Below are 266,730 nucleotides of genomic sequence, written 5' to 3' on the forward strand. Positions count from 1 at the left end.
TCAGTCTAAAATTTTCTTCTCAACTAAACTTTTATTATAGAGTTGGAGTTGCAAACACCTTCTTCAATTGTGGTAAGAATCAATATGGGAGAGAGAAAATAGAGTTTGTAGATAATTTCCTTTATTCTTCCATAAGCATTGAGAACAAGCATATTCTTCAAATAATACAACTAAGCTGCAGAGATATATTCTTCATTGCTCCATTGGGACTCCCCTCCCACTTATTCACTTTTAAAAACCCTTAAATTATAGTTTAACCAGAACTTCTCTAATACCCACCACACGCAATTAGACAAATTCTAAGATTCTGGTAACTAACATATTAGGAAATAACAGATATTAAATCTGAAACTTAGAAAATCAAATACATGGGAAAAAATGACCATATTTTAAAGTAAGAGTATAAGAACAGGAGTTGCTAAGAAACTACTATCACTGAAGTTTTCCTTGGAAATACCCTATTTTAAACTTACAGTGAAGATGAACAAGGTGGGTAGAGTATGCACAGCTACAAAACAAATGCAGTGATGAGTTACAGAAAAAAGAGGAATGCAGCTTGTAGTCCACAGGATCAGATTTGTGGATCTAAGCAATTCTCAGTAAATATCTGTATGTTCTTCCTATTTTGTTAACTTTAAATTGAATTATAGCAGTTTTACTTTGTAAAGTTAGTAGTTGACAAAAGCAAATTATATAGAAGAACTCTAAAATTAGTTTCCCTAACTGGGTAAGATTTACCTCATCCATCTGAACCAACCAACTTCGCCATCCTTAGAGCCAAAAGAATGTGGATATTGGCCTATTTTAATAGTTCTAGTTCAGACAGAAGTCTACTATGCCCCAGAACTTCTCCCAACGATAAGCTGAGGCATGTGCAAGGTTCACCTTGTTTATTTCTTCTCTCTCAGAAATTACATTCTACACTGACTGATACCTAATATATGAAAACCATTGTTTCATATATTTGGGGGTCTTTTGGGGGGGATTTTTGTTTTTTGTTTGTTTGGGTTTTTTTTTTTTTTTTTTTTGATTTTTCAGTTATGAAGGTAAATCTGGTTCCTGTTACTCCATCTTGGCTGGAAGAGAAGTCAATTTAATTTTATTTAATCTCATCTTTTCCCCTGTCTCATGAACCATTTCCTGGCTTTTGCCTTAGTGTAAAGAAGTTAGTATCAGTAACATTTAAATTAGTTTGGTCCCATCTCTGACTGCTGCTCTTAAGTCCCAGGTATACTTAATTCTGTCTTATAATTATTGGGCATTTCCACTGTGAGTCTCTGGCACTGCAGTGCTCGATATGACAGCCACTTCTCACATGGACTACTGAGTACCTACAGTGTAAATGAGTGCACTAGGAAATTAAAAATCACATATGTGGCTTACATTATGTTTCTATTAGCGCTTTCCAGAACACTTTCAAATTAATTTGTAAACATCTGCTCTTAATCCGAGAACCATCTCTGTGTCATTGGCATTTAAAGATCAGAAAATGTGTGAAAATGAAAATGGAGAGAAACCTAAAGAGATGATTTGAGTTGTAATCTCAGTTCTCTAGGAAGACGATCACAGTGACTTTTGTAAAACTTTGCCACTTTTCCACAGGCTCTGATTGGCTTTTCTGCCACTCTCTGCAGGTAATCTTTTTGTCGTCCGAATTTTCCTCTGTCTGTTTCAACTTAAATATTCTTTCAGTTCTTTCTCAAACTGTGGCCTTTGCTTCAGCAGTAATAAAATTACTTGGAAGTTTGCTAGAAATGCAAATTATAACTCGTTAGTGATTCAAAAACTCAGCAGGTGGAGCCCAACAATCAGGGTTTTAACAACATTCCCTGTTATTTCAATGCATGCTCCTGCTTGAGGACCACTGCTCAGTATGAGGAACCATAGTTAACATACTAAACATGTCGATTGTCTTCAAAGTCACCACCAGCTCCCCTTTTTGACTTCCTTATTTCTATTAACTTTCTACTTGTCATCAAGGTGCAAAACGTCAGTGTCAATTCATCCTTCCCCCTCAAACCCTATGTTCAAAAAGTCATCAACTCCTGCCATTACTGATGAGCAAGTACCACAGCTTGGACTAAATATGCCCTCATTCAGTGTCTCCTTTTGCTCTCCTTCCTGCTATATTCTGGCCAAATTGAACTACTTTTTCTGTAATGCTCTACTTTGATCAAGTTGTTCCCACTGGTTAGAAACTGTTCCTTACTCTGGAGAACTTACCCATTTCTAACTTCCCAGCGGTCAAATGACCTGTTCTTAAAGTTAGAGTTCAAAAGCCACTTTGGGGAGGTTTCCAGTCTTCTCAAATCTGCAGTTATTTCCCTCTTTCCTAATTGAACAAAATCTCTACCTCTTTCCACCGTTAATTTTATTTTTATCTCTTTCATTACTCTACCACGTGTTTTACCCTTCTAGTAAATTATAAATTTCTTGAGGGCAGGCTTCAAGTCTGGTTTATCTTGTTATCTTCTAAGAAATAAGAAAGGGGGAACTAATATTTCTCACATAAACGCCTGTACCAGGGCTTTTGCACTTTCTATCCCTTGTGCTTCAAATATTCTTCCCCCAGTATCTTTATGGTTCTTCTGCTCACTTACTTTAAGTCTCTTCTTAAGTATCACCTCACAAAGGAAACTTCTCCCCCTTGTTGTCCTTTTGTCCTCTTGTCTTATTTTTCTTCATAAGACTTATCCCTAGGTAAGACATATAAAAATATAGGGGCTTCCCTGGTGGCGCAGTGGTTGAGAGTCCGCCTGCCGATGCAGGGTTCGTGCCCCGGTCCGGGAAGATCCCACATGCCGCGGAGCGGCTGGGCCCGTGAGCCATGGCCGCTGAGCCTGCGCGTCCAGAGCCTGTGCTCCACAACGGGAGAGGCCACAACAGTGAGAGGCCCGCGTACCACAAAAAATAAATAAATAATAAAATAAATAAAAATATATATATAAAGATATATAAAGATAAAAAGATATATATTTTTCTTTTTGATGACTGCTCTGTTTCAAGTATCTTGAATTAGAATTATTTGTTGAATGAATGAATGAATGAATTTAATTCCTGAACCTCAATCACTGCATCTTTAATGGTTAAACCATTATACGTACTTGTAAGAGATTGGGAGAATAAATGAGGTGACAGAAACACATCATGGAACCACATCTGACACATGCCCGCCCATAGTAACTGATTATTATTATTTTATTATTTCATTAGTATATACTGTTTTGGGTTCTTGCCCTTTTGCCCTTAGACTGTAAGTTCTCTGTGTGCAACTACTTTGGATAATTAGTTTTTGCATATCAGAAAGAGGTATTCAATAAATAATTCCTGAATGCATGACCTTAGCAGTGTCTGGATTGCAGTTTCTTCACTTGTAAAACAAGAGAATTAAAATCTCCCAAGTCTTTTCAGGCTGTGTCTTTTCACTAAACAACTTGTTAAAAACCCCATGGTCTGATAGTTTGGATGCAGAAGTTAGAGTATAGAGACTGCTCTTTTTAGTGATATAGTCTTCAAATCTTTACAATATCCTCAGTGAGAAACAGACATACGCCTCTTGGATTTGATATTTGCCAAAACCCCTAAATATCCTCTTATTCTTTTCCATATAAAAACGCACACACACATATTTCTTCTCCATTTCCTCTTGATTGAACTTAGTTCTTCTTTCTGCCTTTCTGGATCCCACCCCGAATATATTCTTATGATCAACCAACCAACTTTTTAAAACCGCTGAAATCTTGGTGTCATTTGGTGTGGATTGTGTGTGTACAGTGTTTCTAAGAAGTTATGTGACAATTGAGGCTCATTACAGCATTTTAAATTAGGTACCCTGAGTGTGAGAACAAAAACAGTTGTTCACAGAGCTGGGCTGGAATTCTGTCTTTGCTGGGCTGAAATTTCTGCACATCTCTTTGAGCAAGCATGTACTCCTCTCTGCTATGATTTCAGTGAACTTTCTGCCGGTTCCTGCAGATCCTACATTCTGTCTGGCTGACTAATGATATATTCCCTTTTTTCTTGAGCCATCCTATGATTTCATCACATAAATAGTAGCTTGGTTTCTTTCCTTGAATACTTGGAATGCTACCTTTTATTTGGATTGCCTCAGACATCAGTAGAATGAGATCTGAGTCATGATTTATTTGACCTGTTTGAAGGCAGAAAAGCAGAGGCATATTTCTGATGAGAAAGAGGTTTGCTTCTAACAAAATAAGTTATTCTAAAACTAACCACAGATATTGTCATTGCTTCAGAATGACACAAAGGGTCAAGGCAGCAGCCCCAAATCCCTATATGCACCTAAAGGGGCAGCCATGCCTGGCTTTGGACATTATTGTCATGCTGAATCATATGGACCCAATTTTGCCAACACTTCTGATTTTTCAAGAGAAAATATAAATCCAGATTTTAATGTGAATTTTTCTGATTTCACAGATTGACAATGAATTAACTTGAAAACAACAACAATATTTAAGTGCTAAACAAAATACGTCTGTGACCAAAGGCTATTAGTTTATAATCTCTGGTCTATCCATCCCATAGGTTTGGCTTTTTTTTTTTTTTTTTTTTTTTTTTTTTTTTTGTGGTACGTGGGCCTCTCACTGTTGTGGCCTCTCCCGTTGCAGAGCACAGGCTCCGGACACTCAGGCTCAGCGGCCATGGCTCACAGGCCCAGCTGCTCCGCGGCATGTGGGATCTTCCCGGACCGGGGCACAAACCCGTGTCCCCTGCATCAGCAGGTGGACTCTCAACCACTGCACCACCAGGGAAGCCAGGTTTGGCATTTTTAAATGAAATAATCAAACAGGATATTATCACTGTCTCTTAAGTGTTTGTGGAGAAATACATCTTTCAGAACAATGTTATGACAGACTCTTCTCTAAATATCTTCCAGTTCCTTGAGAACCTAAAAGGCAGTAAAACTTGCATCAGTTGCCTGCTATATGCAAGACAATGTGGGAGATACAAAGCCGTCTAAGTCATCCTCTTTCTCTTGCGCTTTCCTCAAGGAAGTAATTATTTAGTTTGGAGAAACAGACATTATACATTCTTTCTTATAAAGTACCATTCCTCCAAAACATGACAAATGTAATCACCAAAGAAGTATTTCTATAAGCTCTAACAATTTCTAAGAATTCAAAGGGGGCTGTAGAAGATAAACATGAGGATGTGTTGATCCGAGTAGACCTTATGAAGTGGAAAGCACAGATCAGACATGAACAAGAGGGTAGGAAAAGTAGATTCCAGGTAAGGAGCAAAACTGCAAAGATGGGATTGCATCTAACATTATTTGTGAGTAATTGAGAAAACCAGTCCATTGGAAACTAAGGGTTTATGTTGAGGAGTAAGGGGGTGAAAATGTGTTTTCCAAATTTGGCAAAAACAAACCAAAAAAACCCACACAAACATTTTGAAAACTTAATTATGAGGCCGAAATATTTGGGCTGTCCAGTCGTGGCTATGAAGGTGGACACATCAGCCTATCTTAGGCTTTTCCTATCTAATACTTTAATCTGAGTTAATTCTTTTTGTTTGGATTCTGTGCTCACCAAGCAATACTTCAATTCTCACTTGACATTCCTGTGAGCTTATGAGATTGACCCTAAGAGATGATACCTATTAGGTCTCAGACATTTTTGATCCAACTGTTTTGACCCTGCTGATTTTGCTCTTTGCGCTAAGGAAATATATATATTCACTCTTATATATTTTTATCTTAATTATATATGTTTATCGTCAACTGTATGTACGTATACAGTTGATGATATATATATATACATATACACACAGATATATACATACATACATAGTATAATGATATACATTTGTGTGTATATACACATATCTAATGATAATTTTTACCAAATATTATTTTTCAGATAAAAATTCATTAAGCTAACTTAGTTTATTGTTAATTTCCCTCTAAAGAGCTGTCAAACCATTTTGAATTCTCTTTTTCCATTTTTATCTTACTAAAATTATTTCCAGTGGGATCAATTAATTTTACTACACATTTGATTTGATCACTTTTGAAATCCACATTCTTTTATGCTGTATAAGTTCTTCCTTTTAGAATTTTCTCTTTTATGGTTATTATTTCTCCAAGTCTGATTTTCTGAGATCAAATTACTGCTATAACTTTTACTAAGATGTCTCATTTTTCTATAAATACTTGGACAATAACAAAATTTATAGGCCAGTCTAGCTATTTATATTTTATTATTTCTGTTAAATCTATTTTTGGATTCAATAGTATTCATTATGAGTTGGACAAGAGACTATTAGTTTATTTCTTAGTAAGTCTGTGAGATGATGGTGAGAGGTTTTTTCCAGACATTTCTTGATTAAGTTTTTTTAGGCTTTTAAAATTCTGTTATTAATCACTTTATTCCATGTGCTTCTGATCACATTGTGTACTATGTACTCACCATCCTTGACATTGGTGTGGACAAAAAACAAACAATGGGGTCAAATTAATGGCATTGAAAGGTACTCCTTGATGTACAGCCACCTTAGACTTCATGGTGACCTTCTAGTTTTATACGACTGTCTTTTGAGCTTGCATTCATTTATTCAACAAGTGTTTACTAAGGACCGACTATGTGTCAGACATACCACTATGCAAATATAGTGGTGAGCATGTTCCCAAGCACCTGTGCTCTTAGAGCTCACAGACCAGTGGGAAAGACAATCCAGTCAGTAGTTCCCATAATGTATGATGAGTTTTATGATAAGGAAAATGCTGGGGACCATGGAATGCAAAACCTAATCCAAACTGAGAGCCAGGGAGGCCCTTCTAAAAAAGTGATGTTTTGGCTGAGGTCTGGAGGATGAGTAGCAGTCAGCCTGATGAAAAGGAAGAGGGATGTGGTGGAAGGAACAGCATTCTAGAGAGTTGTGTCACTAGAACATAAGAGTCAGAGGAGAGTGTGTCAGGACATGAGGTAGGAGAGAGGAGGAGATCAGATCGTACAGAGCCTTGTCAGCTATTTTAAAGTTCATCTAAAACATACTTGGAGCCCATTAAAATATTTTAAGAAGAGTGACATGATGGACTGAGAGAACAGTGTGGAGAATGGGTTAAAGGGTCCAAGGCTGGAAGCAGAGAAGCCAGTTAGGATGGATGGCTATTGTGAGGGGGAGAAATGATGTTGACTTGGTTAGCATACTGGTAGAGAGAATGGAGCGAGTTAGAGAGATTTGAGTATTTGGGAGGTAAAAGTGATTGGGTAATTGATGAGTGGCAGTGGGAATGGGTTGGGAGGGGGGGAACAACTCAAGAGTTGAGTTCCAGGTGATCACCTTGCATGACTAAAAAGTGAGTGGAGTGATTTGCTCTAGAAATAGCTAGTTTGGGGAATAATATAACATGTTCAGATTTGCAGATGCTTGGTTTCAAGTGTCCATGAGATATCTAAGTGTCCATGTTCAGTAGATAGTCGGAAATAAGGTTGTGGAACTCTTGAGGGAGAAGTAGAAGGGAGATGTTGAGAGTAATCTGCATATGACTGTTAATCAAAGCCATGGGCATGGATAAGGATGCCTTGGGACAGTGATTAGAGTAGGAAAGGCCTTGGGCCCCTGGTAGCACTCTGAGGATCACCAGTACCTGAAGGGGGGAAAGAAGTAGGTGACTCTACAAAGGACATTGAAGCATGGACACAGAAAGGAAGAGAACCAGGAGAGAGGGATGCCAGGGAAACCAAAGTGCTAAAAGTGCAAGCAAGGTGGGGGTCTGAAAATGTTCATTGGAGTTAATGACATGCTGGTAGTGGATTTTGGTGGGGCAGGAAACTAGATTGAGCAGTAAATGGGGAATGATGGGGTAAAAACAATGAATTCAACAAGTTTGCTTGCAAAGAAGAAGAAAAGAAATAGAACCATAGCTGGAGAGAAATATAGGGCAGAGAAAAAGATGTTTGTTTTTGAAAGAGACACGAAGGTATTTAAATGATGATGTAAAGACATCCGTTAAGATAGAGAGGATGAAGTTATGGAAGAGAAAAGAGAATAAAGAGATAGGGAGATAGAGGCCTGCAAAGCAGGAAACATTTCAAATGAGAGCACAGTGGTGGGGTGGCCCTTAAATTTCAAAGAAACAAACATGAACAAGTAAGTCCATATCATTTTTCCTCATGGACCACTGAAATCCACCCTAGCATTTTTCTTGGCCTCTGTGCTCAGAAATTCCTAACCACGTCTCTCTTTTATTTTTGAGATGTTGCATTTTGACCTCTTCTCTTCCCTTTCATTCACCATTCTCTATGTTAAATTCTTCCACCTTTCTCCCTGTGAATGCATAAAGATGTCACATCTCTATGCTTTTTAATGAAAAAGAAGAGATGCTGGAGTCAGATGGCCGTGGATTTAACAGTGACTCCGTCACTCATATTTGTAGTTTCACTTTGGACAATAACCTAAACTCTCTAAGACCTGCTTTCTTATTCATAAAAATGGATATACCATTTTGAAAATTAAATGAGAGAACATTGTAGACTCTTAAGTGTATTCATTTTCCTTCTTTTCCCTTATAAAGAGTTATCCCCCTCAGCTGGCAATTATCTGCATGATTTACAAAAGCATTTCCAAGTTTTGGGACTTCCCTGGTGGTCCAGAATTTAGGACTCCGCGCTTTCACTGCTGTGGCCCGGGGTTCAATCCCTGGTAGGGGAGCTAAGATCCCGCAAGCCATGGGAGCGGCCAAAAAAAAAAAAGCAATAATAATAACGGGACTTCCCTGGTGGCACAGAGGTTAAGAATCCACCTGCCAATGCAGGGGACATGGGTTTGAGCCCTGGTCTGGGAGGATCCCACATGCTGCAGAGCAACTAATCCTGTAAGCCACAACTACTGAACCTGTGCTCTAGAGCCCACGAGCCACAACTACTGAAGCCCACGCACCTAGAGCCTGTGCTCTGCAACAGGAGAAACCACCGCAATGAGAAGCCCGTGCACCACAATGAAGAGTAGCCCCTGCTCGGCACAGCAAGAGAAAGCTTGCGCGCAGCAACAAAGACCCAACGCAGCCAGTAAAAAATAAATTAATTGATTAATTTTTAAAAAAAGCTTTTGCAAGTTTTTCATTCAGTCTCATCTCCTTTTTATTTTATCTGAATGCTGGTTTCCTCCTCATCCTAACAGTCATCCTAAAAGTCCCAAGCTCAGTGGGTCATCTGTTGCCATTCTTTAAATCAAAATTTTTCTGATAGGAGGAAAGAAATTTGGGGGGTGGGGAGGGAGGAGTTAGGGCAGAGTCATTTCTAAACTTCAGTCTACATGCTTATAATATATAGCAAAGAATCAGAAAAAAAAATAGCATAGGTTAGACGGAAGCAGAAACTTCAGTCCTGGTTTCAATACCAGAGGACATTATTGACTATCTTAAATGAAATTGTTCACTTCCTCCATTTAAAAAAAAATTTACAGGGCTTCCCTGGTGGCGCAGTGGTTGGGAGTCCGCCTGCCAATTCAGTGGACACGGGTTCGTGCCCCGGTCCGCGAAGATCCCACGTGCCGCGGAGCGGCTGGGCCCGTGAGCCATGGACGCTGAGCCTGCGCGTCCGGAGCCTGTGCGCCACAACGGGAGAGGCCGCAACAGTGAGAGACCCGCATACCGCAAAAAAAAAAAAAAAAAAAAAAAAATTTTACAAAACAACGCTGCAGGTCTTTTGAAAGGACTGGGGAGACTAGTGAATTTTTAAAAAATCAAGCTCTTAAAATAATAACTGTAACCCCAAGGTAACTTTGTTTCTGTGCAAATATGTTGGTTTCTGAGACAGAGTAAAACTTGGGAGCAGCCAAAGACCTCTTAGTGTAAACAAATAGCTCAGAGACAACCATTGGTTTTTCAAGTGGTCTAGACCAAATCTTGTTTGCAATGAGAGTTCTGTCTTGTCATAGGAATTTTGTACATGACAGATATGAGATGTTAAAAGCTGTATATAAATCCTGTTTTAAAAAATTATTTGATGGGAACAAAATTAATCACTTCTCCTCATTTTAAAAACGCAGGTTCATTTATGGATGAACCAGATCATTATGTCAATACTCACCTCACAGTATGATTCTTTTCATGTTTCTATGTAATTTTAAAAGGTGGTTTTCAACAGGAGCATATGTAATATTTCAACTCCTGGGCTGTGGGATGGGGACTTGGGGGTTCATTATAAAGTCTACTGAAACCAAAGCAAAGTACGAAGGCTAGACTATTCCTCTGACCACTTTGTTGGAGGCCCTTGAAGTGCCTGAAGTGCAAATACTTCTAAGGGGAGTAACTGCTCTGATTCAAGATAAATACAGAGTTGAAGACGAGGGGAGAAATTAAATCCTGGGAAATCAGAAAAGGAAATGTAGGGAAAGGCGCTGTAGTACATTACACTACAGAGTTTTTCAAGCTGTTTTTATTTAAAATAAAATAACATGCAAAATGCAACTTATCTTTTAAAAATATGTAGGTGTTGGGAAGCATATCCTTTTTGGGGTGGGGGCAGTTGGCTTCTCTTCACTCCCTCTAGAGCTGTGAACTCTCTCTAACTTGGAGACTAATCTCTCACTACATCTCATTTCCGAACTTCATGAAAAGCGAGGTGTCAGACACCGAAGTGATTTCAATTTGGCTAACAGTTCAAGAAACTAAACTACTGATTGCTTTGTAAAAGTCTCTGTCCTGAACAGAGTAACTGAACACTGTACAACTATTTTAGAAGAGAAAATTCAACTGATGGCTTTAAAAGTAATTGGAAAGTCCTTAAATTGGCCAAACTCAATGCTTGTTACCCTTTAGGCTGTCCTTCACATGCTGCCCTTCACATGCAGCCCTGTGAGATTATTTCAGAAGATCCAAACTCTATTTCCCATTTCAGTTCTGACTTGTACTTGCAAACATGCTCTCTTCTTCCTTGATTTTCTCCACGCCTATTTACTCAAAGAGCTATTTTGGAGTAAAATAATGGAAAAGTGATCTTGGCAAGACAAAGAAGCTGCAAAAGGAATGAGAGAATTTGAAATGCTACTGAAAACAAGAATCTTTCAAAATATATGTTTTTAGGGGAAGAGGGTAGACCTGTAGCCCATACATCAACCTATGGTTTTCAGGACTCTTAAGATCTGGTTAAGTTTGCTTTGAATGACTTCCCAAGATTTCTATGAATTTTGGGGAGGGTATTTGTACCATCTCATGATGACCTCTGATTTGGACTTTTGCCTCTACTGATTTATTATTTTTGACTTTGCATCTACAATTTCATTTCTCTCTACCATAGATGGTTCCCAGAGATGCATGAGGTCACTATTCTTGATTCCTATGACAAATCTATTCACAACTGAAAGTTAGAGATTTTTTTTTAGGAGCAGAAAAAATTTACATAGACTAATTTTTTTTTACAATAAACGAAAATGTAAACGTCTTTGTTATTAAAGATCCTATAGCTAATCTCCTGTGTTTCTTGATCATCTTTCCTCTCTTCTTGCCACCCTACCATCTCCTTTTGACTCTTCTACTCTCTCTCTCTCTAAGGAGAAAACTTGATCCTCCCATTTCAGGTGTTTCCAGCCTTCCTTGCTTTTGCATACCTAACCATTCAACTAAAATTTTGAAATTTCCTATTAGTTTTTAGATAGGATATTGTTCTTTTTCCAAGTACTTTTGTGAAAGACAGGATGGGAATTAGGTTTGGGAAAGTAGGGATCTATACCTCTTCTTTTAGCCTTAGTGGCAGTAGAGTCCCAGTGTTTGCCTCTTCATCATGGTCTTTTGTCAGCCTTCCCCATACTCTTTGAAGTCCAGCCACCCTGGCGTTCTTTATGTCTGTTAAGCTCACTGTAGTAGTGATCCCCAAAAGATGCCCACCTCTTAAATCACGGGAATCTGTAACTGTGTTAGGTTACAAGGCGAAAGGGAATGAAGGCTGCAGTTGGAATTAATGTTTCTAATCATTTGACTTTAACATAGGGAGATTATCTTGGATTATCTAGGTGGGCTCAATGTAATCACAAGGATCTTTCAATGAGGAGGAGGGAGGCAGAAGAACATGTCCGTGTGATGCAGTGTGATACGGTTCGACCTGCCATTTCTGACTTTCAAGATGGAGAAAGGAAACCTTAAGCCAAAGAAAGCAGGGAGCCTCTAGAAATTGGAAAAGGCAAGGAAATCAATTCTTCCCTGGAGCCTCTGGGAAGGAAAACAGCATTGGTGACACCTTGATTTTAGCCCGTTGACACCCAGTGTAGACATTTGACCTCAAGAACTGTAAGATAATAAATCTGTGTGGCATCTTTTCTGTCATTCTGCCTCTTTTCTTGCCTTTTTTTCTTGGAATAATTATTGTATTTTGTGGAATTCCACCTTATTTTCTCTATTGGTTTTTAGTGTACTTCTTTGCACTACTTATGTATATATATATAGGCTGTTGTAAAGATCTTAATGTGCATCCCTAAAACATATACAGCTGATATTTCATATGAAATATAAGAACCTTGTAATAGTGTAGCTTATTTTACCCCCATTATTTGTGTGAGTTTTTCACATACATTATGTCCACATACATTATGTGCCTCACAATATGGCATTACAATTTTTGCTGTAAACAGTCATATAACTTTTAAAGAAAATAAGAAAAAAATTAGTCTTTTATATTTACCCACATATTTGCCATTTCCAAGACTTTTCATTCTTTCATGTAGATGAAGTTTCCATCAGATGTCATTTCCCTTCAGCTTAAAGAACTTCCTTTTTTCATTTCTTGTAAGTAAGCTCTGATGTCAATGAATTCTCTTACTTCTGTATTACGTGCAACAGTCTTTAGTTTGCATTCATTTTTGAAGAATATTTTCTTTGAATGTAGAATTCTGGGGTAATAGTCTTTTTATTTTCTTTAGGCACTTTGAAGATGACATTTTTTTTTTTTTTTTTTTGCGGTACGCGGGCCTCTCACTGTTGTGGCCTCTCCTGTTGCAGAGCACAGGCTCCGGACGCGCAGGCTCAGTGGCCATGGCTCACGGGCCTAGCCGCTCCGTGGCATGTGGGATCTTCCCGGACCGGGGCACGAACCTGTGTCCCCTGCATTGGCAGGCGGACTCTCAACCACTGCGCCACCGGGGAAGATGACATTTAATTGTCTTCTGTCCTCCATTATGGCTCTTGAGATGGAAACCAGGATTCATATCTTGGTTCCTTGTATGCAATGTGCCATTTTTTTTTTCTGACTTCCTTCAAAGTTTTTTTTAGCTTTTATTTTCAGCAGTTTGACTATGATGGGCCAAGGTAGGGGTGTGTGTGTGTGTGTGTGTGTGTGTGTGTGTTTGTGTTTAAGTTATCTTGCTTGGTATTCACTGAGCTTGTTTGGTCTCTCAGTCAATTTTTTTGACCAAATTTAGAAAAGTTTTGGTAAATATTTCTTTAGAGTTTCCTCCATTGTCTCCTTTTTATTCTCTCCTTGTAGGACTCTAATTACTTGTAAATTAGAGTTTTTATATTGCCCCACACTCAAGAGGCTCTGTACACTTTTGTTGCTATTGTTCATGATCCTTTATTCTCTTTTCTTAAGAATGAATAATTTTTATTGTTCTATCTTCAAGTTGACTTACTCTTTCTTCTACCATCTCTACTCTTGCTGTTAAGCCTATCTAGTCAAATATTCATTTAGGTATTATATTTTCTAGTTCCAGAACTTCCACTGTGTGTTTTATATCTTTAGCTTTATTGATAAATGCTCTGTAAGTTCATTTATTATGGCCCAATTTGTCTCGAATATATTTGTAATACACTAAGGTCTTTGAATATATTTTTGTCTCAAATATATTTGTAATACACTAAGGTCTTTGAATGTATTTGTAATACACTAAGGTCTTTGAATATATTTTTGTCTCGAATATATTTGTAATACACTAAGGTCTTTGAATATATTTTTGTCTTGAATATATTTGTAATACACTAAGGTCTTTGAATGTATTTGTAATTGCTCCCTTAAGGTTCTCATCTGCTTTTGGCAGAATATCTGTTATCTCAGAGTTTGTTTTATTGACTGCTTTTTCCTCTCTCCTAAGAGTCACACTTTCAGGTCTTTACATGTCTAGTAATTTTTATTGAATAATTTTTGTATTAGTTTTCTAGGACTGCCACAACAAAACGCGACAAACTTGGTGGCTTAAACAAGAGAAATTCATTTTCTTACAGTGTCTTAATCTCTTCCTCTTATAGTGGCACCACTCATACTGGATTAGGGCCCACCATAATGAACACTTTTTAAGTTAATTGCCTCTTTAAAAGTCCTGTCTCCAGGGCTTCCCTGGTGGCGCAGTGGTTGAGAGTCCGCCTGCTCATGCAGGAGATGCGGGTTCGTGCCCCGGTCCGGGAAGATCCCACATGCCGCGGAGCGGCTGGGCCCGTGAGCCATGGCCGCTGAGCCTGCGCGTCCAGAGCCTGTGCTCCGCAACAGGAGAGGCCGCAACAATGAGAGGTCCGCATACCGCAAAAAAAAAAAAAAAAAAAAAAAGTCCTGTCTTAATACAATCACATTCTGAGGTACATATGAATTGGGGGGAACACAATTCATCCCATAACAATGGATATCATGAAAAATACATCTTAGAACTGTTGATTCTGTTATATCTAATTCTAAAAAAAATGTCAATTTTTGTTTGTTTGTTTTAAAAAGCAATAATCTTGGCTAGAAACAAATCCATACTCTCTCTTGAAGGGAGCAACAGCTGAGATTTTCTCTCAGCTTGTTGTTGTTTTATCTTCCAGCTGTTGCTTTTTGCTGAAATCCTTGAAGTCTACCTTACACATGAAGTCTACCTTACACCTGCATAAGTAAGTGTTCAGGCATGGAATTGAATGATGTTTGCGCTCAGATTTTGCTGTTCTCTCTCTTGTAGTTTTTGTCTTTCTGGAATTATCTTCACATTTTTCAGCTGCTTTGGCATCCCTGAACCCTGCACTTTGACCTTTAAACCAGTAAAATCAAGGCTTTCTGCTCCAATTCCTGATATCCCTGTACTGTGTAGACTGAAAGGTCTCCTCAGGGGAAAAGCCATATAAGGACAAATCTCACCTGGTACGATTCCCTTCTTTCACGGTTCAACTTTCTCCCAGTTTCTGTCTGATTTGTTTTGTTCTACGGCACCTTCAATCATTTTTTTAAAAATGTTTTATCCAGAGCATATAATTTTTTTTTCTGTGGGAATGTTGGTCTGATACAAGCTGCTAGTTTATTACCAGAATTTTAAAATAAATTTTGAATTTTTTGAGTTGTTTGTATAAATACAGAGACAAGACACAAGATAAGCATATTTGATTTAAAATCCCATGTTAGAGGGAAGAGATATGGGAACATATGTATATGTATAACTGATTCACTTTGTTATAAAGCAGAAACTGATACACCATGGTAAAGCAGTTATACTCCAGTAAAGATGGTAAAAAAATAAAATCCCATGTTAGTCTGAATGTCTTATTAGAAATATTGTATTGAAGTGATATGCACTTGTGTCTTCAAAAAGAAGCAAGAATACATGGCAATTATGCTGGAAAAGCAAGGAGCAACAAAGAGAAAATGAGCTAAAATAAAAGATGAGATCAAGGCAAATGTGCAAGTAAAGGAGACTCAGATAAAGTAAGGAATGCAAGGAAGCTCCAAATGCAGTGGCAAAACCAAAGTTCATGCATTTGAAGAAGTAAAGATAAAAATTGGGAACATAGCAAAAGGAATCAATAATTGCTATGGTCTGAATGTGTCTCCTGAAAATTCATAGGTTGAATCCTAACCCACAAAGTCATGGTATTGGGAGATGAGGCCTTTGGGAGGTAATAAGTTTATTACGGCAGAACCCTCATGAATGGGATTAATGCCTATTAAAGAGAAATCCCTCACCCCTTCTGCCATGTGAGGATACAACAAGAACTCTGCAACCTGGAAAAGGGCCTTCACTCTCAACCATGCTGCACCCTGATCTCAGACTGTTAGCCTCCAGAACTGTAAGCAATAACTTTCTGTTGTTTATAAGCCACCCAGTCTGTAGTATTTTGTTATAGCAGCCTGAGCAGACTAAGATGGTAATGTAATTTAGAGGATCAGTTTGAAACATTTCCAGATGGTCAATGACGTTGAGAATTGTGAGAGGAGATTATAATCACAGAGGAAAGAGAATAGTGGTCCATAATTAGAATTCTGTTTGTTGTAAAGGAAGAAAGGTAGATGAGTGGAATAAAAGCAATAATTAAAAGTACGAGAGAGTGCATAGAAAAAGAACTTGAGTCTACAAATCAAATAGAGCTTTTCACTTACCACATGTGTGTCACTATTGCAGGCTGTGGGCGTACAGTAGTGAACCATACAGGGAGGGTCCCTGCAACGGCAGATTTTCTGTTCTCACAGAGGTAGAAGTGCAATAATCAATAACTAAGTTAATAACATATATAATTTTAGATATTTATAATTGTCATGAAGAAACGTACGTTTGCAAAAGAAGGATTATTCTCCAGGGCAGTACTTTACAATTTTTACATAGAATAACACACTAGAAAGGGAACTATTTCTATGACATAGTGGGGTAAACTTGAGGGAATATGAGAGTGATTATATATATTTACATATATATACACACATACAGTTTTGTTAAGCAAAATAGAATGCCAAGATTATAAAATAAAATAAATGCTGATATGGTAAAATACTTTTTTTTTTTTTTTTTTTTTTGCGGTACGCGGGCTTCTCACTGCTGTGGCCTCTCCCGTTGCGGAGCACAGGCTCCGGATGCGCAGGCTCAGCGGCCATGGCCCATGGTCCCAGCCGCTCCGCGGCATGTGGGATCCTCTCGGACCGGGGCACGAACCCGCGCACCCCCCGCATCAGCAGGCGGACCCCCAACCACTGCGCCACCAGGGAAGCCCGTAAAATACTTTTAAAATTAAAATATTCCCCAAATATTTTTAATGAGCACTTGAACTTACTTCTATGAACGTTAGTTTTTATTCTCTGGTTAAATGTATCCACAATTCCTAGCCACAACTTTTTAAGGATAATTTCTTTAGATAATTTATCATTACCACTGACAATAAACTTTGTTTACCCAAATAGATGATAACAAATTTAAATTTTAAAAAATAGCCACCCCAAATTTTACAACAGTTAAAATGATATTTAAAAAAAACTAAGAGCTCTTCCTTTTATTTCCCTGACAAATGCACTCTTGAAATAAATTGTGATAAAGCAAACGGGTTTATATGTAATTAAAGTTTGTATATCAATATTTAAAAATAACAAAAGCTCTAATTTGCAGTTTGTGCTGCATCACTAGAACAACCATTCTGCTGCTGGCTTGAAAGGCACATTAAACACAAAAGCATGGGAATACCCAAAATATGTGGTAATAGAGACTTGGGGCTGCTGCCTGGGCATGTTCCTGCTCTTGTTCCTTAACATTCAGGCTCAATCTTAGCTGCACAACCTGCTCCTTGGGCATCACTACATGAACCCCCTAGCAGCTGCAAGGCCTTTTGTCTACGACAGGCAGCAGATCACTCTCCAGGTGGATGCTGAATCAAATTCCTAAGTGATAGAGCGTTTCTTTGACCAGGCTCTGTGTACTGTGGTACAGAGAAAAGATGTTGTTATTGCATTCGTTGTTGCCAGAGTCATGTTGTCAGACTCTGTTCAGGCTATTCTCTGAGCAGTCCCAGAAAAAGCTCCCAATGCAGGGGCCCCGGGTTCGATCCCTGGTCAGGGAACTAGAGCTCACATGCCACAGCTAAAGGATCCCGCATATTGAAACGAAGATCCTGCATGCTGCAACTATGACCCAGCACAGCCAAATAAATAAATAATATTAAAAAAAATTGCTGCTCAAGGTTGGAGGTAACCTATCTGAAATTTCCAGCAGCCTCAAGCTCCATGAATGATTGAAGGCTTAGCAGGTCTAGGACACAAGAGTGCTTATTAGTTGGGAAACTGTTTTAAAGTACAGAAGTCAATAGATGGTTATTTCCCCAATATACCAGTAGCTGAAACTTGTGTTTGGTTTTTGTTAATAATTCTTTGATTGTCTAAAATATTTGCTTTCTGTATGTTGATGCTATGTTTGGGGACATGTAAATGTCCTTGATTACTTTTGTTTTGTTATTAATTATAACTTTTACCAATTTACGAAAAGATTCCCTTCCTCATTGTAATTATAAGTTTACTTTGTCTGGATGGAAATACCATAACTCTGATCTCTTTTATGTTTAATATTTGCCTAATAAGTTTTATTCTTTTATATTGAACATTCCTTTGTCATTTTGATTTATATATTAGGAGCCTAGCAGCCTAGGTAGTTTTATGTTTCTTCTGTGTGTTTGTCCTTTAGAAAGGGATGTTTTCCTCTTTACTATTTTTATTGTCTAAACAAATTTACTTATTTTTTCCTCTGTTATTTTGCCTTATGCTTCCCCTTTTTGATCTTTCTTGGTATTTATTGCATTTTATTAAATCTTTTATTTCTGTTTTATTCCTGTTAGCCACATATCTTTTTCTAGAACATTTATAATTTTATTACTCTCTTTCCCTGGACCTTTATGTTGATCATAAATCGTCTTGACTCTCAATATTTTAAACTCATTCATGTTTTAGTTGAAACTGTGGGAGGCACTTAAGTTGATTGTTCACAGATCAATTTATTTTGTGCGTTGTCAAGTCTATTCATTAATGCCTCCAATTCAGATAGTAATTTTGGTTCTGCATTAGAAGACTTTTTTTTATTTCCGAGTGCTTTCTTTTTTATCTGTCTTCATCTTAATGAATTTTCTTGGTAATTTCCTACTCCTTTTTCATAGTTGCCATGTAGTCTGACTCCTTTTAATGACATTAAGAAAATGCCATTTATAATTATTTTTTCTTTCTTACCTGAAGTTATTTTTCAAAGGCAAGCCTTTTCACTGAGTCTTTGGAACTATGTTTATATTCTCTTATAAATCAGTGTCATTTCTCTAAAGATTTGTTACATATTCTTGAACGTGAAGAGATTTAGTTAAATCTAGAATTTGCTCAGAGTCATGAAAGTCGATATGTTAATTCTCATTTAGTGCTCATCTAATGGTTGACCATTTACCCGTTTTATCTAACCTGGAAGTGTTCACTAAAAATATTTGAAAACACATAGAAAGGCATTGGTCAGAGATGGTTTATCAAGAGAACTGTTTGAAGTGAAGGGAATGAATTAGGTAATCACTCAAAACTAAAATTCCTTAGAACTCCCTCCTTGCTATTATTTATTAATGGCCCTGCCCACCTCTCATAACACCAACCTGGGGAGTTCCAAGAAGATAGTACAGCATGTGCCTTTGACTAGCAGCTCTGTGGAAAGTTGTGGTTGCTTGCACTGGATGACATCATTTCCTGGAGAATTCAAGGAGTCAACGTTTTAAAAAAAAATCTCTAACACTTTCAAAATGAGCATGAATTTTTTGCATCACTCTTTGCTTTGGGATTAGCAATACTAAGACAGCTGCAATAGCACGAGAAATTTAAAACCTAGCCAACCACAAAGTTAAATACCAGGTTTCTACTCTTCCAAAACTCAGGAGAGAGTTATAAACAAGTCAAAACTTGTCAAGTGCTTCAGAAATTGGAATGTGTGAGGTGAGTTTTAGGTAAGCAGTGAAACAAGGTTAAATTGTCAGCTTCCATCAACATACTGAAAGTTTAAAGAAAACTCAGTGGGATTGACAACATTTATCACAACGTAATTTGCTTTGGTTGGCCTTCATGCTGGCAAAGGTCAGGAAGCTGGCAAAATAGGCTACATTTCAAAAGGTTTTACAATTTCCTTGGAAAAAAAGAATTCTTCCCCCAGTTAATTTGTTTTCTATTTGTTGTGTTAGGCTCTAAACTTGCATATTCAAACCCTGCATGGGAGTAGGTGTTTCTGGGGAGGATGAGCTGAGAAAAGCATGGATGGATGTGGTTTGGGAAAAGAATAGGATGTAAATTTCAGAACAGCAAAATGACTGTCTAAAACCACTTCAGAGAGAAGGAAGTGGCTTAGTGACAACATCTCAGGTGTGGGAAATGAGCTGAGATGCCTTTGATTCCATGGTGCGAAGAGAAGAATCTTTGCTTATCATTAAGCTGCTCAGACTCTTCCACCCCTTTCTTCCTGCCTCCCTCTCATGTTCTGTGAGTTCAGTCCTTTGGAAAATAAATCTTGCTGTTCCAGCATTTAACATCATGCCATTTGCTCAGCGATGATCAGGATCAGAAAAAATATCTCATCAGCAATTTAGATATTAATCATAAGTTTTTGAACTTTTTTGTGGTACGCGGGCCTCTCACTGTTGTGGCCTCTCCCGTTGCGGAGCGCAGGCTCCGGACGCGCAGGCTCAGCGGCCATGGCTCATGGGCCCAGCCACTCCGCGGCATGTGGGACCTTCCCGGACCGGGGCACGAGCCCGCATCCCCTGCATCAGCAGGCAGACTCTCAACCACTGCGCCACCAGGGAAGCCCAAGTTTTTGACCTTTAAACAGATACTTGAACTCAGTGGCAAATCTTAATTTAGATAAATAAAAATACACACGAGAGGTTTCCATTGTAGCTCAAATGCTCACAAGTTATTTGGTTTCTGCGTCTGTGGCACCTGTAAGGGGGAAGGAGTTCTTTGGTGCTGCTTTGCATTTTGGTACTTCTGGGTAAACACAGGCTGTGAAGAATATGTAAGGTGATACCTCATTATGCATCTTCTGTGAATTTCAGGAAAATGTGATGCTTGATGTTTGATCAGAGCTGTTATCTCTTTTTCTCCACAGCTCTGTTTCACACCCATTGATGAGTCAGAGCAGACTCTCAGGAAAAAAAAAAAAAAATGAAATGGTACCCCAGAAGTTTTTAGTTACTGCTACATGTACTCTTATTAAAGAAGCCATAGAGGGATTTCTGAATCAAAGGGAGACTGAAATGTCATTGGTTAAAAATGGAGTAAAAGGTTTCTCCAGAATGCAGAAGACAAACTCTCAGCATTTTCTCAATGATGCTCAGTTATGTAAGAAGCAAGATCATCATCAGAATGTTTCTTTGGTGAATATGTGAATATAGAGAACGATTTTAAAAGGAATTCAGGGACTTCCCTTGTGGCACAGTGGTTAAGAATCCGCCTGCCAATGCAGGGGACACGGGTTTGATCCCTGGTCCAGGAAGATGCCACATGCCGCGGAGCAACTAAGCCCGTGAGACACAACTACTGAGCCCGCCTGCCTAGAGCCCGTGCTCCGCAACAAGAGAAGCCACTGCACTGAGAAGCCCACGCACTGCAACAAAGAGGAGCCCCCGCTCACTGCAACTAGAGAAAGCCCGTGAGCAGCAACCGAGCCTCAACGCAGCCAAACATAAAAAAATAGATAAAAAGTAAAAAGGAATTCAGATAATCTCATAAAGAGACCTTCAGCTGAGAGAGGGATAACCTTGCTCACGGGATAAGGCACTTATAGTCCCATGACCAACAGTATTCTCACTTGGTAATTCTGAATACACTCTTGATAAAATTCTGATGCAGCCCCTTTTTCTATGTTCCATGCAGGTTATGTGCTAGTCATAACTTTTCTTTTTAATTTATCTTTTATTGAAGTAGCGTTGGTTTATAACATTACATAAGTTTCATGTGTGCAACATTATATCTCTATTTTGGTACACAGTACAGCTTGCTCACCACCAAAAAGTGATAACTTTTGTTTTCTTTATAAACATGCATATTCGACAGATTTAATATATGAATGCCAAGGACTTCGGCTAAACTCTAGAGCAGGGTTTCTGACCTCTGCACTATGGACATCTGGGGCTGGATCACTCTCTGTGGTGGGGACTGTCCAGTGCATTGCAGGGTGTTTAGCAGCATCCTTGGCCTCTACCCACTAAACACGGGTAGCATCTCCTCTGTCCCGTCCTGCTCAGTCACAACAATAAAAATGTCTCCAGACATTGCCCAAACCGAAGCTGCTCTAGAGTTCCTTTGGTCATTTGTTTATAAGAAACCTTTAAGTTGGTCAGTCATTTACAAATTATTATATTGCATTTTATGAAGGCCAACTTCCCCTGCTGACTAACTAATAGTCCCTGAATGGCAGAATCTATTTTTTAAAAAATCAGCATTTATTATCAAGATTCTGACTTCTTAATGGCAGATGGAGTCTGCTATATAATGTATTTGGTGCAACGTTCTGAGAAATAGAAGGCTATAATACATGCAGTTTTTTCTTAAAATCTAGATTTTTTTTTTACATCTTTATTGGAGTATAATTGCTTTACAATGGTGTGTTAGTTTCTGCTTTATAACAAAGTGAATCAGTTATACATATGCATATGTTCCCATATCTCTTCCCTCTTGCATGTCCCTCCCTCCCACCCTCCCTATCCCACCCCTTTGGTCACAAAGCACCGAGCTGATCTCCCTGTGCTATGCGGCTGCTTCCCACTAGCTATCTATTTTACATTTGGTAGTGTATATATGTCCATGCCACTCTCTCACTTTGTCACAGCTTACCCTTCCCCCTCTCCATATCCTCAAGTCCATTCTCTAGTAGGTCTGTGTCTTTATTCCTGTCTTACCCCTAGGTTCTTCATGACATTTTTTTTCTTAAATTCCATATATATGTGTTAGCATATGGTATTTGTCTTTCTCTTTCTGACTTACTTCACTCTGTATGACAGACTCTAGGTCCATCCACCTCATTACAAATAGCTCAATTTCGTTTCTTTTTATGGCTGAGTAATATTCCATTGTATATATGTGCCACATCTTCTTTATCCATTCATCTGATGATGGACACTTAGGTTGCTTCCATCTCCTGGCTATTGTAAATAGAGCTGCAATGAACATTGTGGTACATGACTCTTTTTGAATTATGGTTTTCTCAGGGTATATGCCCAGTAGTGGGATTGCTGGGTCTTATGGTAGTTCTATTTGTAGTTTTTTAAGGAACCTCCATACTGTTCTCCATAGTGGCTGTACCAATTCACATTCCCACCAGCAGTGCAAGAGGGTTCCCTTTTCTCCACACCCTCTCCAGCATTTATTGTTTCTAGATTTAAAATCTAGATCTTTTTATGCGTGGCAGAATCCCTTCATTGGCTCTACAGCTCATTTTCTCTTATATTTTCATGTACTCAACTTCCATTATTCTCCTTTACCTGATGTCAGCCCTCCTCAGGTCTCCTGGATAAACAGTGGCAATTGCTTACATACCTTCTCATTCAAATATTTAAATATTTAAAATATCATTTAAATATTTGATATTTAAAATTATCCATCAATTGCTGCTGTCTACTCTGAAACAGGCATCACATAAAAATCTCAAAACCTTCCTTCCCCTTCTTTACATTATTCATTATCTAAAGAAAAATCTGGCTTCTTCCTGAGGGGGGTGGTGAAAAAAGAGTTCTTTCTTTGCTTCAAAGTTCCTTTTTCCAAAACACTGTAATGTCACTGGACACATTGTGTTACTAGTCATATGTCTGTCTTTCTCACTAGACAATGAGCCATTTGAGAACTTTACTGTCTATTTCATTCTGTGTTTGCACGTGCCTAGCACAGAGGCAAACTGTTAGGCAGTATTGTTAAATGAATTGTGTTAGGTGAACAGAGTTGTAAGAAGATGGTACTGTAATTCTAGAAGCTGCCCCAGAGGGTGACTGCTTAAGTCATTAGACATCTAATCACACTTCTCTTCTCCTGTCTCACCATTAAGCCCATCTCTCTCCCTTGTCCTACCTCACATACTCAGGGCAAATAGAATTCTGGAGCTTTTGTGTTTTGATTATGGGTACTACAAAATGTGATTCAAAGCTGAAGTGGGAAAAAAAAAAAAAAAAAAAGCTGAAGTGGGAAGGGGAATTTAGAAGAAAGAATTGATTAGGCAGAGGTATGTCACTATCAAGTTTAGAATAAGGAATGATGCACATTGAAATATGAAGCCCTTCTAACAAAAGGAATTAAGTGAATTAACTTTCAGGAAAGAAAGGGGCCATATAATCTGTTTGTAAATTTTACTTTTAGAACATATAGAGCCTAACATCTTAAAACAGTAAAGTTTCTAGGTTAATACTGGAATACTAGGAGGGGGGATGGGGGCAGGGGAGGAAGGAGTTAAGCGTTTTCCCCCATGTCTCAAATTTGACCTTTTAAAAGACCTCCTCAAGGGTGCAGGTCATAAAAGATAGCTTAAGATCGAGTGATAGTTAAATAAGAAACTAAACCCACGTATTCCTAAAGAGACTCAGTCTCTAGAAATAAAATTTGTGATTGAAGAGTGATGGCATCTAGATCATATCATTCTAGAGCCAGGAAGGACTCAAGTCTCCTCGTTTGTGACATGAGAGGTTAGAATAGATGATTGTTATATATTTTTTCTCGAGATCCTATAACATTTTGAATCAATTGAGGATGATTTGATTTGAAAAGCAAAACTAAAATCAAAACCAAAAAGCACCTTTTCATAAAATTCTTCAGGAGCACATCTCCTGTATGCAGTGATAGATAGGTGAATTCAAATTAGGTGTCTGCAGAAACAATATGATGTCGGAAGAGGCTGAGAGTGATGCTAGGTAGCACAGAAAAATTTACAAGGAGTGATCACTTGGTAAAAATATATAAAAATTGAGAGCACCTCAGTGTTCGTAGCAGTACTACTTACAATAGCCAAGATATGGAAACAACCTAAGTATCAATCAACAGAAGGGGATGTTCTGGCCTGGTCTTTTCAATAATAGAGATGGATTTAGTCTGGTGCATCATAATACCCTATTGCTTGTTCTTCTTTGTGGCCTTGGAAATAGGATTTCTGAGCAGCTCGCACATAGTCTGAGGTCATGGAACTGTATTAGACTAACAAGGGCCAGGGTCTTGTTTTTGGCCTCCTAGGTGAGGGGATCTCTCCAGGTGAGGGAAAGGTCACGTAAGGAAGGTTCAGTGAGCATGCACCCAGCTGTTAGGGCAGAGGTTCTCAGTGTCACCTGCATCACTGCCCCTGGGGAGGGTGTTCAAAATGCAGATGTCTAGGCCCTTCTCCCAGAGATTCTGATTTTAAAAGTTATACGTTGGGGCCAGAACTTTGTATTTCTAACCAGCAGTCCAAGTGATTCTAAAACAGGTGGTCCTCTTTGAGAAATATAGTTCTAGAAGTTCAGTTGATTTCTGCCTCTCCTCCTTGGCTCAGGTCCTTTGAATTAGGCCCATTAAAAGTTTCTTTTCTTCATCTGCTCCTATTTTGATGAAGCCAGTTTTAGAATCATAATTTACTTCTAGAATGCTCTTACTGTTATTCAAAATAGTATCATTTGGCAAAGTGGAAATGATTTTGAGAAGAGGGAACATAAAAAGCTTTTGAAAAGAAAACCAGATCATAAGATGGCCTATTAAGCAGCAAGAATAGATTCAACTTTGAAGCTATGGAGAATTTTAGCAAATGGTCTCCATGAGGAAATGACTAATGGAGGTTTGGGAGCCAAGGGAGAGAGAGCATCATACTTCTGTCAGTAGCTAGACCAAGAATGTTTGTTCTGCTAGAAGACCTTGTGACACAGAGGGAGCCAGGTGACTGGGAGATTAGTGTTCCCGGCACAGACTTTTATTCACTTATGTGGAAACCATTCCAGCTGAATTTGCGTTTCCAAGACTGTGAAGAACATCTAGGGAAAATTTGCCTGGATTTATAGGAAGTCTAAAAACCTTGGCTTCAGCCTGAGTGTTTGGATCTTAGAGGTTAGAACAGCTGAGAGATCGATTTTGTGGTCCCCATTATTAGAAGAGGCCAGGGTGGTTAATTTTCCAGTATGGGTCATGGTGGGAAATGGACTTAGGCACACACACATGAAACATGGGGAAAAGTTTGGAAAGAACAACATACAGGTACAGAGGTGTTTGCCCTTCCGTCAGGAGGATCATTTTAGTAAAACAGAAAACAAACCAACAAAAATGCACATGAATTGACAGTTGGCCAATGTATGTCAAGAAGTATAAGGATTAACAGCAAAGGCAGTGGAAAATGCTCTGAAATCTGTTCTCACTATAGTTGAATTCATACATTCACCATGGGGAGGACTAATAAATAATAATAACATTGAAAAAAAAAAGTACTGTAGCAGGCAGTCTGAGCCAGTCCTTTTCTCAACGGCCTCCAGCTTACCTTTTTGATAACTGGGGCCCAGGCCTCCTGTGTCTCTAGACCGCCCTCTGGCCATCGCTGCTGGTACTACTCAGTCTCTTCTAGGCAGAAAGTCTGCAGAAAGCCTTGGAAAACAGATGGCTTTGCATCCCATTGCCTTCTTGTCTCACTCCCTTCTACTAAATCTTAAAAGCCAATGATGTTTAAATACTTCTAAGAATGGAATCCTTTCTTCAAATACCATTTCATGCAGAAGGGCAGTACGTAAAACAGATAGAAGTAGAACTGCTTAGCTTGAAGGGGGCAGGACCTGCAGCCATAATCATTTGGCCTTCAACTGGAGTCAACCCAATAGGGCACAGTTAGGCAACTACTGTGACAAACTCATTGTGGCAATGGACTCCTGTTAGTCATCTAACAGGATATATTTGCATTTAAGCAGAGGCATCCTGAAAATAATACATTCATCAGAACTCTTTAGGTTGGAATGGACAGAAACCCAAGCAAACTAACTACATCAAAAATGAAAACTTTTGTTTGTGAATCTTGCAAATGCAAAGGTGTGATCTGAAATAGGACTAGATGCAGATGCTCAGAGGATGTCGATAGGAATTGTCTCTTACCAGCTCTCAGGTCTTTTTTAAAAGGTGTTGATTTTGGGGGCTTCCCTGGTGGTGCAGTGGTTGAGAGTCCACCTGCCGATGCAGGGGACACGGGTTCGTGCCCCGGTCCGGGAAGATCCCACATGCCACGGAGCGGCTGGGCCCGTGAGCCATGGCTGCTGAGCCTGCGCGTCCGGAGCCTGTGCTCCGCAATGGGAGAGGCCACAGCAGTGAGAGGCCCGCGTACCGCAAAAAAAAAAAAAAAAAAAAAAAATGTGTTGGTTTTACCCTTTGTAAGTTCTCTCCACAAAGTTGCAAAAGAAAATATCTAGGCTTACATGGTGGGCATAGCTAGACTGTCATAAAAAGAGACAACATCGTTTTTCCTCTGCCTGAGTCTTGGGCTCTTCCCACCACCCACGCACTCTAACTGGCTATGGTCAGGACCAAGCTCCATCATTGCATCAGGCACTGATGTTGTATATCCATGACTCCCACATGGAATGAGGGTATCATTAAGGATCCCTATTACAGAATATTCAACTTTTTTTCTCTTTTCTTAATAAAGGGAACAGATCATCTCAAGTGAAAACCAAGAGGGGGTTCAGGATCCAGAGGTCCACAGTGTATTTAAAGCTGTAGGTCCAGCTCTGCGCGCTTGGTTCTGCCCTCCTTTTCATGTCTGCTTTGTCCTCGGTCTTCACACATGCTAGTATGATGGCTGCCACATGCTCTCTCATTCATATATATTACCTAATGAAAGACCTGGGCTTCTTCTGACTAGATCAACTAGGCTAATGGGCACGGCCCTAAGTCAGTTACTGCTGGGAGGGATTGGGAAATCACTGTTTGGCTCAGAACAGGCAGGGATGACTCCTGTAGGTAGGGATGGCTCAGTGGATAAAAGGTTGTGGTTTGAGAATAAAGGGATAAAAGGAATAAATGCCCTTCTCTACAATATAGTGGGGGAATTTAACTCCCAATAAAGAAACGTGTCAATCTGTGTTTGATCAGAAAAGCAGAATCACTGGGAGATATAAACAGATGATATAGATATATTCTCTATCTAGTTATGGACTAGATGATGTCCCTCCCCCCCAAATTCATAAATTGAAGCTTTACCTCCAATGTGATTGTATTTGGAGATAGGGCCTTTAAGGAAGTAATTAAGGTTAAGTGAGACCACGATCTTGGACTTCTAGCCTCCAGAACTACGAAAAAATTAATTTCTGTATTTCAAACCACCCAATCTGTGATATTTTGTTATGGAAACCTGAGCTGACTAATATAGATTTTGGTACCAAGAAGTGGTATGCTGCTATAACAAATGCCCGAAAATGTGGACGTGGCGTTGGAACTGGGTAGTGGGTAGAGTCTGCTAGAGTTCTGAGGTGCATCCTAGAGAATGTCAGGATTGCCTTGAAGGGACTGTTAGTAAAAATATGAACATTAAAGGCAGCTCTGGGTGAGATCTCAGAGGAAAATGAAGAACTTGCTGTTGGAAACTAGGGGAAAAGTGATCCTATGAAGCAGAGAAGGCAAGGACAAAGTAGAACCTGCAAAGAAGTATTAGAGGTCCCAAGGATGCTTTGGAACTTGCTGGTCTCTCACCACCTCTAGGGCAGCAACCTTGATGATGGAGAGACCTGAAGGAGAAGCTGGGCTCCCTTGCCATGGAGCTAACCATGCAGTTGTCATGGGAATCATAGAAACTAAAGGAGGTGATGTGGCAAAGCAAAGGGGCTGTGGGTCTGGCTGCTGCCTGATACTAAGCAGGTGACTCAGTAGGTAAGAGACGGCATGTCTGAAATCAACAGTGCTTCATGGTCTGCATCAACCTTTCAAGCATGAAAAAAAAAATGAAAAAAGAATTGCTGTTGCTTCATTTCTGCCTGCCAGATCTCATGCAAAATGTCTCGTGTAGCTAATGTTAATTCAGAACTATGCAGTGATGGGAATTCTAAAAAACATAGTGCTAGATTTGCTAAATTGGCACAGTACAAATCTACCACAGGAATTAACACAAGGTAGAAAGAAAGGTAACAGACAGCATCTTAACCATTGATCAAACTGAGGATTTTAATCTACAGGAGTCCTCCATGAACACTGGAGAACTTTCTGTGCCTATCCTAGGGCACTCTGTCTCCTAGCTGGGATTGTAGCAGGGTCTGTTTACCAGGAAGATTCAGGCAAAAGCTAATTCTGAATGCTGAAGTTCTGTTGAGGTTATTAAAAACAGCAATCACCTTACCTTGGAGTCATTCTTTTTTTTTGAATTTAAGAATCGACTGTTTTCTGGAGAGTTCTAGGGAAATGTTTTGCTTCCAGATCTTTCTTATTTTCTAATGTTTAAATTTATTCACATAGGAACGAAGATGACAGAGAACACACAGGAGAAAGAGAGAGAAAAAAAGACAGAGAGATTGGGAAATGGAGAGGAGAGAGAGAGAACAAATTTAGGATTTCCATCACTATCAGAAAATAGGTCGTACCATTGGGTAGTACTGTTTTAAAAATGAGCTTTACTGTAGTGGTGAAGCTAAGTGTTGCCTTTTTAAAGTCAGCAGGGAGAACTGGCTATGAGTTACACCCAAGAAAGTGCACTATTTGTATATATTTGTGTATAAGATGAAATAAGGAGACTGGAGTAGGAATACATTTATAAATCCAAGGATCAGAATTAGAGCCAGAGAAACCTGTGGGTAGCTGTAATACATAGAGCTGAAAACAATAAACTGTGTTTTATTTGAAACTATTGGGTGCTCTGAGAGGCAGTAAAGTGAAGTGCATAAAAGCATGGACTTTTGAGTCACACTGTTTGAGTTTCTACCTGGTTTCCGCTGTATACTAACTAGCGGACCTTGGACGAGTTGCTTAAACTCTCCTTTGACTTCCTTTATTCATATTGAAATGGGGATGAGAGTAAGAATGGCTCCTTGTAGTAAAAGTGCTGAATACTACCTGGCATATAGAAAACACTATGAAAGTGTTAACTATTATTATAATTCTACATCTGTAGGAATTAAAATGATGGAATGTCATTATCAGGGTTTTTTAATCGGCATGTTAAGAAACACCAAAGATACTATTTTGTAAGGGGTTATCATCTGTTGAGTACCCGTTATACAGCAGCTGCTGTTACCGAGTCCCAGCTCACTCTGCTCACTGCACGACAGGCCAATAAATCAGGAGACGAGTTGTTGAGGCAAGGAATACCGACTTTATTTGGAAAGCCGGCAGACCAAGAAGATGGCGGAGTAGTGTCCCCCAAAAACATCTTATCGGGGTCTGGAAGCCAGTTTCTTTTATAGAACAGAGAGGGGAAGGAGGTGAGGAAGTAAAGTAAAAAGGCCATTAGCTTTGCAAAATATCTCCTGGCTTGGCCAGCATCTGGGAAGGGGATGTGTTAATTTCTTCTTTTCTGCAGCCATTCACAGGTGGGCAGGGTCAGAATGTCTGCCTGTGAGCTGAACAAAGGCACTTTAGTTTAACATTCAGCCAGAGGGTCAGGGTTCCCTGAGGCAGGCCATTATGTATGGTTATAATAACAAAAGCAAGGAAAAGCAAACGTTAAAGTAAAATAAACAGATCAAACATGGAGTCAGATTTTGCTCTTCCCTGTTACAGTGCGACACAAACTACCTTCCAGTTATTATTTAATTCGTACAACAGTCCAAGAGTATAGATTTCCTTATCCCCATTTTGTGAATAAGGGAACCAAAGCTCAGAGCTGTTGCGTAATTTACCCAAGGTTGCCTAGCTAAAAAAGAAAACAACACAGATTTTAACCTGAGAGCTCCTGAGAGCTCTATTATGTGGTAAAGCCACACCCTGTCCTTCCAGCAGTGAGCCGGCCCCTGAGGCACGCCCTTTTGTGCACGTTTTTAATCAATCTTTCTCTCAATGCTTTGACAAGAACCAAGTCTTGAGCTTTCTGTATGGGGGACAATTTTAGGCCTTTTTTTTTTTTTTGTATTTCTTGTCCTGACTTTTGAGGAGGGTCCATAAATCTAGAAAGCCTTGGGATCCTTAGCTAGTCTGGGGATGAAGGGGTTGGAGATAAAGCTATGAGCATTGGGAACTGATTTTCACTGAGGTTTTGCCCTCAAATCAGAGCAAGGAGTTATCAAAGGGAAGAAGATGGAGAGAATTGATGGACCATGTTGGCAAGACCCCTGAATATCTGAGAGCCTTATCTGGCTTAGGCAAGATAGCCAGAGGGGCCTACAGCTAAGGCAACTGCCCCTAGGCAGTTTTTGAGGGACAGAGTGATGAATCCCCTGAAGAAGCTACAGCTCCCCAGTACATCTGTGGCTGCCTTAGGCTGCTCAGCTCTTGGTACTGGACTTGCCCTTTAGGTTGTTCTCCAGTCCCCTGGGGATTATCTCTGAATAATGACTTGTGACTCAAATTGCTGATTAGAGACTAAGCAGTTCTTTCTTTGTCAAGTGCTGCAGCCAACTATAACAGCTTTTTGTTGTTGTTGTTGTTTTAAATAAAATATTTGCAACGGTAGCACCTACAATGAATTTCAGGGCCACTATAGTCACATTGTGAGAAAGACATATGTTTGTATATAGGAAAACATTGCTCTATTGACCTCCTCTTTGTCCCAAAAGATCCTTTTTTTCGTGTCGTGGTTGTGAAACTGCTCAGAAGTTTCCTGACTACACATCTGGTGACTGACGGGAGTGTGTGTGTGTGGGTATAAAGGTGCCACTAACTCATGTATCTTATTCCACACCCCCTCTCCTTCATCAGCTCCAGGGAACTGATGCAGAATCAGTACAGCACATATTGCCTACATCAGAGACCTTTCTAAATGGTCCTCAAGTATTTGAGAGAACTCCCTTTGTCACTTGTCTCAGCAACTTCATGGCCTCAGGGTAAACACTATTTTTGATTCTATAAAGAGTCCCAGAAAAACTACCTGGAGAAAATTAAACAGAAAGAGAGGCTGTTGCTTATTTTTTTAAGAGTATTTTTTCCTCATCTAAAAGTGATGTTGACCAAGGTAAGTTGATTCACAGACAGGAAGATAACTCTCTGTCTCTTCCACATCTTATCTGTTCCACCTGGAGACAAAAACTAATGATTGGTCATAAATGGTTAGCTGATGCTTCTGTATTGACTTGTGGTTTGCTGCAGCCTTACTTCCTTTGCTTTGTGACATCATTTTCCTGTTCCTTTCCCACACTTGCATATGTGGGTTTGTGGGAGCCACACTAATCCAACAAATGGAAGAAATTATGTACCATGTCAGAGAGCTTTCAGGAATAGAATTTGGAACAAAGGGGTCAACACTCGAAGAGTTCATGAAGTAAAAACGATGATGAGATAACTGATGAGGAGTGCTTCTCAGCCAGCGATTAAAGAACGCTGCTTACCAAATGTTTTGAGTGGATTGTGGTGATTCTCTTTATCACAGATGCTCTTTGTGCTGGCAACACTCACTTCTGGGCTGGTGAGCATGTTGGGCAACTGGATAGATATTTACCCTACAAAGCCTGACGGGGTTGACCAAGACTGAGTAGTCACCTGTGGAAGTCATTTCCATCAGCAGGAGAGAAGAGGGCTTCTTTGAGGTAGTATGGTTTGAGGGAACCATCAGAAGTCCAAGAACCTTAGGATACTGCTGCAGTTCTCATGCAGAGAGAAAAGAGGGATTGAGGGTGTTCCATTGGGCCAAAATGCCTTCAAGCTGGAAAATGCCTCCCGAGGTAGCTCTGGGTCACTGTAAATTCTGTAATCATTTTAACCCTGACAACCTCACTGCCCAATGACACTAAGAGCATCCTGGAATTTCAGGGGAGTGTCAGAAGTGCCCCTTGACTGATGTTAACATTTACTCTGAAGGACGATACCTTGCATTGTACTTTTGTTGATGTTTTCTGCTATGAGGAGCACCTCTGGTAGTTGCTGACTGAGATTCTCTGTCAAACAGTTGGGGTCTCAGCTTGATAGTCAAAAATAAGGTGCACTGCTGTTTGGTGTCTATTCGTTTCCTGTGTCCTCCGAGCACTAGATGCTACACTTGTAGGAGGGAGAGACACTTACATGTTGAGCTGACCACTTCCATGAAGCCCGTTATCCAAACAGTTTTCACTCAGAACTTACCTGACTATAGAAGAGGTACCCTCTTTTCAGGAGTCTGACATAGTTCTCAAAATGGATCTGGAATAAGCAAGGCTAGCACATGGCATCCGCAGAGGTTCAAGGAAACATTAGAGTCACAGGGTGTGTGGCAGTGCTTGATCAAGGGAAGACCACATGGTTATCAGCAAAGCCTGGGAGGACAGCAGGAGATATGAGAAAATTAAAAATTTAAGTCCCAAGAGACTGGGTTATCTAAGTATCTTCAGTAGAGTTTTTCAGTATTTATGATACTGGCATATAGGAAGTCTCAGTAAATGTCTTTGAATGGATGCTAAAGGAGTGCTTAGGCTGGGCAGAGCCTGGGGAGGGCTCTTTACATGATACTGCAGCCTGACTGCAGATGCCTCCTGCAACTGTTGGAGCAAATGCTGCCATAGGACTTTCTCTTCAACAGAGGGTCGGTGGAGCTTGATATATGGAAGAAAACTCTGTGGTTACAGTGACTTAGCCTTCAGAACTTCAGCTTACTCATCTATAAAATGGGATACGGAGACATACAGGACTGGAGCAAGTATTAAATTGTATTATAGGTTATTGTAGTGGGAAAAGCATCTAGTACATATACATATACACTTAAACACACATATAGAATGTCATATGCTATCTCCTCTACTCTTCCCAATAACTCTGTAATAGTCTGTGGCTTATATAGACCAGTTGAGCCTTAAATACTTAAATAACATATCCAGCTAGTAAATAATGAAACCGTAATTTCGGTCCATTCTATCTGATTCTCCAGCCTATGCTCTGTTCTCCACAGGATGCTGCCTCCTGTGGGTAGTGTAAATTGGGTGAGAAGAGTTTAGAACTGTTGAGTTTTTTTACTTTTGGCATTTAGTTGATGTAACTTAATTCTCTGCTTGTTTTCAAGAACATCACATGTAAAAGAGATCTGGGCAAACCTTGTACCTAATTGTCTAGTAGTCTATGCAAATTAATTTTAAAACAATTCTTGTCTTTGAGAAGTCAAGTAACAACTAACATTTGTAATTGACTGATCTGATTTTCCTTCAGTTTTAGTAAATTTCTATTTTAGCATTTCTTTGAAGCATTGATGCAATTGAATTTCTTTTTTTTTTCTCTTTTTGCATTTTTTTTCTTGTCAGTTTATAGGTTTGTCTTTTTCCAGAAGGAAAAGAAATTCCTTTTCATGTTTGAGAGATGAATGAACCACCATGGATAAAGATACTGTAATACACGTATACACATTGGCGTGCACACCCCACCGTATATGTATATATGCATATAGGATATGTGCATATGTAGATTACATATGATATATATGTGGAAGATATATATATTCTACATATGTATATACACTCTTTATATATTCCCAACAGGATCAGTGTGAAGCAAATTGTTATTCTTAAACCTCTGATTTGTCTCACATGCCTTCTACATCTCTCATCTAACATAGTAATTCTCTTTCCACCCTGTTGCAAAATGTACACCAGTATCACTCAGAACAAATGTTCATGAGTCTTTCCTGAGAAATTGCTTTTAAGTGTCTACTGTCATCTCACAACTTGGACCATCTAGGCTTTGACCCCAGGAAAATTCCTATGTGCTATTGCCTTTAAAGACCTCTGAAAATACACTCCCCATCAGTCTAGATGTATACTTCTCTGTCTTTTCAAAAGCATAGGTTCATCCACTTGTTATTACAACATCTGTCTCCAGGCAAGATGCCACCAGGCTGCTGAGCCAGCCTTCCAGGTCTTAGGCCTGCTGTGGTGACCCCTTCATCCTGAGCTAGTGACCTCTCATTGCAGAGGCACAGCTGGTTCTCTCAAACAAGCTGAGGAGGACAGTGACCAGCTCTGAGCTGTTTGGCTGGGTGCAATTCCTCAGGCTGAAATGAAGGACACATGTAGGTAAGATTGGCATAAAATGGCTGAGATGAGGTGCCTTCCGAGTGCCCGCCCTCCCACTGCCCCTCACATTTCTGGACTCTGTAGCAAGCAAATGTCTGCTGTCCAGAGTTCCAGTGTGCGGGAGGGGTAACAAAGGTGACATGTCAGCAGTGTGGTCTTTCAGGTTCCACTGCTCAGGGGGTCTTCTATTTTCTGTCACGACAAGTGTCCCAAAGGCTGCCACAGAGCCTTCATCACCACCAGTAACGCGCATCTACATTTCTTTCCCTCATTTACTGTCATCCCTGGGAGAATTTGGATGATGGGTTTCCACCCTTAATTGGATGATTAAGCCTAAGCTTTGATAGTCCATTGGCCCCAGGTTTATATGAACACTATCCTTTTATATGTCACTGTATACTTTTCTAAATCTTTTTTTTTTTTTTTCTTTTTTTTGCGGTACGCGGGCCTCTCACTGCTGTGGTCTCTCCTGTTGCGGAGCACACGCTCCGGACGCGCAGGCTCAGCGGCCATGGCTCACGGGCCCAGCCGCTCCGCGGCATGTGGGATCCTCCCAGACCGGGGCACGAACCCGCGTCCCCTGCATCGGCAGGCGGACTCAACCACTGCGCCACAGGGAAGCCGCCTAAATCTTTTATTTAATTGCTCATGAGTCAGAACAAATCAAAGTTGTCTACTGATGGTAGGAACTTTTTTCTTTCAGTTGCTTCTGTGGGAAAAGGAGTGAGTTGGGGTGGGAGTGGTGTTGAGGCAGATGGAGGAGTACAGAGGGGACTGTAGCGGATCCTCTGACTCAGATGCGTGAGTGAGTGAGGCTGGTGGAGCCACCATCACCAAGACAATTACCTGTTTGTCTTCACCATCACCATCACCAAGCACAATTTGTAAGCACTGTTTGCACATGGTTGGAATGAACGACCACAATGCTCAGATGATTGTTTCTGAGAGCTATCGGGGGGCATGGGAGTCAGCCGGGATCAAGCCCAAGGTCCAGCACAGTGGAGGTCAAGGCCATTAGTTAGCTAGCTTAGAGTACCAACTGAGGCTTCCCAGTTTTTCCCCAATCATGCAAAATTAGAAAATGATAATGTTTTATGGCATTTGGATAAGTGGATAAAGATGCTCTTGGCCCAAGCCTACTGGTCCAGGAACTTGGGTGACTCCAGGCCCCACATGACTGCCCTAAGGCCAAGGAAAGTGGTATCTCAGCAGCCGATGGCCTATCCCTGGCCCAGCATTGCACTACTACCTGCCAGTAGAGAAGTGCTGATCTGCATTACCGATATTGATGGACCACATGTGTACCAACTGACAAAATTCTGTGCCTATATAATATTTGAACTTTCCCTTAAATTAATGAATGTATTTAAATAGTCAACAAAATGCTAAATTCCATTGATTGTTCCTCTGTGAATTCTAGCAGCTCAGTTGAGGGAGAGGAGGAGTCTGTCACAAAGTATGTCAAGGTTTCATTACTACCAGATGTCTCTAAACCATAGATCCACAGTTTTCAGAGTACCCAGGAATTTGGTAGGAATATTTCTACTTGGTTACCTTTAGAGAGATAAATCCCAGGCAAGTCCAAAAAATAAATCAAATGCTCCACTGGGTATGGTAGCATGAGAGGGAGACCAGATGGTGTCCCCAGGGAGCATGGGAGGTAGCTAGATGGTGTTGTCCAGGGGGTTTTCCAATTACAGCAGCACTTAATAGTTGCTTTAAATAGTCACAGTATAATAGACTCAGGCCACGCCCTCTAAGAGAGTATTACGCGAGGGTGCTCCTCAGGAGAAATTAAATGTACTTCTCGTTCAAGATACAAGTCTGGGGCTTCCCTGGTGGTGCAGTGGTTGAGAGTCCGCCTGCCGATGCAGGGGACACGGGTTCGTGCCCCGGTCCGGGAAGATCCCACATGCCGCGGAGCGGCTGGGCCCATGAGCCATGGCCGCTGAGCCTGCGCGTCCGGAGCCTGTGCTCTGAAACGGGAGAGACCACAACAGTGAGAGGCCCACGTACCGCAAAAAAAAAAAAAAAAAGATACAAGACTGAAGCCACTTCCTCCTAAAAGTTTGTGGCTGTGTTTCCCCAGGAGCCCCCTTCTCAGGAAAGCATCTTGTTTCCTCTACTATGACAGTCCTGCACGTACTATATGGTAATTGCTTCTTAAGAGTATGAACTCTTTAAGAGCTGGGACCATGTCTCATGCATTTCTGAATCTGCAGCTTCTTACAAGTACCCAATAAACTATCAAATGACAGAGGATGTGAAATATGAAATTTGGGGAATATTTCTCCCCTATTTTATGAATTTTATTCACCACAGATGATAAACTGGTGTGTTATAGACAGTTTGCCCCCAGTATATAAACATTGGGCTTTCCCAAAGTCCATTTTATTAGGTAAGTTGTAGGAAATTCAGAAAGGGTTTCTTGGAAAAACATTTTTTATTTTATATCGGAGTATAGTTGATTTACAGTGTTGTGTTAGTTTCAGGTGTACAGCAGAGTGATTTAGTTACACATATACATATATCTATTCTTTTTCAGATTCTTTTCCCATATAAGTTACTACAGAGAATTGAGTAGAGTTCCCTGTGCTATACAGTAGGTCCTTGTTGATTATCTATTTCATATATAGTAGTGTGTATATGTTAATACCAAAGGCCCAATTTTGATGTATGGTGGGTAGGTTCCCGCCTAAGCTATAAAATTCAGTATAACAGGGAGTGTCGTAGAATCATCAGACTCAAGTAACAAGAAGGAAATCTGGACTGGGAGACAGGGGTCTCATAATCAAGGGGAAATCGAGGGGAAGGGTCTGTCTTCTCCTATCTGTTCGCGGTTGGCCCTTCAAGGAATATTTATATTTAAGATTCTTCCATTTATCGTAGAGCACTATTTTGCCTCATGCTAGATCTGCCCTATTTCCTAAAACGCTGCACTTTTAAAAATATCCCCTTTAACTCCAATCACAACACAGATTTTCTCACTGGTTGAGATCTCGCGCTTGCATTCGGCACAAAACAATCTCATCCAAATGAATCCCACGAAAGTGAATGACTTATCTGTGAGACGCTTGCTCTGTGGAGTGGGGATTGAGGTTAGTCCTCTAAACTGTTCTTGATTTTCCCAGATGTTGCCTGGCTTTGAGGATCCACAGTTCTCCCAATGCTCTGTTATTTCATCCCGAATTTCTTGGAAACAGAAATGCCAGTGCTTCCTTTAGCCTGGGCAGGAATGACCCTCTGTGTCACTCCTGGATCATTTATTTATAAACCAGGAATGTGCAAGTCTGGTACTGCCTGTGCTTGGGAAGGCTGACTAAGGTTCCCCACCCCAAGGCGCTGGGATGCCCACTTCTCTAAACCTTCAGAAGGCGGCTTCTGCCGCTCCCGTGAACAGCCTGGGGAACTTGGGAGCCACCCTGGGGTTTGGAGGCTTGAGTTAATGAGATGCCTGGCTGTGGTTACTGGCTGCTTTGCCAAGGTTGTTCAGCTGGTTGCCTGTGTGTTGGAAGATTCTGATGCCCCCTGCTGTATCCTGGATTGCCAGGGAGAGCAGTTCCAGTGGGTTTAAGGCGAGCACAATTTATCTTTTCTCAAAAGCATCCTTGTTCCTTGGCTCCTGGCAGGTCGGGCTCGGCTCAGGTTGTGGTTACGTAAGTGTTATACGCTGAGCCATCTGCCTTCCCCAGAGACCAGGCTGATTTACAAGCGAGGCATGGATTTTACTTCAGACTTGAACCTCCGGAATATTTTGTGCTGTGTTCACTTCCTCGCATGGATAAGGCAAGCCTTCCATGTTTTTTTTTTTTTCCCTTTTCTTTTTGCCTGGATTGTTTGTTTACCATAGTGTCGTATAATACCACAACCATTGCTTCAACTCTCTTAATCTCCTCAGATGAAGATTGTTTTTGCCTTCTATTCAGTGGCTCTCTCTACAGCTGCTGGATGTGTTTCAAATTTATGCTTTTATTAAATATTTAAACATGTATTTTCAGGGATGGAACATATTCTCTGCTCAGAGCTGGGCCAGCAGTTTTATCTCCTCTACTGGTGGGGAGATGAATTTATGAAAGGCTATGAAGTTTCCCCAAGTAGCTAGCTGCAAATGGAAATATCAGAGGTTTTATGTTATTTGAAGCTTCAGACAGGCCCTTATTCCTAGAAGACCCTTGGTATGCAGCAGCATTACAGGGCTGTGAGATTCCAGGGTCAGCAGCACAGAATTAAACTGAAATGCATAATGCATGCTGATTTAAAGTAAAATGTGCACCCCCTGAAAGAAAATGGTAACATTTAAATTCTTGCAACCAAGGCAAAAATCTTTTATTCAGTGAACAGGGCTCCTGCAAGTAAACTTTGCAAATGAGATCATCTTTTAACATTTGTGTGGACCCCTCCAAGTGTTTTCTGAGCCCCTGCCATGTGCTCAGCCTGCTGGTGGAGAGGGGCTGCTTTCAGAAACAGCATTTTAAAAAAGCCTCTGCAACTTTGCCAGAACATTAAGAGCTGAACCCAGTCCTGTGAGGGCATCAAAGGTTTTTTTCTGAACGCTGGCCTTCCCCATGCACTGCCTCTAGGGTAAGTGATGCCATCTTCTAAAAAGGAGAAGAGAGCACAGAAGGGAAGACAGGTGCTTTGGCATTGACTAAGTAAGAACCCCTGGGAAATACCAAGCCAAGGTGACACACAGTAAGAAAAATGTAGTGTTAAAACAAACACAAAATAATTTATTTAGTCTACCTTAAATGCAACAAGCATTATGATACCTAAAGGCAGATCAAAAAAAGTGGTCATACTAACTGTCTTTGCATCCTTTCAGCTCCTCCTGTTCTGAGCATTATAAGGGCTCTTATCCAGTGATTGGCCAGCAGTCCTCCAGTTACTGCACCAATCCCCACTTCATGTTTCAAAAAAGAGCAAGCAGACACTTGCCTTGATCATTATACCCAAATATCCCTGGCACTAGCCTCCTGCTTGCTCCTTCCAGATCCTTGAGATACTATCTTGCCTCTTCACTCCAGTCCCATAAGTAGGTACCTGGTACCTGCCGCCGAACCTTCCTCAAGCTGCCTCCCAGCCTACCTGTCTGCCGCCTCTCACCTGTCATTACGTTCTCTCACCTGTCACTCCATTCTCTAGTACCCTCTCTGCCTCCCTGCTTTCATCTCCTCTTGTTTCCCACTGCTGGGTTTCACCCTCAGACCCCTCACCCCAACACACACATACAGTTCAAACTGGACTTGTTATATACTGTCTCTTTGTAAGATATGTAATCTTTTAATTTTGACCTAATTTCATCGCTGCCGCTGGCTGTTTTATCATCTTTAAAATATATATATACCTTCTGTTCTAAATAATTAAAGTCCCAGTGAAAATTACAGATTAATATTGTTTAGAGTTCAAATACCTTCCATCCTTCTGTTTTGCTTATTTCTTGGGTTTCAAAACAGTCAATTGCCTCTTCCTGAAAGAACCTAAAAAAACCCCCAAAAACCTTCCTCCTACATCCAGCTGCCATCTAAAGTGAAGACTTCTCTTCCTGGAGCGGCCTCTCTTGCTCTAAGCTTCTTGCTCTTGTGTGTGACCACCCTCCCCCCTCTGAAATTCTGAGATCGTGTTTAGGTACCTCATGCCTGTGCCGACCAGCTTCCGATGACTTCAGTCTTCCAAATCTTCAGGTTTGACACTAGGCAAATGACTTAATCACTTAGCATCTTTTGAAAAGACCAGAGTTATTTTCATGCACAACATATGTTAAAACGAATTTAATCTCACACGTAGATATATATAAACAAATAACTTCCCTCACAGTCCCTGATTACAGTCTACTTGAGGAGACAAGGCTAGCACACGTACATTAATTCTGGAACAATGTAAGGGTGCTAAGCGAGGTGCTAATTCATGTGGACTGTCAATAAGAAACCAAAGTGTATAGGGAAGTATGGGAGGGATAAAGGCAGCAGGTGAGTGAGCTCTGAAGGGGTAGCCTTTGAAGACCAAAGGGGTTGAATTAGGAGAAGGAAAAAAGGGAGGGCATGTAGGCAAGAAGGACAATCGAACAGAGGCGAAAACAGGGATATGGCTTTAAGGAGATGAGAGGAGGGTGTTTAAAAGATTAGCTGACAAATGCATGGCTGGAAGTGATGAAAAATAAGTTTGAATAAGCAGGGTGAATCCCAATTATGGAAGGCCTTAACCAGACACTGGCACCTGGGTTTAGATGCGCAGGTATTAGGTGCTGAAAATGTTTGTGAACACTGAGTCTAGAGAATCTGAATTCAGGAATTTGGCAACAGTTGGGAGGTTATTTTAGTTATAGATTTACAAGACAATGAGGTTCTTGTCCAGTGACATTTTTTCTTTAATAAAAGATTAAGGAAAAAATTTCCTTTCTATAATTCCTCTTTATTGATATTAAACAGAGTATAGGTATGATTGGAATCAGTTGAAAAAAAAAGAGGGTAATAAGTGAGCGGTCAGTTTCCATCGGTACAAGTGAATCTTGCTTCACTTCATCCTCCATCATTTTTCAAGTATCCCAGAGGCAGAAGGAGAGGAAAGGCAGGTTAAAGTTACCATTTAGCTTATTATCAATAATGGATTTGGTCTTGTGTGCATTAAATTAGCAGCAATGTCAGGAAACCCAAGCAGGGGTCAGAAGTGCTCAGGAGGTGTCCTCATGCCCATCAAATGACACGTTCTTGATGTGTGACATGCTGTTCCTGCATGTGGAAGGGTTTCTGTTTCCCTGCTACGTTGCTCTTATGGAATAAGCTGTAAACACTCTATTTACTTGAGAAATTTTTTATAATGAAATATACCCGAATTAAACTAACTGGCTAAACTTAGTAGATCTACCTTGTCTATTTGTCAATAGTAAATATAAATAAAGTCTGCTTTTTCAGTGCTATCTCTGTGAGCCGGCACTAGTTTTCTGCTATGCAATCTACTAATCTTGATTCAGTGGGTATTGAACCAGTACCAAAGAAGGGACTTCATGGCCTGAAAACCTTTGTGTGTCATGTAAGCAATATCAAGGAGAGGGCCAGTAGGCAATGACAGGCTACCAGAGTGCCCCTAAGGGTCCTCAGTTAGATTTCACCATCATTAATGGAAGAAACCAAAGACCTGAGATAGGCCATTGCAAAGAATGTTGGAACATTCAGAATTTTGCCAGAGTGGGATGCAGAAGTGTTGAAGAAATCAAGGATCAGAAGTTTGGGGATCCGTATTTTCAAAACAGTGAGGGAAATGAGTAGCAAGAAGGGTTTAATGTAATTGTACAAGTCCCCTTACAATTTGTGTAAGGAGGATGAATGCCAGAAGTCTGAAGACTGAAGAAGAATGCTTGATCAGGTGAAGAGGAGCTGTTAGATTAAATATCAATATGGGGAGATGGGGGTTTAGATATGTTTAAAATAAGAAATGCTGAATTTATGTTTGGTATTATGCTTAGGTGGGTTTAGGACTTGTAATTGGGAGGTGACTCCTGTCCATTTCAGAAATAATTTAGAGACAGAATTTAGCCAATCTAGTCTAGAAAAATAGACAAAATTTTTGTTATTATTATTTTAATTTTAATTAAATTATTAACATAAATATTTTCAATTACAGGAATCAAAACATATGTCTCAGTAGCTACAATGTAGAGTAGGGAACCCAATGATTAAGATCTTACTGTTTGGGCTTCCCTGGTGGCGCAGTGGTAGAGAGTCCGCCTGCCGATGCAGGGGACACGGGTTCGTGCCCCGGTCCGGGAAGATCCCACATGCCGTGGAGCGGCTGGGCCTGTGAGCCATGGCCGCTGAGCCTGCGCGTCCAGAGCCTGTGCTCCACAGCGGGAGAGGCCACAACAGTGAGAGGCCCGTGTACAGCAAAAAAAAAAAAGAAAAGATCTTAATGTTTGAATGAAAAGAAGCCAATTCCTAGCAGAATACCGGACAGCAACACTGTATCGTAGAAACCTACCTTCTAATCTCCTCTCTCTAAAACTAATTTGTTCCAAATAGCATAGCTATTAAGAGTGGGACCTAAACCCAGATGATCTGATTCTGAAACATCAATATCAATTTTGGGTCCCTTGCTTCCACTTTGCTTTCATCTGTAGATCACGCTGAAGCAATCTGCAGCTGAACTGGTCTGTCTTTGCTCAATCCTCTTTCAAAGCAGAAACTTAAGGGATTTAATCTTCCCTTCATATATCTGTTTATGTCACTCAGAGCAGCTATACGTGCTCGAATTTGTAATTTCAAATTCAATGTATGCACCTTTAAAAAATTAATAATTGATCTTTTAATCTCCTAAGAAGGAATGCTAATGCAGACAGAAAAATAAATAAGCTTTATTTCTGGTGGGTAGGGCTAATAGAAAATTTGAAAAGAGAATTAAAGGGAATGTAGCAGCTAGCCTGGGGGTCCTCAGGTAGGTTACAGGAAATACCATAAAGTAGGCCTCACCTTTTTTTTACCGTACACACGTCTGGGTTCCTATCAGGCTCTGTATCTTTAAGTGACTAATGAACTTAGGTTTTGGTGAGCAGTATATCCTTCATTCTATGTTCTGGGAAAGTATAGGTAAAGGAACAGCCCTTTGATTATGGTAACGTACCAATATTTGTCTTAGTCAGAAAGAGAGGTCATTCAAAGAAGCTAATAAAAGTGAGTTTTATCAAAGAATTGGTGGGATTAAGGAAAAACAAAATGTGAACAAGCACCCTGGCATGGTAATACCACCCATAGGTCTAAGGAACAAAGAGAGGGACACGTTAACAGAACCTAAAGATGGTGTGGTACTTAGTAGTAGAAGTAGTTGTAAATGAGATTGGGCAGACAGGAGCTGCAGCCTTCAAACAAAAAACGGGAAAGAAAAGAAAAAACTCAAGCAACCCTAGTGATGACCCAGCTGTAATGGGGCCAGGGAAACACACCCACCCTGATTGTCCCCTCCTTCCTCACTCTGATCTCCTCCCAGTGATTCCCATGGCAGAAGCCAACCAGAAGCCTGGTGGCAAGAGAGGCTTTGCTGCAGAGGTGGAGCGCAGTCTCCCGGGGCTCCAGGAGCAGATGAGGGGAGTGGATCTGAGAGGCAAACAGAAAGTGACCAGAGCGGACAATGACTGTGAGTAAGATGAAAGCAAAGTAATCTCTTTGTAGACCAATGCTGATCATATATGATTGACAAATACTTGATCATTATTCTCTAAACTAAAGGCTCTTGGGAACAGAGACTCCCTGTTAATAACACCCTCAGAACCTGGAAGTGAACATCACTGTCTGAATCTGGAGTTCGAACTGGGAACACTTGAAGTCTGGCCAAAGCTGACAGGGCTCTCAGAAGGAAAGACAACGGGAGGATTGTGGCTTTCACTTTCCTAGAGAAACAACCAGGAGGGTGAAGTAGATGAAACCAGTGAAGAAGGAAGGGTTATTTCATGGTCAAGCTTCTTCTAGATATTGGAAACGAGAGCCAGCTTAAACGTTCTTTTTGCAAATGAGTTGGCAACATTTCTTTAAAGCCAGTTACACTTACCTCAGATTGAGAATGATTATGACCAGTGCTGTTCTCATTTTAAATCAAAGGTTTGAGGTTCATTTGTGAGAAATCAGTGTAACCACATTTATCCTTGGCCTAGTATTGAAACAAAATAGTTACAGTAGAAATGATTCTAGTCTTTTGAAGCTGTGGGTAATATGAGTGATACTGACTGACTGGAAATTTCAGGTTAAGTGTATGAAATAGCAATTCAATAATGATGTGGAATTTGGGTACAGAGCATGGCGGTAGATTTAATCTAAAGACACATAGGTAATTTATGTGCAAAAAAATATCATTGTGTTCCAGTAAATGATGTGACCCTGAAATGTTCATGGAGTGGGCACCATCACACTGCCACCGCCGAGCACATTTTCAGCACTGGTTAAATATACGCTGGGGATGCAGTAGAACAAGGCCTGTGCTGATGACAGCGAGCCTTGCAAAAGCCGTGCAAAAACCAGCCCCGGCAGAGTAGTCCCCTTCTGTTTTCCTGCTTTCAAGAAAGGGCTTCAAGCGTTCATTTGAAATTTGTCTCTTAATCTGTTTTCCATTGATGGCAGCAACTGAGAAAAGTTTTCAGCCGGAAAAAGTTAAGTTAAATCAAACCAGCCTTGCACACAGCAAGCATACAAATTGGCTATTTTTTAAAAATCAGAAGTTAACCATATGCTTTGAATTCAGAAGTGAGATTACATACTCAAAGGCTGCATTATCGCTAAATCATCCCGTCTGTGTGCGTGGGTGTGCCGGCACAGTGGTGTGTGTGTGTGTGTGTGCGTGCGCACACACATGTGTTGGACTGTTCTCTCATCACCCTACCTCGCTGTGACCCTCAAACAGGGACAGTGCGACAGGGGACGGCTGACACAGAGTCCTGTACAATGCCCCGCAGGCAGAGATCTTCTCTTAAGGACACTGGAGAGACAGGCTCACTCTACGTACGCTCTGAGAGCATACGTACAGAGCCCCAGAAAACACAGAGAAGATTTCTACAAAGTATCTTTAATAAATAACACTTGAATAAATATGTTCTTTTAAAATAAAAATGGGGGGGTAGATAGTATTCCTTGAAGTTTAAATAATTCCCCACCAGCTACCGTGTATGAGGAGAATGCTCTGCAGACTAGATCTGAGTACAGGGAAAGGAATAAAGGGAGACCCTCCCACTCCCACATTCACACACACGCCTCTGCAGCAATTACGGAGCTGGCTGAATTGAAAATGTAAAATGGATGGCTAGTGGGAAGCTGCTGCATAGCACAAGGAGATCAACTCCATGCTTCTGTGACCACCTAGAGGGGTGGGATGGGGGGGTGGGAGGGCAACTCAAGAGGGAGGGGATATGGGGATGTATGTATGCATATAGCCGATTCACTTTGCTATACAGCAGAAACTAACACAACGTTGTAAAGCAACTGTACTCCAATAAAGACGCGAAGAAAAAAAACAACAACAAAAAAGTAGCTCTAGAAGAGAGACTGCTTCAATGCCTCAGATTTACATACCAGGACTCCTGAAGTTTCAGTTTGGGGTTTGTTTGTTTCTTTTCTGAGCAGTGTGTATACGCACATGGCACTAGCGCTCCTGTTCTCACAGCGGGTGGAGCCCAGACGTGGAGATATCCCATGGCGGTGCTGAAGGAACCAACCAGGGATGCAACCTCATGTTGTAACCAAGACTGGGTGAGAAGAAGTGGCGTGTTGTAAGACCCCTGCCCCCATTCGACCTTGTTTTAGGGCAGTCGCTTACCTCAGTGCTCGCCTTTCCTGGGAACCCTGGTATATTATCCTTAAAATGCAGGTGCGTCCTTTGCTCACTTTCCTACACATGTTATAGGTAAGTGAATTACTGTATAACCTTTCCCAGACCTGTTATTGAACCTTGAGGCAGAAACATGTGCTCCAAGGTCTTTGTGTCTCAGTAATGTTTCCAATTATCCACTAATATTTCACAGATGTTGCATCAGTGTTAGGAGACTGTTGGGGGCAGTGCCTTATTTGGGTACTGCTCCATTCTCACCCACACTAAGTAATCAGTGATGCCTGGTACAGGGTAAGAGTGGCAGCAACCAGCGACCACCTGGGGTCTTGCTCCTCTTTGAGTAAGGAAGACCGCCAGCTGGGAATCTCAGGTCAGGCTTGAGGTGGGAAAGAACGAAACTGGAGTGTGCATCTCCTTCCTCTGTCTCATGCTTGCTCCAAAATGTGTGGGTACCTAGGTTCTCTGGACTTTTGGAGGATGCATGTGACCAGACATATTGGAGAAGAGAGTGGAAACATAGCTACAGACAGAAGGATCACCGCCTTTACCTAACTGCTGGACAACACGCAGTGTTCATTGGGCCACCGTGGGTAGAAAGAGAGGAGCACGGCTGCCGACAATGTTACAGATGTCTAAGTAGAAAGTTTCGGCACAGCAGGTCTTCCCCCACCTCCAAGTCTTGGTAAACTTCCTCTCTAGTCATAGATAAATCTAATTAAATTTCTGGAATACTATTTTGTTATAATCCCTGTCATAGTCTATCATTAATATTTTTAATATAAAAAAGTAAGCAAACGTTTTGACAATAATTCCCAAAGTACTATGGCTGTGAGGTAACTCCTAAGAAGCAATGTATAGTTGCACTATAGCTGGATTCAGACAGAAATTTTGCTTTATTTATTTTGTTTTTTTTGTTTGTTTGTTTTGTTTTGTTTTTGCGGTACACGGGCCTCTCACTGTTGTGGCCTCTCCCGTTGTAGAGCACAGGCTCCGGACGCTCAGGCCCAGCGGCCACGGCTCACGGGTCCAGCCAGTCTGCTCTCAACCGCTGCACCACCAGGGAAGCCCGCTTTATTTATTTTTAATGAGATCAGCAATCACAGATGGGTTGACCTTCCTGTGGCTTCCATAGCACCTTACATTCCGCTATCACTTGTCACATTGTAAGTAGTGATTTCTGAAGTTTTCAGCCCACAGCATGCATTTAAAATTAAAACACTTGCACCCATAATTGGGCTAACAGGATAGAGCTGTCCACAGCTAGAGGCAAAATTGGTCTGGGGCTCCAGTCCTCCAGGGCCCCACTGGTCTCCCTGGGTACTGAGTTGAAATCTTTGTAGGCTTTTAGAATGTCTCCACCACCTGCAGAGCAATGGAGATGCTGGCTAGTCTTGTCTTTTGAGAGACTCGGTCTCTTCTGTGTATGAATGGTGTGAAATTCTGACAACTGAAAAATGCCCTGCAAACAGATTAGTGTGTGAAGTGACCTGAGCTGACTTGATGACACATTGATCCCAATCTAGGTGAGGTTCATTTATACTGTGAGTGCTTATCCACCACATCTGATTTACTTTGTCTCTGGCTGTTGTGTGCATGCTGCCTTAGGAAGTGAACTGTCACTGTGTTTCCTCTAGCATCATGGGGTCTCCCTATATCTTGACATGTCAAGAAACAATGAAAACATGTAACACATGATTCTAAAGGCCTAGTGTGACTCCCTGGTATTCTGCCTTAACTGTGAGAACATGATATACAGAAGTGTTAATAAAGTGAAATGCAATCTAACCCTCTCATAATACTGAACTTGAGTATGAAGATCCCAGACTTTGATTCTGTCAGTCAGGATAGGCTATGACACCAACAATCATTTGTCATTAATCTACATTCCATCACGATCTGGCAAGAGGGTTATCCTCACCATAGACACCCAGGAACCTGGGATGATGGAGGCCTCATCTCACCACACGGTTCCATAATGCAGAAGCAGGGAAGCGAGAGGGTGCAAACCACAGGCTGCTACTTAAAGTTTCCAACCAAATATAACACATATTTCTTCTGCTCAGATGTCATCGGCTAAACAAGTGCTATGACTGAATTCCCTTATAGGCAGGGACACGGAATATTTGTTAACTGTAATACAGTATACCACTGACTGAATGGCCTCATTACCCAAAAGAAGGCATTCATTAATTCAATGAACACTTTTGAGCACCTATTGTATGTCAGGACTATTTGAGGTTTTTGTGATACATTAAAAAACAAAATGTACAAAGATCCCTGCCCTCATGGAGTTTATATTTTAGTGGGGAGAGAAAGACAAAACAGAATAAGCATCATGTATAAGAAAATTATATGGTTTGTTAGGAGGTGATAGGTGCTGTGGAAAAAGAAATTGCAGAACAAGGTTGGAGGAGATAGCATGTGATTGCAAATGCTAGGTCAAGAAGAATGGCAATTTTATTTCATTTTATTTATTTATTTTTAATTGCAGTGTAGTTTATTTACAATATTGTATTAGTTTCATGTGAACAGCAAAGTGATTTGGATATATATATGTATAAAATATTATATATATATATAAAAAATGGAATATCTTTATTACAAGATATTGAATATAGTTCCCTGTGCTATACAGTAAATCCTTGTTGCTTATCTATTTTATATATGGTAGTGTGTATCTGCTAATCCCATACTCCCAATTTACCCCTCCCCCCCTCCCCTTTGGTAACCATAAGTTTGTTTTCTATGTCTGTGAGTCTGTTTCTGTTTTGTAAATAAGTCTTTACTTTGAGTCAGTTAGGAAATCATTGATGGGTTTTGACCAGAGGAGTGACATGACTAATGTGACTTCTGTTTTAAAAGGAGCTGCTCTGTTGAGTGTAGACGGTAGGATGCAGGATAAACACAAGGAGACACATTAGAAAGCTGTTTCAGGAATCCCAGTGAGAAATGATGGCAGCTCAGATCAGGGTAACAGCAGTGGAAATGATGGGAAGTAGTCGAAGGAAGGAAGAGAGAAGTGAAGGAGGGAGGGAGAGAGGGGGAAAAGGAGAGGAGACAAAAGAGGGAGAAAGAAAGAAAGATGCATGACATCCATTAGTGGCTTCCTACTGGCCTTGGGAGAGACTCACGCCTCTCATTACTTGCTTGCTGCCTCTCCAACTCTCTCCTCCCTCCCCTTCACCCACCACGGCTAACTCTTTCATCTGTTCTTACTCCTAAGGACCCTTTTCAGGTCTCAGCATAAATGTCAAGTCTCTGAACCCACCCCTCTACTCCCACCAGACTGGGCCAAGTGCCCCTGACATCTGCTTCCACAATCCCCTTATTTCTCTTATCATTACAAGCGTGATACGTTGCTATATTTGGATTCAGACAGGTTGTGTTGCTCATCCACATACACCCAGAGCCTAGCATTTTGTGAAGCATTCAACCAAAATGTATTAAGAATGTTAGTAATAAATGACAAAAAGGACACTACAGCTTTATTCCATCTATAGAGTGTTTGCTTTGTAACAGGGATGAAAGCTTTGATTTAAGAGCTGAAGCTGTCATTGGTGCTGGGGAAGAAAACTGCAAATGCGATTGGAGAGAAAACTCTGAACTGCTCAAAATGTTGGGAGCAGATAAGGAAGTGGCAATTCCCTGGGTCCTGCTTCCTTTAAAATGTGAGCTGAAGATGGAGGGTGTGATGTGTCCGACGGGGGTGTAAGTCCTGCACGTTCCTTGGCCACTCCCCTCTCCTCCTTCTCCTCCTTTCTGCCTTAGCATTTCACAAAGAAGGAAGCTTTCTTGCTTACTTGAATTCATGTAAATTTATTTGCAACTACCTCATTCTGAAAGCTGTTTCTATCTGCCTGTTTTTAATTTACTGGAAATTTCAGAGAAGAAGATGATTTATGGATGTGTCAAATAATTCATGTCTGAGGTAACTTAAATAGCAGCATTATTTGTCCTGCTGAATATTTCAAATATGAAACAAAATATCTGTCTTCAGTCTTCGGAGGCTGTAGCAGGAACTATCTGGGAATATGCGGCATCTTCCACAGCATTTTCATTGCTCCATGTACTCATGAAACGACCACCCAATATTGCAACCTTTCTCTTTCCTTCTTCCCTTCCTCTTTCATCCATTTCTTTATATACAGATTCATGGACAAGCAAATTGCTTAGCCAGTTAATCAGGAAAGATTGGAAAAACAGGATTAAGGAAGGCTGGGTAGAGAGCCGTGTCTGGATTTATGGGAGTGGAAAGGTAGATCCTTGCATTCCATGTTAATGGTCACCAGAGAGCATCCACTACAAAAGAATATCTACCACTAAACCACCAAGTACACAGGACAGAATAACTTGGCCAGATCGGCCAGCCTCTGTCATCAGATGCCAGTGCACAAACAATGGTGCATGAACGGAGCAGCCCTGGTGGCAGCGATGAAGGGGTCCAATATAATATGCCTTATAACTTGAGACCAATCAGCCACCTGGTGGAAAGTCCTGCTGTGCCACCACCACGGAGCTTGGAATCTCATTGCTAAGTGAAGCTTGTAGCACAATAGTTCTTCCTGCAAAGATCCTCTGCTATTGGCTGAACACCGCTTGTTCCCGATCCCCTCTAGTGGATGCGTCTCTGTGCTGTTTTCCAGCTCTTTTGCCCTCTTTCCTCACGCTGAGTTTTCATGGAAGGAACAGCTAGGAGAAGGAAAGTAGAGAAAAGGGAGTATAGAAGGAAATGCCTCAGGAGTTGATGGCTGCATGATTATAACTTTGTATTTCATTGTATAATTTGTAGGTTAGTCTATGACATTTATAGACACACTGTTTAATTCAACAAATATTTATTAAGCACCTACCATGGCTTAGCTACTCTTTATTAAGCATGTGCTAGGGTTGGGCAATGGTTAGATAGAGATAAATAAGATAATGTCCTTGTTTTCACAAGAACTTACCTTCTTAAAATATGTGACCTATGAGCAGGTAAGTTAAGGGTTATAGGTGCTAAGAAAAACTCTGCTTAGGTAGAGTAACTAAATAACTTAAGGGGGGCACTTAACTTGGGATAAGCTGACTTACATGGAATATTGGGACAACAGCATAAAACAGAATGGTCCAAGAAAAACCAGGACATAGTTTCACATTATGAATAAAATAAGGCACACAAAGGACAGAGCAGGCAGTTTCACAGGCTGATATGAGCAATGACTTCATTAAAGATATTTTTGAGCTGAATCATAAAAGATGGGCGGGTATTGCGGTGGACACTGAGAAAACTCATTTCAAACCATGAAAAGCACCAAGGTGTGGAAAAGAAAAGAACAAATAGCAAGTGATTCAGTCTGGCTGGAGTGGAGGTTCTGAAGAGAAGAGGTAGAGACTGAGACTGGAGAGGTAGAAACTGAGACTGGAGGGTTAGGAGAGTACAGACCATGGAGACAGGAGCTTGTATGTTATACTGGGGAGTCTGGAGTTCTCCAGTGGGGATAGGGAGCCACTGCACAGCTTTAAGCAGGAGAAGAACATGATTGCATTCGAATTTTAACTCTGGCAGTAATGCGTGAGATGGATTGAAGGGGCTGGAACATAAGGCTATAAGCATATTTCAAGCTTAAGGATCAAGTTTGGGAGGATTTGGGGATCAGTGATCATACAAAGGTGGTTTGCTGGGTATCTACTATGTTCCAGACTTTTACTGGGTATTGGGCCATTTAATTCTACAGCCACTGTTGGAGGCGAGAATTACTCTGATGGGTTGAATTGTGTCCCCTCAAGATTCACATGCTGAAGCCTAATTCTCAGTGCCTCAGAATATGGCCTTTTTGGCAACGTGGTCATGGCAAACATAATTAGTTAAGATGAGGCCATAAGAAGTAGGCCGGGATCCAATGTGACTGATGTCCTTATAAAAAGGGGAAATTTGGACACATACAGAAACAGAGAGAACACCATGTGAAGATGATGGCAGAGATCAGAGGGATGTGCCTGCAGCCAAGGAACACAAATGACTGGCAGGAAACCACCAGAAGTTAGCAAGGAGGCACGGAATAGACTCTCCCTCACAGCCCTCAGAAGGAACCGATTCTGCCAACACCTTGATCTTGTACTTCTAGCTTCCAGAACTGTGAGTCTATAAATTTCTGTTGTCTGAGCACCAAGCCTGTGGTAGTTCGTTATGGCAGCCCTAGCAAACTAATACAATTACTTTTTCCATCTTACAGATGAGGAAATTGAAGTTCAGAGAGTCCAAGTAACATGCTCATCAGACGGTAAGCAGAGCCAGGATATGAACTAGCATCTGTCCTATCCATAGTCAGTGTTCTTCCCACCAACCGCATATCATCAATTCTTCAATGTTGCACCGTTGTTTAACATACATACACCACAGTGAAGTCATTGCTTCATGCAATGCTGTCTGTAGAGCTCAAATGGGAACTCTGGACTCTGGATTCTGTTTCCCTACAGAGCAGCTGCAGTGTTACTAGAATGTCATCATTTCTCCTTAGTATAGAAAACGATTCTGGATTTCTTGGTGGAGTAGGGCGGTGGGGGTGGGGGACTTTTGTAACACGAGAGATTTTATTCTAGACAAAGAAGTAGAGAAAATCTCTTATTTTGGTTGATGTGTCAGCAACAGAATATATATGAGCTGTAAAGACAAGCAGATGTGGCTACGAAAGCCAGGTTGGCATCAGAATATTTCGTCTAATGTTCCAAGACAACAGCCTTTCTGTTTAGAAATCTGAAAATGGTCAGAAATTCTGCAGCCCTTTTATCCAGACAAAAGGTTGCAAATTGAAAGCCAGAGACTTTGCAGATGAGTCTTTCTTGGTCTTCAATATAGTGTAAATATAATACATTACACTGTTGCTTGGACTTGGTCTTGCTTTCTAACATATTTTTTACTTATTTGACGACTGTGAAAAATCATGCCCTTAAGATAAAGATAAAATCATGCCCTACACTTTGCCATAGTCCTCACCGTTCCACAATATTTACACTGGCCCTGCACCACTCATTTAAGATCTGTAAACATTTCAGTTTTTGACCCCTTGTCTAGGTATTTAACAGTTTTTTTTATGATGTTCTGAGTTTCATGATTTGATAGCTCTAGTGTTTAACATCCAAATGACCCAAATGCAAAGCCCTTTTCATTTTCTTTCTTTTTGTTTCTTTTTAAAACAAAAGAAGGAAGACAGTCAAAGCTTCAGTCTATATTATGTTTATACTCAAAGGAGCTAATGATATCCTAACCTAAGGACATATCTGGGAGAAAAGATTAGTTTTGTTATTTAAGTAGAGTGCAAATTTTACCTAGCAAAAGCTTTTTAAAAATGTATCCTCAGAGAACACTTACTTCTCTGCGTGAGTAGTGCTATATGCCATTCAGACTGAAGGACATAGATGTGAGGGTAATATTTAATTCATTCCTCTCATTTCCATGTCTTTGGGGCTTTTGTGCTAACACTTAGCTGTAATGTCAACAAACACTAACTTTGAAATTTCCAAAGGTTTTCTTTTTTTCCCCTCTTTTCTCAAAAACATCCCTCTTCCTTTTGCACATTTACAAAATAAATCTGAAGCTAGAACTTCAAACTTCCTTTAGCAAGAGCCCCATTTCTTCACTAATAACAGGGTTTGCTTCAACTAAGCCCCAGAGCTTGCCAGCTCTCCACCCTCATTGGATTCCAGGGAGGAGAGAGGGAGATGAAGCAAACTGGTGATTGATGAGATCTTGTGGGGATGGCAGAAAATAGTTCCAATTTTAATTTATTAGGCTTCTATTGACAAAGAAACCATAGCTCTTTTTAAAAAATTAATTAATTTAATTTATTTATTTATGGCCGCATTGGGTCTTTGTTGCTGCACGAGGGCTTTCTCTAGTTGTGGCGAGAGGGTTTACTCTTTGTTGTGGTGCGCAGGCTTCTCGTTGCGGTGGCTTCTCTTGTTGCGGAGCATGGGCTCTAGGTGCATGGGCTTCAGTAGTTGTGGCACACTGGCTCTAGAGCGCGGGCTCAGTAGTTGTGGTGCATGGACTTAGTTGCCCCATGGCATGTGGGATCTTCCTGGACCAGGGCTCAAACCCGTGTCCCTTGAACTGGCAGGCGGATTCTTAACCACTGCGCCACCAGGGAAGCCCGAAACCATAAGCTCTTAAAAGCTTACTTCATTCACATATTTTTTGGCCAGCGAAAAGTTTCACCATTGCCAAGTAAAAGTGCTTCCTTTATTTCTCTCACTTCTGCTGACATATAGATTTTTTTGGAAAGACTTAATTAGAATCAGAAAGCAGCGGATCCAGCCAGAACTGGTGATGGAGACAAGGTGTTTGGTAGCTGGATCTTGCTAGTTTTTTGCTGTTTTCCTGGTTTTGCTATAGACGGGAGTTGGGGAGCTACAGTCCTTTGACACAGGAGAGCGCCTCTCGCCCTGGAGTCTATTCACTACTGGGGAAAAGGAAAATGAGGGCTGTGTGTACTATTCCTACCCATGTGGATGCTGCTGACCTTGGAGGTTCCAAAAGAATAAATGCTGTTTTATGATTCTTGGAATAGCTGCCGCAGTAAAAAAAAGACTTGAATTCTTGATGAATTCTTTAGAAAAATGATATTTTCAGTCTGCTCAGCTCTGTACTTAAAACCGGAAATGAAAGAGTTAAAGAAGCTGAGAAAATAAAGACCTTCTCTAATCAGGAGTTTGGGGGAAGAAGTGGGTGGATCCATTTGAAGCTTGCCAAATCTTGCCTTTCTGTTTACTTCCCTCTTGTGCAATCATTCTTCACGATGCTCTTGTTGATGTTAACATTTAATGAGGGCCAAAAATATGCTAAGCCCTCAGTGGTACATAGAACGAGCAAAGCCCTTTCTCTGAAGTTCACATCAAGACACAAAGCGGGTAGAGAAAGAAAAGTTGAAGACAGGAGCCATAACTGTAGAATTATAAAATGAATTCCACCAGCTGTTCTCAAAACAACGCAAAATACTGCCCCCTCCCAATAAACAACAAAACGCAACCCACAATGAGACACATCAATTGATAGTCAGACTATATATACTAGAATATGTGAAAAAATATATTTTCAGGGAATATATGTTCATGAATTTATTCCTTTACTCCCCTCATTCGAAAAATCTTTATTGCGTTATTGCAAAGCCCTGGTTTTGCATGGGATAAAAACGTGTTTCCATAATATTCCTGACCTAAAGGAATTTCTGATCTGGTAAGAAAGACAAAATATGCACGTGGTATCTGTTGATTAGATAACACCACACTCTTATTAATAGGAAGTCAATGACTCTTCCCACCCGAGTACCATCTATTTCTCTCCATCCCCAAACCTTAGTCTGGATCCCAACATGTCCTTCCTGGTCTCCTAATTTCAGTCTTACTCTTCTCTTGTCCATTCTTTATTCAGTAGTTGGAGGGCTTTTCTTATCTGGAGAAGGCCTGGAGCGTATGTAAGATTTGCACTACAGAAGGGAACTGGGAATGTTCTCAGAAGAAGAAATTCCCATGTGAGGGAAGCAAGTGAAAGAATAATAGTTCCTTTAAGTAAATGAAACATGTTCCTGTGCCTGGGTGTTGGGTTATGCAAAGAAGGAGGTGGTGAGAGATGAGGAGGGACGTGCAAGGCAGGGTCTTGCAGGTTACGTGAAGGAGCTTGTGCTTTCTATCACAGGAGAGTAATTGAAGGCGTGGAAGTGTTTGCAGAAATGCAGAGCATCCCTTCACATTTCCTGCTTTCCACACCTCTCCACCTTTTTGTGCCCATTGGATGCTTTACTCATCCTTGAGAGCATTCTATTATGATTCCTTTCCGTATCTGCAAATGACTATCAGATTTGCATCCAGTATTATGGCAGATTGAGTTAACACAGAGAGATATCTTTCCTTTTAGATATACTTGTCTGCAGTGGATAAAATACTTAAAACACAATAAAATACTATAAAATTTACCCATAGGGAAAGGAAACTCTCAAGGGCTAGGAGGTAAAATGGGATTTTCAAGTCAAAGCAGTGAGTGTCTAAGCCCATGCTAGGGGGTATCTAACCCAAATAAAAGCTCTTAAATGCTAAACACTGAAATTTTGATATCCTCACAGGGAATCCCAAGCCAGGACCATATTATTATAGTTTGCTAGACTCTCATAACAGCACCACAACTGTACAGGTTAAAGCAACAGAAATTTATTCTGTCACAGTTCTGGAGGCCAGAAGTCTGAGATCAAGGAGTTGACAGCCTTCTAGAGGCTCTGAGGGGAAGTCTGCTCCATGCCTTTCACCTGGCTTCTGGTGGCGGCTGGCAATCCTTGGTTTTCCTTGGCTTGTGTATCACTCCAATCCCTGTCTCCATTGTTAGATGGCCTTCTTCCCTGTGTTTCTGTATCAAAATTTCCCTCTCCTTTCTCTTATAAAGATTCAAGTCATTGGATACTACATATTGGATCCAATACGACCTCATCTTAACTGGAGTACATCTGCAAAGTTCCTATTTCCAATTGAAGTCACATTCACAGGTATTAGGAGCTACGACTTGAACATACCGTTTTGGGGAACACAATTCAATTCACTACAAGGACATTAATATAAAATTTGGTCCCAGGGTAGTGAAATACTGATAGTGCCACATCAATGCAAACATCTCCTCCAATCAAGTCACGTAGGACTCCAACACACACACACACACATACACATCTGAAGATTAGCTCACAGCAAAAAAAATTACAGCGCATACAAGGACATGATCTACCAATGTTCTACAATAAAGAAGTATCAGGTAAAACACTAAGGGACAAAAATTTGAAATAATAAAAATATCCAAAGGATTTGCAATTATGAGAAGAATCCACTATAAAATAGTTACTGAAGTGTTTAAGACATAAAAGAAAAAACAGAAAATAAAATGAAAGATGAGAGGAAGAATAATGTGGACTTGGAAAAGAGAAATAGATCCTCTAGAAATAAAAAATATAGTTATTAAAGTTACAAACTTAATAAATTGGCTAAGCAATAGATTAGACGTAGCCAAAGGAAAAAATCAGCACATTGGAAGATGAATCTGGAGCAAGTGTTCAGAAAGAAGCACAAACTGATGAAGACATTAAGTGTATATACATACATATATATGTAAAAGACTGAGTAAGGGGCAAGGAAGACTGGAACAGAAAATCCAATATGTATTCAAAATAACTCCAGAGGAAAAAAAGAAAATTAATGTGAATGAGGCAACATTTTAAAAGACAATGGCTGATAATTTTCCAAAATTAAGAAAAGTCATGATACTCTGATTGACCCCTGAACACTCCAGATGCTCAATAGACTGCAGAATACCAAAGACAAAGAAGAAATATTTAAAAACAAACAAAAAACCTATAAAGGAACAGCAATTAGATTGGCAACAAAATTTCTCATAAGTAAAAGTAAAGGCCAGAAGAAAATAAAACAATACCTTTAAAATACTAGGAACAATAACAGTCCACTAGAATTATACACCAGGGGACCTATCATTCAAGAAGGAGTCTAAGAGAAACCTAAACTGAAAAAAGGGTAGGAGAATGAGTCACTAGTAATATAAAAGCCATGATTTAGGAAGTAAAATGAAACCCAGAGGAAAAAGAGTAGAAATACAAAGCAATAGAAATTATAAAAAATAAAACCACTAGCAATTCCATCTAATGAACACAGTATAAAAACCATGAATGAAACATTAGCACATCAAATCTAACAGTGTACCTTAAAAATACAGGCAAGGTGCGGGGAAAGAGATGAATTGGCAAAGCACAGAGGCTTTTTAGGTCAGTGAAACTATTCTCTATGATACTATAGCAATGGATACAGGTCATACCTTTGTCCAAACCCATAAAATGTACAACACCAAGAGTGAACCATAATGTAACCTATGGATTTGGAGCGATAATGATGTGGCATTGAAGGTTCATCGATTGTAACAAATGTACCACTCTGGTTGGGGATGTTGATAATGGGGGAGGTTATGCATGTGGGGGGGAAATAGGTACATGCCTCTCAATTTTGCTGTCAATCTAAAACTGCTCTAAAAATTAAAGTCTAAAAAAATACATGTGACAAGGAAGGGTTTATCTCAGAAATATAAGGATGTATTAATATTAGAAAATATAATAAAATCACAAATGTGTAGGAAACACATTTTAAAATGGAAAAGGGGGTAAAACAAAGTGCATAATATCTCAGTTGATCTAAAAAAAGTATTAGATGAAATCCAACATCCAGATGTTACTCAAGATACACACACACACATACACATACACACACTTAGCTAACTATGAATAAGAAGGGAACCCTTTAAACAGGTAAAGAATATCTACCTAACTCTTACAGCAAATAACATAATCTATTTATTAAACGTTAAAGACATTTCTGCAAAGTCCCAAATAACACAAGGATGCCAATTTACAAACATGATTTTTTAACTTTTTACTTTGAACTAATTTTAAACTTACAGAAAAGTTGAAAAAAAACTAGAGAAAGTCTTTTTATATCGGTCACCCAGCATCCCCTCATATTAATATTTTATATTATCATAGTACAGTTATCAAACCAGGAAATTAACATTGGTACAATATAATCAACTAAAGACCTTATTCAAATTTTGCTCCTTTGCCACTGATGTCATTTTCCTGGTCTAGTTTTCTATAAAAGATTCTAGTGATGTTTGCCACTGATGTCCTTTTCCTGGTCTAGTTTCCTATAAAAGATTCTACATTATGTTTCCTTGTTTAGACCTAACTGTCTCCAGTGATTTGTAATAGTTCACCAGTGTTTCCTTGTCTTTCGTGACCTTGACACATTTGCAAGTGTTGGTCAGTTATTTTGTTGAGAGTCTCTTGGTTTGTATTTGTTTGATGTTTTCTTATGACTGGGCTGGGGTTATGCAATTTGGTAAGTCTAACACTGAAATAAGGTTGTATTCTTCTCAGTGCATCATACCATGGGGCTCCAGTACCTCCACATGTACAAGGTGTAACAAGTTGTCAGAACAGCAACACACTACAAGCCAGAAACTTACTGGTTTAAGAATTGGAATGAATAAAGCAAATTGTCTTTTTTTTTTTTTTTTCACAGATAATGCTTGTCTACATAGAAAAGCCAAGACAATATACAGACCAACTATTAAAACCAATTACTAGCAAGTTTGCTGGGTAAAAGATCAAAATATAAACTACCTTTATATTTTTATTCACATGCATTAATCAATCTGAAAATGTAATAATAATAGAATAAAGCATAACAAAAATATCCAAGGTACCTAGAAGGAAATATAACAAAGATATACAAGATTTATGGAGAAATTTATTAAACATTTATAAAACATGAAAGAATAACAAAACGCACATGAGATACACTTCATTCATGGACTGGAAAGATAAATAGTTAAAATAAAACAATTCTCCCTAAACTGATGTATAAATTCAATGTAACTGGAACCAAATTCTCAGCATAGCTTTTCTTGGAATTAAACAACTGATTCTAAAAAATTATAAGAAAATAAACCATCAAGAAGAACCAATACAATTTGATGTAAGATTTTTTTTATAAAGCTTTAGTAAATAATACTGTGCTTTTGATGCAAGGATAAATAAATAGATCAACTGAAAAAAATGGAGCAGAAACAAACTTACATATTTTGGGTACCTGGTATATGAAAGAGGTGGCATTAAAAACCAACGAGGAGGGGCTTCGCTGGTGGCGCGGTGGTTGAGGGTCCGCCTGCCGATGCAGGGGACACGGGTTCGTGCCCCAGTCCCGGAAGATCCCACATGCCGCGGAGCGGCTGGGCCCGTGAGCCATGGCCACTGAGCCTGCGCGTCCGGAGCCTGTGCTCCGCAACTAGAGAGGCCGCAGCGCTGAGAGGCCCGCGTGCTGCAAAAACAAACAAACAAACAAAAAAAAACAATGAGGAAAGGATGGATTACTCAAAATGGTTTTTTTGATAAGTGGTTATTCTTATTAACTGCCATGTCACACCATATGGATTAAAGGTCTAAATCAAAATATCAACGCCCTTAAAAGTCTAAAGGTCTACAGTTAAAAAATCAAAATTGCAGAAGTTCAGAAAACAACAGAGGAGACTATCTTAGTGGCATAAATTAGGACAACTTAAAGCCTAAATAAATAAATAAGCGATACAGTAAAAATTGCATACAATTGACTACTCTAAAATTCAAAACTTCCACACAGTAAAATACACATAAAGTAAGTGAAAGGACAGGTAAACAGAACATCACAAATTCGTATAATGGACAAAGAATTAGTATCCAGGACATCGCATAACCTAGATTATAAAATGCACATTTTTCACACTTTGATATCTCTAAATTTGGATATATCTTACTATTGAGAAAGCAATTGGCAATATCTGATCAAGTTAAGAATGCTCATACCCTCTGACCCAGCAATTCTGCTCCCAGATATATACCTTAAACCAGTGTTTTTCAAACCTTAGATCCTAACTCATTGTTGAATCACAGAAATAATTTAGTATGTCATTCTCAGAATTTAAAAAGGAATAGAACAGAATAAAGTAGAAATACAGCAGAACATACCTCAATTTTGTTTCAGTTAAATGCATGTATATATGTTTATGCGTGTTTGCCCCTGGGCCTGTGGATGACGATACATAGTGTATTCAGACTGTGGGTCCTTGTCAAAATGAGGATGAAAAACACTGCCCCTAGTGAAATTCTGACAGACATGAACAAGGAGGCATATACAAGAATGTTCACTGGAGAACTATACTTAATAGAAAAAACTTTGAAATGTGTAAATATTCACCAATAGTAGAAAAAATAGATTATTATAAACTCATAACAAAATAACATTCAACTGCAGAATATATTGAACTAAGTCTACAAGGATCAACTTGGATAAATGTCAAAATCATAATTTGAATGGAAGATGTAACGTCCAAGAGGGCTTATAGAATCTGATACTATTTTGAAATATTTTTAAAAATCAAAATCATACATTTTATAAATACAGGACCACCAGGTAACGAGACTAGTAGTTACCTTTGGGAAAGGATGGTGAGAGAGAGAGAGAGGGAAGGAGAGAGGGAGAAGGAAAATTAAACTGTTGGTTGACAGCTCTTTAATTCTGTTGGTAACATTTTCTTTTTTACCAATACAAGATCTCCAGAAAACTTGGCAAAATGTTGACGTTTATTTCTACTTAGTGTTATATTAATTGCTGTACTTTTTGACTATTTGCTTTGTTTTATAGTTAAAAAAAAATAATTTCTTGAGAGCAAGACAAAGTAACACATGTATCATGTCCCATATTCTCAGCATCCAGGGCATGTTTGGGATACAGTGTGCTTAATTCATTGGTTAGTCAACCAATGGACTTTGGAATATTTAATGCCATTAGAGAACATATCTCATGTATGAAAGAACCTGGTAGAGTCCTCAGGCTTGCAGGGAGAGGGTGGGCAGCATTGGCAGGTGATGACAGCCTTGTGGTCAGTGGCTCCATTCATTCCAAAGTACTCCACAGGGAAGCAATAGGAGACTTCAGACATCCCAGACGATGTATTTGTGATGAAGCTGACAGTATGGAGAAAAATATCATTATCCTTCCTTCTTTAAGAACTCGAGGTCAGAACCAGGAAAGGATGTTTGGCTGCCGGATGCCTTTCATCAGTGTCAAGAATTCCCAGGAGATCTTTCTCCCAAGAGACTGGGGGAAGGAGGAAAATCTTAGGGCAGCAGGGGACCACCCAGTGTGTCTTAGACTGCCATCGAGTTGGAGATTCAGAGAAAGGGTGGGGGGTGGGAAGAGAGAGGCAAAGAGGGTCTCTGGCTCTGGGGAGTGGCTGAATTCCTGCTCTGACCCTGTGTGGTTCTATAAATTCCACTGCAGCTCTCCTGGTGGGGAGTAGAGGCAGCTGTTTGTACTCAGGACACTTCCCCTTCCAGGCTGCAGCTGTGATGGATTCTGTTGCTCTCAGGGAGAGGACAGAAATAGGTTGGTGAAGGCGTACAATTCCCTGGTTTAGAGAGAGAGAGAGAGTTGACAGCGAGAGGAAAGATGGTCCACACCCATTCTTGCCTGTCTGAGATGCTGCTTTGGAGAATATGCAGTTCCAAGCCCTTTGAGGTTGATTAGAAGTGAAAGTCCACTTAGTAGCTGATCACCCTGCTAAGGAATCGATTTGCCCCAAATTAATTTTTAGTGCTTGTTACAGACTGACCGTTGCTACCAATTAGGGGAGGTAGGGGGCAGAGGGAAATTTCTTAGGTATAATTTTAAAATCTCCCTGACTTGTCCTCTTTTAAGAGAGAAATCTGATTTATTTGGACAAAGAAGAGGGATTTTCTGTTCTTCTTTCCGTAGCAGTGGACTTGTCGGGGCGCAAGGAGAGAGAGGGTCTGTTCTCATTTGGAGAGTGAATGCACTGGCAGACCAGAACAAAACGCAGGCTGGACAGAGCAAGTCCAGGACTGAAAAAGGATGCACCAGAGGAGAAAGGAGTTAAGGAGAAGGAATAGAGAACTAGAGAATGAAATAATACCTAAAAGTTATTTGGAGTTTACTATAGATCAATCACTGTTCGTAGCATCTTACGTACATCGTTTTATTTAACCCTCTAACAACCCTCAGATGTAAGTATAGTAGAATTATTACAAGTGAATAAAGTGAAGTACAGAAAGTTAAGTAACTTACCTGTGGGAGTCAATTAAGTCAGCTCACCACTATAGCTGTCCCTCAGTATCCGCGGCAGATTGGTTCCAGGACCCCCATGGGTACCAACATCCACGGACGCTCGAGTCCCTTATACAAAATGGCGTAGTATTTGCATATAACCTATGCACATCCTCTTGTACACTTTAAATCATTTCTAGATGACTTATAATATCTAGTACAAGGTAAATGCTATGTAAATAGTTGCCTGTGCATGGCAAACTCAAGTTTTGCTTTTTGGAACTCTCTAAAAATTTTTCCCCAATACTTTCAATCCTCATTTGGTTGAATCCATGGATGTAAAACCTAGGGGTATGGAAGGCCTGTACAACAGTGCCCCTGCTTCTGAGCACCGGATAGGATCTCACATTCCTGCTTCCTGAAGGCAGATATTACCATTGACTCGCTTTGTCCTATAAAATATGAGTGGAGGTGACACGTGCCACTCTGGACAGAGATTTAGGAAATGGTGCTTCCTCTGTCCTTGTTCCCTTCCCCTTACCATGACAAATCAGAGACACTCCAGATGGAGGCATTGCCATCAGCCTGGGTCACAGAGTGAAGAGACATGACCGAGTTGTGCATTGATCAGAAAGCCCAGCCTAGAAGCTTCAGCTATTTAAACAACTGTGTAAGCAGCTAATTCAATGAATTCAATTCTTTCTTACTTAAAATACCTGCAGGGGTTTCTGTTTCCTTCCCTGACTGATACACTTAAAAAAGGACTCCTGCAGAACCTGATACAGTGAACCACTCCCTTCTTGACCCTCTCCCCTCCGTTTCCATGGCACTGTTCTTTTTTGAGTTTTCTTACTCCTTCCCAGTGCCCTTTATAGGTTTAGCACCTTCTGTCCATCCATAAATGTTGGTGTATTTCAGATCTGATTCTTGGCAATCTTCTCTTATTGCACAGTTTGCCTGTAAATTTATATCCACATGTTTATTTATCATCTGTGTCTATGCCTGCCAGTACATGGATGGCTATCTTCAGATCAGACCTCTCTTCTGAGCTCCAGATCTGTATTTCCAGCTGACTCCCAGAAATCTCTGTCTCAGCATTAAAATTCAAAACAAAATCCATCCTCCTCAATAACACCAAACCTGCTCCTCCTCTGGTGTTTCACATCACAACAAATGGCATCACAAATCAGTTCATGACTTCTAAGAGAAACCAGTCTTCTTCAACTATTCCTTTCACCAACCCTCATATGTCACCTCCCACCCATCAACAGTGTTTCTCTTTCTGTTACCTTTTCATTTGTTTAGAAAATATTTATGAAACACCTAAATGTGTTAGGAATATCATGTTAGACAATGGTGAACAAGATGTGGTCCCTGCCCTCAAAGAGCTTAGCTTAGTTCACACTGTCACCATGTCTCCCCAGCCTATTACAATAGCCTCCTAACTGGTGCATCTCTCCAATCTACCATGTTGTGGCCCAGTGACCTTTCATTATTGAAAAATGAGCTTAGAATATGTCTCCTGTGCTCAGACAGGTCTGGTTCTGAATACCTGCCCTTAAACTGGTTAGTTGTGTACCCTGTGCAAAGTAACTAAAAAAATTTTTGTGTGACTGGCCTTTTATGTGACCTAGACATCAGGTAGCTCAATAAATATTAGTTAATATTAGTAAAATGAAAATTTGACCAGATGACTAGCAAGCTTATATTTCCTTTGTGAATCTTTACTGTGGATAAGATAAAGTCCAACCTCTTTGGCACAGGGTACTAGAACCTTAATGACCCAAGAGAGGATGAATTTGCTTTTATTTTCCTCCTTCCTCACACTCCCGCCATGTGTTCCCACCATACCGAATGATTTGTACTGAATGTACCTGTTACAGTCTTTCTGGCCTCTGTGCCCTTGCACATTTTGTTCTTTCTGCCTAGAATGCTCTTTTCTTGGTCATCGTGGACTCCTGATCATCTTTCAATTCATCCAGCAACATTTACTGGCCATTTATAATTTTCCAGACACTGCATTAGGCATTCAGGACTCAATATTTTATAAGGCATTGTAGCTGTTCAGGAGATCCTTACAGTTTAATGAGAGAAGCAGCCAGTAAGCAGGTCATTACAATATCAAGTGATGGGAGCCCTGATGGGCAGAGGAGGACAGAGGAAAGTTGTTTACCTTGGATTCGGAGGGTCCTAGAAGATTTCTGGGTTAAGGAGATGCCTGAGCTAAGTTTTAAAAGAGGAGATGGAGGAGAGGGAGAGAGGGTATAGTCCGTGCTTTTGAGGAATTTTGCTGTATAGGGGGACAGAGAAATAGGATACAAACTCTTGGAGGAAATTGGGTTGAGAGGTTATTTTTTTTAAGATAGGAAATACAAAAACATGTTTGTATACTGATGTAAATGACCCAGCTGACCCAATATAGAGAAGCAGTAATTGATGGCAAAATGAGAAGGGAATAATTGAATTACTTTGCTGTACACCTGAAACTAACACAACATTGTAAGTCAACTATATTTCAATTCTTTAAAAACGAGAGTGGAGAGTTGCTAAAGTGCTAGCTTCGAGAAGACAAAAGAAGACAGGATCCAATGTGCAAGTAGAGTGCTTGGCCAGAGATTGGAGCATGGGGGAGGGGCGGGCTCATCTGCAGTAACCTCATGTCTGCCTTCTCCTCTGGTGTACTCCTTTTCATCTTTCTAGAAGTCCTTATTACCATTTTCCCAGCAGGGATAGGATTTTAACCATACCTCTGTATGCAGAAGGCTCTCAAAAATTTATCCGTGGAATGAATAATGAATGACAAATGACCTAGATACTGTACCAGCATGTGCAAACCTAAAACACAAAACTTGCTGTCCAAAGGAAAGAATAATTGAATTACAAATTATCCTTTGGAACACACTTATTCCTAAGTTGAAAAGTGCCTTTAAATTTCGTTATTGCCAACAATTTGACTTTTAAGTGGACTTAAATAATTTTGTAACTTTTTTGTGAATTCTGTTTACACAATTGTCCACTTCAAAAAATAATTTCGTGTTATGCAGAGAAGCCCTCAATTTTGATATTTTGAATATTTGCCATGAAATAAAGAAAATATTTCTTAAAGTAGAAAGATTTAATTATGTAATCGTTCATCACAGAAATGTTAATAATAATAAAAGAATTGGAAAAAAGTAATCTGTCAGAGGAAATTACATTAAAATATTTATTAAATTCGATACATCCACGAAATTAATGAGAAAAAGAATAGGCATATTTAATGACACAAAACCTATTTATGACATATGTTTAAGCAAAATAAACAGTTTACAAAGCATATGTTCAATATTTCTTTTAGAAAAATATATATAAATTTAGACATTGAAAAAATTCCTGGAAGGATATATACCAAAGTATCACATAATTTCCCCTACATGTTTGAATCAGGGGTGGGATTTTTTTCTTTTTTCTTTTCTTGCTTTTCTAAATTTTCTAGTTTTTTTGGTAATGAAAATATAGTATTAACTGCAAAAAGCAGTTAACTCCCGTGTTAAGTCTCTTCTGAAGCAAAAGGCTGTCCACACAGTGTTAGCATTCATCTGGGAGGAGTGTAATGGTGTGGCAAACATTTTCTATTTTCCATTCCAGACCAGGAAATTTACAGGTGGTCTGGGTATGTCAGGAGTAAATATTCATGATCAGTGGGTATCTTGACTATCCTGAAAAATGCTCTGTGGAAGTGTGACTGTTTCTTCAGGTGGTAACTTATTATTCATTTATCATCTCAGAATATTTCATTTTCTCCAATGCAAGTGTGATGTTTAAAAAATAGCCTTTGGTTTTTTTTTCAATTGAGGGAAGGGAAGCTTCATTGAAACTGGTGAATGCACTGTGCCTTTAATACAGAATCTATAGCATCTTCAAAAAGGCATCGAAGAAATATTACAAAACAGGTGTTAGTGTTTCCGAGCTTGGCTGGTTATAGGTAAAAGTAACATTTTCAATTTTATGTACTTAATGCCCTCCATCTTAGCCATCCTTAATTTCCACTGTAATCTTCTCCAAAATTAACTTCCAATAGAACACAAGCTTCCTCTCCAAATATAGCCTCCACCGGCACTAAAATAGCAAGCTTTTTTTTTTTTCTTTCTTTCTATTTCTTCTTGGTCACAATCAGAGAAGAGAGAATTCAGTAAAATTCTTCCCTTTGAGGAGCATGGTAGCATAATTTGAATCCTTTTGGGAAAATAACAACCCACTCTAGATATGTAGAAGACAGGCGTTTGAACTGTTAATATTTTATGTGGCCAGTGTGTTCCTTCAGCCCTAGAATGGATTTTGACGATGCAGCTGTGTGGACTTCTCCATAAGTCAGGTGATGGGAAGCAGGCAGGCTGTCAGTTCATCTCACACTGTACATTTTCATTGGTACTGGGGCCGAGAAGAATGCTGATATGTGTGGAATAAAGAAATTTCAAAATAGAACATGAGAATGGAAAGGATCTTCACATTCATGGTGGGGGGGAGTGCAGAATTATAAATATATGGGAAATAAGTGTCAGAGAGAAAAAAATGGAATAGAACAAGATTACTAGATTAATTAGATGTAGGATGCCCAGCTAACTGAGAAAATAATCAGTCCTAGTCAAAGGAAAAGAGGTATAAACTAGAGATTTACAGAGCTTTTTCCACATAAAAAATTAAGAGCAGAGCACAGGAGAGGTATGAGACTAGATGCATAATAAACGTTCTGATATGACACCTCTTTTCACCCTTCAAAGGGAGAATTTTGAAGTGAGCAGGGAACACATGCAAAGGGAAATGTCGTTTATTGGAGAGAACAAGGCTTTGGAGAGGAAAAGGTTTGAGAGTTGCTTTCCAGCTGTGTCTCATGGGGCAAGAACCCTTACCCCTCCACCTTGTCTTTGCTTTCTCGTGTTTAGAATGAGCAAGTTAACCTCTACCTCCTTGGAGTTTTATTATCTCTGAAAGTAGATGGTATAATGCCTGATATGTGATTGATGCTAAACAAATAGTACCTATAATTATTTCAGAGAAGGTTCAAACCTTTAAATATAGCTTCCCAAGAAATGTTTGGTTACTCTGGCTTTGGGGTATGAATAACATAGTGATGCCCCAACACGTTTGTCTGGTGTAGCCGATGTTCTTCACTCTTTATGAGTAAACCAATGTAATGCACCAGTTAATTGATAAATAATATGTTTTTTCACCAAGAATCATGATTCAGTGTTAAAAGTTGTAAATATATTGTAGATATGTTTTGCTTTTGTTATATAAATTTAGGAACTAGGGCTTCCCTGGTGGCGCATTGGTTGAGAATCCGCCTGCCGATGCAGGGGACACGGGTTCGTGCCCCAGTCCGGGAGGATCCCACATGCCGCGGAGCGGTTGGGCCCGTGAGCCATGGTTGCTGAGCCTGCGCGTCTGGAGCCTGTGCTCCGCAATGGGAGAGGCCACGACAGTGAGAAGCCCGCGTAACACACACACACACACACACACAAATATAATTAAGCACAATTGACTCTACTTCCGGGAGCATCCCTGGTTAGATTTTAAAAATCCAAAGTCCCGGGCTTCCCTGGTGGCGCAGTGGTTGAGAGTCCGCCTGCTGATGCAGGGGACACGGGTTCGTGCCCCGGTCCGGGAAGATCCCACATGCCGCGGAGCGGCTGGGCCCGTGAGCCATGGTCGCTGAGCCTGCGCGTCCGGAGCCTATGCTCCGCAACGGGAGAGGCCACAACAGTGAGAGGCCCGCGTACCGCAAAAAAAAAAAAAAAGATTTCATAACTAAAATTTACTTCAGACCACTTGAAGTCTCCCTTGTTTAGACTACTTGTTTTTAAATTTTAGTGATGAAAAGAATCAGCTTATTACAGATTCTCTACGCCTATTTCCAGATATTCTGATTCAGTGAGTCTTGGAGTCAATATACATCACGGGAGTCAGTACACATGACAAGCAGCGCCAAGCCATTCTGATGTAAGTAGTCCATAGACTGCCTGAGAAACCTGCTATAGATTTACTAAGCTTGATATAATGGCCTCCTTTAATCAAAGATCTAGTAAGTATTTTCTTCCTTCAGTTTCTAGAACATATCCTGTTCCCATTTTCACTTTTTCTTAAAAATGGCACTCATTTCTGGGCCAAATCTAGGCCAGGCTGTGAAAGAGAAAAATATTCCTTGTGCACAACTCTTTCTAAATGCTCGACGCTAGTGGTCTTCTAAGTGGTGTGTGTACCCTAAAAGCTACACGAAGTGACTTACTGGGGTGTGGGGAAAAATTAGAATTTCTATTTCTATTTGCTTTATCTTAAAAGAAAAATTAAACGTCACCAATTTGAATGAATTGGGACAATAGTGTATATGCAGTGTTTCTAAGTAAGTGAACTTACACACAGAGGCACACACACTCAAACACTTTTCACTGATAGAAATGAGTAGTGAAGAGACTGAGTACCAGCTGCTGTAATCAATAAAGTTCCCATTTCCCTAAATCTTTCAGCATTTATTATTGCCTTGTATCATTGCTTACATTTAATGTATTTATGTCTTCTTTTCCCAATTAGAATGTAAACTGGAAGACAGGGACGGGTTATTCAACCCTCTCCCCACACCCAGCACTCAACCCCAAGTTTCCAATTAGTGGGCATTTAATAGCTGTTTGGAGATGAACAGACTTGTCTTATGTCTTTGTCTATTAGTTCTTCAATTTCAAGGTGATTGGTGGTACCACTGACTGTCCTTTCTCACCTCTTTGTTTTCACACGTTCTGTCATCCAGACCTACTCTTTACTCACATCCCCTTCCGATGAACATATATGTCTTCTCTGTGGCTCAGCTCCAATATTATCTCTTCTCTGCTGGCTTTTCTACTTCCCCAGCTTCAGTTAGCCCCACTTCCTTCCTGGCTTTCCAGAGTAACTGATACATGGCTCTTTCATAGTAACTGCTATGCTGTGTGCAAGCCTGAACTCTCTCTGGATTCCAAGTTTACACTCAATGCCTGTTCTTGAATGATTGGTTGAATAATGAATGAAGGAACCAAAAAACTGCCTTTATCCTTTGTCTGGGGATTTTTAAAAAAATCTTAGAAATATGTTAAAAGTCTACAAGAGTAGATAGCATCATCTAATCACCCTAAAGGGATTTTTCACAACAGCTTTTCATTTCAATGTGTGAATAGAGAATTGTTGTGCTAGAGCTAAAAAATTTTAGGCAATGCTTTAGCTCAGTTTCCTTTCAAAGGTAGCAATTTATAAACAATTACGAATGAGAAATGCTCTGAAGAATGCACAAGCACCCGAGTGCTGATGGGTTAATATGGTAATTTCAGGAAGTAAATAGATTAAGGCAACTATAAATAAAAGAATAAGAAATAACCTTAATTAAAGTGCACCTTATTGGAATAGACATTTTAAATGAACCTCTCTCCACGTTTTGTTTATCTAAATGAATATTTGAACCTAGTGTTTGGAAATTTTCTATAAATTGTTCCAATTATTTTTAAACCTCATATTTCCTAGCAGCTGAGAGTGACTCCATCACATTAAGTGCACATTTCCAGAATGATTTCAACTGAGATGTTTTGTAATATGCTCTGGTTGCTATTCTATATTCTATACCTAAAACTCTAAAGAGATTACCAGAACTCTGGGGCCCAGGACGTGATTAAAAGGCCTTCTTTTATTCTGAAAAAGAGGGACAAAATGTTCTGATCTCTAAAGTTAGTGAATATTTACACGTATCAATGGGAAAATACTTTATTCATTTATTTATTTATTTACTTATTTATGGCAAATCCAGTGATTGAGGTAAGTAATGGGGTTGTAAAAAGTAACTGCTATTCATCACTATTTGTCTATTCATCCATTTGTCTGTAATTTGTCACTATTCATCCATTTGTCTGTAATGGAATTGGCACTGAGTAAGAAAATGACTCTCTCATTTCCATGGCCAAATGTCCATTTACTATTGCATAGGATAATGAAAAGTAGGTCTAGGCCACTTATCTGACTCAGGAACATTTAGAAGGGCAAAAATTGCATGTAAATACAAATTTGGTAACATCGACAACTTTGATGTCTTGTCTGGTGCTTTAAACATCAGGCATCTAACCCTAAATCTCGCTTCAGTGACATATTACCCACCCTCCTTCCATGTTTGAAATTAAAATGACAACAAAGTGTATGGGAAGAAGAAACAGGAAGTCACAACTGTTTTTTCGATGCTGGAAATTCAGAAGTTAATAAAACAGAAGTATCCCTTCCCCCAAAGAACTTCTTGTCTGGGGAGACAGGAAATGAAGAAGTAAACACATAACTAAACAAAATCATTTCAAACAATGAGAAATGTCATGACGGAAATTGGATGATATGAGAGAAGAGACCTTCTGGGCATGGAGTGGAGGAAGATGGGTCCTACTTTGATATTATGGTCAGTTTATACCAATTTGAGAGGACATTCAAGCAGAGACTTGGAAGGTTCCTCCCTATGAGGAACCAAGCAGGGAGAATTCAATTATCAAAGCTCTGTGGTAGGAAGGAGCTAGCGTATCTGAAACAGAATGAGCAAGGGATTGGGTACAGTAGGAAAAATAAGCCAGCTAATGTGGTGTCATTATATATATATGTCACATCACTATACGTAATGCCATATTTCTGCCAATAATACATAACCTGAATTTAATCATGAAGAAAGAAAAGATAAACCCAAATTCTGCAAAAACAACTGATGTGTAATCTTTAAAAATGTCAGTAGTGAAAAATCAGTGAAAGATGAAGGAACTGTTCCAGATTAAAAGAGACAAAAAGAAAAAAAAAAAAGAAAGAAAAACACAATCAACTGCAATGTTCAATCCTGAGACTGGATACTGGATTGAAGGACATGTGGTTGCTATAAAGAGCATGACTGAGAAATTGGAAAATTTTAAATAGGAAATATTAAATAATATTATAGTATCAAAGTGCACATTTGATCATTGCACATGATCTTAGAGAATATCCTATTTCTTAGGAAACTCACGCTAAAGTACTTAGAGATACATAAGCATGAGAGAAAGAAAATGTGGCAAAATGTTAATGATTAATACATTTGGGTAAAGTTAAGTGGGAGTTTATTGAACTATTATAGTTCTTCTCTACGTCTGGAATTAGCTGAAAATTAAAGGTTAAGAAATATCACTCTGGCTGCTGTGTGAATTCTTTTTAAGGAGACAACAGAAGCAGTGAGGCCAGTTAGGAGGTCTCTGAAGCCCTCCACGTGAAAGATAGTAGGCTTCAGGTAGGAAAATGATAACACATTTATCTTTATCAGATTTTAGGGAGAAATTTCACAATTAAGTATGATGTTAGCTTGAGGTTTTTAGTAGTCATTGTTTATTAGATTCAGGAAATTCCCTTCTTTTTCTAGTTTATTGAGTCTCAGGAATAGATACTGGACTTTGTCAAATGCTTTTTCCTTCATCTTTTGAGATAACATATGTTGTTTGTTTTTTTTAGTTTATTAAAGTGATTTTCATTGACTGATCTTTAAATGTGAAGCCATCCTTGCGTTCCTCAGATAAACCACACTTGATGTCCACTCTCACCGCTAGAACAAGAAGTGGGTTTTGCAAGATAGTAGAATAGGAGCTCAATTTACAAAATCAGTTGTATTTTTACATATATGAACAATGAACAATCAGAAATTGAAATTAAAAAACACTATTTACAATGGCATTAAATTATGATCTACTTAGTGAATAAATCTAACAAAAGATGTGTAAGACCTCTACACTAAAAATTACAAAATGCTCCTGAGATAAATTAAAAGATATTTAGATAAATGTAGAGCTATACCTTGTTCATGTCTTAGAAGACTCAATATTGTTAAGATGCTAATTCTCTCAAAATTGATCTATAGGGGCTTCCCTGGTGGCTCAGTGGTTGAGAGTCCGCCTGCTGATGCAGGGGACACGGGTTCGTGCCCTGGTCCGGTAAGATCCTACATGCCATGGAGCAGTTAGGCCCGTGAGCCACAACTATTGAGACTGTGCGTCCGGAGCCTGTGCTCCGCAACGGGAGAGGCCACAACAGTGAGAGGCCCGTGTACCGCAAAAAAAAAAAAAAAAATTGATCTACAGATTCCAAACAATCCCAATTAAAATTCCAGGATGCTATTCTGTAAAGATTGACAATCTGATTGTAAAAATCATATGCAAGTGCATAGAACCAAGAATAGATAAAACAAATTTGAAAAAGAAGAACAAATTTGTATGACTTGCACTGCTATTTCAAGGTTTATCATAAAGTGACAGTAATCAACACAGTGTGGTATCAAAACAAAAATAGGTAAACAGATAAAGGGAGCAGAATAGAGAATCCAGAAATAGATCACACATTTATGGACAACTGACATCTGACAAAAGAACGAAGGTAATTCCGTGGAGAAAGAACAGTCTTTTCAACAAATGGTGCTGGAAGAAGTGGAGATCCATATGCACCTCTCCTCCAAAATGAACTTTGAGCTGTATCACACCGTATATGAAAATTAGGTCAAAGTGAACTGTAGAACGAAATGTGAGACCTAAAAGGATAAAATTTACTGAAGAAAACATGGGTAAAAATTAGTGTGACCTTGAGTTGGGCAAAGATTTCTTAGATTCCACACTAGAAGTCCTAAACCTAAAAGAAAAAAATGGTAAGTGGACTTCATCAAAATTAAAACCTTTAGCTCTTCAAAAGAGGCTGTTAATAGACTGAAAAGATAGACTAGAGAAAATATTTAGAAGATATATATGATAAATAACTTGTGTCCAGCATATATAAAATCCTCAAAACCCAATAATAATAATAATAAAAAAAAACCTTGGGCTTCCCTGGTGGTGCAATGGTTGAGAATCTGCCTGCAAATGCCGGGGACACGGGTTCGAGTCCTGATCTGGGAGGATCCCACATATCGTGGAGCAACTAGGCCCGTGAGCCACAACTACTGAGCCTGCGCGTCTGGAGCCTGTGCTCCACAATAAGAGAGGCCGCGATAGTGAGAGTGGCCCCCACTTGCCACAACTAGAGAAAGCCCTTGCACAGAAATGAAGACCCAACACAGCAAAAATAAATAAATTAACTAATAAACTCCTACCCCCAACATCTTCTTTAAAACAAAAACAAAAACTTAATTCTTAAAAAATGATCAAAATATTTGACTAGACATTTCATCAAAGAAGGCATAGAGGTGGCAAACAAACATATGAAAAAATGCTCATCATCTTTAGTCATTAGGGAAATGCAAATTAAAATCATAATTGCAAGCTTATTAGAATGGCTGAAATTAAAAAGACTGACCATACCAAGCACTGGCAAGGATATGGAAGAATGGGCACTCTCATTCACTTCTGGTGGGAATATAAAATGGTATGCCTTTTTGGAAAATTTTATCAGTTTCCAAAAAAGATAAAGATGCACCTTTTATGATCCAGCCATTCCCCTCATATTATTTATGTGAAAAGAGAGCGTTTGCTCATACAAAGTGTTATACACAAATGTCAGAGCACTTATGATCTCCCCAAACTAGAAATAATTCAAATTTCCATCTACAATGACTGGATAAACAAATTATGGTTTATCCATAAAATAGAAAACTACTTGGTAATAAAAAGGAATGAAATATTGACACATGCAGTGATATTGATGAATCACAAAATAATTATGCTGAGTGAAAGAAGAATACATACTGTCATTTATATAAAATTTTAGAAAATGCAAACTAATCTCTAGTGACAGAAAGTAAGTCAGTGGGTGCTTGGGCCTGGGGTCATGGATGGGATGGGACAGACTACAAAGGATGAGAGGAAACTTTGGAGGTGATGATTTCACAGTTGTATACATGTGTCGAAACTTTAAAATTGTACCTATTTTTGTACAAAATTGTACAAAAATTTTAAATTGTACATTTTAAATACATGCAGTTGATTGCACATCAATTATATCAAATTATGAAGCATGTGTTAAAGACTCTAATAAAGTATTTTAGAATTTATAAACCAAAAATGACCATTGAAAAGCTTTCTTATAATTGTATTTATTTCATGTTTCTTAAGAACGAATAAGTGAAATAAAAAGAACTATTTTCTCAAAAGAAAATTCCAGGAAGATTTGGTTATCCCACAGTTCCTGGGTAGATGTTTTTACCTTTTAAGGTAGCTGGATCCAGGCATATACCTCCACAGTTTATTCACTATAAATTTTATTTAGGCTAATTTATCATATACTCCCACATATTGCTAAAAGTTTTATTGCTTCTTCATCTCTGATAATTGCTAAAATTTTATTGCTTCCTACAACTATGATCAGAGTCAAGTATAGCCAAGTGACATGAAGTCGTGCTATGTGCCAGTCACTGTTTCAGTAAAAATTCCTTACTTCACTACTAATCATCTGAAGACACTCTGTCAAATTTAACTATAACGTCCTTATGGTTGGATCATCTTTAATCATTTATAATGTAGAAATAAGAAAAAAAACTCTGATATCTTTAGCCTCAGTATGCTATCAAGATGAAAAATGGCATATAAAATGTACTTAGAAAATTGCCAAGCATCACTCAGCCAGTGGTTTTTAACACTGTTATCCCTTTCTCATTGTATCTCAATGAATGTCCATCCATATGTCTGTCTATAAGCATCACTCTCCTAGGTGTCTGTTTCTAGAAAGAGCGAACTATCAAACATCCCAAGGTAAAAAAACAAACAAACAAAAAAACCAAGAAAAAAAAAGCAGCTAGTAAATGATGGAGCTGGACTTCAAACCCTCTCTACCTGACCCTGAAATCTGTGCTCGTCACCATTCTAGTGCTCTGCTCCCGACAAGTGCCAACCAATGCCCCTGAAATATAGTATAATAGATTCTCATAGTAGGTGCTCAATAAATATTTCTGGAATTGAATAGAATTGAAGCTTGTATTAGGAAGAGGAGATGATTACCTTCCAATACTTTTTTGCATGATAACATGACCTTTGTGTGGCTTCCTTAACAAAGAGCAATGCAGCTTAATTTCTCTGCAGTTCCCTGAATAATTTCCCACTGCATTTGCTATGTATCCTCCTGTTGCCAAAAAGCCAGATGCTCTTTCTTTGATCTATATTTGTTCAGTAGTTCTATTGTGCATGCTATTAATTCGTCAGTAGGGATTCATAGTATTTATTCCTTCACGATCCAAACAGTACTAATTCTTTGTGGGCAGAGAGCAGTTGTTGATGATGTATTTGGGCCTGGAGATCTTATTCTGTGAAACATCAGCCTCTGCTTATACTTGCCTTTCAAAAACATTAGAAGTCAAGAATCTTTGTTTCTTCCTCTCAATTTTGTTATAAACTTAAAATCGCTCTAAAAATTAATCTTTTTTAAAAAAATCCCTGTTTCTTCTTCTCCTTTAAATTGCATTCCAAACCTCACCACCAATCCAGAGAAACCATGAAAGAAATTCAGAGTGTATCTAAGCTTTCTTATATTTTACGTAATGGATATATGTGTCTGTGTGTGTGTGAGAGAGAGATTTGTGCTTGTTATAAACGGAGTTTTTAGCTGATATTGGTATATTCATATTTAAAAGATCTAATTTTCCAAAAATATTTTGGGGGAAAGACCCAACATGTCATGAGTGCCTACTGTATATATTAGGATTTTGCATAGTATAAGCAATCCTATGAGAAATGATTTTTAAAAAAATGGAGGTTCTGAGAAATTAAGGAAATTGTCACATTGTAGTGACAGTAGTGATAGTATGTGGCACTATCTGGATTTTTCAATTCCAGTTTTCCCTATTTTAATGTCCCACACTAGAGTTGCTGGGGTTAAAAGAGGATTCTTATCTTGGGAAGTCTGCTGCTTTCCAATGGTCCTAACACCCTTCTATCTTGAGTCCATCTGTTCTCCTCAAAGTTAGGAGGGGTTAAAGCTAATTTTAAAGAATCAAAGTTTAGTTCAGCTGTAACGTTGACCCTAACAAGAGCCAGTCTCCTCATCTCCTTGCTTCCTGTTACCCGCAGTGAAGCTCTGATAAACTGGTGAACTTTGGAGCAGACCAGTGTGCAGGAACTTGTCAGGCATTTCACAAGCTCCCTGGGGGCCCCGTCCATCTCATGGTGGCCACTGTGAAGTCCCTGTGGTTCTGCTCTGGAAAGGCAGAGTAGAAAACCTAGGAAGGCAGTTAGCGGAGAGGAGACATTAAAAACAGAACTGGGCATAGTGACTAAAAAAAAAAAAGGAAGAAGAAGAAGAGGAAGAAGCAGCAAGCAGAGAGCATAAGGGTCAGAGGTCAATGATATATTTCATTAGCTGCTCTGGACCTCTAATGGAATATGGATTAGTTTGCCCGGTGAAAGATGGCTACAGCATAAAGTCGGTGGTAATGTTCTTGCAGAATACATTATTAAACTTGTTCTTCTGCCGTAGCTGATATATCATGGTTTTATAGTAAGGCAAGCATAAGTGTCATAGTGAATTTTTTCAAGGAAGAAGCTTATAGAATAAAATTGATAAAACAACATGAGAGAAGATATTAGACAAGTTTATAAATCTTCTCTTTTATAAAATGTACTTTCAACACATCATATATCACCTAATTTTAATAATACTTTTGAGTTGTAGGACTCAAGGGTACCATTCCCAGCTTTTGGTTGGGAAAATTTAGGCAATACAGCAGTTCCAAATTTACAATGGTTTGACTTACGATTTTTCAAATTTACAGTGGTACAAAAGTGATATGCATTCCATAGAAACTGTACTTCAAATTTTGGCTTTTTCTTTTCCCAGGGTAGTGGTATGTAGTGTGATACTCTCTTGTGATGCTGAGCGGCTTTACGGAACTTGCAGCTCCTGGTCAGCCACGTGACCCCCAGGGTAAATAACCAGTACACTTACAGTTATTCTGGACATGGACAACCATTCTTTCACTTTCAGTACAGTATTCAATAAATTACATAAGATACTCAACACTTCATTATTAAACAGGCTTTATGTTAGATGACTTTGCCCAACTGTGGGCTGATGTAAGTGTTCTGAGCATGTTTAAGGTAGGCTGGGCTAAGCTACGATGTTCGGAAGGGTAGGTGTTTTAAATGCACTTTCCACTTACGATATTTTCAACTTACAATGGATTTATTAGGATGTAACCCCATCATAAGTCAAGGAAGATATGTATAAGCAAGTTATTTAGCCAAAGTTTACAAGGTTTGCGGCAGAAACACAGGTCTCACAACCCCATGTGCTGTCAGTTACTGGTTAAACTTCGTATGTTTCCCTCCTGCCAGGAAAGACTATGCACTCTGCTGTGGTTTCTAGAGCTTGGCTAACCTGAAGTAAAATGTCATCATTGTTTTGAACTATCGCCATCATGAAAAAATAGGCAGATCCTAAAAGTAATGATGATATACCAAAAAGAACAAAAATTTTAAATTGTCTTTAAGAAGATAAACATCCATGAATTAGGCTCAAGCAGCACCACTTCTGATCTTGACATTGATTTTTCTTGTGAACTACAGGCTTCTTTGAATATTTACGAATTAAATGACTATGAAGGAGGAACTAGGGGTCCACCAATGGCTTCCTTCCTAGGAAATAGTTTTTACACTTCGAGTTGCATGTCTATCTTATCAGGCTCTCATTGGAAGGAGGAAAAATATTTTTTTTTCCTGTTCAGTCATTTAGATCAGAAATAGTCTTTTGGATTAACTTGTTTGACCACAATGCCTAATATAGGCCCTCAAAAAAAAAAAAAGCTCTGATGAGAATTGCTTTGGATTTTGAATTGACAGAAATTGATGTGTGCAGACTGCCCTGTGTCCTGGTAAATGTCTCGTTGCCCAGTGGAAATACTGAAAGAGGACTTAACACCTAAACAAGAGAAGATTTTTTTTTTTAATTCCTCATTTCTTGAATTTTGAAACTACAAACGAATGTTAATTATTCCAGTCTTTCCCTCCCTCTCTAAGAAAAGAGAAAATATTTTAATCATTATAGAATATGATTCATCACCTCTCGCAGATTCAGGTACCTTTTACTTATTTGCCTTTTGAAATTTAAATGAAATGTTCCTGTAGTGACTGATTTGCAGCCTGACCCAGTTTCCTGGGCTGAAGTGGAACACAGTTTGTTGGTTCCCCAGAGATACGGGATTTGAAGTGATTTGAATTCAGGCGTTGGAGTTGGACAGACTTAGATTCAGTCCTCATCTCTACCACGCGCTGGCTTTTGCACACCGGACTGTTACGTAACCATAAATGTCTGAGGACAGTTTTCCTAACCCGTGAAATTTGTATTACAGTAGGAAACAGCCCATAGTTATTTTTCCTAAGTATTATCTGATACAATGCCTGAAAGTAGCTAGCCAAAAAAAAACAACAAGAAAAACCCCCACTCACTGTAAATGTTAGCTATTATTATTAGCATTACTCGTGCTGGAAGAATTGATAAGGTTTCTAAGCCCGATCACTAAAGATGGAAGGGATCATACAACTGTAAAAGGCTCTTAACATGTCTTGACTGATGTAGCTGGAGCTGGGATGGATGAGGTGCAAGTAAGGTCAAGAAAACCACTGGAAAGGATTTCGGAGTAAACTGGTCAAACCAGGAGTTAGAACTGGGAACTAGTCATGTTATTGGAAGCAAGAGCCAGAACAGGACTCTGGTTAATGTAGCTCATGGAACTGATGGAGATACAGGCTCAGGAGCAAGCAGGGGCGTAGATAGCCTAAGCAGAAGGTTCCAAAATCACTGCCCGGAACCCGCCTGGAGACGCCATCAGACACAGCCCGGCACCCCCGCCTTTGCCGACCCTTCAAAGAGCCTGGTGTTGCCACTGCACCAAGAAGGCATAAATTCTCACTTTGCCTCCTTCTTTTCATCACAGTCTCCAAATTCAGAGCTCTGGAGAGGTGGGTCTGATCAGCAAAAGGGCCGAATAGAGCAAGCCTAACTTTCTACTTTCTAAATGGGAGTCAGTTCCACCCACCACGACTCAGAGGGCAGGCGGAAGATCCCCAAGTAAAGAAGGACAAGGAGATGCTGACCAGCCAAAAATCTTTGTCCCCTGTTATGAGGACAGGATCAGTGTCAGGTGTATTGTCAGAACCAAGGGTGTGAGACAGTCTGCAGTGGGATTCATGCTTAGGATGTAGTAGGGAAGGTCAGTAGTTAGAGCCACTGAGTTATCTGGTGCCTGGGACCCATCACTGGTCATTTTTTTCTGGGAGGCATCTGGCCTACTCCCATGGCGGTCCCTCAGCTATCCCTGTTTGCTTTCAAAATGCTTATGGAAAAAGCTGCAGATTAACCTGTTTGGGAATTAAAGCAGTTTCCCTCATCTTGGTGGATTCAACAGTTCTTTCCAGGCCTGAATGGGAGAAGAGAGTATAGGGCTTTGATTTGGAAAAGGGGGACACCCATAATACAGGGTGGGTATCCATGCCCTGTCCTCCCAAGTCCAGCCTTAGCCCAGACTCCTGAGTTCTCATGTTTGGGGTCAGGGAAGGGGGAAGTCTTTGAATCTCTTCCTTAAAAGGGAATTAGTTGACTCAAATTTAGTCTAAATAGAGAACATAAAAATAATTCTACCAATTACTGATGCTTTAAAAAATAAGCACATGGTTTTATATAAAAGTAATATAATTTTATTATTTTATTTTACTTTTTTAACATCTTTATTGGAGTATAATTGCTTTACAATGGTGTGTTAATTTCTGCTTTATAACAAAGTGAATCAGCTATACGTATACATATATCCCCATATCCCCTCCCTCCTGCGTCTCCCTCCCACCCTCCCTATCCCACTCCTCTAGGTGGTCACAAAGCACCGAGCTGATCTCCCTGTGCTATGCGGCTACTTCCCACTAGCTATCTATTTTACGTTTGGTAGTGTATATATGTCCATGCCAATCTCTCACTTCGTCCCAGCTTACCCTTCCCCCTCCCCAGTACTATAATTTTATAAAAGGGAATATTTAAAAACTAAAGAAAGGAGAAAAGTTCATTATCCCACCATTCTACAAAACCACTTTGGGCCTTTGGGACTGTTTTCTGTCACAGATCCTCTGCTGTTAAAAGCCATCTAATTGATCCCCAAAGTCGTTCTTATAAAATAGAAGTTGAGGATCAGCTCCAGGTGTACTTATGCATCTTTGGAGGTTAGGGGGAGGGGAGAGGGAACCAGCCCTGGGTGTTGGCAACAGGAACGTGAATCCCATCTCTGCCATTTATAGCTAGTGACAATGCCAACCACACAGAGTTGATATGAGAATTAATGGAGAGGAATAAAGCAGCAGGTGGAACAGTGGATAAAACACACACACACACACACACACACACACACACACACCACAGACAAAGAAATCATAAAAATCGCCACTTATTTCCTTTTTTCTCCATGGACTAGGCAACTTATGAGGAACTTCCAAACTCTAATTATGTTTATTAGTGGCTGTTATCTAACCAGCATTTAAATACAGCACTTCTGTATGTCAGGCCCTGTTATAAGGGTTTTATAAATTAACTCAGTTACCCTGTTAACAACCTATAGGATGGTATTATTCCAGAGATAAGATGACAGTGTCATCACTTACAGACCTTAGGTGGCACAGCTGGTAAATTGCAGGGCTGGGATCCAAGTACAGTGGCCTGGACCCAAATCCGTACTCTTCACCATCACAGTACACTGCCATTGGCTGAGCTTTGGAATACTGAAAATGGAAAACAATCATCCTGTCCCAGCCCAGTGGTCTCTTTGGAGTGGCCAGAGTGTTTCTTTTTAGGAGCTAGTTGGCTATTGTTCTCCTGAAATCACCTGAAAACACAATTCTAAAAGTGGCATCTTCCCTACGGATTTTATCAAAGGCTGGCGCCTTGGGGCTGCAGACCAGAAGGAAGACACATCTGGACAGAAGTGTGGACCTGTCTTGGGATTATTCACTCACTGGAGCCATATCTTAGACTTTGCTTAAAAATAGACAGGCACTAAAATAATCTAAATATTTCCCAACTAGGAAGATAAGATAAAAGAGTAAAATTTCACCAGCCAAAACAAAAACCCAAGAGCACAAAACCACCACAAGTTCCTTTGAATAACATTTTTAAAATATCTCAAAACAAAGAGATAAGTGTTGAGTGGATGCAGGCTCAATGCAAGGAGTGCTTCTTATCAGGAGGCTGGGGGTGAGGGATTCCAGAGGGTAGAATTCTCATTTGGAAATTCCCTGTGGGAGAAACCTCACCCTGAGAAATAAGCCCCTTCAGGTGAATTGCTTTCCACTGGGGATGGAGAGAGGAGGGAGGTGCTGACCTTTTGGCCCATAGGGACAATATACACGTTTCCTCAAGTAGACACCCGGAAACTGCTCCCTCCCAAACCTCATCCCTCAACAACAGATGACCTCATTTTTGAAAATAAGAAAATTGGCTGCCCAAGGGGCTATGTCTAAATTTCCACTGGTAACAGACCTGAGGTCCCCAAAATATCCTAATAAGCTATTCCCTAAGTACTTGTACTTACCTGCCCTTTCTCTTCCCCCCTTTCTTCCTTCCTTTCTCTCTCTTTCCCTTTCTTTCTTTCTCGTCTCAACTCTGCCTTATTCCTTAAATACTTGCTCTCTCTTTGTCTTTTTCGCTGTCTCTCTCTCTCTCTAACATTTCCTCTCAGCTCTTTTTGCCAGTTGGATTAGAGAATGTTAAAAAAGCTCTTTTCTTGAGAATTGTCAAAGAGTTACAAGTGCATTCTCATGTTACATGAGTAATAACAATAGATACTGTCCTGTTAAGCACCTAGTGTGTGCAAGATACTTTCTACACACTGTTTTTGATCCTATTAAAAATATTCTAACAAGTACTTGTTGTTAATCCCATTTTACAGGCAAAGAGAGTGAGGCTCTCAGGAGTAAGCGACTTGTTCAGGGTCACACAGTGACCTTGTATTAGAGCTGGGATGGGAAGTGAGGTGCACATGAGGCAAAATCCACGTTCCTTCCTCAGGCAGCCTGTCCTGGAAACTCAGAAGACTGTCATGCTTGGGGTAGATTTGGTGTTTAACATGGAGTGCTTGTAGATAGGACTATTTAGTTTGAGATCAAATGGTTATATCCCAGAAGCATTTGGCGTAACCGAATCTAAGGAGGTATTGCACGCTGCTTCTTTGTCAATCTGTGAGCCATGATGGGACATAATTTTTATGACGTGTGTGGTCCTGAAGCAATGGCTCCAAATTGCCAATGAATGAATGAGTGAAGTGTGGCTTGAAGGAAAGTGGAAATAGGAAGCAGTGTGGTCTCTCAGAAATGATGTCATACCCCTCCCCCACCGCCCCCCGCAGTCTATAAAACATCTTCAGAACAGGAGTCCTTATAGAATGTCAAGACTCAGAGAATCAGCGCTTAATAAGTCCAGGCATTTCTCACTCATACATCACGAAGCTCCATTCAGACCAGAGTACTCTGAGTTATTCCCCCTACCAAGTAAACTGTGTGACATTCCTTCTCCCACACTCGCTCCCACCCTCACACGTGGATTTGTTAGGGGAACATGTGGCACCATGATGTGTTTAGTGCTGCCAGGTGTGGAGTGTATGTCTCTCTACAGGAGTAGGAGACAGGCGTGGAGGGAGAAACCTCTTTATGTGCCTTTGAGTAACTCCTGGAAGAGGGAAGTCAAATAGCTAGTGCATAAAAGGCTTTTAGCTTGTCATTGGTGCAATTTAATAAACAAATTGTCCCTAGTAAAGGAAATTGTGAACTTTGTGGTCCTTGATACTCTTCCAGAGTTTTAAAACTGAACAAACATCCACTAAATAAGTATCTGAATCATTCAGGAAGTTTGCACAAATTCATCTGTCCAGCACTGTGTCAGCATCAGTTCTTCACACATACTTCATTGTTTTATGCTCCAACTGGCAGTGCAATCATTGTCGTTGCATGTTGATCTTATGCTGCTTATGCCTTTGGAGCTGAGGTTCTCTCTTTAGGGTGGTGTGAGGATGAGAGGAATGAAACCTGAGTTTAGCCACCAGACTAGATCTTCAATTACCCCTGAGTTATCAAGCCTGGAGAGTTGAACAGCTGCCCTTCCAGCAGGCAGATCATACTAGGGCTGCAGGTAACAGTTTGTGAGCATTAGCTGACACCATGCCACCTTGGGAATTTCCCCATCCAGGTACATTCAGTGGCTCCCAGACAGCCAGGAAGGTATCAGGACTCCTCTCGCTGCCTCTCTCTTTCTCTCTCTCTCTCTCTCCCCTCTTCCCTTTCTTTTCTGGAACTGAGGAAAATATGAAGAAATTCAAGGATTCTATAATACATGTAGTAAGTGCTCATTATAAAAATTCAGAAAAATGGAAAACTTCAAAGAAGAAAATAAATGGCTTGAGGAAATACACAGTTTATAGACAAACACTGTTAATATATTTTTATATAGCTTTGCAGCTCATTTCTACTATGCTTGGAAGGGGGAAGAAGGTATGAAAGTATTAAGCCCTTCTAAGGACGTATTATGCTTCATCTTGCAAAAGTAAATATAATTTACCATAAAATACTGTTGAAGTGTGAGGACCGAATTATAATATTTCCCATGGGCCACCCTGAAACCTATATTCTTCATATTTTAGCATAATATTTCATAACCATTTTAGATTTATAAACAAGTTGAAAAAATACTATAAAGTATTTCTGTACATCCCTTAACCCAGATTCCCAAACATCAACATCTTCCCACATTTGCTTTATCATTCAATCTGTCTTACTTTCTCTTCTATAAATAATAGACCATAAATAGGTAATTTTTTTCTAAACCATTTGAGAGTAAGTTGTAAGTTGCAGACATTGTACCCATTTATTGATGAATACTTCAATGGATATTACCTAAGAATAAGAGCATTCTTTTCACAACCACAATTTGACTATCAAAACTAAGAAATTAACATTGATACAGAAGCATTGGTTTCTGTATCTAAATCTACAGACCTTTGGCAGAGACCTTTGTTTGGTTCATGGGTCAAAATTTTCCAATGTCTGTGTAATGGAATAAAGCACACTTTATTCTTGATACTTTAGACAGAGCGGTCAGAGAAGACCTCTCTGAGGAGAAATGTTTTAACTGAGACTTTAGGAAAAGCCAGTGTGTTCTGGGAAAAGAAGCAGGAAACATGAGAGCTCTAGGGCATGGCAAAGGCTTGGGCTGTTCCGGGAACTGTCTGGAGGCAAGTGTGGCTGGAGTGTGGTTGGCAAGTGGCAAATAAAGGTTGGAGGGTGGACACGGAAGGCTGTGCAGGGCTTGCGAGTCAGCGTGGGAAATTTAGCTGTTCTCTCAAGTGCAAGGGAGAGTCACCGAAGGGCTTTAAAAATGGAGTGATGTGACCTGACAATTAAAGGTCATGCAGCCTGTGGAGAAGGATTAGAAGGTGACAGGAGTGAGGAAGCCAGCCTGGAGGCATTTGCAAGAATCCTGTGAGAGACCCACTGAAACATTTACTCCGTATTTACTTACTGCTATTATCTGTCCTATGAGGTCTCATCATTCCTAGGAAGTAGTTACTGCTATTATCCAAAATTACAATTTAGGAACCAAAGTAACTTGTCCAAAGTGATGAAGCAGGGATGGAAACCCAGGGAGATGAATTCTCAGGTCTGCGGCAGTCAGCCTCCCCTAGTCCTTTGCCCTTAAGTCGCCCTTCCCACAACTGCTTGTGGCTTCGTGTTTGAGTGGTTTCCAGAATCCTCTGGCTCCATTCACCATGATTGAGCAGTAAGCCGTACCACCTTTGGATCTGGGCACTTACCACAGCCAAAAGCCTGTGTATTTGATGCCTAAATGCAGGGAAGCCAGTGTTCTCCATGGGCAAACTTTTCACCTCTGAGATTCTGTGCCAGAAGATGTTCACAGCTGAGACCTGGCCGAGTGTGTGTCAAGCATGAAGATAAGGTCGTTATTCAAAAGAAATTGTGTTGCAGGTATTGAGAATGCTTTAAATATCACTTTCTCTTTGTTCTTAACTGATTGCACCGGGTTGTCATAATCTTCAGGATTTAGGGTTGGTTTTTTTAACCAAGCAGCAAGCACGTTTTGAGATTATTACTCTCACACTTGAGTCTATGCATTTGGGGAATGATGGAGATTTAGAGCTGGAAGGTCTTTGCAAGATCGCTCAGGGTGGTAGTTTTCAAACTGTGCTCTGGGGAAGCTGAGGATTCCAGAGGAGGAAGACAGAAGCTCAAGGGGAACAAATCTCTTTCAATTCAAGCACTTTGCTTTATTTTACTTACTGAACTCTTGGTAAAGATTAAAAAAACTAAAAAAAAATACTCCATTGGTAAAAACGTTTGAACCTACTTACCTCATCCAATGCCTTAATTTTTATAGAAAAGGAAATTAAGGCCCACTTTGAATGATTTGCTTAAGAACCCACGAAGAGTCCGTGGCAGGACAAGGACTTCAGCCCTGAATTTGTCACTTGAAGGATCACTGTGGTGAAATGCTAGAGAAAATGTTGGGTCAACTGACTTGCATCTACTACTAGCTGTGTGTTTAGGCAAATCATTTTACCTTCCTTAAGTCTCCTTGTTTATAAAACAGTTATAGTTGTCTTTTGTTTTTCTTCTTTTCACTATAACACTCTGTCTCAGAAATATGACTTTCAAGGAGTTGAGAAAGGGTGAAGAAGGAGAAGAAATTTTAAAAAGACGAGCTGGAGCATTGTGCATCTTGCTTGTGCATCTTACTCCACTAGAATGTTCTTCTTCAGAGCCGAGTTCGTGCCTGTTTGTTTACCAGTGTAAACCGGAGTCTGAAGAAGAACCTTGCACACAGTAAGAGATCCATAAGCACTTTAGTCTATAGATCTCCGAAGAATGGAACAACCTACCTTGTTCTAATGGTTTGCTCAACCATTACTAATGATGTAATGCCACCTGCTGGCAATGTGCATAATTACAGCTACATCCCTGGGAATGGAATCTTGAGGGACACTCTCCTTTTTTTGCTTTTATATTGCTTTAACAGTGTTTTGAGAAAATATTGTGTGAACACTTTTTGTCTTTTATAATAAAATAAAAAATTAAGACCGATTTAGACCAGAAAATCTCTTCATTTTCCCTGCAAAATGATAAACTATGTACCCTCACCTATACTGAGAAATCTAAGCAAGTCTGGGAAAAGAAAGGCTGGATATAAACAGATGCGCCTGAGAGAGAAGGAATCAAACAATGGTGAGGGGCGCCGCCCTGGACATTCAGAGCCTTACCTAGAATGAAGGGATGAAGGTTCTACCGGTAAGACCCTTTCTTAGAGAATTTAACAATGCTGAGATTCCTGAATCCCTAGAAAAATCCAAAGTCTCATTGATTATTGGGCCTGGTTCTTTACAAATAAAGTCTCCCTGAGCATGTATAAGTTCTTCCCACCATGTTTTTGTTGTTGTTTGGTTTTTGTTTGTTTGTTTCTTTTGTCTTCCCACCATGTTTTAACACAAACCCTTGTGAGCACAATTTGTTTATTAGAAGCCAGGATAAGTTGCTGCCATGTGGGATTTCTCTGGGCCTCGTTTGTCCTATGACATATGGATTGCTCTAGAGAAACTCTAAGGTAATTATAGCTCTGAAAACCATTGAATTGGATACGCAATTCAGCTTTTCTGTTCTCCCCATCCCTTCCCTCTCTAGGATGTAGTACCTGTGAATATGAGAATTTACATGGCAAATGGGACTTTACAGATAAATTAAAAATCTTCAGATGGGGGGGATTAACCTGAATTATCCGGGTCATCCCAATGTAATCACAAGGATCCTCATAAGAGGGGGAAGGAGAGCCAAAGGCAGAGAAGGCAATGTGACAACGGAAACGGAGACTGGCGTGATACGGCCACCAGCCAAATGTGGGCATCCTCTAGAAGCCGGAAGAGGCAAAGAATGGATTCTCTCTGGAGCCTCCAGAAGGATCCAGCCATGCCGATGCCTTGATTTTAGTCCCAGAAGACTCAGTTCAGACTTCTGGCCTCCAGAACTTTAAGAAAACAAATTTGTTTTTTAAGAGAACAAATATGTTGTTTCAAGTCACCAAATTTGTGGTAATCTGTCACTGCAGCAAGCGGGAGCTGATACTGTACTTATCTTTAAGAAACAAGAATTTTTAATATAATCATCATGCTGTCACACTTCACAAAATTAATCATTCCTTCATATCAAACACCATATTCAAATTTCCTTGATTTTGTAGCTCTAGATGTATTGTCTTCACCTGTTTGATACCTACTTTCCCCAACAGACCAGGAGCTTATTAAGAAGAAGGGTTGATTCCATCCGGTAATGTATCTCCTACAATGCCCAGGTCCTAGCATGTCATAGATGCTTAGTAAGAGCAGGCTGAATTGAAATAAATCACATCAATAATAGCTTTGATGTGAAATTGCTGAAAATTCAACTTCACTATGGTAACTATATACACCAGGTCAGAAAGATATCACACTATAATGGCGAAGTCACCATTTATTGATTGGCCACTCTGTGACAATTCTTTTTATGTACAGTTTTAAATTTAATTGTTATAACAGCTCTGAGAAATAGTATTATCTTATCATATAGTTGGTCACACTGAAATTTAGAGATTGGTTACTTGGTAAATATTATCCAACAGGTGATTAACAGAGACAAGATTCAAATCTGCTGTTGAAACCACCTTACATTCTTCATGAATAGCTGCTGCTTAGAGAGCTGAAGTGTGCAACAAATGTACGATGGGGTGGGGGGCAAAGCATGAGTGCTTAGACAAGAACACCGCTTGCTCTAGTTCCCGTGGCAGGACTGTAGGTGGAGAGACTAACAGTCTAACAGAGAGAGTACCTGAAAGCCAGGCAAATTGGAATGTGGTGATTAATATCATTTAGTTCCTGAGTTGAGACTGAGTAAGAATGAATGTCATCCCGGCCCCGCCCACACAAAATATCAGCTGCGGTAAAAGCAAAATGAAACCATTCAAAGGCTATGGTGTGATATTGTTCCTGGATATCGGCTGGATTTCTCACTCCGTGGCTTGCTCACTGTGGGAGGCTGAATTCTGCCTCCTAGAGATATCCAGAGATGTACCTGGAATCTGTGAATGTTATCTTGTACGGCAATACGGACTTTGCAGATGTGATTACATGAAGGCTCTTGAGATGGGAAGATTATTCTTGGTTAATTTCACAGGACTTAAATGGAATCACACGTGTCCTTAAAAGAGGGAAGCAGAAGGAATTACACACACAGAGAAGAAGGTGATGTAACTGAAGTAAAAAGAGATTTCACTTTAGAGGTAAAGGAAGGGCTCACAAGGCAAAATTACCTAGAGCCTCTTTAAGAGCAGAGCCTGGCTGACGCCTTGATATTAGCCCAGTGTAACTGATTTCAGACGTCTGGCTTCCAGAATCACAAGAGAATAAACTTGTATTGTTTTAAGCCACTGAGATTGTGGTAATTTGTCACAGCAGCCATAGGAAACTAATACAGTCACACAAAGAGGTTACCTCCAAGTGCAGCTATACTTTAGTTTATGGAATAGGCATGCATCAGAAAGGACTCCTAAAAAGTATATAGGTGTCTCAAATCAATTTTTCCACTGCTTTTCATTATGAAATTGCAGGTGTTATTTTATAGCACCCCAAGGACAGCTGTCACAGTTGCTTCTCTAACAACCATCACACAGGTTTATTTTTAAAAATACATACATAAAGAGAAGCTCACAAATCATAAGTGCAACTTGATGAATTTTGAAAAAGTGAATGTTTCCATGTTATCACCATCCGTCAAGAAATAGAACATTCCCAGCACCACAGGAAGCCCTTCCCGCCATGCCTCTTCATAGTCATTTCATATCACTACCAGCTTTCTCCCGAAATTTACCTCTATCTGATTTCTTCCTGTTTTGAACCTTATACAAATGAAATTAACAGCATACAATCTTTTCATTCTAGCTTCTTTTACTTGACATTGTGTTGTTGCGTTTTGTAGCTGGATTGTCTTCATTTTCCCGACTGAATAGTATTTTGTTATGTGATTATAAAGCAGTTTATTTATCTATGGCACTGTTTATGGACAATAACACTGGGGTTACTGCATGCAGTAACATTATGAACATCATCATGCATCTTTTTCAATACACGCAGCTTGTCTTTCCGTTAGTCACATACTTAACGATGGGCTAGCTGGGCATAGAGTATGTGTCTGTTCAACCTTAGGGGTTATTACTACCAAACAGGTTTCCAGACTGTTCTACCAGTTTACATTTCCACCAAGAATGTATGAGCGCTACGTTCTTTTGATATTGACGGTTTGTAAATGTTAGCCATTATGAGGTGTATATGATATCTCAGTATGAGTTTAATTTTAATTTTTGGAAGTTCCTGTTCACGTCTTTGGCCCCTTCTGTATTAGACTACCTAACCTTTTTAAATTTTCTTTCCAAATGTAGGATTTAAAAAATATTTTAGATGTGAGTTTTTGCAGGATATATGTATTTCAATATTTTAATAGTGTGCATGGTCAGTCTCTTAAATGGTGTTTTTTGATAAACAGAGGTTCTCAATTTAAAACTGAAGGACAAAAAAATCACAATATTTTTGTGTTGTCTCTTTAAGAAATATGTACCTACTCCAAGGTCACAGAGATTTTCTCCTATGTTACTGTATAGAAGCTGTATTGTTTTACTTTTCACATTCAGATTTACCAGCCACCTAGATTTGATTTTTTTGTGTGGGCAGTAGGAGTCAAATCCTATTTTTTCCATATGGGTATTCAACTGACTCCACGTTACTTATTGAAAAAATTACCTATACTTTACTCCATAAGCTGTTAGTTTTGTCAGAAGTCAAGATACCATAATAAACCTGTGGGTTTATTTGTGTACTCTCTATTCTATTTCTATATTTGTCAAATCTCCATGACCATATCACATTGTCTCAAATGTTGTAGCTTTATAGTAAGTCTTGATACATGGCAATGTAATTTTCCACTGTGAATCTTTAAGATTGCCTTAGTTATTATCGACCCTTCATTTTTCTATAAAAATTTGGGGGGACCTTCAAGATGGCGGAGGAGTAAGATGTGGAGATCATCTTCCTCCCCACAAATACACCAGAAATACATCTACACGTGGAACAACTCCTACAGAACACCTACTGAAGAAGACCTCAGACAGAAGACCTCAGACCTCCCAAAAGGCAAGAAACTCCCCACGTACCTGGGTAGGGCAAAAGAAAAAAGAAAAAACAGAGACAAAACAATAGGGACAGGACCTGCACCAGTGGGAGGGAGCTGTGAAGGAGGAAAGGTTTCCACACACTAGGAAGCCCCTTCGCGGGCGGAGACTGTGGGTGGCAGAGGGGAAGCTTCAGAGCCACGGAGGAGAGCGCAGCAACGGGGATGCGGAGGGCAAAGCGGAGAGATTCCCACACAGATGATCGGTGCCGACCAGCACTTACCAGCCCGAGAGGCTTGTCTGCTCACCCGTGGGGCTGGGAGCTGAGGCTCGGGCTTTGGAGGTCAGATCCCAGGGAGAGAACTGGGGTTGGCGGCGTGAACACAGCCTGCAGGGAGTTAGTGCACCACGGCTGGCTGGGAGGGAGTCCGGGGAAAAGTCTGGATCTGCCGAAGAGGCAAGAGACTTTTTCTTCCCTCTTTGTTTCCTGGTGCGCAAGGAGAGGGCATTAAGAGCGCTGCTTAAAGGAGCTCCAGAGATCGGCGTGAGCCGCGGCTATCAGCGCAGACCCCAGAGACGGGCATGAGACGCTAAGGCCACTGCTGCCGCCACCAAGAAGCCTGTGTGCGAGCACAGGTCACTATCCACACCCCCCTTCTGCGGAGCCTCTGCAGCCTGCCACTGCCAGGATCCTGTGATCCAGGGACAACTTCCCCGGGAGGACACACGGCACACCTCAGGCTGGTGCAAAGTCACGCTGGCCTCTGCCGCTGCAGGCTCGCCCCGCATCCGCACCCCTCCTTCCCCTGGCCTGAGTGAGCCAGAGTCCCCTAAGTAGCTGCTACTTTAACCCCATCCTCTCTGGGTGGGAACAGACGCCCTCAGGTGACCTATATGCAGGGGCAGGGCCAAAATCCAAAGCTGAACCCCAGGAGCTGTGAGAACAAAGAAGAGAAAGGGAAATCTCTCCCAGCAGCCTCAGGAGCAGAGGATTAAATCTCCACAAACAACTTGATGTACCTGCATCTGTGGAATACATGAATAGACAATGAATCATCCCAAATTGAGGCAGTGGACTTTGGGAGCAACTGTAGACTTGGGGTTTGCTGTATGCAACTGACTGCTTTCTGGTTTTATGATTATCTTAGTTTAGGATTTAGACTTTATTATCATTGGTAGATCTGTTTATTGATTTGGTTGCTCTCTTCCTTTTATATATATATATATTTTTTTCCTTTTTCTCTTTTCATGAGTGTGTATGTGTATGCTTCTTTGTGTGATTTTGTCTGTATAGCTTTGTGTTTACCATTTGTCCTAGGATTCTGTCTGTCCGTTTTTATTTTTTTTTTGTTTTAGTATAGTTTTTAGCACTTGTTATCAGTGGTGGATTTGTTTTATGGTTTGGTTGCTCTCTTCTTTCTTTTTTTAACTACTTTTAAATTTTTAATAATTTTTTATTTTAATAACTTTATCTCTTTTTATTTTATTTTATTCTTTTTTCTTTCTTTTTTCTCCCTTTTCTTCTGAGCTGTGTGGCTGACAGGGTCTTGGTGCTCTGGCTGGGTGTCAGGCCTGAACCTCTGAGGTGGGAGAGCCAAGCTCAGGACATTGGTCCACCAGAGACCTCCTTGCTCCATGAAATATCAAACAGCAAAAGCTCTCTCAGAGATCTCCATCTCAACATTAAGTCCCAGCTCCACTCAACAACCAGCTAGCTACAGTGCTGTACACCCTATGCCAAACAACTAGCATGAAGGAACACAACCCCACACATCATCAGAGAGGCTGCCTAAGATCATAATAAGGTCACAGACACCCCAAAACACACGACCAGACGTGATCCTGCCTACCAGAAAGACCAGAACACAGGCACTAGTCCCCTCCACCAGGAAGCCTACACAACCCACTGAACCAAACTTAGCCACTGGGGGCAGACACCAAAAACAACGGCAACTATGAACTTGCAGCTTGCAAAAAGGAGACCCCAAACACAGTAAGTGAAGCAAAATGAGAAGACACAGAAACACACAACAGATGAAGGAGCAAGGTAAAAATCCACCAGACCAAACAAATGAAGAGGAAATAGGCAGCATACCTGAAAAAGAATTCAAAGTAATGATACTAAAGATGATCCAAAATCTTGGAAATAGAATGGAGAAAATAAAAGAAATGTTTAACAAGGAACTAGAAGAACTAAAGAGCAAACAAACAATGATGAACAACACAATAAATGAAATTAAAAATTCTCTAGAAGGAATCAATAGTAGAATAACTGAGGCAGAAGAACAGATAACTGACCTGGAAGATAAAATAGTGGAAATAACTACTGCAGGGCAGAATAAAGAAAAAAGAATGAAAAGAATTGAGGACAGTCTCAGAGACCTCTGGGAAAACATTAAATGCACCAACATTTGAATTATAGGGGTCCCAGAAGAAGAGAAAAAGAAAGAGACTAAGAAAATATTTGAAGAGATTATAGTTGAAAACTTCCCTAATATGGAAAAGGAAATGATCAGTCAAGTCCAGGAAACACAGAGAGTCCCATACAGGATAAATCCAAGGAAAACAAGCAAAGATACATACTAATCAAACTATCAAAAATTAAATACAAAGAAAAAATATTAAAACCAGCAAGGGAAAAACAACAAATAACATACAAGGGAATCCCCATAAGGTAAACAGTTGATCTTTCAGCAGAAACTCTGCAAGCCAGAAGGGAGTGGCAAGACATACTTAAAGTGATGAAAGGGAAAAACCTACAACCAAAGATTACTCTGCCCAGCAAGAATCTCATTCAGATTTGACGGAGAAATTAAAAGTTTTACAGACAAGCAAAAGCTAAGAGAATTCAGCACCACAAAACCAGCTTTACAACAAATACTAAAGGAACTTCTCCAGGCAGGAAACACAAGAGAAGGAAAAGACCTACGATAACAAACCAAAAACAATTAAGAAAATGGTAATAGGAACATACATAATGATAATTACCTTAAATGTAAATGGATTAAATGCTCCCACCAAAAGACATAGACTGGATGAATGGATAAAAAAACAAGACCCGTATATATGCTGCCTGAAGAGACCAACTTCCGACATAGGGACACATACAGACTGAAAGTGAGGGGATGGAAAAACATATTCCATGCAAATGGAAATCAAAAGAAAGCTGGAGTAGCAATTCTCATATCAGTCAAAATAGACTTTAAAATAAACACTATTACAAGAGACAAAGAAGGACACTACATAATAATCAAGGGATCAATCCAAGAAGAAGATATAACAGCTGTAAATATTTATGCACGCTGGGGCTTCCCTGGTGGCGCAGTGGTTGAGAGTCCACCTGCCGATGCAGGGGACATGGGTTCATACCCTGGTCCGAGAAGATCCTACATGCTGCAGAGCGGATAGGCCCGTGAGCCATGGCCACTGAGCCTGCGCGTCCAGAGCCTGTGCTCCGCAATGGGAGAGGCCACAACAGTGAGAGGCCCGCATACCGAAAAAAAAAAAAAATTATGCACCCAACATAGGAGTACCTCAATACATAAGGCAAATGCTAACAGCCATAAAAGGAGAAATAGAGAATCAGTTAGAGAATCATAGTAGGGGACTTTAACACACCCCACTTTCACCAATGGACAGATCATCCAAAATGAAAATAAATAAGGAAACACAAGCTTTAAATGACACATTAAACACGAAGGACTTAACTGATATTTATAGGACATTCCATCCAAAAACAACAGAATACACTTTCTTCTTAAGTGCTCATGGAACATTCTCCAGGATAGATCATATCTTGGGTCACAAATCAAGCCTTGGTAAATTTAAGAAAATTGAAATTGTATCAATTATCTTTTCTGGCCACAACACTATGAGATGAGATATCAATTACTGGAAAAGTTCTGTAAAAGACACAAACAAATGGAGGCTAAACAGCACATCACTAAATAAGCAAGAGATCACTGAAGAAATCAAAGAGGAAATCAAAAAATACCTAGAAACAAATGACAATGAAAACACGATGACCCAAAACCTATGGGATGCAGCAAATGCAGTTCTAAGAGGGAAGTTTATAGCAATACAATCCTACCTCAAGAAACAAGAAACATCTCAAATAAACTACCTAAACTCACACCTAAAGCAGTTAGAGAAAGAAGAACAAAAAAACCCCAAAGTTAGCAGAAGGAAAGAATTCATAAGGTCAGATCAGAAATAAATGAAAAAGAAATGAAGGAAATGATAGTAAATAAATAAAACTAAAAGCTGGTTCTTTGAGAAGATAAACAAAATTGATTAACCATTAGCCAGACTCATCAAGAAAAAAAGGGAGAATACTCAAATCAATAGAATTAGAAATGAAAAAGGAGAAGTAACAACTGACAATGCAGAAATACAAAGGATCATGAGAGATGACTACAAGCAACTAAATGCCAATAAAATGGACAACCTGGAAGAAATGGACAAATTCTTAGAAAAGCACAACATTCTGAAACTGAACAAGGAAGAAATAGAAAATATAAACAGACCAATCATAAGCACTGAAATTAAAACTGTGATTAAAAATCTTCCAACAAACAAAAGCCCAGGACCAGATGGCTTCACAGGTGAATTCTATCAAACATTTAGAGAAGAGCTAACACCTATCCTTCTCAAACTCTTCCAAAATACAGCAGAGGGAAGAACACTCCCAAACTCATTCTACGAGGCCACCATCACCCTGATAGCAAAACCAGTCAAAGATGCCACAAAAAAAGAAAACTACAGGCCAATATCACTGATGAACATAGATGCAAAAATCCTCAACCAAATACTAGCAAACAGAATCCAAGAGCACATTAAAAGGATCATACACCATGATCAAGTGGGGTTTATCCCAGGAATGCAAGGATTCTTTAATATATGCAAATTAATCAATGTGATAAACCATATTAACAAATTGAAGGAGAAAAACCATATAATCATCTCAATAGATGCAGAAAAAGCTTTTGACAAAATTCAACAGCAATTTTTGATAAAAACCCTCCAGAAAGTAGGCATAGAGGGAACTTACCTCAACATAATAAGGGCGTCTATGACAAACCCACAGCCAACATTGTTCTCAATGGTGAAAAACTGAAACCATTTCCACTAAGATCAGGAACAAGACAAGGTTGTCCACTCTCACCACTATCATTCAAAATAGCTTTGGAATTTTTAACCACAGCAATCAGAAAAGAAAAAGAAATAAAAGGAATCCAAATCATAAAAGAGAAGTAAAGCTGTCACTGTTTGCAGATGACGTGATGCTATAAATAGTGAATCCTAAAGATGCTACCAGAAAACTATTAGAGCTAATCAATGAATTTGGTAAAGTAGCAGGACACAAAATTAATGCACAGAGATCTCTTGCATTCCTATACACTAATGATGTAAAATCTGAAAGAGAAATTAAGAAAACACTCCCATTTACCATTGCAACAAAAAAGAATAAAATACCTAGGAATAAACCTACCTAAGGAGAGAAGAGACCTGTATGCAGAAAACTATAAGACACTGATGAAAGAAATTAAAGACTAAACAGATGGAGAGATATACCATGTTCTTGGATTGGAAGAAACAACATTGTGAAAATGACTCTACTACCCAAAGCAATCTACGGATTCAATGCAATCCCTATCAAACTACCAATGGCATTTTTCACAAAACTAGAGCAAAAATTTTCACAATTTGTATGAAAACACAGAAGACCCCGAATAGCCAAAGCAATCTTGAGAAAGAAAAACGGAGCTGGAGGAATCATGCTCCCTGACTTCAGACTATACTGCAAAGCTACAGTAATCCAGACAGTATGGTAATGGCACTAAAACAGAATTATAGATCAATGGAACAAGATAGAAATCCCAGAGATAAACCCACACACATGTGGTCACCTGATTTTTGATAAAGGAGGCAAAAATATAAAATGGAGAAAAGACAGTCTCTTCAATAAGTGGTGCTGGGTAAACTGGACGGCTACATGTAAAAGAATGAAATCAGAACACTCCCTAACACCATACACAATAATAAACTCAAAATGGAATAAAGACCTAAATGTAAGGCCAGACACTATAAAACTCTTAGAGGAAAACATAGGCAGAACACTCTATGATATAAATCACAGCAAGATCCTTTTTGACCCACCTCCTAGAGAAACGGAAATAAAAACAAAAGTAATGGGACCTAATGAAACTTAGAAGCTTTTGCACAGCAAAGGAAACCATAAACAAGATGAGAAGACAACCTTCAGAATGGGAGAAAATATTTGCAAATTAAGCAACTAACAAAGGATTAATCTCCAAAGTTTACAAGCAACTCAATATCAAAAACAAAAAAAAAAAACAAACAAAAAAAAAACAACACCCCAATCCAAAAATGGGCAGAAGACATAAATAGACATTTTTCCAAAGAAGATATATAGATTGCCAACAAACACATGAAAGGATGCTCAACATCACTAATCATTAGAGAAATGCAAATCAAAACTGCAATGAGGTATCACCTCACACCAGTCAGAATGGCCATCATCAAAAAATCTATAAGAAATAAATGCTGGAGACGGTGTAGAGAAAAGGGAACCCTCCTGCACTGTTGGTGGAATGTAAATTGATACAGCCACTATGGAGAACAGTATGGAGGTTCCTTAAAAAACTAAAAATAAAGCTACCATACTACCCAGGAATCCCCCTACTGGGCATATACCCTGAGAAAACCATGATTCAAAAAGAGTCATGTACCACAATGTTCATTGCAGCTCTATTTACAATAGCCAGGACACGGAAGCAACCTAACTGTCCATCGACAGATGAACAGATAAAGAAGATGAGGCGCATATATACAATGGAATATTACTCAGCCATAAAAAGAAACGAAATTGAGTTATTTGTAGTGAGATGGATGGACCTAGAGTCTGTCATACAGAGTGAAGTAAGTCCGAAAGAGAAAAACAAATACCGTATGCTAACACATGTATATGGAATGTAAAAAAAGAAAAACGTTATGAAGAACCTAGGGGCAGGACAGGAATAAAAACTCAGACGTAGAGAATGGACTTGAGGACATGGGGAGGGGGACGGTTAAGCTGAGATGAAGTGAGAGAATGGCATGGACTTATATACAGTACCAAACGTAAAATAGATAGTTAGTGGGAAGCAGCCACATAGCATAGGGAGGTCAGCTCGGTGCTTTGTGACCACCTAGAGGGGTGGGATAGGGATGGTGGGAGGGAGACGGAAGAGGGAGGAGATATGGGAACATATGTATATGTATAACTGATTCACTTTGTTATGAAGGAGAAACTAACACACCATTGTAAAGCAGTTATACTCCAATAAAGATGTTAAATAAAATAAAGTAAAATTTAAAAAAAGGTTTGTTTTTTTTTAAAAAACAAAAATTTAGTTTTAGCTTGTCAATTTATACACACAGAAAGAAAGCCCACTTTGATTTTTAATAGGATTGAATTGAATGTACAGATTAATTTGAAGAGAAGTGATATTTTTATATTGTTGACTTTTAAAATCTATGAACATGGTATATATCTCCATTTTATTCAGTTCATCTTTAATTTTTGTCAAAAATGCTTTACATTTGTCAGTGTAGAGATCTTGCACATTTTTCTCTACATTTATTATGTTTATGCAATTGCAAATGGTATTTTATATAATTTTATTTTCATATAACTTATTGATATAAATAAATGAATGCCAAAAAAAGAAGTAGATAGTAGAGTTTCAACATATAGAAATACAAAAGTACATCTGATTTTTTCTGACATTTTATCCAGTAACCTATTAAATTTATTTAGTAATTCTAATAATTTATTTATGACTCGTAGATTTTCTGGGTACAGAATCACATTATCTACACATAAATAAACTTTTATTTTTTCCTTTTTAATCCTTATAATTTCCTTTTTTCTTGCCTTGTTGTTCTGCTAAGACCTACTGAATAGATGTGATATTGGCATGCATCCTTTCTTGCTCCAAAATGCAGCAGAAACTTCTAATATTTTAATATTAAATCTGATATTTACTGTAGTTTTTATTTTGTAGATAACATTTACTTGTAGTTTGCTAACAGGTGTTCATGATAAAGAGGACTTTTGTGTATCTATTGAGATGATAATATGGCTTTTATTCTGTTTACATCACAGTGATTGTCTAAAATGAAACTCGTCTTGGTTATTACTCCTATTCAACATTGAACTGGTGGCTTTATCCAGTGAAGTAAAATAAAAAGAAATAAAAGTCATCCAGACTGGAAAGAAAGAATTAAAATTGTCTTTATTCCTGGACGACACGATTGTATATATAGAAAATCCAGTGGAATCTATAAAATAGCTACTAGAACTCAGATAAAATCAAATAAAGTCTATAAACTCTCCCCTGAAAAATGATGACACAAAAACATGTTAAAATAGCTTTGGGGAATTAGCAGACCCCTGAGAGCTCATGCATGGAACACGGTTTTAAAACAGTGTCCTGGGGAGTGCTGTCCACTCACACATGGGTAAATGAAAGATCATCACAATTTTAGGGACTGTGTGCATGTCAGGAAGGAGGAGGTAAGGGCTTCAGTGGAAGATATGGTAAGAAATGAGGCTAGAAATCCAGGCAGGAGTGAGGTGAACCCACAGAGCACTGGTCTGACTTGATCAGGTTTATGTTTTAGGGAAAAAAATCATTCCTGTGTTACAGGAGATAGACTGCCAGGTGGGTAGACAGAGGGAGAAAGTAGTTAGAAGGCTATAGTGGAAATCCAGGGCAAAAATAATAAAAACCACTATGGAAATTTCCTTATGGAGGCTTGAACTTCATAGTGCCTGGTTTCATATTTTCATTTATCCTTTTTTATAGGAAAAAAGAATGTTGATAACTTTTATGACCATTTCCCGTGTAAGATCTGCCAATGGTCAGTAAATGACTTTTCTGTTACTTTTTGCCTAATGAAGGATGAAAAATAAATTGAAAGTTCTTCTACTCAAAGTTTCTTTTTGTTGTTATTGATGATGTTGTTGAGGGATTCTTCTGGCTTACTCTGCAGATCCCTCATCTATTTAGAAATATTTGTTCCTTTGTTTAAGGACTAGACAAATGCCTGGACACGGGTTTTTGCCCGACAAGGAATTATGGGAGTAAGAAAGACCAGGAAACCTGCGCACAGTTCATCTGCCTTCATAGACCCAGGAAAAAGTACAATGGATAGGGAGGGAAGGGTCAGGACTCCTTTCAGTTGCTGTAGCATCTGCAGTGCAGCCACAGACACACCTGTCCTGCCCTCTGCCTTCAGTAGGAGCAGGTGTCACCAGCTTAGAACCCGGGATCCAGCTGGACACTGGGTGTTTTCTGTCTTTGGGAGGCTGACTGACAGCGTGCTAGTAATATCTAAGCAGAGCTTGCTCTTTGCATTTAATAGAAATTAAATGCGTGGAATTTGACATATTCTGTCTGTAGTTTCCCTCTCATTTGTTAAGAAGATTTGAGGGACAATGTAGTCTGGCACAGAAAGAAAACCCAAGATTGTTTTATTTTATAAATCCATGATTTCCATGAATTCAGTTCTCATAGGAAATTTCAACTTATTGATTTGACTTCTTTCCCATTAGATCATGCTATCATCCTTGAAAAGCGATTTCGTTGGTTTTAAGAATAGGGAACTAAATGTGGTAAGGACTTGCTGACATATTTGAAGTCAGGAGAATAAGCAACTCTGAGTACATTTAACTTTGCTTTCTTGTAGCATATATTATAAAAATTGCAAAAGACCATATTGATATTTGCTCAAAGTAAGAAACAATTTAGTGGAGTACCTCTGCAAGAATTGTGGAGACAAATAGATGCACTGGGCATGGAAATGGAAAAGTAAATTATCTTCATATATTTGGAACAACTGTTATTAATCTACCTACACAGGCGAAGACCTTGCCTCTCTCCACACAACATCAGTAAGTTAACTCTACATATAAAAGAGACAGGAAGGAAAATTAGACCATAATGTAGGAATAAAATGCACAAAATATGTTAAATTTGAGATCTACTGAGTGGAAAGAGGAACCTAAAATCAGGTCTCTTAAGACTCTTTAAATAATTTCAGTGCCTTAGAAATGAGGGACTGTTTCAAGGTAATTTTTCAACCTAATCCCCACAACTGTATGAGGTGTTATAAGATATAAATGAAGAAAATAAAATCCCCATAATTATATAAGCTATTATAAAGCAGAGATGATGAAAAAATTAATAAACAACAACAAGAATACTTTGCCTCAGATTCCTCAGGCTTGTGCTTCTGTGCCCAGACAGTTCTAAAGAGAATCTTGATGCTAAAAAAGCCCTGACTCTACATGACCTTCGAGTCTGGGGCAGGTGTTTCTGGGGAAGGAGATGCGAAGTGAGGTGAGACACAGCTTTCCACTCTCCTGGAGCATCTTTGGAATCTGAAGGTAAAGCTGTTTCAGTGTTTGGTTTCTATTAATGAAATTTCCATGAACAAAACTACTTGATTTTGGACTTGCCAAGCCTCCACAATCTTACAACCCAATTCCTTGAAATAAAACTCTCTTTATATATACACATATCCTGTTGGTTTGGTTTCTCTGGAGAAGCCTGAATACTCAAGAATGTTAGATCTGTTATATAGTACATAACATATATGTACACACACACAATGCAACCACTGAAATGAATGAGCTCTACTGCCCCCCACATCAAGTTAAAACTAGCCTGCTGTCCAAGTGAACAGAACATCCTTTTAGGAGGATGCCCACCATGCCCTGGTTGTCTCTAGGTTTGAGGTTCAGGGTTCAAGAGAGAAGACAATAATCTCAGCTAAATGCTTGAGTTGCTTTCTTCTCGGTGAAGGAAGCAAACAGAACTCCACTTTGCATTCTTGGACAATTTTCATTTGCCTGAACAACATGGAACAATTTTTAAGAGTAGAACTATTTCATGAAACCTCACAGTTCATTTTCATGAGTTTTAGGAAATAGCACTACCATCATTTAGGAGACAGATTCTGGGTCCCTGCCCACCCCCACGCGAGCCTTTTAGAGGTTTGTGCTAACAAGAATTTAGAAGGAAAGAGGGATTAGGGTCCAGTGGATTTGCCCTGCTATTTTGTTGTGACTGAAGAAAGCAAGACTTTGCACATCATAATTCTACCCAGAAGCACTTGGAAGCCCTGAAAGCCCCTCACACCGGTGAGAGTAATGGACAGAAAAGGGGTGACTGAAAACAAGGAGAGGCCGTGAAATACAGCTTCCTCCCCATGACTCTGGGCTCATCACAGCCCCCTTCACCCCACATACATGCTAAGTGAGATATGGGGAAAATTAACTTGAGGATTAGGGAGAGAGTGCCTAAACTTCAAGTGCTCTTTTTGAGTGAACAGAGATCATGCAAAACAGCAGAACCAAAGTTAGGAAAAAGATCCTGTGAAGGAAAAATGTTCGACGTGAATTGGAAACTATTTGGAAGAATGAAAGCCACAACTATGTTAGCAATCCCTCATAGCTTTTGCGGATAAGGGAAAAAAACCAAAAAACCAGAAAACCAACCAACACTTTGTAACTACAAACTGAGTTTTCTATAACTGTGGCAAAGACCTAGTAAAACATTGTCTAACCCTTGTTTGGAATCCTTGCTTGGAATCGTTCTTGAGAAAGTGTCCTTTTTACGATTCTTTATTTAGAAAACATTCTGTGTATATAGTTTTCTACCAAAGTTTTTGAAGAAATAATTTTCTATTACCTTCTGATTAAAATGTTAACTGGACGTGGGCGAATCAAATAGTGACAACTTCTGCTTGCAGAAATAGATCTGTTACTTTAAAAACAAATATTAAGATACTACTCTGGTAGCTGTATTGACCTCTAAGCTGTTCAAGCATCCCTCTCACCTCAAGCATCCCTCTCACCTCCACATCTTTGTATTGCCATAGATGATGTCCCATTGTAATGGGAAATCTGTAAACTGGTGTTTAATACAAATTAGGAGACTCTCAGGGCCCTTGAAAAGGAATCACATGAAATATTATGTCTTTAAAATGCTTCTCGGATATTTGGCAATGAGTTGCGCACTAGGAACTGCCCTCCATAACTTACGTGCACACAGCTGTCTCTAATTTGAATGCAAACCTGGCCGAGGCATCCAGAGCAAAGTTAAATAAGCTCCTCTGCACCGTGGGGCACGTCCATGTGCGTTTATTACGTGACACCTATTGGTTTTGTGTTTCTCACTTACCCAGCAAGAGACCCTGAATTGCCCATCTGAGGCACATTCTTGGCAACTGTCAAATCTGTTTTGCTTGCTGTCTTCGTATTTCCTGCTGATCTGTTTTCTTCTTTCCCTCTGTGGACCGTGCACAGCGTTGTAACACAGCTGGGGAGGAGAAATGGAACTTTTGTACCTATGTTGGGAGGATCATTAATTCCACAGATTTGCCGAAAGGAAACCAGGATTTTAATTCTGATTTTCACAATGAGTAAGTACTGCCTTACTGCTGGGGCATCTTCTCTTTTGTATCTGAGAGTGAATCTTCCTATTAATTTTATCTGCAAAAGATTTAATTAGTGCCCTGAAAATACTAAAGTGTTTGTATAGAAAAGGCATTTATTTTGGAAATAAAAAAGACATAAAGATGTTAAAAAAAAAGACATAGAATGCATGCATTCCCTTGAAACATTCAGATTGAACAAGATCAAATGATTTGCTTGACATTTAGTGTTTGGGTCTTTGTGTTTAAATAAAAACGACTAGAATTTTTCTATTTAAAGAAGTTAACGGGAACTATAAAATTCTAGTGCTGAAAACGTTTTAGCTCTTAAGCAGCTTCTTTTATTTACCAGATAAATAAACTGAGGCCCACAGCAGAGAGGTGACATACTAAAGTCACATAGCACAGACCATTACCAGTGACCTTTCTTCTACATTCTGTGATTCCTTCAGAGTGAAGGAACTGTTGGCTTTAGCAAAATGGGGTCAATCTACCTTTGTAAGCCTTAAACAATAGTAATTCTATATGACTGCTTTCTCCAGTTCTTCTCATCCTTACTAGTTAACAGTATCACAGCTCACCATCCTTCCTGCAGGTTGTACCATGGCTTTCTCACTGGTGGAAACTGCTAGACAGTAATAGAACCCCGGCTAGTAAGCTGGTTGGTATCTCAGTTTTTTCTTTATATGCAATGAGTTAGCCAGAACAAAAACATATTTATCAGAAGTTCATACAAAGCAAGTCTAGCAAATATTGGATTTTCGTTAACCAGTTACCACTGTTCTCTCAGCAACCTAACAGTCATTCAAGGAAACTGATGAATTTATCAAATGGGGTTGAAGGGAAATAATTTTCAAATGATCAGTTCAGCTTGGTTTCTAAAACATCTCTTGACTTTATGTAGTAAAAGTAAAGAGAGAAAAATATCCCTCGGTCCCAGCTTCTTCAAAGTCTGGTCACAGGGCTCCACGAGGACCCTGTGTGCTCGTACATTAAATTCCCTATTGAAGCCAGTTTGAGCCAGAAAACAGTTCCCAAGGCAAGTGCTCAAAAGCGGGTTTGTGTACTTATTCATCTCAGACTTCTTTGAACCTAGTTCCTTTGAACCTAGTTCCTTTTCCAAAACTGTTAAAAAAGATTTAGAGTTAACATCAAACTTGGTATCGTTTTGTTCTTATCTTACTTGCCTGCATCATATAAGGTGACATTTAGCAATGAGGGTAAAGTATCTTGAACTGCGTGATGCTAATATGTTTTTTCACCTTTACTTTGTATTTCTAGTCCATATCCTTACAAACTCATGCAAATCCGAGGTACTCTGAGATCTACTTTTCCAAAATATAAAATGCAAATGGACCAGGTAAACTCCATATAAATTCAATAAACACGAACAGAGCACCTGTTATGTAGCCAGCAGTATGCTATCACCTGATGATGAGAAAATGATGAGAATAAACATAACTCAGTGCATCAGACCTTAATATTAATGTCATTCAGTAGAAGAGTCACACATATGAAAATTAAAAAACCCAAAATAGAGTATAACGTGTCACGTTCAAGTGTGCTAGACATTGCAGGAGCTAACTATTTATTGCTCTTAACAGTATTATGGGAGACGATGTATTAGCTCTAATTTGGCAGTAATGATTACATTTCAGAGCTTTACAGATAAACTGGTTTTTTTTAGTTAAAATAGTTTCAAATGTGACAGATCTGTCAGTTCAGGCCAGTGAACTCCTCGTAGGAAGGTTACAGGGTTGTCGTCACTTAATATCCTTGGTTGATTGATTGAACTTTAGGACGATGAAGGAGGAAAATACTGTGGTGCTCTGGAGATCTTTCTTTTGTTCTTAGAGTACTTAAACACTTTATTTTGCTATTATTGTGTTATTTTCTCACACGGTGTGACTATATATATCAATATTAAATTGTATTTAATGTGAATATCAAATGTTCTATTCTCACTGATATCCTGAATTTATAAAAATCATTTAAATTAATTCATGATGAAAATAAGCCAACCAGAAGATGTAACTTAAAAGATTAAAAAGGTTGTGGGGTAAGTGTGCAATCATTTGTCATCCAACTATTCTCAAATGTTTAAGATAAATCAATAAGGTTTGAGACTTTAGAATATTAAATGTTTGGTTATGAACTTGAAATAAACTACTTTTTCAAAACACACCAAATAAAAAATTTTAATAAGATGATTTGGAGAATGTACTTGCAAAAGCTACTCTAAGGGCAAACGCCATTTACCAGCTTATTTGAATTAATTTAGCCAAGGATTTGCATTCCCCGTAAGGTTGTTTCAAATTTTAATTTTATTCATATCCCCATCCTGATACTACCGCCCTTACAATACCCAACTTGTGAAGTGAGCCTCTAATTATTTTAATTGATAAAAATCGGGAAACTCAACACTGCCTCACTATCAGCCCCTCTATACCTCCTTGCTCATCTCATAACCTGTCCCTCAAACTCAGAAGAAAGCTATGCCTCTTCTCTTTGCCAGGGCTAACCCTGTCCCTGTAATTCTCATCATCCTCACCCTTTCACCTTCACATTTATTCTTATTTTTTCTCTAGGGAAGCATAAAAAGAAAACGGTTAAGTATTCTTCCTCGATATGAAGAGGGAGGGAAGGAAGAGAGAAAGGGAAGAAGTGAAGAAAAGCAGGAAAGTTGGGGGGAGGTAGACAGAGAAGGGGAGGGAGGGGGACAGAAAGAGGGAGAGAGATTTAGTGCTTCTATACAAGAAAAATAGATTGTTACTCGACTGGAAACACGGGCATTCTTCCAAAACACGGTATTTACAAAGCCCAATTCCTTCAGATTTCAAACTACTACAAACACTGGTCAGCCTGCATATCAAATAAGTGTTTCCCACCTACTTCTCACTGCTGCTCCCTCAGCTTTAACCTGCTGTATGTAACTGCAAATGAAGCTTCAGCAAATGTTTGCCTGTTTTCCTAACACGGCTTGGCCAGGAGTTGTGAATGTTGGCTCAGAAGACCTGAGTGAGCAGTGACCAGCCAACAAGCCTCACAGCTTAGCACTGGGTAGGGCCGTGAGCCAGAGTGGGCCTTGGCTCTCTGCAGAAGAGAGTTATCCTAACTAATCACAGCAAAAGGAAGGGAGGAGGTTCTGTTCTACTCATGCAAGTCAAGTTGGCTAAATTCTGTCATTTTCTAAGCCTCCTATAAATGTGAAAAAAAATATCCCATGACCTAACTTCTATGTAGTATTATTGATTTGTTTCCCTTTCAAGATGCTGAAGACTTCCCAAAAAGGAAACCTACATTGCTTTTAATTTGCCACAGAGCTTGGCTTTGCATCAGTCATCTTAAGAAAATCTAAGAACTTCAAAATGCATTAATCCCCAGTGAACTGAATCTTTCTAAAATATTCATTTTTAGTGTTTTGGCAAAGTAGCCCCATGTCACTAGCTTAATTGCTGCCAGGTTATTTTCCAGTTGTCAAATAATCTTTTCCTATTTAAGAGTCAGAAATAAAAACATTCACTCATAAAGGAATTGAATAATTTGGATCACAAACAACATAAGTATTTATTTGAAAAACATTTTCTATTTGAGTAAAATGGCAAATCAGGTATAGTAGCTTCTTACTACTAATTCTAATTTGCACTCACAGTCACTTTTTATTCATCAAATTCAGAGATACTACTACAGAAAACTATTTCACAAAGTATTTAGAAAAAAATATATACAGTCTCTCTGATAAAAAGTTAATTAAAAGGACAAAGCCAGGCAATATAAATGTAAGATATAAAACAAGCTCACATTTATAAACACAAATAAATAAATATATACAAAAGAGTCTACGTCAACATTGAACAAATAAAAAGCTTTACAATGTAAGTCATCGTGACAGCAATGGAAAATACCTCAAGATCTTAGACTGACTCTAACATAATGTTAAAAAAAAAGAAAATAAAAACAACCAAAAATACCCCAGAGAGTCTAAATTGATATTATTCTCAAAGTTAAGCTAAACTAAATTTTGGCTCCACAGCTAAATTCCTGTGTTTCTGCTCTCCTGCGGGGCTAGATGAAAGTGAGCACTACATGCGCAGAACTGAGGGTAGAATTTGACTCAGTCTTTTAAATCCACTTGCAAATGTTTCTATTCAGCTGTTTATCCATTGTTTCTTTCCTTACCTGATTACTGGAAATTTATAAAGTGGAGCTGACATTGTTGTCAAATTTGAAAAAAAAAAAAAAAAGTTTTCCCAGATCTGGATGAATACAAGTAGAAATCAAAGCTATTTTTAAAGCTATCTCTTAATTACTTTTAACTGAATAAGCACTTTGGGTAGAAATCTCACAGTCGAAAGCTAATTAAATTCTACCATCTCTAAGGCTTGGGGGAAAGTATATGAAGATTCAGTGACTATTTAAGGTTAATTTTCACCTAGATGTAACCTCTGCCCAAATAAGCAGCCTGTTAATATAGATGCCTAGAGAAAAGGACATGGCTCTACTGTAGGGTCTTGGTGACCTTAGATTTACTATCCTTTCCTACTACCTACACCCCTCCCCTGTGAAGGCCAAGCTGGGCAATGCTCCTGTCTTCCAGAACAGTGTTCCAGGATGCTACAAAATGGAACAGTATGAAAACCCATTATCATCCATTTAAGTCTGGCCAAAAGCTTCAGGATTGAAGATCAGCAAAAGCTGAGAGGCCCCTTGTTTGCTGCATAGCCTGAAAGCTTTCCTATGTTTCAGACTGAGAGCTACCTGCTTCCTGCACAGAGAGAAAGGTCCCCAGGTGCTCAGTCTGGTTTCTGCCTTTAAGCAGTTTGGTTCTGCCAGAATGTCTCATCTTCTCATCACTTAGGCTGCCACCTCCCAGAACCTGAAACATCTCAGATAACCTAGAGCAAATGTAAAGGTACAGCATGTACTGAGACCGATTTCTAAGAAACTGGATATGAGTCCATCATTTAAGAACAATTAAAATGTGGTCTCTTACACATTCACTAGCAAACATATTCCTCAGGACAGTTTGATAGTTAGGTTAAGCTGCTTAATATTATGCATGGCTTATATGCAGAGACCTAATCCATAAATAACACCCCATCTGTCTTGCCAGACCTCCTCTGGCTCTTATAATCAGAGGACTTATGTACAAATAGTTTGCAGACTGGCAAACGTAGACCCACACAATTATAAATTATTTTGATTATGATAAGTCACCCACGTAAGTCTCAGTTTATATTCTTTGGAACAAAACTCTGGAAAGAGGAAGTAAGAGGCTTTTCATTTGTGCAAATGGAAATGTCTTAAAAAGTCTCTGGAGCAAAGACAAGACCATAGAGTCTCAATGGTTGTTTTTCCCAAAAGGGAGAGACTACTGTACACGGCATGCCTAATGGAAATCTGCATTCCTCCCATGAGCCCGCAGCTCAATGTACAGTAGAGCAGCAAAAGCAGAGGTGTAAGAGGGTCATTCTTCAGCTCCTGGGAGCTCCACTCTAATGGAACATCAACACTAAACTTGATTCAAATGTATAGGACTAAATTATAATTAATGATGATGCTTAAGCCTTGTGTCTTGAATAGGATAAGTGAAATAACATGGCCTCTTATTAACTAGGTCAAAATTTGGGGAATTCTTTCTTTCTTAAGCATGTTGTGGTCTTCAGGGTTAAACATCTGAGATAAGGAGAAAAAATTCCTTTCTAAACTTTGAGTCAGACATTAAATACTCTTTTGTATCTGTGGTTGAAATTTCATTTAAAAAGAGGAAATGCTAATGCATTCATAGAAACCAGCACTGAGATGGGACCTGCGGGCATCCGAGATAGTTATAAATATTAGTATGCTTTTGATTGCAGAGAAAGATGATGGAGCAGGTGGCCATATCCAAATCTAATTATTATGTGGGGTGTGAATGAGCTCTAAACTAGGGCTTGTCCCAAGCTCGGCCTGTCCCTTGCCCTCTAATTTTACTATTCCACCCCACAGCCCAAGTTCTGATTGATCCATTCAATCATATAGTTAAAAAAAATCCTATCCCTGTGGCTACTGAGTGCTGCTCTTAGTACTGAAGTTGAGTGATGGTGGAAACTCCCCCATGGAAGAAATACACTGAAAAGACAGATTTTGAATTTCACGAAAGCCTTCTTCACAAAACACATTCTTCATATATATGCAGTTACCTAGGTAATACCACGTTTACATCTGCTAGTCAGAGTTTTCACAGCTTGCACATCTTCACGTTGCTGCAGACTGATGTCTCTTCAGTATATTAAAGATATTAAAACTTTGTGCTGTGGCTGAAGGTGTCTGACATGATAATATTTTTATAGAAATTATCTGAATGAGCATTGCAATAACCCTTGACCTTATCAATGACCTGATGGACAGGGATGATTGATGTTTGTTCTCCAGCAGCATGGGTCAGTTTTGATGAGGACTTGTCCATGGGAGCATTGTCTGCAAGAAATGATACAAGAAATTAGGCTACAAAATGAGCTGGTGACATGTCTAAGGGCTAACGTTCTGGACGCTCTTTTGCACATTAAAGAAGATCACAAAGGAAATGAAGCTCTGGTTCTTTCTTAGTTTAGGTAATAGGCAGCACTAAAATGTCATGTTTTTCATCTTCAAAGTGCATCCTTGCATATGAAAGAATGTTAATGTGCCTTCTAGTAATTTGTGTTGGGAGTTGTTTTAAGAAATATTCTTGTAAGTGGTATTTTTCAAAGAGCCAGTGAATAGAATAATCAGAAAATTGCTGCAAAAATATATGTGGCAAATCAATCAAACAAGGTAGTAACAGATTATATAACAAACGAATTAAAAGGTGCTGAAATATCTGGGGAAGAAATGATATGATGTCTATGATATGTTTTCAAAATAATACATGGAGGGGAAAATGTGTAGGTGGCTATGAGTTGATATGAACAAGGAGATTCATTATATTATCCTCTCTATTTTTCATACGTTTGACACTTTTCATAATACAATTTTTAATAAAATATAATTTAAAGAATTTTGGAAAAGACAAGTGAATAAAAAAAACATAAACGCTATTTTGAACACATTTTCTCATGGAAAAAACCTGTGAAATGATTGCAATTATAGAAAAAAGGTATCTTTTATTAATTATTTTTGAATTATAAAAATCAAAATTATCTTTATCAGAAATATTTTAAGTATATATTTTCTTTAACTATGCTACAGTCTCAGAATGATGTTATTGCTGGCAGCACTAATATCAGAGCAATTGATATCAATAAAGGACTGCTAAATATATTTCTGTTCTGAATTTTCCAATATCACATATTTAAATATTATTTTCCTAGACCCAAAGCTTTCTAAAAGTGATACAGCTAGTGCCCTGAAACTCAGCTAAGCACTATTATCTACAAATACATATGGCTGTCTTCATGTATCTTGTAGGTATCTGCTTTCCACATTTTGGAGAAAAATGCTGTCTTAAAATTAACTACAGAGATTTCACATCAATGAAAGAGCAAATGACCTTCTACAAAGTCCTCAGTTCCCTACAGTTGTATCTTTTCTATTCACTGTGGAAGAGGCAAAAACTCTATCATGAAAACCTGCTTCTAGGAATCATGGCTGAAAAATTGGAATGTTCACTCTAGGTGTTTTATATTTTGAGTAAGTTTGACCCAGTAAGTGACATAACATTAAAAATCCTCAATAATTGGTAAAAGCCATCATCATTTTATCTGTTGTCTTTGGAAACGGCTCAGATTGTTCAAGTGTGGTCTTGGTGTTGGAGCAGACACTAAATAAAATGAAGGCTAAAATAGAAAATGGAGTGTCTATCCCACTAAAGGAAGCAAGAGAGAACAGATGGCCTTTGCGAAGAGTGGGCAGACCGAAGCACGGTGGAATGATCATGTCCCAGGATTGGTGAGAAAAAAGCTCAGGGAGGCATTTTATAAGGCCCCCTCCCCATTCGGCTCTCAGCAAGCTGATTGATTCTGTGCTTTCCTTCAGTTCATACGTTCACTAGCCATTGGTTTTCTGTTGGGAATTTTTCTATTGACTTAAATCTCAATAATGAACAATTTGTACTTGATGTTTTTAGAAAGCCACACATCCTCAAAGAAACTTCAAGGATACAATCACTCTGCTTCGCTGACAACTTCCAGGGTCACATTCTTTTTAGAGATTTTGACCAGCTCCATTCCAAATACGTGACCCAATTTTCTGGGTCTTCACCATCTAAGTAGGTAAAATTCTGAGCAAGGTTTGTATTTCAACATATATGCTATTCCCAGTCCTCTGGGTAGCTATTATATGGTGGATAATATAGATTTTGATTATGGCTGCAAGTTTGAAAACCAGGGGCTAGGGAAATGAACTATTATTTCACCTATGCTTAAATTTCAAGCAGACAAAAGTCCTCAAAAAGCAGGCTTGGAATCGACAATTTCTCTTTTATGACTTCTGTGAATGTACTGTGACATATCCAGTAATTCATAAGAGCAGCGAAAAAGTAAAGAATTTCACTCTGTTCTATAACAAACCTCTCAAGTACTACTTTTTTTTTTTTCATTATTTTACCTGGTAATGTGACCCACTAACTCCAGAGCATGGTACATTTCCTAGAAGGAGCGGCTTGCAGACACCCCCATGCAGAGAAGAGCCAGCACAGCACAGGACCATTTGAAATTTCAGAAACTCCAGCTCAGTGCAGGAATTTCCTTGTGCTAGCTGAGAAGTATTGTAAAGAACAAGCAACTTTGCTGGTGCGGCAAGAGTCTTAGTTTAATCCATGCAAGTATTCTCTTACTACCTTGCAAAAAATTCATGCATTCAAAGAAGTAATAAAAGTTTACCTGAATGATCCACTTTTGTTGAAGGAATGCTCTTAGAAGACATTATCTACACCATAAACATATGAATCAATGCCAAGAAATAAACCATCTAGATATCCATGATGCTATGCAGTGACTTTTTGCACACCCTGAGTGACCCAAGAACGTCAGCAGTTTCACTGAGAACTGGCTAGCTCGCAGAAGACCGTTTGTACGTCAGCTGATCGGAAACTAGAATTTATTATACCGTGGAAGTAACGTCATACAGCTGACTACATCCTTATACTTGTTGACAAAAACCCATTTAACCCCAAGGATTTTAAAAGAAACAGAAAAACATTAATGAATTCTTAAAAAAAAAAAATACACAAGATTTTGAAATAGTTAAGTTTTCCTTAGGTACCCCCATTTCTGCAATTCATTTTATCTTCTAGTCAGTTTTCCCCATGATGCTTACTATTTCCAAATATTTTAATACTTCCAAAATGTCCTCTGTTCCAAATTATGTACTTTGTTATCTTCTTTCGCCTTTTAATAGTGGTTCTTTAGGTCAACTATTAGGTGTGTTAAGAGGAAAACAATTCAATTGGTCTAATTCCTATTCATTCACAACTGACTTACAATGCATTAAGTATTTGCATTTTAGAAGGGGAAACAAAATGAGTATCTGATTTTAAGGCTGATTAAATAAAGTAAAAAGTTCACTTATTATAAGTACAGTTGAGCCTTGAACAATGGCAAGGGTTAAGGGCACTGACCCTCCTGCACAGTTGAAAATCTGAGTATAATTTACAGTTGACCCTCTGTGTCTGAGGTTCCTCTGTAGCTGCAGTTCTGTATCCATGTATTCAGCCAACTGCAGATCATGTACTACTATTTGTTGTTTTTACTACTGAAAAAAGTCTGTGTTTAAGTGGACCTGTACCGTTCAAACCTGTGTTGTCCAAGAGTCAACTGTACAAGATGTTTTGTGCCAGGGAACTACCAATTATTTATTATAGAATTATCTATCTCAGACTATATACCTGTTATTAATTTTCTTACACAGGTGTTTCGAGCAGGAGTGCACAGACCTCTTAATTTTAGGCAAAACTGTTTGTGTGCAGGACTCAAAGGCTGCACTCAAAGGCTGGAAGAGAGTCCACAGCTTTTATTCAATTCCCCAAAATGTCCCTGACTCCAAGAAACTTTAAAAACTGCTGTACTAAGCTGCTCCAAGTTTTCAGATCTTTCTTTACTTAACCTTGGAATTAAAAACCTCAGTAAACATTCATACTTTTTTTCCACAGTGCTATCTTGAATCCCAGGCAGTGGGGACCCTAGTGGCACAAGTAAGGACGTGTGGAAGGATTCAAACGTACATACGGGTCATTTGAAATTCAAATGTTTGCAATGTGAACATTTATAGACACATTGCACAAACCGCTCCCTGCTTGCAAAAAGCTAAATATGAATCTTTTTGGTGTCATTCGCCTTTGCCTACATTAATTAGCTAAACAAATACAAAATTTATTTCCATTATCCTTTTAGAATCATCTTTAATTAGGAAAGTGCTGGATGCTGAGTGTTGAGAGCTGATTGCTCGAGGTTTAATTAGTATTTAAAAGTAGCATTTCTGCTATTTTCAATTGAAATTATTAAAGGATTACATCTTTTCACACTGCTCACTGGCTATCAAGGACTGCAAAATAGTCTTCACAGGCTTATGTCATTTTATTTCGCTTTACTTTGTTGTCCTTCATAGATTACAGTTGTTTTTTTTTTTTTTTTTTGCTTCCTTCTTTCATAAAGTATTTTTTTTAACATCTGTATTGGAGTATAATTGCTTTACAATGTTGTGTTAGTTTCTGCTGTATAACAAAGTGAATCCGCTATACATATACATATATTCCCCATATCTCCTCCCTTTTGCGTCTCCCTCCCACCATCCCTATCCCACCCCTCTAGGTGGTCACAAAGCACCGAGCTGATCTCCCTGTGCTATGCGGCTGCTTCCCACTAGCTATCTATTTTACATTTGATAGTGTATATATGTCAATGCTACTCTCTCACTTGTCCCAGCTTACCCTTCCCCCTCCCCGTGTCCTTGAGTCCATTCTCTACGTCTGCGTCTTTATTCCTGTCCTGCCCCTAGGTTCATCAGAATCTTTTTTTTCTTTTTTTAGATTCCATATATATGTGTTAGCATACGGTATCTGTTTTTCTCTTTCTGACTTAATCTCTCTGTATGACAGACTCTAGGTCAATCCACCTCACTACAAATAATTCAATTTCATTTTTTTTATGGCTGAGTAATATTATATTGTATATGTGTGGCACATCTTCTTTATATTTTTTATAAATTATAGTTTTTATAAATTGAAGTTTTGTGGCAACCCTGTGTGGTCAGATGACAGGATAAGCATTTTTTTTAGCAATAAAGTACTTTTTAAAATTAAGGTGTGTACATTTTTTGACATAATTGTATTGTACACTTAATAGACTGCAGTATAGTGTAAACATAATTTTTATAGGCACTGGGAAACCAAAAACTTTGTGTGACTCTATTGCAACACTCGCTTTATTATAGTGGTCTGAAACCAAATTCACAGTATGTCCAAGGTCTGCCTGTATTTGCACACTGTCTTCAGGATTGTTCATATACATGCTCAGTGTCAGAAAGTGTGATCATTGTAAATATCATGAAGATTCAGTAGATGAACAAAGACACGGTGTTTCTCACCATCCTGTATCACCTTCCAAGTATGATGCTCCCTATTTCATACTTAGTCAGTGACTTGAAGAGCAATTGCCAATAACTCTTCCAATGGTTAAGGACTTAGGTATTTTTTTCTTTTTTGACTGAGGAATAATTGACATATATCATTATATTAGTTTTAGGTGTACAACATTATGATTTTATATTTGTATATATTTCAAAGGACTTAAGTCTTAACTGTAACATGTAAGTAACTTTCCTACTATGCTGAAATAATCTACAACTCAATTTCTGTACTTTTTAAATAAAAACACATAACTTTTTAAAACAAGAGACCATACCTTTTAAGGAAAATTAAGTTTTAAAGCAAATGAAGTTACAAAAATATTCAGAGTTAATGATATTCTGGCAATATAGATTCAATTTTGGTTGCAATATTTTTAAAAAAGACAAAATATTCACAAAGATGTCCCAGAGAACATCTTTATCATGGCCAGAGTGACTCACCGGTGTGGCTATTCCTTTTGAAGTAGGTGGTAGAGCTGTATTTAGACTTGGATGTAAGGTAGGTTGAGTTAGAGCCAATGGAGCTTGAGGACAAAGATTTTCCTAGATTATCAGAACTCTTCTTGATGATATTGGTAGCTGTCTTACTCCAGTCTGAAAGAAATGACATCTCTCCATGAGTCTGCTGTAGGGGGAATATACTCTGCCCTGAAGAATCATCACTGCATTATTTAAGTAACTGATCCAGAGCATTAGACGTTCTGACACGCTGGCAGTGACTCACACAAGAGACTGACATGTCAACAATAACAACCTGAAGAAACATAAAAGTTTCTTACTTTGACCCTATGTTTAAAATTATACTTTAATATATTAAGGGTGAGAAGTAACCACTGGTGGTTAAAAAAAAAGTAAGATTCTTCTTCCGGGATTTTTTATATTGAGAAAGATCTCTTTGCCTAATAATGTAATTAAAGACTTCAAAAATCTGGAAAGGTATGTATGGTATAGTGGATATATGAGTTGTTAAATTAGACATGAAACCTTGGGCAACTCACTTAACCTGTCTGGAATTCACGCTCCTCCTTTGTAAAATAGGAAGGTCAGGCCTAGCGTCCTCAGATCTCTTGCAGTCCTAATAATCTAAGACTACAACTAAGCATCTTTATATACTCTGCCTTTTCAACTTGCTACCACTGGGACTGGGTTGCTCAGACCACAGAAAATCAAAATGACAAAGGTTTCTAACTACTCTCCGATGTAAGAAAAACGATCACCAACATGCTCCTTTACCCGAGTTGTCTGCTAATCGAAATCGACCACAGCAGAGGTGCCGTCTCCACTGCTTCTGAACATTCTCCTTCATAGCACAGTGGAAGATAAATATAAATAAGCCTGGGACGAAAGAAAATATAAACAATTAGGCCAAAGGACACATTTTTAAAGATAAACCTTACAAAACATATGGATTTATTTTAATTTAAATTTTTTTACATCCAAATCACTAAGAAACAGATCCTAAGGAATCTTTAGGTATGCAGTAGATGTTTTAATCCTTTAGAACAGAACACGGAGGATCAGATAAAACTAGAACGATTACATGGATCTAATTCTGTCTTTGTTTTGTTTGGTATTCGTTATGACTTAACCTAAAGACTAAGCTGAAATAGGCAATATTCAATGTAAGAGGCATTTATATTTCCCTTATATCTGTTTTAAAATTATGTGAAAACATTTCACAAAATTTAGAAAAAAAGAGAAAACGGAAAACATCCATGAGCTCATCATCTATTTCAACTTGTATATTCTAAGCTATTTTATGTAAGCATATTATTGTAAGTTTGGGCAATAGAAAAGTGGTATTTTTACAAGTCAAAAATGGGCCCAAATCAGCAAATTCATGTGGCTCCACCTGGCCTGCTTTAGTTTCTCAATACTTTAATGCAGAAATATTTCTGTATTGTCAAGTGGTCTTCATATTTAGTCGCTCCCTGCATCTATCAAAAACTAATTGTGTCATTTGTGCTTTGGGAGCCAACCCCTTTTAACTTTTCAAGGAATTTGCTTCTGCCTTTTTATTCTCCCTTTGCTGCCTCAATTTCTCCCTCTATTCCTCCATACTTGGGTTATTCCCATTACTTACAAGCATATTCTAGTAACTCTCTTTTAAGTAATCGAACAAAATATTTCTCCTTTGAGCCCCAATCTTCTTCCAGCTTCCACTTCTTCATTCCCTTTCTCAATACAACGTGAAATGGTTAACTTTCGCCATCTCTACCTTTTCTCATTTCTTTTCTTCTCAACCTGCTTCAAATACGTTACTATCCACAGCTACAAGGCCACTACAACTGCTCTTGTGAAGGTCACAGGGACTTCCCTATTGCTAACTCAGTTTTTATTCCTGTTTTACTAGATCTCTGAACAGTATTCAACACAATTGACCATTCTCTCATTTTTGAAATACATTCTTGGTACCACTTTCTCCTAGGCGTCTTCTTAATTTGCTTCCTGGTCTCTGTAGCACATCCCTCGGCTTTACTTTTAAAGGCTGACACATCCATGACTCAGCCCTGGATTTCCATCTTTTCTACGGCTACACTGTCCCAGTAGGTACTAATCATGCTGTATAAGTACCATATACTACTTTTTATATGTGCCCCCATTGCCTTCTCTCCCCCCCACCACCACCAGGATTCCAACCCACACTGCTTGCAGGACATCTTCATTTGGCTGTATCTCCACTTTGTTGCATCTCACACCCCTGATATTCTAAATAGGAGTCTTCTTCATCACTACCCTCCAAGAAACACATCAAACTCATTTCTGCCCAATAATTTGAAGGCTCTTCCTTCAAAGCTTTCCCTAACAGGTTCTTACCTGTCATTCAGGCCTCAGATCAATTGTTAACTCCTCAAAAAGGCCATCATCAACTTTTTATTTTTTATGTTTTAGATCACACCCTTGCACACACCTATTTTCGCTATAGCACAGATCATTACCTGATATTCTTGTATTCCTAATTTATTCATTTATTTCTTTGCTTAACTGTCTCTTGCTAGTAAATAATAAGCTCCAAGAGCACAGGGATGTTTGTCTATCCAGTGTTGTACTAGCCATTCCCAGAATGATGCCAGGAACTAAGCAGGAACTCCATAAATGTTTGTTGAATGAATGAATAGTAACCGTGATTAATCGCTCATCTATTCTACATGAGTTAATTGAATACTTACATGTACATCTGAATGCCTTAAATGTATTTAGGGGTAGGGGCTTACACTTACTTAGAAGGTGCTCTATAAATTCCTAATGAAGTTACTGGTTGAAAATCATTACATATGTTGACTCATAGAGGAATGCCATTATGAAAATACTAAATTTTGGTCACTGCTTTCGAATAGACAACTAGCCTATTAAAACATTCTTGGGAGGGGTTTCCCTGGTGGCGCAGTGGTTGAGAGTCCGCCTGCTGATGCAGGGGACGCGGGTTCGTGCCCCGGTCTGGGAAGATCCCACATGCCGTGGAGCGGCTGGGCCCATGAGCCATGGCCGCTGAGCCTGTGCGTCCGGAGCGAGGCCCGTGTACCAAAAAAAAAAAAAAAAAAAAAAATTCCTGGGAAATTCAAACACATTTACCTCTGAGAAGTATAAATAAGGCATTCAATGACCTAAGTAGTATTAGTAATCAGTAATAGTACCATTTTATTTATTATTATTACTATATAATTTTATACATATTTATTTAAGTAAAACACTTATTTTATTATTATATTACTAATAATACTTTATTAGTAATAAAATAATTAGTGAAGAAAATATATCCTAGTGACCTAGTTATTTGTCTAAGATGATATCAGATAGGATAGGGGAGTTCTAATTTTAAAAGAAAGCTCTAATAAATATGAATCAAATTTCATTCATTCAGAAAATACACACCCACACACACCCCTCCTGAAAGTCCCTGTGCTGTGGACAAGGAGGGAAGCTGGGTTGGGGAGGGAGAGCTGGAGACAAGAAATCGACTTGCAGCCTGGCCTGGAGCTCGGACGTGACAGGTCTCAGAGTGGGAGAAAGACTTTGCTCCACACTCAAAAGCCCTCAGAACCAGGACCTGCAGGTGGATCTACCTTCCCAGGGAGTACAGGATAGACACTGGGTTTGGACCCCATCTTCACACTCTGACTAAATCTGATTGCCTTTCAAAGCCTTCCTCACGGACAAACCCCCAAGTCCCTAACTTGCTTGCTAACATAGAAAATCCCTTTAATAAGCACACATGTTCTGTAACACGGGTAGTGTGAATACCCAAAGAATATATAAAATGTGGATGGGTTTCCCTTTGAGAATCTTTCAAGTCTTTAAGAGGTGGTGGCAGTTTCAGAGTAAAGAGAGCAGAAGGCATGGAAGCTTGAGGTGATGTCATCATAGGTTACAGATGGAGTCTGTGGTTGGAGAAGGAATCCTTTGCCTTGGCTTGACTCTATTTTTGTTAACTGGGACAGAATTTGCAGAATTGGTTGTTGGAGGTATTTTTGTCCTACAGCTGAAAATATAGCTAACCACGTGTTTCTTAAACAATTGTTTAACAAACTCACGTATCAGAGCTGTAAAAGATTAGAAACTCCAATTAAGGACTTTGGTTCTAAGGCATCAATCCTGGCATTACTCGCTCTCGGGTCCCACACTGAGCAAATGATTTTCTTTTAGCTGAGGCAGAAGTTGAAAATTTCTAGATGTTGTTTCCCTTAACACTCAGAAGTTTTTATAAATGTCATATATATCAGAGGAAAAACTTCAGAGCATATGTCTGGTGTTTTGAGGACACTGGAAGAGACCTAGTTCTTGGATTTGCTCCTTTGGCCTTGCTGGGATATTAAGATGTGAATTATTTTGAGGCCCTGATGCTGACCACAGTCACATGGGAGTAGCTTAAAGCCAAGAAAAACTGACTTAATAAAACAATTTTTTAGATTGTGCAGTGCTGCTCTGTATCATAATTACATAGCATTAGATGACACTGCCTACTTTTAAGCAACCTGTAAATACACAGGCATCCACTAAGTTTAAGAGACACATATATAAATTAGATTTAAAATCTGATACATCTCCTCTAAAATTATTTGATCGAAGTCATTTACATGCTCTGTCTCCCACTATGACTTGTGATGCTATGGGACAAAAGCAGATAATAGGCGTGAGAAATTAGAATTCTCTGGAATAAATATATTTTAAAATTCCAAGGTATTATGCAGATTCTTTAGCCGTGAGGTATGTTTCCATTTTAAATTAGAATAGGATTCTCATAATAGGTTATTTTACTATTTGTAGTAACTAGCCCTTTTCACATGAATTTAAATCAGTCTGGCAATAAATATTATCCCAAGATTATTTTAGGACAAAATATCCCTCTTAGAGTTCAGCTGTGGGAAACGTGGAAGGTATCCACATCTGGAAGAGCACACATGCCGTATGGAAAGAAATTCTGAACACTGCAAGAAGGAGGAGTAGAAAATGCAGCAGGAGAGCCAAGGGCACTTGGAGGCCAAAGTGAAAAAACAGAGGGCTAGTCCCTCTTCAGTCTTGAGGGTTTTTTTTTTTTTCCATCTACTTACAGATTTTGGTGCCAGAGCAGCACTTAAAATCACAAAACTTTAAAGAGTTTTACATTGGCATCCAAGGGAATCTGTTTGATTCTAATCCCCAGCTCTGCTCTCTTTCAATGCTCATTTCAGTCAAATATTTCCCCTTTGAGAATCTTTATATAAACCCACGCACCTCAAAGAGGCTCTTCATACCACCTGGAAAAATATGCTCTTCTAGTTTTCTGGAAAGCTGTGACCAGGGACCAGAATAATTGGTTTTTACTCCTCATAGCGCCTTACAGCTTTATTTAACTGACCAAGGAGTAGGGAACATTGCCCATAAAAGCTGGACGCTAAAATGACTGAAAAGATAGAAATCAGAGGCAAAGTCACTGCTTCATCTTGACAGGCTTGTGCTAGTTTCACAATGGCCCTTTTGGGGTGAATTTTAGCCCAGAAAATGACCACTCTGATGAATGTAAGCCAGTTCCTTAGCAATAGTTTCTTCAGGTTGATAACTGCTTGGATTCTTTATCTTACCCATACAAACCCAGATTTTATGCTAAAACAAGAAAAAAAAGTTAAACTTTCTTTAAATGAACAGATCCTAACCAGTTCTTTACCTGCTCATCCCTTGCCTTCCTTTAACCTCCATCTTTCACTAACCAGAGGTTTCTGCTCACTTTTAAAAATAACTTAGACCAATATATGAATTCAAGATATCTTAATTCTCAGCAAATCTTGCAATTTTCTCAATTAAAATAAATGGCCTTTTCCATTGTGATGGAGGAAGGGCGTTACAGGCATGTGGGAAAGAGGGCCTGTCTGTGAGTCCTGGTAGGAAGGAAAACATAAGGAATTCCACCTCACCAAGCCCTCCTAGAGAAGCACACCAGGGGCCAAGCCTGACTCAAAAAACAAGAAGGGACACCCAAGAGGGTGCTCTAAACCTCTAAATGTGGAGTGAGAAACACTCTGAGAAATCTCGTCAAGTAGTGGGTTTGGAAAAAAAAAAAACAGCTTCCTTCTAAAGTACTGGCTTTATATCCAGATTGTATGGGTTTGTGTTTAATCTTGGTCTTTATAAGAGCTGTTTAACTATTTATTTAGGAAAAATAAAGATATCCTTACATTCAATATTATGGCTAGGAATTTAGCTCCCATATAGAATTCATTCTCTTAGGTTGAGTTTTGGCAGAAACATGTGGAGCAAATGTAAAACAAGTAGCCAAAAGGATGTTCTCAGATCTCTAGCCCGACTATCAAAAGTTTTTAAAAAACTGCCCAGGAACAGCTTCCCTTGGATTTGAAAATAAATGCCATACTGTAAAATTCAGGGAAACATGTATTGTCGTCCTTTTACTGGTCTACAAAACCACTTTCAAGAAGCCTGGTGAAGGAAAACAAAACAAAACAAACGCCTTAGGTGCTCATTTCCTAATGAGTTCTTTACCAGCCAAGGGCCATTGACGCTTTCAGCAAGGCTCATCATCGATACATTCTGACAAACGACCTAAGTTGATTTTTCTTACCCTGGATAATAAAGATCCAGAAACACAATGAAGGGGAAGACTGCAGATATAGATAACTTTTCAGACTGTGAGATGGAATCCATCAAGAATTAATCAAACAAGGTGTTGGGGCAAAAAAGGATACGTGGTCTCCATAACTGATCTTTGACAAAAACGATCTAGATAACTTCTGAGCTTCCCAGCAAGCCTAAGTCCAAATCTTCCAACAGCTCATCTGTTTTGTTGTCACACAGACGTAGCCAGCTGGCTGCTGGGCTGGGGAATCTCTAGAGTTTATGACTCTCTCTGGGAACCTCTTGAATCCTCCTTTCATTCGACAAGGTGCCCTTTAGAAAATTATTTCTCTGTGGCACAAAATGCTCTGCCAAAAGATGAGTAATTTATTTCCTTGCAGTGTGTAATGTCTCGGCCAACATGATGCCATTTCAGATGCTAACGGGTTTAAAGGTGGTTCATCTCTTTACCTTGGCGCCGATTCACCGTGTGTGTTGTACATGTGATCGTGGCCCAGCTTAACCGTCAGGAGGCTCCTAACCCATCATTTTATTTAATTTTCTTAGTTTACCAATAGGATTAAAATAATAATGATAAATACATTTCTATAGATGGTTTTTGCTGAATAAGGGTAAGAGAGTAAATTTCCATTTATTCATTAAATGTACATTTATGAACAATTTTTTTAAAAGGACATAGAGACTCACTTCCTAGAAACTTTGAAATAAAAAGTTGAAAGGGCAGTAATTTGTTTTATTTTTTTGGCTCATGCTTTGTCATCTAATAATGTGCTTTTCTGTTTTCATATATGCTATGTTATAAATATTACACTGATCTTAGGTAAGTCATTAACTCTTCTAAGCCTGTTTCTTCATCTGTAAAATGGAGCGAATACCCTTTTTCTTGGGACCTACTTTTCAGATTTGCTACAAGAATTAGATCACAGATGTTGTGTGAAAGGCTTTGTGAACCACAATGCACTATGCAAATATGTTATTTCTGTTGCTCTGGGTATCTTATTGTTACTGAATGAATTACTGGCATACATGACCTCTGAGTAGACTGATGATACCCTTCTGTGTTCGCCATTGCAGTTTCTATTTGCACAACCATATGCTACATGGTATTATGCTGTCATATATACGTACAGAAGATGGGCTGATTACCCCCAAAACAATCAATATTGTTTCACGTGCATGGAAAACTAAAGTTGAAGATTAAGCTCTCAGTATGGGGCTAGACTTTAGATCCTGATGAACTTGTCAAGAGAGTTAAACCTCTCTCTATATTGGAGAAACCTAATCTAATCAAAAATGTCAAATACTTTTGTACGGTAATGAAAAAAATATACATTCCGAGATACTGTTCATCGTTTGTATACTAAGCAGCAATGTGTACAGGCTGCATCTCAGAGCAATAAATCAATCCTGCAAACACATCAATATCGCCAAGGGACACAGATGCCCAAGAGGACTCTGGCCAAGATCTTCTCAGCAACCAGAGAATTGCCTTTTACTTCTTTAGGACGAATTACATTATATTTCTTGAAGTACAGGCTAATGTTCTCAGGCATGTGAATTATGATGTACTTTCATCAAACATCTGTTCTCTTTTGAATAGCAATTTGTATACCATATAATTTTCTCAAGTTGTATTCTTTAGAAAAAATTAAAATTTCTAATAAAATGATTTGTCACTTTCATCCTGGGAAAGCAGCAAAGGTAGTTAAAGGAGTTAGAAACATAATTGTGCCTCGTTAAGAGAAGGTATGTTTATCTTTTCATCTTAGAATTAAAAATTCAGTGAAATGATTAATATATACCAATCAAATGAAGTAGGTAAGAAAAAAGAACAAAGCAATATATGGTGGAAAATTAGAAAATAATAAACTTGGTTTAAGCCTGGATTCGAGTGACTTCATTTGCTTATTCAAGTAGGTAAAATTTTAGTTAGAGCCACACAGACTATAAGAATTTTATCATATCCAGTTACCATGATTTTTTGGAATTAAATTGTATAATTATAAGTGTACCTAAAAAATAAAAATTCATATAAAAATAAAAATACATATTGAAAATAAACAAAAATAAAACATCTAAAATAAAAATACATATATAAACTTTAATATATAAGCTATACAAATATATGAGTACTGACATAGTTATACATGTATATGTCTTTGTACACACACACATACATACATACATGTATTCCTAAGAATCCTGAAAGATAAAATGGATTTTTAACATCTTTGAAAAAAATCTTTAAAGACATATACAAAAGTGAAAAGAAATCTGTTAGCAAAAGCCACTCCTCTGATACACGTGCCCTGACACCACTGCTCAAACACATCTTGTCCTCACAGGTCCCACCTCTGTAACACTACAGGGTGACTTGTGACCTTGCTGATTTTAAGATGTTCAATTATAAGCCAAATCTGAGAAGATTAAAATTTACTTTGGCATAGTTGTAGGTTTCAGAATATTGCATTACATTATAAACCTTTAGCCATTGCTAATTCTTATAATGACAGGCTTCAGTTCACTACAATATCGCATTAACATGAAGCTTTCTTATCCTAATCACTGCAGAAAAATAAGAGTTTAATGACCAAGCCAATGATAAGTGTTTTGCAGTAGCACACTTTCTAAATTTCTCTTGACTCTGCTCATGTGTCTCTAGCTCCCCCATTCCCACCATAGTCTAAAACACCTTACCTTACCTGGACCATTGCAATAGCCTCTCATCTATAGTCTCTGTTGGGCTGCTCTAATCCATTCTCTACATTATATCCAACTTCATCTTTACAAAATGTACATCTGCTCATATCATTCCACAGGCCTAAAACCTTTCAAGGACTTCCAATTGCCCTTATGAAGATCAAAACAGAGAGCCTCCTGGTCTAGCCTTTGCCTCCCTTTTGTGTCACACCCACTGCTCTGTCACTCTCCTGCTCTTTCTGGGTTCTCAGCTTATATGGTCTTTCTTTTAATGCCTTGAGTATGTGCTATAATCACCAACTACAGCAAACTTTTTGCACACGAAGTGCCCTCTACCTGAAACAGTTTCCCTCACTCCTACTCCCACCTTTCACCTAGTTAATTCTTATTGATCCTTCAGATTTCGGCTTAGACATCATGTCTTCTGTCATGTGCACTCTCAACACCACCATGTACACTTTATACAGTGACATATTGGATTAACCTTAGTCTCTCCTACTACAATATAAGCTCCATGAGACAAAGGGATCAGGTCATGTTTTTTTGCTGGAATAAAGAATACTAGAAAGAAGTCGACACAACGTAGTTCGTCTAAGTTCAACATGCATTCACCGAATTGTTTCTTTAAACTGTCTAAGTTCTACATGCTTCTCTTAATAAAGCATATACCTTTAACAACCAAGTCTCTCATGGAAGGTTCTGAAAATGATGCAAATAAAAGCCAATAAAAGCAAATAAAAGACACTATGCCTTTCCATAGTGTCCTCTGAAGCTTTTGTACAAGGCTGGCCAGTAAGGAACTGTTAGACTCATGTGCTCTGTATCACTGTCTTTTAATTTACATTTCCTTTTTAGGAGGTGTTTTTGATATCATTGGATGGGCAGAAATCTGCTCTGAATTTATATCATTTAAAATCAGCCTTAAAAGTCAGTGATTTATGAAGAACACTCACTCTGTGATGGTTTACAACATTTTTCCCTCCTGAGAGAAGACCTACGCTGGGAAAAATAAAACACCCCGATTCTCATTAATGGAAACAGAGCTGAACAGACAACTGTAACTGTTGAAGGTTGCTGAAACTGCCAGGAAATTCTAAAAGCAAAAACAAGGTTGGGCTGGCAGATTAATGTGCCTTTCATATACAATCCTGAAATATAAAACCATGGAATTTTCTAATGTTAATGGACATTTTTGTCAATATTTGTCTAGGCACTTTTATGTTGTGTATGATAGAAGAGATTAAAAAGAGGAAAACTCACTTTACAAAGGTGGATCCCAGTGCAGAGGTATTCATATGCTACCTCTTCAGTTTCCAACTTCTGGAGGTGTACTTGAGGCTTATTATTTTATTCACTAAAGATAATGAGCCTACATAGTTCCTCTGTTATGGGAGAATGGATCTGAATAAAATTTGCTCAACTAATTAATGCATATTTATGCTGGAGGAGTCTCAGACTGAATTTAGGCCATCCCCAAAGCCCCTCCCTTCTTCATCCACCAATCCAGTTACTGATTTAACAAATAATTATAGAGCACCTTCTAAGTGACAGGTTTTTCTACAGGAGCTCATGAGCTAGTGGGAAACGTAGGAGGAGAAGCAAAACAGATATGTATGATACAGAGCAGTAAACACTCTCCTGCAGGTAAATACAGACTTTTCTTAGAACACACCTGTTGGGAGCTCCTACCTAGGCATCTCTCCTGGTGAGAAGCACAAACCTGATTTCCACACTTTCCATCCCAGCTCAGATTTGTTCAACTTTAGTCAGGTCTTCCTTTCCTAGACACCTTCAAGTGTGTGACCAGTAGCTTCAGGTAAGCCAGTAATACTGCCCTGCTCAAAAAGATTCCAAACTTTGTCACCTCATTCCTACTGGAGTGTGGGCTTCATGGAGCTTCCAACATTAAGGAGTTTCATCAACAACACAGGGTATATCCAATGTCTTATAGAATGTTATTGAGTTTTCAAAAAAATACTTTATGTTCAATTAAGCTTAAAAGTTAAATTCATCCTAAAAGGGAACCCTCCTATGCTGTTGGTGGGAATGTAAGTTGGTGCAGCCACTATGGAAAACAGTATGGAGGTTCCTCAGAAAACTGAAAATAAAATTACCATATGATCCAGCAATGCCACTCCTGGGCATATACCCGGACAAAACTATAATTCAAGAAGATACATGCACTCCTATGTTCATAGCAGCACTATTCACAATAGCCAAAACATGGAAACAACCTAAATGTCCATCAACAGAGGAATGGATAAAGAAGATGTGGCACATATACACAATGGAATACTACTCAGCCATAAAAAAGAACGAAATAATGCCATTTTTAGCAACATGAATGCAACTAGAGATTATCATACCATGTGAAGTAAGTCAGAAAGAGAAAGACAAAAACCATATGATATCACCTACACGTGGAATTTAAAACACGACACAAATGAACCTACCTACAAAACAGAAACTGACTCACAGACATAGGGATCAGACTTTTGGTTGCCAAAGGGGAGAGTGGGGAGGGAGAGGGATGGACTGGGAATTTGGGGGTGGCAGATGCAAACTATTACATTTAGAATGGATAAATAACAAGGTCCTACTGTATATCCAATCTCTTGGATAAATCATAATGGAAAAGAATATTAAAAAGAAGAATGTCTGTATGTGGATAACTGAGTCACTTTGCTGTGCAGCAGAGATAGGCACAACACTGTAAATCAATTATACTTCAATAAAAAAAATTTTTTTAAAGTTAAATTCATCCTACAGTATACTAGGGTAAGTGTTACGGAATCTGAAGCATGACAGTAAGCTCCTTGAAGGAAGCCTTGTATTTCTGAACAGAGCAAGCCATTTGTTAGATTGTTGAATTGACTGCCATATCTTATGAAGAAATAAGCATTTCTGAACTAGATTGTTGGTATTTTTTCTGAAATCCAAGGAACCAAGGAATCAAATTGAATTGCTCTGTCCCTGCACAGAGTCTAAAGATTCTTCTGGCCAAGAGCACTACACCCACATGGTTCCATGGATAACACCAACACTCAGCAAAACTGTAAAGAAAGCAAACTTCATCTATGCCTCTCTTTACACCTCCCATTGGGCACCTCCTTGCCTATATCCACTCATGCAACAACATATATTTATTGAGCACCTACTATATTCCAGGCATAGTTCTAGGTGCTTGGTATATATATCACTGAAAACAAATAAACAAACTGATGTTCTACCTCTTCTCTCCATTCAAGGTCTTTTTCACGAGTACCCACCCTGTGCCTGGAACTGTGCTCAGCACTTGGGATAGTGACTTAGAAACTTAGCATGGCATCTGTCCAACAGTGAAGCTCTTTGCAAATATGGTAAAATTAGAAAGGGAAAATGGTGCGGTTACCATTTATCTTACCTTGTAAAGAATTGAAGATGGAGAAAAGGTACATGAAAGGGACATTCAAAGGTCCCCAGGCAAAGAAAGCAAACCCCCACGTCATGCCCAGTAGAAACGTCAGGCTGACCACACTGCGCAGGTTCCTTAGAACCTCCTCGCGTAGCGTCCGGCTGCTCCTTTTGCCATTCCTCCCGCAGATCTGCACCATCACCACAATGAACATGGCGACATTCAGGAAAAACATGAGTCCAAAATACCCGGCACAGGTCACATAAAATATGACAGGATCTTTAATCCAACAGCTTAAAGGAGAAGAGACAAGAAAGAACGAGATTTATCATCACGCCCTGTTTACCTAAGACTCCTCCTGGCTAAGTTTGGGCTTCTGCAGATTTCATAGCTGGGCCTTCCTCAAATGCCTTTAGAAAGTCACTTCATTTTCTTGGGCCTCAGTTTCTTCCTCAATGTTTACATAGATTTGTTTTTGTTTTTTGCTTTGTTTTGGATAGTCATCCTCTTAATACCTAGTTATTTAAGTCAACAGTTAAGAAAACAAGGTGGTCTCCTGAACTCTGACTTGGCATGAAGACACTCTGTTTGGCTCACCCCAAACCAGTGCGCCTGCACTCCTGAAGGTGGGAAACTTTCTCGGTCTCCGTTGTAGTTAAAGGAGGGCCATGTGGACATGGTTCTACAAAATGATAATGGAAGCAGAGTCTGCTAAGGATTTTTACACCTATTCTTGACAGACTCAGCTGGCAAAGCCCTTATTCCTTCTTTCTGCTTCAAACATGAATGCAAGCTCTGCAGCTGTAGTCATCATCTTATATCGAGGAAAGAAAGGCCAAGAGAGCTGTAGAATTGCTGGTCCTAACATTTTCAGCCACAAAATTAATGCCAGTTGTTGCCTTCTTCCAAATCTTATCATGTCTTATCATGTGAGAAGAGTAACTCCTACTTATTTAAGACACACGTAATTGTGGATTCCATTACTGTGGACAAAATAATTCCTATTAATATAATTGGCTTAGTTGAGGCAAGACCTTATTGTAGAACGCTGATATTCTTATGCTGACACTTCTCATACACAATTAAAAGGCTTACATCAATCATAACATCCTTATGAGATCAGGAAGGATACACTTGATATTCAGAATGATATAGATTGGAAAATAGATGAAAGTAATTTTAAAGGGAACTAAGAGTAAAATTAAAATACTGCAATTTGTGGATGCCCCAGTGCCTAACTAATACTATGGAAGTTCTTAGGTACCAAAAAATATTAGAAGAATTATTTAAGACAATTAAATTAATCTTAAAATTCGAATGTAAGTGGTCATCATTTTGGTTGTGTCTTTCACCGTGGAACACAACCTTCACAAAGGCAAAAGCTGTCTTGAACATCTTTGAGTCCTATAACCTGATTCCTGGCATATAGTAAATGCTCAATTAATGAAAGTTGTTGCTGGCACAACAACTTAATAAGTCGTACTTTAAAGTTCTATAAGAGTTGACTCACATACTTTTTAAGTTCCCTTATTTAGAACATATGTATTGACTTCTACTTTTAATATATCTTATTTTAAAGGTCCCCCAAATGACACTGCTTGTCCCTGGAGCTAATCTTTCTTTCCATATGGAAGTTCCCCTAGAATCCGAAATTCCTGACCTAGATCCTTTATTTCCGACTAGTTCTCGTGGGGGCTTTGGACTGCTACTTTGGAAATATAAACAGGAAGGCCAGGAGGAATGGAACAGAATTGGATACTGACTGGATATAAAATTTTTATCCATCCATGAAATGTGCACAGAAATGTGGCATCACAGTCTGGAATAAACTCTTTATTCATTCAGTAATTCATTCAATCAACAAATAATAATATTGAGTACCATGTACTACATAAAATACAAGAGAACTAATTGCCAAAACTGAAGAGTTTAAAAACCTTAGCTTCAGTGATCTCACAGCCTGAAGGGAAATTTCCAAATTATTCAAGATCCACTCTCTCCACTTCCACACAACACTCATATTGGCACTGAATCCTTCACTGTCCGATGCTGCTACTTAACTCTCTCGAAGATGTGTGTGGTTTAAGGAGGTGGGAGTATTACAGAATCTCCTCAGATAGAATAGGTCTTCTGTGTCTAGAAGATAGTATCTTACACTTCTTCTGAATTCCCCCCGATGAGAAAGCACAACATTAATATGGAAAAGCAGCTCACACAGTTCAGAGCATTCAACCGAATTCATCTGTGGTGTAGCAGAGACCTTGGCAAAGACATGCAAGTACACTTTAACCTTCCAAAATAGAAGCTCACTCACTATTGGGATGGAAACTCACACTAAACTTCAGCAAACAGAGGATATATACTCATCACAAATAAATTCCCAACAAGCTTTTATTACTTACAATTCATCACCTTGTTCTTTTCCATAACTCTCTTTTCCATAAACTTCATTTTGGTTTCTGCTTGCTAGAACAATGGACACAACTAAGGCAGGCAGACCTGTTATAACAAGACCATGATAGAAACAACTTTTCTGAAGCATCTGTAGACTGCTTTATAAGACTGATAATGGCAAGGGGAAAAAAAGAAAGAAAACACTGCATATCATAGAATCAAATTTCTTAGAACAGGCAACTTGGTTAAAAACAACAATAAAATCCCTTTCGTGGTGTGAAACATCCAACTTTAATTAGAAACAATCTAAACCTACTCTTAAATGACAGATATTTAAATATTCTGTTTGCTTACTGGTACCCACTAGAGTACCAGGACCTGATTTATACTGTATGCTGCACCAGAAAATGTAGTTTCATTAATGACACCTGTCAGACTGCCTGAGTTCAGGTAAGAAGGTAACTACAGCTTCATTTTGCCCCTTTCTATAGAAAGAAAAGTCTTTAGAAAAAGTTGGGGGGAAAACAATGGGGACATAAAGTCTTTATAGTCTTTTCTCTCAGGAGGACCAATATAGTATTTCCATGTATATTTCAGTGGGGAAACGCTACACCACCTGAATTCCCTGAAAGGTGCTTTTGTTGTCTCCTAAGGTGGTACTAAACACCTTGGAAACATCTCATTTCTACATGGCTATCTGAAAAAGAGATTTGTGAGAAAGCTCGAAAATGCCTGGCCCAATACAAAACCCAGATAAAGGAGCCCAATTAGAAGACTGCAAACAGGATAACACAGCTGTCCATGTGCGGCTGAGGAATCATGGTAAGAAGCTCAAAGCAAGAATTCTGTCAGTATTCTGGTTGCACACACAAAAATAACCTTCTTGCTCAGGTTTCCAAGACATGGGCATGTGTTTAGGGCGAGTGGAGTTAGGAGTCTGAGCTGGCCTTTCTATTTTGAAATATAATAGAAATGCACCACTGTCTGCCAGCTGCCTCTTCAGACTTGCGTGGGCTGGCTCTGGACACAGGAAATAAGGTGGTGGTGACTCAGGAGAGCAAGGGTTTTTTCCCTTTACTCCTGACTTTAGTGAGGAATGTTGAACAGTTTTTAAAAACACCGTTCTGAGGAAGCCCCTTCCTTAGGTTATGTATATCACATCCACATCATTCACAATTTTGAAGTTTCTTTTAGCAGTGCTATTCTTTCAAAATAGGATTTTCCTATGAGAACCTAGTGATTTCCATGATAGACAAAAAGAAAACAAAATTTAGGAGGCTTACCCCAGCCAATGATGCAGAATTTCAGTATGTATCGGCGAATGTAAGTGTTAAATACTTTAACCAGAGCAATGTACATATGAATCGCTTCTAGCCCCATCCACGTAAAGGTAGCTAGAAGGAAGAAATGCAGCAGGGCTGCAATGGCCGTGCAAAGTCCATCCACATGAAACGAGGTGATCCAGCCATCCAGGAGGAAGAGGAGATTCAGGAACAGCAGGGCTGTACTCAGATTCATCAAGATTTTGGAGGGATAATCCCTTCGTAATTTTCTTATAAAGGACAAAAGAAAGATATATGAGAATAATATTGTAAATAAATCTTCTAAGCACAGGCAGTAAATTCGTATCTTATACAGCTCTGCAATAGCCTAGGTAGTACCATCTTTATGACATGGTTCCACTAGGAGGAGGGCTAAAGATATAGGAGTATTTAGCAAATTATAAAGACTTTTTTAAACACTAATTTTATTTCAAAACTGTTTCCAAAATTTCTGCTTGGTTACAACAGATTGATTTTTTTTGTTTTGTTTTGTTTTGTTTTTGCGGTACGCGGGCCTTTCAGTGTTGTGGTCTCTCCCGTTGCAGAGCACAGGCTCCGGACGCGCAGGCTCAGCGGCCATGGCTCACGGGCCCAGCTGCTCCGCGGCATGTGGGATCTTCCTGGACCGGGGCACGAAGCCGTGTCCCCTGCATTGGCAGGCGAACTCTCAACCACTGAGCCACCAGGGAAGCCCAGACTGATTTTTTTAATCCAGGAAAAATTTTAGATTTACAAAAAATGATATCTTTGTTGAAAAGCAATTTCCATAAAATTTGTTGAAGTTTCTTGATTTTTAATAAGGTCAGGATCCTTTTTTTAAAAAAATTTCCTGTTTCAAAACCAATTTTATAAGATTTGTGAAGCAAATGTTTTCATCTTTTACCATGTAAAAAGCATTTCATACAATTGTTATTTACTTAAATGCTAATCATCTCTAACAGGCTTAAATACATTTTAAATAGAAATATAGTAACTATAACTTAAGATTCTAAAGGTGGGAAATTCGTGATATATCTTACAAGAAATCTGAACATTAAAACTGAACCACTGTGCGTGATTCACAAAGTGTATATGTGTTTTTAAAAGCTGAGGCAATTCTCTTATTCACATTCTGGGACAGTTAGCTGTGGACTTGGCAGACAGAAAAAACAAATACTTACTCAAAAGCAACATATGTCAGGAGGGTAGCTGCTGAAAAAATAGCAGATATTCCACACCCAATATTGGTAATGAAGGTGAGAACTTTAGTGTTTTTTGAATCCAACTGTGAGGCAGTTCCTTGAAGGTCCTACCAAAAACATGAGAAGCAGTTGTAAGAATCTCTCTTTTCATGAAAACGGCGTTTTGTTGTATTAGAAAGGTCACTGATGGCCCTTAGAATCTCAGCTCAATCTTAGGGGCTAAAAACAACAGTGTAAATCAGGACATGCGTACCTCGTTTTATTGTGCTTCCCTTCACTGTACTTCGCAGATACCGCATTTTTTACAAACTGAAGGTTTGTGGCAACTCTGAGTCAAGCCATTTTTCTAACAGCATCTGCTCACTTTGGGTCTCTGTGTCATACTTTGGTAATTTTCACAATATTTCAAACTTTTTATTATTATTATATTTGTTATGGTGACCTGTGATCAGTGACCTTTGATGTTACTGCTATGATTCACTGAAGCTCAGATGATGGTTAGCATTTTTTAGAGCAATAAAAATTTTTTAATTAAGGTATCTACATTGCTTTTTTAGAGATAATTGCTATTGCACATTAACAAACTATAGTATAGTATAAACATACTTTTATATGCACTGGGAAACCCCAAAATTCGTGTGACTCATTTTCTCTCAATATTTGCTTTATTGCAGTGGTCTGGAACTGAACCCACAAAAAAATCTTTGAGATATGCCTGTACTGGAATTTCCGTTTATCGCACTCTTGTGGATCACTCCGTGAAACAAAAATGTAGCATTATTTGAGAGAGTTGCACATTTTTTTTTTATCATTACCCTGTTACCCAAGCTCTTTGCACATCAGTATAACTAGAAGAGCAAAACCACTGGGGCCCTAACAAACTGGAGAGGAGGTCATTGTCATGCATAATAAACGACCAGACCCTTCCTATCGTTTGCAAGGCTAGGGACACAAGTGAAAATGGAGGCCACCATGGCCCCGTGACCAAGCCTTTAGGTGGGCCCTGGGTTCTTTGATTGGTAGGGAGGGGCTCAGCCGAGACAGCCAGAGGCTGGCGCTGGTGTGTGGCTGCCCAGTCAGAGAAGAGTGCTGAGGCTCTTACTGTGGTCATTTCAGAGCTAGGTATGTATCAGGTGGGGTGGTCTCTGTTTTTTTTTTATTTTATTTTTTTTCATAAATGAGAAGCCACCAAGAGTTTGGGGGTCATAGTTTTTTGATACCTATAGACCTGAAAGGGTGCCACTCAAAAGTGTTAGGGGTGGTTGTGAGGGGGAAAAAGTCAACATTTTCTAGCATGTGAATACGAAGCCTTAATTTTAATTTCACTGTGCAGAGGGAGGCAGACTTGCAAAGTCCAGGCCTGGTAGGAAAATCTTTCTTTTCTTCCTTAAATGTAGAATTGGGTTAGGGATAAATCTTGAATGAAGACCAACCACGCAAGCCTTGGTTGGAGGAGAAAGGCATCTCCATTATGCAGATGTTTGAAAACGGAGCCTTCTTGGAGAAGGGACATATTCCAAAAGGAATATCTGGTTTAAACTTTTAGGTCTTAAACTACGAAAAAAAGTTTGTGTTATAAGTTCTATAATGTTAACTTTCTTTACTTTTAACCAAAATGTCAATAAAATCTGCTACTGAAACAAAGACCTCCAGGAAGTGGTATCTGTATGAGTGTACGTGTGTGAACTCATGAGACGGGGCTCAGTTCCAGGTTTGGCTGAGGCAGGGAGGAGCTGGTAACAGGTTCCCTGTAACACCAAGAAATGCACAAAGTGATGGAATTCAGTGGGCGCAGAGACTCAGGTCAGAGAGGACCGTCCCTATCCTCCTCTCCCGGGAATCCCTGAAAACACTGGGAGGAAGTGGGACTCCCACAGCACACGGGATGGGGTTTGAGTCAGTGCCACTTGACTCACTGGTAGCTTTTACCCCGACCAACATTTCGGTTACTCCAGGATTTGACGAGGTCAGAGAAATATCTTGGGAACCTCCAAAGGGCTTGTCATTGCCTCTTGAAAAACCTACGGCTCCCATTTAGATGAGGCAGTATACTTGCAAGTCACAATTAAAGCCACAATTTAAAATGTAAATTGAAAAAAATAATGCTGTTCACGGTTATACATTTACACACAGTTCTCATGCTGTTTTATACTTTTAGAGAATGAAGAATATGAAAATATTGATTCCTCTGATTTAGCCAACATGAGAATGTACTAATGTTAAAAATATGAAAATCAGCTTTACTACAAATAAATGTAGCAGAGGATATGAAATTGTTCATACATTTGTAGATTAGAAGATATAATTATGAATCTGGGGTATGTTTTCAAATTTCTCATATGGTGAATGTGTCATGGGGCAAGGTGGACTCTGGGAATATCTTACACAAGTGAATACAGAGTTTATACATCAAGAAAGACTCTTAACAAGGTTGTGGTGATCTGGAAAAGCTGAAAGGATATGGGCACATCACCAGAAAAGATGAATTCTGGGAAGTTTTTCTTCCAGAAGTTTAGAATCTTATAAAAGCAGCTGCAGTGGAAAATGGAAAAATAGCACTGAAAAATGCACATATCCATATACCTGTAAAACTAATTATTTAATCAAATGACAACAGAAAGAGTAATATATAATTACAAACTCATAACAACATTTAAACAATATTTGGAAAAACTAACCATTCAAAGTAACAGGAAGCCAAACCTTGGTTACTTATAGGTCATCTCTGAATAGTGACTGTGTTACTGTTTCTATTTATCTAATATTAGACTTACAACACACACAATCATGCTCAAACACACATGCAGTTGAAATAATTCAATGAATTAAGCTAAAGCTTACATACCTGAAAGATTAATGACGCAAAACAAGCGTTTTATGAAAGAATGATGCTGTCACTTTTCAGAAAAAAGAGAATATGGAAGAAAACTGAGGGTTTTATTTTTAATTACTTAGGGAAAACATGCTATAGTTTAATTGTTCATTTTCATGGTCTGGCAGTAAATGAAAACATTTATATTTTGGGAAAGTTAAGCTGTTTTTTATGACTGTCCTCTTTTTTTTTTTTTTTTTTTACTGTTTTTTTTCCCCAGCTTTATTGATATATAATTGGTAAAGAAACAATTGCACATAATTAATGTATACAATTTGGTGAGTTTGAACTTATGTATACACTTGTGTTAACATCATCACAATCCAGGTAATAACTATATCCATCGCCTCCACAAGTTTCTTGCGTTCCTTTTTCATTTAATTTTGTTTCTGAGGTAAGAACACTTAACGTGAAATCTACCCTCCTAACAAATTTTTAAGTCTACAATACCGTATTATTAACTATTTTATATAGCAGATCTCTGGAACTTACTCCCCTTGTATAACTGTAACTTTATATACTCATTAAACAACTCCCCATATATCCCTCCCCCCATCCCCTGGTAACCATCGTTCTATTGTCTACTTCTATATCTTTGACTATTTTAAATGCCTCAAATAAGAGGAATCACGCAGTATTTGTATGACTGTCCTCTTTTTAAATGACTTGGTCTTATCCCTCAGAGCTTTAAGTACTGGATTGTCAGGAAAATTACAACGTGCACGGTTGCTATATGACAATAGCCATTTACATAGGCCAGGTAGATCCATGAGCCAATCACTGCATCCCACAGTTCCTCGCTGCTTCCTTCCAGTCCCACAGGAAGTAGCTGTAAGATTTAAGGGACGGGATAAACATATCTTGATGTCTCTGATTCGAATTCGAAAAGCTTTATTGCCTCGGTACACATTACTCCCATCTCCAACTAAAAAATAAATTTGGTTTGATCCCGCTTATGGAAGCTATACAGAAACAATGGCTCTGTTATGATCTGGAGGGTGTACTTCACACCAGGAAAGTGTCTGCAGACACACAAGCGTATCAGGTTATAAGGTAAAGGTGTAAGTCTGTGGATGCCGTCGCACAAGTTGCTGGTTGTAAGGTGGCTCTTGAAAATTTGGTGGGCTGAAAAAACATATCAACGCAATCTAATCTCTGCTTAAAACTGTAGAACAGGCTGGCTAATGAGATAAAACTAGGGCCAAGGGAAAGAAAGCAGGAAGAAAGAAAGGAAAGAATGATATGAAGGCCTAGTGGTGAGTGAAACGTAACACCCATCATCTCCATTGCAGGCTTGAAGCCTCTGTGCTATCCTAGTCACTAGTCTAGCCTAACAGGCTGTGATCTCTAGAGAGGGATTGCAGTCATTTGGGGGTAAAATTGGATCACCAAGCACAGTACCTGGTACAAAGTAACATTCAAACATACAAGTGATAACATATTATAAGAAAGAAAATTTTTGATGAAATTTTTCATAGCACCCTTCCATGTTAGTAAAACCCGACATTTTCTTCCTCTTTAACTTTTCTGTCTCTCCCTCCCTCCCTCTCTCTCCATCTCCCTAACTCTGTTTCTCTCTTAATTCAAGGGTTTCATGGTGATTTGCTTGTTTCTGGGATTATTTATCATTACCGTTAAAGCCAAAGGAAAAAAAAACAGTAAGATTCTTCTCTATACTTATCTTGCACTTTTTAAACATATGATCTCTCTCAACAGATTCTTCATCAAGAATCAAGATTCAGGATACACATGAAAATTATCAGGAAGAAAATTTCCCCAAACACATAATCTAAAAAGGTGGACTCACAAAAAGAAATATGCCTTCCAAAATTATGTCATTTCAAAATGTGTTTAGATGTTCCTCCCCTACCATCAGAATCCCAAAGTGGGTCAGGTGGTTACACAGGCAGACCGTCTCGCTGGCGTCTGAATCTTTGTGTGCGACACATCCTGAAGTGTTCCAAAATCCAGAACCTTCTGTAGGAGGAAGTCAACAAACAGTGTGAAAATAACAGTAGGTCAGTCCCTTCTCTGTAATGGATGAGCTTTTTCCCTTGGGGAAATATGCCTCAGACCCTTCTGCTTTGCAGTTTATCTGTAAAATGGATACTATCTTGAAAGCTGCTAATACACAGAAGAATTTCGATTCCTGGGATCCTAGAATGTTAGTGCTAGGTGGGCAGTCAGAGGTTAGGTGGTGGTTTTCGACTGTGTTCTACTGAAGTGCTTCAGGGGTCTGCGAAAAATTCAGTTTTTACATTTTAATACATGTTAATATTTCAACATGTATTTTACTTATTTAAGTATATTTATATAATAGATTATATGTAATATAAATATATATTGAACATAAATATATTAATATATGAATTGATATATAATTTATTTATTTAATATATTTTAAAGTCAACTTCCATAAAAAGAATATCCCTTTTCAAATATGTTATATACTAACAAAGTCTCTAGAGATCAGCACAAGTTTTTACCCCCTTGGTCAATCTATATCTCTGTGAAGACATGAGAACAAAGGAGGTCAGCTTCCTTGGAACATGCTCTTATGTACAAAGCAGTCACGCACAGAGACAACTTACTACAAATGCCTTTAACACATCTTATCTGACTTTTGCGGTATGCTATGGAATATGAACAACTCATATATTTGAAGGGTATTTTAAGACTACAAGGTGATATCATTTGTAACTATGTAGCTAGTAAATTAGGATCTTCTCAAAACTGCAACTAGAAACCAAACAACAAGAAAAACTTCCCAGCTAAGACTGGAGTATCAAAAAAAGAGGCTTGGGACACTGGCGCTTGTTTGATTGGGACACCATAATCCCACTGGGGAACCCCAAGGGAAGGTGACGCTTATAGGGCAGAGGTGGGCGGTTTTGCCACTTCCCTTCCCTTCACAGACATCTCCACACTTCACACCTAGTGATTACCCTTAATTCTGCCTTTCTCTCTTGACTGTCAAATGTCATTCTGGAGGCAGTTCAATTCTTTCAAGTAACATGCATCCATTATAACCAATCCTATAGTTACAATCCCCTAATATGATTTCCCCCCATAATCTGTGGTCTGGAAGCTGGATTTGAAATTGCAGGCCTTGTGCACATCAAATACCCTCCTCAGGAGTGTCCTAGAAGAATGTGGTCAAATGTACATTGACATTCATCTAGAAGTAGCAATAAAAACGTAAGCTATAGTTTATAAATAACTGAAATCAGAGGTGGTTTGTTTAAAACAAAAGTCAAGTCTGCCTATTTCTTCTTGCAATGAAGGAAAAGTTACAGAAATTAGAATTCGCTTCCCAAGCTACCTAAACTAAATTTTGCAGCTCAGTTGCCCTCAAACTTACATTGTGACTCACTCTGATTTGGGATGGAATTAAAGAAAACGGGGGTGTCTAACAATGTTGAAAATTCAGTTGTTATTAAGACAACCAATATTTTAAAACGTACCGTTTTTGTTCAGATCCCAGAAGGCACAGATGGGATGAGGCACAGCCTGTATTAACATAAGAACAAACATGTGAAATTGTGTTTCAAAGAAATAAAAAATCATACAATTTGAACATGGGAAAAGAGTAAAAATGCTAAGGTTTTCACAAAGAAATAGGTCATAATTAGTCACGGCAATATGACCAAAGAACGGCAGGCAGTTTAGGGGTTTGCTCTCACAGACTTCAAATGGAAATCAACTATAACTCCAGAGGAATCAGGTTACCATTTACCTGCAGATTACTAATTATGTCTCATCATAAAGTGTAATTCTCAGCATTTAGCAAGGCTCTTTACACTAAAATTTCACTTCATCTTCAAAACTCTCCTTTATGACTAGGTATGTGCCCAAAAGAACTGAAAGCAGGGACTCAAACAGATATTTGTACAACCATGCTCACAGCAGCATTACTCACAACAGCCAAAAGGTGGAAACAGCCAAAGTACCCATCAATGAATGAATGGGTAAACAAAATGTGTGTGTGTGTGAGTGTGTGTGTGTGTGTGTATGCAATGGAATATTACCCAGGCTTAAAAAGGAAGGAAATTCTGACACATGCTATAATATAGATGGAACTTGAAAATACCAAGTGAAATAAGCCCATCACAAAAGGACAAATACTGTATGATTCCACTTATATGAGATACCAGAGTAGTCAAATTCATGGAGACAGTAGAATGGCAGTTTCCAGGGGTTGCGGGAGGGGCGACGGGAGTTGTTGTTTCATGGGGACATAGTTTCAGTTGGGGAAGATGAATAAGTTCTGGAGATGGATGTAGTGATGGTTGCAGAACAACGTGAATGTATTTAATTCCACAGAACTATACACTTAAAAATGGTTAAAATAGTAAATTTTATGTTATGTATATTTTACCACAATAAAAATTTTTTTATAGATGAAGGAGCTGAAACAAAGGAGGCCAAAGGGTAGAACAGGGAAGTCTCAGAGGTTTCGTGACAAAGCAGGGCTAATTCTTAGAAGACTTCAGTTCCAAGCCTTAGTCCTTATCAGCCAGCTCACTTCCTGCCTGCCTTCCTGCCTGCCTAATGGTCAAATCATGACTGGGACCCTCTATAAATCAGGGGAAAACTGTGGTTGGGCCATTTAAGACAATAAGAACCCCACATAATTTTATCAAATAAACAGATGACAGCAAGGGTAATGAAGCAAAAAAAAAAAAAAAAAAAAGCACAACATTTGCCAAGATTTTAGACAACTGCTAAGCTCCCAAAAAATGTCAACTCTCTTCTGTTTCTCCCATTTCCCTTCTGCTTTCCTAGTTTCAGTATTCTCTGGCTTTAAAAAGACAACCAAAACCTGTAATGACACAACTGTGCATCTACATCTAAGTCAGCTGAAGTAATTATATGTTGTTTCTCAAAAGGTGTGACTCTTTCCTTCACTCTTACTCTCTTTCAGATGACTGAATCCTAGACAAGACTAACTCCCCCCATCCCACCCCTGCCCTGCCGCCACTGTTCACCAGGACATTACGGCACTACCTGACTAGCTGGTCTCGCCTTTGTGGAAAACTGCCCCCTGCAAAAAAAGTACTAGTTACTTCTAATCATGTATTTTAAAAAAGGCCCCACAATTCTATCAAACAGTCTGCCTCTGTTCCATGGCTATTTGTAGCTTTTCCTTACCTGAGTCCTTGTATGTTTGATTTTAATTCGAACAGGATCCTTCAGATCCTGGATAGTAATGTTTCCAATACTGCATGCCATCACATAACTCACTAAGGTGCCTTTCTTGGTTCCTACATCCTTTTAAAGAAGAAAAAATTGTGTATTAGTCAGAAGTACACACTTTTATTTTATTTTGGTGCTCCAAAATAAGCAATCTGTCAGCACTTTTTACACTTAAGATCTTCAGTTATAGAACATCCTGTTTATAAGATCAAATTGCTAGCTTTCCTGAAAGAGCTCTGCTATTTCCCTTATTATAATAAATACATTGAGGGAACAGTATGAACCAATGCTGTAAGGCGATGTTCATAAAACTTCATTCTTCACTGTTGTGGCTGATGCCAGCCACTTAAAATCTGAAACAATGCAAACCCACAAATAATACACACTCATAAAAAGCTATGAAATCATTAGATCATTTCCCTATCCTAAAAAATAAATGAAGTTGTTTTCCTTTAGAGAAGTACCAAGGAAATATGGTGTGAAAAATAAAAATCAATTCATCTTTCATGTCCATGACAACAATCTGAGTGTTTACTAACGTAAACCTAGATGTAATTCTACCGGATTAAAGCCCCACCAGAACTTTTACCATCTCTGGCTGCACACTTGCAGGCATCTGTAGCTTCCACTTCAAAGATAAGGATGTCAGGAAATCAAATCTGTGCTGCAAAATGACTGGGACCAGTAGACTGTTTCTCCAGCAAGACCATCACCACTTTCTCCTTCCCTTTGTGTTTCCTGTTGAGCCTCCTGAATTTCTCTACAACAGCTTATAACTCAGCTGTTTTGAAATAATACAGGATTCCTTAAATGTTACCTAGCTCTCAGAATCCAGAATATAGCTTTTTATTACATTTGTGTGGTCTCTCTCAATAAAGTGGCTACGGCTTGGGGATACCCAGCCTTTCCTTTGAAAATACTCTTATGCTGTTCCCTGTGTGAGGGGAGTACCATAGAACCCTTACATTTTTTTCACTCTGCCATAAATTTACTTTAAAAACCAAACATATGTTTCCTAATAATGTCGCTGATTGGGAGATGCCAAAGGAGAAAGAAATGATCGCGTGAGAAGATGAGACTCAAAATGAAACTGTGACAGATTCTTACAAAGCTAAGACTTCTCCCAACTCCTCCGGCTGGGCTCCACCTCTCCTCTCAATGGCCCCCTCTCCCCCATTCACATCATCTAACACCTACTACATTTTTCGTATTATTATTATTATTATTTTGGCTGCATTGTACAGCATGCAGGATCTTAGTTCCCCAACCAGGGAAACCTCTGCCCCCTGCAGTGGAAGCGCAGAGTCTTAACCACTGGACGCCAGGGAAGTCCTCTTGCATTATTTTTAAAGGCGACATTGTTATAAGCCTCAGATAACTTTAACAAATGCAGTTTTACGTGTTTGTAGCTATTAAATCCTTCAGAGCAATTGCATGTAATTACATTCTTAATCTGCTCAAAATTTTTATATAGCTTGTTCTTAAAGCATTTGCTGATAACATTTTAAAATTTTTGAGTTAATGACTGTAAATGATTCCATGGTCCTCCTTTTACTTCCCTGTAGCCTCCTTTGCCATTCCTCTAAACATGACGTATGGCACAAGTCTTTTAAAAACATTTCTACTGGCTTTGAAACTTGCAGTTCTCGCTTACATAAGTCACACTGTTTGATATACACAGGTATCTTCAGTTTAATAGGTAACTTTTATTGAAAGGGCTCGGTGAAACTGCTCAGAACGGGTTGTACTTTCAAAGGCAACCAGAGGTCACCAGTGTTTGCTGGCAGGGGACTTTCTAGTATCTGGAAATGATGCCAATAAAAATGATAATATGTGCTCAGCACAATGCCACCCTACTCAGGGGATGTGGGAAGGCCAAAGGTCATTTGAAATACTAATGGGAAAACTGATTAAAGCCAAGAATGCTGCTCATTATGTAAACAGTGCTTCCTGCTGAATTAAAAAAAAAAAAAACTTTCCTTTGGCACACAATTTCTTTAACTCTGAAGATCTAAATTGCTGGAGAGCGTAAAATACTTAACAAAAGAAATAATAAATAATAACTTCTCCACAAATTCCATTTCTAATTGTATCATGCAAGTCTTAATCTGATTTATTTAAAAACCTTAAATGAACACATCCTATTAATAAGCATATAATTATCTAAAATAAAATATTTAAACAGTTATGTCAAAATTTTTCAGTTTTGAAAATACAGTAGATTAATTTTTCTATACCTCTTGATACATTTTCAAGAAATCTGAACTTTTATCTTTCCTTTTGAGCAATGAAACTCAATTTACGATTGAAAAATAATAATTTAATGAACTCTTACCTGGAAAAGTCCAGTTTTATTGAAGAAAGTAAACTGTGCTCTTTTAACTAATACAGAATCTTCTTCACTCAGGTTCTCAAGCAAGTTTGGAGGCAAAATTACAGAAGCCAGTGGATCCATTTGTCCACTCTCAAAATCCATCTGTCATACACACAGAGTATGTCAGTTGAGTAATCATATTTAAATTGCAGTAATAACTTTACTCCACAGGAGAGTAACTGCCAGCATCAACTTGGCCAGGACCAGGGCTCCCCTTTACCTCCGCCACAGTCACTGCCCTCAAGGCTGAATCCCTTACAGACAAAGGCCTGGATCTCATTCGCATTTTGCAAATGGGGCAAAATGGGATATGCACCGACATTAACTAAACACAAACTGAGAGATCTATAAATCAGTTGCCATTTTCAAGTATAAGAATTAGATTTACACTTAATAGACTTTGAGCTTTTCTCAAAACACACTACCAGAAAAATAACTACCAGGAAAAAGAAAAAAAAAAAAAGACGAGTTAATTTGTTTGCTGAGAATGAGTATCTTTGCATAGAGGAAGCAGCTGAAGTTTTCTGAACATTCTTGGGTACCATTTTTACTGAACCCACAGATCAGTCCAAAGAATGTTTTCCTGCATTAATCTGGCCCCAGATTTCGTGTTCAGCCTGCTTATCACTTGCCATTCCTAGCCTCTATACCATTGGTTCTCTAAGTACAATCCTCATACCAGCAGTACCAGCAATATCTGGGAACTTGTTAAAAGTGCAAATTTTGGAGATCCACTCAAGATCTACTAAATTAGAAGCTCTGGGGATGGGATCCAGCAATCTGTTTTGATAAGTCCTCCAGGTGATTATAATGTAGTTTGAGAACCACTGGCAAAGAGAATATACCATGCAGCTTCCCACCTTTGTGTCCTTAATAAATGTCTTCTGATTGAACAGCTCCCCATACCCCACTCTCAATAGGGTGGCACTCACTCATAATTTAATGCTTAGTTCCACTATCACCTCCTGTAGAGGGTAAACTGAAAGTATACCTCCTCTCTGCATCCACATGTCTTATGGTTACTACTGCTGTTAACCAAACTTCGGACTAGCCTTCCACCCCTGGAACTAAGATGTCGTTGCAGTAGCAACTAGCAGATGATCAGATTTTAATTCGTCGAATTAATTAAAGAAACCACTGGCTTATTACCTGGAAATATGATTCATTATTGCTTGGAAGACCAATGCTAAAATTTGAAATTTCATTGGTCTCTGGGGACACAGATGATACTCCAAGAGCCAAATTCCGAGTTGTGATATTCACATGCGATGTGCTATGTAGGTCAATCTTGAAGGCCAATTCATCAATTGTTTTTAAAGCTCTAAAGAAATGACAAATAATACCACTGTTAAGTGACACATTTTAGGTACTTGCACACATGTGATATCCTGCAGGACAAAATACAAACCAAATAAAATTGTCCTTAAACTTTTTCATCTTAACATGAATACCCACAACATTCCCCCAAACCACAATAACATCAGTTAAAACACTGAATCGTGGTGATAAATTCATCCTCAAGAGAAATACATGCTTTAAGGAAGAGCAACAATTAAGTCATCCTAAACAAATATTCTGTTTTTCATCTGTTTTAGCCTTTCTTTCCTCATATGAAAAATACCCTTCCTACTTCATAACTGAGTGAGAATCAAAGGAGATAACATGATAAAAGTATTTTTTGAATTGCAAGGCCCTGTAAAAAAAGTTTGTAATTGTTATGTGCATAAGGTAAGTTAGGGAATACATTTTAACAAAGACAAAATTTTCGTCAAAGAAATTTGGTTGAAAGGAAGGAAACAGAAAAAATTAAATATCTTAATACTAACACGCTAACTGATATAGTTGGATACAAACTGAATTGTGTAAAAATAGGTATATTTCACCCTGCCCTAGGCATTTTCATTTCAGAAGTATAACAGTCACAGAGGTGTGGCAGTTTTGTGTCACAGTCTGTAGGATAGTGACCTACAGCGACCAAGTTATGCCTAAAACATGTGAGCTGTTTGCTAACTGTCTCCTTTGCAAGCAAAAAGAAGTGTCATAAATTTATATATATATAATAGTTTATATTTTGAATTAACACCAGTTAACATTTTTCAGATGTAAACATTTTTCAGATGTAAAATGAAATACCAATTATGTCTTTTTTTTTTTTTTGCGGTACGCTGGCCTCTCACTGTTGTGGCCTCTACCGTTGCGGAGCACAGGCTCTGGACGCGCAGGCTCAGCGGCCATGGCTCACGGGCCCAGCCGCTCCGCGGCATGTGGGATCTTCCTGGACTGGGGCACGAACCCGTGTCCCCTGCATCGGCAGGCGGACTCTCAACCACTGCGCCACCAGGGAAGCCCCCAGTTATGTCTTTCTGGGACTATTTATATTATCTATCCAGATCGACAATCCCAATCAATTTGTAAATTATTTTCTCAGAAAAAAAAAAACCAAAATCAAAAACAGAACTTCGAAGTTTATTCTGTGAATGATCTTGGGAAATACCAATGGATCGTCTAGAGATTTAAATTATGAAAGCTGGGCACCAAGCATTCAGATCTGTGAGAAATTGTATAACAACATGTGTATCCAATAAATTTTACTCTCCAGAAGAAAACAAACAAACAAACTTACTCAGAAGAAGACTCAAGCAAGTCTCTGTCTGGACTGGTTAAGATATTAGAAAATATATTCATTAAAGTTGAGCCAAGCGTTATATCAATGTTTTCTTCTTTATTTACAATCCTTTTGACCTGTTCTACGATGCTGGTGATATTGGCTGAGTTTAATGTCTGCCCATCACCAGTTAAATTTAAAATCTGATTGGCAACTTCATTTGCTTCACCTAAAAAATGGCAGAAGAACAACATAGAGTTTTACCTGTGTATTATGAGCATTTCCAAGAATCCAAAACATAGTATGGTATTTCACTTCATAGTAAAGTAGTAAGTCAGTTTTCCTGGGTGTACCCCTTACCACAATTTTAACAGGACAACAGTATTTCGTTATACTCAGAAACTAATTTCTCTCTTTAGTAAGACACAAATTGTGCTTTTAAGCAACTTAGGTAAGTAACTTGGAGGGACCAATATTCACAAATGGTTCTAAGAGAGATACCCCCAGAATCACTAAATAAGTATATATTTTCTGCTTAAAAAAAATACAGAACTATAAAACGTTGATACAAATTTTAATTTATATATTCTCTTCTCCAAAATTTTATGACTATTTTTAATCTCCTACAGAATGAATAGAACAGAAAGTCAGAATGAGGCAAAACGGTATTTTCTATCTTAAGTGAGTGAAGCAATCATTTGCTTAGCTTTTAGTATTATAGTGGTATCACAGAACAGAAGAACATGTTTGAAGAGGATGAAAACCGTGAAGCTCGAGGTCATCTCATTTTGCCTTTGAGAAATGAAGACAAATCTCTCACTTACTTGAGCAATTGGAGATATCAGGAGGACCCCAGTAAGCTAGAGATGTGTTGGCAGGGTCATGGTGACTATAAAACAAACAAACAAAAAAGGTATTGTAAATATTTGGCATACATGACACTATAGCTGACAAAATTGCTTAATAATAAGCTTTAGAATTTCCCTTAATATCTAGGTAAGTTTCATTTGAAGATAAGACTATAATACATTGACATAAAACTCATATTAAAAGTTCTTATTGGAAAAAAAATCAGGTGCATGCATCAGGGAAAGAAAATACTAGCAACAGCCTATTGTAACCTAGGCTACATCAGGTTACTAAGGTTAAAAGCAGAGTTGGTAACGTGGATCAAGTACTGCTTTAAGAACTTTCCAGATAAAATCTCATTTTTGATTTCACTTAACTCTGTAAAGCAGATTATAATCCACATTTTAGAGATGAAGAAATAGACTGAGCTAAATCAAGGAATTTTCCAAGGTCTCACAGCCAGGAAGAGGTAGAGCTACAATTCAAATCCATGTCCGCAGGGCTCTGAAGCCCCTTTCTTCCCTCTCCACCACGTGTCAAACCAAGCAGTGGGGGCAAAGTATTTCTATGTGGGCAGTTTCAGTGTATGAATTTCCCTGCAAGAAAACTCTAACTGAAGGAGGGTGGAGGGTGAGGAACTAGATCTGACTTGTTATTCGGTGAATCCTCTGCAGTCAACCTGTCTGAGGTTTCCGTTCAATATTTAGGAAAAATCCACACCCTAACAGTCTCCACTAGCAGACTGCCCTAACCTGGATCTTGTCTTTATAATACTCTTACTGTCTCTTTCCCCTTCCAACAATAACCACTCCAGAAAGTTAAAAAGACTCAGAATGTCAGATGTATGTTATGAGGCTGTGAGTTTGTTCATCCACACATAAGGTGCTTTGCTCTAGAACCACCCTCTGGTTTCCAAATTGCTCTGTCTTTCTTTGGAGAAGCCTAAATTAGCATGTTTCTTGGAGAGAGAAAAAAAGGGCTTTTCTTGGTAACCTACCTGTCTTGTCTTTACCTCACATGGATTTCACATACACAACAGAGATTCCCGCCCTTCTTTCCAATTAATATACACTGCACGGGAACTACGGTGCAACACCTGTAACCCTGGGAAGGTAGGTTCCATGGAATTTGCTGGCAAGAGTCAGGGACTTCCCAGGTGGCACAGTGGATAAGACTCCGCACTCCCAATGTATGAGGCCCGGTTTCGATCCCTGATCAGGGAACTAGATCCCACATGCATGCTGCAACTAAGAGTTCGCATGCCGCAACTAAGGAGCCTGCCTGCCGCAACTAAGGAGCCCACCTGCTGCAACTAAGACAAGGCACAACCAAATAAATAAATAAACTAAATAAATACTAAAAAAAAAAGAAAGTATTACCATGTCCGTGAAGCATAGAAGCCCGGCTTCCCTGGACAGGGAGCATTGTATACAGAAGGTTGGATGGCTGGCCATTTATAGCCTTTGGGGTCCTCATCATCATGACATATACCTATGTGAAAATACGAGAAATATTAACCTATTTTTTGAAATTAGAGGTGCAAGATGAGAACAAGACAACAATGTTGGTAATTAGGTATTTATTCCATGCAATACTAAAATACTAGGTTTTTATGTTCAGAATTTGTAAAAGTTTAGAAGTTATGAAAAATAAATATTAACTACATTTCATATTTTAAATTACATGTTACAAAACTATCAAATAAAAAAACACACTTATGCAAGTATAAACATGAAACTTATAATATCATTCTAATGTAAATCATTAGTAGATAAAATTAGTAAAACAGAGGTTTATTAAAAAAAAAAACACACTACATAAAATGAAAACTGTCCTGAAAAATTCAAAATGTAATTTAATCTTTTTCAAAGGGGAAAGGCTATAAAACAGTGCCTCAATAGTGTTGTCACTGAGTTGCCAGCATATTTTATGGAAACAGTTTCTAGCTGTTCTGAAAGCATATTTCACCTGGAAGTTTGCTGGGGGAATGACAAGAAGACACCTGTAGGCCACACATTGTACACACATGCCTTCATCTTCAAATCATCCCACCTGTTGTTTGAAAACTCTCCAGGCGAGTTTTATGACATAAATCACTCAGATTTTACACTTAAAAAATATCAAAATAAAAGCACTATATCAACAGCAACAACAAAATCTCGTATTTCAGTACTGAAAAATAAGTTACACTAAGACTACTGGGAACCAGTATTGTAGTCACCAACTGAACATTTAAATAACTTTCCCATTTATATTCTGAGTTTTTTTTCCAATTGGTGGAAATTTTTCTTCATAGACCCACTTGCAGAAGAACAATAAAGTATAGGATTTAAATTAAGTGGTATAAATTACTTGTCTAAGTAATTCCTCAGCCTCTGAGGACAGAGATAAGGTTGGTCCTCATGAGGCTCCTTTGCCACGTACAAACTACCATTCATCAAGCTCCTTCTCTGTGGAGACCCTTATGTGTGAAAGGGCAGCGTTTGGACTCTGCTCATCCCCAAGAAGCTCTGTTTATTAAATAAGCAAGCATTTTCCCACAGAGGCTCAGAAACTGCTGTTGTTGATGACGGTAACGATGATTTGCATTCTTTAACCTCAACGAGTTCCTTATACATCCATCCCTCAGTATTCTCGAGGGACTGGTTCCAGGAAACACCCCCCTCAACACACACACACACACACACACACACACACACACACACACACACACACACACAAGATAACAAAATCCGAGGAAGCTCACGTCCCTTGTGTAAAATGGTGTAATATTTGCAATAACCTATGCACATCCTCCTGTATACTTTAAATCATCACTAGATTACTTATAGTAACAAATACTGTGTAAAAGCTATGTAAATAGTTTTAAATATAATGTATATTTCAAGTTTTGATTTCTGGAACTTTCTGAATTTTTTCCCCCAAATATTTATTTATTTATTTTTTGTAGTACTCAGGCCTCTCACTGTTGTGGCCTCTCCCGTTGCAAAGCACAGGCTCCGGACGCGCAGGCTCAGCGGCCATGGCTCACGGGCGTAACCGCTCCACGGCATGTGGGATCTTCCCGGACCAGGGCACGAACCCGTGTCCCCTGCATCGGCAGGCGGACTCTCAACCACTGCACCACCAGGGAAGCCCCCCCCGCAAATATTTTTGATCCAAGGTTGGTTGAATCTACAGATGCAGAACCCGTGGAAATGGGGGGCTGACTGTAACTGTGTATGTTGACAAATTAGAGATGGGTGGTTTCTCACAGAAGCAAAGATGCCTGTTTCTTTATTATATTGTGATTCTGGCCTCAGCCATAATCCTGCTCTTAGAGGCTGAGGAATAGCTGCTTCCCCCACTTCAACCTCCTGCATGTGTGTATAAGGAAATGTGTCAAAGTTTCCCCTTCTTTTGAGCTCTACTAATATACCTAATCAACTGTCATCATAACATTAGAATAATAACGTTATTTTTTGTTATCCATATTTTGATCATTTACTTTTCTAAAATATGCCCATCAAGCCTCATTTGTTTATTTATTCAGGTATTTAAGGGTTGGGGGATATGCTGGTTGCTGGGGGGAGGTAGGAAGTGAGGGTGTTAGAAAAATAAGATGTGTTCTCAAGCCAGGGGAAATTCCTGTTTAAAGAAAATGTATGAAGCTGTGGACAGCTTGAAGTGGAGTCTCCAAGACAGTGATATCTATTCGTACATGATGATGTTAGAAAAGGCTTCATAGAAGAGGTGACTTTGACTGTCCTTAATACTATATAGTTGATCATCAGGTGGGCAGTGAAAGGAGAGGAGAGAAGTGTGGGCAAAGACAGAGAAAAGAGCACTGCACGTTTGGGGAGGTGCTCGAAGCACCACACCTGTGGTTGGAGTTTAGGATGTGAATGGCATCCAGGTGAGAACTGAATCTAGGTCCAGGATAACTCCCAGATTTCTGGCCTATTCCAGCAAAGACGGTGGTATCTTTAATGGAGACAGAGAACATAAGAGAAGAGGATGTTTTATAACACGAAATAGTCTTTTATAAGATTTACCTCATTAGAGATCCCAAATGCACACACACACACACACACACACACACACACACACACACACACACTCTCTATTCCTAAAGTTGAAGCCAATTCTGCTCAAGGTTATCTTGGCATTTTGCTCATATTCTTAGTATTTTCATAATAGGTTCCTAAAATAGGGTATAAACTTTCATCTGCCTCTTTCATTCCCTTGGATTCACAGGTATCAAGGTACTACCTTTTATGCTAACCTTGTCACCCATTTGTTAACAATGTCACCAATAGGATGAATTTCATCATCAGAAAAAAATAGCTTTAAATAAGCAAACACACAAAGGAAGAATATTTTTGTTGTTGTTTCAATTAAACCTGGATAGTAGTCACATAAAACACATATTATAAAAATATTAAAGGCACTTACCCAGTCGCCTCACGTTCACTCTGTGTAGCCTCAAGCCCTCATCCAGGGACTCATTATTTCTTAAGAGCTTCTGCTGAATGGTTCTTCCTTCTAAATCAGGATTGTTGGTAGCATTGTAAACTAGAAGGGCCAAAATCACCAACCTAGGAAAACAATTCCGATAGAATTGTTGGTGGTGCTATTGACCAGTTGGTTGGTTTTTGGGTGGAAAAATAGAACATTTGGATATGGTAGTAAGAGGGTGACCATAAAGTGCTGAGACTGAAGAAATATGCCAAGGCACTCAAAGACTTCTGCCACTGCACAAATTATAATGTTAAAAAAATCTCAATATGAATAGATTTTATAAGATACTGCCTGTATCATCTACCATATCACCCCATTTCTTTTGAGAAATTCTTTTAAGTAATGTTTTACAGCATACATGCAAGAAAGGCCATATTTGTGGTTAATTCCACATTGTTTCTTTAAAGCAAAAAATAAAGTTTTTCAAGAAGAATTAGAATTTCAACTAATCTGACTAAACTTTTAACTTTTGAAAGTATTAAGTGTTATTGTTTACAAATACATTACAATTTCTCCAGAATTGTGATAAATGATTTTCTATCTCCATGAAGTATTTACTAGTACTTTGTACACTGAAAAGTTACAAAATAAGTACTTGAAATTCACTCAGTTATTGGTCAGCATATCACTGAAGAAGTTTATAGACTGCCTGACCCTGCATGTCTTTAAAAAGAAAATATCTCTACGGGAAGCAGAGACATATCCTAAAAGCCCCACCAAAACTTTGGTTCTACTATTTGAAGTAATATAATTTTCTCTTCTATTGTAATCACAGCTGTAGTCAAGAGCAGAAATCAAAAGATGCCCAAGTGAACTCAGTAGAACTGTGTTACTGTGAAGTCCTCAGTGGAGAGGCAGTAGCATATTTTATTTATGAAATTCTGTGGGTATCAGTATAAATGAAATAGAGTATTAACATATTTGTGATGCTTAAAAAAAGAAAAGTAAGTGAAATATTTGCTATTCAAGGTTAGGTGAAATTTAAAAGTGGCCCTATTTTTTCCCTAACTATCTGTGCTAATCTCAAGGACAACATACTTCACAATTCTCATAATTCACTCTGAAAAGCTATTTATCTCTAAAATCATTTACTGCTTAATGTTCATATATGAGTCATATTTCAGGATGAGACAAACATAGATGTGAAATATAATGGTGAATTGTGATAGCTTAATAATTTGTTCAACGGCCTATTAAAAAAAAGTATCCCTTGATTAAATTATTGTTGGAAACTAACCTTTGCCACTCCAGTAACTGAGAACTTATAGTTGGGAATATGACCTTTCACTTCCTTTGAATATTGAGAACACAGTACAATGTGGATGGTACTGACCCAAATTCAGCAATTCAAGAATGACCGTGCGTTTTCACAGGTCTTATCTGTGTTGCTTTCCTCTCTCATCCTGGAAACTGAAACTATTTTATGGTTCTGTAAAGTCCAGTTCTATCTGTTGTTACTATCAATTGTTCTTTATTTGAATAAACCAGTCTCTGCAGCTTTGGTTTCCTGTCTGCCTAGGTAATAGAGTATGATAGCATTATCTAAAGCTAGGGTCTGTGTTAAGTGTAACAATCTGATTGAAAGAAAAGGTTGGGAAAAAAGCGTGTGTGAAGACTCGTAGATTGTTGTTTGGACAAAAACTATGAGAGACTGTAAAAGTTCATCCATGAACATAAAAGAAACAGCAAGCAGAAAGAAAGAAATGGAGGTAAAGCCAGTAAGAACAAATTTTAAAGCAATGCCGGAGTTCATACCAAAGAAAAACAAAATGTGTGGATTTTCCCATATACATTGTCTAAGTTCATTCTCCCTAAAATTTTCTGTAAAATTACCCATTGGTTTGACAGACAGGAAACTGAGATTCCATGAACTTAAATGCTTTTTGAACAAGAGTTTCTAAGGTGCTGACATATATTCATGATGGCTGATTTTAGTATTGTCAGGCAGTAGAGGAATCACTTTAAGTGGGACTGCAGCATGGCAGCACAAAGTCAAAAATCCCGGCTTTTCATATTGGTTGGTTGATCTTGGGCAATTCACTGGGTCTTAGTTTTGTCACTGGTTGAAAGGGCAGGATGCTACCTGCCTTATCTATGTCAGGGAGTAATTGGGAGAGGGAATCCAATGAGCCAGTGAATGTGACAGTGCTTGGAATCATAAAGTGCTGTGCAAATGTAAGGAGACACTGCGATGAAGCTTACAATGAGGATGAGGATGATGATTATGCTTCCAAGAAGCATTGGTTTAATATATTTATACTTCTGAGAAATATGCTATTTGGCTCTTCTTATAAAATTGCACTGTTAGAATCTGAGTTTGAGCCCTCTGCAGAGGGTATACCATTGGAGATACCCTGAACTAGGGCTGCCACAACTGCAAGACAAAGTGTCCAGCAAAGCGATCCAGATAATTGCTGGATCCATTATTCAAGCTCAATATGATCTAGCAGTAAGGTTTGGAAAAAAGAAATTATTTGCCTAAATAGAGGAGAAAAGTCCTGTTACCATCAAGAATACAGTGTTAAAATACATTAAATACATTATTTGTTCTTTAGATCACAAAGGAAAAGGAACAATTCCAGAAAATAAAAAACAACTTTCCCTAACCAGGTGGCCCAATCCAGTCTGTTGAATACTTACAGAAATAAGTTTGAAATATAATCTTAAAGACGTGTTTTTCTAATGCCGAATAGAAAAAGAAAAAAAAATAAGAAAACTCTCTAGTCAACTCTCATATGAAATTTTATTACTAGCTTCTCATAGTAAGAATGTATCACCTGAAAAGAGATGTATTCCATCATTATAGTTGTAAATACATAATATTAATTCAGTCAATTGAAACTGAGTAAGAGATGTGAACTTTTGCTTTTCAACTAATATTTTTATTCTGTGGAGATGCAATATATCACCTGAACACAACTACATTTATTTCATGTAGGAGTTTACATTATTTTTTAAGAACAGTTGGCCTTTAAATGCCAACTATTACATATGGTGAACATATCCATTAAATTACCTGCCTGCATAAGTCATGACCTTGATATAAATTTAAAAATGAAGACTTCAGAAAATTAGCCGATGGCTTTGAATGTTGAAAATATTTCAGCATCTATCACCCATATTATTAGATGCTATTGTACATAAGTACCTTACTTGAAATAACACTATAATTATTTTCTTTCTTTGAAGGTCTCTGAAATTTCAAATAAGAGGTAATTGGTTATCATAAACTGGAAATACTAAAACTAACAAATGTTCTACTTCTGCATTATTTTTTATCAGATGTACATTTCTACCCAGTCTGCTATATTACAGTTTTAACTACAGGGAAAAAAAAGAAGACTGTCCACTAGAGATAAAGACATAATTTAAATGTGCCACTGGATTGAAATGTTTCTCTCCTACTGCACTGATTTCATTTCTCTACCAGACAGTCAAAGCAGAGAGCAAGAGAAAGATGTTACATTTTCTGCAAGACGTTGCCAGCGTTACCTTTGATCATTCACAATGCTTCTCCTCACTTTAATCTTGTCCTCTCCAGTGCTCAGGTGAAAACTAAAAATACAAATAAGTACATTCATTATCAGCTTCATCTGCTGCACGATCAACAACAAAATTTGAGGACGTGAGAGAAAGAGGCAGAAAGGACATTCTAAGTCAGTGTTTGCAAATGTGTGTTCTGAGGTCTTAGTTCTTTCATATGCCTGAGACGAAACAGCTCCATGGTCAAATAAAGCTTGACAGCTACGTGCCTTCTCTCTCTCTCTCTAAGATTCATGATGCATATCAGTACACGAAAGAACCTGAGATGCTTGGATATACAGAAACTTGCTTCAGTTTGTTTAATAATTTAGCTCCTGAACTAATTTGACTTTTTGATCCCTTTTTCTGTGTTATTACATCTCTTAGGTTCACAGAAAACATGTTTAGGGTTCATCAAATACACTTTAGAAACTAATTTAAGTATAAAACTGTAAAAACAAGGTGCAGAGGAAGACAGGTGAATGACAATATCTGCTAGAAATTCAGTGGAGTGTTTAAATAGAAGATTAGTGAAAGATAATTTTGAAAGGCCAAGTTGCAATCAGACTGTAGATGTCTTATCTTGTAGAAAAATCGTCTCCAAACTGGGGTGCATGCAACCCAGGGGGTGCTCTAGATGATCTACTGGGGTGTGAGAAGCAAGTAACAGAACTTCCATTTATATTTAATTATCCTCGCAGTTTATGATACATTATAACATAATATATTGGTTAAGTAATATACACACATGCATATATACAATTTATTTAAAATCACAAATATATTTTGGAAGTACAAACTACATTTTAAAAAATGATTGGGATCTACAATCAAAATTTTTAAAACCACTGCTGCATCATTGAAGCTTTTTGTGCAAAGAAATGATATAATATAGAGTTGTTTTAGAAAGATTATGAATATGGTGTGTGTGTATGTCTGTACTTACATGTATGTGTGTGCAGGAATAACCAGAGAGAGAGGGGGAGAGAGAGAGGGAGACAGAAGTATTAAATTAGACACTACTTTTTATTTCTCAATTTATTCTGTCATTTACCTGATATTAACCACATAAACAGTATAGTTCCAATTCTGGAAGGTTGAATTGAGCTGAAAATACAATAGAAAAGGATAAGTTTGAGTAATACTTTTAAATAGTTAAAAAAAAAAATTTAAATCCAGTTTCTTCTCTCCCATAAAGTGTTACTGAAATAAGACCCTGGGAAAATTCCGAAGAACTAGAGCAGTGAAAGAAAGTACAGATAACAGTTACTAGATCACTGTATGCCAAGAACCTTACAAATGTTATTTCCTTCATTCTCACAACTAATGAGATAGGTATTATCTGCACTGTCCTCCCACCCACTACACAAAGAAACTGAGCTTCACAGAGATGAAATAGCTTGACCAAGCTGCAACTAAGAAGTAGCAGATCCCAGATTGGAACCCAAGTCTTGTCTGTCTGCAAACACTATACGTTCGTCTCCAGCCCCTATTATAAAGGGCTTTCTCTGTAATGGGCCTTCAAATTAGCTGTAACACTGAAAACTTAGCTGCAATAGGGTACACAGGGAAGATGAGCACAATACACACCTTCCATATTCTTCATCCAACAATCACTGAAATGCATTAACATGTTTTTCTAGCAATTACCATGTCAGAAGAATATTAGTAGTAAGAAAAATTATAAGTTAACAATATAAACCTTTAAAAAAACAAAAAAGTTCAACATTATGGGGAACTGTGTTATAATTGTTATGTGGTCATTTAAAAATTTTTATGGGTCTCAGCACCAGACGTTTTAATGAAGCAATGGATTCCTCTCAGTATAAATAAAAACCTCCCATATGCATTGTCTAACACAATCACAGACCACCATTTCTTTACTGACACTAAATTCTCTTACTTATATATCTCTTCCAAAGAGTTTTTAGGTCTTGTTTCATACACATGTTTAGCCTTCCTTGTAAGCATTTTTAAAATGAATGTAAATTCTAGGAAATTCTGGCAAGAAGTATTAAATTATTTTTAAATTATAAACAGTAATAATATGAAACAGTATGAAATAGTAATAATATGAAATAATAATATGAAATAGTAATAATATGAAATATATTTTCCTGTTTCCAAATATCTGCTCTGGTATCTTACACCTTAAGGGAAAAGTGTCCATTAAAGTTTAGCTTCAGAATAAAATGATGTTCTGTTGAAAACCATGCATGAAATAAATATAAATGTAAAATTATACCTTGTCTAAAGCATAAACTTTCCAATGAATGCTAATTTACAGAATTAATAATATTAGAAGTGGTTCCTTTGAGAATAAAAATAAAGAATTTTATATTTTGACTAACACAGCATTGTAAATCAACTATACTTCAATAAAATAAATTTAAAAAATAGAAGTTTTATCTTTTGAAAACATTCTGACTTTAAAAAAGCAGAGAGAAGAATGCTGGAAAGAAAACAAGATGCAAGATTATACTCATTCAGTAAAGCCCTTTCTTGCCTTTAAAAATAAGACTATGTTTTCCTACCATTCTTCAAATATCTATCTATATCAATATCTATCTACATATAAACATATATATGTATGTATAAAGTATTATCACCACTACCTCTTATTGTATGGTTTAACTTTCTTTTGCTACCAAGGACACACTTATTAGACAGCTACCATGTACGAAAACCTATTTTTCTTACTTCAGAATGTATACCCAAATGACAAATGACTTTTTTCACAAAAATTGTCTGAACTGTAGTAGTACATAAAAACAGTACATGGTCTCACAGTATGCTGTAGATAGGAAATAAAATAATAGAAAAAATAGAAACCTATGGAAAGTTAAATTTTTGATATTGTTATAGAGAAGAAGAAAATTTTTTTAACCCTTAGGCTGTATTTGTAAGAAAAATAAGAAAATAAAATGCTTAGGGTTTTTTTAACTGGAAATTACCAAAATTTTAACCAATAGAATGCTGGTTAAATAAATTATAACCCAAATATCCATCAGCAGAAAACTTGTTAAATAAATGACTAGAGAGCCACATAATGGAATATTGTACCCTGTTTTTTTAAAAAATGATAAGGACGGTCTCTGTGTACTGATACTGCAAATCTGGCAATAACAAAAATAAGTACAGTGTGGAATGGTGTGTGCAATATGCTACTTTTAATATAAAAAGGAAAAAAAAAGGATGTATAGTCATTTTCTTTTACAGTCACAAACAAATTCTTGAAAAACCCAAGAAAAACTAACAGTGATTTCTATGCAGACAGGTTGGCCTCCAGGCAGATGAGTGTCAAGGATGGTGAAAGATATTCATGATATATCTTTTTATATTTAGTGGTTTTTGAATCAAACATTCAATTAAATAAAAAAATAAGAAATGTATTTTTAAAAACAGTGCTGAACAAATGAATGAATTCACTGCTTGTTCCAGCCAACACCTGAAGATAGGGCCCATCTCCCAGTCTCTGTGGGAGGATAGGAGCCTAACTTCGATAGGCACCAGTTAGCAACCCCAGAAGGGTTTCTTATGGACCAACCACCCCTCCCACTTCTTTGTAATTTTTCACTTTCCTGACTCTGTTCAAGTCCCTACCATTCCTCCTCCGTCCACCCTCACTGTTCCTTTAAAACCCCCAGTCACCTCTGCACAAATCAGAATGGGGCTCAGCACGTTCTCCTACTGTCAGTGGTTACTGAATAAAACCTGCTTTCACTGCTTTAAAAAAAACAGAACAGGGCTTCCCTGGTGGCGCAGTGGTTGAGAGTCCGCCTGCCGATGCAGGGGACGCAGGTTCGTGCCCCCGTCCGGGAAGATCCCACATGCTGCGGAGCGGCTGGGCCTGTGAGCCATGGCCGCTGAACCTGTGCGTCCGGAGCCTGTCCTCCGCAACGGGAGAGGCCGCAACAGAGAGAGGCCCGCACACCACAAAATAAAATAAAATAAAAAATAAATTAAAAATAAATAAAACAGAACAAAAACAAAGTGCTGAAAATGTATGGATATAACAGTAAATAAACATACCTCTCAAAACACTTTTCCATTTGTGAGGCACCTTTCTTATTTGACATAATAGTCTATTAGGCTCTTTCTTGTCCTTATTCAAATGTATCTCTCTTTCTATTCAAAAGTGCAATATCTCACTTATATATCTATACATACATTTATAATGAATAGTATCTATGTTTCAGTATGATCTGTGGATTCAGTTAGACAGTAGAGTCTTTTCCAGATTTCCAGAGATTAAAGTCTTAAAGCCAATAAAGAAATTTTACAATTCACTTACCCATTCGGCCACCTTGCTCTGTACTTTTACCTCGGGGTGATGAAGGATGTTTTGAATCTCTATGAAAATTCTATAAATAATTCCATCTGTCCATTGGAAATAAGATTTAGTCCATTAATTATATTTTACAGTCATATACTTATCAGCTTACACTTACAAGGACATGATTTCATACAACTTAAAAGAAACGCCTTCTACATAGGTACAGAAAATTTACAAGATATTTTAACTTCATTCTCATTGACCTTCGCAACTTTTTAGAAATAGTTATCATTTAGTTTACTCTTATGAAGTCATTGTTTCTAAATTATCACCTGCATATGTTTCTTCATATTTTTTAATTCTATAGAATTCTATCTCCTGTATGTAAAATGGTGATTTTTCAGGTACAATTTGATTTGTTGTAACAAAAAATTATCCTTTTTTTCTATATTACGAAGAATGATAGTTTGGAATGTGAAAACTTGAGTAAGATGATGGGCAGAACTTAATTTGGAAAAGAACAGGCATCACATATTTTTGGCCCACAGCCCCTTATCCTCTCTGTCCTCTTTCCCCTCTTCACTAAAACAATTACTTCCATTAAGTTATTGGGTTGTATTTCACCAGATTTTTTTATCAAAATTCTATAAATGTAGTCATTTGTATCAAGTAAAGGGGGAAAAAAGAAAGAATATTTGCAGATGGAATTTTAACTGGACTCACTTGCTTTTAAAAGAAAATCCTATGTCAGAAGGAGGTTCAGCTTTTTTTTGGGGGGGGTGGCAGGGTGCAATCTTTAAAGTAGTCTGCCATATATATATATTTTTAAAATGAAAATCAAACTGACCAGCCAGGGTTTGCTAAATCTCTCTCTATGTGTGTTATAGGGTACCTTACTAAAAGTAGCTAATGAGAAAAAAAATCTTTTTAAAAATGGTAGGTTATATACAGAAAAAAATATTGATTCTTCATTATTGTCAATCAGTCATCTACCTTCATGCTTACAAACATGAGAAAAATATGCATAGAAAATGTAAAAGTATATAATTAAAACAATGGGAAATAGATTTAATGAAGATTTGGGGGAGGCAGTAGATAAAAGTACAAAAGTATGCCTCTGGGAACTCCCAAATCTACCAAAATGCAAATTCCAGTCATACTCCTAAAAGAATGTTTTTCCACTACAGGGGTCAGAAACTCATGCTAAAATAAATTGCCGCTCCCAGGTATAATAATATAAATCTATGAAATTGGTACAAGTCCAAGGATATTTAGTTTAATTTATGCATACTATTATTCCAGCTTCTAAAACTCTTCAGGTATTTTAATGATCCTGACCTCATGGTCCTTTAAAAAATATTCTGAATGAAAAATAATTCCAGGAGTATATTTAAAATAAATGATAATAATTCAGACCAAAAAACAAAAAAAAAACTTTTACACTGTAGCTCTCATCATATCAAATCATGGACATTTTGAATGAACGAGAGGAAATTCAAGTTGCAGAAGTCCAGGATTCTATATTGATGTCAGGATCTGAGGGCTATTTTGGGCATGTTCCCCGGTGCCAATAAAGTAAGTGACAAGCTACCACTAGATGGAGACCTAAAGCATGTGTTTATGTTAGGAGCTGTATTCCTTCCCTCTCAGGAGAATCCTGCAAAATACTAAAAATCAGTATTTTTAATCATTCACATTTCTGAAATTTTATGGAAGCATCCAAATGCTTAAGATGTTTTTCTTTAAATTTAAAATATTTCCACACTTTTTTCCCAATTCAGTTTTTATAAATAAGAAAGACATTACATATCAGAGTCAGCCTAAATCAGTTTATAAATATATGACTCTCTCTAGAGTCACACTGCTTATGCTAAATAAAATATGTGAATATACCAGAGAACCTACTCCTAAGTGTTAGAGATTCTCGGGGGCTGTGGATCGTTTTCCAGTAGTCTCTCTTCAGAAGCCTCAGAATGAGGTATATATATATATTTATATATATATATATTTAGCAAAAATTATTCAATAGTGTCTACTGGTTACACTTATTTAAACTTTTTGGATAACGTAGTCAACAAGTAATCCTAGGAAATGTCCAAGAATGAACTGTCAAAGCAAGATAAAATGTCCACTGGAGGGGACATTTTGGACCACAATGAAATAATTCTCTCAAGCATTGACATTACAGAGAACGCACAACTAAGATACACTGATGCAGGCTTTTCCCTGTCCTCCTAGTAGTCAAGTTGCCTTCTCCTATAGATGTAATAACTCACATTGTGTCTCAGTAGAAAAGCTATTCACAAATCTTCATATGTTCCAGACACTTCAAAAGATGTATTGTCCTAATAATGACATCCAAGCCTGAAGAATTTGTGATAGACTTTTTTCCAATTAGATAACTCGTCCAGCCTCACAAAACTTCAAAGTAGAAACCATTGCTTGCCATAACAGATGTGGTATCAAAACATGTTCCTGTCTGTAGATCTTTCTCCAATTATCTTTCCCCTTTTTTATCTTCTTAACACTCTCCTGAGAGTTTCTTAAAAGATATAGAAATGACAGACACTACTTAATTCTCCATTCAAGGGTATGAAATATAGGTTTGAAAAGGTAGGCTTTAAAATATACATTTGAAAAGATAAATGTTAAAGCATAAACCAAATGTTATTTTAGATTCAAGACTATTCCTTTGAACTGGTGATGTGGCAATTATAGTATGACAGTGGCATTTATAATATGACTGGAGTCCTGTTCATCCTACACACATGATTTCTTTAAGATACTGGGCCTGTAAAGCTAGATTGATTGTTGGGTGCACACAAATATCCTGAGAGTGAATTTTTTTGAGTAGTCTAACGTATGGGAGGAACTAGAAGCAATGATACAATTTGCACTTGTAAGTTAGGTTTTTAGAACAATAATAAGGACTAACAAAGTTAGTTCCTTACTTGGATGGCTTGTGCTAACCTCACGAAAGTCTAATATTCAGCAGCAGGACAGTGATGTTTCAAGCATAGAACATATGATTTGGAATGGAAGCAATGATTAGTCCAAGAGCTTTTCTTGGGAATGTAATGCAGAAGGCACTAAGGTTATTTGTAGGAATACCTAGATTATCTCTCATATACTGAAATATGTGTTTATGAAAAGTAGCTTAGAAGATAAGATTTTCTTAGTATATAATCTGAAGTATCAGATAAAAATCCTATTGAAAAATAACAAAAAGAACTTTACACAGGGGGATAGGAACATTTTACAAAAGCCAGGAAGATAAATTTGATTGATATACTGAAAAAATATGTCTCATTGCCAAACAATCTCAATCCCTCTCCCTCTGACACCAGCATATCATGATTGACGAACTCAGTAAATCTCTTTAATAGTCCAGAGTTTAAAGGACTAGATAAGGTAGATAACAGATTTGATAGCTGTATATCTTTCTTACAGTGAACAAAACAGGGTTCCCTAATATATCAGATCATAGGCCTGAGAATGTTTACTACATCAGTTTCCCAAGGAGTAAGAAAAGTATATTTCAAATTGTTGACAGTATGTGAATAAGCTTAGATAGTCTAGGACATGACACTAAATCCCATTTATTCACAAGGTAAACAAGTAATTCTCTTTTCAATTATTTCAAATTTGACTATACCAAAGAAAAAAACATCTTAATTACAGTGTGTCTCTAACCCTTTGTTACCCTCTCTTTTTAAAAAGATAATGAAGGCTTTAGGTGCTGAGATGTGAGAAGGCAATAGGATATAGAGAGAATTCAACAGCATTGTTTTCATTACATTTATTTTCACTTTTCACTTCTATTTTAAAACAAGTAGTACTGGTTTCATTTTACAACAGTGATATTAATTTATTTATATGAATATAAATGTTTAAGTAAAAAAGTGAGTCAATTTAGGGGGAAAAACTATTAAATAAATAGTAGAGGTGGTTCAAGGATGTGGTAAAATTGTTCAGATGGTACATCAATTTGAGTACACCATTTTGAGACTTGCTACTACATGACTTTCAAATATTTTTAAATATTTTTAAGTGCTAGGATTACATTTTTATCAAGAATGATCTGAATTAGATTTTTTTTTCTTTAAAGTGGCTAAGTCAAACCATTTTAACTGATTCTAACATTTGCTTGCTTTGTTGAAACTCCAGTGAAGGTTATGACGCAGAGAGAGATGGACTGAACAAGGCTCTCTTCAAGAATGTCAGAAATGACATGATTGAGTGAATACAGCTCCACTCCACCAAGTCAAGGACTCTGAAGCATCATGTAAACGTTCTTGGGCAGCAGAGGATGTGCCAGTCCTAGAGGGAGAATGCCACAGAGGCTCTTTGTATGTTCATACAAAGGGTGAAATACTTAGTCAGAATTATAATATTCCCATCTACTGGCTGAGGCCCATGTGAAATATGCACTGGAAATTTCAGCTGCTGTTGCTTTCTTGGGGATTGTTGGAATTTTTGCTCCATCATAAATCTCCTTGGTGTAACTACCAGAATAACCATGAACACTTCCCTGAATCGATGTCTTTATATCCCTAATGAAATTTATATCTACGTTTCATGTAAAATATTCCGTACTTCCAATTTAAATGTCCTTAAATGTACAGGAAGTTGATGTAACCCCCAAAGCCAAAAGAAAAAATGAACTATGTGCGTTTCTTTTCTCTGGGTTTTGGTCCCTGGTGATATATTACAGATGTCTTGGCCTTGCAAGTTAAATGATTGGGGTTGAGAAAATTCCTTTGTTTCTTTTTTTTAATTTATTTATTTATTTTTGGCTGCTTTGGGTCTTCATTGCTGCATGTGGGCTTTCTCCAGTTGCAGTGAGCGGGGGCTACTCTTTGCTGTGGTGTGTGGGCTTCTCATTGTGGTGGCTTCTCTTGTTGCAGAGCACAGGCTCTAGGGACATGGGCTTTAGTAATTGTGGCACTCAGGCTCAGTAGTTGTGGCTCGCGGGCCCTAGAGCGCAGGTTCTGTAGCTGTGGCGCACAGGCTTAGTTGCTCCGCAACTTGTGGGATCTTTCTGGACCCGGGCTCGAACCCGTGTCCCCTGCATTGGCAGGTGGATTCTTAACCACTGCACCACCAGGGAAGCCCCCTCCTTTGTTTCTAATACCTCATATTTGAGAATACTACTGTGTTTGAAGCAATGGTGTGGTCACCTGATTGGAATTTCTCTTTTTTAGAAGAAACTGAAATCACTTACACTGAATTACCAGAAGGCTATGCGTTGTAGTTAATATAGGTAGCAGATTAAATAATAACTCAATTCACCTGGCATTTCTCCAGTTCATTCCTTATCTTATGTGACTGCTATATTTGCAAGTTACAAATAATATAAACAAAAACATGTATATATAGAGGGAAAAAACAGAAGGTATTGGCAGTTACTTGAAGTTTTGTCAGTCGAAAATTGATTTATGATTTAATTGATATACAATCACATTCTAACCATTATTCTTCAACAAATAAAAACAGAGAGCAAAGTATTACCATATAAAAATAATTTAACTGTCACAAATGTTTGAACATAAAGTTGGCCTTAGTGAGAAATTAAATTACTAAAATTATTTAGTTTTTTGAGAGTATAAAATGCTTTAAAAACTAGTTTCCTTAGAGAATAATCTGACAGAATGTGATGAATATTTTTCTTCTCAGATCTCTAGTATAATGCAAATTAATTCCTTTAATTTAATGCCTTTCTCTTAAAGCTTCCTTTGAAAGAAATTTTAGCTAAAAGTGCAGAAGCGTGGCACTAGAAATGTACTCATTCCATTGGTCATTAGAATGGGGAACTCAAAGGAGTCAAGTGATATTTATTTTACTAGTCTTACAAATGTACAAATGTACCAATTGATTCTAACAATAGAAACTTTGTTGGAACATTAGATATTTCCACCCTTAGAATACAATTTTTCATCAAGTCAGACATACTACAAGTATAAAAGATAATGATTTCTTACCATTCCTTTGTTTATTGGTTCTATTAGTAACAGGCATGTTAGTGGTGACAGTGGGTGGTGTAGTACTAGGAGAGTTTACAGTAGCTGGTAAGAAAGATGAGAGAGATGTAATTTTGCAAGGAGCACATGAAAGTTAATATGGATGAGCAATCTATGGTTAACGCATGAAAATATATAAAGGAGGAATGGAAACCATTTCTTGCCACTAAACACAAGTCCCAAGGTTATAATGCATAAAATGAAGCAACGCTTTCTATGGCACATTAAGAATCTGTTCCCATGGCCTTTCATGCCATATTGTATGAGAGTCTGGAACCGGCACAAAGGGAATGGAGAAAGAACATTTAGATTCTAGATCTAGGTTTGCCATCAAGAGGCTGATGACCACACAGTAAATGACTAAACCTTATCCAGAACTCAGTCTGCTAAGTTTGTACAAAGAAAGGTTAGAGAAGGAAGTCTGTACAGCACCTGTCAGCTTGAAAATTATCTAAAGTCAGTCTTTCTGATATACTGAGACTAGCAAAATAAAATCTCAGGGGAAAATGCACTTCTCCTAGAGAAGGTAAATGTAAAGGGAAACAAAAGAGAATGAAATGTATAGATGAAATCAATCATCTAAAGATCCCAAAATCTTTACTACACACTGATAGATGAAATGAATTTCATAAGGGCAAGTCATACAGGAGAGACTTTTCAAAACAGTATGTCAAGGCTATGCTTCTGATATTACTAAAACTCTCAAAGATTAAGCCCTTATGTAATGCTTTAATACCTTTCCAAGAAATTCTGGAGGAACAATGTAAGTAGTAAAATAGCTATACACATTATTTTCCATTAGTTTATCTTTGGAGTATATTTGTATAAGATGTACCTTTCTATGTACAATAACCATTTGTTACGTATTTCTCTTAATTAGAAAAAAGTTACCTAAATTTAAAACATTTCAGTGATTATAAAAAGAATTACCTTCCAAAGCCTCTTTAGAAAATATTGAATTCCTTATTCAAAATGTGTATTCTTAACTAAAATAATTTTCCATTCCAAAGTAATATATAACACCTAAGAATGGGGATTCTTTTTGAAAGTCTTTTATATTTTTAAATTATGAACAATCAGTTATATTTATTTAATGTAAAATACATCAATGAATATGAAAATGCTTTTTGGTCATTTAGGACATAGGGGGAAAAAAAGCTGGGCATCTAGTCCTTTGACCCAAGGAATCATTCCTACCTCAGATTAAAAGAAAAAAACAAAATTAAAATTAAAAAAAAACTTCACACCTTGAATTAAGCAAAACCAAGGCTTTTTTCTATTTCATATAACTATTTTAAAACTACACTGAATTCATGGAAAGAAGCTACTTAATGATTTTATTTTCTTAGGGTATTCATCAATAATAATATCAAGAAATAATGTCTCAGAAAGGAAACAAAGATAATAATGAATTACACCCCTTCTCCCTGCCTACTCTACTCCCACACTGGAGCTACAGAAGAGAGCTTAGGTTTCTATTCCTTCCATCTCACTTCTAACCCCCATCACTTTCATGTTATGATCCTCTTAATAAAAGATCCCGCTTCACAAAAGGCATGGTCATGATTCTTAATGTGGCACATAGAAATGCTACTTCAAAAAGAAGTATATAATAGAATAAATGGATGAAAATGGGTCATGGGTAATTAGAAGAAGCATGATAAAATTAAAGTAAAATATGTTAAAATCTATGCAACCATGTGTTATTTAGCATGCAACCATTCAGTACGTAATATATATACTGACCACAGTATAGTCATTATGCATTATAATAATTAATAAAAGAACATCCATATTAGTTCAAACTATTTTTATCTTACATACATTCAAACTATTCATACATTCAAACTTATCATACATTCAAACTATTTTCATGTTAATATTGAAGTTACATTGCACATCATAAATTGCCTCATGGCCTTGTCTTAACTAACTATTCAACTTAATTTTTCCCCTTGTTTTTTAAACATGAATACTTTTTCAAAATATTGTATGGCTATATTATACTGGACAATATTCTTGAGACCAAATTGAGGGAAAAAATGAAGTCAACCTTTCCTAATAGCATATAATCATTCACATTTAAAAAACTCAGTGCTTTATGGAAATGTGGTCATACAGTGTGTGAATGCATTCCTTCTCTACACTGCACACCCACACAACTAAAACACATCCAGAAATTCTTCTGGTTTTCTGGTTTCTGGCTTCTCAAGTGAAAAGATAAAATTCAAAACAATGACAACTACATTTTCCAAAATAGCAAGTAGGAAACAGAGACTCCAGAGGAGGACGATGTTGACTCCCTACCTTGGCAAAGGGTCCCCAAATCTGCACAGTTGGCTAGTTCTGCGGCCGGGAGCGGGATCAGGTAGGAACCTCGATCAACACAGAAAGATTGTACAAATTTGACTTATGATTTAATTACAGTTTTTCTCCCCAAAAATCATGAATCATCTGGTTGGTGTAATAGGAGCAACCCTGGAAGAGTCCACCAGTAATATTCCAACATCAAGAAAGTCTCTAACGATCTTTATGTATCAATGTCAAGCTATTGAAATGTAAAATCAAGCTCCTGAAATCTCCCTCAAAATCTTTAACTCAATCTACTGGCCCCATGCACACATGAAAGGAAAATAAGTGCTACTGCCCCTTAAAGTGTGAATAAAAAGTTCAGGGCCTTTTTGCATAATAAATTATAAGGCTTTGGTGGAAATTCATACAAATGAAATAATAAGAACATCAAAGATAAGTTTCAAAAGTGAACTTGGATATTACTAACACTCATAAAATGCAAGTTTTTGGTTCATAGGCACTAGCACATGCTAGCTGCAATTCCAGAAATAAGTTTCCGTGACTGGAAACTTATTGGTCTCTGTGTCTTTTTATTTCAAGCTTTGCCTGACTCATCCTCAGCAGGAAACAAATTTTGAGCTGATTTTCTAGTAGGAGTAGTGGATTTTTCTCTGTTGCACTAAATCTCCCTCTGGCTTTTAACAGACTTTTACCAACAGGTTGAGGCTGAGGAAGATAGGCTAAACTTATCGCAAGGCATATTGTACTATGAATTAAGACAGAAGAATAAATACAAATATATATACATACATACACACATATATTTAATTTTTAAAGAACATTTCTATAACAGTGACTACATTCTAATGTTTAAACATTTTCCAAACTTTCCTGTGGGAATGGTACATAAAGGCAGAGCAGGTACATGAGCCAACAGAAGATGTCTAATTAGGTTAATTGTGTGCATAGTTAGAAAGCATCCCAGCAATTTAGCAGCATCTCGGGAGTCGTGGTTTCTTCACTCTTGATTGCCTCAGGCAGCTGGTCCAAGGAAGGAATCATGTTATCTCAGAAAGACTCAACCCTGTGGCCTCCAGCAGGTCTGCCATGTTAACTGGCAAGAAGATCTCATCACAGACCTTTACATGTTCATCCAATAAACATTCACTCACTGTTTAAAGTGTGTGAGACATGGAGGCTAGAAGAATGCTTTAAAACAATGCCTCTGCTCTCAGAGAGGCATGAATGGGAGATGGCTTCACAGTTCTCTGCATGATATAGATGCATAGTGGCCAAAAGGAAGATGTGACCAGCAGTTTGGTGAGAAGGGTGAATAGGAAATCCACTACAAAGATTAACCGGAAATATGAGGGGTCACTATACTGATCAGGGGAGAAGAGACTAGAGATGGTTATTACTAGCAGACAGAATTACTGAAACATATACCAAGAAGGCAGTGAAATGGTCTGGGAACCCAGGTGGCATGGCATTACTGGAATAGGACATTTATAGCAAATTGGTAGGAATGATCAGATATATAGGTAATGGACAGCTTGTGGAGGGCTTTGTAGAATGCAGGCACTATGAGTCTCCAGACTTTTTGTCTTTCTTCCAATGGCACATCCCACACACATAGTCGGTGGGTCCTCTGAATAAATTATTGAATGCGATACGAACGACTGAACATTTTGAACTCTTTCTTGAAGTAAATGGGAAAACAATGAAAGGGAGTTTGGTGAGAAAATTGACTTAAATTTAAAAACAATCACATTTGAGGCTCTATAACTAAAAGACAGGCAATACAAGAAGCATGAATAATACCAATAATTCAGGCTTGATATCATAAGTACAGTGAGGATAGACAGAAAGATATGGATACAAGACATTTGAAGATGGAATATATAGGATTTATTTAGTGACTAACTGGAGAACAGAGAAAGAAAGGGAAGAATAGAAGAATTTTTCTGGTTTCCAACTTGAGAAATTGGTGCACAATGATCTCATAAAAGGACATAGTAAATACTGGAAGAAAAGCAAACTTAGGTGGGGTAGGCTAAACAGTACATCCAGGAATAGGAACTGAGGTACCTGTGTGACATCTGGTACAAGGTGTACATGTTTTTGTAAGAGGCCTAGCCAGGAAGTACTCCACAGAAGCTATAGATGTGTCTGGGATCACCTGAGCTAGAAGATTTGATGGAACCATAGATATTCTTATATTTAAGTTTCAGATTAAAAGAAAAAAAAAGAGCTATAGATTTGAGAAGACAAAAATAGCTCTTGTAGAAGGTGATTTTACAGAATTCAAGTGAACAAAGTTTCATGGAGGGTGTGGCCACCATCAAGTATACAGAAAGTTCCAGAATGATAAAGACTGAGAAGACCCTTCACTTTGCACTGGAATTTCGGCAACAGCTCTTCAGTAGAAGAAATTCTCTTCAGTAGCGTGGGAATGATGCACTCTAGATTTCCAATGTTTGAGAAGTGAATGCAAACAGAGGAAGCTTGGCTATGAAAGGAAGCAGAGATGGGCGGGCGGGGCGGTGGGGGGCGGTGGTGTGTGTTTCCGATTAAAAACTTAATCTGTGTACTATGGAGAAAGAGCACATGAGGAGGTAGAAGTTGAAGCCAGCCTAGAATTCGATCTTGAATGTTTTCTGCCCATTATTCCTTCCCATCATGCCCCCTTCTTGCATGACCTTACTTCTCCTTTAGGTATTTATATTTTAGTAAGGAACTTCTGAAAACTAAAAAGCTTTTAAAACTCAGAATGACTGAGGAAATCTCAGCCACTATAACATGCAAGAGAGGAGACCCATGGACTGAGTGTTTGTGCTTCTCAAATTTCACACAATGTTAGCAGACAAAGGCTCCTAAGGCCACTTCCGGTGCTGATACAATATCTCTGGAAGACAAAGGGAGATAAGGGGACAGCATTGTGGGAAAGCAAGTTTTCAGGCTAACTACATTTCCACTGCAGATATCAAAGAGCTGAGAGGTGGAAATAAGGAGAGAAAATCGGGAGAGTTAGGATTTAGAGTAAGATGTTTAACAATTTTCTTTAACATTTCATCAGTTTCGTTGTATGGTAGCAAGTCTAAATTTCATCATGTGATATGCTTGTTATGGAAAATTGTAACATTTACTTCTCAGTATTAAACTATCAGTTGTTCCTTCTTGGGTACTTTTAGTTTAGCAAATTGACATTGCTTTATAAATACTTTATGAACACTATTTTATGATGATTCAGTATAGCAACAGAAATTAAATTTGAAGCATGTTTCAGTGAAAATGGTTTGAATACAAGGGACAAATTTAATTAGAAAGGTCCAGAATATTGATAAATGAAATCTTACATTACAAATATACCAAATTACATACACATAAAATATTAAAAATGTGCACAAACTTTTTATTTGTACCCAGTTCCATTTTCAGCATATCTACATAGAAAAGTCATTCTCCCAATCAATTTTTCTAGGTGGACAGATTTACAAACCAGAAGATTGTTAAGGAAAAAGAGACAATTCTTTGTCTTGGCTATTAATATATTTATCATTAAGGAACTTTTTTCAGAATGTGACCTATGTATATTCACTGATATTTGTGGATACCAAATATTTAAAGGTATTTACGGTTTAAAGGTATTCACTTAATATTATCTGCAAAATTTAAGGTTTAAAGGTATTCAGTTAATGTTAACTGCAAAATTTAAAGTCAAATTTCCTTAAAAAAAAAAGTAATCTCTAAGAAAGGGCAGTAGACGAAAAGCTGTAAAGCTGTTAATCTTTCTTCTCTACTTTTGTTCTTCCAAAATTTTGTTACTGAAAGGAGTCAATATTTACACAAGTTGTAGTGAAAAAAGACTGAGTAGCCAATAACCCATCTCACACCCAACTTAATGACAATCCAAATAACAGCTGACAGAGCTAAACTCTCATGTGAGTTGCACTAATAAGACAAATAATAATCCCTTTCAACTCCTTCTTTGCAGCTGTTACTAAATTGAATTTGGTTTTTTTCATAAATATATTTAAAATAAAATTATTTTTGGATGCCATTTATGCTCATAAAGAGTTTGGGCATCTTCAAAGAATAACATCCTTTGTAAAGATGAGTGATTTCATCTTTATTATTTAAAAAAAATTCAGTCATCTAAAAATGCTACACTCAGTAATTTGTTAGGAATGAAAGGAAGGAGCCAATAGTGAATCAGAGTTTTATGGCTGTGAGGGACAAAACTGCAATAATTGAAAATGAAAGGGTAGGAATCCAGGAGTTGATGAAGCCTTGGTAATTAAGTATAAAATTTCAGAGAGGAAAACAACAGTCGGTCCAAATCCAAAAACTTCTAGAAAAGGATTAACATCAAATTTGGGTACTTGTGAGCTGTGTCTTATCTCTACATCCACAGTGGTTAATAAATGGAAGTGATTAATAAATGCTTCTTAAATAAATGTAATTTGTTTGAACTTAGACTCTTCATTGAGTTACACAGTAGCACTCAGGAAAGAGCAGTCATGAGTAAAATAAATATAACTGGTATAGAAGGCACTATCTCTACTTTGTGAAAATTGATGGACATTAGTCAGTATCTAAACTCGAATCATAACTCAGGCAAATACTTGCACTTATGATTAAAGAGTCCGTTAGGGAAACTGTCTATCCACGGAGGTTATAAAACTCATTATTGTTTAATAACATTGTCCTAAGAAAAAGAATGATGATATAAAATGAAAAGGAATTGCTGCTAAATAAAGCATTTCTTTCTGAAAAGGACTGACAAGATTAACCATGATTAAAAAAAAAAAAGTGCTGGAAATTTCCTAATTACGTATATTCCCTAACTATACTTAGAACAGCATAGGAAAACAAAAGTCCAGTTATGAAATTACTAAAACGTTTATTAATAAAATATTGATTTTATTAAGGTTAGGATATTTAATATTTGAAACAAACGACAGGATGCTTTAATGTTGAATGCAGTCAGTTCTGTTCTACCATCCTATTTTCATATTAAAATTTACTTAGCAATAGACCTTTGGAAAATCTATTCATTTTCTATCACAAGTTGACTCTGGAATGAAAGCTCATATTTAACAGACATTGTCAAGCCAATGGAATGTTAGGCATGAAATTCTGTTTTCCCATTGGCTACTGTACTGATCATTAGTTTTGGGAAATTACCATTACCAAAAACAGCAAGCCACAGAGTTCTGGAAAAAAGGAAAGGTTAAAATGTTAATAGAGCATACTTTTTTTCACTTATTCAAGTTTTGCTTAGCTAACAAGCTTAGATATAATCTCTGATACAGGTATTTCCTGTCAGTTAATAAGTGACTTGGGTTCTTCAACTCCCAAAGCTTATGATTAAGCAGCAGGAAACTCCCTCTCCTGTTATTAGTCCTGATATACAGTCCAGGATATCTGACTGTACGGAATGGGGGTGTTTAGCGTCATTGTGGAATGTCAAGAAGATGACTATAAAAGTTAAAGGAACTCAGACACTGACTCTGTAAACTTGTGCTACTCCTTTGATTGAAGTCATTTTGAAAACTTACCAATGGCTGAGCTCCACGAGCACATATCTGATGCTTTCCAGTAATCGTAAGGCTTGGAAAGGAGCTTTAAAAACCGTGTTAAAGAAAATATGAGGACTCCCAAGTATAACCCCTGGGCACGGGGACAGGAGACGAGAATTTTAGCCCACCAACTGCCTCGGCCACTTGTGTTTTCTAAGCTTCAGTTTCCTGCCCTTTATAAAGTGAAGGGCGTGGCCTAAATTGGAATTCTCAAACATGAGTGCCTACCCCGGCCAAAGTCAATCTACCGGGGGCTGGCGTGGGGAGAGTATGGAGGGTGCTAAGGGCCGAGGGCACCTGGAAAGCCCCTTCAAACGGGGTGGTCACCACTTAGCTTAAGCTGCGTTGCTCAGGCAGAAACACTAGACTAGTGTTCATTTTTTCTTTATCAGAATCCAAACATTCATTTTTATGTGAAATCAAATTTTTTAATGTTGGAAATAAATCATTATTTAAACGCATTGCGTGGAACAAATGTAAATAAATGAAAACAAAGCAGTGCTGCCACCACCACCTATGTCTAAGGGCTAAATTAGCCCCTGAGGGACTGGTCTATTATCTCTGGCCCAGAAGATCTAGCAGGTCTTTTCCAGTATTGTCCAAAGTGTGTGCTTCAGAAAACTAGACCCTTTGATTTTATTGGTCTAGTTTCAGGGGTTGGCAGATTTTCTCTTAAAGGGCCAGACAGTAAATGTTTTAGGATGGTGGGCCATGTCATCGCTCACAGTCAGCTCTGCAGTTGTTAACACAGAGGCAGCCACAGGCAATATAAAACCTCATGCGCATGCCTGGGTCCAATAAAACTTTATTTACAAAAACATCCTAGTTTGCCAACCCCGGGTCTAGAGGATTTCTTAAAATAAGTTTAGGAATTCTTGTATACTACAGTCCTCACATTTTATTATATTAAGGTATCAAAGAAGCACTGCAGGAAAGAAACCTTATTTTGTTTAATACAAATACCATGCTAATACCTGGGAAAGCTAGTGTTTTGGCCAGCAGTGCTTTCTGGCCCGAAGAGACAGCTCTTGGACCTTTGTATTCCTCATCTTGGCAAGAAGTGACTCACCTACTCTAGCACTACATCTCATCTTCTAGTCCTGCCTATTCTGAAAGACAGTCTAAGAGAACACAGTTCTAAAACTGAACTTTCTGACTTCAGTTCCTGGTTTGGCCACTTATTAATTAAATGACCTTGGATAAGTTATTTAATCTCTTTGTGCCTCAGTTACTCATCTGCAAAATGGGATTAATAATAAAACTCACATCATGCAAAATGGGGTTAATAACAAAACTTACATCATGGGATCTATGTTGTAGGAAATGTTACCATGCATAAAGCACTTAAAATAGTACCTAGTACATAATATACATTCAATTTAAGTATAATTTAAGTATTTTGCAACTATTAATATGACTAGCCAAATCCTTTTTTCTTTTTTTTCTTTTGGCTGTCATAGTCCTCAAATATTGACCCACAGGAAGGCAAATATTAAATAGTCTATATTATGAGTTTTTAATAATGGCCAAGGATATGATGAAAACAGGTCCCTAGACTAAAGAGAATCACCCTGAACATAGGAAGTACACCACTGCCCTCTCCTCGCTGTTCACCATGCCACACCAAACACACACACGTGATTTTCTCAGTTCCCTTGCTGAGTGAAAGACTTCTTGGGAGTCCCTGAAGGTCGTTCTCTGTAGCTAATCTCAGAATGAGATGATGCTGGGAACACCACTAACTCTTACAAAGTTCCAGGGTCTCCTGGAACAGGGTTGTGGTTTACCCTCTTTCCAACAGCCCACAAGGAAATACCTCTCAAAAGACATCACATAACTGCCTCCCACCATCTTCAGGAGCACTAGGGACCACACGGAGAGATGGGTGGCCCACAGAGGGGTAGGTGACAGGAGCCCCCCAGGCTGGAAGGGCAAACGCAGGTCAGGGAAACAGGGCAGGTGACCTCAGGTCTTCACAGTGGGTCCTACTTTGTTGAATGTATTGGGAATGAAGCTCTGATAGAATTCCCTCCAAAGTCACATACAAATGACTTTTGAATATTAGGCCCCTTCTATCCCTCCTTTATTGACAGTTATCTCTGTGACTAAAAAAATATATATTATCAACACCTTAGGTTTAGTCATGACATTGAAAATTGATAATGAAATTTATACTTTTTATATTTGACTCAGTCCTACAGTAAAATAAGGACTTAATTGACTTATGTACACAGAGAATAACTGCTAGAAGTTTATTTTCATATAATTTTTGTAACTTAGAATTATTTCCCTAAATATTTTGCAGTTAGCTACTCAGAATAATATCACATTTAAAGTCTCCCAAAGAGCAACCTAAAAGACAAGAGTATTTTTATCAAACAACAAATGCTCATTTTCAAATAAATGGAGAAAAAAGTTAAAGAAAATTGATAATTCCTGATTATCAAGATTTTCCATAAAATGAACAATCTTTAATATTGGCTAAGTAAATACCATTCTTTTTTTTCTTTTTTTTTTTTGCGGTATGCGGGCCTCTCACGTGGGCTCACTGCTGTGGCCTCTCCCGTTGCGGAGCACAGGCTCCGGACACGCAAGCTCAGCGGCCATGGCTCACGGGCCCAGCCGCTCCACGGCATGTGGGATCTTCCCCGACCAGGGCACGAGCCCTCGTCCCCTGCATCGGCAGGTAGACTCTCAACCACTGCGCCACCAGGGAAGCCCTGTAAATACCATTCTTTTAGGTGGTGGTTGTTTAAGTAATGCTCTGGAAATTTCATTCTAGGATGACAAAGGTCAGCTTTTCACTGTATCATCTTCATGATTAAAGACAGTAACTTATTAATTTCTTTTGTTTTAGTCCTGGGATTAACATTTCTATATGAGACGTAATAATTATACACAATTGTTTATATTAGGTATAAACCATGTGATATTTTATGATACAGGAAAAAGTTAAAAATGGTAGGACTAAAGCTTTGATTGAATATGTATGGCTGGTAAGCACACACATATATGTGTGTCTATATAATTTCTTGTTGACAAACATATTCATAGAACAATGGAAAAAAATTAAAGAGTGACTATGCCAGAGACTTACCACAGCTGAGGTTGCTTTCAGCTTTCAGAGCTAGGGTTGGGATATTCCAAAAGTCATTTTGCCAGTCCACCACATTCCCTTTCACATTGCAGCTGAGGTTGAAGAGGATTTTGGAATTCATGGCAAAATTCCAAAGTCGAAAGTTATAAATGTCCCCTTTTAGAGAGGCAATTTCATTTTGATTGGAGCCCAGCAACAATTTCCCATTCCCAGGAATAACTTTACTAATGGTAGAATCACATGAAACTGCCCCATAGTTTCTTTTGAAATTTACACCAACGTATCCCAAAGAATTATTCCAAACGATGCAGAGCTGCTCAAAGCTTTCTGTGAAAATATCTTCCTTATCTTTTACAGGTAACGCACTGTTTAGTAAGCATTTTGAGCCAGAAATAGATAGAAAGTAGCCATTCTTGGTCTTTCCGAAACTGAGCAATTGTGTGAAGGATGCATCTGAGTAGGAGAAAGCTGTCCATTCGTTGTCTTCCTTGCCAATTTTGGTTGCTTCAAAGCAGAGTGTGAAAGCTCTGAGCTCTGGAATAGAGACACTTTTTGCAAGAGACACCTGGTAAGTATCTAGTGTCTGGGGTAAAATGACCTTTTGATTCCTTAAGGACACGGCAACTAGGACAAAACACAGTAACAGATAAAGCCTGTTAACGTCAGACATGGACTAATGAGATGCAAAATGTCTGATACAGCCAAACCCTCCACACTCTCTACTAATTGGCTTTTACCCACCCTTTGTCCCACACTCTCCTCTTTCTCTGTCCACCACTCTCTTTCACCAACCCAGTACCTTATACCCATAACAATAAGAAACCCCACCCATTTTTAACTCTAATCACGGTTGGCTCTCACACCTAAACCTTCCAGTTATAGCTGCCAAGGTGACAGTTTTTTTCTTTTTTTAAATCCCTGATTTGGGTGGGGGGGGAAATTAAAGAACCTACTGGTTTCAAGAAAGTTCTGTTTATACATTATGATTTTCAAAACTATGTTTCTTTTCAAATACTTTCTAAACATAATAACTAATAGTTCCATTTTTCATTAACTTTCACCCTTCTCAAACATTCCTGTGCTACCCTTTCCCTTCAGACACCCCATATCCTACTTGTCTTCCCCATCACCAGGCTATTTTAGGATCAAAGGCAAAGACAATTCCACTGAGGAGAGGGAGTCGGGTAAAAAAGCAAACAAAAATGGCATTTTAAGCTATATTTCTTTTACATCTGGGCATGTGAGCTAGTTTCTGAGAGACAGTAAAGAGCAGTGGTTAAAGGGCAGACAGTGGAGCTCCCTGCCCAGCTCTCCCACACAGTGCCCTGTGACCTTGGGCATGCCACTTTACTTTAGCTCCCTTGTCCATAAAACAAAGGGAAGGGCATCTATTATACAGGTGGGCCATAGGAACTGAATAAGTTAATCCCCTCAAAGCGCTGGAGCGGTATCTGTGTCATAGTCAATATACAGCTATTACCGATTACTAATATAGATTACTATAATTCTGTGCATGACAAATTCAAAATAAAAATGCTTTAGCCTAGTCCTTCTGTGACATATCTAAAATTATTAAGTAACACAATGGATTTAGCTCTGTGCTAATATTATAGATATTGTGAAACATTATGTACTGATTTGAGAGAGAAGTAGCTCTCCCCAAAAATACTGTTCAATACTGGCTTCATATGAATACTAGTTTGAATATATTTTAATACATACCAAGAATAGCTCTATAGTAATAACATCATTTTAATATAATATTCTAGTCAAAAATTCACGATGGAATCTAATAGAATGATTATATTTTAGTCTACTTCTTATATATAAAGCAGTTTCTAGGTCTACTTACCCAAAGGTATACTTATACAATATGTAACCAGTATTCTACATGCATTGTTAAAATAAGAAGGCTGGAAGGAAATATGTCCATCAACATTTTATTAGTGGTTATGGCTGGGTGGTAGATGTACAGGTAATTCTAATTTGCTTTTCTTTTTTAATTTTCAAATTTCCTACAGTATTTTATAACCTTAAAACATTATTTGAAAAATTAAGGCATGCGTGTTTCAATTAACCACATATATATCTAATGCCAGTCACAAACAGTAAATAAAGCTGATACCAAAAACACAATAATAATGGTCAGAATGGTGCCTTTCTCTTCTGTTTCTTTTTTTGATACATAACATCTACTTAAGCAGCTCAGAAGGAAAAAAAAAGTATAACTGAATCTCACAGTCTCAAAGCTTGAGCTTTCCTTAAGGAAAGACTGGCTTGGAGAGAATGAGATTATTTAAATGTTCTGATATGCCGGAACCTGGGAAATACGTCTGATAAAAATATATTTCTTTCCTTCAGTTAGCCATTTTCAAGGGTCTTTCCTCAGGCTCTGCTGTTTATTAGCTTCAGTTATACATAGCTCTTTTTACATTTAAATTTATATGTTTATTTCCCACATTTGTCCCCCTAGTTCCTGAAAAGGGCAACATCTTAAAAGCCTAAAATAAAAGGATTTCTAAATAAGAATGTTTTAAATGTTTGACGGAGAGATGTTAGAATTACAGATTCAATTATTAGCTGTGGGATATCTACAGGGTCTTTCAAGCAGCCTTTAAATGTTCTGTATATAAACAATATAAAAGAATTCAGCTCTACTGTAACCAGATTTTGGATCTGGTAACTATATCACTAATGAGAACGTTCAGAGAACACTAACAGATTCTTGCACTTAAATTCTAATCCTAATCATTCACATTCACATAAAAGAGCATAACCGTCTTCTGGTCCTCGTGTTTATTGTAGAACAGGCTAAATGAAACCAGAAGGTTGGCGCTGCCTTTGGTTTACATACCTCTGATGTAGCTGGCATTGAAACCTTTCTTCTGGATGCTAAAGTCACTTGAAAAGGACACATGCATTTCATTCGCACTTGAGTTAAATGATAGGCCTTTGGCAGTTGCTCCACAAAATTTAGTCTGGCTCTCTCCATTATCAAGGGATAATGAGTCATAAATGCAATTGGGAGCTTCTTCAATGTCGAAGTCATTAAACGTTATCTGAATGATATAGCCCGCGGGGGCTCGGAGGGTCCACATGCAAGCCTGGCTGTTGGGGTAGTCGTTAGGGTAGCACGGAGAAGTAAAGGTCCCAGAAGGGTTGGAGAGGACAACCCTGCAGTTGGCACATCCCCACGCTGCTGGGCAGACAAAAGAAAGACAGAGAGAAGGACTGGGATCAGAGGCGTGTAATTACCCAAGAGTACCACACAACGGGGACAATCAAACAGTAAACATTTTAAGATACCAAAACATAATCATCAACATTAAAAGGAAAATGAAACCATCTCAAGAAGAAAAAGAAAAACCAAGAGAGCAACAAAAAGTAAAAGAAAAATACAAAATTTTAGAGCACTGATTTTTTAAACTGGGGGCTCATAAATGCTGAGAATCTGATAAAAGTCAGGGGACCTCCCTCCAGTAAAGTGTACAGGGGCCACTGCCCTTGGCATACAATTTCAGGGAGTACATGAGGCCTCAGGAGGCAACACTGGATTTCACATAGGTACACTGACTCAGATGAAGAATCTCTACTCTACAGGCTAACTGAGCTGGGGTGGAGGGGATCTTATAGAACCATAAATGTAGAACAATATTACAAACCATGGAAGAGAAACAGGAAATCAATGTTTAAAGAGAAAGCTAGCTACCAGTACAAAAAATTCAACAAGTTATCTTCTGGCAGATTGTAGTTTTTTCTAAAATTCAAATAAACAGCATCACCTTGTATGTGTGAAGCACTTATAGTTTTGTTTTGTTTTGAATTTATTTATTTTATTTTTGGCTGCGTTGGGTCTTCATTGCTGCATGCGGGCTTTCTCTAGTTGCAGCAAGCAGGGGCTACTCTTCACTGTGGTGCGCGGGCTTCTCATTGCGGTGGCTTCTCTTGTTGTGGAGCACGGGGTCCAGGCGCACAGGCTTCAGTAGTTGTGGCTCGCAGGCTCAGTAGTTGTGGCTCGAGGGCTCTAGAGCGCAGGCTCAGTAGTTGTGGCTCACGGGCTTAGTTGCTCCGTGGCATGTGGGATCTTCCTGGACCAGGGCTCGAACCCGTGTCCCCTGCACTGGCAGGCGGATTCTTAACCACTGCGCCACCAGGGAAGCCCAGTACTTATAGTTTTGAAAAATACTCTCACTTCTCCCGCTTGTTTATTTTAGTTGGTAATTATATACCTGTGTGATTATCTTATTTATTCATTCATTCAGTGAATATTTATTGAGTGCCTGCTACACGCCAGGCACTATTCTAAATAGTATATACCAATGAGCAGGAAAGACAAAGTCTCCGTCTGAATGATTCTTACACTTCAGTTTTGGACCCAAAGATAAACAAACAATAATGTAATGACAGATGATAATAAGAGGTAGGAAGAAAAGTAAAGCAATCAATTATTTCTCAAGTAGTACTTATCCAGGGCCTGGTCACCAGCTGGATCCAGAAACCAAGGTCTACTGTCTTTCTATTTAGTGATGCTTTTGAAATTAATATTCATGTTGTTTTTAAACATTTGTATAAATGTAGGCAGCAATGTCATTTATCCAACATTCTGGATAAATAAACTATCATAAAACTGACACATACACTTTCTAAAAGTAAAAGACTTCTACATATTAATGGAACTCACTCTCAACTTACTGTGTTCTTCCCTCTTTTACTGAGTTGAGTAGAATGAATATGCAATGACTTTTCTTGAAAACGGTAGTTAGTACAAGTATTACTTATTATTCTATGATGCAGTGATATATTCAAGGATTTAGATGTGTTATGCTGCTAGAGTTAGGTTTTTCTTTTTTCCTTTCCCTGTGGCCACCTTGTGTTATGCAGGGGTTTGCTTTGCCAATTCTGCTCCCCAACCATTCTTTCTAACTTGCCCTCCCTCTGGCTCCTTCTCCCTAAGTCTCCAACATCTTTTACAGGGCTGAGGATAGACAGAGAAAACAATCTATGATCATCAAGTGTTAGCCAAATGCCTTCTCTTTTTTTTTTTTTTTTTGTGGTACGCGGGCCTCTCACTGCTGTGGCCTCTCCCGTAGCGGAGCACAGGCACCGGACGCGCAGGCTCAGCGGCCATGGCTCACGGGCCCAGCCGCTCCACGGCATGTGGGATCTTCCCGGACCGGGGCATGAACCCGTGTCCCCTGCATCAGCAGGCGGACTCTCAACCACTGCGCCACCAGGGAAGCCCCAAATACCTTCTCTTATCCATCCCTGGAGCACGATGCTCCTCTCCTTGTAGCATGATTCAGAGCAGCTGGGTTAATTCCATGTGTGAGATTATTTTGTTTATTGTCGGATTCTCCTACTATTCTCTAGGCTGAACAAGCAGAGGGTATGTACTGTCATAGTCACCATCTTACCCCTCAGGAACTCACAGCACCCCTGCCACATGGGAGACCTTTGATAAAATTTGTTAAATTTATGAACAAATAAATGAGTCACTTAAATGAAAGAAAACACACCTAACTTAAAGAATGACTAAGTACAGTATATGAAACTAGGTCAACCAAAGTCTAAGTCCAAAAAATGGCTGAGCGCATAAGGTCTGGGATATCTCTTTGGATGGGGTTTCGGGGCTCTTTTTTCCAATGGTTTCACTCACAGCAAGAGACTGAGATGAGCGGGGCCTGCCTCTCTGGCCCATTTAGCTTTCTATTACTATACCTTGGGCTCAGGAGAGAGAACTAATCCTAGTAGATTAACAGTAATGTATCCAGTGAAAGGCACTGGAGATTATAAAAGAAAAAAAGAAAGGAAAATAAGATACCGTCTCTGTGTCATTCCATCATGCATGCAAGCAGCATCATTTTTCCAAAATGAGATGCTATCCCGTACATCCAAGACCCAACTAACGTTCATTGTTGTCTTTATCATGATACATTATTTTTGCCAAATTCTTCCCTAGAGCTAATGAAAGGTATACAAACAAGTCAATCTGACAGATCACACTGACCATGTAATCTTGAATAAATTAATTTCTCTGTACCTCATCTTCACCACTTTATACTGGTGGTAATAAAAGTGCCCACCACCCATGGTCATAGGGAGGACTAGATAGATTAATACTGGAAGGTCCTGGAAACTGTACTGGCCACAGAGTTAGCACTATTTAAATGTTGGCTATTAATGATTAATAATTACTATAATCATTAATTACTATTAATCATTACTATAACAAAATCTGTGAATCAATAATTTAAGAGAGGAAAAAGTAGCACCCCACCTTAACGGAATCACTTTTTCCCTTAGGCACTCATTGTGATAGAAAAGAGAAAGAGAAGACACCCATAATAATCACCTAAAAAGCACTTAAAGCATTCTTCTATGTGATTCTCATCTGCAGTAGCTAAACCGCATTTAGAGATAATGCTACCAAATAGCGATTATCTTAATTGGATGAAATGTCAATTAAACTAGGCACAGTATCATGGTGTTCATTATATTTATAGATCACAGTAAAGGGCTTTCACATAGATTATCTCACTTGGCATCATAACAACCCTGGGAATTAGTACCTCCTCCCTCTTCAGATGACACGAATAAAACTATTATAGATTATATAACTTGTCCAAAGTTACATATCTAATTGATAGCAGGACCAAGGTTCAAACCAGCTCTTTTGAATATAAGTCTAGTGTTTTTCTAGAGGAGGAAAAAAGTTGCCAAGATTAAACAAAAGACACAGCAAAGTGATGAGCCCAAGTCTTGTTTTAAGAGACAATGCTTTTTAATGGGCAATTTCAAAGTTAAACATATGAAATTAAGTGTAAACATATGTTTAAACTTAGTGTAATCACGCTAACATTGATGTATTTTAAGAAACTAATTTTGAAATATTTTAGTAAAGAATGTTAGAGAGTCTAAAATGTAGTGCTTTGGATTTGTCCACTTGGAGCAATCAAATGTCACTGCTAATTGATTCCTACACAGTGAGCCAGTTCATGAAGAAATTAATTTGTTTTCTCTTAAAGGCAGGGCTACTTAAAAAGATGGCTACTGAAGTAGCCACTGAATGAGGGCTTGGTAAAACCAGAGTTAACATTTTCTAAAAGCGAGCCAACTCAAAACATCTGGCTCAAGTTGTTCTCAAAGACAGATATAATAACATATTCACACTCATAATTCGTAAAAGCAGTTTTCCGGTAATCTAAACAAACAAACCAAATTCCACCCTTGGTTCTTGCCTATGCTTGCAATGTTGAGTAATAATTTACTTCTGCATATTTTCACAAAACTTTACTCTTCAAAGAAACGCAAATCTGAAATGGAAAACCTCCCAGTTATGCCAAAGGCTATCTCAATTTATAAAGAACATTTAGATTTAATGGAACCATTATCTCATTTTTTTTAAATCTGAGATTTGGATTCTTACTCCACCTTTGCTGTAAGTACTTCTCTATAAATCAAATACTATGTGCTTTAAAATCTAAGACAGGAGTATCAGATCCTAAGAGATAAATAGAAAGAGATCAATTTTAGCGGCTTTCAACCCACATCTGTAGACAAAATAACTGATTTTCCTATACTGTGTTATGTGGTGAAGAAATGAATGCACTTAAATCTTTTTTTTTTTTTTTATTTTGAATGTGTGTAAAACTGACACTAATAAATTTGCTGTAAAATCTGGCCGGTGGAAAAAATATCTCCAGAAAATTTCCTTTCAGTTGCCTGTTCAGTTTGCATCTATTCAAAGTCACTGTTTGAATTACCTATGTGAATCTATTAAATTCTAATCAATGAGTTGCTTAAAAAGGTTTAAAATATTTAGTAGCCTTGGTGGTTTCTGAAGATTAAGCCTAAGGGCAGCAACTGAGAGCTCCAGGATCAGCCTGATGCCTTAATCACTACCAAGCCAGGACAGCCACACACCATTGCTCCAGATCAAGAGAAATGCTGCCAGATATAGCATCATTGAAATGTAAAATATAAATAATACTTTAGATGCTGGCATGTGTTAAATGACTGATAATACACAGAACTGAATGACTTCATCAAAGTAAGTATTTAAATTTAAGTGATTTCAGGACTCTATGCATATTTTTTCAGGATGGCAAGGAATCTGAAGGCAATCTGGCTGTGACATCTGCGTTTCTGTTAATGTGACAGACTTGGCAAGCATCCCCGCACTCCCTCACCACTCCTCTTCAAGCTCTGCACTCAAAGAGAGCATTGCCGTCCAGGGGAAAGTCACTCTTTCACCAAGGTTACGTTGTCCATTCCATTCTCCTGCTAGAACTCTCAGCAGCCAAGGAAGGATATCTGTTTGCTCTCAAACTCCTCCTAGAGCACTGGCTTCCCCAGGGTTAACCGGAAAATTGTCTGATTTCCCTCTGGGATGTTTCAACCTCAAAATGTTCTTTGGAAGCACCATGAATACGAAGGTACCGCAATGACTTAGGCCTGGGTTCAAAAGTGTACCACTCTACTCGAATGAGTTCAATTAAGTCTGGCCTTGCTAGAAAACTAACAAAAAGTTGAAGTGAAGGTTTCTTGGTGAGGCACCATTAAGCTTGACAATGTTTTGAAGCTCCAAAGAGATTCATATGCACCACACCCTCAAACACATTTCTGTCTGTAATATTGTTAACGCTTAAACTTTGAATCCTGTCTTTCCATAACCACCTTGGCATGAAAACATTCCATATGTAACTGCAAAAGCTAATACTTTGGGGAGATCCAAACAAGTGAACTGCTGTAAATCCTTCTAGAGTCAGCTTATTATGTAGATATATATCCCTTGCAAGAGGCTTAAACACACAAGCACACATGCATGCATTTGCACACACACCCACACACATTCTCATGGGAAACTATTCTCTCTTAAGTAATGGCTGAGTTTTTCTCCAGGTGTTAAAATAATAATAATAATAATAATCTAAAGGCAATGCACCATTTGAAACAGTCTACAGCTGCCTGGCCTATCACTTAATCTACCTTCTGGTTAATACATTCAAGTCTCTTATCCCCTCCTTTCCTGCACTGTAAACCCCTAACTCTGTATTAATCTAGCCATGGACCTTCTTGCTCTCTAATGCATAGACTTCTGAGCACTGTTGAAAGAATTCTCAAAATCATGCAGTTTATTTATACTAAAGAGGCTTCCAATTTGATCTTACTCATGCTCTGTAACATTTGATGCCTCTGAACACTCCCTGATTCTGAGTCTTTCCACTCGGTTCCTACTGTCTCCTTGCTCTCCGCCCTCTCTGAGCTTACCTCTGCTCTACTGGCCCTTAAAATCCTTGCAATTCAAAGTATGGGCCTAAGACCAGTAGCATCAGCATCAGCTGGGAGCTTGTTAGACAAGTGGAATCACCCAGACCTTCTAAACAAAATCTGTATTTTAACAAGATTTTCTGGTGATTTGCAAGCACATTAAAATCTGAAAAGCACTCCTGTAAGTAACAACATACTGCCAGAAGCTATTCACAATCTCCACGTATGCACCTGTTCCCAGGAAGATCTGCCTCTCCTACATCTCTGGTAGTTGTATTTGTCCCATGACCCCAGGGGAGGACCCCTGACCTGAAGGGAACCAAATCATGGGCTTGGCTACTCAGTCAGATTCTCTCTCTTTGAAGTTAGAGGCACAGATAATTTATTCAGAAAACGATGAACAATAGAATGACAAAGTTATATAAACTCAAAGTAGCAGCTTCCTTGGCCACTTGCAAACAAAGACACTGATGGGCAGAGAAAAGAGAAAGAGAAAAAAATGTAAGAACAGAGAGATGAGAGAAAACCAGAACTTTGAAGAGCAGAGACTTTAATTCTAGACATGCCATGTCCAGTCATCAACGGAGGAGCTGTTCTTTGTGGCTTCTCCTTGGATTCTACGACAAGAACTCTTACACCTACCGTGCCACTTCTGTTGATCCTGCATTATGGATTTCTGATCCTTAAAACCAAGTGTGCCCCAAGCCACTCCTTTATGGGGCTCTCCTCTCTCTTCAGCTCTTCTCCCCCACGTTCATTCTCTCTGGGTGATCTCATCTAAACATAGGCCTCCATTATGTCCAAATGCTGATGACATACATGGTCTAGTGCACACCACACCCACATTCGAGAATGTCTACTCAACATCTCCACTTGGATATCTCATAGATCCCTCAATCCAAACATCTTTCCTCAAACCACTTATCCGTGTTATAAGTGTTAGTTGTAAGAAAATCATCCAAGCTAGGACTCTGAATATCCCTTCTCTCTTCCTTCTTCCATGCCCCTTAAAATAGTTTGTCAAGGGCCATGACCATATATGATTTTATTCATGGTTTTTCATTTATCCCCTTCTCTCAGTCCCATGGCTACTTAGTTTAAGTTTCTTGTCTTTTCTCTCCTGGAGAAAAGCTCAGTAACTAGTCTTTTTGTCAATAGTCTTGTCACCTCCAATTCATCCTCCCCATCACTACAAGAAATATCTGTGAAAATGCAAATGCAAGTACAAAAATGTTTTCTCAGAGAAAACCATAATTCAAAAAGACACATGCACCCCAGTGTTCACTGCAGCACTATTTACGATAGCCAGGTCATGGAAGCAACCTAAATGTCCATTGACAGATGAATGGATAAAGATGTGATATATATATACAATGGAATATTACTCAGCCATAAAAAAGAACGAAATTGGGTCATTTGTAGAGATGTGGATGGAACTAGAGACTGTCATACAGAGTGAAGTAAGTCAGAAAGAGAAAAACAAATGTATGTTAACGCATATATGTGGGATCTAGAAAAATGGTACAGGTGAACCGGTTTGCAAGGCAGAAATAGAGACACAAACGTAGAGAACAAACGTATGGACACCAAGGGGGGAAAGCGGAGTGGGGAGTGGCATGAATTGGGAGATTGGAATTGATATATATACACTCATATGTATAAAATAGATAACTAATTAAAAAATAAAATAAAAAAAATATTACACCCTGTAGCTAGCATTCTTTCACTGTTTCTAATTTAAACACAAATAAAAACAAAATGAGAAAGAAGAATTGAAAAAAAAAACTAAAAATATAAAATGTTTTCTCTAACTGGAAATCTTCTCTGAAATCTAACAAGACAAGCTTCTTTGAATGACACAGATAGCGCTCCATATTTGTCCTGTTCACCCTTTCTAACTCATCTCTCACCATCCCCCCATAACCATTCACTCAGTAAATACGTATAAAGCATTTATGTGCCTGGCACTGTGCTGGGCACTGGGAATACAGTTGTGGGCAAGATATAATCCCCGATGTTATGGAATGTAGAGATTACTACAAATACAGATAAATAAGTAGATTGTGATAATACAATGTGAAAATTGCTCTAATAGAGCAGGTAGATGAGTGCCATAACCAATGTTTAGATTTCGTAGAAACAGAGCCATTCCTAACAGATGAGAAAGAAACTGAGATCTGAAAATGCAGCAGAGAAGTGGGCCAGTGAAGAAGGGAAGCAGAGGAGAAAAAGAAGAGAGGGTTCTGTGCAGTAGGGTCAGCAGGTTGCAAAGGCTTGTGGGTGAGAGAGAGCAGTAACTTAAGAGTTTAGTTTAGCTGAAGCAGAGTGTGCAAAGTGGGGAGAAACATGAGATAAAGATGGCAAGATAGGCAGAGATTAGATTCTACAGGATTTTGCAAGCAATGCTAAAAACTTTCTTTTTCAAATGTAATAAAAGCAGTAGGGAAAATAAAAAGGTCTTAATTAGGGGAAAGTAAAATAATCAGATTTGTATTTAGCAGATATTTTTTAAAACCTAACCCTTGTACACATAAACAACACAAAATTACCAGTGAACAAAGACTGTTGTAAGAATCACAGCAGCCTAACCCAAAGGGCTGACGGATGACAAGAAGAGAGACAAAAGACAGCAAACCATCCTGGCAGCTTGTTTGTGGAAAGAAAAAAGCAGTTACAGTGGTAAAGGAAGATTAATTCTACAAGGATTCAGTGAATCAAAGCCTAACTGTTGATGGGTAAGATAAAAAGGTAGCAAAGTGACCAATGTAGCATTTATCGAAGATCTGTCTTACTTTGACGTATTATTACCCCTAAAAAAGAAACTGAGGGAACTATAAAAAAATAAACACTCACCTAATGTTCATTTTACTTGAGAATGTCACAGAAAATCTTTCCATATGGACTATCTAGGCAGCATTGCAGGGTAAAACTGGTTTATGTTAGCATTAACCAGAAAAGTATTGGTAAATATTACCAACATAAGTAGAGAATGTCTTAGCCTAATAAAAGCTAATTATAGTTCTAATACCCATGAAGGCAATGATGTAATTACTGGCTAAATAGCGCATGACTAACTTCTTAAGCACATGAATGCAGCTAATGAGATATCCGTGTAAAGTACTAGGACTGTACTTGGTTCAAAGTGAGATGCTCAAATCATATTCATTTTTACTGTTGTGACTGTGGTTGTTATTTAATAGCAGAGCATGTTAGCCATATTTCAGTTTGTTCATTCATTCGTTTATTCATTCATTCATTTATTCAATTTTCTGGGCCCCTACTTCCATTCATTTTCAGTTTTCTTTTAAATATCTTTACATATGTTTATCAGAGGGTGGTCAGAGGGAGGTAGGATTAAAAGGTCCTTGTTATGTGGGTGCAGGTAAAGTCCCTGAAATTAATAGCTACAACTAGTTTTGCTTTTACAAACTTGCCCTCCTAATAAGTTGGGAGAATATATTGGGAAGAAGACAGTAGTAGCTGAGTAAGTGTATATATCTTAGCTCAAATTTTCCAAATGAGCCTTTAATTTGAAGACATAAAAAAAACAAAAAACACTCAGGTTTGTACACATAATGGAAGCAGTTTAAATAGTCAAGGGTTGGAGCAAAGCAAATTATAGATGCAACTGGCATAATTTTGCCCCTTTACAGAATACTTTTTAATGTAAACATCTTAGTAATAAGAAAGAGCTGATGTAAACATTACATAATATAGATTTTTAAAATGTTTTTTCGTTAAAACTTTCTATTTTATACATAAATAGGTTGCTTACAACTGTTACCTGCCTTAAGTTAATCCATCACTGGAATTAATTACTTTTCAAAGTATTTATATAATGTTGACTTTGCACATAGATCTCAAGTAAAATATATTAGAGAAGTGTGTGAGAGAGGGAGAGAAAGAAATAGATTATCTCAAGATATTTTCAGTAAACTCTAAAGTTGAACTTTAAAAAGATTTCTTCTAGTCCAACTCCTTTCTAGCTAAATCACAAGGTCTATCTGATAAAAAAAAAATTGTTACTGTTGTGGGAAAAAAACACTGTAGCAAGAACAATAAAACAATCATTGTAGCAAGAACAATATGCTTATGAAGCTGAACTAGAAGCTTTCTCAAGATCCTTTCCAGATCTAAAGTTATACCTTTCAAGGTATTTTTTAATGTGAATATAAGCAATATAAACACATATAAAAGTCATCAACCCGTCTTCTCTGGAAATGCAGAGAAATAAAAATAACAACTGTAATAGCAACTAGCATTTAGTGAGTGATTACTTTGTGCCAGATGACAGGGGATTAAATTGCCTTTATCTTGAAATAATCTATGGTTGTGTGAATATTTGGGATATATTGCAAGTGGATCACAGTGGGTTCTGCCCCTGGCTAGTGACTAGCCATTGAGGTCTTGGTTTCCACAGCTGAAAGAATGTCTCTTATGGTTCTAAAACCCTAGTATGAGTGATGAACTTAGGGCCTCGCACACATCAGAGCTTCAACTGCTCCCGCCACTAGGAAGAAACTTCCAGGAGAGTCATGAAGATATCTGGTGCTCCCCAAGGAAAGGAGTATGCCAACATACAGCTCAAGATATTATGAGGCAAGAGGGTCTTTTTGAGTATTCATGAGTCTCAGCTTGTTTGTGTTATTTGTCCACTTTGGAGCCATGAATCAGCCAGTGCAGGTTGAATGCAAGTAGAGCTAATGCTCGGCAAACATCCTGGCTTCTGGGATATATTCCGACTGCTCAAGAAATTTCCACATCTTGCTAACAGTACTTATTGTGCTATTTTGAATATTGCTGGCTTAGAATTACAGAGCAAGCTGTGACAGATTGTGAAGATTTAGAGTGTGGTTACATCAGGGAAAAAAATCACCTCCTTTCTACTTAAAATAGCTGCTTTTGTGTGTTCTTGATGCCTACCAACTTACTTTACAAAAGAAAAAAAATCATCTATTACTTTCATAAAATTAATGCACCTATTGAGCAGTGAGGTTGAACCTTGGTTTGCCACACCATTGCCAAAATGTTTATCTGATTTCAGATTGCACTGGGTCGGGGACAAGGCGATGTAGGTGTAACGCTGTACAGCCTCTGGCCGGTTATGCATATCCAGGCAACTCAATCAACTTCTCCACAGTTAAACTGCTTCACCTCTGCCCTGAGGGAGCTTCCACATCAATCACAAGTCTGCAGCAAAAACACTGGAAGAAGTTCATGAAGTTCACCAAGCTGCATAATTATAAGTTTCCAGGAGAATATAAAAATCTACTTGCTTACTGTTTTCTTTCAGCCAGCTTTATTTTTAAACTTCAGAAAAATGGGAGAGTGACTTGTTATAGGTGGGGGAATAAGGTCACACCTGCAGGCAAGCCAGAGAGGAAGCCAAGCCACCAAAAGTGGGTGGGCTGGTTGGCCTACAGAGCAAACAGGGCAGCGTGTTTCCAGTCGGAGGTGCAACCTAAGAACAGAAGTTGGTCAGTGTCTGAGAGGGCTGAACTGGGGCAAACCTCTCCGTCTCTGGACGGTGTCAGAGTACTCAGGCTGCACATAACTGTCTCACTCACTACTGAGGGAGCTGAGCCATCATTCGAAATGTCTGGAAGTTGCTTCTATGCTCTCGACCATTCAGCTTTGCCGTGTTGTCTGAGGGAAAGGGAAATATTATTTTAACATACAGATTCCTTTCACGATCCCATTATTATTATTTTCCAATAATAGGTATAATATTATTCTGGTTCAGTACCAGGTATCATGCATAGTTCAGTCACCGCCCCCCTTCATCAAAATAACACTGATGCTTAGGCAGACTGAGCCCCAGGGATTATTGAAATGACATTAAGGAAGTCCATCTTAGAGAAAAACTGAAAGGGAAATTTCAGACAATGGCGATTTGGGATTCCAATATAAATACAAAGCTTTAGAAACACATATATCGTTTTCCCAGGGAAGGGTATATGGTGGGAAGGCTATATGCCGTTTTGGCATCAAATCTCAATCCAAAAAAGGTGAGAAACTTTAGATTTTTTGATTCTTTAATAATGAATTAAGTAGGAGATATCTGGATAACAGATCTTTTCTGAAAATTATTTGCTAAGATAATCTGAGTAAAATCTCTACTCAAGGAAATCAAAATGATTTTCTTCTCCAATATAATTGGCTAACTTTCCATTTGGGGGATGAGTAAGACATCAGGCATTTTTCTGAAGGACCACCCAGCCAGAATGGTACTGCTCTAAGTAGAACTGCTAGCTTCACTATGCAAAATGAGCCAAAACAAAAGAAGTTTATTGAAATTTTAATAAAAGTTAATATTTGCTTGTAAAGCGATATTAATAGTTTGCATATAGATGATTTTGCCTGAAAGGAATATTTTCTTAAATTATCAAAAATATTTTTCTCTGACACACCATTTTTCTGGATATTATTTTATGATGTTTTACAATTATTCTTCTACAAAACTGTAAGTCACGATTCAAAAGTGAACAATGCAGATGAAGTTCCTCTGTCTCATAACAAACAACAGTCAATAAGAAATATATGAACCACGCTGAACTTAAAATGCAGGCCAAAGCTCTCGGCTAAAACATAAAAGAGAAATGTTCAAAGTGACTGTATGAAAAACTTAATGTATAGCAACAAATGCAGGATCATATCTGGTCATTAGCAACTCAAACACAACAAAGACCCTTTTCACAGAAGAAGATGAGAAAAGCAAAACCTTAAAGGATAGCCTAGCTTGTCATTTCTGTTTACTATGTTTAAACATTTGCTCACTGGAGAGCTGAAAATTAAACACCTATAGTTCACGTAAGACCTTTTGGACGCAAATCTAAGTTTCCATTTGAACTGGCTCCGGAGTTGCTCCTATGCTAACATCTGTACAGCTGCTCTCAGTACGTAAACCCTCCATACACTTGACTAGAAATAGCACACTGCCTGGCTGGAACTTTTTGCACAGCGTTTCAATGAAAGACACCACTGTCCTCTAAAACACATTATTCAACAATTAGATTGGGGCTGCTGAAGCGAAAGACAAAGGCTCCACTATATCCTGTTTCGTTCTATCAATTTGCTTCATGATATCATTTTTAGGTACAGCCTTTCAATTCACAGTTTGATATTTTTACAGGGCTTCTAGTGATATAGAAGCTATGGAAAAAGATGTGCATCTACCTCCTAGGGTACAGTCTTTTCAGAAGTATAAAAAATAAGGACGTTAGTTAGAAAATTTCATGTTGGAGTAACTTTTCTATCAAAACCTTTAATAAAGGCAAATTTTAATGTTAATGAAATTTTAATGAAAAAAGTATACCCAATTGTACCCCACTTGGTACAACATCCAAGTAATGTAAATGTGCTGATCCTTTTGCTGTCTTTAGCAGACTGAAAAAAAGAAATAAAAAAGAAAAGATAATGCCAATGCTCAGCTGATTTGATCCAGGATTTTAGGGGAAGGCTGGAGGGAACATTCTGCACTAAGAATGTTTGAATAAGGTGTGATTAAATCATCTCAAGATGAGTGGCATCTTGTTAGATATAACTGGAATAGCATTATGGCAGATTAAACTATCACATTTTCCTCTTGACCTCCTTTGGTAACTGGGGTAAGGAATACAGAGAAGTAAAATAAAATAGATTTTGAACATAGCTTGGGTGGGAGCCCTTTGCTGTCTGCTTCCTCTTTGACTCTTTGGGTTATATCCAATAAAAATGTAAGTAGAGAGAAAAAAAAAAAACAAATGGATATCTCTAAGATGACCGACTTATCTTCATTTCATTCCGTGACACTGTTTAATGCCAGTACACGAAGGTACAAATTTCCTTCATCCCACATAGAGAAAGGCTTGGGTTTCTTGTTTCTTCAGGGTTTTTTTGTGGGGGGGTGGAGATCTGAAAATCTTGTGGTACACATTCTGAAGTTCAAGACTATTTTTCTTGGCACGTTCATCTAATTTTATTTGCTTGCTTTTTCTTTGTCAGATTTTTTTTTATTGATTAAATACCACAAATTCATAAGATGAGCCAGGCTAAACAAAAAAGTAAAGAATAAAAAAGGACAAAGTTCTACATGCACACACATAATATGTATGCCTTCTGGGTGCATATATGATATAGATGCAGACAATTTCCATGACGTCAGGCATCATGGCTACTTAATTCACTGCAAAATACCCAGTGCCCAGTGTTAGACATGGCAAAGATTCACAACTCAAATACCCAGAAATTGAGAAAAGAACACACACGCATGTGTGTACTTCAAAATATATATACAACACTAACATATATGCCTTTACGTATATTTTAAATATATGTATTATATATGTAACACAAGATATATTATTTTAAATAATCAGGATTCTTATATGATAGAAAAACATCAACTTGTTTATTCTTTCCTGGTTATGATAAAGTTAAACTAGAATTCCATTCTAGGCTGAGATTATATTTGATTTCATAAAATATGTTTGCTTCACTCTAATCAATCTATACTTACTCAGCACATACTATGTTTAAGGCATACGTTCTAAGTATTAAAGAGGAAAATGATTTACTTCGGGAAAAACATGAAGCCATAGCACAGGGGTCATGAATTTCCCAAAGTAGGAGGGTCACTGTATGTAAGACCAGTTATTGACGTCATACATGTTTTCATTTTGAATCACCTGGATCTCTATTATCGATAACATTTAGCAGGATATCACTGCTTGCAGAAATCTAGGTCACCCACCTCATGCCCCTCATTTTACAGATGTGGAAGCTAAGGCCCAGAGATGCCACTGACTTGCCAGAGAGAAAATTATAAATTAAAATCAAAATGAGAATTGTTTCTGTTTCCCAACTATGGTAAATGCAAATATTCTCTAATATGTGCATGCCTGTGCTGTATTTAAACCAGAAAATAAACTTTAGCCTGCCTAAGATGTCTCAAGTCATGTACAATTATCTTTCCATATTTAAGTTAAATTCTCATAACAACCTTGCATAATATATCACCGTTTTATTGAATGGAAAACTAAGGTTTCTGGTATACCATCTTAATGCATCACTTTGCTTGTATAATCTAGTCCGTACATTTCTGAAAGTCAGGGGTCACATCTAATTTGGGTTAGTAATCAACATTATATGCTAAGTCTATTTCTAGTGGTGGCCATAAGGGTGCCCACAGTATTAACAATAACAATTAATAATAATCTTCAAATTTTCTCCAGAATCAAAGGATGTTAAGGAATCTCAGAGTTTAGATAATCCGCTCTACCATCTTTCTCACTGTAAGGAGCAGTAACATGAAAAGAACATGAACTTTGGAGTCAGGGACACTTGCCATTTGTATGTGATCTTCGGCAAGTCATTCAACCTCTTTAAACCTCTGTTCCTTCTTAGGAAAGAGAAGACATCACCTCCTTTTGGAGGTTACTGCATGAATTAGTGAAGCCCCATATAAAGTGCCTTACAAAACAGCTGACACAGCGTAGTCATTCGATTACTGGTGATGTAACGGATGCTGCCCAACACTGACCAGATCCCCCCTTCAGGATTGTACTCATTCTCTCAGCTGCTGAGGCTGCTTGCCACTGACAGCTCACAGGTGAGTCTCCCTCAGAAGACTGCCGTCACCTGAAGAGACACTGCACCCAAAGTCACGTTTGCTTCCCAGAGTAGCCCTGATCCAGTGACTGACCACAGTAGGGGCACAAGGGCCAGCCCCCTTGCCCCAATCTGAGAACTCAGAAGGGTATCCCAGCTCCAGAGCTGCCTGTAGTATCTGCTGGGGCCATTTCTGTGACTATGTCGAAGCCCAACTTCTCTCTCTGCCCTAGGAGACCACTCCCTGATACACCTCCTACATCTAATCCCCATTTCAGTTCCTTCTGAGTTGCAGAAAGAACTCAACCTGCAACATCTGGTCACTTCATTGTCTCATGCTTGAATGGAACAGTAGGCACTGAAGATGCTCAGTAACTAAATCTCCATGGAAACTGCAGTGATCCAGTAGAAAAAATACTGAAGTGAGAATTAAAAGATGTTACGTCTGGTTCCAGTCATTACCTAGGAATGTTGGGTCACTTTAATATCTCAGCTTTAATGGTTTAAAATGTGATGGCATTATAATTTTGACATAACATTTAGGTTCCCTCATTTTAGTTCTCTCTTTAGTCCCTGGTATTTCTACAAGGCCAAGAATAAAATTACCTGTATTGAAAACACGTCAATAGTTATATTTTCATCAAATCTCAATCAATTCACAGACCAAGATGACTCATTTAAAGATCATGATTTTTTTTCTTAACATACTTGGAATGCAGAAATTTCCAGATTAATCTAACCAATTGACAATTGATTAAATAATTCATTGCGGAATACTAATCAAAGTATGCTCTTGATCAATGAAACTTCCTATACTATTGATACCATTAAGATTTAAAGTAATTTTTAGGAAACTAGTTCTTCTTTTTCTGAAGTCTAAATATCTCAGAAGAAAACTTTATGTTCAAATATCGCTTTGCTCATGACCCATGAACTTTTTTGAAACAAAGAAAGGAAGTTATTTAGTCACTGAAGTACACTTTGCATTCACGCTGAAGTAGCAGATGCTTTCAAATGATGTTAGGAATGAACAGAAGAGAAAATTAGAAAATGATATTTTCCATTACCCTATTTTTACCAATCCAAAGATACACAATGTTCCTGCTGGAAAAATGACCTTTCTTAACTTATGTCTAAATTTGCCTCTTTCTTTTGATCTTTTAACATTTGATGCAGAGTCCAATTGTAAGACGGCTCAGTTGATCAAAGACGGATTTTCATATTCCTTTTGATGTATCTTCTAGAGGGCTTAACAAACACCATTTTAAAAACATACTGTACTAGAACATAAACCTATCACTCATGTTTGTTTTTTATTGAATTTCTGGTAAGCGAGTGGTGTGATGATTCTCAAAACCTGAATTCCACCACTCTATTACCATGTAGCTAATGGGTTCAGAAAAATCCAACCACAAAAACATAATCACAGTAGTTCTCTGTAAAGAGGTACCTGAAACCTCATTGATTATGACACTTAAAATGTTCCCTGTGAAGGTCAAATTCAAAACATATTTATGAAAAATAAACCTTTATGTTTAGATTTTAAATCTGCTGGCCAGGAAAAACATGGTAGTTTGGTCCAAAATATAAAAAACTAACATAGGAATCCAGGAGTATATTTAGCTACCTTATTCAAATAAAAACTCTTGTCAGTATTTGGAAGCTATGATGAAGAGTTCCCTAGGAATTTAGAAATCAGATTGTTCTTTAAAACATTAAATTTTCACTCTTTTGCATTGATACCAACAGACATATTCATCTTAGAAAAAGAGAATCTTCCTGAGAAGAGGAAGACTTGACTATTATCAAAATGAATGCAGAGAAATAAAATAAATATGGTAAAAGGAAAATCTAAGAAGAGCTCAATGGGAATACCTATCTATGTACTGTACTAGGCCAGCAAGAAAGTCCTAGAAAATGGCCCAGAGTCCTTGTGAAATGGATACACAAGGCTCATTTGGATTGATAGGGTTAAAAACTGGATTCATCACAATCTTTTAATTCATGCTCAGACCACTATTTGGCTTCTTATATAGGTGTACCATCTATTCTTCCAGCTCCTCTGATAGATATTACTCATCATATATCAACAAATTTGTTCATTAAAATTTGGTTTCTCAAGTAAAGAGATATCCCCATGACAGCGATGTGAATAGGGGTAATTTTAAAAACATTTAACAACCTGTAACAATTAGGACTTGGGCCCCAACAAGTTAGAGGAGATGCTGGCCAGCTGAATATCATCAGTTCTGACTCAGATTTCTGTACATCCTTTTACTTATAAGGAAACTTTCAGTTACTTGTTTTAATATTTTTCTTCCCTCTCATACTGTTAGGTCCATGAGCACAGGGACTTATTTACCACTGTATCTCCAAAACCTAGTCTAATTCCTGGTGCTGGTCCTGAAAATGAATGAATGAATGAACAAAGGAGCAAACAGACAAGTATTAACTTGGATGAACCTACCATTAAGAGATCGATTTACTTTCACAGTGGGCTCAAAATCAAACTTCTGAGCCTCCAAGACTGAGGGTTAGACTAATTCACCAAGAAGACCTTCAGTGAGGTCACCTGGGAAACAGTTTTAGCATCCTTCCTACAAGCAGCCGGCTATCTTGACCCAGCCCTCCAGACACTATGGGGATTTTCCCCACAGAACCTACAGTGAGATTACCAACATAAGAAACCTTTATATTCTTTGTCTCCTCAACACAAATCTAAGACATAACAGCAACCAACAAATTTAATGGATTAAGATCTTAAGCCAATTTTGCTGCAAATTAAAGTCTGCCTAGTAGTTACAAGTTTGATTACTGAAACAGTCACTTTGACCATGTAATAATTAAACTTCCCTTTTCAGTTTGTTGTTTTAGCCCCAGACTATTAACCATGTTGCCATCAGGAAAAACGCATTTTTAGTTGATGAAATTATCTGATCATAAATTTATGTTTCAACACAAAATATACCATCTTAAAGGGTATATTCGGAACATGCTGGGAGGGGGGGTTCCAATATTTATATTTTATTTCCTTCCCTTTTGTGTGTCAGAAAAACTCAGTGAAAAATCATGTACTTAACTGACATGCAAACCAGAAAGACTATTTTGAATTCAAACACAGTTGATCATGATACGAAAAAGATTTCTAACCAAAAAAGCAAGAGGTTTAATATAGTGTTTTATATTTACAAACCAAAATTTTGTTCAGTATTTTCATTGTGTCTACAATCTTTATAGATAACAGCCAACAAGTATAAGTAGAACAGCCTTCATCATGACTGCCAAGGATACCAAGATATTCTTTCAAGTTACATACATTTTCCCCTGGTGTAGTTCCTAACTGAAAACTAAAGAAAGATTAAAGGCAACTGCATTTTTATATCAAAAACTCGCAATGCATCAACAAATCTGTAGCACCTATTTCTCTCCTATGCCACTCGGCAGGAAATTTTTCAGTCATGCAAAGCTTTTACTGCAAAATGAATATTTCTCAAGTCTCCTTTGACTTTTATAATCGACTGTATTTTACAATCCGATTATTGAATGATTCATAATTCTGATCTTTATTGGGGCTGGTTTGACTCTCAGTTCTCTTACGTTCCCATTCCTTCTTTCTGCCTTGTTCTAACCTCGGGTCCCTGGAATTATTTGAAGTGGGAGGAGAATCAGTTCATTCCCTAATATCCCCATCATCTAAAGAGATCTTCAAATATCCTGTAGTCATCAGTCTATTTTATTGCAAAGACAACTTGATAACTATAATTCTAGACTCATACTGAATATCAATCACAATGTTAGATATGTTAAAAGTAGTGTGTGTGTGTCCTGTATGTCTCCTTTCCATTAAGTCTTATCTACCAATTATTGCCTAAAATAGAATGGAAGCAGAAGCTTTTTATTTATAGTTTTAAGGCACCCAGCTACTTTAACAAAAGTTTCTGGAGGAGGCAGTACCTCATAGTATCAATTGTCTAAAGAAAACATCTTTTAACTAGTTAATTGTAAAAGTTACTAGACTGTCTAGCTTCGGAAATTTCCTTCCTGTGAGAATCCTTTAAATATTCTTCCACACTATTTTCTTTAAAATATGTCTATAACTAAATGCCAAGTCAATTCTACACACATCCAAAGGATAAATCATATCATATCTTTAAGATTGGATATCTTGGAGGAATTCCCTAGTGGTCCAGTGGTTAGGACTCAGCGCTTTCACTGCCGTGGGCCCGGGTTCAATCCCTGGTTGCGGAACTAAGATCCCTCAAGCCGCAGGGCTCGGCAAAAAAAAAAAAGAAGATTGGATATTTTGTATGTACTGTAGCCATGACCTAGGATAGCTCTGTGTGATGTGCTCAAACTCACATAAAACATTCAGATTATATTAATAAAGCATTTCAAATACTCTTTTACTACAAAGTTATAGTATAAAGAAAAACATTTACAGTATACTGATCATACATTGTTATGACAGTTTTTTCTCAAGTATGTATTTCTTTTACTTGAGCTCATGTAATATTTTTCTTATCACTAATACGTTGGAAACAAAACAATCAAACACCATCTAGAAAAGGCTTTTTTTCCCCCTTTTCACAGAGTAATAAATCCAGAATAATAAATCACGTGTCAACATGTAAGCTAGATCTTTCTGACTTCCCTATGAATGCCCTTTCAAGTCTTCCAACCAAAAAAAAAAAAAGAAAAATCCAGTAGGAAATGTAGCTATTGTTCAACAGAGATATCTTTCATACATTTCATTTAGTATTTAGATAAACTGTAGAAACAGGAATTCGGTGCTGTAAATTTTAAGTATTACTGAAGTGTACCATATAAAATAACTATGGGGTATTATAAATTTTAATGGTATTATAAATTTTAATGTTTCAGTCCAGGAGAAAGTAAATTAAGAACTTCCCCACTTTGAATTTTGTTTTCTTTTGCCAGATAATTCACACAAAAAGTCTTGACTTTTTGTGCCTTATTAAAATAAATAAGTAAACTGCAAATTTTCATGTCTCTGGATCTGGTCAATCTAAAAGTTATGGATGATTAAATATTATGATGCTTGGGAGCTAAATGTATTTTTCCAAACCAAATTACTCTTGCTCTCTTCTTCAATGGCATTTAAAATATTAATACTAATTTTATATTATTCAAAATTTGAAATCCATAATCTTATACTTTATAGATTTTTTAATAAACTAAAATATATAAAATACTTATTTCTAAAAACTTTATTTTTTTATCTTTCATAGAACAATTTCACTAAATGAGATCATTAGGGAAAAATAATAGTTTAAAATAAACAGTAAATAAAGATCTTGTTCAAAGACACTGGTGCCCCTCCTCGTTCTTATTAAAAGTGATAAATATAATGTTTTCAGAATGTTATTAAAAATAGGATTTAATATTTATTTGCTTAAAGATGGTTCACTAGTTCCAGATATTGAATTTTTGAAAGATACTGTGTTATTTTCTTACTTTCAAGTACTCTCTTCAAACAACCATGTAAGTTCTAGTTAAAGGATACATGACTATGAAGAATACACAGACACTTATCCAGGTATCATTAAAATTACTAAATAAAAATATAGGAGGGCTTCCCTGGTGGCGCAGTGGTTAAGAATCCTCCTGCCAATGCAGGGGACACAGGTTCGAGCCCTGGTCTGGGAAGATCCCACGTGCCGCGGAGCAACTAAGCCCATGCGCCACAACTATGGAGCCTGCGCTCTAGAGCACGTGAGCCACAACTACTGAGCTCATGCACCACAACTACTGAAGCCCACGCACCTAGAGCCCGTGCTCCACAACAAGAGAAGCCACTGCAATGAAGAGTAGCCCCCGCTTGCTGCAACTAGAGAAAAGCCCGCGTTCAGCAACAAAGATCCAAAGCAGCCAAAAGTAAAATAAATAAATTTATAAAAAAATATATACAGGAAAAGCAAGAGATTAATTTTATATAGTTGTCAAAAACACATATCTAATTTTGCAGAAAATACAGAGAATATATTTATAGACAAGTATGTATATTGTTAACCAGTTTAATATAAAGAATCCATTCGCATGTATCTGGGAGCCATGTTGGGGTACATAGAGTATGTGAGTAAATCAGAGGCAGAATTTCATCTGTATTTTCAGCAGAAATTTCACTTATTTAAATAAATAAAATTGCATCTTTTCCAATATTTTTTCCTCTTCTAAATAGCTAAATATATATTTACTGTGGGGAGATGACAATTTATGCCAGATGAGCATGAGTGAAACTGATTTCATTCATTTTTCTACTATGTTATCAGCTTTGTTAAGGAATTTTGATAATTTTTTTAAATGCTTATAAGGTTAGTAAACTTAAAAAAATAAAAAAACTCAGAAGAAAAATGGAAACTATACTACCACCAGGTCTGTGGCTCACTAATTTTGATCTTGCTAAAGAACAACTGAAATGGTCAGTTAACTGAAAACTTCTTTGTGCTTTATTTAGATGGTAAAGCTTTAATAAGAATGCTCAAAAATTGGGAGTTTTATAATAAATATTTTCAAGTTAATGATAGGGATCGTTACTCCTAAAGTTCTTTTTAAAAGAATACATTGTATGCTGTGGACCAATAAAAATCATTCAATTTTTCCTTGATTATTCAGGACATTATAACTTCTCATTCTGAATAATGATCACTGTACTACAGCATAAATATGGATTGGGAAAGCATTGTAGAAATGGGTCTCCTCTGGAAGTTGATTTTTGGAATAAACCCTGAGATAAACTGAGTCTCCTAATGTTTTTCCTTTCAACAATTTTCTCTTGCCTCTGGAGAATTTTTTTCCACTCAGTTGTGCTCTGTCTCTACCACTTGCTACAATCTCTCCAAAACTCCTACTGCCTGCGTGCCTTCCACTTCAATTTATTCCCTCTTTGCACACAGGTCCTTATAGCATCAGGCTCATGACAAGCTGAGTCACCAAACGCCGGAACTCTGGGCCTCTTAAGAGGTGAACTGCACCAAAGAAGTGTTTTCTAAATGGCAAACCTTCTAGGCGTGGGATCTGACTCAGATTCCACTTTCACATTCATTTCAACTAGTCAAGTTCCAGTGATCAAGTTTTTTAAAAATTTGGTATTCATTGGTTAAATGCTCACAGAATTATAGAACTCTAATTGGAACAGAATTAGAGAGCATATAGTCCACTGTTTCATTTTATAATTTAGAAGGAGGAGGAAGAAGAGAGGGGAGAGGTAGAGGGAAAGAAAAGGAGGGCACAAAGCCTCCAAGGCCACAGAGTTACTCAGTGGCATAACTACAATTAGAACCTTGCTCTCCATTCACATTTCCAAGCAAGCAATAAACCAAGATCTTGACTTTTCCATTAAAAAAATGTGTTCTTACGCTGTGCTAGGCAGCCCAATGAAGCAGACACTATTAATAACCCTATTGACACAGGGAACTTTATTCCTTATCCTGTGATACACCATAATGGAAAAGAATATGAGAAAGAATGCATATATATGTATAACCAAATCAGTGTGTTGTACAGCAAAAATTAACACAACATTGTAAATCAACTATACGTCAATAAAATAAATTTCAAAAAATATCTGTCTCTGGAAAAGTCTACAACTCAAAGGGCCTAAGAGTTGAGAAAGAATGGAAATCACATTATCTCTTTATTTTATTCTTAAATAAAGAGTAAGGATATATTCTTTTGAATATTTTCTTAGTGCATCCAAGGTTTTGTTTCACATGATATACATGTGAGCACTTATGACTATATGCTCTGTAATCTTATTTACCTATAAGAGCACTTCTAAATTCTTACAAGTGACCTTACTATCATTATAACCTCCTACAGTGAGTTGAAAGCACACTCTGGGAATTGAATAAATACAGCGTTACTCATGAACAGGAAGACCTGTACATAGTAGATAATCAATAACTATTTGGCAATATACAAATTGCCACAGATGGGTATTTACTTTTGGGAATACACCTACATTTCATATTGTCTTCCTTGCAAAATAACTTGCAGCAGATGTTGGTACATAAGCATAACTACACTTGTTAATCTAACCCTCACTATCTAATGTTTCTCTTTTCACAGATGTGTAGTTACTTGCAGGAAAGACTACCTGGTCCCATTGCACATATAAGCTACTGTTAATATGCAATATTTTTGATTAACAAAGATGTTAACTTTATTAAACAAGATTGGCTTAGCACTACCTAACTCTGCATCTAACATGTGTCTGTAGGTCAGGAGACAGAATTTCCAATGCCAACCACACCTGCAAAACACATGCATAAATAACAATGCAAGACAGAAGGGAAGGCTTACCCTATTATGTTGAAAAGTAATATACGAGAATAAAAGCATAAGAAAAAAATCACCTGGTTTCTGAAGTTTCCTGGTGTAAGACAATCCAGAAAGAATTATCTGGCATTAAATATAGAGGGCTGTAATAAAAAGATTAAGTAGGTAATTTCATAGTGGTTTTTATTTTGTACTTCTAGTAAAGCCCATAATAATCCTTAAAGTCGAAACATCCCAGGAGCATGCGTCTTGAAGAAGGCCTGCTTGTGATTGTCAAGTGTGACACAGCACTGCACAAATCAAACTCTTGACATCACAAAACGATTATGTTTTTTAACAAAAGACAACATCAGTAACGACATGGAATGACAAATCTGGGTACTCAAGTAAAGCAGAAGTAAAAAAGAAACAGCCAAAGTTGGTCTCAGTACTCGTTCTTGGCACTGTACAAGGAAAGAAGGGATTCTAATTTTAGTGTGGTTTCTAGAAAGCTCTGAGATCAGCCCTAACATAACCATGCTTGATAGTTCTTAAATCAATTCTTAGTTTCAGTGCCTCATGCCAATTTTACTCTCTGCGGGTCCCCAGCCTTTCTGAAAGCATTCACATTGTCGTTGCATCTCCAAAGCCAAAGGGCAGTTAACAGTGTAGAAGGGATTCTCTACCTGCCTGGTCCTCGCATGAGCTTCAAGTGGTCTCTTAACCTCCAATAAGTGATTATGGAAGCTTGTGCGCAGTAAGCATCAGATTCTCAACAGGGTCCCTGACTCAAAAATGTGAAGAACACTATCAACAAATACAAATGTTTAAATTAATATCTGAGGTTTGTACAATAGCTAAGACACATTACAAATTAATAACTGTTCTGAATATGAACATTTCAGAATACAGAGAGAAAATTCTTACCTTAATTTAGAGAGTTGGTACAATGTCAATTATATCCAGTGGGATGCAGATTGTGTTTGTGTCTGTGGAGGTGGTGGGGGAAATGACAAATTTCTGGAACAATTAGTCATGGGGAGAAAAGTCCATTTATATTTGGGTTGCTTCCAAGTTTGTGTGTGTGGGTGAGTGGGTGGGTAGGTGGGTGGATGGATGACAGGTATTACTATTTGAATTACAAAAGTCATTAAACTTGTTCGATTACACATCAGATGAAATTAAGAATTATATTTAACTTTTTAAAGATTATTTTTAGGATTATAATATATAAATCTAATGATGTTAACTATAACTATTTATGAAATGGTAATTACCTTGAGAACTCTTTATATTAAAATGAAGAAAATTAAATTAGATATTTTAAAGTTTTAAGGCTAAGATGACTCTGATGATATATCAGTACAAAGTTTTTAGTCAGTATTTAAACACCAAGTATTTGTTTTAAATTTATGGACTATGATAAATACTCTTATTTAGAGCCTCCATTAAGAATTGTTATTGAACTACAAACAAAGGAAATTAGATTTTCTCAACATAGTTTACGACACAACTTTAATATTATTAAAATTAGAGCGCTTCCCTGGTGGCGCAGTGGTTGAGAGTCCGCCTGTCGATGCAAGCGACACGGGTTTGTGCCCCGGTCCAGGAAGATCCCACATGCCACGGAGCGGCTTGGCCCGTGAGCCATGGCCGCTGAGCCTGCGCGTCCGGAGCCCGTGCTCCGCAACGGGAGATGCCACAACAGTGAGAGGCCCGCGTACCGCAAAAAAAAAAAATTAGAGATTTACCTCTTTAATTTCAATATAGTGTCAAAGATACAGGGCATAGGAAAATTCATCGTCAAAATACTTGTTAATTTGCAGCATAAGAAGTATATTTAAATTCAGTGTCCGACATGTATATAAAATGATCAGATATTAACTATTCACTAATAATATTCATTTCACACGAGTCCACAGGGGCTTCTATGGAAATGCACTAGGAAGCCCTAGAATGCCACCTCCCCTCAGATAGGCAGCTACCTATCGGCACATAGGAGGGCAGAGTCAGGATGAGCAGACCCAGTTATGCCTTCCACAAATTACCAATCATTTAAGTCCTTCCAGGAATAAAGTCAGCTTGGAGGTCCCTTCACAGGGAGGAACTATCAGAAGAAACAGATGTTTCTCCCTAACATGTACTGTTGCCATTTTTCTGGTTTGTTTCGGTTTCATTGCTTGAGTCCTACTGCAGCATTCACTAAAAGAGTTGTATAAGATTAAAACAGAACCACAGTCTATTTTATTTTAATTATAACTTCCAAAAGACAAAGTGCAAAATCTTAAATTCTGATGTCATTGGAATACTTCCAATAGATGGAAATTTCCTTCACCCTAAGAGTTGCAGGCTTTTTTTTGGTAACACACAGTCCCAAACTCACAAAGAATACAAGATCACATGAAATTCTTGAAGACACATAATATTATAATAAAATTTCAGCATATTATCCTAAAGAATGCTAACGGCAAGAAAATTTGAAGATGAAAACTGGATAGAATGGTGTCTGAAATTTACCTGAAAAGAAAAAACAGTCCCTACAGAGGCACCCTATGGTGAAAGGGACACTGTGCTGAAGGATGCAGGCTGCCCAGCTGGTCCTGAACCCCAATGTGCTTTAGCTCCCTCCCTCACTCACCCTGACACTGACGTCTGAGGGAAGACTCCACATCGATGTCTCCATATTCTAAGAAGTACAGCATGATGCAGGGATGGGGAATATCGGATTTGAAAACACACTGCCTAGGGTGCTTTCTCGGCTACTTCCTCTGTTCATCTGAGCTTGGACACTTATAAGATCTCTCACAAACTCAGTTTGCTCATCTGTATAATAGCAATAATACCGCCCCTCTAAAGAGGTTGTCATAAAAGATGATAATATATACACAAATATATATATATAATTATATATAATGTCCAGCACAGTACCTTAGAACATGCCTTGATATATATGTGGTCGCTGTTACATTTATATTAGAATACTAATCAGAAGAAACAGAGATCTAAACAGAGATCTAAACAGAGATCCACAACTAATTAGTAGAATTAATGTATTTGATTACCAGTAGCATATAAAACTATAGCTGCTACAATGTAATACGTGAACTATTTGAACCAAAAACTGAAGTTTCAGTTAAGGCAGTTACTTTTTTTAAAATCATATCAGATAGCAAAACATAAAATAGCAAACCCTTAAGTACTCCCCGATTACAGTCTTATCTGTATGTATAAGGAAACTAGTTGTGAGTAGGGATTTGCACTTTCTGAACTACTACTTAGACCAAAGTCAGTCTTATAAGAAAGCTATCGCACGCACATCATTTCAGAGATAACTGGGTGTTCTGTGCTAGTATGCTCCAATCATCTACTCTCCCCAAGAAAGGAAAGTAAGGGCAACCCTGTCCTCCAATGGAGCTTAATCCAAAACCGCAAATTTAGTCTGATGTGAAGTCTTTCTCCCAAGAGAAGTCTGAGCAGCAGTGTGGGGAAGGATGCTGCACCCCTGGGCACAGAGAGGCATTGCTAGCTATCACCCAGAAGGGAGGAAAAATAAATCATGAAAAGTCGCTTTGAGCAACAAACACAACTTTTACTAATTTATAATTTGGCTGCTTTGGGTTCTTTCACATTTACAAAATTATATGGTCACCCCAGTTCCCAAGCTCTTGAAAGGTGGTTAGAATCCTCCACGGAAACTTCCAACTTGGCTTTGCCTTTACTTCCCACCTTTATGGTCTCTGAAATGATCACATTTTCTGGAAGTTGTGCTCTTTCTCAGCCTCCAAGAAATACTATCTCTTGGGTTTTCTCCTTATTCATTAAGTATGCTTTTATTACTAACTTCTTTCATTATTTTTCCTTCTCTTTCCAAATACTTTGCTGTTCCCTAAAGCTGAGTTCAAAGGTCTCTTATCTTTTCACCTGATAGTCTCATCTTTGGAATTTCATAAAATTGCATTTTCAGTTCTGTCTTCCATGTAAATAATTCCCGAATCTGTGTCTCCATTCCTGACCTCTGTCCCATTTACCAGTTCTGCATTTGTGGCTGCCAGATGGACAAGAGGACCTGCTCTCACACTGATACCCTCCAAAAGCTTTTCTCCCCCATGAGTTTCCCATTTCAATGAAAAGCAGCTCTGTCCTCCCAAGAGCTGAATTCTCACTACTTCTGCTCTGGACTTCAACTTTTCTCACCTAGACTTTTTATCCCTCCCTTCTCTTTTCTAAACCTTCCTTTCCACCACAACCAAATTAATAGTTATGAAACAAAGTTCATATCATGTCCATCTCTATTTAAAAAATCAAAAACTTTCCAAAGAAATCAGGTGTCTACCAAAGGCCAAACCTATGAACCTGAAATCCAAGTTCCTCAATTCCCTGACACGGATTTCTGATTGTTTTCCCTCAATACTGTCCTCCAATCAGCTATATTAAAGGACAACGTTTGCCCTGTAGCCCCTTACACGTCTTTTGCTTACTCTGTATAAGTTCTTTCCTCCAACAGAATAATACAATACAGGCAGACCTCTGTATTGTATTATCGTGGGTTTGGTTCCAGACCACTGCAATGAAGTGAGTATTGCAATAAAGTAAATCACACGAATTTTTTTGTTTCCCAGTGTATATGTTATGTTTACACTGTACTGTAGTCTGTTATGCATACAATAGCATTATGTCTAAAAAAATGTACATACCTTAATTTAAAAATACTTTATTGCTTAAAAAATGCTAACCATCATCTGAGCCTTCAGCAAGTTGTAATCTTTTTGCAACAGTAACATTAAAGATCATTGGTCACAGATCACCGTATCAAATATAATAACAATGAAAAAGTTTGAAATTTTGTGAGAATTACCAAAATGTGACACAGAGACACTAAGTGAGCAAACGATTTTGGAACAATGGCGCCGATAAGACTTGCTCAATGCAAGGTTGCCACAAACTTTCAATTTGTAAAAAACATAGTATCTGTGAAGCACAATAGAGTGAAGTGCAATAAAACAAGCTGTGCCTATACTAAATGCAACAGATAAATTCTTTCCTAGATGTGTTTCCATCCATTGCAAATCACCTTTATTCATTCTATTGAGATTTATTATAATCACTATGACGGGCTTTATTCAGTATGACTTTCAAAAGAATCTCCTATTTTGGTCATTTTCCTCTAACATCGATTATTCTGAATTAGGTTTGATTACTTTTTTTAAAGGACTGTCAAGTTAATCTTATTTCATAAGCCCAAGTCCCTCCCTGTGTATATTAAAGGATATTTATGAAAAACAGTAAACCTTTGAGTATGAGAGAGAACGAAGGTGTAACCAAAACAGTCACAGAATCATGGAGTCTTGGTAAGGGATCTTCAGGTTCATCTGATTCAAACTGTGACCCTCTGCTGAAACCCCCAATGGCACCCCTGCCAGACAATGTTCTGGCTGCTGCCTGATTCTCCAACGGGAGGAAGCTCATTACTTTGGAGGAGAGGACATTCCATTGTCGGCAGCTCTTATTGTTAGAAAGTTCTTCCTTACTCTGGGCCAAGATATACTTCCTGGTAACTTTTCCTCATCACTCCCAGCTCTAGTGCTACAAACACTTGGGCTTCTGTTATTTCTGGAAAGTTAGGTAATAGGACTCCTACAGTCTGTTAATGTTTGCAAATCCAATGTATCATTTTATGGAACCCAGGATGGCATAGTCTGGATCACCTAGGTGCTAACCAATGTACTATATGTCTACTATATCTGGTAATGTGGAGTAGTTTTACCTTTCTTTTCTTTCCTTTATCACTTTCTTCCTTCAGCCAAACTTGCTGTTTTGACTCCCTGCTTCTTACATGAAATGGTATTCTTTCTAGTTTCCCCACTGGATTATTTCTTCCATCCTTTGTCTTTCCACTAATGACCTTATTTCTAGCATTTCAAGTTGACTGGTCATACTTTGGGGCTCACCTTGGAAACACCCTAAAACTACCACAGAACAGACTGCCGTACCCATTCATCGAGAGTTATTGGAAAACTCACTTTCCTCCCCCAGTGAACAATCTGATATCATTAATCAGCAATAATTTATATCAGCTTTCCTTCAGTAAACACCATTAGTTTACCTATACACTGTTCCCTAGAAAAGATGAGCAAAAATCCATTTGAAATAAGGGGAATGACAGTGTGGACAGGACACAGGACTGGAGACAGAAGGCCTGAACCAAGCCCTCCCTGCCTCTAAGTCCCTAAGGTGATGATGGGCAAATCAATTAACTTCTCTGGAACTCAATTTCCTCATCCCTAAATAATGATCAACTACAATGCACCAGAGACATCTATCATCGTTTCAGCTGCTCTGTAGTGTGACATGGGTATTTTTAATTCCATCCTCAAAAGATCTGAACATGAAGTACTGTTTCCAAGTTCCCAGGGCCTGAAGTTTAAAGGTGATGAAGGTGAGTTAACAATCCAGTGGGCCTGATTCCAACACCCATTCTTGAGTACACCACACTAAAATGAGGAAGAAGAATTTGCTGATGATCAAGGTCTATCATATTTTATCATTCTAATGACATATGCAAACACTTAGGGAACAGTAAAATCACTTAGAAGGGATATAACCCTAAAAAGCCAACATTGAATATGCTTGGTGACGAATTAAAACAAATGAGTCATCACACAGCGCTCTTTTTCTGGCCATTTGGGCCTCTCATTCTATCTGAAGATGTTTCCTGGGTGGGTTTAATCACTGAGACATTGATTATTTGACAAATTCAAGCAAGAAAATAATATAATGTTGCCTCATTAATCAAGCCTTGTATCATATATTCTCTTTGCTGTGAAATGTGAGGCAAATGACAGGATCATGCTTTTCCAGGGTTATCACCATTTGGATAATGTAAGACTGTTCAGACACCTCTGAGTCAGTGAGGTGAGTACTAGGCTGTTTTTATGCTCAGCAGACTTCCTAGTGTAGGTAGCTAGGATGGTAACTAGACAACACACTGGCACTGCCATACGCTTAACCTTCCAGGCACCTGGACAGAAGTCCTTCTCTGGAAGATTTAAGAACTCCTATTGGCCTCTTCCCCTTGCCATAATCCTTCAGCCCATATTATAGTTTTTCCCTTGTTCCTCTGGAGTGGGAGGGAAAGGACCTCAAGGACATTCTTACTAATTCACATAAAATAATTTACAGAGGAGGAAGGTCTGGAAAAAACCCCAAAGATTAAAAAAACAAATGTATATAAAATAAACATTATCATTATCTCTCTTACAAAAGCTCTAATTTCTTGACTTGGTAAATAATAATGTTTTATGGCCACACAACAGCCAAGCTTCACAGCAAGATTTATAAGGAAAGGAAATCATTTCCTCGAGAAACTGCCTTGGAATGAGGTGGCTCATTATCTAAGCCAGCAGAATGTCAACTCTGCTTAACCCAGACTTCCTTCACACATGAGTCAAAAAACATCCTGGTTAAAAACATTCTAGTTTACTGGAGAACAGAGAAAGGTCGTCAAGCCAATATTCACATAATTTACTTTTATTAAAAATAAAAAACTTTCCATCTCTATGGAATGTCATCTAATACTTACATATGTTTACATTTCTTTGTGAATAGAATTAGAAGAGATTATCACTTACATTCCAGACCATGCTACTTACTCATCACTACGCTAGCAAGTTCAGTAACCAAACCTTTTTTAAGGAAGGATGGGAACCTATTATATATTACAGAGATATGGTCATGCTAAAGTAATCAACAAGGGGTAAGCTACCCATGTGTTGATATTAAATTCTGTTATATCTACTTTAAGAAGAATTGTGTGCCGAACCAGAATTTATATATGCTTTCTCTTTTTTCTGGAACTCCAATATATATATTTTAGATTTGACAGTATTTTATTCTAAAGTTTTAAAGATCTTTATTTAATTTTCCCATTGTAAAGTTCTCATTAACACGAAGTATCAATAGAGTCCTGAGTTGTAAAAATGCAGTTAACTTTTTTGACATAATCTTTCCTCACATCTCACTAAAAGATGGCCAGCCTAATACACAAGACAAAAAAATTAACATGAAAACATGCCAAACTCCACAAGCTGTGAATTAAGTTGATTAGTTAACAGAGAGGGGGTGGGGAAAGCAGTGACATGTATTTTCCTACTTAGTCATAAGTACACTAAAAAAAAAAAAAAAGCAATTAAAAAATAGAGCAGAGGGCGATAGTTTTCACAAACTATTCTGTTTCATTAACCCTGCTAATAGTGATCAATATTGTCTCTTTAAATTTTTTTAAAAATATTCCAATCTAGATCTATAGTCTGTGAATACAGTGCACTTCAGAACAATTTTCATGAACAAAAATAAAATGAGGTTAAGTTAGCGACATTTCTAAAAAGTTTTCTTTTAGCATCCTTTTCAGAGGGTATGTTGGATTCCCACTACATTTTTGTCATTCACAATGATGATTATACCGGCAAACACAGAACGGAAGAATCTCTTTTCATTTCTGACCCTGCAAGATGAGATCACAGAAAGCCTCACACAAAGCCCATGGGCTGCAGGACATGTTTCACTGGGCCTAAAAGAACACAGTCCTTTTCACTGTGGCTTTCTTTGAACTACACACTTTAAAGGAGCCATAAGACTTGAGGTGGGTGGGAGTGGGCGGGTGGGGGGCAGGAAGGGAGGCAGTGACAGAGGGAAGAAGAAGAAGAGGCAGTCTATCTTCTCAGAACTAGAGGCATCAAGATGGCAAAGGTGAGAACCTAGTGGGAAACACTAAAAATCCAGGACAATTGAAAAACAGTAGTTTGACAGCTTTTTAAAAAAAAATTCTTTTCCTGCTATATTCTATAGAATATCCATGTCACTCACAGGCATTTCTGACCTCAACTCCAAAGAAGGCTCATCCTCCTGGGCCCCATCAGTGACTTCCAGGCAAAGGCAAGTTTCGCTTCTGTGATGCCATGGACAAAATTGTTGATCAAGCCCCATTATATAAATGAAGCTCAAAACACCCTTTTTGAAAAAAAATTCCCAAATGTTTTTATGTGGGCAAGAACTCCATGCTTTAAAAATACTGTTCTGCAGCTCCTCTGATGTGTAATAAATTGGAAATTGACTTTCCAAGATACAAAGAGCACATTTTTATACTCTAGTAATAAACACGGAAAGAGTAAGTTGTAAAGTCCTCCTCCTCAAAACCCCAAATTAAAGACCATTAGGGAAAAAGGCATATAAACTACTTTCAACTTTCAGCCCACTGAATGCATTCAGTACTACAAGGTTATAGTAAATCAAATCTGTCTTCTCAAGCACGTTTTGTTTCTTTTCCTGAGGGGAAAAGCAAGGTATCAAACATCATCTGTTTCTTGACTCTGAACAGAGTATAGAAAACTCTGAGCCCAGAAATGGACCTGGTGGCCTGGTATATGACACTGAGGGTTTGGGGAAGCCCTTTGCTTAATACGGTTTTCACAATTAATTAATTATATTACCGTATATCCTCCCACATCCTTCCGGCTTGCATAAGACCCATCTGGCTTGAGAACACCACCAAGAAAAAAATGTTTTCACCACCTAATTCCTAACCTCTCCCTTACCCTGTTTTGTTGTTTATATATATAAAAAAAAAATTGCAGTGGCAAACAAAAAAATTTCTTTCAGGAGGACATGGTTTTTTTTTTTTTTTCTCTTGCCAGGGTCTGTTAAAGACTAAAATAAAAGAGGCAACAGTTGCTGGCGATGGGCTGCAGTGAAAAGTGAAGTTGAAGAGCAGCACTCACACACCTAACCTTTGCACAGCTGCCTTTCCCCTACAATCTCCTTTTCTACCCTCTTCTCGTTAGCAGTGGCAGATTGGTGGCAGATGCGTGACTAACGCAAACTTACGGGAGGAGCAAGAAAGCCTAAGGAGTAAACTGGGAATGCCTTAGCGACCTAAGTATTAAAACACCAACGTTTAAATGAAAAAGAAACCTTCAGTGTAAGAACACCTTTCCATCACTTCCGGGTCCTATCGCGTACCCTCTGTGTGGATCACAACAGCAATGACTCAGGGATGAGAGCTTTCTACAAATAACAATTATTCTCTGAAGTAAAGAGGAAACACTAGAAATTGTAGATTAAATTCACTGTTAGAATTATCTTTTAGTAAGAATCATGAGAAATCTCATGGATTAATAAAAATAGATGTTAAAGGTTGCAGTAGATGGCAGAGGCCCAAAAGCTGGTTGCTTATGTAATCTTTTACTTCCCTTTCAGAAGTGAAAACATTAGAGGAGAAAAAGGAATATTACCTTGAAATGATTTTTTAGCACAAACATTCTCTTTATGCCGCTTTTAGTTATTAACAGTTTATTAAGATAAACAAGCAAACAACATTTAGAAAGGAAAAACAACTGCTAATGAGACATGCACATTACTGTGCTAACCCCGGAAAAGTCTTCTAAATTCGTGGTTTCCCCCAAAGTTCATTTTTAAGATCCTTAGTTGAAACAAAATATTATTTTCCAAAATAATATTTACTTGGTGAATAACCCTTCACTGTGTTTAACAATTACAGCTAAAACTTCATCGGTGTTTTCCAAGGGGTCAGGCTCTGCTAAATACGTTACATGGATTCTTTTATTAAATTACCACAACAACCCTAGGAAGTAGGAAATATCATGACTTCATTTCACAGAGAAGTAGCTTTTCCCGAGGCCACATAACTGGTACGTAAACAGTGGTACCCGTATTCCAACTCATAGTTTGTCTTCAGAGCCCACGTACTGAGCCATTCTACTCTCCAATCTCAGGTAGCTAACGTGGTGGATGCAGACATCAATAAGAACAGTATTATAAATGCTGGATAGGCTCCTTAGATATCTCAAGAAAAACATCAAACTTAATTAACCAGAATTTCAACTGCAATGGATGAGTTAAAACAGTGGTCCTCAAACTTTAGCTTGCACGGGAATCACCTTGGAGGGTTTGTTTAAACAGACTGCTGGACCCCATACCCGGAGTTTTTGAGTCAGCAGGCAAGGATGGGGCCCAAGAATGTGCATTTCTACCAAGTTCCCAGATGATACTGATAGTGTTGGTCCCAGGACCAGATCTGTTTTATACCAGAACCGCTGGTATAAAACATATCACTCTGGTGATATTTATAATTGAAACATAAGGGAAGAAGTTTTTGAGTACTATTACTGAATAAAAATCAGGCACAAAATACATACCCTGCCTCCTGGTTATGGAGATGAAGTCAGTTTTGTCAGAGAAGGATAGGCACACGAGGGTGTGTGACTCTTTGTAGCCTTTGCGTGGTCGGTGTCTGTGGGCCCTTTGGGGATCCACCTCTAACATTAATAGAAAGAACCAGGACGAGGAGCCAGAAAAGCTCTGTTCTGCTTCTTACGCTACACAGCTGGGTTTAAATATTCTTCAATTCAGTCTCCTCCCCTGGAACACCGGAATAATAATTCCCTTGTTTTTGTTTTTTTTAATGCACCAAAGAATAATACACAGAATAAAGCAGCATTACTGAGACTCTAATCAAATTTGATTTAATCTCAAAATGTAGGACTTTTGTTTTCTTTAGAGAAGATTACCTTTTATACCAGTTTATGATTGTTGATCATAATAAAGAGTCATGATTAGGGCATATTTTAATTCAAAAATGTCCTAAAGAGAGACAATGAAGGTGGGAAAATTGGAATAGAGTTTTGCCCCTTATAAAAGTAACTGACTTCTAAACAATAAAATGAAGAGAGATTGGTTAGCAATCCTCTTGAGGAGAAAGAACAGAAACAGAAGAAGAGGTGATGGGTAACAAGTTACCACAAGCACAGGTACAAGAGTTCTGGGGTTACACACTTATTGAGAAAAGGTAATATGTATTTCCTAGACATATCTAACAGCTTATTTTTCAACTGACTTAACAGTGGTCAGCCTCAGAAGTGTATTCTATGTCTGCACTAATAAAATCTGTTGCTTACTAGCACTGATTTTCGTACTGTGTTCAGAAACAACATTTCCTAATATAAAAGGTGGACCTCACTTGTTAAATTTGAATTAGGGGATTTTTCCAGTTTATACAGAAAGTTGTTGTTATGATACTTCCAGTTCCTCCTGGTCCTCAAAGACTCATTAAAAAAGAAAACTAAATTCCTCTTTTTCTCTTCCTGTCATTATTTTAGTTGAAGCAGTGGTCCATTTGCTTCATCCTTTATTTTATGAGGCTTTAAAAATTAAAACAACTTTAGAAAAATAATCTCCCACTGGCGATTGCATTACATCTGAAAACAACTTAATTAATAAGTATAAATACCCAAACAAAGTTTTAGGGCAAGATGGGATACTAGTCTTTCATAATCAGACCAAGATGAGAAATTGCAACTTTCACAATACCCGTGATTTGGTACTGAATCACTAAATAATATGTTAAGACTTTTCTGGATGCTATCAGTTTCTGAAACAATGACATATGTCAATTAATCTAAAAAGATTCTTAAAGTGAAAAGATTTTTTAAATTAAAAACAAACCTATGCAAAAACAATCCCACAAGTATACAAAAAGGGCTCACCAACCCCTCAACACACACACACACACACTCTTCCTTAACCCTCACACAACCTGATGGTATAGCCCTTTCCACAGATGCTTCTGTGATCACTTCAGCCATGAAGTCTCTGTCTCCACCTAATAACGGAGTTTTGATAACAGATGATCTCAGTCTCATAGAATGAGTCTGTCTCTGCACCATTAATTTAAAAGAACAGCAAACAGTCAAGGGGTACATAGGAACAAAACAACTCTGTTCCGGACAAGGAGTCAGCATTCAGCGTGACACTCATCTTGAACCACGTTCAAGACCAAAAAAAAAAAAAAAGAAGAAGAAGCTGAGAGCCTGAAAAATGATGATAATATTGCATATTATAACTATGTAGGCCCAATGAGATCTGCCAATTATCTTTCCAAAAGCCTTGCTCATTTTTAACTCCTGTTTCCTTTTGTATGGGAGTTCTGAAAATTCACAAATCTTGAAGCAATGCAGGGAAAAGGAGCCACAACAACTGGGAAGTGCTTATTAATAATAACTTGTTAGGAGGGAATATAGAGAAACAAAAATTACAGTTCTGAGTCTGTCCTGAGGCACACTGGTTTCAATCAGCCTGCCTCATTATTCCAGAAGCAACATGTTTAAAATCAAGTAGAATTCTTTTGAAGACTCACTTTGAAAACCTGAAGCCATTAGTCTGAACTTTCTTCCTCTTATTTTAACCCTTGCGCACTACCGCCCTAGACTCACACATACTTCGCACACATGGCATATCTAACATTGAGTATTGCTATTGCTTATTATTCTAAGCCCTGCGTCTATTTCTATGTTGTAATTGTAGTCATTTTGCCAACTTCATAAAATTATTTAGTGTTAATGGAATTTTAGGTGGTTTGTTTTTTTTTCTACTGTAGATAGTATTAAACGAGCAGCTTCACGTGTGAAACCTTTGTTTCTATTAAATTATTCTCTTTGCTAAATCTCCCAGTAATTAATCAAAGATACAACATCATCTTGCTGGATGAATCCAGCATAGACTAGTTTTAAAAATCAAACATCTAAATTTAATTTCAGTATACTAAATCCTTTTTTAAAAATCTGTAAATACTCATCTAAATGAGAAGCATATCATATAAATTGAAAAACGTTTAAAGCACTGATTATGTCATGTTTCTAAATAATGCATACTGAGAATATTTTAATTTGATTTAAAAGAATTGGACACAGACACAATGAATTTTGAAATATTTGGTCGTAAAACATCAAGAATACCAAGTCCAAAATGTACTAATTCCTATATTACAAAAAATAAGCTCCTAGTTGGTTGTCTGGATTTTAGAACTGTTTTTCCCATGGAAATAACATAATAAAATTCAGTTAAAATCCCAGGCCAACTCATAACATAGCTAAGACAAAATTAATAGCAGCCCAGAATCCCAAATCCACTTAATACCCTGGAGCCTCAGCCCAAGATTCTGCTAAGCTAATGAGCCTCCTGGGAAATGTACAGAATATGAAGATCATGGAAGCTCCAGTGCCTCTCCCCCCTCCTATGGAAAGGGGAGGAAAGCGGGTTACAATAGGGAATGTGCTGGAAGCAGAAACCTACCATGGGGATAGCTCAGTCAAGAAAAGACAGGAAGAGACAAACTTCATGATACTGGACTTTTAGACATGTTTTGTTAAGGCAAGAGTTCTTACGTTTTCAACTTCTTAGGAAGTTTTTCTTAAGTACTATGTAACTTGGGGTATACACCAACAGAGCCAAAGTGAATGAAATGCAGAATGAGCCACCAGGGTCTGCAGCACTCTGAACAGTTCAAGTAGACCTGCTCCAGTATGATAACTGAGATGCACGTCTCGTGTCTTGGTCTACTTGTTCAAGACAGAGCTTCTATGCCTTTCACGTCAAACCTGTAGAGTGGGTGGGTTACCTTAATCTCAAATGTCTCCCTTTAAATAATATGCTTTAATTCATTCACATTGCAGTACACACACTCTCTTGGTTTTGTGCAGAACACAAGAAAAAAAAAAGAAGAAGAAGACATAGCCCTTACATTTTAGGCACTCATAATCAATAAAAAAGAAAACACAAACAGTAATAATCATAAAACGCAATTCGACAAAAAAACATAGAATAAGTAAAAATTATTATAGAATTCCAAAGGAGAAATGAAAAAAAAAGTGGGGATATAGAAAACATTTCCCGCTCCATTTCTACCTTTAAAATGTTTTCTAACAGGTGGTTATGTTGATATATACATACATGAAAATTAAGGGGAAAAACCTACTCGTCTTACCAGCCTCATTTTAAATGCTCCTGGTGTGACGAAGCATTTAACACATGTCTTGAGGTGGGGAGGCACCTTATTATGTAGCAAAGAAGGAGGAAGCCTTTTTAGGTTGAGGAAATAGTGTAAAGAAGACCTAGAGGCAGCGAAATATATGAAATGTCAGAGAAAAATATGTTTTTCAATTTGTTTGTTTCTTAGATTATGAATAAGGAATCTTAGAAACAGCTTAAAAAATACTAGTTAAGAATATATGGTGAAGGATCTCGAATGTCAATCCGTAAAGGCAGTACTTAATTCAGCAACCAAAAGCTCTTCAAGGTTCCTGAGCAAATTACACTCTAAGAAATGTTTATATGAAAGTGGTTTATTACTAGCTTGCAGATGAAACCAGGAGACAACGGCATCAGTTTTTCTATCATTACAAAAGTTGAGGCAAGAAACCATAAGGGTCTGCATTAGAATGAAGATCATTCAAAAAACCAAAGAGATACAACAGATGCTCCCAGATTTAGCAATAGATTAGGTCTCAGAGAAGGGTTGCTAAGGGAGTGTCAAAGATACCTTTGACATCTTGATTCTGGAGGGAAGAAAAATTATAGTAGTGACACACTGAAACCAGGAAAAAGCAACTCTGAAGAGTATCTTAGGCTGCAGCCCAGAGGTCCGAGAGAAACTCTCCTAATCAACCTGCACTTAACTGATGTCTCAGGTTAACCTACTCTCACGACTTTCTTCGTAAAATACGCAGAATGACACTCACAGTGAGCTGAATATTCAAAGCTAATAGTCCTCTGAACAGCTGCTCCCAGAAGTTGAGCTGTGCTTATTAGATCATGTTCATTCCCAACTATTTTTTGCCAGTTACACTTCATATTCTAGCTATGAAATTTACTATATTTTACATAACCCAATAAAAATACAAAAGTAAAAGGATATATGGGTCTATGAAAACTTAGTTGAATCATTAGGAAAGTTGTGAACAGAGTTAAATAGAAATAGCTGTTCAAACAGATATGGGGGAGATGATCTTTAATGACTAAATGGTAAAACTCTTAAAAATGAGGATTCTGTGTTCAGATCACTTCAGAAGCAATCTCTCTTCACTCTAAAGGAAACAAAATTAAAAATCACTGAGCTGTATGTAAGTTATATCTCAATAAACCTGGACGAAAAAAATCAATGATGACACTTTATGGGCATAATTTATTCAAAAGAGAAAACACTCTCCAACTAACAAATCTATCCTCAAAGAAAAGGACTTTGTTTTATATCCAATGATTGGCTAAAAATGTAAGCTTACATTCAGTTCAAATAAAATAGTAGGGACTCCCGGCTCCAGCCATAATGAAGTAACAAATGTTGGACTCCTTCTCTCAGCAAAAGCAAACATGTAAGTGGACAAAATACACACACACAAGAAAAACTGTTTTCAGACACTGGATAACTGATAGAACAAACCTTTGATCCTTAGCAGAAAGAAACACAAGAAGTGTGAGCCCCATATTTCTGTCTGACGGCACTTTCCAAGCCACTGCACAGGTAACTGGAACCCTAATAGAGAGCGGTAGCTTCACAAGATAGAAGAGCCATAAAATTTCCCCTACTCTATTATCACATAGGCTTGGTTTCAAGGTACCCCAGTATCTTAATAATATATGAAGATTTTTTTAAATAAAATAAAGTGCTGTCCTATCCAATGGCTAGAGCCAATGGAATTGTAACTACCAGCACAGGTCCCCCTGAGTAAAGCATCAGCTAAATCAGCTTAATTTTAAACTTGTCTGAGATCAGACTTTAAGATGTAAAAGTTGAGCATCACCTTTTTGTAATACTTACTGAAGTTTAAAATGATGCCACTTTTCCCCTTTGGATTTACTGAATTATACATAGTACTTCCTCAAAGTATCCATCCAATAAGGATACATTCTCTCTTTCAGAAGATGTTTTTGTATAATCTGTGTATCATCTGGGATCTTAATATTAACAGTTGATGATTATTAGTCTCATTATTTTGCTTCCATTGATGGCCACATTCTCATTACACCATTCCTAGGCAAATAGTGACCTTTACCCAGGGACACAGTCACAGCAGGTGCATCTTTTGAAATGAGACTGTCTTGACTGATGCTTTCAACCCACTATTTACCCATGAAAACCTCTCAAGTTAGGAACGAGGGCAGAACAAATAACCTCTCAGAAACCACTCACCAGGTGCTGAGTGTAGTCTAGGTTGGAATTTTCAAGTGTTAGACCGAAATTCACTTTCTGATTCATGCTTTATATTTGCTGAGCAATCAAATTTACAAAAAGATTTGTGGAGTTTTTCACAAATACCACATGTTTGCGAAATGAGTACAAATCACTTTACAGTAAATGATAAACAGCTCTGTAAAGATAAGATAAAATGAACAGAAAGAAAAACATGCTTATAACACAGCAACGAATGGAGTAAGTGTTCCTGAAGCACCCTTTTTTATCTTTCATGTTATGAAGCAAGCCAACAATATCAATAAGTCTCCCTTAAGGTCTTAGTGAGGAAGCAAAATCTTATACATGAAAAATATAACTAATAGAAAAAAATTATATCCTGATCATTGCATGCACTGTTTTTTTTTGGGGGGGGGGCGGGGATACGCGGGCCTCTCACTGTTGTGGCCTCTTCCGCTGCGGAGCACAGGCTCCGGACGCGCAGGCTCAGCGGCCATGGCTCACGGGCCCAGCCGCTCCGTGGCATGTGGGATCTTCCCGGACCGGGGCACGAACCCATGTCCCCTGCATCGGCAGGCGGACTCTCAACCACTGCGCCACCAGGGAAGCCCTGCATGCACTTTTATTAAATGGAGGAAAGAAGCTCTCAAGGAAAAGAGCTGCCAGGTAAAGGTACAGTATATAAGTTGAACTTTTGAATGTATGTAGAGGCTGAAGAGGCATGACATGGAAGCTTACACTTGAGCTAGGTGAAGTTTATATCGTTCACAGAAATGTCTTCACACACACACACACACACACACACACACACACACACACACGAGTATTCTTAAGTACTGAAAATATGTAAATAAGCCTAACTAATTCATAAATAGTAAAACTAAATATGCCTTTCCTGTTAGCCAAACAAAAGCCAGCATATCAACAAAGAAGTTGTATTGTAGAAAGCTATTATTTAATTCTTGATATAGCTAGTAAAATCCTGATAGTTCTGGAGGCATTAGAATTCTATTTATTGTGTCCTCTTAGAACTCTTATGAGTATTTTTTCCAATTAGCTGAGATTTTATTTTTTGGAGGTATAAGTGACCCATTAAAATGCATAGATTTTAAGTGTGCTGTTCAATCCGTTTTGATGGTCATATACCCCTCTGTAACTACAACCCAACCAAAATTTGGAAGATTTCCATCAATCCAGCATATCTTGCAGTGTCCCCTTCCAGTCAGTTGCTCCTTGGAACTCAGTCATCCAATGTAACCACTTCCAACCACCCTCTGCCTGATTTTGCCAGAAACAGAATCTAAAAAATCAGGCACACAAATTTCACTACATGTAATAACTTGTCTCCTCCTACCTACAGTCCATGAGGAATAAAGCTCCAGTACACACACTGAGAAGGTATTTCTGACTATAAAAGAACATCTTGGCAAAATTTTATTTCAGAGTCAGCATTTAGCTCATGTTACTGATGGATCAAGTTACTCAGTCAACTTAGCAGTGTTATTGACATCGAACCAACCTTTTCATTCTGGTAATTAGTTTAAATGCATCAAAAAATACATTGACACCATAGTATGTACAGTTCAAGTTTAAATAAAATCCAACATAGGTTTATATTTTTTAAAATATGCTTTTCAAAGGCACATTTTCTCTTAAGCAATACAGGATTCACTCGTATTTTTAACCTGAAATAGCCCACAATAGATTTTATTTATGACTAGGATTATTAAAATTTAAAATACTCAGAAGGTACTATGATCTTACTTTTGAAAAAAATTAAAAGTTCTCCTTTAATAACAGGGAAAAACAAAATTATACAAGTTCAATTTGATGATTAGACTTCAAATCTGATTTTTTTAGCTTCCAGATGAATAACAAAACTGGTTTAGTTTTTATATTCTTCCCTAAGAGCTAAAAGACTTCTAACACACAAAGCCTAATGAACTGCTTTTCTAACCAAAACAATGGTAAGTTCTGACTTACAGCACTACATTTTTATACCTATGTACTTCTGCTTCAAACAAATGGGAGTTTTAAATGTAAATTAGTTCCCAACTCAAGGTGTTTTTAAATATAACTATAACAAAGATAAATGTTGTTGTAAAGCAAAGCCAGGCACACACAGCAGACGAAGAAAAACGACAGTCTTTCAGCTTCACTTGAACCAACCATTTTGAAATAAGTATCCTAATAACTGGCATATAGAAAATTTTAAGATATGAAAAGTACTCAAAAAGAAAGAAATAGGAATGGGAAACAGAACTAACTGGCAAATCAGGATGTAAATCTGATTTAAATGAGCAACAAAAAAAGAGGTAACATAAGCTTCTAGGAAGTCAGAGGCACCTAAAGGAACAATTTAAAGAATATGAAAAACATGCAAAGAGGTCTATTCTAAAAGTTGAATATAAGTCATCTCATTTTGTGACACAATTTCAACCTAAAACAGACTTCTATGAAGAAAGTGTTTTCTTGTCCTCTTAATAACAAAACGTTACTGCAGTGAATATGGTCCACCTACTTAAAAAGAATTTTTTTAAATAAATAAACCTTTGGGGAAGTTCAGACTAACTTAGGAGATCTTTAGAGAACCATAACATAATTGTTTACATACACACACAAATTGATAACCTGTCAAGGCATCTTCAAAACAGAATAATCTATTTTTAGGGGTGAGGAAGTAATAAATCCAAGTGTAGACTAGTCTTTGAAGACTTTAGGAAATGAAAGGAATGACAAATGAAAATGAAAACTGAATAGAACACAAGTGTGGAGGGGATGTGGGAAAAATTTGTTTGCTTTATAAAGAAAAGACTTGGACATGTTTGTGGGCTAAGCAGGGAAGGTTTAACCCAAGATAAGAAGCTAAAGTTACAGGTGATGATGGGGATAACTATGGAAAAGACGGCCACAGGGCAAGGGGGGAACAGCTTAAAGAATTTAAAGAAAATAATAACTTTTACTATTTTCAACAAAAATTGATTTTTTTTAAAGAGTGTACATTTTAATAGTGATGAGATCAGTTTGGCACTAAAAAAATGTATTTCCATGAGAAGCTTAGCCCTTGGAGCAAGTGAGAATAAATACTCTAGTTATTTTTACTCATTTAGAGGCACAAATAACTATTTTATGAAACTTCCTCTCTCAAATAGCTGGTCTTCCACAAAGATGGAAGGGTTGAACCATTAATTTCTAAACCTCAACGTAGTACCTAGGCCAAGCACAAATTTTTTCTTTTAAATAACTGAATACCTATGACTAAATCCTCATTTTGCTTAGCAAAAATATATAAATTCTTCAATTTCTGTACTCATTCAATATTTAATTGAGACGCTACTGTCCGGCAGGCACTTGATAGGGCATTACAGAGCTAGGAAGCTGTGACATTACATAAATTAAGGACTGTGGACTGTATCCTGTAGGCAATGAGAATCTTCAGGGGAACTTAAACAGGGCAGTGGCATGATTCCAACAGTGGTTTAACAGAAACACTGGACACACCTGGTGGAGATGAGAGCCTCAGAGACAGTCGTTATAAAGATAAAAAAGGCATTTCTAACCTAGACTCAGCAACTCTTGGTCACAGCTAAATGTGAGTTTGAGCAAGAAAGAGAAGGCAGCAAGTGTGCCTAAGATTCTATTAATATCTCCAGGTTTTCGATATATACATGAACGCTGTTCACCAAGGAGGAAAGTAAGACTTGCTTTCCTGAAGTAAAATGGTACCTGATAGAGAAAAAGCATAAACCACAGACTCAGTAAAGAAAAGACAGGTCTGACACTGAGTTACCTAACTATAATCCTAGGGAGTTCTTACCCTCTGTTCCCTTCAGTGTACATTTTTGGTTGCACGTGTCTCACTGAGCTATAGTGGGTAATGACATGTCTATCTCCCCTACTGAGCTAGAATTCCTCATTCAGCTCTGACAGCACAGTCCCTCCATTGACATCCTCCATAGTCAGGCCTCCTGCTTAAGTGTCTACGTTCATTCCTTATTCTCTTCTGCAGAGACCCTTTATTCTAGGCACAGGAAGTATGGATCCTTCCACAAAATCAGTTTCAGTGAATTCCTAGGTTTGTCCTTTCCCTTTCTCTGTGTACCTCACCCTTCTCCATTTCCATGCTCACTTTCCATCTTTTTGTTTTTGGTCAAGATCAGATGAAATTCAGTGGGGACGAACCAATCCCACAACTGCAATCAGTTTGTTTGTTTGTTTTTTTAATATCTTTACTGGAGTATAATAGCTTTAGAATGGTGTGTTAGCTGCTGCTGTTTAACAAAGTGAATCCGCTATACATATACATATATCCCCATATCCCCTCCCTCTTGCCTTTCCCTCCCACCCTCTCTATCCCACACCTCTAGGTGGTTGCAAAGCACCAAGCTGATCTCCCTGTGCTATGCGGCTGCTTCCCACTGGCTATCTGTTTTACATATGGTAGTATATATATGTCCATGCCATTCTCTCACTTTGTCCCAGCTTACCCTTCCCCGCCCCGTGTCCTCAAGTCCATTCTCTATGTCTAAGTCTTTATTCCTGTCCTGCCGCTAGGTTCTTCAGAACCATTTTTTTTAGATTCCATATATATGTGTTAGCATATGGTATTTGTTTTTCTCTTTCTGACTTACTTCACTCTGTATGAAGACTCTGGGACCATCCATCTCACTACAAATAACTCAATTTCATTTCTTTTTATGGCTGAGTAATATTCCATTGTATATATGTGCCAAATATTCTTTATCCATTCATCTGTCGATGGGCACTTAGGTTGCTTCCATGTCCTGGTTATTGTAAATAGAGCTGCAAAGAACATTGTGGTACATGACTCTTTTTGAATTATGGTTTTCTTAGGGTATATGCCCACTAGTGGAATTGCTGGGTCATATGGTAACTCTATGTTTACTTTTTTAAGGAACATCCATACTGTTCTCCATAGTGGCTGTACCAATTTACATTCCTCCCAACAGTGCAAGAGGGTTCCCTTTTCTCCACACCCTCTCCAGCATTTATTGTTTGTAGACTTTTTGGTGATGGCCATTCCGACTGGTGTGAAGTGATGCCTCATTGTAGTTTTGACTTGCATTTCTCTAATGATTAGTGATGTTGTGCATCCTTTCATGTGTTTGTTGGCAATCTGTATATCTTCTTTGGAGAAATGTCTATTTAGATCTTCTGCTCATTTTTGGATTGGGTTGTTTGTTTTTTTGATATTGAGCCGCTTATATATTTTGGAGATTAAAATATCCTTTGTCAGTTGCTATGTTTGCAAATATTTTCTCTCATTCTGTGGGTTGTCTTTTCATCTTGTTTAGGGTTTCCTTTGCTGTGCAAAAGCTTTCAAGTTTCATTAGGTCCCATCTGTTTATTTTTGTTTTTATTTCCATTTCTCTAGGAGGTGGGTCAAAAAGGATCTTGCTGTGATTTATGTCATAGAGTGTTCCGCTTATGTTTTTCTCTAAGAGTTTTACAGTGTCTGGCCTTACATTTAGGTATTTAATCCATTTTGAGTTTATTTTTGTGTATGGTGTTAGGGTGTGTTCTAATTTCATTATTTTATATGTAGCTTTCCAGTTTTCCCAGCACAACTTATTGAAGAAGCTGTGTTTTCTCCATTGTATATTCTTGCTTCCTTTATCAAAAATAAGGTGACCATACATGTGTGGGTTTATCTCTGGGCTTTCTATCCTGTTCCATTGATTGATATTTCTGTTTTTGTGCCAGTACCATACTGTCTTGATTACTGTAACTTTGTAGTATAGTCTGAAGTCAGGGATTCCTCCAGCTCCGTTTTTCTTTCTCAAGATTGCTTTGGCTTGCAATCAGTTTTTACAGCCAGCCATCCAATCTGATTACAGGGAAAGCTCTTCAAATGGTCAATGACAAAGCCATGTGATTTTGTAAGTATTTTTTCATCACCCCTGGTAGAAGATGCAGTTTTAACATTATCTCTTCTGTGCAAACTTTTCTGAGATCTCTTCTGTTATCCCTTGATATCACAGTCACAATTCTATTAAGACCACATATCACAGTGCTTCCTATTTGTCTCATGTCAGTCTCCTTATCAACACTAAAACTTCTTGAGTTTAAGGATCATGATTTAGCTCTGCATAGCCAGGACTTTGAAAAGAGTCTGATACACACACACATGTGAAACGCTCAAATATTATGGTATTATTGTGACATAGCCCTCAGCTTTTAAATGCACTTAAAAGTAGCATGCTAACTATGTTCTCTGCAACTCCATTAAGTATTATAATGCTGTCACAAATGTTTGATTTACTTTAATAATATTGGGGGAGGGAAAAGGTTCTGATTAAGAATACCTAACAGTTAGATCTGCTAGACTCACTTTGGTAAGGAAAATCCAAAGTCACAAAAGGGCAGCGTGGAAAGCAATTTGATTCATTCACTACACATTTACTGAAAACCTCTTCTGTGGCATTACAATCACAGCATCATGTCTGTAAACCGACAGGACCTTAAATATAAGAAACAGTCGCATAGTATAAAGTTACATGTCAATTCTTTTTAAAAAGTAATTGTTGCAAATTCAGAGAGAACTTTCCTCTGAAACAGTTACTGAAAAAGTCAGACCTCTCTAATATGTGTGTGTGAGAGACAGGTAAGCAAGTCAGATGATGAGAAGTAATGAGAGTCCTAAACAAACACCAATGAAAGTATCAGGGCTTACTGAACTGGAAGGAAAGTCCTATGTCAAGCTAGCAAAGGCTCTGAGAGAATCACAGAGCTTATTGTTTATTGATATATTTGTACTTCATCAGTATTGTTACAGAAATTTTTTGGTCATGAACTTACTACAAGTAACAGATTTTCAGATTACCATTCTAAAGAGAGATGAGATTAGCAGTCCAAGTAAAAACCTAATTTTCACCTCTGATGACCCAGCCAGGAGACACCGATTAGGAGAATTCAGGAAGAAGTGGGGACCATATTCCATGATGCCTTAGTGTATATACTTAGGAGTTCATTCTCTCTAAAAAACCCAATATGGAGGCAAAATATCTCTATAAGTCTAGCTTTCTAGCTTTCCTCACCCCCTGTAGCATCAGTACTGAAGACAATCAAATCACTATGACTTGAAAACCCTCATTTTCTGTCTTAAGATTCTCTTCATTAAAGTCAGTAACCCAGTAAAACTGTTACTTATACTCAATTGAGGCCAGTATTAGCTGTATATAATGCCATATTTCTGTGCATATATTTAAGGCAAAAAAAAAAAAAAGGAAGGAAGAAACTGTGGATGTGTTTAAAAGCAGTGATTAATACTGTATTCCCATTAAGAGTATTTTCTTTTTTTCAGATCTGTATTTTACTTTAACAGTACTCTTTAAGTTTCAACCAGGTAAAGAATCTTCTAAAAATACCATTTTGTTTACGTATTTGTAAAAATCATAAGCATTAACTCATTATTATAGCTTTGCATAGTCCAATAATAGTGATTAGTGTAATTTTATAATTAAAGAGATGAAAAAATTTTTGATTTTCAAGGGGGTTGACACAATCCATCACCTGGCTCTACTGCCAACAGTTTCTCTCTTCCTGTTATCTAAACTAGCAGCACCAAGCTGGGAGCAGAATGTATTAGCAGAGGCATCTTTTTTGACTCATAATAGTTGATTTATTAGAGAAAATTCTGTAATTTTTTATAAAAGTGTATGATTTTTAAACCACAAGTTTAAGATGAGCCTGGTTTAGGAATAACTGTAAACCAAGATATTTTGACATCAAATAATCCAAATTATTTTCCTGACAAAGGAGCTCTCATCTAAAAAGATTAATTGGCTATAAATAGTTTTAACAATTTTTGAAAAAAAATCAAGATAATTAGTCTTAACCATAGAAATACAGTAGTAACACAGTTCCCACTGGATTACTTTATTCCTCACTGAGAGGTTTTTTTTTTGGTAATGGTTAAATAGGTTCATCTGAACTGGTGATAGCCACCACCCATGTGCTGGCAAATGACCTCATTTTTTTTTTTTCAGGTGTTTAATCATCTTTGTTCAGTGAAGGGGAAAAGATGTTTACAATATTGTGACTTCGTGCTCATTGTCAGATTAATATATTTTGTCATCTACCCTCCTTACTTTCCTACCCTGCTGCCCCACCTTATAAATCATATTTACTCATTAAATCTGGAATAAGTTTTTTTTCCTCTCTCCTTGGTTCTTTTCCATTTTGTTCTTTTCCACATTTTTAATTTACTAAACACTATGACACTGAAATCTTAGGAAGAATGGTGCCAAAAAGCACATATTCTACTTGCTGAAAATAAAAGGAAAACTCCATAAAGAATTATTAATTTGAAAGTGGCAGAAAATTTTGTACCTGCCAAAGTCTAGAGTTCCCCAGGTTTATCTTTTCTAAGAAAGTTACCTTCCCAATCTCTAATTGAGTATAGAGCTTACCTGCTAAAATTGAAAGGAAATACACACAGAAGAAGCTTTTGAGGTAACTATTAAGAGAATGTGTACATCAAGAAAACAGGCTCTTTATCGTACTAAGTGAAGTAAATCAGACAAAGGCAAATATCATATGATATCACTTATATGTGGGATCTGAAAAAACAGTACTAATGAACTTACTTACAAAACAGAGACAGCCTCGCAGACATGGAAAACAACCTTACAGTTACCAAAGGAGGGTGTGAGGGATCAAAAAAAAAAAACCACAAAAGTTCTATAACACACACACACTCACTCTATGATTAAACTGTAGGCTGAGGAGGCCTTCATGGTTTTTAGTACAAATTCCTCTTCAAAATGAAGACTCCTTCTTCATACCTTCTTCATCACCAGTGATGGCGATTTCGAAGGTCAGCTGGCTCTATCTTTTGGCAACCAGTTACTGAGTCATTTGGAGCATCAACCCAAAAATACTTAGACTACGTCTGTTTTCACGTCCAAATGACCACTTTTCAAACATCTAAAGACCACTATCGCATTCTTACTGACATCACTATTCCAAAGTAAATGTGCCATTTAAATCGATTTTTTTAATTCAGCAAGATTTTTATCTTTCAAAAGAAACCAAATTGTTACACCAAAGCAACAATGTGGTGGCTGACTCAAAGGGCATGGGTCCACCGCTGCAACCCAGCCCCACAAAGGCTTCACGTAACAGTGGAGACAGATGCTCTGAAACATTCCTCAGACTGCTCGAGACTCATCACCAGGCTCATCTGCCTGGTCTAGGTACTCTGTTTATGAACTCTCTCTAAAGGATAACAACCATGCCTGGAGGCGAGCGTGATCTGACCAGCAAAGGGGAAGACTCTTTGCTAACACCTCACTCTTCCTCATGCTTAATTCCTACATGGTGTCAGTTTCACTGGAGGCCTCATCACACTGCTTAGTCACTTGAGACAGTGTGGTGACAAGATGAGTCACCCTCATTCCACATTTACGTAATTGACTTTATGACCCCAATGTAGGATTTCATATTTACCTACATCAAAATCAGATCATCTTAAAGGTATATGAAGGCAGGCAATTATCTACAGGGAAGACGCATCAAAGAAACTTCTGTATACAACTTTCTAAGGTTTGCTTATTCAATCACATTGGCTCCTCTAATCTGAAGTGTAGAATGGGAAAACAGCCTTTTAGCTGAAAGCTTCAGACAGTAATTTGGAGCACTTTGACCCTAACTGGAAAAAACCCCCACAAATATTTATTGTCATATATTATAGTTTTCTGTTAGTCACTTAAGCATTACTCTGGCTCTTTCTTCACTTAATAAGAATAGTTTGCACAACTAGAGCCTTATTTTTGACCTTTCAAATATACTTATTTAGTAATTAATGACATATTAATGTTAAAACGGCTAGAAGAAAAACCTGGCAGATTTATAAAGGGATTATTTTTCTATGCATTCGAAAGTCATTTGATTGCATATAAAAATATGTATAAAAGATGTCTAACACTCCAATACAAACTGTAATGTAATTGATGATCATGAGTAAAATTAACACACAAACCAAAAAAAGCACAAGATTAGTCCAATCATCTGCCTTCCAGAACCGTGCTATCCTATGGGTTAGAAAGCACACAATTCAGGCCAGATTGTACTTTCAGAAACATTTCCCCTTTTAGCTGTTGATGTATCATAACTATCAGAATAACATTGAGCTTTGAAATAATCTGCTGATGTCATCAATTTTCGGAAGAGAAGGGAGGCTCCTCCCTCAGTGCTCGTGACTAAGGCTATCTGTGTGGAAACAGGCTCCTGGTTGCTAAGGAATCCGTTGGCTCTTGGCTGTCTGTTTCCCACTTTGTTTGAAGCCACAACCTTCTGTCTGCTTGAGATATCATCATTCATCTTCAGATCATAGTGTGTCACGTTACATAAAAAGAGGTTCTTACTTGAAACAACTTTTAGAGATTCATATCAAGTGAAGGAAGAGTCGGAGTAACGGTTACATGACTAGCATTATAACCATACTTATAAAAGTATAATATTCATACATGTCAACAGTCTCTCTGGCAGTTTTTTTATTTTTATTTATTTATTTATTTATTTTTGCGGTACGCGGGCCTCTCACTGTTGGGGCCCCTCCCGTTGCGGAGCACAGGCTCCGGACGCGCAGGCTCAGCGGCCATGGCTCACGGGCCCAGCCGCTCCGCGGCATGTGGGATCTTCCTGGACCGGGGCACGAACCTATGTCCCCTGCATCAGCAGGCGGACTCTCAACCACTGCGCCACCAGGGAAGCCCTCTGGCAGTTTTTTTAATGGGGCTTCTGTTTTTAATACCAAGGAATCTTATTAGGATTTTTTTGTTTTCCCAAATTCCTACAGTAATACATGTTCATTGTAACAAGGCAAATCATTCAGAGTTGTATTAAGTTCCATCACCTTCCCCCTTCTCACTCCCACCCTGAGATAATCCACTTTACGCCCCTGTGATAACCCATTTTAAAACCTGATGTGTATCATTCCATGTTTTATTAATGTTTATACAGTCTTACACAAAAGTATACACACATAATAATCCCAGTTTTGTAGTACAACTTATTACAAATCTAGGATAATCTTATATTGTTCTGTAATTTGCTTTTTAACTTAACTTTATTATCTTTCCAAGCCAATATACATAGTTTTGAATGGCTACACAGTATTGCATGGTATGAATATAAAATAATTTACACAACCATTCCCTTGTTGATGAACAATCAGAGTCTTTACCAATTGTTTGCTATAACAATGCTACAGTTAACATATGGGTACATATTTCTCTATATATTTATGGGTTTTATTTCTATAGGATAGATGCGTACATGTGGGAGTGATATGTTAAAGAAAATACACATTCTTACTCTAAAAAAATATTGCCCAATTACTCTCCCAAAAGACAGAGCCAACAGTGTTAGTGTGTCTTCTTTACCTAAACTTTAATAATACTGGATGCTATCAACCTTTCTAAATACTGTCAAGCTAGTGGGTAAAAAACAATCGTATTTTGTAATTTGTACTTCTGTGGGACCGGTTTAAATATTCAAATGTTATTTTGCTGTAGTTCTTATTAAAAGTTATATCCAGGGCTTCCCTGGTGGCGCAGTGGTTGAGAGTCCGCCTGCCAATGCAGGGGACACGGGTGTGTGCCCCAGTCCAGGAAGATCCCACATGCTGCGGAGCGGCTGGGCCCGTGAGCCATGGCCGCTGAGCCTGTGCGTCCGGAGCCTGTGCTCCGCAACGGGAGAGGCCACAACAGTGAGGCCCGCGTAACGCAAAAAAAAAAAGTTATATTCATCACCTATCAAGAGACAAGGTATTCTGTTTCTATACTACTTTTTAAAATTGTAAATGTCCACGAAACTACAAATGTTAACTTACCTAGAAGATTTAACATTGCAGTTCTATTTTATGAGTTAAATTGTGGATATTATCAGAATTAAACTACAGGATCCTAATTTTTACTCATCTGAACTAAGTGTCAAGCTTAACAATCAAGAGGTTTTGCCAACCCTCTAACCCAGCTACACAGTCAAATTAACAAAATATTAACAACCAAGAGAGTAACCAAAATCAATAGATTATCCCTAAAGGGTGAAATGAGAGTGATAAGGGGACTCCTTTGAATTGGGGGATAGGCAGACTTATCTGAGATGGTAATAATTAAGACCTGAGTATCAAAAAAGAACCAGGCGCATGTGGATTAGGGAGAAGAGGGTACTAAGAAAGCATGGTTAAGGAATAGAAAGGACATGTATCTGAAACACAGTGACTGTAGGAGAGACTAGCAGGATAGTAGGATGCACTGTAATGCATGAGAGTGAAGCAGATTTGAGGATCGGAGGTAGGGATCAAGAATCTTGTTCAGGGCTTCCCTGGTGGCACAGTGATTAAGAATCCACCTGCCAACACAGGGGACATGGGTTCAAGCCCTGGTCCGGGAAGATCCCGCATGCCACAGAGCAACTAATCCTGTGCGCCACAACTATTGAGGCTGCGCTCTGGAGCCTGCGAGTCACAGCTACTGAAGCCTGTGAGCCTAGAGCAGGTGCTCCGCAACAAAGGGAAGCCACTGCAATGAGTAGCCCGCGCACCGCAACTAGAGAAATCTTGCATGCAGCCACGAAGACCCAACGCAGCCAATAATAAATAAATGTTTTTAAAAAGTTAATATAAAGAAAAAAGAACCCTGTTCACACATGTGAAGTCTGAGGACTATTATATATCCAAGTGTATGAGAATAAGCAACCCAAGAAATGACTCTGGGTCCAAGAAGGGGCCGGGTACAAAGATAAAGACTGAGGAGACACTGGCGTCAAGATGCCACTGAAAGCCACTGGATTCGATGAGATCACCTAGGGGTCATCCAGAGAAGTGAAAAAAGTCAAAGATTGCCTATACAGAGACATAAATCACAGTTAAGTACCAGATGTTCTTCAAAAATATAGTGGTATTTCACCATGATTGAAAGATAGGACTCTGAAAATTAGATATAGCTAAAGTTTCAATATGCATTATTTTAACAAATCCTACACCGAGTTACTTATAAGGCACAATTTTGATATTAAAATGCCAATAATAGCCCCTAATGTATTTCTGTGAGTTCAAATATTCATGTGGGAGGTGGTGGCATTTTAAGTGAGTCATATTTAAGATATATAGACACAAAACATTCTGGCTTCATGAGAAAACACAGGTAACTATCTGTCACAAAGCCTTAGGTGATGCACACAACATGTGGGGTAATAAAAGAAATTTTTTAAAAGATTTCTTGTGTCAGACAGTAACTTAAAAACACATTTAAGTACTTTGATTCCCATGCCCTTGCGAATGAGCACCTCCTTAAATTTTACATCCCAGGTGCTTCCCTTGCCCCATCCTAGTCTCAGCCCAGTTGACCCCATTTACTTAGTCTAAAAACATGTGTTTCATTTATTCAAATGATTAAAATAATGAAGGTGCATATACCAAATAAAATGTTGACATCTAAAATAAAAAGTCCCAATTTCAGGTTTGAAGAAGCCTTGAAAATTTACAAATGCTATGACCTAACAAAAATGAATTTTAATCTCATAATTTATCTTACATCATGTAATTGGCTCCTGGAGGGTCACTTTTGAAAGTTAAGAAATAATTCAACACTGTACATGATAAAAATCTAATGTATATATAATTTTCAGATCTCTTTACAAGTGTGCTTCCTCTTTCTGGCAATGAAAGTAACAGAAAGATAGACTTTATAAGGAAATTGAAACAAATACACCAAAAAAACCACTCAAAGATCAATTTTGTTTTGAAGCCAGTAAACAAGTACCAGGGATTTCCCAAGTAAGTAGCTGAAACTACCTGATGGCTTGGAAAAAAAGTATTTGTATATTAAACACTAGTTAAATATCTTGATCCATGAATTAGCAATTTTAGCAGATAATCTATTTCCAGATTTGTTAAATGTATTATTTATAATAACATACAGGTATGTTATAAACGTGGAATGTATAAAATCTTGAGTAAATCCCAAGTAATCAATACATAAGGCTTCAGGAGTAATGACTTCATTCTAAAGGAAAATATAATAAACTGAATAAAGGCAACAGTAAAAAAAATAAAAAGTGTAAAACAAAATGGGCTTAAGAAAAATGCAGTTTGCTCAAGTAACAAAACCAGATAACTTTTAAAGATCACTCACATTCCTCAAGTTCTTATTGGCTCATTCATATAATTAGCTGTTTATAGAAAAATCTGGCTTTCAATAACAGCTAAAAAGGTCTTATTTCAAAGTTGAGAAAAAAATTGTACTCTTTTTAAAAATTAAATATTTTCATTCCAAATGTACTGTAATTAAAATTAACTTTGTCACAGCATTTTAAGTCAACTAAATAACCTTCATGATCTAAAAACTTAATTTCAAATTCCTGTCTGATACTTGGCAATAAATAAAAATAGCAAAGCCTATACTTTACTTTTCATAAAGAACTGAATGAAAACTTGAAAAGAGAGAGAATTAAGTACTGTATATTTATTCAACCGTAGAAGAAACAGCTAGCACATTTTTAATGTCAGATATGTAGCTATCTCATCATTCAATATGGGCGAGATAAATAAAACTAAAAGAAATGTGGCTAAGATTAAAGAAATACACTCATTAGAAAATAAAACAATGATCAAAGTAATAGAATTCACACATAATTAAAGAGGAATGAGAGGCCATGGACAGAAAAAGCCTGTAAAGACAGAAAACATCAACAAATAAGAGGCACACTTACACTGAAGGCAATGTAATCATTATTAAATTCTGAGTTTGAAAGAAAAAGAGTCTTACTTACCTGAGGGAGGAACATACACAATATATAAAGCAAATAAGAACAAAAGAGAACTTGGCTTCCATTTCGAATGACAGCTCCACATTCGGCCTGAGTGAAACATCCTGTCATGGAAAAAAGCAACAGTCAGGACACTTAGATTCAGTAAGGCATTCGGTTAATAAAATCTGTAGGTTTCCAGCAGGTACTGGAAAATAGGAACCTTCAGATTCAGCCTTGCTTCCAAATAAAAAAAAGAAACTTTGAAGATGATAAACTAAGCATCCCCTTTAAGCTAATTAGGCAAAAGAGAAAAATCCATGCATTTTATTTGTCACTTGGTGGCACCTTCCTTATCAATGAATATATAATAGACGATTTCTTCATGAAGATGGGGAAGTATTCAGATAATACAAGATAAAAATCACTTATAAAAAAAAAAAACTATTTCGGCATCAACCTTCAGCATCACCAGTCACATGCCCATCTGAGTAGCAAGAGGATGTTTTTATCAACCTCTTCTATAATCTCCCAGAAATTTAGGCTCTAGGGAAACGTTTTCATTTTATAACATCTGCTGCTTCACAAATGGAAATATTTAAATTAAAATGCCCAAACTTTCTTCCTTCCCCTAAAATTAAGTACAGAAGCACTAACATTCTAAAAAGATTAATTTCTTTATATATAATAGCTATCAAAGTTTTTAAATGGCTAGTAAACACCAAGTATTATAGAAACTAATAAATGACATTAGATGGAGAGGTGCTGCTTTGAAAACTCTCAAATAATTCTCCGTACAAGAGTCTCATTTTTTTAAAAACATTTTTAAATTTTTATTTATTTATTTTTGGCTGTGTTGGGTCTTTGTTGCTGCACGCAGGCTTTCTCTAGTTGCAGTGAGGGGGGCTACTCTTCGTTGTGGTGCGTGGACTTCCCATTGCTGTGGCTTCTGTTGTTGCAGAGCACCAGCTCTAGGCGCACGGGCTTCAGTTGTTGTGGCACGTGGGCTCAGTAGTTGTGCCTCGCAGGCTCAGTAGTTGTGGTGCACGAGCTTAGTTGCTCAGAGGCATGTGGGATCTTCCTGGACCAGGGATCGAACCCATGGCCCCTGCATTGGCAGGCAGATTCTTAACCACTGTGCCACCAGGGAAGTCCAACAGTGTCATCTTTAAACTCACAATTATACTTAATGATTTAGATGGGGACATACATATTATCTTGGCTTCAGACAGTGGTGTGATACTTTTCATTGACTCAGCCCTATCAAAAAAGGCAAACCACTGAAGGGGGCAGCAGCTGCAAAAGTCAGTCACAAAAAGATGAACTGGTGAGCAGAAGAGTCATGAGGCAGGAAGAACAGGTGAGTAGCAGTAAGAAACCTCCAGATCTTAAAATCCCCAAAGAGAGTTACTTTGATTGTAAGTGGTAATCGAGAGTCATTTTATTTCTAAAAAGAGGAGCAACTAATAAGATACTTTAGGGCCACAGTAATAACTTTTTTCCTGAAGGTTGCTTATCTGGAATAAAATGTATAATACTAAATAGAAAACCAGAAAGTTGTAAGAGAAATACTTGAATAAGCAAAAATAGACATCAAACTGATTCTTGCATTTGCCTTAAGCCTGCATTTTCAATCTGTCTTTTACTGTTAGAGACTACTTAAGTTACAAAGAGAACAAGATCTAGAGTCAGACAGACCTGGGTTTGCTACTTATGAACTATGCAACCCTTGGAAAATTGACTTCACCACCTTGTGCCTCTAGTTTTCACCTGTAAAAGAGGAACAATAGAATCTAGTCTATGGAGCAGCTGGAGGATTAAATCAAATCATGTCATTTAAGAAATATGCCTAACATTCAGCAAGTACTCAATAAATATTAGCTATTTTTATTTTTACTACCATCCTGAGCATTCTAATATAAGTGTGGTTATTCTGTCAACAGCAAAACCAAAAGAAAGGACTGAACCAGGAACAGATAATAGGATCAATGTTATAAGCCAAAACCAATCTATTAACTTTGTGGCTACTTCTGGGATCCACTTAGAACAGAGAAGAAATGGATTATTCATGTATGCCATTATTACAGAAATTTAAAATAGTATCTGATACTCAGGACATGTTTTTATATTCACCAAACTACAAGCTCCAGCATCATGCAGCTCCTAGGGGAATTTCTACATGAGAAAAAGGCTACGTCCTAAAGAGCATTTTTGCACAACATTGTAAATCAACTATACTCCAATGAAAATTTTTTAAAAACAATAATAATAGAGGATTTTTGTATAGAAGGTATGTTTTCAAATACATCCATCCAAAATATTTGAAATTAAAATCAGTGTTACTGTTTACAAGAAGCAAGATGTTATAGTGAGTCATTAATAATAACGTAATAATAATGGATGTGAACTCTGGAATAGCACGTAGTTACATCCTGGTGCTTCTGTTTACCGTGTGCTTTGGGGGCAGGGTCAAGTACTTAAACTCTGAGCCTATTTTCTCTTCTGTAAATAGAATATTATCCACCAAAAAGAACTAGATGTAACATTGCATGGAACTTAGTGAGTGCTTTAAAAAGGGTAGCCTGTAAATTTTTGTCACATGGAAAGTTCACTTTTTTGGAAGAATGGGTCCATTTCCCATTGATGCTGGATGAATGAGGTGTTTCCCATTCATGCTGGGGATGAATGAGTGTACTTCTGAAACAAAAGAACAATTATATATTCAAAGAAGTTATCATCTAAAGGACCAAAGATGAAGTCTAACCTCCTCATTTCACCGAGGAGGAAACTGAGGCCCAGAGGAATAAAGGGGCAAACCAGTGAAGCCTGGCTGCCAGCCTTATAGATATTAATAGAAGGAGTATCAGCCCAGGAGAACTCCTAGCTTCTTAATCTTTGTGGCGCATGACAAGCCTCCGTTATCAATATGTGAATAGTGGCCTCCTCTTACGTTCCCGTGCTCTCTAAACAATACTCAGGGAATGATGTTCATTAGTTTGGCGACACTCAATACTATTTCATGTGCTCATGCAACTTTTTTTTGCTATAAAAGGTTCTGACACTTAGGAATTCCATATTCACTCCTGAAGCTATTTTATAAAAGCTGCCTGCAATCCTGTCAGACAAGAGCTGCAAAGGACAACCAAGGGCTTAATGCATTCCAGTTCTCAGGACTCCATCACTTTGTACAGAAAAGGAACCCAGGACAGGGCAAGAACTTGTAACCAACATAAACCACCTTTCATCCACTTTACTGAAGAACAGAAACAAATAAATTAAGAATAGAACAGAGGAAGGAAAGCATTGTATGTCTTCTCAGGGGACCAATTAGCAAAGACACATCCCTGGGATTTAAACAACTTTCTCACAAGAATGGAAAATCCTGAACAGGGTTACTAAGGTTCTAAACAGGAACTACAAAAAACACAGTACAATTTTGTGTCACTCAAGTTGTGGCCTCAAAGTTCTATTGAAAAGAATAAGAATATTTTTTAAGTAGAAAGAGTCATAGATTTCTATAACCTGAAAAGAATCTAAAAGTTATGCAATAAAACCTATCATTTCACAGATGAAAAAACTATGATGTTAAACTACTTGCCCAAGATCACATAATCAGTAGTGTCAGAGCCAAAAAGACCCCCTGTGTCACCTGCCTTCCAACTCAACTGTCCTTTTTGAGAAACAAGCTACTACTCTATTGCAAACTCACTCTCCTTTTCAATGAATATAGGCTACAAGATACAAAATACTTAAATCCTGTGTCAGAAAGCTTTAGAATTCAACCCTTTTATAGGAATTGTTTTAAATGTCAATATGACTCCTTGTAGATGTCATTTAATCCAAATGCATTAAAGTCTAAAAAACCTACTGTCTTCCATCTCTTTACTCCTACTGACTCCCCTAAAAGTCACAAAGAGAAATTAGTGAAGAAATTTTTAAATTGGTGGAGAAATTAACATGGTACTAATTCTCTTAATATCAGCGATAGTCAGAAATAACTTCATTCTCCATATACCAACTGTATTTCTATGGCAAATCTTTTCAGAAAGGGACATGAGGAGTAGCACAGAGAAGACCTTAATTCTTCCAGAGTAAAAAGAATGGTAATTTGGTGTATTCAAGCCTGCTTACAATTTTGTTTCGTTTTCTGGTTAAAGATCATGTTCCTGAGCCTACACAATGAATAAAAAGAGAAGTGCTATTCTATTACTCATTGTAACTTCTTTTATTAAGTTGGGTTCACCCCCCCCCACTTCAAAAAGGCGGAAAGATTTATTCTTCAAATCTGCACAAATCTTGACCCTTATATGAGCTATAATGTACATAACTGGCTTTACCATAAATGAAATTAAAAGGTAATCGTGAGAAATACACACACACACACACACACACACACACACACACAAAAATACATGTAAAACTAGGAAAATCTGAAAAAGAGAGGTGTATTGTATCAATATCCTGGTTGTGATATTGTACTTTAGTTTTGCAAAATGTCACCATTGGGAGAAACTGGGTAAAGGGTACGTGGGCTGTCTCTGTATTATTTCTTAAAACTGCATGTGAATCAACAAATACCTCAATTAAAATTTCAATTAAAAAAGTAAACCCTGAAGCCCTGATGAATGTAAGTTACTTTCAGATGGTTCAGTAAAAAAATGTGTGTGTTTGTGTGTGTGTGTGTGTGTGTGTGTACGTACGTACAGACAGCGGAGGGGAGAAGAGAAGAAGAAAAATGATAAAATGAATGGGGTAAATATTTACAATAAGTGTTTCTGTGTAAAGAGTATACAGCTGTTCTTTGTGTTATTTTTGCAACTTCTCTGTAGGTTTAAAACTATTTCTAAATAAAGTTAAATACACACATACACATTTACACTGAAGGGTATCAGTGTTCATCTGATGACACTTTCATCACTACTGAGTATTATTGCTTTAATCATTGCCAGTTTGATAGAAGAAATAATGTCTCATTTGGATTTCCTTTGTTCAGATTGGCATATTCAAGTCATTTGTATAGTTTTCCATTATAAATAATTTTCTTTCTAGTGATATGTGATTTTTTAACCAATTCAATACTAAATATGTTAAGCCTTGTTCATATCTGCTATAAATGTTTTCAATACAGCAATATTAAAGTTTTCCTTAAGGCATTCCAAATAATTTCATCCTGAGGAATGCTCATAAAGGAAAGTAAGATGACACTTAAGTAGCACACTCAAGTTTTATTGGCATTTTTACTTATGATTGAAATGTCCTTTAAATGTTATCACCCTAGTCACTCAGTGTGCTTCTTAATGTCATCCAATGTAGGTAATGTAATAATGTCATCCCATTAGAAATGAAGTGGAATTTTGGCCCAAGCATGCCACACACACTGAACAAAGTCTTTTCCTATTTAGTCTAAAGTCTAAATCAAGAAATTTTTGATCATCCCATCAGAGATGTAAACTCTTGTATGACATGGGCAGTCAGAAAAATGGTTAGGTTTAAGGAAGTGGTTATCAGTTTATTTTTAATATATAAACTGATTCTCTTTCAAATCATTATTTCCAGAAATCAGAGTGACATGCTTCTAGTTGGGCAGTAAAGCTACAAGCTTCTAATATTTCCCATAAGCCAAGAGACAATAGCCTCATTCACCATTCACATTGGAAAAGCACAATGTCATGTAATTTATATAAGCCATAAATGGAACAGTAGCTTCATGCAGCTTGAGACCAATTAATGCAAGTCTTGCTAAATCTATTAAATTTCTTAGGGTATGAAAAATATGCAGTCACTACAACTCCAAAGTATATTTATAAAGTCTGTAATTCCAGAACTTGAGTGTAACAATATATACTCTATCCACAGGAGTAGGCAGAAAATATACTTGAATAATTTGTGTATCTGAATCTATCAAAATTAAAATTTAAAAGGTAGATAATATAGTTTATGTTTCCCTTTTGAACGTTTTTCAACAAGATAGTAGGAATCTTTACCTTGGAAAGGTTGGTATTACTTCCATATACTCTAACATACTAATATCTAAAAAGAATCAGATAATCTTAAACCATTCCATATGAATTATAAGCAGCAAAAGGGAAGAAAGAAACGGTTATAATCTGGCAAGAAATGGAAAAACTTTCTGTCAAAATAGCTCAATAAAGAAACTCAAATCAGGGTATTAAACTCCATAATTTTATGTGATTAAATATTCATGCTTTTACTATGTAATGACATGAGATTGTTTTAATCATATAGAATTCAAATGGACTATATAACTTAATTTCATAGCCAGAAATTTTTTACATCACTTGTTGATCAGTTTCACATCTTTTATTTTAAAACCTGGTATTCATATTTTCTTCATGTGTAACGTAGTTTTTTCCCCATAAGATTTAAATCACCTAGGAAAGCTGAAAGGAAGCTAGACAAATATCTGCTGTTAAAAACCTTACTATATTTTCAGAAAAAACTGAAGTTTAAAACAAACTCACATTCATTCAAAATGTGTTGCCTGTATATGAGAACAAGTCTTATATGAGACTGTTGGCTGTATCCCAAAATAAATTCTTTCAGGTTATACCTTGCTAATTCCACTGGGTAAATGGAACTTTAAAACTCACAGGTGTGGAATTACTTCACATGCAGTTTAATAAAAATAAGTGGTTTCTGTCTAATTATACTGCTCACTACCAGGAACAGAGCTGCCAAGTGCTAGGCTTCTGGGCACTAACCCTTTTTCCTATTTTGAAAATGTGTGCTGGAGGGAGGGAGGCAGACGGTGCAAGGAATGGACAAAGGCCTGAGGGGCTTGTCTCTTCCCGGGTATTACACTGAAAGAGGAAATTTAAGTGGAAATAAATAAGGCTCCAGAAGGTGGGGGAGGGAGGGCGAATATCAATTTCTAGAAACTCTTGTATATTAGTGGAAGGGAGTAAAATGTCTGCCCAAGATTAAACAAAACACCAGAGGGAAAATTACATATTACAAGAAAAGGTAACTTCTGAGTTGGCCACAATAATAAGCTTGGTCCTTCAGAGAACAACCTTCCTTTTTCCATTCTGGAAGGCTAGGGGGTGCTCGGTGGCCCTTCCGCAGGGTCGCTCTGAGGCACTTCACCACTTGGATGACAATTCCAGAGGCAAAACCCATTAGGTTTCTCTAAGCGTTTCATCGCCCTATACCCCCCACTTCAACTTCTATACAAGACCCATCACAGATCCTATCACGTTCAATGGCATCTTCTTTAATTACTTTTTAATCTACAAAGTACACCGTGAACCTTTTCTGCGCGCTTTTTTTTTTTAAACCATTCAAATAACCCAAAGATCCAAGAATAACTTCTACAGTCAAGGGTGGCAATGTGTAAAGTCAACATTTTCTCGGCATACTAGTACCTTCCAAGCCCCCAGGTGCTGATCCAGGAGAGCGGCTTCTTGGCAGGGCGAGGCCCCTGGATGGAGCAGCCGCGCGGGTGATTCCTTGTTTAATTTGAATCCAAAACCTTTTCCCCATTCTTGAAGCCCTGCCCTTTTTATTATGCTTTACGCCGCCCAAACGTGAGGTTTACCTCTCGCTGGAAAAAAGCCAGCGGCACACACTTGTCACAGCTCCGGCAGGCAGCAGCAGCTCACCCCTCAGTGCCTCGAGGGGCCAAGGGAAGACAAACCGGTTTATTCCGTCAATGCGGTTGAAGTCCTTACAAAGCCCTTGGGGTGGGGCAGGGGGAGGCACAGGTAAAGGTGTGAAGGAATTCTGAGCTGAAAGGGGGGACTTACATGTCGGCATCACTGCGCTGAGGTCCCCAGGGGCCGCGCGGTCATGCTCCACCACCTTCCCCGGCTCTGCTGCTCCGAGTTCCCCGATGGAGCCGCCCTGGCGCCTGGGCCGAACGCGGCGGCCGAAGCCTTCTTCACGCTCTTTCTGGAGAGGTCATCGGGGCTTCCCGACAGCCGCTCCTAGCCGGCGCTCGGGGTGGCGCAAGGTGGACGGCCGGCTCCGCGGAGTTCAAGTGCGGATCGCGGCGGCCAGGGGGCGGGCGGGGCGGCAGGTTCCTCCTTACAGAGAAGTTGGAGGAAAGTTAGGGCGAGAACGTTGAAGCTTAGCGGCTGGGTCTGCCTTCGAGCTGGTGCTGGGTGCTCGGGGTACCCCGGGTGCTCCCAGGGCGGTGGGCGGGTGGGTGAAGGGGTCCGTTTCCGTAGGTCCTCGGCCCCGCTGGCGCGCGGCGGCACGTGGTCACCCCCTTTGTGGCTCTCGTTTCCCCCCCTCCCCCGCCGCGGGCTCGAGCTGTTCCCGGGGCCCGTCCACCCGGCCCGCGCTTCCGGCGCCGAGGCTCTGCCCGGGCAGCGGGCTCAGGTGCTGCTGCCCTGGCGGCGCGCGGCGTCTGGCCGGGCCCCGCGCGGCCCTGGGGCGGCCCCAGCCTCGGTGCTCGGCGGCGGGGACCGTCCCGTGGGCGCAGCCGCCCCACCCAGGATCCCGCCCCGGGGCAGGAGGGAGAAGTCTCGCTGCGGGTTGGGAGAGGCGCTCCCCAGACTGGCAGCGAGGGGCAAGCTGCGGGGGCCGGAGGGAGTGGGAGACTGGCTCCGGGCCCCGGCGCGGCTGCCAGCCGGCGAAGGGGGCGGGGCGGGGCAGACCCGGAGGTCACCCGAAAGCCGGGCGCCCTGAATCCGCGAGACCCTCCTCGCGAGAAATGAGCAGCTCGGAACGCCCGCGGGGATGTGGGCACCTTCTCCTTGCTCGCCGGGGTGCTGCGCTGCCAGCCCAGCTGGGTCTGCGCGGGACCCCTCCGCCAGGTTCCCGGGCCACTGCCTTGCTTTTCTTTTACTTTTCAGTCGCTTTTTTTTTTTTCTCCTCCTTCCTTTTCTTACATCTCTCTCTCCCCTCTCCCTTCTTTTGTTCTTTTTCTTTCTAATAATCAGAGTGAAGTGAGAACTGTCTGTCTTCACAGCACACTCAGACCCCCCATACCATCACCACATCTCTTGGTCTCTGCTGGGGTAGAAGGGGTGAGAGTCCCTCAGCCCCCCCCCTCCAACCAAGGATGAAGACCAGCCTTAAGAGGGGGCTGAGCAGGCGGCAGTCGCCATATACCTATGCTTACCACCGCGCCTTCCACAGAAATACACCCACTATCTTCTCCCACTGATTTGTTGACACGTGTAGTTCCATCCTTTTGCCTTAGAATTTTGTCTTCTGTTGAAATACATCTAAATACCCCAAGGAGTGGAAACACTTTAAAGCTTTGCCATTGCCCTTGGTTTGGATTGTTCAGATCGCTTCTGGAAATAAGCATTTGTGCTGTGATATGAGGTGGAAACAGCCTGAGAAATCTGAAAGTGGGTGCAGAGGGATTCAGTGAAAGCCAAAACTTGGCAGGACTAGTGACAAACTGATTGCTCCACAGTTTGGCCTGGGATCCTCCTCCTTCAACCCTCTCCTGCTGCTTCACTGGGACTCTGGGATAGGACTAGATAAGTCATGCTTCCTTTTAAAATCTGCACCACTTTAAAAGAAAAAATGAAGGGATATTAACATGGGGCTGAGTAGATCTTCACCTAACATTCAGCAGGATTGATTTGCAAATGCAAATCCAGTTACTCAGTAGGGAAAGTCCACTGCCTGGCCTCCAGTGCTCCTATAGAGTCGCTGCCTGGCAAAGGGATCTGGACACACCTCCTTGGAAATGAGAAGAGAAAAACAAGGACTCAAACTCTCAAAGACGTTCCCTTCCCCTTCGGAATCTCCAGTTAATCCATGAAAATGCTGGAGGCAAAACCGAATGCCAGTGCTGTATGCACATCCAGAGCCAGAGCAGCCCGGCTTGAACTGTGAACATGCACAGACACGCATCCACACACGGGGCACACACAGAAGTGCCCAAAAATGCACATAGCATTGATTGGCTATTGATAGAGAACAGTTGGGGTGGAAAAAAAGAAGTAGAGCAGGACTTGAACACAGACAGCTAGCTACTTGCACAAAGGACGCTGGAACACTGCCACCAAATCCAGAGGCCTGAAAATCCAGGGTGTGTTCTTTTTGTGACTTTTATCAATATTTACTCTGATGACTAAACCATGTGATTAATAGAGACATTGAACTGTAGCACTTAAGGGAAACTTAAGTTCTAGTGTCTAGTCCTCTCATACTACAGACAGGGAAATGAGACTCAGAGATGTGAGAGCTGTACAAACTAGCTGGAAGTGACTGGGAACTAGGACCCAGGTCTACAGATTCAAGTGACCAGAGGCTAGGACCCAGGTCTTGCAATTCAAATCTGTGTCTATTACACCAAACCGTCTCAAGGGAAGTTAAGTTCCACTCATAGAATATTATTAAAGCAAAAAACATTTATTATTCCGCAGTTCTCAGGTTCAGGAATCTGAGCACAGCTGAGTACGGTGTCTCTCATGAGACTGCAATGAAGGTGTTGGCTAAGGCTGTGGTGTTACCTGAAGGCTCAGCTGGGGAAGGATCTGCTTCCCAGCTCATACATGTAGTTGTTCCACTCATAGAATTTTAAAGCTAAAAGAAACCAGGAAACACAAGGGCAAAGAAAGAAATATAAATAACTGAATTTATCAGAGTTCTCCAGAGAAACATAAACAACAGGATGTGTATATGTATATAGAGAGGTTTAAGAAATTGGCTCACATGACTATGAGGTGCCAGTCCAAAATCTACAGGGTAGGCCAGGAGGTTGGAGACTCAGGAAAGAGTTGCAGTCACGTCCAAAGGCAGTCTGCTGGCAGAATTCCTTCTTGGAGGAGGTCAGTCTTTGTTCTATTCAGGCCTTCAACTGATGGGATGAGGCCCACCCACATTATGGAGAGTAATATGCTTTACTCAAAGTCCAGTGATTTCAATGTTAATCTCATCTAAAAAACACCTTCACAGAGACATCCAGAATAATGTTTGACCAAGTACCTGAACACTAAGGCCCAGCCAAGTGGACAGATAAAATTAGCCATCGTAGTAGCGGAAACAAATGTACATACATCTAAAAGACAGGAGTAGTATACTTAATGTGCTATTATATGTTAAATAGTCATAAACGTATGTACTAATATTGCTATACAATTACATGAATCATAGCTAAAGTATTTCAAGAAGCCAGTGCTTTCGACTGGTCAGTACATCAGTAAAATCTGTGTATTTTGATACTTCTGTCCTTAAACTAAGGATTTGTTCACTTTCTTCAAAAGGGAAATGGAGTGTGTAGAGGCGAGTACACCGTCTTTTAATGCAACAACCTGGGTTTAAAACTTGGTCCTGTAGTTTACCGGCACTATAAACTCTGGTAATTTACTATGTAAACTACATAAGGCTAATCTGTAATAACACTTACAGTGTTTAGTTCATGAGACCATCAGGCAGACTCAGTGAACTAATGGTACAGAGCACCCAGCATATTTCCTGGAATTTCATAATATTGGTGGCCTCCGCCTGCCCCACATATCATCCTAAAATGGAAAGTACAAGGCCACATTCCTCTGCATACAGGAATCCTCTGACAGAATTCCAGACATAATGAATACTGAACATCTGCTTGAATCCTTAGCACTGAAGAACACTCAACTAAGAGAAACTTCCTCTTTCTGTTGATTGGATCAAACAATCATGCCATCAACTTCCATTCAGAACAAGGACATGCTATCTTCCACAAAAAGCCTTTCAAACCTCTGAAGACAGCTATCATCTCTCCCTTCAGCCTTCCCTTATTCACTTTTCACAGCCCCAGTTATTTTAACCGTTCAATGCCAGACTTCTCACTACCTGTGTGATTCACCCTTCCCTATTGACACATGAGTCATTATCAGCCCTCTTGACAATGTACTCAAAGTGGATTCCATACCTCCCCCATGATGAGTGGGATCCTTACCTTTCCTGAACTAAAGATTACTTTTGTGTAAATAAAAGTTAATATTGACCTTTTGAACAGCCATATAAGATATTTATAGTTGGGATAGGAGTAGCTTTTATTATATTGATCTTCTACTGTGTGCCAAGGAGTGTATAAATTTTATTCTAACAAATCAAAGTTGTTCAAGGCATTACCTTAATCTGTAAATAATTCAACCCAATTTTTGTTTTAATCTCTCCTTCTGCCTTAATCAATCGTATCCCTCCCCTTTCACGAGGCTTGTTATTTTCTTCGGCTGGGGAGGTGGGGCAGGGAGTGAGGTGCAGAAGGAAAGCAGTCTTTGACTTATCTGTGTCAGCAGGTACCAAGCTGTCTGCTTATCGGTTCACACAGGTTATCGGTGAAGGTCCTCCAGGTTTATGGCTCTTTCTTGACTCCCTGATGGGCCACAACTGTCCATCAAGGAGCCCTTCTCTCTCTGGGACCTTGACTCCTCTCTGGGTCTCTAACTGGGAGGCAGGGTGCAGGAAACCACTTAACTCCCTGCTCTCAGGACCGCCCCCCACCATCTCTCTTCCTTCCCTCCAACCTGAGAAGGGAGAGATAGCTTCTCTTTCTCTGCTGTGTCTCAACTTTTTATCTGTACCTCAGCTCCCCTCCGTTCTCTTGGTGCTTAAGCTTATGAAAAACATGGGAATTTCCGGAAGGTCCAGTGGTTAGGACTCTGCACTTTCACTGCCGAGGGCGCAGGTTCAATCCCTGATTAGGGAACTGGGATTGAACCTGCATTCAAAAAGTCATGAAAAACAAATGCAGACATCCTGAATGCCTTCTATTTTCTCCTCTGCCCCACCATTTCCAGAAGCTATGAGCATACACCCGCTCGAAGATCGAATAGGGAACAGGAGAAGGGGAAAAAAGCAGAGGAAGAAAGGAAAACAAAAAATCTCACAAAAATATCATGCCTCCCCCAATTCAATTTCTTCACAAATGATTATTATTCCTATTTAAAGACAAAATTAAACTTCAAAATGGTTATGCAAGTTACCCAAGATCATGCAACGAGCAAGGGGAGGCTGAGCCCATACCAAGATCTGAGTGACGGCTTTGCCCTCATGGCCTCTCCTCATGTTGGCCCAAGTGTTTTCACAGGAGCTGTCACCAAGTCAGAAAGCCCATCCTGCATAATGCACTGGTCTGAATCCATGGTCAGGTTGCTGAGTACATCTTATCCTGTTGAATTCAATCCAGTGTATCAGTGTGAAGAAATTGATTCCTTCATTAATCCTGTTAACAATCTTTTCTAAGTTTTTGCTACATGCAAAGTTAATAATTATGTTTCCTATATTTGGAAGATTTACATAGAGTTTCTAGTATACAGTCTGGTCAGAAGAAATGCATGGAAAAAGACATATAGGGAAATGCAAGCATAGAGGTGTTTCTGCTATTGCATTATCCAGTTTTCAAAAGCACTCCAAAGCTGGCTTTCACTAGGTGGGTGGGTATTCATTAATGTTTCTGAGAATCCAGTTGTATATATATAATACATTGCTTTTGTAAACTTCACAGTTTCAAAAACTGGGAAACACTCCTGAATTATATAAGAAAATCAAATATGGGAAGAAATGCAATAATGAGAGCTATATTCATCCAGGTAATTATTAATTGCCCTTTTCATTCATTCATTTATTCATTTGGTAAAAATACTGATCACCTACTGTATGACAAGTATTGTTCTAGGCACTGTCACGACAGCCGTGAACAAAAATGAAGTTTCTGCGTTTGTCAAGCTCATATTCCACTTGTAGTGGGAGGGGAAGTAGATAGTAAAGTAATAAAAAAATAGAAAGAGAGAAAGAATAGAGATGGTGATAAGTTCCATGAAAAAATAAAGCAGGAAGAGATTAAAGAAGATAGGGGTGTCAGGTGTTATTTTCTACAGAGTAGTCATGGAAAGCCTCTCTGGTAAAATGTCATTGTAGAAGAGATTTGACTGAAATGGAGAATAGAGTCAGGCAGTTGTAGAAGGGAAGAGTTTCCCAGACAAGAAGAACAAGCAAGTGCAAATGCTCAGTGGCAGTATGGACTTGTCCTGCGTACCAGAGCAAGGAGAACCGAGAGGCTGAACTTGAGGGAAAAAAATGGAATGTGGTCTGAGAGACAGCAAAAGGCCAAATTTTATGCCTAGTGGGCAAGAAAACAAGCTTTGGATTTTATTGTAAGATAAGTAGTCATTGTAGTAATTTTGAATAGAAAAGAGCACAGTCTGGGGCTTCCCTGGCGGCGCAGTGGTTAAGAATCCACCTGCCAATGCAGGGGACACGGGTTCAAGCCCTGGTCTGGGATGATCCCACGTGCCGCGGAGCAACTAAGCTCGTGAGCCACAACTACTGAGCCCACACGCCACAACTACTGAGCCCCCGTGCCTAGAGCCTGTGCACCACAACAAAAGAAAGCCATCGCAATGAGAAACCTGCACACCGCAACAAGAGAAAGCCCGCATGCAGCAACGAAGACCCAGCACAGCCAAAAATAAATAAATTTTTAAAAATAAATTAAGGAAAAAGAAAGAAAAGAACACAGTCTGGCTTATGCATAAAATAGACTCTAGGGAGTTCATAAGCATAAGTAGAAGACTATTTAGCAGGCTACACAATCAAAAAAAAAAAGAGATAATGATCGTTTGAACTGTGGAGGTAGAAAGGGAAGTGGTGAGAAGTAATTGGACGTGGGATAGTTTGAAGGAGTTTTGCTGATAAACTGGATACGGAGTATGAGATAGAGCAGAGACAAGGTATACTCTGGGCTTTTCACATATACAGCTGAGTGAATGGAGTTACTAATAACAGGCTTGGAGAAGAATGAGGGAAAAGCACGTTTGAGAGGGAAAAAACAAGAGTTCCATTTTGGTCATGGTTAGTCTGAGATGTCTATTAGACCTTCTAACACATGCAACTACCACACTGCCTGGAATATATTTGGTGCTCAATGAAAGTTAATTAATTAATTAAGCAAGCAAGCATTGCATTCTAAGGTTTTACCTGAGATCAATGCCAAGCTTCTTTAGCAAATTGTTTGTAGAATAAAATTTCATAGAGGAGTTGGAAGTTCAGTTAAGTCTTGAAGAATGGGTTAGAGTGACAGCAAAAGAGGCAAAGAGTAAGAATTTGAAGCAGGAGAACTATTTTTAACAATGTAGGGAATCCCTGGTGGTCCAGTGGTTAGGACTTGGTGCTTTCACTCCTGGGGGCCCAGGTTCAATTCCGGAGCAGGGGATTGAGATTGAGCCGGGGATTAAGATCTTGCAAGCCACCTAGCGCAGCCAAAACAACAACAACAACAACGTAGGAATAAATATCTGAGGGTAAGTGGGCAAACAGTCTGGATGCATTTGTCAATTCTAGAAAAATAAAAGCTAATTGCTGGTAGACTGTGGAAGGCTTGAAGAGTCAGGCTAAAGAGTCTGTCTCATTTTTAACTGTCTTCTGTTTTTATGTGTCTTGTTGGCAAGGGAGTCACATGATGAAAGCAGTGTTTGTGGAGAGCTAATCAGGATGGACTGCAGCAGAGAAGATTTATGCAAGGAGAAGACTGCAGTAACACCAGATGAGAAAATGAATACTGTGCAAACAGTGGAAATAGAAAGGAAGTAATGGGTTCAAGAGCCTTATGAAGTAATGAAGACTTGATTCTTATCTAGTCCAAACCCACATAAGAGTTATCTAACCTCTTGATGCTTGACATCATGCAGACAAAGTATGGTTGGCTGCATTCTTGTTAATTTATACATGATCCTTCATTATTTGTACATGATACAGCTCTGGGAGTCATTAGGGCTGTTTATCAGGGTGGTGCTTCACCTTCTCTGCACACGGTAGGAGTGCTCCATCCTTTCCCTTGGATGTTAGGCATGATAATGTGACTTGCTTTGGAAAATAGGATGTGAGTATACATGACGTGTACCATTTTGGGACAGAAGTTTTTAAAATATAGAGTGCAATTTGTCACTGTCTCTTCCTTTGACACAGCAAATAAGCTTTTGTTCCTATAAGCCACTAAGATTTGGGGTTATTTGTTACTAAGGTAAAATCCAGCTGATGCTGACTGATATAATAACTACTGTCTAACGAATCGATAAAACAATAGACGGTCAAATGTCAAAGATATTTAAATAATGGAAACGGACCTACTCTATGTGGGGAGTCTTACCTTTCCATTTCAAATGTATTAAACAACAGATATATCACTTGAAGTTTGATGATATTCGTAAGTCTGGCCAAAAAGAGATACGCACTAACAGGAAGTAAAAGTTTTTATTATGCATTTGCTGAACTGTGTTGATTCTATATAAGTTTTCTGTGATCTGTATTTTAAAAATCAAAATAGTTTTCGAAGGATTTTGCAGAAAATGGAAAGTGTGTGTGTGCACATGTGTGTGCATCTGTGTGTCTGTGTGTGTGCATGCACGTGAGAGAGGAGAAAATCAAATTCCCTATGGAAGAATGACAAACCTGGAGTAGAAGTAAACACTTTGTGAAACCAAAACTAATATCCTTTATTGGTGCAGAAATTAATATCCAAGATACTTTTCTACAATTGGAGAAAAAGTTGATTAATTTTAAAAGCTATTAATTAAAAAGGATAAACACACTCCTTAACACAAAGAACAGCATGCAGGCTTCCCTGGTGGTGCAGTGGTTGACAGTCTGCCTGCCGATGCAGGGGAGACGGGTTCGTGCCCTGGTCCAGGAAGATCCCACATGCCGCAGAGCAGCTGGGCCCGTGAACCATGGCCACTGAGCCTGCGCGTCCGGAGCCTGTGCTCCGCAACGGGAGAGGCCACAGCAGTGAGAGGCCCGCGTACCGCAAAAAAAAAAAAACAAAAAAAAAAAAACAAAAAAAAAACAGCATGCTATTTCATTTAGAACTATACAGCCGATGAATTTATAGAGCAGAACAACCAGTTTTACATTTTAGATGTGTTGGAACTGACAGAGACGCTCCTTGACCAAACTCTAGACAGATTCCTTTGAACCTGACTAGGCCCCATCCTTGGGCATTCCTCAAAAGTCTACTTTTAGCGAGAATCCCACTAAGTCAGTTTAGCCAGAATCCCCACCCTCAGTATCTGATCAGATTCCTCACCCTCACACCCTGCCAGGTAGTATCCAATCATCCTGGCTTCTCTTTGGCAAGAATTCTGTCATGTCGGTTTAGGCAGAAATTTCCCTTTACCTCTGTTGTTCCCTCTCAGTAATCTTCCATCTACCCTGCTACTTACTATAAATCCTCACTTTTCCTTGCTGTATTAGGAAATGAATCCAGTTCTATACTGAGGTCTCTTTTCCCTGTTGCGAGGATCCCACGTGCCGTGGAGCAGCTGGGCCCACGAGCCATGGCCGCTGAGCCTGCGCGTCTGGAGCCTGTGCTCCGCAACGGGAGAGGCCGCAGCGGTGAGAGGCCCGCGTACCAAAAAAAAAAAAAAAAAAATTCCTAATTTAAAATCTGTTTTTACCGCTTTAACTACTGTCCAGCTCTAGTTTTTCTTTGACAGAACACATTTCAATGATTTTCTTAAAAAGAAAATGCGATGGGAACCCATAGAAGTATTATCTAGATATAACTAAGCAGTCACTGCTTTAAAAAACTGTGAAAACCATTCCTGGAACAAGGTGTTTTAATCTGGATTGGTTACCTATAGAAAGCACCTTCAGCTGAGACCTGACTGACAAAATGGAGCCAGCTATACAAAAATTGGGGAGAAGGGCATTCACAGCAGAGGGGTGTAGCTACTACAAAGATCTAAGGCAGGAACACATTTAAATGTTTAAAAGTTGTGGCTGGGGACTTCCTTGGAGGTCCAGTGGCTAAGACTCCACACTCCCAATGCAGGGGGCCGGGTTTGATCCCTGGTCAGGGAACTAGATCCCGCATGCCGCAACTAAGAGTCCGGATGCCACAACTAAAAATGATCCCGCATGCTGCAACGAAGATCCCACATGCCGCAACTAAGACTCTGCACAGCCAAATAAATAAATATTAAAAAATAAATAAATAAAGGTTGTGGCTGGAGCATAGTGGGTAAAGGGGAAAAATAGAAAATGAGTGCAGAGATATAAGCAGGGGTCAGATTTTATAGTCTTATAAGTCAGGTTACAGAGTTGCAATTTTCTTTTAAGTACTATGGTATGCTATTAAGGAGTTTAAATGGGGATCTGACAGTTGGAAGTGGGGTTGAGAATGGATTAAAAAGAATAATGGAGACATGGTGACCACTTAGGTGAGTATTACAGAGGTCTGGGGTAGGCGGTAATGGTGGCTTGGATTAGGGTGTTGTAGGTGTAAAGATGGAAAGTGAAGTAGACAGATTCAGGACAAGTTTTGGAGGTTGAGGTGACACGAATTATAACGGTTTGGATGCAGGATGCTGAGGAATCAAGGAGGACAACTGGGTTTTAGTCTTGAACAGCTGAACAGGTGGTGGTGGGTAAAGGCTGACACTGTGGAAGGGGTAGTTTTGGAGGAAAGGGGACATGTTGAGTGTGAGATGACTACAGAGTCTAAGTAGAGATACTAAATAGACAATTGGTTTATGTATCTGGAGTTTAAGGAGTAGATGTGGGAATCATCAGCATACAAGTGACATTTAATGCTCTTAGAATGAGTCAGAGTGTTATCCAGGGAGACATATAGAGAAGAGAAGGGAGCTGAGACCGTGCCCTGGGACAAACCAAAGCATAAAGAGGAAGAAGGGTCAGCAAAGAACACAAAGAAGGAGTGGCAAGTGAGGTAGAACAAAAACAGGAAAATGAGTTTTCGCAGAAACCAAAAGAACATGTTTCAAGGTGGAAGAAGAGTTCAGCTATGTTAACATCGCTGATAAAACTCTATGTTGCCACATCCATCTATGTCGGATGCGGCAACATAAGCTCCCCAGTGACTCACAGGATCAGTATCAGTGGAGTGGTGAGACCAGAAACCATAATGAAAGAGCCTGAGGAACAACTGGCAATCTTCAAATTTTTCAGGATGCATAGCTTTGAAGCAGAGCAGAACAATGGAACACGGTATTCTTGAAAAGGAGTGTGGCACAGATGTTTCTCTCCAAGTGGAGATGCAACAGTATGTTTGTAGGTTGATATAAATGATTCAGGAAAGAAGAAGAAACTGATGACAATAGGAGTGGAGGGTAACTTCAGGGGTGATGTCCTTGAGAAGCAAGAGGGAACTGGGAACGAATCCGGAGTGCATATGGAGGACTTGGTCTCCAATAGTTCCCACCACACTATCCAGCATGGTGTCTGCAAGATAGTGATTGTATTGATGGATCACTAACATCAAGCAAGAAAGTGAACGCATGGTGGGACTGACAGGTGGTGAAAACCCTTGATAAGACTGAAGAATTGTTAGAATTCAGATGAAAGAGCAAGTGAGCTTTGTTCAGTTTTTAGGAAGGAAGAAGTTGACTTAGATTTTTAAATCCCTATTTTCCTAAGCAGAATGATGACTAGTTTAAAATTTTAACTGCTTGAAAAAATAGGTATAACATCATACAAATTTATATAAATTATTTTTCAGTCAAAGATACCTATTCACATGTAAACTTTTGAACATACTTTGTCTACAAGCTTATGCATACTTAACTGGATCACTGATTATTCATCTGATATTTGCTGTGCCAACTGGTATAAAATATCACCAGAGTTTGGACTTTTTACTTCCTTTAACAGTGCTTTTAATCACACCTTCTCTCTACTGGTCTTGGAGAAGCTACTTTTATTGTTAGTTAGAATTGTCTGGCAGAGTCAGAACAATTGGAAACAAAGAAAAGCACAATCCCAGGCTAAGAAATAGAACTGAAAATAAGACATGCTGTTAGAACATCGATGAGAAAAAGGATCGAGGAATCAAATTTGTTTAAAATGAGGCACAAGGAATTTAACTTTGGAATAGAGGTCTCAGAGAGTAAAAAATCAAGAGGTGAGAGGCCCTGCATCCAGAAGAATAAGTGATAAACTTGGGGTCCAGTAGAAAGCAGAGCACAGTGGGAAAAACACACGCTTGGGAACCACAGAAGCAGGAATATAAACCCAATCTGTAAACCCAGTCTCTACTGTTCACTCATTAGGTGGACTTGGCAAGGACTGGCCTCTCTGAGCCCAACTCCATGTCTATAAAGGGAAATAAATAATGCCTATCTTCATTAACTGTTATGATGCTTAGAGGTAGTACTTGTAAAATGTCGGGCAGAACTGGAGCTTAAAGATGATAGGAGCTATTGTTATTAATAATAATTTCAAAGAAGAATCGCATTTTTCAATGGAAAGAAAGAAAGATCCCCTCAGTGAAGAAGGCAAGATTTACTACCAGAAAAATTAGTTAATTCATACCAGTTTGTATTCTGTGACTCTGTTCAGTATCTGACCATTCCCACCCTGGTTATCGTTTGTAGCCAGCGGTCCTTGAATTGTGGTGTAATAGATTTTGCTATCTCAAATGTCATTGTCTGGCTGAACTGCTATGGAGTAAAGTACACACATCTTGGACTGTGGAAGTGTGATGTGATCACTGAAGATTGCTTAGTGTTTTTTCATGTTTACAGTGCAAATGTACAAGCCAGGTAAACTGGGTGTTCAGCCCATCTGAACTGAAACCCTTGAAACACAACAATTTTGTGAGCAATACCATCATCAGAAACAACTTTTTTCTGAGTTCTCTATAAACCAGCCCTGTTTTTGCTTAACAAGAAAATTACAACAAACTCTTGTTTTCATAATTTCTCTAAAGTTCCATTTGTATACTTGCTGTCTGTATTACATACAATTTTTTGTAATTTCTTACTTATTTTAATGAAACATTCCAAAATGCCTTTTCAAATTACAGTTAAAATGGTGTATTGAGCTATATCAAAATTTTTATTGTAATATAAACATTACGTAAATTCACCATTTTAATTATTTTTGAGTGTACAGTTCACTGGCGTTAAGTTCATTCACATTGCCTGTCAACCATCTCCAGAATTTTTCATCTTCCCAAACTGAAACTGTATATCCATTAACAGTAACTCCCCAGTCTTCCCACTCTCTAGCCTCTGGTAAACTCTATTCTACTTCTGTATCTGTGAATCTGACTATGCTAGGTACCTCATATATTTTTTCCTTTGTGGCTGCTTTATTCCTGCTGGAATCGCACACAAATTTAAAAAGTGGCCAGTAAATCCGAGGCTTTTGAAGTGGAGTGAAAGTGGGTGGTCAGAAATTGGACAAGTTTGGCAGAGACCATCCTCATTTCCCATAAAGATTGATGACCCTGTGCTACCCTCGTTTCATCTCTGATAACAGGTCAGAGAATTATGAATGTAGATAATAATTTCCCTATTGCAGAACTTAATTTCTATCCTTGAAATTTTGCAACATCTCTTTTGGAGAACCAAAAAGAAATTCAACCTGGAGGAAAACAGAACAAATTCAACGCACCTCTCTCACCCCTTTTCCGTATCTCTTAGCCAGCATTAAATATTTGAACAAAAACAAAAACAAAAAAAATGATTGGAATGCTACCTGGTAAACGAGAGAAGTGTACTTCTGCAGAGTTAACAGCTAGCAAAATCTTACTTCCAATAAAAACTTTTGCTTTGTAGACTATTTTAATATGCCACAGAATGAATAATTATGTTTAAAAAGTGGCAATAAAATTAAAGGAGACAAGAAGGAGGTGCCTTCCATGAAAGCCAGAATTGAAACCTTCGTTTGAAGCGGTAAAATATCATTAATCTTTGAGTGAAGCGAAAACAATCCTCCCTCTCTTCTCACATAGACAGCTGCTAATAGTTAGGTAGTTTCAGGAAAAAAAATATTTTGACATGGAAAATGTTAGTGCATTTAGGCATGGGCAACTATGTCTATAATCCAAAGTAATTCAACCAATAAAATATTTTTTAAATGAATTTCATTAAAAATATTTTTAATCAGTATATTTGACAGTATTACCCATAATGATGTTTTTTCTTAATTGTTTCTGAACCATATTTATACATTTATAATCAGCTTCTCTTCTCCCTTTTAAAAAATAATGGCTGGTATCAAAGAAATCATCATTTATACCACAAGTTGTTTTTGTTTGTTTTTAGTTTATCAGCATCCCCAAGTGGGTATGTCAAATTTAATATAGCTACTGTTGAAATGCAAAATGCCACTTATAATCTATAAAGTTGCACTGTTAACTTATATATTTCTCTTTTTATATGTGGCCATTGACTTAAGTGGAAATCTTTGCCAAAATTAATAAGAGTCATGTTTGTGAGGCCATGATCATTTTTATGGTTTCCCCAAATGAACCTGAATCTCAGATCTTGCTTTCTCAGCCCAGCTAGACTCAACAAACTTTTATAATCAAGGCAGAGGTCATTGCTTTGGGTAGGAACAGCCTCCAGTGGAACTCAAGAGAACTATTAATCTATTCCTCTTGGACATTGTTGGTCTTCAGCCTTTTTCATCACACTCACATGGAGAACTGTACAGTCATATACTAAAATGGCTAGATTGACTATTCAAACATAGTTGAAGTGGCCACTGCATTTTAAAGGAGACATTACCCTTTCAGTGAATCATTATAAAAGCAGGCAAGATAATATACAGTTATTTTCCGTAATCCTTTGTTTTTAACTCTCAAAGCTAGATTAATGAAGAAATCTGGAATTTCTTACATTTAATTATTAGCAAATCAACATTTGCTGAGTTTAAGGTATATAGAACTCAATGAGAATATTTGATATTTCATAGAAAGTGGAGTGATAATTCCAGACTAAAAGACCATTTTTTTGTTTGTTTTTTGTTTGTTTGTTTTTATTTTTATTGGGCTATAGGGGATGGGTTGGGAAATATCTCTGCAATTATGCCCTACTAGGGAAATGTCCATTCTACTTTTCCTGGGACAGCTTTCGGAGCTTTTTCTTTTTCTTGGAACTGCTGCTCTCGCTGGCAGCATCCTCCTCAGGTCCACTGCTGAGTGGCTCCTCCTTGGAAGAGAATTTCCTCTTTTTCTTAAGGACTCTCTTGTTTCCTGACTCTTCAGGGTCACTAACTGGTTACTCTTTGGGGAAAGATTTCTTCCTCTTGGTAAGCCAACTGTAAAAGACCATTTTTTGTGTGTGTGCTATTAGTTACAGCCAATTTTCAAATGTGTTAATCTCATTTTGAACAATGTAATAAAGTTCCCTTTTTAGATCTCACTGAAAGGGATGATAAACATAAAACATGTACTAATTACGCAGCCCGGCACAGAGTAGGTATCCAATAAACTGCAGTAATTATTATTGTTAACAAAAGTATTACATTCTACTTTTGTAGTATTCTTTTGTCATCAAAACAGTTTCCCATTCCTGTCATTAAAATAAAGAATTGGATTCCACGTTTTCATGAATTATTTATTCATTTTTTTGTGTGCACCTAAAGTTCTTCCTAAAAAGGTAAGCTTCTTTTTTTCAAATCAAACTTAACTTTAAATTTCTGCCTCACACTAGAGGTAATTTACTAATATATTCATGTTATATTTTTTTCCTGTTTGGTCACGTTTCACCTTGTCTATATTGTGAAACTTATAACTACTTATATTATGTATTTTCCTTAATGTTTATGTGCCAAATAATGATATGCTAAAATTAGTATTTTGGCTTAAATTGATGAGCTATATATTACATAAATATGAGTTATGAGCTCTGTAATTATATGTAAATATATATGGTTTGAATTTAATCTAAGTTTGAAATACAAGAATAATTTTTCATTTCTTGGTTTTTGGATGGAGTTATTGATTAGAATTATAAAATTCACATTTTTTATATAATCTCTATTAGTCCTACAATATTATAGCTATGGAAGCTTAGTATAAATGAAAGAAACATTGCTTTTAGAGTGAAAATGAATATGAATCCTTACCAAAATTCCAGAGAAGCTCAGCTGAATGGCGTGTGGCATGGTCCATGGGGACGTTAGAGCAGGATTGTCTCATGCATCCCATAAATATGCATCATAACTCTTATGTGTCACAACTGCTATCTAAAAAGTTTGAACATTTAATTTTGGTAAAATTGGAATTATAGCAACACCTATTCCACACATAGTGCAGATCGTGTTAGATAATAGGTGGGGCAATGCCTGAAAAATTGCAAAATCTAGGCAAATGTTTGTTATTATTTGAATCTTTTCCATGTGATTTTAATTGTTTTCAGAATTCTGGTTTTTGGATATCAGGAGACAAATCCAAATAACTCCATGTTTGATGATATCAGGAAGCACTTATGATATTGAACCATAATAAATAAAAAGGATCCTAAGTGGGTAAAATCCTGGCCACTGTAAGAGAGAACACAAAGACAAGACCTCAGGCAGAGTTGACAGTGGTCAGTCAGTGTTCTTCAAAGCAAGTAGAAACCTCCAACGTCTAAACCAATGACCTATTGTTTGTTTGGGACAACTAGATCAGGAGAGACTGGATGGTCTCTCAAGCACCCCTGGACCCCACTGGCATCATGTTCTGGAAGAAGAGGCAAGACTGAATGAAAAAATGTGAAAACATAGCACCTTAGCAAGAAACAGTCCGTTGGTATGACAGTGTGGTGGAGAGACTCCCAGTGCGAAACAGTCCTACAACTGTCAATTTTCATCAAGCAAATTTAAGACAAGTCACATGCACACACACACACCTTCTGTCATATGAATTTTTTCTCTTGAGCTATGGAATCTTCCAGATGCCAGCTAAAAAACAAAATAAAACAAACAAAAACCACAGCAACTGAAAGCCAAAAAAACTAAGCAGAGACATGTTACCACACACCTCATGGAGACAGTTTTCATAATTTAAGTCCAGGCAAGTTCCAGACTACTAGACAAAAACACTGACACTGCTCAGAAGAGCAAAACAGATTCCATGGTTTCTTGAGTGCCTAATTTCCAACTAAAATTTATTAGTTTTGAAAAAAGTTATACAAAACACAAAAACAAAAACCAGGGAACAGACCTGTCGATAGACAGTAATTTAAAGTGGGCCCAGAGGTTCAATTTAACAGTTATAAACTTCAAAACAGTACTAAAAGTATATTCAAATAATGAAAGGAAATTTGTTCAAATAATTTAAAAATATATATATTAATGAGTAAACATTTGGGGATACCAATAGAAAAATGGAAATTATTTTAAAAAACTAAAAATTCTAGATCTAAAAAGTACAATAGGGACTTCCCTGGTAGTCCAGTGAGTAAGACTCTGCACTCCCAAAGTAGGAGCCTGGGTTAGATCCCTAGTGGGGGAACTAGATCCCACAGGCATGCCACAACTAAAGATCCCGTGTGTCTCAACTATGACCCAGCACAGCCAAAATAAATAAGTAAATACATATTTTTTAAAAATGAAAAGTACAATAACCAAAGTAAAAAACTGGCAATAAGCTCAACTGTAGATTTTAGATGACACAAGAAAAAAATTAGTGTACTTGAAGACAGGTCAGTAAAAACTAACCTTTCTGGGACTTCCCTGGTGGCGCAGTGGTTAAGAATCCACCTGCCAGTGCAAGGGACACGGGTTCGAGCCCTTGTCCAGGAAGATCTCACATGCCGCGGAGCAACTAAGCCTGTGTGCCACAACTACTGAGCCTGTGCTCTAGAGCCCGCGAGCTACAACTACTGAGCCTGCATGCCACAACTACTGAAGCCCGCACACCTAGAGCCCGTGCTCTGCAACAAGAGAAGCCACTGAAATAAGAACCCTGCACACTGCAATGAAGAGTAGCCCCGCTCACCGCAACTAGAGAAAGCCCGCACACAGCAACGAAGATCCAATGCAGCCAAAAGTAAATAAATTTAAAAAAATTAATTTATTAAAAAAAAATTAACCTGACAAGTAGAAAAAAAGGAAAGATTGAAGAAAATGAAAACATTTTTGTGACAATATCAAGTGTTGCGGCACATGTGTAATTTGAGTTCCAGAAGGAAAAGACTGAAGAAATGGGCAGAGAAAAACATTTAAAGAAATAATGGCTTAAATTTTTCTAAATTTGTTGGAAAACATAAACTTATAAATCCTAGAGGCTCTGTGAAACCTAAGTAGAATAAAAACAGAGAAAATCATACTCAGGCACTTCAGATTCAAACTAATGAAAGCCAAAGATAAATAGAAAGTCTGAAAACAGCAAGAGAAAATGAAATATTACCTAGATAGAGATAATAGTATAATTAACATTTGACCTTTCATCAGTAACAATGCAGGCTAGAAAACATTGGGGTGATGTGTTCAATTTTCTGAAAGAAAAATTATTATTCAAGATATCTGTACTCAGAGAAATTATCTTTTGAAACTAAAGCTAAATTAAAGACATTTTTAGATTAAAATAATTGAGTGAAGTGAAGTCTAGCTACACTATTTAAAATGCAATTGAAATCCCTTCAGACTGAAGGAAAATTGCACCAGACGGTAATTCAGATATGCCAAAAGGAGTAAAGAGCACTGGAAAAGATAAATATATGATATATGAGTTAACACAAATATATCTATTTTTTCTTTTTTTATAGGCTTTAAAAATATATATTTGTATATTTAAAGCCAAATTTATACTACCGTATTGTTGGAATTATAATATATAGAGTCGAAAACAATGCAAAGATGGGAGGGATAAATAGAACTATAATGTCAAATGTTTCCTATATTCAATTGGAAGTCATTTCAATATTAATTAGGTAGATTTTGATAAAAGTTGCATTTATGATCCCTGGAGTAATTACGAATAAATTAACATATAAAAATGTCAATATAAGATTTATATTAATATACTGCAAATGTTTGCTTAACACAAAAGAAAACAAGGAAGGAGAGGTAGAGGAACAAAATGAAATGAAACAAATAAAAATAACAGCAAAATGGCAGACTTAAAATTCACAATATAAATAATTTTATTAAATGTGGATATACCAAACACACAAAATAAAAGGCAGAAAATGTAAAACTGGATTTAAAAAGCAGGATTCTACTCTATGCTGCTGAAAAGAGACACACTTTAAATACAGACACACAAATAGGTTGAAAGAAAAGATTAGAAAACAATATACATGCAAACAATAAGCATAAGAAAACTGGAGTTGTTATCTGAATATCAGACAAAATAAAATTCTAGCCCCAGAATATTACTGCATAAAAGTGGAGTATTTCATGAAGTTAAAAGACTCTATCCAATAGGAGATGCAACAATTTTAAATGAACATGCACCTAATAACAGAGTTCCCCAAACTGGCATAAGTGAAAGGAGAAATAGATACATTTAAAACTTTAGTAAATGATTTTGTAGGAGAGCAGAATTTGCCACCCCAAAGTATGTCTCTTTGGCATATTAATTATTTTAAGCTGGATATTTTCTAAGAAACAGCCGTCATGGGAGAAACTCTTAAAACCAAGTAGGAGTTGCCTTTTTGTAAAAAACATTTACATTTACAAGAGAAACGTCCATTTGTAAGGGTGTTTCCCTCGATTACCAGGAAGAAAAGGATGACCAATATTCTAGAAGCCCTTATCAATGAGGAAGAAAATGACTTAAATCTGCACAACCTTACCCTTGTTTACTGTGCTTTTCCTGGCAACCACCCATTACTGACTCTCCCCACCCTCAACATCCTCTTTTAGCTTTAGTTGAAGATGGTATTTAAGGTGAGAACTTCAGCTGTTTTAGTGAGTTACTCAGTTTTCCTTCGTCTCTCCCATGTATATATGTTATTAAACTTCTGTTCGATTTTCTCCTGTTAATCAGTCTCATGTCAATTTAATTCTTTTTTTTCATTTTAACATCTTTATTGGAGTATAATTGCTTTACAATGGTATGTTAGTTTCAGCTTCACAACAAAATGAATCAGTTATATATATACATATGTTCCCATATCTCTTCCCGCTTGCGTCTCCCTCCCTCCCACCCTCCTTATCCCACCCCTCCAGGCGGTCAAAGAGCACCGAGCTGATCTCCCTGTGCTATGCGGCTGCTTCCCACTAGCTATCTACCTTACGTTTGGTAGTGTATATATGTCCATGCCTCTCTCTCGCTTTGTCACAGTTTACCCTTCCTCCTCCCCATAGCCTCAAATCCATTCTCTAGTAAGTCTGTGTCTTTATTCCTGTTTCACCCCTAGGTTTTTCACGACATTTTTTTTCTTAAATTCCATATATATGTGTTAGCATACGGTATTTGTCTCTCTCTTACTGACTTACTTCACTCTGTATGACAGACTCTAGGTCTATCCACCTCATTACAAATAGCTCAATTTCATTTCTTTTTATGGCTGAGTAATATTCCATAGTATATATGTGCCATATCTTCTTTATCCATTCATCCAATGAAGGACACTTAGGTTGTTTCCATCTCTGGGCTATTGTAAATAGAGCTGCAATGAACATTTTGGTACATGATTCTTTTTGAATTATGGTTTTCTCAGGGTATATGCCCAGTAGTGGGATTGCTGGGTCATATGGTAGTTCTATTTGTAGTTTTTTAAGGAACCTCCATACTGTTCTCCACAGTGGCTGTATCAACTTACATTCCCATCAACAGTGCAAAAGGCTTCCCTTTTCTCCACACCCTCTCCAGCATTTACTGTTTCTAGATTTTTTGATGATATCCATTCTGACTGGTGTGAGATGATATCTTATTGTAGTTTTGATTTGCATTTCTCTAATGATTAGTGATGTTGAGCATTCTTTCATGTGTTTGTTGGCAGTCTGTATATCTTCTTTGGAGAAATGTCTATTTAGGTCTTCTGCCCATTTTTGGACTGGGTTTTTGTTTTTTTCTTATTAAGCTGCATGAGCTGCTTATAAATTTTGGAGATTAATCCTTTGTCAGTTGCTTCATTTGCACATATTTTCTCCCATTCTGAGGGTTGTCTTTTCGTCTTGTTTATGGTTTCCTTTGCTGCGCAAAAGCTTTTAAGTTTCATTAGGTCACATTTGTTTATTTTTGTTTTTATTTCCATTTCTCTAGGAGGTGGGTCAAAAAGGACCTTGCTGTGATTTATGTCATAGAGTGTCCTGCCTATGTTTTCTTCTAAGAGTTTGATAGTTTCTGGCCTTACATTTAGGTCTTTAATCCATTTTGAGCTTATTTTTGTGTATGGTGTTAGGGAGTGATCTAATCTCATACTTTTACATGTAGCTGTCCAGTTTTCCCAGCACCACTTATTGAAGAGGCTGTGCTTTCTCCACTGTATATTCCTGCCTCCTTTATCAAAGATAAGGTGACCATATGTGCGTGGGTTTATCTCTGGGCTTTCTATCCTGTTCCATTGATCTATATTTTTGTTTTTGTGCCAGTACCATACTGTCTTGATTACTGTAGCTTTGTAGTATAGTCTGAAGTCAGGAAGCTTGATTCCTCCAGCTCCGTTTTTCGTTCTTAAGATTGCTTTGGCTATTCGGGGTCTTTTGTGTTTCCATACAAATTGTGAAATTTTTTGTTCTAGTTCTGTGAAAAATGCCAGTGGTAGTTTGATAGGGATTGCATTGAATCTGTAGATTGCTTTGGGTAGTAGAGTCATTTTCACAATGTTGATTCTTCCAATCCAAGAACATGGTATATCTCTCCATTTATTTGTATCATCTTTAATTTCTTTCATCAGTGTCTTATAATTATCTGCATACACGTCTTTTGACTCCTTAGGTAGGTTTATTCCTAGATATTTTATTCTTTTTGTTGCAATAGTAAATGGGAGTGTTTTCTTGATTTCATTTTCAGATTTTTTATCCTTAGTGTATAGGAATGCCAGAGATTTCTGCACATTAATTTGGTATCCTGCTACTTTACCAAATTCATTGATTAGCTCTAGTAGTTTTCTGGTAGCATCTTTAGGATTCTCTATGTATAGTATCATGTCATCTGCAAAGAGTGACAGCTTTACTTCTTCTTTTCCCATTTGGATTCCTTTTATTTCCTTTTCTTCTCTGATTGCTGTGGCTAAAACTTCCAAAACTATGTTGAATAAGAGTGGTGAGAGTGGGCAACCTTGTCTTCTTCCTGATCTTAGTGGAAATGCTTTCAGTTTTTCACTATTGAGGACGATGTTGGCTGTGGGTTTGTCATATATGGCCTTTATTATGTTGAGGAAAGTTCCCTCTATGCCTACTTTCTGCAGGATTTTTATCATAAATGGGTGTTGAATTTTGTCAAAAGCTTTCTCTGCATCTATTGAGATGATCATATGGTTTTTCTCCTTCAATTTGTTAATATGGTGTATCACGTTGATTGATTTGCATATATTGAAGAATCCTTGCATTCCTGGAATAAACCCCACTTGATCATGGTGTATGATCCATTTAATGTGCTGTTGGATTCTGTTTGCTAGTATTTTGTTGAGGATTTTTGCATCTATGTTCATCAGTGATATTGGCCTGTAGTTTTCTTTCTTTGTGACATCCTTGTCTGGTTTTGGTGTCAGGGTGATGGTGGCCTCGTAGAATGAGTTTGGGAGTGTTCCTCCCTCTGCTATATTTTGGAAGAGTTTGAGAAGGATAGGTGTTAGCTCTTTTCTAAATGTTTGATAGAATTTGCCTGTGAAGCCATCTGGTTCTGGGCTTTTGTTGGTTGGAAGATTTTTGATCACAGTCTCAACTTCAGTGCTTGAGATTGGTCAGTTCATATTTTCTATTTCTTCCTGGTTCTGTCTTGGCAGGTTGTGCATTTCTAAGAATTTGTCCATTTCTTCCAGGTTCTCCATTTTATTGGCATACAGTTGCTTGTAGTAATCTCTCATGATCTTTTGTATTTCTGCAGTGTCAGTTGTTACTTCTCCTTTTTCATTTCTAATTCTATTGATTTCAGTCTTCTCCCTTTTTTTCTTGATGAGTCTGGCTAATGGTTTATCAATTTTGTTTATACTTTCAAAGAACCAGCCTTTAGTTTTATTGATCTTTGCTATCGTTTCCTTCATTTCTTTTTCATTTATTTCTGATCTGATTTTTATGATTTCTTTCCTTCTGCTAACTTTGGGGGTTTTTTGTTCTTCTTTCTCTAATTGCTTTAGATGCAAGGTTAGGTTGTTTATTCGAGATGTTTCCTGTTTCTTAAGGTAGGATTTTATTGCTATAAACTTCCCTCTTAGAACTGCTTTTGCTGCATCCCATAGATTTTGAGTCGTCATGTCTCCATGGTCATTTGTTTCTAGGTATTTTTTGATTTCCTCTTTGATATCTTCAGTGATCACTTCGTTATTAAGTAGTGTATTGTTTAGCCTCCATGTGTTTGTATTTTTTACAGATCTTTTCCTGTAATTGATATCTAGTCTCATGGCGTTGTGGTCAGAAAAGATACTTGATACAATTTCAATTTTCTTAAATTTACCAAGGCTTGATTTGTGACCCAAGATATGATCTATCCTGGAGAATGTTCCATGAGCACTTGAGAAAAATGTGTATTCTGTTGTTTTTGGATGGAGTGTCCTATAAATATCAATTAAGTCCATCTTGTTTAATGTATCATTTAAAGCTTGTGTTTCCTTATTTATTTTCATTTTGGATGATCTGTCCATTGGTGAAAGTGGGGTGTTAAAGTCCCCTACTATGAATGTGTTACTGTCGATTTCCCCTTTTATGGCTGTTAGTATTTGCCTTATGTATTGAGGTGCTCCTATGTTGGGTGCATAAATATTTACAATTGTTATATCTTCTTCTTGGAT

General features: G+C 38.2%; 1 protein-coding gene across 5 annotated transcripts; it reads right to left on the minus strand.

Moving 5' to 3' along the window:
• Positions 1 to 106,956: 106,956 nt before the first annotated feature.
• Positions 106,957 to 243,409, minus strand: ADGRG6 (adhesion G protein-coupled receptor G6). 5 transcript variants are annotated; one of them, XM_027084937.1, is made up of 26 exons: positions 242,950 to 243,408; positions 235,208 to 235,308; positions 179,093 to 179,434; positions 176,239 to 176,862; positions 167,575 to 167,643; positions 165,229 to 165,312; positions 159,266 to 159,351; positions 156,026 to 156,078; positions 154,942 to 155,004; positions 151,384 to 151,526; positions 148,329 to 148,440; positions 146,925 to 146,989; positions 146,119 to 146,329; positions 144,645 to 144,816; positions 143,457 to 143,597; positions 141,077 to 141,196; positions 139,390 to 139,435; positions 137,796 to 137,902; positions 133,033 to 133,160; positions 131,834 to 132,102; positions 130,559 to 130,655; positions 128,166 to 128,449; positions 116,231 to 116,332; positions 115,439 to 115,591; positions 112,255 to 112,300; positions 109,762 to 109,873 (listed from the first exon to the last, which is right to left on the minus strand). In XM_027084937.1, coding segments are annotated over exons 1-25 (3,588 nt in total). In that variant the 5' UTR covers positions 242,952 to 243,408; the 3' UTR covers positions 109,762 to 109,873; positions 112,255 to 112,286. The 5 variants fall into 5 exon arrangements, with proteins under 5 accessions (XP_026940711.1, XP_026940720.1, XP_026940729.1 ...); XM_027084910.1 differs by lacking the exon at positions 112,255 to 112,300 and having other exon boundaries at positions 106,957 to 109,873; positions 242,950 to 243,409; XM_027084919.1 differs by lacking the exons at positions 112,255 to 112,300; positions 242,950 to 243,408 and adding an exon at positions 242,569 to 242,901 and having other exon boundaries at positions 106,957 to 109,873.
• Between the last annotated feature and the right edge of the window lie 23,321 nt (positions 243,410 to 266,730).

The sequence above is a fragment of the Aethalodelphis obliquidens genome, unplaced genomic scaffold (genome assembly GCF_003676395.1).
Source record: "Aethalodelphis obliquidens isolate GAN/ISIS:26980383/991018 unplaced genomic scaffold, ASM367639v1 scaffold3, whole genome shotgun sequence".
Taxonomy (NCBI): domain Eukaryota; kingdom Metazoa; phylum Chordata; class Mammalia; order Artiodactyla; family Delphinidae; genus Aethalodelphis; species Aethalodelphis obliquidens.

Coding starts and splice junctions, on each gene's coding strand:
- ADGRG6 (XM_027084910.1), bottom strand. Junction 141,197..143,456: donor ATAAAACTGGACTTTTCCAG/GTAAGAGTTCAT, acceptor CTTCTTTAAAAG/GATGTAGGAACCAAGAAAGG. Junction 109,874..115,438: donor CAAAAGGAATAGCCACACCG/GTGAGTCACTCT, acceptor CATTTCTTGCAG/ACAATGCTCCCATGGACAAG.